General features: G+C 49.5%; 3 protein-coding genes across 5 annotated transcripts; 2 read left to right on the top strand and 1 right to left on the bottom strand.

Annotated features, from left to right (window-relative positions):
- Window positions 91,593-178,047, top strand: LOC102190340 (zinc finger protein 862). Of its 3 annotated transcripts, none has more exons than XM_018059201.1 (8): window positions 91,593-91,632; window positions 127,669-127,793; window positions 128,129-128,232; window positions 128,814-129,076; window positions 152,833-152,900; window positions 168,282-168,469; window positions 172,395-173,021; window positions 174,030-178,047. In XM_018059201.1, exons 2-8 carry the CDS (start codon window positions 127,675-127,677, stop codon window positions 176,192-176,194), a joined length of 3,534 nt encoding a protein of 1,177 aa, XP_017914690.1. In that variant the 5' UTR covers window positions 91,593-91,632; window positions 127,669-127,674; the 3' UTR covers window positions 176,195-178,047. The 3 variants fall into 3 exon arrangements, with proteins under 3 accessions (XP_017914690.1, XP_017914689.1, XP_017914691.1); XM_018059200.1 differs by lacking the exon at window positions 91,593-91,632 and adding an exon at window positions 126,786-127,053; XM_018059202.1 differs by lacking the exons at window positions 91,593-91,632; window positions 172,395-173,021 and adding an exon at window positions 126,786-127,053.
- LOC108637651 (myb-related transcription factor, partner of profilin-like) lies at window positions 152,907-162,518 on the top strand. The gene is made up of 2 exons (XM_018059203.1): window positions 152,907-157,252; window positions 160,287-162,518. The coding sequence occupies exons 1-2, from the start codon at window positions 156,946-156,948 to the stop codon at window positions 160,844-160,846; spliced, it is 867 nt and encodes a 288-aa protein (XP_017914692.1). The 5' UTR covers window positions 152,907-156,945; the 3' UTR covers window positions 160,847-162,518.
- On the bottom strand, window positions 189,385-232,605 carry SYT13 (synaptotagmin 13). Its single transcript, XM_018059199.1, has 6 exons — window positions 232,340-232,605; window positions 205,770-205,995; window positions 202,975-203,109; window positions 201,201-201,502; window positions 195,083-195,212; window positions 189,385-193,295 (listed from the first exon to the last, which is right to left on the bottom strand). Exons 1-6 carry the CDS (start codon window positions 232,520-232,522, stop codon window positions 192,991-192,993), a joined length of 1,281 nt encoding a protein of 426 aa, XP_017914688.1. The 5' UTR covers window positions 232,523-232,605; the 3' UTR covers window positions 189,385-192,990.

The raw sequence follows: 287,774 nt of genomic DNA, 5'->3' as shown, positions 1-287,774 counted from the left end.
ACCTTACCGTTGTCAGCAGAGCCTCCTGTGCCAGGACAGACGGGGCGGTCAGAAAAGATCCTTCTGAGCTGGTGACAGGCTGGACCTTGGGCAGCAGGGGAGGGAGGGATGGTGTGCCAGGCAGAGGGAACAGCAGGTGCAAAAGCTCAGAGGTGAGACTGGCCCGCAGGGCACAAACCAGCAGGTCCTAGCTCTCTCCCTGCTCCTGACTGTGACCTCAGGAGACCGTCCGTCCGTCCCGCCTCCTCCCCTTTCCCAGGGCTCCCCCAGTGGGAACCCCCGGAAGCAGGATGAAGGTGGGGGAGACCGAGCCAAAGGGGCAGGTGAGGGTCTCAGGCGAGCTGAGGTCTAGCTCACCGGTCTGAGAGGTGACAGTGTGGCCCCGAGGAGGAGCAGAAATCTTCTCCATCTTCGCACTGGGGGCTGTAAGGTTTAGCAAAGAAACAAAACACCCAATGGGATACTCAGTTAAATTGAAATTTCAGATAAACTGCAAATCATTTTTTTATAGTAAGTATGGAGAAGCCAGGAGTTACTTATCCTAAAAAATTACTCTTTGTTTGCTTAACACCCAAGTATAATTGGGTCTCCTGAGTGGAGGAGCTGGATTGGCAGGGCAGCCCAAGACCCCCTGCCCGGGAATTGCCCATTTGAAAGGGCTTCCGTTGCTCCCCAGTGAAGTCCAGGGGCCAAGGGCCAGACACATCAACCTCCCAGCTTCATTCAATCTCACTGGCCCTTCTTCCTCTGACCCCACTCTCAGGCCTCCAGACCTCACTCTTGCAGGGCCCTGGCCAGCAGGGAGATCATTCCCACCCCTGCTCCCCGCCCTCCCCAAAGTAATTCAAACTGCAAGGGCTCACTTCAGTCCTCACCCTGGCCTCCCACAGGAGTCAGCTTGCTCTGTTACCACTTCTCACAGCCCTTGAACTTTTCCTCCAGTGTGGGCAGGGATCGTCTGACATTCACTGAGAAGCCCTGGAGGTTCTCTCTGCCCGGTCACTTTGGCTCACCGCTGTCCCCCAGCGTCTGGCCTTGTCCTGTGTTAACAGGTGTTGCTGCATTTTCACTGTGTGACGGAATAGCAGCTATTCCAGGACGTGGGGAGGAGGCAGATAAGGAAGGTCTGAGGCACTCGTGTATTCACATCTCCCCTGAGAGAAAAACCCAATCCAAACCCAGCTTTCTGGACAGGACAGGGGCCCGTGGCCATGGTCAAGGGGCCCGAGCTCTTGGGGGAGGCTGAGGGCTGGGGTTCCAGCCCTGCACGTCCAGCTGCTCACATCGGGCAACCCTCTACTTCTCCCCAAGTCTCTGCTGCTTCCCGAATAACGACAGCACCCTTCTCAGCTCTGCTTCACTGCGAGGCTTGTCACTGAAGACCCCATATCCTCCCAAGAGCGGGGCACCGCCTCCCCTCCCTTACCAGGCTAAAACCTCTGAGCAGACCTGGGCCACCAGGGCCTGTCTATGATAACGTCCTGTCTGTCCCCAGGACCTTACCGTGTCTGTACACGTAGTACGAGCCCAGAGAATCATCTGAAGGGTGAATGAGCAAGTAAACGGCCCATTTCCTCCACATTGAATGACTGTTCCAGGGACTTGGGTGGAGGGGAGAGAGGCTGCACAGTAGACAGCTTTCAGAACCAGGAATCAGGGGCTAAAAAGGGAAGATGATGTAGGGAAGGGGGCCGAAACCACAGGCGTGCTTCTCTACATGGGCTTCCTCTTGGCCCAAACCCAGGGGGCGGGGCTCAGTTATCACAAATTAAATCTCCCCAGACTGGCGTTATCTTCTGATTTCGAGCAAATTACAGAATTGAGGGGTGGGGTGGCTGGGCCTGTTCTATATTTGGTGCTGGCATGGAAGCAGAGCCAGCAAGAGACTTCTGGGATCGTGCTCAAATATCTGATTAGGGTCGGCTTGGGCCAGACAGTCGCGTGCGCCCCTGGATGGTCGAGGATCTCACCGACACGAGGTGGAGGTCAGCCTGAGATACTCGCGCCCCCGGCCCCCATTAACGCAAATAAAGTCGCCACAGCTGGGGTGAGGGTGGGGCTGGCAGCTGGCAGATGCTATGTTGCCAGAAGGTGTTGCTGGCACCTCTGATGGGGACCAGATTACGCCCAGCATCCAAAGAGGCTGGGAGAGAGAAACCAAGGAGGTGCGAATGAGTACATCTTGTCGGAACAGGATGGGGAGACTGGAGGGGGAGGGGGCCACTGAGAAAGTTGGGGGAGGGCGCAGTGGTGTGAATTAAAGGAGAGCTTCTCTTCACAACCTTAGCTCTTGCTACCTGTAGAGGCCATCTGGTATTTTAACTTGCTTAGCATTCATTTTTTCCTCCTCCTGGAAGCATCACTCTGGTTTTCCTTTGAGGAACAGCCCAGCCTTGCCTCTTAGGGGCTCAGATTCAAGCTCCACCTTTTAGTGGTTCAATTCCTGGGTCGGGAAGATCCGCTGGAGAAGGGATAGGCTAACCACTCCAGTGTTCTTGGGCTTCCCTTGTGGCTCAGCTGGTAAACAATCCACCTGCAATGAGGGAGATCTGGGCTCGATCTCTGGGTTGGGAAGACCCCTGGAGAAGGAAACAGCTACCCTCTCTAGTATTCTGGCCTGGAGAATTCCATGGACTGTATAGTCCATGGGGTTGCAAAGAGTCGAATACAACTGATCGACTTTCACTTTCAGTTTCCTAGTGGCTGCGTTACCTTGGGCAAATCACTCTGCTGGGTTTCAACTTATCTTTTTTCATTATTATAGTAAAAATATACCTATTAGGAAATGTACCAATTAACCATTTTCAAATGTACAGGTATTTTAATACACTCAACATTTTTGGGCAACCATCACCACCATCTCTCTCCAGACCTCTTTTCATCTTGTAAAATTCTTAGCACCTTTTAAACACTAATTCTCCATTCTCTCCTGCCCCTCAGCTCCTGGCAATTATCATCCTGTTTCCTGTGTGGATGAACTTAACAACTCTAGGTACTTCATATAAGTGGAATCGTAGAGTATTTGTCCTTTTGTGACTGGCTTTTTTCACTTAACACAGTGCCCTCAAAGTCCAGCCTGTTGTACCATGTGTCAGAATTTCCTTCTTTTTTAAAAATGTTGATTAATATTCCATTCTATGGAGTCTGCTGCTGCTGCTGCTAAGTCACTTCAGTCGTGCCCGACTCTGTGCGACCCTAGAGACGGCAGCCCACCAGGCTCCCCCATCCCTGGGATTCTACCTTATCTTTAAACCAAGGCTAGAATCTACTGCCACCAAGAGCATCAGCCATTAGTATAGGCATCTTGGCTGCCCGTTGCCCTCATGGCCCAGGCCGGGTAGGGAAAGTGGGGGACATTTCAGGAGGGTTGGGGGACTCCCACAGACAAGGAGATAGGTCCACGCTGAGGGTTGCCACAGGCACCGCTGCCCCTCTGAAATACGTATCCACCGTGGAGGAAAAGAGAGGGAAGACTCCGTGTGTCTCTGCAGGGAGAGAGGGTTCTTGACTCCAATTCCTCTCCTGTCTGGGGGACACCCACTCCAAACCAGGAGCTGTGACATTGCTCCTGCTCGCCACCTCTCATCCCAAGGAAATGTCCATCCTTGGGTGGCAGAGCAGGAAACCGGGAGAGAAAATTGCCAATCCAGAAACTCTTGGCCAAGCCCCCAGTCCAAAGGTGATGTTGCCACGTCCCCTAGGGATCAGGTAAGGCTCAGGATTGTGGAGAAAGGAAATTAAACACTTAGTGTCAGTTCAGGGGAGCTGCCTGCAGAAACCCTGGGGAGGAAGGGCCATCGCCAATGGGTGCTTTGGGCCCAAAGACGGGCTTCCCAGAAGGATTCCTTTGGGACAGTGTGGCCTCTCTGGCTTCCAGACCCTCCAGGGCAGTTGCATAGGCTGAGCCAGGTGCAGGGACTGGGCCCGTGGAGGGCAGGGCAGGGAGGGCAGGGGACAGCCTACGAATCACCCACAGCCTGTTGGCAGTGCTCGGGTTTACCAGGGGTTGCAAACTGGACACTGTGAGATTCTGCCACACCCGGGATCATCCAGAACATTCCCTCCTTCAAAAACTCTAAAAATTAGAATTGATCACCTCCCAAGCCTTCCCAGGTGGTGCAGTGGTAAAGAACCTGCCTGCCAGTGCAGAGGATGCAAGAGACGCAGATTCAACCCCTGGGTCGGGAAGATCCCCTGGAGGAGGAAATGACAACCCACTCCAGTATTCCTGTCTGGGAAATGCCAGGGACAGAGGAACCTGGTGGGCTACAATCCATGGGGTCACGAAAGAGTCACACACAGACACACACACACAGACACACAGACACACACAGACACATAGACACACACACACACACACACACACACACACACTCACACACAAGCCCAGTTAGGAGATAGAGCTAGTGTGGGGCTAGTGGCTCCAGGGCCTCTCTGGGGTTAGAAGATGAGCCTCTCTTGCTGTAAGTGAGGACAATGATTGGGTTAGGAAGCTGCTGACAGATGCTCTCCACCCTCCTCGAAGAAATGAACATCCCACCCCTGTAATCTACACCCACGCCCTTTGCCATGTGACTCAACAGGACCCTTCCTATAGGGAAAATAGACTTCTCAATGCCATCCAGGTAGAACCTGGCCACGTGACCCTCTTGGGCCAATGGAATGTGAGTGGACCTTCTGTGAGGTTTTCAGTGTCTTATGTAATTTGGCCCCGTCTTCTGTACTTTGACCAAACCCAGCAGGGATCAGCTGAACCCCAGCCGACTCCAGACCCAGAAGGGAGAAAAAGAAACACTAGTTCCTGCAGGCCATTGAGATGCCGCTGTTTGTTCTTTGGCATTTTCATAGCCTTGGCTGACAAACGCAGTGATACACACACATGTATCCAAACGACACGCAGGCAAGCCCACCCACGTCCCTGGGTATTGTGTATTGCATACATGTCACAAACACACAAAGTGAAATTCATGTACACATTCTCCCTCATGGCTGGAGACTGGGATCCAGGGCAGTGTGTCATCAGGCTGTGTTTGCAGCCCTCGCTGGACCTTAATTATCACCCGAGTCTGGGAGCCTGCGCCCACCTTTCTTCCAGCAGGAACCTGGGGGAAAGTGAGGGTGGTATGTCCTCCCTTCTCAGTCACAAGAGAATCAGCTCAGAGCAAAACACACCAGCTCAATCAAATGTCCAGCTGGAGCTCATCACATTGATGATCCAACATGCCGTTGGGTGCTTTTCCTCCAGGCAATGGGGATTACTGGGGTCCCACCAGCCCTGGAATTCTGGGATTCTCTTAGCCCACACTGATGTCAGCAGGCTATTAGCAGGCGGATTGAGCCAGCCCAGTAGGAAGCATGGCCACACCAGGTGTGGGAGACCTGGGCCCTAGTCCAGCTGCCGCAGGCACTGTGGCCCTGCCTCTGAGCCACAGCCCACCATGGGCACAGGGACCCCCATGGGCTTCACTGACATCCCTGGGCTAGGGAGACAAGGTTTTGCTTAGCACACGGAGGTAACGGGACGGGGCTCTGGCATCAGACGGTTTGGGTTCAATCCCAAGCTAATCCCCTGCTTAGCTGTGTGTCCTTGGACTAGTCACTCTCCTTTTCCAGGCTTCAGCTTCTGTCTTTGAGGCTGCTTAAGACCAATCCTCCACCTACGCCTTAGCCGCCAGCCCCTTTCAGCCGACTTCCAGGTGATGTTCTGTTACTTCCTCCCTGTCGCTCTCCTGCGCCATCAGCTTTCTCCTTCCCTGGGTCATTCTCAGCAGCAGACACTCAGATTTCTCCCATCTTCAAACAAACCAGCAACCGTAAAACCTCTCTCCACGTCCTAGCCCCCGCATGTCCCCTGGGGCCCCTGAAGGAGCCGGCCAGGCCGCCTCTGTGAGAGAGACCCTCTCCATTTCCTCCTCTGTTCTCCCTTGGACCTACCTCTGCCAGGTTTTTGTTGCCACTGTTCCACCAGAACCACTTTTGTCAGGGTCACCAAAGGCCTCCGTGTCCCTAAATCCAAGGCCATTTCTTGGGCCTCCTCTTACTGACCTCCCATCGCACAGTGATGGCGCCCTCTTCCTGGGAACTCAGCTCCTGGCTCTGTTCCCACCTCCTGGCTGCCTGTGTCCTTATTCTCCACTAACACCCAGGGCCGGGGACTTGATGGGCTTCTCTCTTCCGTCTACACCCACTTCCTCGGGGATCACAGACCCAAATACCATTTACACAGCAACAACTTCCAGCCCAGACTTGAGCCCTGACCCATCTGCTTGGTGGACGCCCCCACCCTCAAGGCCAATAGGCATCTAACATCTGCCATGCTCTCAGCCGGAATCTCCCTGTTTCCCCATCTCAGTAAATGGAGTCTCCCCCTTCCAGTCACTCATCCAGACACCTGGACAGCATTTTCCCTCTGTTCTCCGCTCCCATTCGTCAGCACTTCCTGTCCATTACACACTCGGGATGCACGTCTAACCTGGCCACGTCGCTCTTCCTCCCCTCCTTCTTGCAGCGTGGTCCCTGCACATCACTTCTCCACCCCAAATACTACCCCCTCCAAGATGCTTCGTCTCACTCAAGGTAAAAGCCCCGGTCCCTGCCCGGGACCACAGGCCTTCGGTGTGCCGGTCCCAGATGTCCACGTGTCTCCAAGTCTCTACCAAGGGCAGTGTGAAAATCCCAGACAGAGATTCCTCCCCTCCCTCCTCCCCTCCCTCCTCCCCTTCCTCTTCACTCAGCTGTAGTCACAGACCCTCAGTTGCTCCCCAGACACTCCTTAAGGGGCATCCCGCGCCTTTAAAGCCTTCACGACGGCTGGTCCCTCTGTCTGGAGCACCTCATTCTGACGCCCGCATGGCTCCTTCAGCTCTGTGATGAAATCCCACCTTCTCTGGAGGCCTTTCCTGATTGGAAGTGGAAGTGTTAGTTGCGCAGTCGTGTCTGACTCTTTGCAACCCCACGGACTGTAGCTGCCAGGCTCCTCTGTCCATGGGATTCTCCAAGCAAGAGTACTAGAGTGGGTAGCCATTCCCTCCTCCAGGGCATCTTCCCAACCCAAGGATTGAAGCCGGGTCTCCTGCATTGCAGGTAGATTCTTTACCATCTGAGCCATCTGGAACCTGATTTTAAATTACAACCTCTCACCCAACCCACCACCCCATCCCCTGTCTCAGCCTCATCGTCTGTTTTACTTATCAATGATTTTGTTGTTGGTCTCCACCTTAGAATGTAAGCGCCATGACGTAGGGATTGTGGTGTTTTTTTCATGTCACCTAGAATGTAGTTGGTGCTCAATAAACACGTATTAATGAGCCAGTGGGTGAATGAGGGCTCTTGGCACCTGCCTCACTGGGGTTTGGGCTCAGTGAGAGACTGCTGGTTGGTGCTCAGCCTGTGGGCACGTGGGCTCACATGGAAAGGTGAGCAGGCACTGTCTTGTCGCTGCTCTTGTTATCATCACCGTTAATTTCTCTCTCTCGAGTGCAGAAAGCAGGGCTCAGAGAGGTCAGGCCAGTTCAAGGTCGCAGATCAGGCCTCCTGGACCAAACCTCCTTGACGACAGATGTGCCAATCCTATGCTTTAAGATTCCCAGACCTCAAGGAGCTATTTGGGAAGCTCTAGAGCTGGAGAGGGTGCTTCCCCAGTGGCTCAGTGGTAAAGAATCCTCCTGCCAATAGAGGAGACCCAGGCTCGGTTCCTGGGTGGTGAAGCTCCCTGGAGGAGGGCATGGCAACCCACTCCAGTATCCTTGCCTGGAGAATCCCATGGATAGAGGAGCCTGGTGGGCTACAGTCCATGGGGTCACAGAGTCAGACATGACTGAGCGACTTAGCACGCACGCACAGAGGGCTGGGGTGGACCCTAAAAATCCTCTGTCTGGTGATTTCAGATTCCTTTCTCCCTTTCTCCCTTTCTCCCTCCCTCCATCTTTCTCCCTTTCTCTCTTTCTTTCTTCCCTCTCTCTCTCTTTTTTTCTTTCTTTCCAGGGGTCTTTTGCTCAAACTAAAGCAGATGGAAACAGCCCAGTGTATGAAACAGGCACAGAGGGAAGGCACTGTCCTAACTGAATTCCAGAGGGTTCTGTCTGGAGTCTTGCCCACCCCCAGACCTCTGTGGAGCCCCCGGGCCTTTGCCAAGCGCAATTTAAACCCCTCCCTGCTCAGCCAGAGGTCCTCTCTTCCTCTCTCCCCTCTGCAGAGTCCTTCCCCTGGTTCCCCTCCACTTTCTCCCCGGCCAGGGCTCAGAGCCCCCTCCTCCAGCTCCCCCTGACCCCACACCTCCATTTTCAAACATTTCACGTTCTCGATCCTCCAAGTGCCTCACTCCATCCAGCCCACTTAATTGAAGCCAATTTTTTTTAGTACAAAAGAACAGAGAACACATCAATTCCTGCCTTTGTCTCCACAACAGGGCCCTGCACAAGGAGCTCCAGCTGCCTTTGTCCCCAGAGACGTTCATTAGCGAGCAGCTGAGCCCAGGCTCCAAAGGCAAGACCGGGCCAGCGGGGGTGCCTGGTATGGCCAGAGCTGTCCACGAAGGGCTCTGGGGCGGGGTCCTGGCTGTGTGAACAGAGTTCTTGAGACAGGACGGAGAGCTTACACTTCATGGCAAGCCATGAAAGTGTAAGAGGCACCGTGGCTGGGAGTCTTTCCATTTTCCCTGAAAGTCCTGTCCTGACTCGCATGTTGGTGACAATAGGAACTTGCAAGACTTACGGTGTAAGTTATATTTGCAGAGAACTGAGCACAGTACCTGGAATGCAGTGTGGTCTGAGGTGAGCTATGTTTACCCACTCGTGATGGTTACTAAGTTGTTATCATCAAAACATTGCATCGTCAGCTTTGTAATCAGCAGACCTGGGTTTGAACTTGGCCTTACCTCTTAGGGGCTCTGCTGCCTTGAGTGTGCCCGGTCGCCTCCTGATGTTCCCATTTTTCGTCTGCAAAATGGCTGGATGGTGGCACCAACTTAAAAGACCTGTTGGGAGAATGGAATGGCAGAATGGAACACGGACCTGGCAGCCTCGCTGAGAGATGGTGCCACGCATTTGGAAAGTAGCAGGTTGGATCAGCCAAGAGTCTGAGCCTGCAATCGCCCAACAAAGGGAAGCGCTCACATCTGATTCCCGCACACGTCAGGGAGGTCTGGCATCCCTGGGTGGTCCTGGCTGTGACCTAGGCAGGCTGCCCACCCTCTCTGGGCCTCAGTTTCTCACCTGGAAAGTGGGGGCAATGATGGTGAAGGTTAGCTCTGAGGTGTTATCCTTCCTACTTCTCCCACTGTGTAGCAGCTTTGCAGAAACATTTTAAAGCACCGCATCTTCCCCAGAGCCCTTGATTGAGCCCCATTTCAGGTATGTGAAAGAATTCAGAAGGTTAAAGTGACTTGTCTAACACCTACTAAGGAATAAACAGCAAAAACAGGATGTCAGCCCAATTGCTGAGAAACCAAAATCTGATTTAACCATGGAGCCTTACTATACACCTCTCCTCCAGTCTGGAGGTGATTCCCTTCTCAACCCCTTGAAGGAAAGGCAGTCACGGATGTTGACATAGGGGGAGGAAATCATCAGAGCGGGCTTTACAAGGAAGTCGCATTTAAGCCTTGAAAGATGGGTCTGATTAAATCAGGTGCACTTGAGGGAAGGCAGAAGCAGAGGTGCAGCATGGGAGGGGCACAGAGGACCCAGCATGGACTACGCTTGGAGGGCACCGCCTGGTCCCTCTTGTGGGGGGTGGCGGGCAGGATGGGGTAAGGGAGTCACTCAGAACTAGGAGGTGCTCCCCTGGTGGCTCAGACAGTAAAGATTCTGCCTGCAGCGCAGGGGACCTGGGTTCGATCCCTGAGTCAGGAAGATCCCCTGGAGAATAATACCCCACTCCAGTATTCTTGCCCAGAGAATTCCACGGACAGAAGAGCCTGGCAAACTATAGTCCAGGGGGTCACAAAGAGTTGGACGTGACTGAGCGACTGACACTTTCATTTCACTTCTCTATGTTCATAGCAGCATTGTTCACGATAGCCAAAACATGGAAGCAAACTAAATTTCCATTGACAAATAAATAGATAAAGATATGGTACCTATACAATATATACAGTGGAACAGCACTGAGCCATAAAAAAAGAACATGAATGAGCCTAGCTGCAGCAACATGAATGAGCCTAGCTGCAGCAACATGAATGAGCCTAGAGACGGTCATACTAAGCAGTCAGAAAAGGAAACACAAATCCCGTAGGATACCCCTCAGGTGGAATCTAAACTATGACACAAATGAGCATATCTATGAAAAAGAGACAGGCGCACAGATTCAGAGAAGAGACTTGTGATTGTCAAGGGGGAGGGGCGTTGGGGGAGGGAAAGATTGGGAGTTTGGGATTAGCAGATGCGAACTATTATATATCTCATGGATAAACAGCAAGGTCCTGCTGGATAGCACAGAGAGCTACATTCAATATCCTGTGATAAATCATAATGGGAAAGAATATGAAAGAATTTAAATTTGAAAGAATATGAAAAAGAAAAAAAAATACATCTGTGTATAATAACTGAACCACTTTATTGTACAGCAGAAATTAACACAACATTGTAAATCAACTATACTTCAATAAAAATTTAAAAAACAACAATTAGCAGATGCTAATAAGACTTGGCCCCTGAAGCTTTAAATAGAACCAGCTTAGAAGATGCCTTCCTGGTGCTCTCTATGCTCCGTGTGAGCAAGCGCTGACAGCGCCTCTGTTAGTGCCAGGCCTGCTTTCTTATCAGGACCTTGATGATGCCCGAGGCCCCTGTCCCATTGAGACAAGGCCTTCTTCTACTTCAGGGCAGGGTTTCCCAACCTCAGCACTACTGACATTAGAGCAGGATAATCCTTGGCTGTGGAAGGACTGTCCTGTGCTCTTGGGAGGTTTAGCAGCATCCCTGGTCTCTGCTTCCTCGACGCCGGTAGCATCCTTCACCAGTTGTGACAACCACAGTGTGTCTCTGTTGAATCCATTGTTCATTCAGCCGCTCAGTCACGTCCGACTCTTTGCGACTCTCTGCCTGTAGACCGCCAGGCTCCTCTGTTCATGGGATTCTCCAGGCAAGAATACTGGAGTGGGTTGCCATTTCCTTCTCCAGGGCATCTTTTCCACCCAGGGATTAAACCTGAGGCTCCTGCGTTGGTAGGCGGATTCTTTACCACTGTGCCACCTGGGAAGCCCAAAGCGTCTCTAGCCATAACTAAATAGTCCCTGGTGGGGGCAAAATTACCCCTAGTTGAAGAGCCCCGCAATGGGGCCTTCCTCCCCTGGGGCCCAGATGCAGACCTCCTGGGTCCTCTACCCCTGATCTGCATGTTCATCCACCCCCAGGGGGCAGCCCCCCTCCCCTCTTCCAGTCACTGCAGGGGTGATGCGCTTTCCCTCAGAAAACAGGCTGAGCCCTCATCCTGGAGGAGCTGGTCCCCACTAGGAAATGGATCATAATCTACCTGTTTGTGATGTGCCCTGATAAGATAGATGCACTGCCTCACCCGGATACCCTCATCCATTTACTGTGCAGAACAAACATGTACCACATACAGACCCAGGGCATCAATTTTGGTGATAATGATAAATCTTAGTGATTTTCCCAAAGGTCAGGAAGCCTGGAGGCAGAGGGGTAACTCCGCTGTTAAACTCTGATAAATTATCTTCATTGCCCCACGGGGAGGACAAAGCATTTCCCCTTTTGGTCTCTTTTATCATAAAAGCAGCAGTATTGCCGAAAATTTAGGAAGGAGAGAATGAAACATCCCCTGTCCTGACACTGAGATGGTTTTCATTTCTACATATTTGGCCAAGCACAGGCCAAGTCTTCCTGGCACAGAGCCTATGCCATGGGGATATTTTATTTTCCTTTGTGTTTTTATTTCAAATTGTGCATAAGGCCAAAAACATCTCTTTATGCTGCCCCATGGGGTCCATCCATCCTGTGGTGTTTATCCAAAGGGCGGCTCAGGAAAACAAGGAGGCTGTCTTCACAGGCGGGGCCGTTGAGGATCTGTGGCCTCAGAAACATGAGGATCTGTTGTTTACTCAAATCTGGGTCCTAGAAATGTGGTCAGACCCTTGGGTGGACCATGAGATCCTGCTGTGTCATAATTATAAAAATATGGTTTGGGAAGACAAGAGCATGATTGGTTTCTTGGGTGGAGGCCGTGAGATGCTGAGATTTGTGAAACTCTAAAGGATGTTCTATTTGAGATCACAAAACCCTGTGGTTTCCAAATTTAGGAATGTGGGTTTTCCCTCGGGGAGAGGTTGGCTTCTTAGGCGAGGCCACGAGAGCCCACAGCTGCAAAGGCCTTGGATATTGGATGTCAAGTGTTCCTGATCAGAAACTTGCCTCCCGGGGCCTGGAGGAGACACAGGCAGCCACGTGGACAAGGGTGAACTCTGGCCCTCTACCTGCACCATTCACCCAGACTTTTCTTTCCAGTGAGTTGGGGGAGTTAAGTCTAGCAGGCCACTCGGCTGTGGGGCTCACACGCCTACTCAGGGAGCTAGTACCATGTGTCACTGTCCCAGACCTCATGGTCCATGATGAATAAAACCATTCTGGCTTTGCCTTGGAAGAGGCCACAGTGGATGCATTAAAGGCAGCATCTACCAAGTAACACAATAAGTTATTGTTGCCTTGCAAACCTTGATCACTAGGAAGGATACTCACAGGCCCTGCTGGAGGACCGATGGAGGGGTGGTATCCTTATAATAGCAGGGTGGTCAGGGGTGGCCTCTCCCAGGAGGCAGACTTTTAAACTGGGGCCTGAAGAAGGAGAAGATGCAAGTGCAGTGACCTTCTGGGGAAAGGTCGGAGAGCTGGAGTAACTAGGGGACCAATACGGATGGAGAGAGACCACACCTGAGGACTCCTCACAGGCCACAGGGAGGCGTTCCGACTCAGTCCTGAGTGAGCAGGAAATGAAGGAGAAAACACAGAACCGGCTCTGTCTTGAAAGCAGGACTCCATCTAGGGCCGGACTGTGGACTTTGAGCTATACGCCCAGTATCTATATGGAAATGACATACCAACTGGAAAACCAGGCCCCCAGAAGGAAGAGCCCCAGGGCTCATACCTAGACTCTCCATCGCCTGAAAGGATACCCTAATTATCTGTGTAACCAGATATAATCATACGTTCTATTATGTTTATTGGGGTATGACCACAGGCCTATTGGTAATTGTCCACTGTTAGCTACCTAGGCTTAAGGCATATGAATCACGGGTTAACTTTGATTGTATCTATCTTTTCCTTTGTTCAGACTAGTTTCAGGGAATTTGGGAGGTGGGTTTGGGCACGTACGCTTAGGGTATATAAAGTTTTCACAAAAACTGGTCGGGGTCCTTGGCTAAGAGGAGACTCTGCCGTGGGCCCGCCGGTGTGATCAAGTGCACTCCACTCTCCGCATTGTCCTTCTGGGTGAGTTTGTTTTCCGGAACGCGTGGCTACAACAGAAAGAGAGCACAAGGACATCTTCAGAAAGATGACTCTGGCAGCTAAGTGGAAAGTGTGTAATGGAGGTGTTAGGTTAATCGTAGACACAGGAAGACAGGCCAGGAGGCCCCGGCTTCCTCTGGGAGAGAGACGCAGTCGCCCAGGCAGAGTGAGGATATATGGCCGGTCCTCACTGTTCCCAGGTTCTGTACTTGCGAATTCACCTTCCTGCTAAAATTTTATTTATAACTTCAAATCAATACTCGTGATGTTGTCATGGTCATTCTCGGACACGCACAGGGCAGCAGAACGTTTGAGTTGCCCACGTGCTTGTTCCCCGCAGAGGTCGACCAGAACAATGGTCTGCCTCTCCATTTCAGCTCTTACTATAAGCAACCGTCTTTTATGCAGGCTATTTAACACTGCATTTTTTTTTTTCACATTTGTGCTTTTTTGGGTGATTTTGCTCTTCAAAGCCATCTCCAATTATAGTGCGGAAGTGCTGTCTACTGTTCCTAAGCACAAGAAGGCTGTAATGTGCTTTATGGAGAAAATATTTGTGTTAGATAAGCTTTGTTCAGACATCGTGCTGTTGGCCTTGAGTTCAGTGTTAATGAAGCAGTGTATATTAAACGGGATGTCTTTCAAGAGAAACACACATAAAACAAGGTTATGTATGAGAAGTTGGTGAAAATGTTGCAGCCAGAGACTCATAGGAACCTAACCCTATATTTCTCCTAGGAGCAATGGCCCCATATTCCCTCATCCGTCACTTGCCAACCTTTATAGAACACAACCTAGCTGGGCTTCCCTGGTGGCTCAGCTGGTAAAGAATCCACCTGCCATATGGGAGACCTGGGTTTGATCCCTGGGTTGGGAAGATCCCCTGGAGAAGGGAAAGGCTACCCACCCCAGTATTCTGGCCTGGAGAATGCCATGGACTGTATAGTCCATGGTGTTGCAAAGAGTTGGACACAACTGAGTGACTTTCACTTCACTTCACTTCACAGGATACAGTTACTGTGAATAATGAGCAACAATTGTATTTGAGGGTGGAATCAATAAGACTTGCCCACTGAATTAGGTGTGAAGGGAGAAGGAAGAAGAAGAGGGGAATCCTGTCTTCCTGTCCCTCCCTCCAGGCAGTGACAGCCCGCCGACCTCTGGGGGCCTGCATCAAGGCCTCCCAGCCTGTTATCTTCCCACCTCTGTCTCCATCCCCCACAGCAAGGGGTTCATACCCAGGAACGTCCAAGCAACGGCCAAGGCATCCCTCCATCCACAGTCATCCTGTGGCCACTTGAGCCAAAGGGTAAGCACCAGAACATCTACCTGGATGGTGTACCTGCAGAAGAAGCCCTAGAAGCATCAGCTTAGGGCTGATGTTCAGGGTATTCTGGGGTCCTGTGTACCTGGAGTCTGATCTAGAAACGGGGGGTATGAGCTCCAAGGGGGCATGTGCTTTTGGTCCCCTGGACTCCTCACTCCATGAGAGGGACACAACTGGAGCAGAGCCAGAGCAGGACCCTCAAACACTGCACTGTCCAATTCAGTAGCCACACACCACATGTGGCCGTTGAGCCCTTCAGATGTGACTGGTCCAAATCAAGATGGGCTGTAAGGGCAAGAAATATACCTGAGTTTGAAGCCTTAGCAGGTGAAAAAAGATATCTCATAATCACTTTTACATTGATTACTTGCTAAAATGGCAATATTTTAGATACAAGTTAAATAAAATCTATTTTAAAAATGAATTTCACCTGTGTCCTTTTACTTTTTTTTTAACACGACCACTAAAAAATTTAAAACAACATACATGGTTCATACAGGCAGAAGCTGAAGCTCCAATACTTTGGCCATCTGATGCCAACAGCCAACTCACTGGAAAAGAGCCTGATGCTGGGAAAGACTGAAGGCAAAAGGAGAAGAGGGTGGCAGAGGAGGAGACAGTTAGATGGCATCACTGACTCAATGGACACAAACTTGGGCCAACTCTGGGAGATAGTGAAGGACAGGGAGGCCTTGCGTGCTGCAGTCCATGGGGTCGCAAAGAGTCAGACATGACTGAGCAACTCAGCAATGACAACTTGATTTCTACTGCATGGTGTTGACCTAAAGTGTGGGACAGAGGGCAGGAGCCTTGCCTGTGCAGGAGCTGGAGAAGACTCAAGTGGTGGGGTGAAGACATGGGGTCCAGAGACACCTAGGATAATGCTGGACTCCATGTTCACCAGCTTGTCGACTGCTGCCTTCCCAGGTTTAGCACTTATCAAGGTTCTGCCACATTTATCTCATCTGGGGATCCATTTATTTAGTGATGGTTGAGGTTCTCCCAAATAACCCTTAGAACGGCAAAAATGATCACAAATTTTTTCCCTCCCATTGAGAAGTGGAGTTTATTTCTACACTCCATGATCTGGTTGGCCATGCACCTTGCTTTGGCCAATGGGACTTTAACAAACATGACTCAAGCAGAGGCATGCTCACTTTTGCTGCTTTTGGAATAGTGCTGCCTTGGGGAAAAGCATTGAGGACCCCAACTAGTAGCCTCCCTGTATCTACACCACATGCCTGTGATTTTGAAGCTCCTCTCATCAAAATATGAAGTTGATTTCTCCAGCCCTTGAATCTGAGTTATCTTTATGACTTGCTTTAACCAATGTAATGCAACAGAAAGGAAATCGTGTATAGCCATAACTAGTCCTCAAGGGGCTTTGCAAGCTTCTGCTTTTTCCTTTGAGCTCTGCCAGCTGCCTTGTCGATTAGCCCCAGCTAGCCTATTGGAGGCTGATAGACCATGAGGGGTAGAAGCCATTCAAGAACAGTGATACCTCTGCTGAACCACTGATGGCAGGCTCATGAGCAAGCCCATCAAAAATCAGCCAAGCTGAGTCCAGAACAGTATCACTTCCCAAGCAATCTGCAGACTTGTGAGCTAACTAAAAGTTTGTTGCTTTAAGTTATTAAATGTCTGCTTGTTTGTTATGCAGCAAGAGCTAACTGATACAGTGTTACAGATACACACGAGATTTGAATTCTGTCAGACCTGATTCCAAAGCCCAAGACCTTTTAACTACCACACTCTACTGATTATATTTAAATTCTGCTCACACCCAGCGCTCCGAGGTGAAGTGGAAAAAACCCCAGCCTAATGATGTGGTTTCCCCACAAGCAATAAGAATGGCTACCCCATGCTGTGCCACCTTCAAAAGGTACACCATCTGAACTTTTGGCCCCAGTAGGCAAGATTAGCAAAGAGGCACCGCTGTCCATAGGGATAACAATTACTCTTTGAGACACCGATGTCAGCTGTCTTCCTCATTAAGGATTATTAACCTCATTCTTCTTTGTCTGCTGTTAGACCCAGGAAGGGCTGCTTTGCAGATCCTGTTCTGCCTCCATAATTACCCATCATAAGAACTGCGCACCTCTAATAGAAGCCTTCCTAATTTCTAGCATTTACCATTTACTTTATTTTTGCAAACCTCCCCCAAATCGCTAGTCATACAATTCATTAGAATTGCTCTTTGGATGAATTTAAAAGGCTCTTTGATGATATAATCACTACATTCTGTATTAGTGCTTTTCTGCAGGATATTAGGACAATTTACAGCTGTTTATCCAAGTCACCTCATTGTGTCCCGTGAGACCAGTGGGCAGGTGTCATAAAAGAAAGAAGCCAAGTTTCTTAGTCTTCCCCACTTCACCAAAAGTGGAACTTACACAGACCGTATGTTCTATTGCTTCATGACAGGTTACCACCAACAGAGAGACTCGGCATACACACTTCTTATCTCACGGTTTCTATAGCTCAGAAGTCTAGACACAGCTTAGCTGCAATCCAGCTGTCGGCCGGCGCTGCAGTCTCATCAGAGGCTCAGCTGGGGAAGGACCTGCTTCACGCTCATTCCATCTGTTAGCGGAGTTCACCTCTTTTGGAGCTCCAAGGCTGAGAGCGCCGCTTCCTCACTGGCTACCCGCTGGGTGCCACTTCAGTCTCTAGAGCCCAACCAGCATTTTCTGCCATATTGCCCTTTCCTTAAGCCCTCTCACGACGTGGCAGATTACTTCTGAAAAGCCAACAAGAGTCTGTTCTTGATTGTCTTCAACCAGCTAAGAGAGTTTCATACAGTAAGATATAATCACAGGAGTAACATCCAATCAAGCTTCTGGGTGGCTCAGTGATAAAGAATCCACCTGCCAATGCAGGAGACACAGGAGACTCAGATTCAATCCCTGGGTCAGGAAGATTCCCTGGAAAGGGGAAATGGTAACCCAGTCCAGCATTCTTGCCTGGGAAATTCCACGGACAGAGGAGCCTGGCAGGGTATAGTCCATGGGGTCGCAAAGAGTTGGACACAACTGAGTGACTGAGCACACACACACACCCACACACACACACACACAACATCCAATCACCTTTGCCATGTTCTGTTGGTGAGAAGCAAGTCGTAAGTCCTGCCCGCACCCAGGGAGAGGGGAATCACATGAAGCTGTGGATGCCCGGAGACAGGGCAATAACAGAGGTCACCTTAGGGTCTGACCACATTAGACAGAGGACCCAAGGTCCCTGAGCAATGGCTAATTCAGTGCTCTGGGAAGAGGGCCTGGAGCCGTAATAAACACCTTTGCTGTCATGGTGGTGGCCTCTGTGTTGGTGCCCACATGCTTGCACACCCTCATTGCCTCTCATGCACCCGTATCCCTGGCACCTGGCAAGCTCACCAGCATTCCCTATGACCCTTGGGGGGTTCGGGTCCAGATGAGGCAGTAGCCAGGGGTCCAACTTGGAGAGTGAAACCTCTGCCACCCACGTAGCCCTCACATTCAGCAATGGCTGTTGAGTTCGTACAAATGGGACACTTAAAACAGCATCTGGCACTCCACCAGAGTTTAATCCACGCTCGCTATTTCTGTTATTCCTGAAAAGGAGCTTGTAAGTTAAATTTAGAACGACCTGACTTCAAATGCACGAGAGGAATATATACCAAGAAGGGGCTGTGAGAGTGGGCGTGGCTTTTCTTAAATATATACTTTTATAAAGTGCTTTCGTCACTACTTCATTTTTGTCTCCTTGGTGTTTTCTTGTTTGGGCACTGAGCTAAAGGCTTTCATAGATAATTCTATAACCCTTACAGTGATTTTTCTAGAGAAAAAGCTTTTTTTCCCACATTTTTGCAAAGCAGGCCTCCAGGTAACCCAGGAGGTTAAGTGACTTGCCAAGGCCACACGGCCTGCTGGTGGCAAAGCATGAGCCCCAAATCTGTGCTGTGAAGCACTCAACCGACCTCCCTCTTCCTTTTTTCACCTGCGTTTTTCAGATTTGGCCTCCAGCCCATCATACCGGATCCTACATTTGCTCAATCAGCTTCTTCCACAGTCCTGTTCCATGACCCATGTGGTGGGGTGGGGGCAGGGGGTGACGAAGGGACGGAGCGGCTATAATTCCCTCGGGGAGAATTAGGGTCCGAGTTCTCTGTCTCTCTCACACACATACAAACTCATATATATTTACATGTGGCCTCTTTTAAAGAAGACAGACCAAAAAGAGTCAAAAACACTGCTTCCTCGATGGAAGCGTGGGAACTGAGTACGTGAAGTCAGGACCTCATTTCATTTTCCTCCCATCCCTGCCCCAGCCCTGCTCTGCCCGCTGTCCATCTGATGTTTTCATGGCATCCGGGCAGCTCTCATAGGCTCCCAGGCACTTTGTGAAGATATGAGACATCTTCCAGGAACCCTGCTTAATGTTTTATGGCAGCCTGGATGGGAGGGGAGTTTGGGGGAAAATGGATTCATGTATATTTATGGCTGAGTCCATTTGCTGTCCACCTGAAACTATCACAGCATTATTAATTGGCCCCTCCAATACAAAAAAAAATTTTTTTTAAAGAAAAAGACCCAATCCAGAGTGATACAGGTTTGAACTTCAATGTCTTCCTAAAGAACAGTCCAGCTTGGGCTTGGCCCAAGAACAGTTCTCCTTGGCCTGCCCCAGGAGGAGGTGTGTAGGGAGATAGCAAGGTCAGCTCTTCCCTCTTCCCATTTTCCTGAGGGGTTGGTGGGGAAGCAAGACACCCCATTCACCTCTCCTCTGGGGTACCTCTTGCTTCAGGGACCCTTTCACTGGGGACCAGCCCTTTTGCAGACAGTTCAGCAGGATGGCTCACGCCAAGGGCTCACCCCAAACATCTGCATCCTTGCCGCACCAGGTTATGGGCCAGAATGCAGTCCTCACCTGCCATCCCCTGCCGACACCTCTCTGTCCCTGTTATTTCTCCAGCTGTTGGCTCCTGGCCTTCCCCAGAGTGCAATAGGCACCGCAGACACCCAGAGGGGGTCAAGATGCTAATGGCCTTTTCCAGGCACCCCTGTTTTCTGTGATGTCCACCTGGACCCATCTCACTAGGTTTCCTGGAAGGACCACACGTGGAAAGAGATGGGAACAGCATATCATGTCTGCCATTGGCTGGTGATTCATTTCTGAGTTCTCCCCGAATCCCAAGGCTTTGTGGGGTCCATATATTTGTGTAAGCACATTAGGGGGGCAGTCTAGCTTGCTCTCAGTCAGCCTATAGCTCGCTCTTCTGAACGTGGGACCACACAGCACCCATTGTTTTCAGCCTCATCCCTTGAGTGGCAGTTCCAAAGTGACACAAAAACCTCAACCAGCAGTCTGCTACCCATCACTGTATCCGCAGCTCCCAAGCCCCTCAAGGAGCAGATTGAGCTCTTCTCTTCTCACAATGCAGGTGCTAAACACAGCTGATGATAACATCTTTCCTTGGAAGAGGCTTGATCTCGCTGTGCAAGAGGCCACTTGCTGCACAGAAGATTGCAGTACCCTGCTGCTGGCCTGAAACCAGCCACTTCCAAAATAAACCCACTCATGACCCCTGGTGAGGGTGGACCTGGGAAGTCGAGCAGAGCTGCAGAGGGTAGAGCCAGGCTGGCTGCTTTGATCCCCCAGGCTGGTGGGTAGGAGGAGTCTGGTGCCACTCCTGGGTATCCCCCAGCCCTGCCATGGACCCCTGGACAGTATGATTTTTTTTAGGCCACCATTTATTTCCCTCCTTCCATGGGATTTTCCAGGCAAGAGTACTGGAGTGGGGTGCCATTGCCTTCTCCAATTTATTTCCCTCTTCCAAGGTCCTGGGCTGCGCCAACAGCTCTGGTTTGTACTGTACTTTGGAGACTGGTTGATGGCTCTGTGGAGCTCACTTCTCCCTTTTATAGAAAAGGAGACAGAAGTTCAGACTAACTTTCCCAAAGTCAGACAGAGCAGATGGGAATGATGAAGCAAGGCTCTGAAGCATGGTCAGTTCGATAGTCTGTACCCATGAACACTCTGCTATGTGACTCCTTGCAATGAAAGCACATCAGTGAAGCCCTTGACTTTGGAGTTGAAGGTTTTAATCCCAACCTGGTCACTACCTCCCTGTTTTGACATTGGATTTACCACACATTTCTGACCTGGCTCATCTATGGGATAGAATCCTAATAACACTGCTCTCGTTAGCGCTATTGTGAGGAACAAAGAGTGGGCAAAGTGCTTCTAGGACCACCACGTATGGGCGTTCAAGTTGGGCACTGCGCAAACGCAGGCAGTTGAGCAGTGCACAATTCTACAGTTGCGCTTGGCAGCCTTGCTTAGCACAGTGCCTGAGAAAAGATCACCGCTCCATAAAAGTGAGCTCTCACTTCCTGGGAAGCACCCACCACAGGCAGAGAAGAGGGTGATAGAAAATACTCTCTGGTCCTTCTCTTCCCCAGGGCCCCAGACCGCCCTGAGGCTGACTCCTCAATAACGCTTACTCCTGCAGCTTCCTGAGAAAGCACTGTCCTGGAGTCTCTAGGAAGGCTGTGCAGAGAGGAAGCAGAAGGGGACGATGAGGAGTGGCTGATGCTCAAAGTGGACACACGTTGCCCAGGTCAGCTACAGAGGCAGTGGGTTCAGAGGTCGCCAAGCTCTGTCCAGTGGTCCTCAGCCCTCTCAGAGGAGCTGGGGAGAGAGGCTCAGAACAGAGAGGTTGATGGGCGCCCTGAGATCTCAGAAGAGGGGGTGGCGGTCAGATGTTTCCTCTGGAGTCAGGAGCTCTCCTCAGCACAGTGGCCAGAAGCAGAAGTGAAGTCACCTGCTAGTGGGTTCCATGGTGGGAGCCTGAGGCCGAGCAGGTGCTGAGCGCTCTGCATCTCTGAAAGGCTGGGAAGGCTTAGACTGTTCTCTGTGTGAGTTAGTGGGAGGCAAAATTCAACTCACTATAAAAAGACTAGGGGATGCGCTGCCCTGAAAGGTGGTGAGTTCTCCATCTCTGCAGGTATGCTAGCAGAGATGCTGAAGAGGGGATAAAGCATCAGGTGAGTGGTTGGCCTAGGTGGTTTTCCAGAACTGAGGTTCGAGTATCATTCTAACATCTCCAACCTCCAAGCTCCTCAGCCAGCAAATCAGCAGATGCTCTGAGCAAAGCCTGGGCAGCCCAGGTCAAGGGCAAGTATCAAGTATCTTGCTTTCAGATGCTGCAGGTGGGAAACCACAGAAGACGGCTCAGCAGGGGGGAGGAAGGGCAGGGAGGCAGCGGGGGCATTGGCATTGGGCCCAGCTGCACTTGGACCTGGGCAGTGCCAGCTCCCTCCCCGGGCACCCGAAGCCTTCCAGGGTTCAGAGCTTTATGAGCCTTGGCTCTCACTGAGAAAGCACCAGCTTTGGTCAGAGGAGCAAGGTTTAAAAGACCTGTTCCCACCGCCCAGCTCCAGCGCACAGGCAAGCGTTCTCAGCTGCGCTCTTCTTCATGGAGGCTGCAGCCCTTCTGTGGCTCCCAGCATCAAGAGTAACTGCACACCCTTTGTTGGCCTGCCAGAGCCCCCATGACTCTCTGACCATGCACTTTCTCCCCTCTTCCTTCGCAGCACACATATTCCCAAGCCACGCTGTTCCCTCTGCCTGGAACATACTTTCCCAAGACCACCACAGGCTGATCTCCCTCACTTTATTCAGGTCTTTGCTCAAGTGTCAGCCACTCAGAGAGGCCTCTCCCGTCCATAGAGCCCCTTCCTGGCTCTCTTGCACTTTCACCAGCTATACTTTCCCGGCGAGGATCTTTCTCTACCAGACACAACATGTTCATTTGCTTATTGTCTGGCCTCTATTAAGACGTACCCTTCAAGATGCCAGGAAACCGCATTCCTTCACGGACGTTTCCCCAGAACCTGAAACAGGGCCTCTACTCTACCCAGTCGGTCTCAGGAGTACTTGTTGGAGGAAGGTAGGAAAAAAGGAAGGAAGGAAGGTAGAGAGGAAGGGATGGAGGGAGGAAGGAAAGAAATTGCTTCCTTTTTTTTGACAAATGTCTACTCATTCCTCAAAATCTAGGTTAAATGCCACCTCCTTCAAGAAGCCTTCTTTGATTGCACTGATAGACTGCTTTCTCCTGTGTTCCCCAAAATTCAGTGGAAGAAACCTGATCAAATCACTGGTTGCTAACGATGATAAGGACAGCTGTTGTTTCTGGTGCAGTGGCTGCACGCCAGCATGTACTCTACCCTTCACATTGGTCAGCTTGACCTCCTCCGCCACCTTCCCTGGCCCCGCCTTCACCTGGCCCTTCTCTAGCTCTCCTACCGCTCCTTCTCAGCCTTCTCTGCTCTGTAGTCTCCCCATCCTCGCCTGAAAGCGGTCTGTGGGACGTCCCAGCCCCCTGGGTCCAGCCCTCTGCACTCACTGCCATGATGACCTCGACCTGGACATGTCTTTCCACGCCTCCTACACGCAGGCAACTCAGCACATGCCTCCCCGTCCCTGACTTCTCATCTGATGCCTCAAGCTGTGGATTCGGCATCTCTGCGTCGACGTCTAATGCGCATCTCACTCTTAGTTCTCTCAAAACCCTCTACCAGCCCCCAGGCCTTTTCCATCTTTGTGGAAGATGGCACCACCCATCCAGTTCTCAAGTTAAAACAGAAACTCTCTCTTTTCTCCATGTCAACATCCAATCACAAGGCTAGTTCTGCTGGCTGAATAAATCTCAAAGCCTACCTTTCCTTGCCAGTTGCGCTGGACACCGCGGCTTAAGCTCCCACCCTCTCGGGCCCGTATTGCTGCAGCAGCCTTCCAGCTGGCTTCCCTGCCTCCACCCAGCACCCCTGGAATTCATCCCCCAAACACCACCACAGTACTACTTATAAAGCCGAACACTGATCGGACACGCCTGCAGAAAGCCCTCCAGAGCAACCACATCCCACTGCACTGTGATCAGAATGAAATCCACATGCCCCACAGGGGCCAGCAAGGTCCCATCCGATGTCGCCTGCCCTCTCTGCCAGGACACAGACAGTCCAGGGCCCCTCTGACCTCAGGGGAGCAAAATTGGTTCACCTCTCAGGACTCTGTCTGGGCCGCCCCTCCATTGCCTGGCTGGACTCTGCTCGTGCCTTAGGTCCCATCAAAGGCTGCTGCCTCTAAGAACACTTACCTGCCTCTGCTACCAGGACAGCACCTCCCACTCACATCTGCTGCAACACCTGCTGGGCCCTGGGGTTACCATTCAAACCTGAAACTGACTCATTAACATGCCCGTCTGTTCTCTCTGCCCAGGATGCACTGTTCTGAGCCTGAGGTCTTTGTCCCACTCACCCATACCTGCAGGTACATGCCCTACGCATTACAGGTGCTCACTGAAAAGCACGCTGTGCCTAGCTGGCCAGCTGAATAACTGCCCTGTTAGTCTACACAATCCTCGCTGCAGCCTCAAGAGGCAGGCACCCCCACTGAACCGGTGAGAAAAGTCCCAGAGGGCTTCCTAACTGGCCCAAAGAGCTCATAAGTGGGAGAGCAGGTGTGGGATCCTGGGTTCATCTAGCTTCACTCTGCACCCTACACCATCAGGCCACGCTGCCCTGGGCTGGATTTTATTTTTTTATAAGCCTGAGTCCCCCACTAGCTGAAGAGGAAGGAAGCTGGCACCCGCTACTCAGAAACAGAGCAATTCAGTAGTCTATTTCCTGGTGTGAGACTGGCATGGGCATAGCAAAGTGCAGCAATGAGCTAGCTGCACGGGTCTCTCTGAGCAAGAGGCTCTTGTCTGATTGTTTCTGGCAAAGCCCTCCGGAAGGGCTGGGGAGGCAGAGGAGCAGATAGTGTAGGATCAGCAATTCCCAGGCACGAAGAGGCTAATCACAGATAATCACGGTCCCAAAGGGTGGATTCAGCCCAATTATGGGCCAGAACAACTAATGACAGCTGGTTCAGGAGGGTGGCAGGCTCAACGGCAATGCTCACCCCTACCCCCACTTTCACCCCAAGGCTCCCTGGGTTGGGCTGCTCCCCACTGTGGGGTAGAGACTTGGAGACCTCTTTGCACTCTGGGACTGGGGCCTCTCCAGCTGTGGAAACACAGCCTGAAGCGTGGCTGGCAGAGTCCACCCTCAGCTGTGCTCCACCCTGCGGCCCATGCCTCAGAGCCAGCCAGCCGGGCTGACTCACCATGAGCCCTGAGGCCTCTCTACCCCTCTACACACTGGCAGCCGGAGGAAGAGATCAGAAATTGACCAAGAAATTGATGCTAAGCCAGGGCACAGCTCTGCAAATTCCCATGTTTCAGATGAGGAAATGGAGGCTCAGAGAGGTTACACGACTCGCCCAAAGTTGCCCAGCTAGTGAGTTCAAGGGATCAGCTTCAGACCCAGGTCTTTCTAGGCTGAGGCTGTCACCCTTCTGAGCCAGCTGCCATTAGCTGTGCTGGCCATGTTCTTTTCAAGATCCAGGATTCTGAAAAAAGAAAAAAAAAAAAGGTTTTGGGTTAAGGAGTTCTTATAGTGCCTGACGTGAACGGATGTCAAAGTGCAGAACACTAATCCCCATCTGGATGGGTTAACACGGCCCAATTCCTAGTCAGACTCCAGACGGTGTGGATGTTGTGGGCAAAGCGACTTCTGCTGTTGGAAACTGCCTGCCAGGATGGGCTGTCTCTACACCAGGCTGCACGCACAAGAGACTAAAGGCAGGGGCCGCCCAGTGTCACCTCCCAGAGGCAGAGCCAGGGTCCCCGACAGGAAAGCATGACTGGGAGCGGAGATGGGAAACACGACAGGTGGGGTGAGAGGGGAGCCTGCTTTTTCTGCTGGAAGGGCGTCGAGTACAAAATAAACTGTCTTTTAACCCCTTCCCTGTCTGGCTCAGGTAGAGTTGCCGACAGAGACATTTGACACCAGGGCCATCTGACACCATTCCCTTCTCTGTTTTCCCACAAGGACCCTAACAATGGGCATATTTATATATTACCTTTAAAAATTGTTCCCCAAACATCACCCGCTTCAGGTTCTCTTTCTCCCTCCCCACCCTTCCCCATATCCTGTGAGCTGTGGCTGGGACCATGGGTAGGAGAAGAGAATGGGAGATAGATGACAGACGGGGTGAGGGGGTGCCCGCTCATTTTCCTCCAGGTAGCCACGGCTAGGGCTGTGACCTTGATTGGCCAGCTGGGAGGACAAGGGGAGCGGTGGACGATGTGAAGACGATATACTGCCTCCCCGTCCGCTGGGGACAAGGGCTCAGCTGGGGTGACACCTTTAGGACACCTATGGTGTCAGAGTGGAGGCAGCCCTGGGGGCAGGGGTACCCCGGGAAAGGCTGGAGTGTTCTGGAAGCTGCTTGAGCCCTGTGTGCCTGGAGGTTTTGGTAGGAGTGGTGGTGGGGTGGCGGGGGGGGGGGCGGCGGGGAGAGGGGGTGTGTTTACTGTTGGAGTGGTCAGGGGATTGCCTGGAGTGACCTTGAGAGTTTAAACAATCAGGGCCCCAGTTTGAGCTTCTCTGCTGTTGGGAGAAGCTGAGAAGGAAACAGGAAGTGGGGGAAAAAGTCATCCGTGTCCTTTAAGGCTGAACGTGGGTCCCAGAGAACTGAGTTACGAAACGTATGCTTGATTGACTTGTGCCGAACTTGGGCTTAGAGAGCGCCACTCTCAGGATGAAAGAAAGACACGGAGGAAGGGAGAAGGAAGGAAGAAAGGAAGTGGAGTGGGGCAGGGAGGCATCTGCTAAGTACCTTCGGTCTCCTTTTCCAGAGAACCATTTCCAGACGACTCCAAGGAGCACTTCCAAGAGAGGTCACGGACCCTTCAAGGCTGCACAATGTCGTCATAGCAGGCACTTAGCCGTCAAGTGTCAGAGCGGAAAAAGCATCCCACCAGAACCCCAGGCTCCAGTCTGAGTAAACCCACCCCACCCCCAAACTTCCAGGTCCTGGCGTGGGGTTGGTAAGAGGGGAGGCCAAGACTTGCTGGGCAGGCTTTCACAGAGTCTTGAGGGAGGTGAGCCCCGGATACCCCTACCCAGAGCTGGAGCAGCCAGGGAGTGGAAAGGCCAGGAACATCCTCACCCAAAGACAGTCCCCCAACCTGCTCCGTGGGGTCCCAACCCCCACCCTTCCACCCAAGCCCCACAGCCAGGCTTCTCTACTAAACCAGTTGGGTCATCCACAAATATTGGACTCCCTGCAGTAAACATCATTAGTTTTTGACAGGTGGAGGGAGGGGAGGGCTCACTTTCTTCTCCTCCACAACCTGGTTACCAGGCAGTCAGTTACAATGAAAGCAAGCCTCACACCAAATTTGGCACGCAGGCATTCATTTATTAGCAAGCATAATTATATATTACCAAGTGGGCCCCAAAACTTCTGCTTTAGAACTCTGTAAAGTCTTAGCTCTCGTCCTGCCAGAAGTTTCTTGAATGAAAGATCTACCCTAGGCAGATGCGATAGTATTAGTGCTGAATTCAGCTGAGATTCTAGGGGCAGGTCATGCATAAGAGCAGATGGAAATTCTGAACCTAGAGCACATCCCTGATGGCTCAGATGGTAAAAGTGTCTGCCTGCAATGCAGGAGACCTGGGTTTGATCCCTGGGTCGGGAAGATTAGGAAATGGCAACCCACTCCAGTACTCTTGCCTGGAAAATCCCATGAACAGAGGAGCCTGGTGGGCTACAGTCCATGGGGTTGCAAAGAATCAGACATGACTGAGCGACTTCACTTCTCTTTCAGAGCACATCCTGTAGAGTGTAGGACCCACTGGATTCTAAGACCTTGTTCTACAAGAGTGACAGTGCCTGGATCGTATCCCCAGCCAATCAACACACTGCTTACACACTGCATTCACCAATGAAAAGTCATTCTATGCCCATTATGCAAATGAGCATGCCCCTGGTGCTGACTGGCGATAAAGATAACTGAAATGCTTGTGTAACAGTTGCCCCTGTGAATCCTGGACTCCTGGTCTTTCAAATACTAACCACTCACCCTGGGAGCTTGTACTCCTATTTGCTTCAGCTGACTATCCTTGAGTGTAGATTAAAAGTAGCCTAAAAGATATGTCCCAATGTCTATCTGAAGCAATTTGAAGTAAATTACAGGCAACTTATATGCCATTTAAAGGGGAGTGAGAGCTACAAAGATGTGGCTTTGGAAGCAAGCCTTGGGAATAGGGGATGTGCCCTTCCCCTAAGGCAGGCACAGAGGCACAGTGTGCAATTTAAAGAAGATTCCTTTAAGCCTTCAGCCCGTGACTCTGAACCAGGCTTGATGAATGTTCATTTAATTTTTGTGGTGATTTCACAAGTGGCTGTTGTGCCCAAAAAAGATCCTGAGAAGTTTACTTTGAGTTTAAATAACTATGGCTCAATTTATTAAACTGACAAATTCTTAACCCCAGTTCTCTCTTAAGCTTTTAAATCTGCTTACAAACCTTGCTTTGTTTATACTGAGCAGATTTTAGCGACCGCTTCTAAGAAGTCTTGGAATGATATTTGGTCCTGTTTATAAATGGAAGTAATTAATTAGACATGTCTCAAACAATTCATACTGTATTTATAAACGGGGTACTTGGTGCGAGTAGCTTCCCTTGGAGGGGGTAGTGACTGAAGGAGATATGGGATGGTGGGTTGGGGACCTTCTGGGGTTCTAGCAAAGCTAGATTTCTTGACTTGATTGAGGCTCACTTTATGATCTAGGGACTTTTCTGAATGTATGCTTTATCTCAAAATTTTGAGTTCTTACAGTCATCTGTTAGATTTCTTTTTTAATTCATTTGTCTGTTTTTAGCAAAATCTCCCTAGGTACTCAACTAATTAATTCATTTACAGCTAGTCAATTAAATGTGTATGTGTGGTGAACCTACAATTTTCTTAAATACTCTTATTTCTAAGCTTAAGCTTAGTAAGATTTCAACCTAAATTCACACATCAAAGTTAATTATTCAATTACATTTTTAAATTGGAATGATTAGACTCTCACTTTAATGGGCCAAATTGTTTTCTTTTAAAGATTTTATTGGTGTGGATCTTTTCTTAAGTCTTTACTGAATTTGTTACAATATTGCTTCTGTATTTTATGTTTGGGGTTTTTTTTGTTGTTGTGTATTTTGGCCATGAGGCATGTAGGAATATTAGCTCCTGGAGCAGGGACTGAACCCACACCTTCTGCATTGGAAGACATAGTCTCAGCCACTGGACCACCAGGGAAGTCCCAGGCCAAATTATCTTAGCATTTCAGTCCAGTTCAGTCCAGTTCAGTTCAGTCCAGTCCAGTTAACTTCAGTCCAGTCACTCAGTCGTGTCCGACTCTTTGCGACCCCATGAATCGCAGCACACCAGGCCTCCCTGTCCATTACCAACTCCCGGAGTTCACTCAGATTCACGTCCATCAAGTTAGTGATGCCATCCAGCCATCTCATCCTCTGTCGTCCCCTTCTCCTCCATTACAAGTAGTAAGCAAATAACAGAAAAATAAAATACTATGGTTTTGATTCCCATAAGCCTGTCTAAATGTAACTCTAATTCTTCCGGAGTTCAAAAATGTCCAGCCATGGAAGAAAACAAAACAAAACAAAACACTATCCCAGTTAACTGGGGTTGCCTACTCCACGCCCAAGGTAAGAGAAACCCAAGTAAGATGGTAGGTGTTGCAAGAGGGCATCAGAGGGTAGACACACTGAAACCATACTCACAGAAAACCAGTCAATCTAATCACACTAGGACCACAGCCTTGTCTAACACAATGAAACTAAGCCATGCCCGCGGGGCAACCCAAGACGGGCGGGTTATGGTGGAGAGGTCTGACAGAATGTGGTCCACTGGAGAAGGGAATGGCAAACCACTTCAGTATTTTTGCCTTGAGAACCCCATGAACAGTATGGAAAGGCAAAATGATAGGATACTGAAAGAGGAACTCCCCAGGTCAGTAGGTGCCCAACACGCTACTGGAGATCAGTGGAGAAATAACTCCAGAAAGAATGAAGGGATGGAGCCAAAGCAAAAACAATACCCAGCTGTGGATGTGACTGGTGATAAAAGCAAGGTCTGATGCTGTTAAGAGCAATATTGCATAGGAACCTGGAATGTCAGGTCCATGAATCAAGGCAAATTGGAAGTGGTCAAACAAGAGATGGCAAGAGTGAACGTCAACATTCTAGGAATCCGCGGACTAAAATGGACTGGAATGGGTGAATTTAACTCAGATGACCATTATGTCTACCGCTGCGGGCAGGAATCCCTCAGAAGAAATGGAGTAGCCATCATGGTCAACAAAAGAGTCTGAAATGCAGTACTTGGATGCAGTCTCAAAAACGACAGAATGATCTCTGTTCATTTCCAAGGCAAACCATTCAATATCACAGTAATCCAAGTCTATGTCCCAACCAGTAATGCTGAAGAAGCTGAAGTTGAACGGTTCTATGAAGACCTACAAGACCTTTTAGAACTAATACCCAAAAAAGATATCCTTTTCATTATCGGGGACTGGAATGCAAAAGTAGGAAGTCAAGAAACACTTTAGTAACAGGCAAATTTGGCCTTGGAATGTGGAATGAAGCAGGGCAAAGACTAATAGAGTTTTGCCAAGAAAATGCACTGGTCATAGCAAACACCCTCTTCCAACAACACAAGAGAAGACTCTACACATGGACATCACCAGATGGTCAACACTGAAATCAGATTGATTATATTCTTTGCAGCCAAAGATGGAGAAGCTCTATACAGTCAACAAAAACAAGACCAGGAGCTGACTGTGGCTCAGATCATGAACTCCTTATTGCCAAATTCAGACTTAAATTGAAGAAAGTAGGGAAAACCACTAGACCATTCAGGTATGACCTAAATCAAATCCCTTATGATTATACGGTGGAAGTGAGAAATAGATTTAAGGGCCTAGATCTGATAGATAGAGTGCCTGATGAACTATGGAATAAGGTTCGTGGCATTGTACAGGAGACAAGGATCGAGACCATCACCAGGGAAAAAAAATGCAAAAAAGCAAAATGGCTGTCTGGGGAGGCCTTACAAATAGCTGTGAAAAGAAGAGAGGCGAAAAGCAAAGGGGAAAAGGAAAGATGTAAGCATCTAAATGCAGAGTTCCAAAGAATAGCAAGAAGAGATAAGAAAGCCTTCTTCAGCGATCAATGCAAAGAAATAGAGGAAAACAACAGAATGGGAAAGACTAGAGATCTCTTCAAGAAAATTAGAGATACCAAGGGAACATTTCATGCAAAGATGGGCTCAATAAAGGACAGAAATAGTATGGACCTAACAGAAGCAGAAGATATTAAGAAGAGGTGGCAAGAACACACGGAAGAACTGTACAAAAAAGATCTTCATGACCCAGATAATCACGATGGGGTGATCACTCATCTAGAGCTAGACATCCTGGAATGTGAAGTCAAGTGGGCCTTAGAAAGCATCACTATGAACAAAGCTAGTGGAGGTGATGGAATTCCAGTTGAGCTATTTCAAATCCTGAAAGATGATGCTGTGAAAGTGCTGCACTCAATATGCCAGCAAATTTGGAAAACTCAACAGTGGCCACAGGACTGGAAAAGGTCAGTTTTCATTCCAATTCCAAAGAAAGACAATGCCAAAGAATGCTCAGACTACTGCACAATTGCACTCATCTCACATGCTAGTAAAGTAATGCTCAAAATTCTCCAAGCCAGGCTTCAGCAATACATGAACCGTGAACTTCCAGATGTTCAAGCTGGTTTTAGAAAATGCAGAGGAACCAGAGATCAAATTGGCAACATCTACTGGGTCATGGAAAAAGCAAGACAGTTCCAGAAAAACATCTATTTCTGCTTTATTGATTATGCCGAAGCCTTTGACTGTGTGGATCACAATAAACTGTGGAAAATTCTTCAAGAGATGGGAATACCAGGCCACCTGACCTGCCTCTTGAGAAATCTGTATGCAGGTCAGGAAGCAACAGTTAGAACTGGACATGGAACAACAGACTGGTTCCAAATAAGAAAAGGAGTACATCAAGGCTGTATATTGTCACCCTGCTTCTTTAACTTCTATGCAGAGTACATCATAAGAAATGCTGGACTGGAAGAAACACAAGCTGGAATCAAGATTGCTGGGAGAAATATCAATAACCTCAGATATGCAGATGACATCACCCTTATGGCAGAAAGTGAAGAGGAACTCAAAAGCCTCTTGATGAAAGTGAAAGTGGAGAGTGAAAAGTTGGCGTAAAGCTCAACAATCAGGAAACGAAGATCATGGCATCTGGTCCCATCACTTCATGGGAAATAGATGGGGAAACAGTGGAAACAGTGTCAGATTTTATTTTGGGGGGCTCCAAAATCACTGCAGATGGTGATTGCAGCCATGAAATTAAAAGACACTTACTCCTTGGAAGAAAAGTTATGACCAACCTAGATAGCATATTCAAAAGCAGAGACATTACTTTGCTGACTAAGGTCCATCTAGTCAAGGCTATGGTTTTTCCTGTGGTCATGTATGGATGTGAGAGCTGGACTGTGAAGAAGGCTGAGCACCGAAGAATTGATGCTTTTGAACTGTGGTGTTGGAGAAGACGCTTGAGAGTCCCTTGGACTGCAAGGAGATCCAACCAGTCCATTCTGAAGGAGATCGGCCCTAGGATTTCTTTGGAAGGAATGATGCTAAAGGTGAATCTCCAGTACTTTGGCCACCTCATGTGAAGAGTTGACTCATTGGAAAAGACTCTGATGCTGGGAGGGATTGGGGGCAGGAGGAGAAGGGGACGACAGAGGATGAGATGGCTGGATGGCATCACTGACTCAATGGACGTGAGTCTGAGTGAACGCTAGGAGTTGGTGATGGACAGGGAGGCCTGGTGTGCTGCGATTCATGGGGTCGCAAAGAGTCGGACACGACTAAGTGACTGAAACTGTCTACTCCAAAGCAGGCAGTTATGAGCCAGCTAACTGAGGTTGCTTAGGACAGCACATTTCTCCTGAGATGTTGGTTGAGTTCTTGTTGCCTCAAGGCCTCTCCGAACCCGGTCTCCAAGTTCTCTGTCACGGATTTCAAGAGTACAAAAAACCAAGGGCTTATCTCTGCAGGTCCCTGGCGGAATCTCCAGATTCTGGCAATATCCACACTCCTTAATTCACCTGTCTGTGCCTACAGGAGCTTGATGGCTTGCACAGATTTGATTATATCTTCATGTATTTACATGGGCTTCCCTTGTGGCTCAGCTCAGTAAAGAATCTGCCTGCAATGTTGGAGACCTGGGTTTGATCCCTGGCTTGGGAAAATCCCCTGGAGAAGGGAAAGTCTACTCACTCCAGTATTCTGGCCTGGAGAATTCCATGGCCTGTGTAGTCTACAGGGCCGAAAAGAGTCCGACACGACTGAGCAAACTTCATTCATTCATTCATGTATTTACACTTTTAAACCAAGATTTCTGAAGTGGATGGAATCTTCTTTCTTTTGCCCATCTTAGGCATTCCTGGTGGCTCAGATAGTAATGAATCCTCCTGTGATACAGGAGACCTGAGTTTGATCCCTGGGTCAGGAAGATCCACTGGAGGAGGAAATGGTAACCCACTCTAGTATTCTTGCCTTGGAAACCCCATAGACACAGGAGCCTGGTGGGCTATTGTCTATGGGGTTGCAAAGAGTCAGACAAGAACACTTTCTTTCTTTCTGCTTTTTCTTAGGATGCCACAACTCTTAAAATATTTACATAAAATGCTATTGGATTGAATTTTCTTTTCTGCTTGGCCATGAGAAAATCACTTTTCTGAGGGCGGTGGAGAGAGGAGAGGGAAGTAGGGGAGGGGGGAGGATCCTAACGCCCCACAGCTCGGATCAGTCTGCTCCAGCCATCACACAGCTTCTGCTCCTCCTCTCTGCTGGCTAGAATCCATCTTGAGCTGCTCTTCCTTGCTCCAGCCCTGTTCAGAGGAAACTTCCCTCTGGAATCCAGCTCCTGGCAGGCTCACCAGACAGGCCCCCGCGGCCCCGGATCCGTGTACACTGCAAATTTCTCAGCAAGCGTCAGTGAGCTGCTCATTCCATGAGAACCTGCAGGTCCACGGCAGCTGAAGACATCCAGACAGGCTCTCCCTGGACGCCTCCCCTCTCGCCTTTCCAGGGAAACTTCTACTTGACCACATGCTCACAAGGCTCCTTCTCCTTATTCACTCCTCCAGTTTCCAGCAAGACAGGCAGAGAAACAGCTCTGTTAAAGTTCAACAAACAGAAGGCAGCCAATAGCCTGTGCAGCTTCAGTCTGAAGAACAGCCAACAGGCTGATGAGTGTTTAGTAAGCGCTGTGCTACATAAACTTGCTCATTTTCTCTCTCTCTCTCTTTTTTAAATTTTGTGTTGGCGCATAGCTGATTAACAAACAATGTTGCAAAAGTTTGAGGTCAATAGGGAAGGGACCCAGCTATGCATACACAAGTACCCATTCTCCCCCAAACTCCCCTCCCATCCAGGCCACCATACAATGTTGAGCAGACTCCCTGTTCTCTACAGCAGGTTCCTGTCAGCTATCCATTTTAACATAGTAGTGTGCACATCATGAGAAATGCTGGACTGGAAGAAACACAAGCTGGAATCAAGATTGCTGGGAGAAATATCAATAACCTCAGATATGCAGATGACATCACCCGTATGGCAGAAAGTGAAGAGGAACTAAAAAGCCTCTTGATGAAAGTGAAAGTGGAGAGTGAAAAAGTTGGCTTAAAGCTCAACATTCAAAAAACGAAGATCATGGCATCCAGTCCCATCACATGGGAAATAGATGGGGAAACAGTGGAAAGAGTGTCAGACTTTATTTTTGGGGGGTTCCAAAATCACTGCAGATGGTGACTGCAGCCATGAAATTAAAAGACACTCCTTGGAAGAAAAGACCAACCTAGATAGCATATTCAAAAGCAGAGACATTACTTTGCCGACTAAGGTCCGTCTAGTCAAGGCTATGGTTTTTCCTGTGGTCATGTATGGATGTGAGAGTTGGACTGTGAAGAAGGCTGAGTGCCGAAGAATTGATGCTTTTGAACTGTGGTGTTGGAGAAGACGCTTGAGAGTCCCTTGGACTGCAAGGAGATCCAACCAGTCCATTCTGAAGGAGATCAGCCCTGGGATTTCTTTGGAAGGAATGATGTTAAAGCTGAAACTCCAGTACTTTGGCCACCTCATGTGAAGAGTTGACTCATTGGAAAAGACTCTGATCCTGGGAGGGATTGAGGGCAGGAGGAGAAGGGGACGACAGAGGATGAGATGGCTGGATGGCATCACTGACTCAATGGACGTGAGTCTGAGTGAACTCCAGGAGATGGTGATGGACAGGGAGGCCTGGCGTGCTGCAATTCATGGGGTCGCAAAGAGTCGGACACAACTGAGTGACTGAACTGAACTGAACTGAACTGTGCACATGTCCATCCCAAACTCCCCAGCTATCCTCACAAGAGCCCTATGGAGTCAGCTCATTAGTCCTTTTTATGGAGGAGGGAGCTAAAGCACAGAGAGGCTAAGTGATTTGTCACAGATCACACAGTCAGCGAATGGCAAACCAGAATTGGAACATTCATCTCTACTTTCAAACACTGCACACATAACCACATAACCCCTAAACTATATGCTGCCCAATTAAGGGAGGGACCAGGCTTAGACCAGGACCAAGTTGCTTGGGGGGAGAAGCCAGCTGGCTACTGAACAAAATGGAGTTTCCCTGCCCCAACTGTCTTTAGGGAGTAGATATGACCGAGAGTGAAAAGGGTGAGAAAAGAATCAGAGTGGAACGTTAATGAGAGGAGCTGGGGAGGAGCCAGGAGGCTCCTGGGAAGGCCACAGGAGCGTCCCACGTTCTGGCGCTGGACTGGCCCCTTCCTCCCTGGGATTCCTCGACCCCATGCGTGCAGTCTTTGATAGAAGTAAGCTTCTCTCTGCTTTTGTACTCTATGCGACCCCTCAAAAAGCAAATATTGCATTTAACAAGGAATAAAAGCAAAGGAGAAAACCAGGGCTCTGTTTATGAACCGCGCATCGCCCACCCCATCCTTGGGTGCCCACCCGGACATCCCCTCCCCTGAGTCAGGATTACTGCACCCAGTCTTCCTCCCAGTAATGCCTGAGATCTGCCCATTCTGTAGATGAGGACGTTGACACGAAAAGTGATGCAGCTGTCTTTCCCTGGAAGTTTGAGACCCAAACCACAGGGCTTCTAACCATTATCCGATATTGCCTGTTGGGATGATGTCAGACCTCCAGCTGAGTATCTATTCAGATGACCAAGAATCCAGAGTGTTTGCTCGGTGTCAGGCAAACTTGGTTTGGGTCTGCCGTTTTCCAGGTAGTATCTATGGGGGAGAGCCTCAACTGGGGGCAGGGAGGAAGACTGACTCAGAGAGGGGGGTGGACTTACCCAAGGCCACACAGCACGTCCTCAGTGGCCTCAGGTCTAGAATTCAAGTCCTGTGTGAGTCCCTGCCTCCCTCCTGCCCCCCTCCACCCCAGCGCCCACGCCACACTCTGAGACAGTTTAGCCCGGGGCCGGCTGAGCCAAGCGTGTGCCGCCTGGATTTAGACGAGCGCGTCTCGCTCTGCCGGGCGTGCCGCTTAGTGATTGTTCTAAAGCCGTGTGTGGGTTTCTCCACTCCCCCAGTCTTCTATTTCTTTCTACGCCCCCAAATGGTCTCCCTTCCCCCACCCTCCCGCCCTCCAGCACCCGGCACAGCTAGCTACACTCAGCAGGTGTTCCACGAACGCTTGCCGAGGGAATGAGACATCGGACCATCTGCAGGGGCCAGAGTGGGTGTTGGGCTCCCCGCCCCAACCCAGCGCCAGCTCCAGCACCCAGCCTGGGCGTCCCTCCGCAGGTGAGCCTCTTGGGTCCCAAGCTGCCAAGGGGATGCATGGAAAGACTGAGACTTCTAGAGGGAAGGGGCGGTGGGTGGGGCTTCAGTGTGTCCAGAAAGTCAGAGGATGCTCTGGGTCAGGAAACCCCCACAGCCTCGAGCCTCGCCCCACCCCCGCCCCCACACCCAGCTCTCACCTGCAGCAAGGCCCTCGGGTGCCATCCACGTCCCCTGCCCGCAAGCCCCAGAAGAAGAGGCACACAGACCCCTCCCCAGCGGGCGGCTCCTGAGGCAGGCTGCCCAGGGGAGGGGAGTTGATACACAGCTAAAACTGCCCCACTTTGAATTTAGAAATTGCGGGGAACGTGTGAGCAGTGTGGGCAGCTGGGGAAAAAGGAGAGAAGGCTCAGGCTTGCTCATCGGGACCAGCGGAGCCCCTGGCTTCCCCCCGGGGGAGGGAGGTGATGGGGCACGGATGGTACCAAGGATCCCTGGTACCGAGGCTTCCCGCCTCTGCTGTCCCTGGAGCCCGAGGCTCTCCAGCCTGGGTGTGCAGGATCACGTGGGGAACGGGTTCACAGGCAGTTTCCTGGGCACCAGCCCTCAGAATCTGGTGGAGACGGTCTTGGGGGGAGGTCCAGGGATTAGTGTTTCCAATGAACCTCCTTTACTCCCGCCATCCCAGTGACTCTGGTGCACTGCTGTTTGAACTCCACCTGGGAAGCACTTCTTTGGGTTTCTCCCTAAAAGCTGGAAGCCCCTGTGCTTATCTAGAAGAGGTTCTGACTGTGAGAGGCTCCATTCACTTGCCCAGGTCACCAGGTTCCAGAGTGTCTCTGAAGGCTGGGGCCAGCCACTGGAGTGGACCCCTCTGGGTCCTCGGATGGGGGCCTGGCCCCCTCCTCAAGGGCCAGCTGAGGGCACACACATTCTTCCCTGAGAGGTCCCAGACCCCTGGCTGGAGCTGGAGCTTCTGAGAAGGGTCCCAATAATGGGGCCAGGAGAGTGTGCTGAGATGTGAGCTGCGATCAGATGGAGAGGGGTCACCGCGCAGGAGAGGAGGGGGTACTGGCCGGCCCCCAGCCCCAGTGCTGCTCCCCTGGGGTGATGGTCGCAGCTGGCAGGGCTAGGAGAGCCTGGAGATCAGCTAGCCGCTTCACAGATGGAGACTAAGGTTCCAGAAGTTTCCATCTTGAGCACTTACAGGATTCTGTCTGCGAGCACATTCCTATAACTCATTGTGATGCAACCAGTTCTGGTCTCAGATTAGGAAACAATGAACTCCAGCTCTCTGTCACTGAGACCCCAGGCAGGGACTTCCCGTGACCTGAACTCAGTTTTTCCCATTGACAGTGAGGAGATTGAGTTAAATCAGGTAAAGGAACCACTGATTGACAGTGGCTGCCTGGAGCATGGTCTGTAGAAACCCTGGGATGTGTGGGGGCCGAGGGGAGACAGTCGCACCCTTCCAGAGTGTGTGCCTGGCACTGTCCTCAGCATTTTGCATCCATTTGCTCACTCCCCTACAATGCCACTACAAACGAGGTTTCCTTCCTGTCCCCACTTTACAGATGAGGAAACTGAGGCACAGAAAGGTTAGGGGCTTGCCCAGGACTCACTGAGCTTCTGGCAGCTGGGATTTGACCCTATGTCATCTGATCCTAGAGCCCCTACCCTTTTGTACCATACTGTGCTTCCTCAAACACAACACACAGAAGCGGAGGCGGTGTCTGCCTTGGGCACAGCAGGGGTGCGAGAACCAGCGCATGGTGTTGCAGACACACTTCCTGTCTGTGGTCTGTCATCCATAAAAGCACACACAGACAGGAAGCAAATGAAACAGCGCCACACAGCAGGCCATGGAGAACTGGGGCCCAGGGCCGTCACCAGGTCCTCACGTTTGAGCTCACTGCACCTCTCCACACCTCCCGAGATCGACCAGCATTTGGGTTCAAAGTCAAAGTGTGAACATGTTAGTCACTCACTCAACTCTTTGTGACCTCATGGACTATAGCCTGCCAGACTCCTCTGTCCATGAGATTTCACAGGCAAGAATACTGGGGTGGATAGCCATTGCCCTTCTCCAGGGGATCTTCCTGACCCAAGGGTCGAAGCCGGGTCTCCTGCATTACAGGCAGATTCTTTACCATCTGAGCCACCAGGGAAGTCTAAGTCAAAGGGTGCTGCCATCTTTTGAAAAAATACTTGCCATTCCCACCTCTGGGCCTTTGCACATGCTGAGCTCTTCCTCGAAAACATCTTTCCTTCTTTGGAGCATGTCTCAAATATCACCTTATCCCCTGAAGCTCTTTGAGATTCACCTCCAATCAAAAAAGAAGCTACCCTTGGTCTGCAGACCCAGGTGGGGACCTAAGTCATACCCCGTCTCCTCACTCATCCTGGGCCATTGCTTCCAGGCTCTGCTCTGGCAGCGTGATCTCTGCTGCGTAATAGATGCTCAATAAGAGACAGAGACACTAAATGGAACTATAGCCTTCAGAATTCTGGCGTGCTTGCCATCTCATTCTCTCAAGCTCTTTTCTTAAATAGAAAAGAAAAAAAAAATTCTAGGCCTGTCCATGAATAAGGATTTACAGTCACATTAATTACAAGAACCTAATCATTTCTCTCCCAGAGTCTGTCCGTGGACCGGCTTCTTTTGTCAGCTAGTTTGGGTTTTTTGGTCCACATTCAGCCGTAAAACTGGCAGGTCAGTGCAGCCATACAGGTCTGAACTTCCTGCCACCCTGGCCCTGGGTGAGGGGTGAGGAAGAGACTATGGAAAATGCTCCACTGCCCTCCAGGAACTGCCAGGCTAAACAGTCAGGCTGGGCACACAAAATCCATGTCCATCAACAGGAGGGTGGAGGGGCACGTGGCCAGGGCCCCTGTGGAAGGAAGTGCCAGGAGCCTTCTCCCTTTCCTCATGGCTGATTTTCCTAGCACTCTTCCCTCGTTAAAATAGTCCTCTTGTCCACAGGGCCTTGCTGGGAGAGTGGACAGAGGGAGGGGGCAGGAGGCAGCAAAGTTGGGGATTCCTGCAAACCAGGCTGCACCTGGAGGAGAGGCGGGGCCCACCAGGCAGGGAGCCCCAGGCAGAGGCCCGCAGGACCTTGGCTGCCCAGGAAAGTCCCTCCAGGAAAGACACTTGTTGCCAGGCTCAGCCAGGATGGCACCTCCTCTGGGAAGCCTGCTCTGACCCTCAACTGCATCAGGGCCTCCCCGCCTGCACGCTTCCACATCCCCTGGCTCCCTCTGTCATGGTGTTGATTGCACACTTCCTGGACTGTTTATTGCAGAGCTTCCCTGAGAAAGTCGGGCACTCCTGGAGGGAGGAGACTTGTCAGATCCTGGACAGCCTAAAGGGCCAGCAGAGTTAGCATCCGTGAGTGAAGGAATGAATGACTGGAGTAGACCCTGGGGATGGACCTTACAGGGCATGTGGGTCTCTGCTGGGAACACCCCTGTGTTCTTGCTGTTTGCACTTGACATCTGACATTCACAAGTTCTGTCTATTCCTCTCCCTCCTACTTCATCTTTCAAACTAATGCAACGGTGTATCTACGCACGCACACAGGCACACACCTCCACACCAACCGCAGATACGTACATGTATCACATAGACTTATCCATAGGCTGTAGTCAAAGAATGCTTGCTCACAGTAATTCGATAATACCCATACATCACACACGATACACACATGTGCACACAGCAAACACAGACATTCTTACATGTCTGCACACATACCCTGCAAATACCACCCATCACACAAATGCAGATGTATTCATGGACATGCTGATACACCCACCCCCTTAAGGACACACGCTCTGAATTATGTGCTCAGCTTCTCTTCCATCTAAGGATATCTTTGCCTTTCCTTTCCCACAGATCTTGCTTTACAATGAACAAAGTACTTTCCTTTGTTCAGCCACCTGCCAACATTTACTGAGAACCTGTTCTGTGCCAGGTACTATATATAAAGATGAACAGGGCTCAGACCTGCCTTCAGGAGGCTCCCAGTCTAGTGGAGGAAACAGACACAGAGGCAAGCACAAACTGGTGTGATCATTTGATTCAGGAACTATTGCTTGAGTACTCACAAGGAAGTTCCAGGGACTTCCTTGGAGGCCAAGTGGTTAAGATTTTGCAGTTTCAATACAAGGGGTGTGTGTTTCATCCCGGGTTGGGAGACTAAGATCCCACATACCATTCGGTGTGGTCAAAAATAAAATAAATAAAAAGAAAAAAAAAAGGAAGTTCCAGACTGGAGGAGAAAGAGATGGTCAAAGATAAAGGTATAATATCTCACTATAAAGTACACAGAACAGTGGCAGCCCAGAAGGAAGAGATTAACTCGTCTGTTGAAAGAGAATCAGGAAGGGCTTCACAGAGAAGGTGGCACTGGGCTTTGTAGGATGAAGGAGAGTTCACTGTAATGATCCTGGAGCAGGTTGGCATTCGATGCAGAACAAAGCAGAGACCTCAGAGGAGTCGATCAACGGCTCTGTGGGTCTGGATGGTAATGAGGAGTGTGTGTGTTTGAGAATGGGGTGAGAGGGATTGGGGAGGTCTAAGGTAAAAGATGAGACTGAAAAGATACACAGAGACAAAGACCAGCATCCCCATTTTACAGCTGAGGAAGCCAAGGCTCAAGGACCCCTGTTAGACTCTTTCCTGCCCTTAGGGCCTGCTCCCATAGCCGCTGCCCATTCTCTCCAGATGAGACAGGCTGCTTGTTCTTGCTGGTAGCTGCACAAGTTAAAAGCTCAGAGCAGGTGGGAGGCTTTATTATTGGTTGTGATGATTATTCTCTAAAGTCCAGCTTGGCAGGGTTTCTGCCTCAAATAATTAGCAGCCCAGCAGGCTCCGGCCTGAGGCTATTTGGGCCTTTGAGGCTAAGCTGCCCTCAGCTCGGGCCCAGCCCCCTGCCCGGCAGCTGGTTAGCGGCTGTGGGCCTCCTTGGTCCACGGTCAGCTGCATCCAGGAGTCGGAATCTGCCCCGCCCCGCTCGGGGACCCTCATTTTCCCCCCACACCTGTGTCGGTTTGTACTGGGATGTGCCCACCCCAGCCGCCCTCTCATTAAGCCGACCACCCCCTCCCACCACCCAGTTCTTTCTCATGGGGCGATTAGCAGTTCCCTGCATCCCTGAGGTTTCTCCTCCCCTCAGTCTGCGCTGGTGGAAGGGGCTGAGTCATTTTCTGATATGAATGTTGCCTGAGGATGTGGGCCACACCTACCCCACCCCACCCCCCCAGAGCTGGGTGATCTCAGCTAAGCCACTAGACCTCTCTGAGACTCAGTCTCCTCCTCTGTAAATGGGGGTGTCCATCTACCTGGGTGACGAGGTACAAGGGGCTCACGCTTGGACAAGTCTCTTGCCCACTCCGTGCCTCAGTATTCCCCAACTTATGAAATATGGGGGAGGGGTGAAGTCAGAGATGGAAAATGAGGGATGCCTCAGGAACCAAGTCGACCAGCCGTTTCTTTTAACCAACATTTCGTTTTCCAAAAGTTGCACCTCAAGGGTGTACCCCCATCTCTTCCTGTCTCACTCCCGGGTACCTTCCATGGCCTCTGAAGTCACCTGAGTTGGAGCACCAGGATTAGCCGGTCTCAGAGCTGTCCTGAAGCCCCTCTCTGGGTTTCTATGGCCGTGGGTTCATGGGGCAGGCCAGGGAGAGACACCCGGGCTGGTGCGGGAGGCCCAGTATTCCCAGCCAGCCACCCAGGGCAGGATGCTCACCCATGGGCCCTGCTTCCCCATCCAGACCCTCCTCCTCTGTCCCGGATCTCTGCCCTAGCCTCCTCACACTCTGCTCTCCCAGCCCGAGACCACCTGCTTCTATCCCGGCTTGTGTCAGTGACATTGCTTGGGAAAAAACTTAGACTTGACCATCTGGTTTTTGTTTTTTTTTTCTGGACATCACCATCAATTCACCCCAACTCTTTGCCTGGCATTTCAGGCCCCCACAATCCAGCCCTGCCTACCTTCCCAGCCTCATCACCCTGCCCTCCGCCCTCACTCTGCACTGCCTAGGTGCCCTCCTCCACGTACATCCAGATCCCTGTACTTTGCATAGTCCGATCTTTCTACCCGGAACTCCTTCCCTGCCTTCATCACTTGTCATGCGGGAAAGCCTTCTCCCATGTTGCCTCCTCTGGAAAGCTGTTCTGACTGCACTCGGGGGAGGTAGGGACTGCACTCGGGGGAGGTAGGGACTGCTCTCTCCAGACATTCCCTCATTTAGAGCAAAGGCCAGGGGAGAGTATTAGTATTAGCCCCTACTTATTACATTGTTTTCAATAAATAGTAAACATCTACCCATCAACTAATGCTGCCCCACCTTCAGCAGGAGGACAGCAGCCCTGCCCTTTCTGTATCTCCCAGGCTCAGAAAGGAGGCTGGAAGCGGGCAGAAGGTGATCAGCTAGTGTTTGTTTCAGGAACAAACAACAAATCAGTGTGGTCAGCTCTGCCATCCCCAACCCTAACTTGTATAAAAGGCAAGAGGCATGAAGATAAACACTCGTAAAGCCCCCATCTCAAAATAAAGAGCCCCTCCCACCCCTCATTTGTAAAGACCTCTTCCCTGATAGCTCAGTTGGTAAAGAATCTGCCTGCAATGCAGGAGACCCCGGCTCGGGAAGATTCACCGGAGAAGGCATAGGCTGCCCTCTCCAGTATTCTTGGGCTTCCGTTGTGGCTCAGCTGTAAAGAATTCGCCTGCAATGAGGGAGACCTGGATTCGATCCCTGGGTTGGGAAGATCCCTGTTCCCCCCTGGAGAAGGGAACAGCTACCCACTCCAGAATTACCCATTCTGGCCTGGAGAATTCCATGGACTACACAGTCCTTGGGGTCACAAAGAGTCGGACATGACTGAGCAACTTTCACTTCACTTCACGTCACCATTTATTACTGTTGTAGCCACACATTCTGGGAAACTCACTCAGAAGGACAGTGCAGATAGCGGAGTGCAGTTTATTACACTGGCGGGCCCAAGGCAGAGTCTCCTCTTGGCCAAGGACCATGACCGACTTTTGTGGAAACCTTATGTACCTTACGGAGAAGGCGATGGCATCCCACTCCAGTACTCTTGCCTGGAAAACCCTGTGGATGGATGAGCCTGGTGGGCTGCAGTCCATGGGGCCGCACAGAGTCGGACACGGCTGAGGGACGTCACTTTCACTTTTCACTCTCGTGTACTGGAGAAGGAAATGGCAACCCACTCCGGTGTTCTTGCCTGGAGAATCCCAGGGACGGGGGAGCCTGGTGGGCTGCCGTCTATGGGGTCGCACAGAGTCAGACACGACTGAAGGGACTTAGCAGTAGCAGCATATACCTTAAGTGTACTGCTCAAGCCCACATCCCCAGATTCCTTAAACCTAGCCTGAAAAGTGTTGAAGGGAGATGCAGTCAGGTTACAGCCATGATTCATAATCAGAAGGGTCAGCTGGGTGTACACTGTAGCCTACACCAATGGGCACCAGACAGATTACAGAGGTGATTGACCTCATAGGGCATTAGTACATTCTTTTTGGTGACAGGAAATCTTGGTATGGAATCTGGTGTTTATCAGTCCAGGAGGCCAGTTCGGCAGTAGGTGCATTATCCCCATGGCTACCAGGCACATAGTCCAAAGCTCACTGAATGTGCAAGATGGAGTTTCCTTCTTTTTCAAGATGGAGTCAGCTCGGCCCGTTCCTTCCCTTCCTCATTACAAAACACTTCGACATCCTCGCCAGCACCCCTGCAGATGGCGCGAATCTGTCATCTGTATTCCCTGCGTCACAACTAGGCCCCAGACACTGGCTGGAGACCCCCCCCCAAACTCCCTGGACCCACCGCTCGCCCCATCCCCTCCTTGAGGTGGCTGGCCATCTCTGTGTTTCGTTCAGTGTGAACATCAGCCCAGCCGAGTCTGTATCTCTCTTCGCCTTTCTGTGTTTCTTTCTCTCTGACCCCAGTGACTTCCGCCCCCTTTTATTTCTCCAGGCGCCCACCCTTCTGTGTTGCTCCCCTCCCCCCACCCCATCTCTATCTCTGGGTCTCTCCCTTTTCCTTTCTCCTGAGCCGCCTGTCTTGTCTGCCTTTCTCTCCATAATTAGCCTCGCTCCCAGCTTTTACTCACAAGCCCCATGGGGGGAAAAGGGGGGCAGCAAGACCAGGAGGACGCCGTCTTCCCAGCGAGCAGAAAATGGGCCAATTAAAGCCACAAGGCTGCTCAGGCAGCAGAACCAGGAGGAAGCAAAAATAGCCCCAGGCGGGCCGAGCTGGAAAGATAAACAGAGAAAGAGGGAGAAAGGGCAGAATGAAGGCAGAGTCCCGAGTCCCCAGGATTCTTGGCTAGACCGGAGATGGGAGGGGGCCGCCGCTTCCCACCCAAACCCGGGGTGCGGGTCGGGCTGAGGCTGCCGCCTGCCCGGCATCCCGGCCTCCTTCTCCAGCGCTGCTGGAACCTTCCTCCCGCCGGGAGGCGGACTCCCAGGGCCTCCTCTCAAGTGCGACTGTCCCACTTCACACCTCCCGGTGGTGGCAGCCGCGCGGCCTTCCTTCGGGGATGCCGGGAGCTGGGAGGCGGGAGGCGGAGGCCCGGCTAAGGCCTGTCTCCTGCCCTCCATCCCCAGGAAAAGCAGGGCCTGCTCTGCCTGGGGCCGCCAAGCCGGGGTCAGAGCCGGTGTAGAATGAGGACCACAGTCTGTCTTCTCAGGGGCTCACAGGTCAGCGGGGGAGCCGGATAAACAGGCAGCAAATGACACGTGCGGTCATGTAGGAGTGGGCCCGTGTGTGTGTGTGTGTGTGTGTGTGTGTGTGTGTGTGCTCGCCTCCTCTATAAACTCAATCAAGGCAGTGCGGTGAGGTCCCCAAGGAATCCTTATCTGCCCAGCCCAGGGAGGGCGGTGGGGGCTGAGGACCATCTCAGACAGATGAAAACCCCAAGACCATCACAGGAAACGTAGGAAACCCCATGAGGCCAAGAAGACTGGGGGAAGGAAGGCTGTCTGCGGGGCATGGGGTGTGGGGCTGCTTGGAGTCCAGGAAAAGGAGCTTCGAACTTGTGACCGGCTCTAGGCGGGGGAAGGGCACCGTGGCGTGTGCCTGCCTGGCGGGTAGGGTGGATGAGGCTGGAGGCAGTGGAGCAGGCCAGGTGCACTGCAGAACCCCCGGGAGGGGCAGCAGGCCCCTCAGGCACTGCAAATGTTCAAGCGAACTTGTTGGGTGAGTGAGTTCCTCGAATCACTCGTTCCTTGGCCGATCTCCAAGGCTGAGGCTGTGGTCTGGCCCCAAGACCCCTCGCTAACTGTCTCCTTTCTTCTCCTCTTCTTCCCAGTGCCCACACACACACACACCCCGCCGATCAGATTCCCTAGACTTGGCTGGATTTATTCCAGCTCTGTACCTCTGCTCATTTGATTACTTCCTTCTGGAATGCTCCTCCATCATCCTCAGAAATCAAATCCTGTGCATCCATCAAGATTCAGTTCAAATGACTCCTACTCCAAGCAGCCTTCCCTCCTCAGGAAACATTATCTAGGCCTCTCTTACAGCACAGGCCACTTTGTAATCCTGTAGTGTGTGTGTGTGTGTGTGTGTGTGTGTGTGTGTGTGTCCGCGCACACACGCCTACTCTGTGAACTCAGAGCATCAGCAGAACTGAAGTCCGGGTCTGATTCAACAGTTCTCAGAACTGGCCCTGGACCAGAGAGAGGTCTCCGTGAAAGTTTAATGAAGGAAGGGAGGAGGAAGGGAGGGAAGAAGGGAGGGGAGGGGAGAGTCGGCATTTACTGGGTCACCATATGTGTGAGGCTTGAATTGCTTTAGCTTTTGGTGGGTGATCCATTTCTCTGCTGTGCCTTGCATTCCCAGCCTAGGTTCTAACTTCCTGACTCTGACCTATATTCTGATGTTAACATCAGAGATCCTGATTTTCTTTTTTTTCTAAGACTTACTACAACTCCAACCTCCTTGTTTCTGCCTAGTCACAGAAATATATGGCTGGATGGATGTACAGATGATTGGATGGAGGGAATAACCGAATTGATGACCAAGGAGAAAGCATTTAAGAATGATAAACTACAAGTGATGTGATACCAGCATTTGGGGGATACCAATCAAATTCCAGCCATTTAGACATCATTCAGCTGGCACTAACTAGACACCTACGATGATCATGGGAGACCCTAGAGGTCAAATAAACATGGTGCCTAACCCCACAGAGCTGATAGTCTAGCAAAGGAGACAGAGAAATTGCCAAGAGGACATAGCAGGATAAGCATTATGATAGAGAATGTGTGGGCGGAGAAGGCAATGGCACCCCACTCCAGTACTCTTGCCTGGAAAATCCCATGGATGGAGGAGCCTGGAAAGCTGCAGTCCATGGAGTCGCTGAGGGTCGGACACAAGTCGTGTCCGACCCTCAGCGACTCCACTTTCACTTTTCACTTTCATGCATTGGAGAAGGAAATGGCAACCCACTCCAGTGTTCTTGCCTGGAGAATCCCAGGGACGGGGGAGCCTGGTGGGCTGCCATCTATGGGGTCACACAGAGTCGGACACAACTGAAGTGACTTAGCAGCAGCAGCAGAGAATGTGTGGGAGGCTGTCCAAGCGAAGAGAAGAGGCATGCATCACTCACTCATTCAGCAGTATCAGGGAAGGCTTCCTGGAAGAAGTGACATCTAAGCTGTGCAAGGAAAGACGGATGAATGGTGGGTAAGGAGGGTAAGCGAGCCTGGCAGAGGGAGCAGTATGTATAAAGGGCCAGAAGGAAAGAGTACAGGGCAGATTTCATTTGGGAAGCTAGAGCACGTCAATCAGACTGAAGCACAGACACTGGGGTAGCAGAGGAGCAAAGAAGGGCTGTGAATTCCGAAGGAGTGCAGTATCTGTCTTAAGAGTGGGGGATCCTCCGAAAAGTTCCAAGCAGGGAAAGATCTGACCAGGGATACAGGAAGACTATGAATTGAATAATGTCTCTCGAAATTCCTTCTGTTGATACAGAAAGATTATGTTCTTCTGATGTCTTCTCGTAAATAACATTGCACTAAATCGATAAATCATCTGGGAAATTAAAACACAGGAAATCTTGTACTGCTTTTCTTGGCAATGAGAAAAGCAAGAAAACAAAACCAGAATTCACCTCCTACCCCCAAATTTGAAATTTCTCATTGACCAAGCTTCAGTTGCTCTATTTAAGTTCTATCTAAAAATGACTTCATTTCATATTTCTAACCCAAAAGGTTAAAAGTTCAGAAATTAAAGCTTATGTCTGTTAAAATAACATCAAGCTTCATTGAAGAAAAATAACCGGAATGCCAAAGTGCATTCTTTTGGCTAAATAATACATTTTCTGGCTTGGATTCATTTCAGGAACCATTCGTTCTGAAATGTTCACAATAGCTGTGATTAACCTGTTGAGAGGTGTGTGTATAGTTCACATCCAAATAAATGACTGCTTCAAATAGCTTAGGGAAATACAATGGTAAAAGTAGCAGCTGATTTTCAGATGTAGCTGCGAAGGTAAACAGAAAACAGAAAAGAAATCACTGTGTAAAAATATAGTAGGTGGCTGTCAATAGGAAACTTAACACCCATCTAACCTGTAGTCAGCACACTCCACTCACTCAGGACAGCGTGGTCACCCAGGACAAGGCGTGTAGGATGGTGCCTCCTTTAGACACCATGGGTAAGGAAAGCTGTGTTCAGAAGGTCATTTTTAGACCTGAAGAAGGAAAAGGGGCTTGTCATTAGAAGCGCCAAAGAAGGGATGGCCCAGGCAGGAGGAATAGCAGGTGCCAAGGCCCCGGGGCAGGAAAAGATTTAATGGAGACCTGATGCGAAGCGTTGACTCACTGGAAAAGACCCCAATGCTGGGAAAGATTGAAGACAAAAGGAGAAGAGGGCGACAGAGGATGTGATGGTTGGATGGCATCACCGAATCAATGGACATGAACTTGGGCAAACTCCAGGAGATGGGGAGGGACAGGGAATCCGGCATGCTGCAGTCCATGGGGTCGCAAAGAGTCACACATGACTTAGCGACTGAACAACAGCAACAACGGAGCGGATAAGCTGCCTAGAATCTCCAGAATGTCACTGACCTGTGGGGGTGGGAGGAACGCCTTCCCTTCCTGTGCTCCCCAAGCTCCCCTCCCATCTCTCTGGGCAGTGTCTCTTCCTTCCTAAGTCGGGGAATGGGGGTCCCAAGTCTGTCCAGGAGCTGCGTCCTCCTGTTCGGGCCCTGCCGTCCTTCCCACCACCCCCACCTCCTCTCCAGCCTGCCCTCTGGCTGCTGATGCCCTGGCTTTGGGGAGATGAAATTAGCTTCAGACACATAGATTTAAAAAACAAAATAAAATAAAAACAAACCCAGCCATTTAAGGACATCAGGTCTTTAAACAGACATCCAAAGGTTTCTTCTCCCCAAGGGAGGTAGCACCAGGGCCCGGGTCAGGGACCTGAGTGGGTGGGGAGAGTCCTGAATGGGGGGAGAGGGGGCGGGCAGTTCGCTCTCGTCCAGACTCCCTCACTCCAGAGTATCTTGCCCTCAGGCCCTGAGAACCAGCTTTGAGAATGTTCTGCTGGTCTCAGGCCAAGCAGTGCCTTGAATAAGTCTGTTTATCCTCTGGGCCTTCAACAGGGGCATGGCTTCTGTTTTCCTTTTATACTAACTTTATTTGTACTTTTTATTGTAAAACATTACATACATATAATTTATATAACATACAGATTATTTATTTAATCGTACGTTCCTGCTGCTTCTGCGACACCACTCCCCACTCCCAGCCCGTCTTGAGTGGGGACCCTTGCACTTGGTGCCAAGCTGCTCTCAGCTCCAGAAAGAGGGAGGGGAGCCCGGGGGTGCACTCCTGGGCAGTGCTTGCATGTGCAAGAGTGAACACATTGCTTGTTTTAGGAATAATGTATTTACTCATAAAATAATAAACAAATGGAGGCCTGATATTCACCACGAGCCTCGGCGGCATTGCCAAGGTCTTCTGAATGCCCCATGTTCCCTGCCCCTGTGCACACCCCCCACTCCCCACCTCATTTGCCCTAGTTACCACTGGGCTGAAGGCTGTGCTATTGAAGCCAGCCAGCCAAAGACCCAGGAACACACTTGTGGTAGGAAAATGTTAGGTTTCTTTAAGCCTGTAGCTGCAAGGGAGCACAGTCTAGGGAGAGCTCAAGAGTGTCTTGATGAGGGGGGTTTGGAAAAGCCTCTTCATGGTTTGGCCTGGCATTGGATGGTCCCAAAGAGGACTGTGGAAGCTGGTCCAGTCTGGATACTGAGTAGTCTCCAAAACTTGGCATCTGATCATCCTGATCTAGGAGGCTGGAGGATGAAAGCAGGGCCAGATTGCCACTGGTGAGGGAGCTGCCCTTGCTCAGAAAGGTGGTGGAGAGGAGAGCACCGAGTCATTTGTGGGGTTGTGGGTGGCCCTGTCACATTTATGCTGAGCGCAGTGTATGGTTTCTTAAAAATGCCTTCCATTTGTCAGCAGAGTTTCTCAGCAATTAGTGGTAATTATGTCCTTTCTTTTCCTTGTAACATGGAGGTATAATATGTATATTATGTTTTGTGTATGGGTAAACAAGATGTTTATCGCAAGAATCACCATGACCAGCACCAACATCATTGCCACCTCCAAAACCACCTCTATCACCACCTCCAAAACCACCTCTGTCACCACCATCATCACCTCCATCACCACCATCATCGCCACCTCCATCACCACCATCATCGCCACCTCCACTACCACCATCATCACCACCACCATCATTGCCACCTCCAAAACCACCTCTATCATCACCTCCAAAACCACCTCTGTCACCACCATCATCCCCACCTCTGTCACCACCATCATCACTGTCTCCATCACCATCTTCACTACCATCATCACCACTTCCACCACCACCATAATCACCACCTCTGTAACCACCATCATCGCCACCTCCATCACCACCATTTCCACCTCCAAAACCACCTCCATCACCACCATCATCGCCACCTCCATCAGCACCATCGTAGCCACCATCATCACCACCATCATCATCACCATCACCACCATCATCGCCACCTCCATCGCCACCCTCATCACCACCCCCATCATCACCATCATTGCCACCTCCATCACCACCATCATCGCCACCATCATCACCACCATCACCATCATCATCGCCACCTTCATCACCACCATCATCGACACCATAATCACCACCATCATCACCACCTCCATCACCACCATCATCACCACCATCATCACCACCATCATCACCACCTCCATCACCACCATCATCACCACATCATCACCTCATCACCATCCCATCATCATCACCATCACCCATCCATCCATCACCACCATCATCCATCACCTCATCATCATCCCACCTCCATCACATCCTCACCACCATCATCATCACCACCTCCGTCATCAGCATCATCACCAGCATCATCGCCACCTCCATCACCAGCTCATCGCCACCTCCATCACCACCATCATCGCCACTCATCACCACCATCATCGCCACCTCATCACATCACCATCATCCCACCTCATCCATCATCATCCACCATCATCGCCACCTTCATCATCATCTCCATCATCACCATCATCACCATCATCATCACCATCACACCATCATCCACCATCATCACCACCATCATCACCTCCATCATACCACCATCATCACCCACCACCCCCATCATCACCAATCATCGCCACCTCCATTACCACAATCATCACCCATCATCGCACCTCCATCACCACCATCATCACACCTCCATCACACCATCATCACCACCATCACACCACCACCATCATCACCACTCCAATCACCACCTCACCATATCATCATCATCCATCACCACCATCATCGCCTACCTCCATCACCACCTTCCCCATCACCACCATCATCGCCAACCATCATCACCACCTCACCTCACCACCATCATCACCCACCTCCATCACCACCTCCCATCACCATCATCACCAGCATCATCCCACCTCCATCACCAGCTCATCCGCCACCTCCATCACACCATCATCACCACATCCATCACCACCTCATCGCCACCGTCATCACCACCATCCCATCATCACGCCATCATCACCACCATCATCGCACCTCCCATCATCACCATCATCGCCACCTCCATCCCACCATCATCACCACCTCCACACCACCATCCATTCGCCACCATCATCACCTACCATCACCACCATCATCCACCATCACACCACCATCATTGCCACCTCCAAACACCATCCATCACCACCCCATCATCACAATCTATGTCCACCACACATCATCACCACCATCATCGCTACCTCCATCACCACCATCTTCGCCACCTCCATCACCACCATCATCACCACCTCCCTCACCACCATCATCAACACCATCATCACCACCTCCATCACCACCATCATCACCACCATCATCATCACCTCCATCACCACTATCATCGCACCATCATCACCACCATCATCGCCACCTCCATCACCACCTCCTTCACCACCATCATCGCCACCATCATCGCCACCTCCATCACCACCATCATCACCACCTCCCTCACCACCATCATCACCACCATCATCACCACCTCTATCACCACCATCATCACCACCTCCATCACCACCATCATCACCACCCCCCTCACCACCATCATCACCTCCATCACCACCATCATCACCACCTCCATCACAACCATCATCACCACCATCATCGCCACCTCCATCGCCACCCTCATCACCACCTCCATCATCACCATCATCGCCACCATCATCATCACCATCATGACCATCATCGCCACCTCCATCACCACCTTCATCACCACCATCAACACCACATCCATTGCCAACTCCATCACCACCTCCATCACCACCATCATCATCACCATCACCACCATCATTGCCACCTCCAAAACCACCTCCATCACCACCATCATCACCACCTCTGTCACCACCATCATCGCCACCTCCATCACCACCATTTCCACCTCCAAAACCACCTCCATCACCACCTCCATCACCACCATCATCACCACCTCCAAAACCACCTCCATCACCACCATCATCGCCACCACCATCAGCACCATCGTAGCCACCATCATCACCACCATCATCACCATCACCACCATCATCGCCACCTCCATCGCCACCCTCATCACCACCCCCATCATCACCATCATTGCCACCTCCATCACCACCATCATCGCCACCATCATCACCACCATCACCACCATCATCGCACCATCATCACCACCATCATCGCCACCTCCATTATCACCATCATCACCACCCCCATCATCACAATCATCACCACCATCATTACCACCTCCATCACGACCATCATCGCACCATCATCACCACCATCATTGCCACCTCCATCGCCACCCTCATCACCACCTCCATCACCACCCTCATCGCCACCATCATCACCACCATCACCATCATCGCCACCTTCATTACCACCATCATCGCCACCATCATCACCACCATCATCACCACCTCCATCACCACCATCATCACCACCTCCATCATCACCATCATCGCCACCATCATCACCACCATCCCCACCATCATCGCCACCTCTCACCACTCATCCCATTCGCCACCCCATCGCCACCCTCATCACCACCCCCATCATCACCATCATCACCACCTCCATCACCACCATCATCACCACCTCCATCACCACCATCATCGCCACCATCATCACCACCATCACCATCATCATCGCCACCTTCATCACCACCATCATCGCCACCATCATCACCACCATCATCACCACCTCCATCACCACCATCATCGCCACCATCATCACCACCATCATCATCATCATCACCACCTCCATCACCACCATCATCACTACGTCTATCACCATCATCATTCCCACCTCTATCACCACCTCCAACACCACCTCCATCACCATCACAATCGCTGTGTAAAAGCTCTCCCATCTACACAGGCAGCCTGAGTGGGATGACACATCTGTTCTGGAGGTTTCATGTGTGTGGGGGGTGCGTCTGTGTGTATGATGGAATGGTTGTGTGGGTGGGGTGGGGGAGGCTATTTAAAGAGTTTGAGGCTGAGCAGCCCTGACAGTCAAGAAGCTGACTATAATGAATGGGATCCTCCTCACTGAGCAGAAACTGTGTTCCTGTCTTCATTTTTCAATCTCAGTAAAGGTGAGGGGCTGGCCTGCCAAACAGGCATGCGGACTGGGAGTCAGACCAGGGCTGGGACTGACAAGAGGCCAACAGTGAGGCTCTAATCCACCACACTCTGGCTCCCAGAAGTTTACTCTGTGGCTTCTAACAGCGCTGTCTTGGTGAACCTCAGTTTTCTTATCTCTAAAATGGGAATAAGCATAACCGGCCTCAATGGACTATGGTGAGGACCAAGTGCCAGGCAAGTGGCTAGCATGTAGTTGGAACTCAGTGAACTTGAGTCCCTTGTGCCCAGCTATGACAAGTTGCCATACTCTCTCCTGACTCCTGATGCTGGACAGGGAACAGGAGGCTCCAGGAAAGCCCAGCGGATGTGCCCCCCCAAGCCAGGCTGCTTCTCAGTGTCTTCTGATCTTGTCCCGTGCCCAGTGTCAGGGAGGACCCTCAGGGAGGAGGGCAGTGAGAGGGTGGGGAGGCCAGGAGAGGGGAGGAGCCCTGGAAGGGGAGGAAGGAAAAGAGGCAGGAAGAAAGAAAATGTAGGAAGAAGGGAGGGGAAGGGGAGTGAAGGGGAAGAAGAAAAGACACTGAGGAAGTGGAGAAGATATCAGAGAAGGGAGAAGGGGAGGGAGAGAGGCGGGAGAAATGGGGGAAGGGAGGGAGGAGAATGAGCAGGAGGCACCTGATGCTCAGTGTCAGGAGGAGAAAGGCTGCCCAGTCCAGCCACCAGCCTGGGCATGAGGGAGGGGAGGGGGAAGCTGGAGGTGGGGCTGGGCAGGCTGGCCTGACCCCCTGCTTAACAACCCCCGCCCCTCCACCTGCTGCCACAGGGGGATCCTCTCAACCTACCATTTTGTCCTCTGGGAACAATAGCGAGCTGTCAGGAGCTGTGTCATCAGTTGCCGCCCCCAGAGGAGACGATGGCAGTGTCTCCCTGTCCTGGGCCTCAGGGACAGCTGCCAGCCCAGTGAGGGAGGGCCCAGCAGCTGGGCTGCCCTCAGTCTTGGCTCCTCCCTCTTGGTGCCCCCCCCACCCCTGTAAGTCTGCCAGGCCTCTCTTCCCAGAGGGTTCCCTACATTGGGCTCCTGTTTGCTCAAAATGAGAGAGGGGGCAGGCAGGAGAAGAGTCATGCAGACAGCGCTAGGGTGTCAGGACATGTCTGCTCTGGTCTTTGTCATTATGGCAGAGATGGCCAGCTGTCCCTCACTATCTGTCCGCCCCTTCTTCTGACGAATTGGCACCTTTAATTTGTGGCTGGCCATGTACTATCGTGGTGGGTCAGATGGTAAAGAGTCTGCCTGCAATGAAGGACACCTGGGTTCGATCCCCTGGGGAAGAAAACAGCTACCCATTCCAGTATTCTTGCCTGGAAAACCCCATGGACAGAGGAGCCTGGCGGGCTACAGTCCATGGAGTCACAAAGAGTTCGACATGACTGAGCGACTATCACTTTCACTTTTTTCCTAACTTGTGATATGACACTGGGCAAGTCACTTTCTGCCTCTGGGTCTCAGTTGACTTATTTGAACGAGAGTCTTGCACTATAAAGAACTAATGTTACGGACTACCAGGAGATTCTAGAAAATAGAAAATTCACCAAGAGCTGAAGGTCCATCAGGACTCGAGAGGGTAAAGCAAGGAAGCGCTTCACTAGGGCCTCCAGGCCTTAGCTAATCGGGCCCTGCCCACCCCTCCCTCCTCATCTCCTGTGATCCCCTCTCATACTGCCTCCTACCCAGCTACACTGGCCTCCTTTCCAGGGCACTCAGCTTGCCTCCACCTCAGGACCTTTGCACATGCTGTCCCCTCTGTCTAGAATGCTCTCCCCTCCAGATCTTTATTCAGACCTCTGCTCATTATCTTCTGCTCAGAAAGGTCCATCCCAATTCCCCCACCTAACGATGCCATGTTTCCCTCCCTAGGACAGCAAAGGTTAAAGTCTTTATAGGACTGACTGATACCTGAAATGTTCTTGATCATTATTTGCTTCTTGTTTCTGACTTTCTTAGCAAAATGCGAACTCATGAGAGCAAGCGCCCACCGCGCTAACTGCTAGATCATCAGGACCTCAAATAGGGTCTTGCATACATTAAGTGTTCAGTGAGAACTCAAAGCCTACATGTAGGTAAGCTTGGAAGGCCAAGAAGGGAATTGGCATTTATCAAGACCCTGCTATGCGCCAGGCACTGTGCTGGATGCTTCCTGTGAATCATTCCATTCTTTAACACTCTCAGGTAGGACTTGCTTGTTAGCCCCATTTTTCAGATCTGCAAACTGAGGTTCTGAGATGACGGTGATTCACTCTCAGGTCCCAGAGCTCTACACACAAGTGCTGGGGTTTGAGCCCAGGTTCCCTGAATATAGAGCTCAGTAGGGTTTCATGATTCTGGCCTGGCCACATGCTCTGGGATGCACAGGATCCTCAGAGGTCCCTAATGTCCCCACCCCACCCCATCCTCTCGCCCCACTTGCTAAGTATCTCCCCTTCACCTCCTAGGCAGCCGCTTCACTGGCTCTGATTTCCAGCATCTTTTCTGTTATCTCTCAAGGAGACTGTGCTCTAAGCCTGCCGAGGCACTGGATTCCACAGAGATGCTTCTTCCCACTCTGAAAGATGAGGACTGGTTCCTTCAAGAGGGAAAAAAGCACACTGCCTCCCGGCCCTGCTTCAGGAACTCCCGTCTCATCCTCATTGCCAACCCTGGCACAGAGGCAGCTGTGTGGCCTTGCTCTCATCTCCTCTGCCCTTTAAGCCTCAGTTTTCTCATCTGGAAAATGGGGATAATGTTGATACCCATCTGGCAGTGTGGTTGAGGAGTAAATGGGATGATGGTAGGGCAAGGGGGTTTGGTTTTAAGGTTTAAATCAAGGACCTTTCCTGCATCTAAATAAAAACATCTGACCTCCAACCTGTGGGCAACCCCCATACCCCTGACTAAGCCTTCCTGACATTATAGCACATCAACAGCTCACAAGTTTAAATATCCCCTCCTATCCTGAGTCCTCTCCCTTCCTGGTTACATAACCTTGAACAACTCCCTACCCCTAGCTGAGCCTCAGTTTCCTTGTATGTAAACTGAAGGGGTTGGACTAGAATCCATTCTAGCTCTAAAATTCTAAGGCTTCTTTATCAAAGAAAAGTGTGAGCGATAATAGCTATCATTTAGCGAACATTTATCATTTGCCAGGGAAAACTGTCAGCCCTTTTACTTATATTGTCTAATTTTGTCTTCACAATAACCCTTGAGGAAGGTATTATTATTCCCATTTAGCAGCTGAGGAAACTGAGGAAAGAGTTTCCTCAAGAAAGAGAGAAATCACCCAAGATCCCACAAGGGTTGGTGGGACTCTAACTCGGGTGTCTGTCTGAAAGTTTGAACCATTTCGCTCCACTGTGTGCACAAGATTTGAATTTTATTTTCACCCCCCATTTCATGACCAGGGCTTTCCTGCTTTCTTTGCTTTTGAGGACAGGGCTGTCAGGAGTTTGCCAGGGCTTGGGATGACCCGTAGACGAGACAAGAAGTTTGCAAAGAAAATGGAGCTGACTGGCTGGCAAGTGGGCCCACAGCCTGAATCCCAGCTTCTTTATTAGCCCAGGTCTCTGGGTGATACATCCAAGTTCGGAGGTGCCTGCAGTGGTGGTAGGGGATGGGGAAGGGACAGATATGACAGTTCCCCAAGGAATTCTGAAAACGGGGGAAAGCTGCATAGGCAACGTCACGTCATTTGCAAAGGTGCCAAGGAAATGTCAGAACAAAATGTACTGGCTGAGATCTGGAGATGAGAAATCCATTCCTGGCTTCCCTGAAGCAAGTCCCTCCACTTCCCAACATCCATCTCAGGCAGAGGAATTAGTCATTTGGCAGTTCTCTTCAGCACCGTGGACAGCACCCCAGATCCGCCTTCACGTACCCACCAGGCCTAGAGTGCCAGGCACGGTGACTGGCACCATGGCCAACGGAAGGGACGGTCTTGCTCCCACATCTATGGGAGCCTGCCATCTGGTTCCAGGGAGAAGACTTACATCAGGGAAAACCCATTCACACAGTGCTGGGTGTTCACTCATGCTACAAAAGGACCCTCCCAGCCAATGTTGCACTTAACTTCCATTCATGCATTTGGCTGTTATTGAACAGCTGCTGTGTGCCTGGTTCGGCACCAGATACCGAGGAGGAAGATTACAAATGAATAAAGACGGTGCTTGTCCTTGAAAAGCTTGGGGCTAGTGGCGGAGACTGGAAACCAGTGATGATAAGACAGATAAGCAATATGCTTACAAAGAGCTCACACTGAGTACTTATGATACGCTAGGCATGGCACCAGGAGCTTGATACATAGTGATGAGAATGAGCTAAGTACTGTTCCTAGTCCCATTGTACAGGTGGGGAACCAGGTCAGGGGACTTGTCTAAGGTGATTAGGTGATGAAGAGGCAGAGCTGGAATTTGCACCCAGGGGATCGGGCTCCAGAATCTGTGATTTAAACCACTAACTACCACAGTCTATGAGGTAGTGGCAGGCGGGAGAATTTGGTTAAGCTTAGAAGGAGGCAGTGAAGAATCTCTGGATGAGATGACACCTGGGCTGAATTTTCCCAGCTGAGGGGAAGTGAGGAGACAGCAGAGGGAATAACACGTATGAAGCCAGAGAAACATGGCATCCTGCACTGGTTCCTTGTGGCTACAGCAAAGTGGGGTGAGAGCCCGGAAAGTGTTGGAAGGAGAGGTTGGACGGGTCCCAAAAGATGGGACCTCGGGGAGTGTTGTACAGCAAGTGCCCTGCATATAAACCTTCAAGTTGCAGCTTTCAAAGATGTGGACGTGTGTCTGCACGCTCAGTCACTTGAGTTAGTTCACGTGTCTGGTGTGCATTGTCACGCGTGTGCATCTTCTACCAGTGGTTGCGCTTTTGTGTACTTTGCTGTGCCGGACGGTATAGAGCGCAACAGTGTAGTATCTTTATTTCAAGCCCAGGATATACAGAAGCAAGTATAAAAGCAACAACATATAACCAACTCTGTTAGTAGGGCACCTAGGATAACTTTGCTGGACTTAAATAAATTGAACTTAGGAAGGTGCTCTCCGAATGGAACTCGTTTGTATGTAGGGGACTTATTGTATTAAGCTAGACTGTTGGGCTTTAATCTAAACTCTGCAGAGACAGCTAAAGGTTTCAAGGAGTGAAGGCAGGTGATCAGATTTGTTCTCTGGAAACTGGCTGGAGGTGTATTGGGGGGTGGACTGGTCAGGGACCATGGGTAAGTGGGATGTCCAGCCAGGGGGCTGCTCAGAGCACCAGGCATTCTGCAAGGGGAGGCTGGGGTCGGGGGTGGAGTGGATGGTATGACCACACGAGCTCTCGAGGACGTGGTGAAGACCACAGGCTCTGGCCCCATGTCTCTTGGGTCCATAACCAAGGTCAGGAGTGAGGAAGCAGCTGCCGCAGATAGCCTACCTTCAAGTCCATTTGTTTTGCTCATAAGTCCTTCTTGCTCAGGCCCACTTACTCTCAATTCACATACCATTCTGGCAGAGTCAAGGGCCTGATTCCTAAACCTACAGCAAATTAGAAGTAGAAAGTTTTCCAAGAATATGTACACTGAGAGCAGTGAAGAATGATAACTGACATTAAGAGGCAAACTTTTTTTTAAAAAGTCACAATAAAGGTGCATCATTTGATAGATTTCAAAAACAATACAACTTATGTTAGAGGGTACTCTGTTTAATAAAGTAGGGAAATAGATTATATTTTTTAAAAAACATTTTCACCCAAAGGCTAAAATGAAATTTGAAAGTTTGGTTAAAGGAGCAAACCCTTAGCTGTACAGATCGGCCACTTGCTCCCAGGATCCAGGAAACTGAGACCTTTGTGAGCTTTGCATATTCAGAGTGCCTTTCAGAAACCTCTCCTGTCCATCAGCTCACCTGATCCTCACACCCGTTCCATGAGAGAGATAAGCGGAGAGGCCACCTCCATGTCACAGATGGAGAAACTTATGCTCGTCTGTCTCCTCACCACCTGTCCAAACAGCTCTTCATCTTTGGGGGTCACACTTGGAGCCCAGGTCTCTGGACTGGCAGCCCAAAACTCCCAGTCAATGGGCCCCATCTGCCTTCCTTTTCCTCCCTCCCTTCCTGGGTAGTCCACAACCCCCAGCACCCCCACCCGATACCCCCACCCATACTCAACACCTGCTGCTGCTGGTTGGCTGGTGCGATGCCCTGAGAAGCAGCCCTCTCCTCCCATCTCTGTGGCAACAGCACGGGTTCATTTGCATACCCATCAGCCAGTCAGCACTCACTTCTCCAGCAGGCAATCCATCTCTGTCGGGTCCCAGCTCCCTCACTGGGACTGAGCTCAGGACAACAAATGTGACCCTCAAGGTGTGAGGCTGCGCTCCGAGCTCTGCACATGTTCCCTCACTGAACGTGCACAGCTGGCTGACGTAGAAACTGTTCTTATTCCCGTTTCTCAGATTAAGAAACTTGAGGTTTGATAAAGTGGCCAAGTTTTTGCAGATGCTAAGTAATAGAGAAGGAGTTTGAACCCAAGACTGTCTGACTCTAAATGCTGGGCTCTCCACAGCTCTAGAGTCTCCCACCAGGGGTACAAGTGAGCATTCACTGGGGCTTGGGTGGGGGCCCCCACGACTTCAGTCTAGGAAGGCAGCCTCTCCAGACCCCATTCCACAGCGTCCTGCCGATTCTCGCTGGCAGGGAGAGTCCCTGATGAGTCGGCCCCACTGGAGGAGGACAGTGGAGAACTTCCAGCCCAGGGAGAAAGCCAGGTGGTATGACCAGGTCCTTAAATCTGGGAGGATCCTGTACAGCCTCCGGGGAGCCCTGAGCTGGGGGCTCAAGGCAGGGCTGAGCCAAGGTCTTGTTGCCAAGGTGCTGGGGGACCGGGGCCATTGTACGATGAATGGGCCCTGAGGGCTCCTTCTGACCTGCCTTCTGCGAGGTTGACTTTCCAGGGGCAAGAGACGGCAAATGCCAGCTGGACACAGATGACACAAGCTGAGCCTCTCAGCATTTCCCCTCACCTGGCATAAGGCAAAGCAACCCAGCAGGGGCCCAGGCACACCCCTGCCCTCTACCATCCAGCCACCCTCAGGAGGAGGGATAAAAGACCAAGAGCCTCGGGGTGAGACTCCTTCTCACTGAGTCATTGCACAGGGGACACCCGAAATAACCTATTCAATAACAATGTAGTCAGGGAAGCCTTCCTGGAGGTAGTGGCCTTTGGGGTGGGTTTCTTAAGCTGGTTGATTGGATGGGTGACTGTGGAGGGGAGACCATGCTGGGTACAGGGAATAACAGAGAGACAAGAGTTTACATTGCAGAAGGAAAAGACCACCCCTCGAGGTCAAGTAGGCAGATGACTTGAGAGCGTTTGGCAGGGTAACCCCTTGTAGCCCAGTTGGTAAAGAATCTGTCTGCAGTGCAGGAGACCCAGGTTCAATTCCTGGGTCAGGAAGATCCCCTGCAGAAGGAATGGCAACCCACTCCAATATTCTTCATGGTCAGAGAAGCCTGGCATGACCCAGGCCGAGGTGTCACAAGAGTCGGACACGACTTAGCAACTGAGCCACCACTACCACCGCAGCCCAGGGTTCTAGGAGCCCTAGCTTGCATTTCCACCCTCTTGTTGGTCTTGGTGCCAATGGACTAGGACTGGGTTAGGGTCATCTCTGCCGTGTCTGCTGGGCAGGGCCCAAGATCACCACCAGCGATTTCTCTGCTCTCACTCCCAGTCCCAAATCTCAGAAATTCTGGCTCGCCAGGCCCAAGGCCTCCAGCTCCTTAGAGGCCAGCCGATTCTGCAGTTGGTCCTTTGCCTCCATCTGGTGGTAAATCTGTGAAATGACAACAGGTGGCGCTTGAGGCTGTTGGGGTGGAGGGGGTAGTCTCTTCTAAAAGGCCACCTGTTGTCAGGCAGAGAAGGGAAACATTTGAGGCAGAGGAAGAGGAGGAAAAGGAGAGGAAGGGTGAGAACAGGAAGAAGTCACTGTTTTATAGCCTGTATGGATCACCATGCATGTTGGTGAGAGGCAGACTAATCTTGGTCCCAACCTATAGCAGCTATGCACAGACCCTCCCTGGGCCTCAGTTTGCTCATGTGTAAAATGGGTGTAAATAACCCCACCCTTATAGTGTTACCTTTAGTGATGTGTTGACTCAGGAGCTAGAAGGGGCCTTCAAGGGAGCTGGAAATGATCTCTATAATAGTGGTTGTCATGCAGTTTTGAAAGGTCATTTGTTGTTGTTCAGTTGCTCAGTGGCATCCAACTCTTTGCAAACCCATGGACTGCAGCTCACCACACTTCCCTATGCTTCACCACCTCCTAGAGCTTGCTCGAGCTTATGGGCTTTGAGTCGGCAATGCCATCCAACCGTCTTGTCCTCTGTTATCCCCTTCTCTTTCTCATAGAGCTGTACGTTTAAGACAGGTTCACTTTAGATAAGTTGTACTTAAGTTAAAATGCAATATAAACAATAAGGTCAATCTTGCAGGATTTTGGTGAGGACTAAGTGAGAGCATGTAGGAAAGGGACTGCGCCTGGAATCTGGCGCACAGCAAGGAGGCAACGAAGCTTAGCACTGTTGTCACCAAAGACTTTCAAGTATAGCTATGTTCCAGTATTATTGCAGTCCTGTAAGTTGACTTACATGTTATAGCCGGGGAACTGAGGCTTGGTGAAAAAGTTCTCCAGATTGTCTAATTCCATTTCCCAGATTTTTTCTCCTGGGCCTTGCTCTCAAGCCAGCTTGGGCTGCACAAGGCCCAAGTCATCATAGTTATCTGCAGATCCAAGGGCCATTATGCCCAGCAATGCATCAGGTTAAGGTACTGACTGCAAGTTCCCAGAAGACCTGGATCTTCTGGGTCTCAAGGCACCAGAGGGACCCCTCTCAACAGAGTGAGTGAGAAAGAGCCAAGCTGAAGGAACGGGGGAGGAGGAAAGGAACAGGGGAGAAGTGGGAGTATGGGGGAGTAGAGAAAATCAGGGCAGATCTGGGTCTAAATCCAGGCTCTGCTGAGTGATGGAAGCTAGGTCGCTTCTCATCCATGGGGATCAGTTTCGTCCTCTGTAAAAAGGGCATAAGAATATAGGCCTTTCCTGGTGCTTGGGACAATTGTGAGAGCAAAGTGACACTGTGGGGACAGACACTTCGGTCCTCCCACTAATCTTGCAGGCGGGGCAAGAATCTTCCCATTTTACAGAGGAAGAAACTGAGGCTTAGATGCTACAGACCCTACCCAGGTCCTACCTCAGCCCCAAGGTGAGCCATGGTATAAACAGCCCAGAAAAGTGGAGCAAAGTTCTGGGACTGTGGAGTCCTTCGGCCGGTCCAGAAACCTCAGTGCTGCCAATTAAATGGGACGATGTATGCGGCCAAAAGGATGGGTGGGTGGGGCGCCTAGGAACACGCCATGGCCCTTTGATTAATTCAGATCAGGGAAACAGCCTTGGCCTCCACAGCTGCAGTTGACTCTGCTGCCCCTTTTCCCAGCGGTGGTGACATCGGGGCCCTTGGAGGAAAGTGGGCTTCCTGGTCCCCGGAACAGCCTGTCCCAGCAGCCCTGTGTAGCCCTGGCCTGCCATCTGGCGGCCACAGGAAGAATTGTTGGGATGAAGCTTCAGTCTGGCCTTGCCTGCCTCTCCCTCAGGGCTGTGCCAGCCTCTGCTTGCAGGAGGACAGAGTTCATGACTCTCCCCAGAAGCCCTCCGCTCTGGTGGGCAGCATCTCTGAGTGCCTGTCGCTGAGCCCCCAGGTTATAGAGTAAACAGGACAGAGGTCTCTTCTTGGGTCAGAGTCAGGCACCTCAGACCACAAGGCCAGGTTGGGACATTCTATCACAATTTCCCTTGGTCAACACAGAGCCCCCGGCACTGCACAGGCTCCTAGGCCACAAACTCAGGTGTTAAGAAATCACCTGTTTCATGTTTTATTCCAAAGTTTCTTCTGAGTTTCTCCTCCTCCTGGGATTGGTGGTGGTTTAGCCACTCCGTCGTGTCTGACTCTGCGACCTTATGGACTGTAGTCTCCCAGGCTCCTCTGTCCATGGGATTTCCCAGGCAAGAATACTGGAGTGGTTTTCCATTTCTTTCTCCAGGGATCTTCCCAACTCAGGGACTGAACCTGGGTCTCCCGCATGCATTGCAGAAAGATTATTTACCAACCAAGCCACCAGGGAAATCTTACCCATGGTTGAATAATTCCCACCTAGGATCACACAAACCAGAGGTTTCTGTAACCCCAAAGATGGGGACAGGGCCTCTGGGGGTTATCACAGGTGCCTGGCCCATGAAGGCAGGAGGCCCTGCTCTCCTGTGTCTACCTGGGTTCAGGAGTGTCTGCCCAGGTTGGCAGCCCCAGCTCAGGGCCCACCTCCTCTTGGTGTTCCATGAAGTCATTCCCCTGGGAGGCCCTGGCATCTCTTGGGGGTACTTTGGGGTACAGGGCACCCTTCCAGCTCCTCTCTTGTCCTGCCTCCTCTGCCCCTTAGCAGGCCAGGGACAAGTTAACTCTTTGCTTTTAGCTCCTGTCACTATACACTTGATTCAGTTAGTATTGCTGTGTTACAAACCAGCCCCAAACTGACTAATCAGACAGTCATCTAATTATGATCAGAGATTTGGACAGGGCACGGAGGAGACAGCTGTGCCTGGTCCTGTACCTGGGGCTTCTGCTGGAAGACCTGAAGGCTGGGAATGACTTGATGGCAGAGGCGGGGACCAGCAGAGATGTCTTCACCCACCGATCAGGTGGCCAGCACTGGCTTTCAGCTGGAACTCTAGGGTGTCCTCTCCATGAGGCCTCTCTGCATGTGTTAGTTTGGGCTTTCCCACAATGTGGTGGCTGGATTCCAAGAGTGAGCATCCCAAGGGGCCAAGGCGGACATACACGGCATTATTCAGATCTAACCTCGGAAGCTACACGGCCATCCTGTTTCTTACTCTACTGGTGGAGGCAGTCGCAAAGTCTGCCCAGGTCACGGGCCCCACCCCTCGACAGCCGTGGTGTCGGGGTCACCTGGTAAGAAGAACGTGTGGATGGGAGATTCTGTCGTGAGTGTCTTCAGAAAGTCTGCTTGCCATGTCACGTCACCCAGAGCTGACACTTTCAGGGGAAAACCACCGGCCTGTGTTTGCCACTGTTGTTCAGGCACTCAGTCGTGTCCAACTCTTTGTGACCACGTGGACTGCAGCACGCCAGGCTTCCCTGTCCTTCACTGTCTCCCAGAGTTTGCTCAAACTCATGTGCATTGAGTCGGTGATGCCATTCAACCATCTCATCCTCTGTCACTCCCTTCTCCTCCTGCCCTCAGTCTTTCCCAGCATCAGGATCTTTTCCAATGAATCAGCTCTTTGCATCAGGTGGCCGAAGTATTGAAGCTTCCGCTTCAGCATCAGTCCTTCCAATGAATATTCAGAATTGATTTCCTTTAGGATTGACTGGTTTGATCTCCTTGCTGTCCAAGGGGCTGTTGAAAGTCTTCTCCAGTTCAAAAGCATTGATTCTTTGTCACTCAGCCATCTTTATGATCCAACTCTCATATCCATACATGACTACTGGAAAAACCACAGCTTTGACTCTACGCAACACTAAACTGCCAGAAGCAAGGCAGCTCAGTGCTGGGCTACCTGCTGCTCCCGTGGAGGGAAACACGAAATAGAGTTCCGAGTGGATGACTGCAAGCAGGAAAGCCTGTCCGGAGCACAGTGCAGGCTCTGGGAATGAGGTCCTAGAGAGGAGAAATGGAACAGGTGAGTAAAAGTCAAAAGCCAGAACTCTTTCTGAATCAGGGAGGAAATCAGAGTTGCTGAGTGTGATTGGTTGGTGGGTGGGCCATACCTGGGCCTGTGCTTAGGTAAGCACAGCTGGCAGAAGGTAGTCAGCCGTGGGTACCTGCCTGGGGAAGGAACCTCAGCTAAGCAGCAACACACACGTACACTCCAGGTCAGAAGTGCAGTGCTCCATCAGGCTTGCACTGGGGCCGCCAGGTTTATCTGGACATCTCAGCAGATGATGGAACTCAGAGGCCAGGCACTGCTGACATGGCTGGGTATAAGGTCATGGGCGCTGGTCTCCACCATCTGTGTGACCTTGGATGGATGACATCTCCAAACCCCACTTTCTCATCTGCAAAATGGGGATAATTCTAAGTCACAGAGCCATGAGCTATTTTAGGGCAAGTTCTAAATCAGTAAGGCAAAAAGCAAGTACTGGCAAAACCACCCTTGAAAACCTCTTAGCTTCCTCCCTGCCACCAACACGTATGCAGGACTTCCCCGGTAGCTCAGCTGGTAAAGAATCTGCGTGGCTTTGCATCTACAACCGTGTGGAGTGATTCTAAAGAAAACTAAATTTGGAGAACCGATGGGCTAGAACAGGGAGGGGCAAAGGGGAAGCTGGGAACAGATGGCCCAGCTGTCACACCATCTGCCTTTAAGAAAATGCCAAGCCCCTAACTGAGTGCTGGGTGGGGGGCCTGGCGGGGTGGAGGCAGAATGCTACCCATTTAGTCCTCGGGAACCTGAATATGTGTTACTGGATCTGTGAACCCTGTTGACATGAAGTTAGGGAACACACATGGCTCACAGCACTGTTTTTGGTACATAATAGGTGCTCAGTAGACACGGGCTGGATTTGGGTCTTGAACTTGCTGCTTCAGATACGTATACGAGGCTTGTCTGCAGCCAGGACAGCTGTCTAGGTTGTTGCTGTCCCAGTCCCCCCAGCCCTGAGTGCTCCCCACTGCCCTAGTTGACCTGGTCTCTCTAACCTGGGATTCCCAAATCCCCACCCGATCCAGCACCTTGAGGTGTGAGCCTGGTCCAGGACCCTGCTCAGGTATGAGGCTGCAGTCTGTTCTGTTGGTTGGTCCCATGAGCTTCTAGGGTCAAATGTTTCAGGGGTCACCCTGCCCACGTTCCCACAGCCCAGTGAAAAGCTCTCAGGAGGAGCCAGTAGTGCTTGCTGCACTTCTCAGCTGCCCTGTCCTATAGAGGCCCTGAGGATCCCTCACTCCGCGTGGGCTCTGGCCCCTGCCCTCGGGTAGGGTTCTAGAGGCCGTTATGTCCTCCTGGTGGGCCTGCACATCCAGGGAGCCGAGCATGAGCTAAGCTGGAGCCCAGCCAGGGCCCACCAGCTCAGCTGTCTTTGAAGCCCTCGAGCCCAGCTCCTCTCGGGCCTGCCCTGCAGCTATGCGGAGACCCAGGCCCAGCGCCCCTCAGACTGTGGGTCCCCGGGCCTCATCTCCCCAGAACGTCCACTCGTGCAAGGATGAACAGGTTTGCCCAGCCGCGCAGGCAGCCAGCCCAAAGCAGCTGACACAAGTGCGAGATTTCTTCGAAGTCTCGGGTCTTCTTTCAAAATTACAGATTCTGCATTCTGCTCCACGATGTTTCCATTTTTGTGTAAATCTAAAAATAGAGCTTCCACTGAACAAAACTGACTCTCCAGGAAGATGACAGGCTCATCCTGTGACTCTGTAGACATCCAGTTCACTGCCTTGGGCCTCTGGGCACTCACAGCTGGAAGTTTGAAAAGGTTGTCCCCCCACCCCCCCGCATGCTTCAGGTAGACTAAATCTCTGACTTTTCACCTCTGTAAAAATGAGTGCATTGACACCCTTTCTGAGCCACTTCCCATTTTGGCCTTTCTGAAACCATAGTTAACCCTGACCGGTGCCCTGTGGCCATCAGGAGAGATGTTTCTTTCTGCTTCGGATGGACAGAGGCTGGGCAGTGCCAGGGCCCTGGTCCCCACCCTGCTTGGGGGTGAAAGCGGTACAGCCAGGGAAGGGGAAGCCCAGAGACAAGGCATTTCCCCTCCTGGATCCAACAGCTCCTTGGCCGTCCCAGGGTGCTGTGCTTAGTAGGCTCAGTCATGTCCGACTCTTTGTGACCCCATGGACTGTAGTCTGCCTGGCTCCTCTGCCCATGGAGATTCTCCAGGCAAGAATACTGGAGTGGGTTGCCATGCCCTCCTCCAGGGGACTTTCCCAACCCAAGAATCGAGCCCAGAGATGGAACCCAGGTGTCCCGCATTGCCCTGGCTGTCCAGGGTGGCGCCCATAAGTCCCTCTTGCTTCACCTAAGCTAGTAAGAGCTAAGCTTAATTACTTGCAGAGTCCTGTCAATCAACCTTCCCTAGAGAGGAGACCACTCGCGGGGGCGGGGTGGGGGGCCTTTTTCCCTTTCCTCAAACACTTGGAGGCCGTCATAGGGAGGAGGGGACGTGGGCCAGAACTGGGATTGAGACATGGGAGGTGGAATGAGGCAGATGAAGGGTGGAAGAAGGAAGTGCTTTCTGAGTCAGATCCTTCCAGAGACAGCAGGACCGGCTTCAACAGAGAGCGAGCTGAAGAACCCCTGCTAGCGAAGGGTGGAGCAATCCAGGCATGAGATGGGGACAGGTGGACTACAAGCCTATAAAGTTGCTTCCTCTTCTGAGTCTCTGATTCTACACTATTCTCTAAGCTCTGTCCAAGGATGTCACCTCCCTGCTCCAGCGAGCAGGCCTGCTCAAAGTCACCTCTTAGCCAGAAGCATGGGGCGGGGCGGGGCGGGGGGAGGGGGTGGGGTGGACAGGTGGGTACTCCGGGCCTGTGAGCCTGTTCTCAGCCCAGGTGTGGTAACTGGCTGTCCACATGTCAGGATTCCAGAACAGGAAAACTCAATGACCCGAAGTGGCGCCTGTCTCTCCATTATTGCAGTGGTTTATGCCCTCTGCCTGTAAACATCCCTGAGGGGCAGGGCAGACGATCTTGGCAAAGCCAAGAATTTCCTGGCCCTTATTCTAGGGGCAGCGTCTTCCGCAGGAAAGATGAGCACTTCGGAGAGACCAGAGCCAGTGGAGGCCGAGTGTTGGAGCCAGAAAAGTACGGGCCTGAGTAAGACGGAGGTACTGACATCCCCTCCTCTCGTGCCAACCCAGACTGGAGTCACCAAAACACGCACATCGTGCAGGGGAGGGGTGGGGGTGGGGGATGGGAGGGGGAGAGGGGCGCCAGGCGAAGGGCGGTGAGAACCGCAGGAGGATTAGAAAGGAAGAGGCTCACACTCTGCATTCGGAGGCGTTTCTACACGCCATGCTGTGCTTAGCCGTTCAGTCGGGTCCGATTTTTTGCGACCCCATGGACTGTAGCCCACCAACCTCCTCTGGCCGTGAGGATTCTCCAGACAAGGATACTGGAGTAGGTTGCCATGCCCTCCTCCCAACCCAGGGATCGAACCCAGGTCTCCCACATTGCAGGCGGATTCTTTACCACCTGGGGCCCCAGGGAAGCCCTCTACACACCGTAGTGTAGCAGCGTTAGTCGCTCAGTCGCGTCCAACTCTTTGCGACCCCATGGACTGTGGCCTGCCAGGCTCCTCTGTCCGTGGGATTCTCCAGGCAAGAATCCTGGAGTGGGCTGCCATGCCCTTCTCCACTACATACTGTAGACGAGGGCAATTTGGAAAAGGCCCCCGAACCCTAGGAGCCCCCTGACCCCAAGCATCTGGTGGGCTAGTGCTCCCTAAACTGTGGGTGGCAGCACCCAGGCATAACACAGGTCATGCTGCTCTGGCCGCCCGGACACAACGACCTCACCGGCCCTCTCAAAGTGTCCCAGATCCGCAATGCACCGGCCGCGCATCCTAGCCCAGCGCACGGCAGGAACCAGTGGGCGCCTTCAGTCCGAGTCACCGGCCGTTTTGCAGAGGTATTACTTCAGTTCTCCAGCAGAGGGCAGTACTGTGCTCCAAGGAAGAGGCGCCCTTTTCCGAAGAGCACGGAAACCAGTATGTTCTTCAGTCAGCAGGAATCTTGAAGGGACAGCCCTCCAGACTCGAACCTGAGGGTCAGATTCTCTTTTCTATTTACAGAGCTCTAATTTTAATCAAAGCAATACCTCACTTTTTAAAAATGTGAAAATGGTCTCTAAGACTCAACAAAAGCCAGCAGCTCCTCTTATCCACACCCCACCTTCAACCACTCCAAATGCTTTCAGCCTTTCTTGTTAATCTCCAGATTTCTAAAGAACCGGTTCTTGATTTCCTAGTTTTAGATGTCATCTTTGACTACTATGATGGAAGATGAGATTTATCTTTCTTAAGCTCAACATTCAGAAAACTAAGATCATGGCATCCGGTCCCATCACTTTGTGGCAAATAGATGGGGAAACAGTGGAAACAGCAGCTGACTTTACTTTTCTGGGCTCCAAAATCACTGCAGATGGTGACTGTAGCCATGAAATTAAAGACGCTTACTCCTTGGAAGGAAAGTTATAACCAACCTAGACAGTATATTAAAAAGCAGAGACATTACTTTGCCAACAAAGGTCCGTCTAGTCAAGGCTATGGTTTTTCCATAGTAGTCATGTATGGATGTGAGAGTTGGACTATAAAGAAAGCTGAGTGCCGAAGAATTGATGCTTTTGAACTGTGGTGTTGGAGAAGACTCGAGAGTCCCTTGGACTGCAAGGAGATCCAGACAGTCTATCCTAAAGGAGATCAGTCCTGAGTGTTCATTGGAAGGACTGATGTTGAAGCTGAAACTCCAATACTTTGGCCACCTGATGCGAAGAGCTGACTCATTTGAAAAGACTCTGATGCTGGGAAAGATCGAGAGCAGGAGGAGAAGGGGACGACAGAGAATGAGATGGTTGGATGGCATCACCGACTCAATGGACATGGGTTTGGGTGGACTCCGGAAGTTGGTGATGGACAGGGAGGCCTGGCGTGCTGCAGTTCATGGGGTCACAGAGTCGGACACAACTGAGCAACTGAATTGAACTGAACTGAATCTACCCCAAGCTCTCCCCTCTCAAACATACCCACGTTCTCCTCCTTGCCAGCATGTTTGTCTCTCTGTTGTTATTCAGTCAGTAAGTCGTGTCCCACTCTTTGCCGCCCCACAGACTGCAGCACACCACACTTCCCTGTCCTCCACTGTCTCCTGGAGTTTGCTCAAGCTCATGTCCACTGAGTCGGTGATGCCATCCAACCATCTCATCCTCTGTCATCCCCTTCTCTTCCTGCCGTCAATCTTTCCCAGCATCGGGATCTTTTCCAGTGAGTCAGCTTTTTGCATCAGGTGGCCAAAGTATTGGAGTCTCAGCTTCAGCATCAGTCCTTCCAATGAATATTCAAGGTTAATTTCCTTTAGGATGGACTGGTTTGATCTCCTTACTGTCCACAAGACTGTCAAGAGTCTTCTCCAGCACCACAGTTTGCAAGCATCAGTTCTTTGGCGCTCAGCCTTCTTTATGGTCCAACTCGCACATCCGTACATGTACAGAAAAAAAAAAACATAGCTTTGACTATACTGACCTTTGTCAGGGAAGTAATGTCTCTGCTTTTAAATGCACTGTCTCGGTTTGCCATAGTTTTCCTTCTAAGGAGCAGGCGTCCTGGTTTCATGGATGCACTCACCGTCCACAGTGGTTTGAGAGCCCTAGAAAATAAAATCTGCTACTGTTTCCACTTTTCCCCCATCTATTTGCCATGAATTGATGGAACCAGATGCCGTGATCTTAGTTTTTTGAATGTTGAGTTTTAAGTCAACTTTTTCACTTTCTTCTTTCACCCTCAAGAGGCTTTTTAGTTCCTTTTCACTTTCTGGGCCATAAGGGTGGTATCGTCTGGCATATCTGAGGTTATTGATATTTCTCTTGGCAATCTTGATTCAGGCTTGTGCTTCATCCAGCCTGGCATTTCTCATGATCTACTCTGCATATAAGTTAAATAAGCAGGGTGACAATACACAGCCTTGACATACTCCTTTCCCAATTTTGAACCAGCCCATTGTTCCATTCCTGGTTCTAACTGTTCTTGACCTGCATACATGTTTCTCAAGAGGCAGGTCAGGTGGTCTGGTATTCCCATCTCTTTAAGAATTTTCCACAGTTTGTTGTCATCCACACAATCCAAGACTTTAGCAAAGTCAATGAAGCAGAAGGAGATGTTTTTCTGGAATCCTCTTGCTTTTTCTGTGATCCAATAGATGATTTGTCTCTCCATTTTTTGCTAAATCAATATTCTGTATATTTACTTGCCTCTTTGCCTGTACTATTTCTGCCATCTCTACACAGATGGAATGCCTTATTTGCCATCATGATTTTCCACTCTACATTTCTTCTGACTAAGACACTCATTTCATAGTGAAAGAGTGGCAGTGGGCTTGGGCCCCTCACCATGTACTCCATCATCTGGAAACTGGGAACCTAACTGGTAAATGGAAGGACCTTCAAAAGACTCGGGTAAGGCTGCTTGAGAGAGAATATCCTGAAAGGTTGAGGTTCCGCCTTAACAGGAGGCAGAACGTGCTTCCGCTCCGCCATCAATGTAAGGTGTTTCCCTACCCCTGTCCCCAGTAACTGGGCCAGGAAACACTGAGCGGAAGTCGCTTTTCCCACCACTGCACCTAATAACCGCCTGCAGAATTTCTGCTTCTTGTCCCCATGACTTTGAACTCTGCTGATTTGGAAATCTTTGTTCCCAAGGGAGAAACTAAGGCGGAAGAAGCCCACTTAGGCATCAGAGACTCAGCTATGGAGATGCCATCAGCAGCCAGCCAGCACCCTCGGCCCAGAAGTCTCAGTGACAGCCATGCAGAGCCCCCCACTTTGAGCTCCGGAGATGCCAGCCCTGGCTGTGCAGCAACCCATCCGAAGAGATCTGAATCCCAGCCCTGGGCTCACCTCCTCCAGAAAGATCCCTTCTCCTCCCCATCTACCCCGAGGCGGGTAGATGTTTCCCCAGGGACCATCTCTGTGTTTCCTCAGAATTTCTGCTCTGTCCTCCAGGACCTGTTTAACCAATTCTCTCTGTATTTCTCGTTCCGACATAAACAGGCGTGGTTTCTGTTTCATGGCTGGGTCCCAACTGATACAGCCACGAGTAAATCAACACGGTAAACCCCACTTTTAATGCTCGGGGGTTAAAAAGGAGACAAATTATGCTCCAGTTCTTATAAAAGTGTTTCTTTTCTTTGCCAAATACATAAGCACTTTGCGATGAACCTTACGAAATGTGAGTCGAATCTAGATGAAGAAAATTACAAAATGTAGTTTTGTAGTGAGCAACAGAAAATAGGGCCTGAACCAATGGAAGCACATATTATCATAGGAAGAAAGTATCAATATTATCGAGATAGCAGTAATAACCCATAGTAAGTAAGTGTTAGTTGCTGAGTTGTGCCCGACTCTTTGCCACCCCATGGGCTGCAGCTCACCAGGCTCCTCTATCCATGGGATTTTCCAGGCAAGGATACTGGAGTGGGTGGCCATTGCCTTCTCCAGGGGATCTTCCCAACCCAGAGATGAAACCTGGGTCTCCTGCACTGCAGGCAGATTCTTTACCAACTGAGCTACGAGGGAAGCCCCATATAAATCTACAATTTTAATGAAATTCCAGTCAACATCCTATTGGGCCATTTTTTTTTTTAAAGCACAACAAAGTAAGTCTAAAGTTTACCTGGAAGAATAAACCATCAGCGCTCAATAAAATATGCTGAAAAGGGGAAGCCTGACTGCCAGTTATTAAAATGTTTTACAAAAACTCAGCCAATAAAATAGCGTGGTTTGGTTCTATATCCAGTAATGGTGAAATGGCTTTCATTGAATTAAACACTCCTTCAGGTAATAATTAAATGCTCTGAACAAAGTATTTAAAAAATTTTTTCATTAAAGAGTGAAAAATAATGAAGTCAGAGTTGTATATCCAGGAAAAAATATATCCTTTAAACACGGCAAATAGAGAGTTCAAATAAATAAAAACTGGGAGAACTCATTGTCAACAGAGGTGCTTGCTCTACTAGAAATACCAAAAGAAGTTCTTCAGGCTAAAGGGATATTATACTTAAAGGAAATACGTTTACAGGAAGGAATGGATTCCTCAAATGGTAAACATATAAGTATTTGTTGAAGAAAAAACATATTTTATTCTCTTAATTTATTTAAAAGGCATAAAACCACCATTAACAAGTGGATTTTAAAAATCAAATACTTTAAAAATAAAAACAATGAAAATTGCAAGATATATACACTGAAAACTATAAATCATTGTTGAGATAAATTAAATAAGATATAAAAATGGATAGACACTCCATATTCATTGATTGGAAGACTCAATACCATTTCTCTCTTAATACCAGTATCTCTCCTAACTGAGATTGAGGGCCATTTCAATCAAAATCCCAGAAAGACGTTGAAAATCTGATTCTAAAATACACAGGGGAATGCAGAGAAACCAGAATAGCCAACATGGTCTCGAAGAAGAACAAAATTGGAGGATCCACGGCACCCCACTCCAGTACTCTTGCCTGGAAAATCCCATGGACGAGGGAGCCTGGTAGGCTGCAGTCCATGGGGTCGCTGAGGGTCGGACATGACTGAGCAACTTCACTTTCACTTTCATGCATTGGAGAAGGAAATGGCACCCCACTCCAGTGTTCTTGCCTGAAGAATCCCAGGGATGGAGGAGCCTGGTGGGCTGCCATCTATGGGGTCACACAGAGTCGGACACGACTGAAGTGACTTAGCAGCAGCAGCAGCAGCATACAACTAGATATTACAACTTAAATACAAAGCTACAATGATTAAGAAGTCTGTATGATTTGGCACAGGATAAACAGATAGAAGAATAAAGCAGGATAGAGTCAGCACCAGAGCCACATTTATATGGTCAATTGATTTTTGACAATGGGCCACTGCATTTCAGGGGATAAAGTCTGCCTTTAGAATAAGTGTTTTAATGTTCCTAAACCATTTGGCTATCCATATGGGTAAAAATGAACCTTGATACTTACCTCATATTGTATAAAATTAATTTGAAATGGATCATGGATCTAAGTGTGCAAGACAAAACAACAAGGCTTTTAGATGAAAACATGGAAGAATATCTTTATGATCTTGGGATGGCAAATTCTTCACGAGAATGTAACCCATGACCCATAAAATAGACTTCACTGAAACTGAGAACTCTGTTCATTAAAAGACACCAGGAGAGTGAAAAAGCAAGTTGCCACATATTGGAAGAAGATATTCACAACAGAAATTTATCTGAAAAGTAAATAAAACAAACCCCCCCCCTCAAAATCAGTTAAACACTGGACACAAAACTTAAGCATTTTACAAGACAGGCTCTCCAAATGGCCAGGAAACACACGAGAAGGTGCTCAACATCATTATTTATCAGGAAAAAAACAATATAAAGCCACAAGGAGACACGACTACACATCTGAAATGGGTAAAAATAAAGCTTGACAATACTAAATGCTGCCAGTTATGTGGAACATTTAGGACTCTCTCATATATTGGTTTGGGGAAAGTAAATTGATATGATTAATTTAGAGAACTCTGAAAATTTTGCACAAAGTTAAACATATACTTACCCTATCATCACGCAGTTTGAATCCTAGGTAATTATGCAAGAGATATTAGTTCACGTCCATCCAAAAAAGGCACAAAAATGTTTATAGCAGCTTTGTTCAAAATAGCCAAGAAGTGGACAAAAGTTAAATGTCCATCAACAATGAAATGGATCACTGGTATATTCATACACGTGAACGTTGCACACCAATCAAACGGGCAAATGTCTGTGTTTTCAACAATATGGGCGAATCTCCGATGTAATGATAATCACAAGGAGTAGACATCAGAATCCACCTACTACAAAGTTCTAGTTGCTTGCAGTTCAAACTGGCAAAACTCACTTGTGATAGAAGCTGAGCAGCGGTTGTCTCTGGGGCAGTGAATGCACCAAGGGGCCTCTGGGGCTAGAAGTGTCCTATTTCTTGGCTCGGGTGTTGGTTATATGGAGGGTACAATTTGTGAGCAAAAATAGGATTTATACAATTTTCTATGTGTATGTTATACATCAGTGAAAAATTAAAAGATAGAATGCTACTAAGGAAAGTTAATTATAATGGGAGGGGGGAAATGAGCATACTCATACTTTGTTGGTATAATTAAAAATCAGTGCAAAGTTTTGGAGGGAAATTTAAGGAAAATCTTAATATTACATATACTCTTAATATTTAGTCATGAATTCTCTCTGAGAAAATTATCCCTAAACCAGATAAATATGCAAAGATGTCATCAAAACCATTACACCATTATTTACCATGATGAAAAAGAATTATTAACACCTAAATATTTCACAATATATTGAACGCAATGCAGCTATTAAAAGTCCTGTTATAGGCAAAAAATTACTGACTTGTGAAAATGTTCATGGTATATTGCTCAATGAGAAGAGCATGCTCAAAATAATACAGACAATATGATGCTATTTACAACAGTTAGAACGCTTTTCAGCTGCAAATAAAAAACACCCACCTAAAACTTGTTCCAACAATAAGGGCAATTTATTACCTCATGTTACAGGAGTCCAAAAATAAGGGTTGGCTAAGTAAGCTGTTTAATAATGTTTCCAGGACCTGAGTTTCTTCCTGGGTGTTGGTTTTTATTCTCAGTCTAGTCCCTTCTTGCTTGGCAAATGGTTACAGTAGCTTCCAGAATTTCCCCCTCATGGAGCCAAGTCTAGGTGGAAAGAGGACCATCACCTCCTGTGGATCTCTTAGGACAAGAGAAACATTTCCTGAAAGTCGTCCCTGCTGTATCTCTCTGGCCAAACTGTATCACACGTCCATGCCTAAACCAATCATGGGAGAGGGACAGGAGAATGGGTTCTCGTTACTCAAAGAAAATTCTAAACGTTATTTTTAAAATAATACTTTAAAAATGAAAATGACCTTGAGAATCATTTAACTACTTCCCTAGAACTCTGTAGATTGGAAAGATATGTTTCTGAAAATTAGAATGATGGTTTAAGAAGCTACAGTCATTTCCTATTTTTATTTCCATTTTGTTCCATGATCTTCTCGCAATCTGCCCCTGGGCTATTCAAAATCTGGTTTCAAAGTGATGCTCTAATGGGAAGAACTTCTAACTACATTGAGGTCAATCTCTTACAGAAAACCCAGAAACAGAACAACTTACCAAGCTTGTTCAACTTACCAAGGTCATCCTGTCAACTATGGAGAAGCTCCTAAACACAGCAGTGAATGCTTTGGAAATCCCCTGATGGATACACAGCTCCAGTTCCTGAAGTCATCCAGGAGGCAGCAAAGGCTGAGCAGGACAGAGACACCAAAGGCTCAGCCATCTTACTGGGGAGAAAGGAGTAATAGCCTGTCTAGGAATGGGCCACCCAATCCCCCAAACCACCCCCAATTAAAGGTAAATTTCTCTCTGTAGTATTATGTCTCTGCTGTACCTTTGACCTAGCCTTCTTCACTGGCTCCAGTCCCATGGGCTGGAAACATGCCCAGATTTCTTCCATCCTTAAACCAAAAACAAAACCTTTAAGCCTGCCCTTTCTCTCCACTGCATTTTATCTAAATAGCTCAAAAGATTAATCTACATGCCTTTTTTTTTCTCTAATTTCTCACATTCAATTTTCTCAACTCATTCTTATCTGCTGTCTTCCCTGGCATACCGCTGAAATTTCTTTCGCCTCCTATCACGAAATCTGAGGATCTCCTTAAGTTCTTATCTTCCTGCAGGTCTTTGTTGCATTTAACTCTATTGGTTACTTTCTCTTTCTGGATGCTCTACTCTTTTGGTTCGCAGGATATCTTATTCTATGTGGTCCTCATAACTTTCTGTCCACAGCTTTTTTTTTTTTTTTTTCCGGGAAAGGAGATGGATAAAGATACATTCCTGGTGACATTGTTTGAACACCTGGATCCTGCCGTGCTTGAAGCCCACACTAGATTTTTTTTTTTCAGTTACACTAGCCAACGTGTTTTTGTTTTCCTCAAACTAGTTTTAGTTGGGTTTTTGAGGCTGGCCAGTGGAGCTGAACACAGCAGTGAAATCTCCTCCTTTGATAACCCCTTTCCTTCTGCTCCTGGTATTGGCAGCACTAACTATAGTACTAACTACACACACATTCTCAAAGCGCACATAGCTGAGGCCGGAAGTATAATTAATGAGGAGCCTTCTAAGAACTGGCAACTTCGCAGCTGCTCCACACAAAGAAACTGGTCTCAGCACACACCCCAATTCTAAGGTCTCATTTGGTGCAGGTAGCATGGTAAGCCAAATGGTCTTTGCCTCCTGAACACTCCCACAACCACCAAAACTAAGATGGGAACCCTATATCTGCAATACTTTGCAAAAGTTCAATACACTATTGGCTTTGATATTTCTCAAATCATCTGTGACTTCCTAGAGTAAAATATGTCAAGTTAAGTAATTCCTTTGATATATTATTGCATTCTTCCCTGGTGGCTCAGACAGTAAAGCATCTGCCTACAATGTGGGAGACCCAGATTCAATCCCTGGGTCGGGAAGATCTCCTGAAAAAGGAAATGGCAACCCACTCCAGTATTCTTGCCTGGAAAATCCCATGGATGGAGGAGCCTGGTAGGCTACAGTCCATGGAATCGCAAAGTGTTGGACGCGACTGAGCGACTTCACTTTCACTATCAATGCATTCAAATTGCTCACATTGAACGGACTTGTGTTTGCCAATGGGGCATGGGTGGCAGAGGGAAGGACTGGGAGTCTGGGGTTAGCAGATGCCAACTATTATATATAGGATGGATAAACAACAAGGTCCTGCTGGATAGCAAAGGGGACTATGGGCTATATCAACATTCTGTGATGAAGCATTTGGAAAAAAATACGAAAAAGAATATGTATCTATCTGAATCACTTTTCTGTACGGCAGAAATTAACACAACATTGTAAATCAACTATATTTCAATGACATTTTTACAAATTGCTAATGTTATTGACTTTGGTATGAGTGGGTTTTCTTAGTTTTGAAATCAAGTTTATATTAATAACTTTGTTTCCATTTGCTTCCTTTTTGTAACAGCTGGAGATTATTTATCAATGCAATATGCTCATGAATCTTAAAGAACATAGGAGTAGATTGTTTAAAGTTTTCTTCTGTTTCCTGTATTAACTCTACTTTAGCATGGGCCATTTGGTCTGACTATTCAGTTTAGACTGTTGATTCTCTTCACACATCAAAGGAGTTTTCACTATCCATTCCCATTTAAAACAAAGCACTGGATTGATCACCATCAGTAGCTGATGTGAGCTTCCTCAACAATCGTGTAGGCAAGTCATCGTCTGATCTCTATATGTGGCCAGAGGTATAAGGAGGCATAGGTAAGCTGTGCCCCAACTGTATGGCACAAAGGCTGGCAGAGTTTCCCTCCAGGGAGCCTGAGCTAGGAAGCACACTGGCACCATGAAGGGAAACACAACAGCTATTAATGTAATTATGGCTATATAATTACATAAGAGGATGATGTAGAAAAAAATAGGTACTAATTCTGACATATCCAAAAAAAAAGGCGTTGATACAATTCAATTTTCATTCCTCATATAAACTCCTACTAAAATAGGAATAGGAGGACATTTCCAAAGGATAAGAAAGAGATTATCAGAAACCTGTATGCTTCCCAGATGGTGCTAGTAGTAAAGAACCCGCCTGCCAATACAGGAGACACAGGAGACTTGGGTTCGATCCCTGGGTTGGAAAGATCCCCTGGAGGAGGAAATGGCAACCCACTCCAGTATTCTTGCCTGGAGGATCCCACGGACAGAGGAGAAGCCTGGAGGGCTACAGTCTATAGGGTTGCAAAGAGTCTAACACCACTGAAGCGACTTAGCACACAGCACTCAGAGAGAACATAAAAGCAGGTGAAAATCTGGCATCAGTAACAAAACACTGTCTCCATCCTAATCATCATTGTTTGAAGCTAATGTGATAATATAAGAAAACTGACTAAAATTCACAAGCATTTAAAAGGATGAATCAAAATCATTATTTGCATGAGATTTTGTTTATCAAAAAAATTTAAGAACATCAACTCAAAACTGTTATAAATAATATGTGATAGCTAGTCAGAATATGCATTTATGCAAGTCAGTGGCTTTCCAATATAACAGCAAGGACAAATTAGAAAGTAAAAGCAATTGTGATTTTACCCACAAGAGCAGCAAATGCTATAAAATATCTGGGAATAAGCCCAGCAAGCAGTATGTTAGGCTCATAAGAAGCAAACTATAAAACCTGCCTAAAAATTGTAAAAGAAGACTTGAATACAAAGGAGAAATGGGCCACATCCCTGAAGGAAAGCTCGATATTGTAGAAATGTCAATTTCCCTCCAATTATTCTACCAACTGAATGGCATTTCATCAAAACCCTGCTGGCTTCCTCCCCCAAACCCACCATCCGGCTCTAAACTTGGGAAAGGCATCAGATAAACTATGATAGAGAGGCATTCTACGGAATGCCTGACTAATACCCTTCAAAATCGAGGCCATCAAAAAGAAGGAAAGCCTGAGCAACTGTCAGAGTCAAGAGCAGCCCAAGGAGATGTAGTCTCCTGGGTGGGATCCTGGCACAGAAGAATGACTGTTCCAGAAGAATGAGGCAAAAAGTAATGACATCTCAATAAACGGTGAACTTCAGTTAATAACAAACTTCCCTGGTGGCTCAGACAGTAAAGCATCTGTCTACAATGCGGGAGACTCAGGTTCTATCCCTGGGTTGGGAAGATCCTTTGAAGAAGGAAATGGCAATCCACTCCAGTACTATTGCCTGGAAAATCCCATGGATAGAGGAGCCTGGCAGACTACAGTCCATGGGGTCGCAAAGAGTCGGACACGACTGAGCGACTCCACATTCACATTCAGTTAATAATAATGTATGAACATCAGTTCAGGAATTGCAACCAGTGTGCCACACGGATGAAAGATGCCAACAGGAGAAACGGACTGAGGAATACATGGAAACGCTCTCTGATTTTTTTTGTAAATCTAAAACTGTTAAAAACAAAAACAAAAACAAAAACCTATGTTCTAAAAATAAAAAATCCCAATGAGATATTTTTGAGGGGGTGGGGGGTGGAAAGAAGGAGAAACTTTCAACTTTGAAGTTTACTTGAAATGATACCTGGATGACGCCAGACAAATTTTCTATTTACGATTAATGGGTGCCTACCAATTAAGGTGAAGTGCAGAGTTTCCACCTCCTCTCGTCTTGAAGATCAGCCCAAACCAAAAGTAGAGGAAAAAAAGAAAAAGCAACACTAAATCCACCTTGCGTGAGAAGAGGATGCATCGGAAACCTAAGATCTCTAGGTGAGCAGATGGGAGGCAGCTGGAGGAAGAGACGCAGAACCAGAGGAGCAAGAACCAAGTCTGAGTGTCTGGTGGAGGCCACGGGAAAGGAGGAAGCCAATTTGTTCGCCGCCACTGAACGGCTCGGGAATAGAAAGGACCTAAGAAAGCTGTGGTGAAGCCTGTGGCTGAAAATAAGGGGATATTTTTTCAAAACCTTGTACAAGATGCAGTGAGACCCCAAGATTACCGGCCCAAGCACACCCATGGCAGCCAAGGGGCTAACCTTCTCCTGTTCCTGAAGACCACTAGAGATTCCTTTTCTAAAGAAATGGACACAGAAAGTCTAACTTGGTTTCAGCAGGCACTGAGGAAGGTGGAAAGGCGCTGAATTGAAAGCAGATGAGTAAGGAGACATCGGAGACCTCCAGCTTCCTCCTCGTTCAGGTCCCAAGCTAGAGGTCCCTCTGCTCTGGCATCACTTTGAAGTCAGCCCAGGACTGGCTTCTGTTGCTGCTAAGTTGCTTCAGTCGTGTCCGACTCTGTGCGACCCCATAGACAGCAGCCCACCAGGCTCCCCCGTCCCTGGGATTCTTCAGGCAAGAACACTGGAGTGGGTTGCCATTTCCTTCTCCAATGCATGAAAGTGAAAAGTGAAAGTGAAGTCGCTCAGTCGTGTCCGACTCTTCCGCGACGCCATGGACTGCAGCCTACCAGGCTCCTCCATCCACAGGATTTTCCAGGCAAGAGAACTGGAGTGGGGTGCCATTGCCTGGACTTGCCCCCAACTCCGACCCATGGCCCCTGCACACACGTCCCCTGGGAGCAGGGTGGAGGAACATTCTTTATAAATGCAGTGAAGACTTGTGCCACCAGGGGCATCAGCCAGCTTCAGCTTCCAGTAAGCCCTGTGTACAAATCCCACCCTCCCAACACCTCCCAGAGGACACTCGGAGCTTCACTCTCAAATACAAAAGACAGCCAAGGATCACTGGACATCTGAAGACAATCCTGCTGTGAAAGAGAATACAATAAATAGGAGAGAAAGAAGTTGAAGAAAGCAGCTAATTCACAGAATAGGAGGGGGAAGAGGATATTTCTAAAGAAAAAACATTGTGTCCGTTAAAAAGAAAAGAAGCTATAAGAAACAAAGAACAGATCTTGTTTCTTGATGGAAATTCAGCCTATGAAAGCTGAATACATACATATATATACACACATGTATATATACTGGCCTCTCCCCACACAGCGTGCAGGATCTTAGTTCCCAGATCAGGATCTAACCCACGCCCCCTGCAGTGGAAGCCGGGAGTCTTAACCACTGGGCTGCCAGGGAAGTCCCCAGGCTGAAATTTTTTAAGAAAAAGGTTAAGTATTGAAAGACAAGGTCATGGAAATCTCCCAGAAAGTACAGACAAACAAACAAAAAAACCCTGTGGTATATCAATGGGGTGAAATGCTACTCAATACTGAAAATGGACAAACTGCTGGCTCAAGCAACAACATAAAAGAATCTCAAAACATCCTGAACAAAGAGTTGTAAAAACAAATAAATAATGTGGGAAAAACCAAGAATATGTGACAGAGACTCCAGGCAGCGCATAAAGCCTACAGCATTCAGTATCTGACTCTTTTCAGAAAGATTTCTGATCCACCATGTAAGAAAAAAAGTGCAGGAAAAAACAAAAGGCTCTGATAGATAATCTAAAAGGTTTGAGGGTGTTGAAAATTGCAATGAAAGGCATTCTACAACATTAGAATAAAATCTTAGATGTTAAAAAACTAAGCAAATGCAAAAAAAAATGGGTCTATTATGAACTCTAGGAAAAACAAAAAGCTGTAAAATCAAGGCAATTTAAGAACAGTGTGTTCTTGGCTTAGCAATTCACAACACTGACACGCTCATTACAATGGAGACCCTGCTCAGGGACACAGGTTACCATGAAGATGTTACCAGACCGAGCCCAGGGTGGGGTTGGGTGGGGCATCAGCAAATCGGGAGTGTGAATGAGTGGGAGACTCGTCTTCCATGTCAGAAAATCGATAGATGACGTTTGAAATTACTTACTCAACAGCTAGCAATATAAACATATGATTTAGAACGTGAAGGCAAATATCATCTAGGAGTTAAAATCTCTGCCTCTGGGAATTAGATCAAGTTAGTTAAAGTGGAGGCTGTGTCCTGTCTAATACTAGAATATTGTATAAAGCTATAGTAATGTGAACAGTTTGGTACTGTGCAAATAATCAATGATATATAATAGAGAAGAAATAGGCTTGTTATGATACGGAATTTAACATGGGATACAGATGGCACTGTAAAACAATGAGAAATAGATGAATGACCCAATAACTGGTGTTAGGACAACTACTTATTCACTAAGGAAAAAAAGTTCGATCTCCATCTTAACACTCTGCACCAAAATAAATTCCAGATGGGCCAAAATTTTTTTTTAATGTTAAAATTAGGAAAAAAATCTAAGAGAATATTTTTACAATTTTCTGAAGGAGGAAGTCTTTCTGACAGCAGAAAATGAAACCCTTTAAATTTTCATATAGCAAAAAACATAAATACATTTACAAATGTTTCTGAATTGAGAAAACAGTGATAGAATTTCAAAGACTTTTGTTATCCTTAATATGTAAACTACACTTATGAATCAATAAAAAGACACAAGATCCCAACCTTAGACAAAGAATGTGATCAAGCAATTCACAAATGAGACACCACGATTGATAAACACAGGAAAATATGCTCTTCTTGCTATCAATACCATGTGATTTAAAGAAACAATGAGACAGATCTCTCTCACATCAAATTACTGAAGATTAAGCAGATGGATGATGTTCAGCGTAAGGGTTTAGAGAAACAAGCAGGCTCTCACAAAGCCAATGAGAACTGACATTGGTACCACTATTCTGGAGGGCAATGTGGCAAAATTTTTCAGGATGTGAAGCTGGGCACATGCTTTGTCCACTTCTGGAAATTATTTCAAAGCAATAATGAGAGAAGCACATAAGATATACGTCTAAGGCTGTGTGGAGGCTGAGCGCCGAAGAATTGTTGCTTTCCGATTATGGTGCTGGAGAAGACTCCTGAGAGTCCGCTGAACAGCAAGGAGATCAAACCAATCAATCCTTAAGGATATCAACCCTGAATATCCATTGGAAGGACTGATGCTGAAATTGAAGCTCCAATACTTTGGCCACCTGATGCGAAGAACATCTTCTCTCTGGAAAAGACCCTGATCCTGGGAAAGACTGGGGGCAGGAGAAGGGAGCAACAGAGGATGAGATGGATGGATGGCATCACTGATTCAATGGGCATGAGTTTGAGCAAGCTCCAGGAGATAGTGAAGGACAGGGAAGCCTGGTATGCTGCAGTTTATGGGGTGGCAAAGAGTCAGACAGGAATTAGCTACTGAATAACAACAAAGACCTGTTACACCAGTTTCCCTGGAGCACAGACTTGCCTCACTCTCCACCCTGGATTCCCTTCAGGGCATGCTGAAGGTCAAGAGCCGCAGCAGCCCAGGGATCAATCTCTGCAGAGGCAGATGGCAAACGCCCTTATTGTTCAGTCCCTCAAGAGTCTTTGCCAGCACCGCAATTTGAAGGCATCAATTTTTCAGGGCTCAGCTTTCTTTATGGTCCAATTCTCTAATCTGTACATGACTACTGGAAAAATAGTAGCTTTGACTACACGGACCTTTGTTGGCAAAGTGACATCTCTTCCTTTCCTTCCGAGGAGCAAGCATCTTTTAACTTTGTGGCTGCAAAATCTGGAGCCCAAGAAAACACAATCTGTTGCCGCTTCCACTTTCCCCCTCCTATTTGCCATGAAGTGATGAGACTGATCTTAGTGTTTTGAATGCTGAGTTTTCAGCCAGCTTTTTCACTCTCCTCTTTCACCATCAAGAGACTCTTTAGTTCCTCTTCACCTTCTGCCATTAGAGTGGTATCATCTGAATATCTGAGGTTGCTGATATTTCTCCTAGAAATCTTGATTCCAGGTTGTGATTTATCCAGCCCAGTACATCAGTTTCACATGATGTACTCTGCATATAAGTTAAATAAACACGGTGACAATATGCAGCCTTGACGTACTCCTTTCCCAATTTTGAACCAGTCAGTTCTTCCAGGTAAGGTTCTAACTATTGCTTCTTGACCAGCGTACAGGTTTCTTAGGAGACAGGTAAGGTGGTCTGGTATTCCCAGCTCTTTAAGAATTTTAAATGCCCTTGAAAAGCAGCAATTTGTAGTTGACGGTAGAATACTGTAGAAGGAATAGTATGCACTCTGAGGTTAGGTTATAAAAGACGATGACTTTCTTCTGCCTCTCTCTGTCTGATCATTCACTCCAAGGAAGACCAGCTGCCGTATCAGGAGCAGTGATACTGAGATGCCCAAATCAAGAATCCAAGCTCTCTTTTCAACAACCACAGGAATAGGGTGATCAACTTGCCCTGGTTTGCCTGGAGCCAACCGGCTTTTAAAGCTGAAAATCCCATACTTTGGGAATCCTCCTCATTCCTGGGCAAACTTGCATCATGGGTTATCCTACATGTGAGGGAGTTTGGAAGTGGACTCACGAGCCCCAGGCAAGCCTTCAGCCCAGCTGACAACCTGGCAGACTGCAACCTCACGAGCGATTCTGAGCCAGAACCACCTAGTTAAGCCGCTTCTAGGATTCCTGGTTCTCAGAGACCGTGAGGTAGGGAAGATCCCCTGGAGAAGGGAATGGCTCTCCACTCCAGTATTCTTGCCTGTAGAATTCCATGGACAGAGCTACAGCCCGTGGGGTTGCAAAGAGTGGGACATGAATTAACAACTGAACAACAACAACACTGATTTAAGCAACAGGGAACCTATTGAAAGGGGTTCAGGTAGCTCATGACCCTCTGAAAAGTTGAAGAACCAAGCGCAGGGTGCGCAGACAGTCACAGCCAAGACCATGCCACAGAGCCAGTGCGGACGCTGCCCAATACTGCCGACAGGTACCACCAGCCCTTGCAGCTCTTCCGTATCCAGCTACAGGCACTCCTGCCCTCGAGAACTGACTCTAGTGCCCCCCGACTCACCAGAAAGGAGTCCATGGTCCATGTCTCTGCATGTCACTAGAGTCCAGTCCAAAGGTGGGGGATCGGCTGAGGCTCCATCATGTGTCTGTACCTTACCTTTGAGCTACTATAACAAAATACCACTGGCAACTTAGAAACCACAGAAAATTATGTCTCACAGTTCTGGAGGCTGGAAGTCCAGGATCAGATTGGGTCTAGTGAGAACCCACTTCCTGCTTCTTGAATGGCTGTCTTCTGTTTGTGTTCTGTGGTGGGAAGGTCAGGGGAGCTCTCTGGAGTCTCTTTTCTAAGGGCGCGAATCTCACTTATAAGGACCCCACCTTCATGAGCTATGTACCTCCTGAAAGGGAATTTTTGATGTTTTCAGATTCTCTAGTGGGCATGGGGGCAGGTACACCCTGGGTCTCTCCAGGGCTCAGAAGGGTGGGAATTTCCCCAGTCACTGGAAGGGAAGTCAGGCACTAGGCAGCCAGATAAAAGACAGGTCCACATCAACCTCATTAGCAGGAGGGAGGAGTTAAATAACATGGTTTATGAACATACCTACCTACTCATCTGGCACGTGGGCAATGTTAGTAGCCACACGGCAGCCAAGGTGATGGTGTGAAAACATAAGTGAGGTCCTGCGTTTCCCCAGCTGTACAGCATCGCTGGAGGCTGCTGCTACTGCTAAGTCGCTTCAGTCGTGTCCGACTCTGTGCGACCCCATAGACGGCAGCCCACTAGGCTTCCCTGTCCCTGGGATTCTCCAGGCAAGAACACTGGAGTGGGTTGCCATTTCCTTCTCCAGTGCATGAAAGTGAAAGTGAAGTCGCTCAGTCGTGTCCGACCCTCAGCGACCCCATGGACTGCAGCCTTCCAGGCTCCTTCATCCATGGAATTTTCCAGGCAAGAGTACTGGAGTGGGGTGCAATTGCCTTCTCCGATCGCTGGCTGCTACTGATGTTCAAATAATCCAAACCATGGAAAAGCACGGCCTAGATCCAATCCCTTCTCCTGCTCGTCTCCTTCCGTCTCCCCTTCTACACTGTGCTCTGCACACTAGCCTTGGGCCACCCCATACAGCAAGCTTGGCTAGCTTCTGCTTCAGGGCCTTTGCCCAGGCTGTGTCCTCTGCTGAGGTGACTCAACTACTCAACCGTGCATGGGGCTGACTCCTTCCCATTGATCAAGACTCCCACGAGATGCCACATCTCTGAGACCTTCCCTGTGCAAGGTTCTAAAGCTGCTCTTTCACCTTCAACCTGCATCCGAATCATCTTACCTTGCCGCGCATGCGGTAGACAGCCCACTGAGGGCAGTGGCTTCTGTAGAAAAGAGGAGTCTATTTCCTGCCAAAACTCAGCAGGAGGTACGAATGAGGGATCTCTTGGCTGGCAGGGTCTTTGGGGGGGGGGGGTGCGGCGGGGGTAGGGGATAGAGGTTTGTGCTTCCTGGGCAGTTGACAGGAGAGAGGCAAGCTGTTTGTCAGGAGAACCAAAAAATAGCCATGATGATCTGACCCAGGGCATTTGATCTTAGTCGTCATCAGCAGCTGAGTGAGGAATCCCTTGGTTATAAGCCAGTCCCTCCTCCCTTCCAAGAGAGGAATCCCTCAGCTGTTGGGCGAGTGGACAAGACAGACCAGAAGAGAACCATGCCTGGCTTAACACAAGGCCCATGGCATCCAACTCCCTTCAGCAACTCTTCCAAATGTGGGTTTATTTTAAATATTTATTTCTTGCCATTAAAGAGGGGGGCGGAATCTTTAATAAAAGGCAGAGAAAACAAAGCTGAGTTAGTAGGATTAGAAGTGGGAAAGGAGGAATGAGGAGGGAGCAACTGCCAAAGTTGTTGGGAATGGGGGTGGAATCTGGCCCTGAGCTTCCTGGCAACCTGTGTAAAAAGGGAAACCTGATCAGTTATGCAGCTCTTCTTGTTAGCAAGGGAGATGCTTGCCAGTTCCTCGAGGGAAATGCAGTTGATCTTTGGTCTGTTTTTTACAGGCACTAAATCCTGAATGAAATTTCTCCCTCAAGGCTTTCAGAAGGGTCACTGATGGATGCAATTAACACTCATCCTTGCTTCATAGCAAATGTGGAAGTGAATCTCCAGTGATCCAGGGGCATTTAAGTTGCAGCTCGTTGCATAAATGTTTCACTTGGGTATCAGTAGTAGACGAGAAAGGTCTCAGATTGGCTTTTCTTTCCGAAGAGTTGAGCTTCATTCATTTAGAACATGTCAGTGTCCTCACAGGGACCTGGAAGTGACTGGGATTGCTGGTAAATTTTTTGTAGGGGGCAATCATGAAGAGCCTGACCTCCCATTGCAAAGTTCTGGTCAGCTCCTATTGTGTGAAATGCACAAGGGAGAAACCAGGGAAATATTTTACCAACTGTTAGGCTAAAAAGTCGTCTTATGGAGAAGGATGACAAACCAGAAATGTCCAAGGGTGGAGAGCACGGAGCAATGGAGTCAGATCTGGGTGTGAATCTGATCGTACTTCTAACTAGCTGTGTGGCCTCGGGAAAGTTTCTTAACCTCTCTGAGCATGGCGTCCCTGTCTGCAAAAACAGCAATGATGCCGATTGGCTCAGATTACTGACAGAGTCAAATGGTAAGGTCCCTGAAAGTGTGTGTCATGTGCCCTATTCATGTCAACCCTCTTTGTACCGCCTGACCCCCAACTAGTTCTCAGGGGATCTGAGTGGAGTTCTTCTTCATCCTTACTTCCATGTTTCAGGCCCAACTCAGCCCGCAGAGGGAAGAAGCTGAGGCAGTCTCACAAGGCCTACCTTGTCCAGACCACTTGTCTACAGTGATTACCTTCTGGCCCTGGGGTAATCACTTTAAGTAATTACCACTTTCTGCCCACTGACCCCGGGCATTTGTGCCAGCCCTTGCCTGCCTTGGGCTCCCAGAAACACTCCGTCTTGTTTCAGATTCCTTCCCAAGCCGTGGTGTTGATCATGTGGCTATAGGGCAGCTTCTTGAGGGAACAAGGTAGGACCCCTGGTACAAATTCTCTGTGTCGCACAGGAAGAAGCTGGAGCTCAGACAGAAGAGTCACGCGCCCCAGGTTCCATGGCAGGGTGTGGCAGGCTAGACCTCAGACCTGGCTCTCTGAACCATACAGACTCTCTGTGCCCACCAAGCATGATGACTGACGACTCCTGGCCTGCAATGCCCAAGGACCCAGCCTCACTCCAGAGTTGGAGCCTGGAGGCCGACTGTTCCTGGCAAAGAGAAGCCAGGCTGGGCCAGATGGATGGGGAGATTTAAATAGAAAACCATCACCACATGGAAAAATTTCCTCTTTGCCTCACTCCTCAGCTCATTCTCTCAAAGACCATTTTGCTTTTTGCAGGCTGTGACCACCTTCTCTCTTTAAGCTCTTGGCTTTCTGGCCTCATCTGGGCTCCTCTGCCCCACCCACTCTTGAGTCATCATAGCTGGCCGCGTGTTACACACCCTGCCGCTTTGAGACCTGCAGGTCTCTGCCCGCGCTGTTCGCCTTCCTGGAGCGCCATCCTACCGCTGGTGGAAATTCCAACCCCCCCTGTCAGGGCCCACCTCTGACACCCTTTCCTTGGTGAATCCTTCTCAAAAGGAATACATGGCTTCCTCCTTGGTGTCCTTTCCTCTCCCTGCCCAAGCACCCGGCCTCCAGTATAAAGTTGTGCATTAATTATTGAATTAATCTGAGTTAACTACCAATTCCTCCATCTCCTGGCCAGACCACGACCTCCTAAAAGGACCAGGTCTAACTAATCTTGGTACTCCCCAGTACCCAACACTCCGCCTGGCACTGAGCAGAAAGACACTCGGGAAACTTTCTACAGTTATATTGAAAGTCATATAATTCTGATGCTAATTATGGTTACTTGAGCATCTACTGTGAGCAGTCTGGTGCTAGGCTCTTTAAACAGTTTCACGGCTCCTCACATGGAGCTGGCAATGTGGGTTGTTATTCCTGTGTCCCGCTTTGCAGATAGGAAACTGAGGCTCAGAGAAGGGAAGTCCTTTACTCAAGATCACACAGGAAGTAGATGAGGGATTTCGAAAAGGTGTGTTTGTGATGCCAGAGTCAAGGGAAACAAAAGACGAGGTACATACAGAGCTTCTCCCCTCAACCCCCAACTTCCAGACTCCAAGAGCTAGGAGCATGTCCTGGGGTCTGACCATGGATGTCATCTGGGACTCAGGCTCCCAACCAGCAGGGAAACTGACAGGGAACTCCATCCTCGAGAGGACATCTCCCCGGGGCGGTGCCCACTGGAGACCGCCTGTGCCAAGACTTTTAGGGCTTCCACGGATGTCTGACGGTGGGGAAGCCCCTCCCTAAGCAGCGCCCCGCCCCGGCGCGGTCTTGAGGGCAAATTCCTCCGACAACTTTCTACTAGAGGTTACACCTCGGTTTTAGAGCCAGAGCAGCACAGCCTCCCCTGACAGGAGAGATCTCGCACTTGGGCCCCTTGCCTTGCAGACAACGCCAGAAGAACGCGGTTATTTTGGGAGTAGTTGTCTTGGTTACGCCATCCCGCGGTGTTCTCTACTCCATCCTAACCCGTCAGGTTTCTAAGCGTGGAGTAAAGCCTTTCAAGCTTTTAAACACCGTCTTTATGAAAATTCCGCCCGATCTTTTCCTTGCTCCCTTGTTGCTCTGCGATGTTGAATCCCATTTCACGGATGAAGAAATTGAGGACCCAAGCAAGCGTTTTCGGTTTAAACATCTTTCCCGAGACAGCCCGGGACCAGCAAGTCCGGTTCTCAGGATCTCAATCCCGGTAACAAATTCCGATTTGAAGAACACTTGCGGCTCGCGTCGTTAAAACCACAGCCCCACGTAAATAGTTAAACGTTTCAAATGAAACCCCCCAGCCCTCTTCCCCCAGCTTTTAGCGGGATGCACCTGGCTTTACAACTTCAGTTTGTAATTCCGAATGGCTGGGCATTCAAAGGGTTAAACCGGATCAGGAGGGGGCCAGTTGCGGGCATTGGAGCCAAGAAAGGGTTAAAAATATCAACACATTTACTCCCGTTAGGTTCACAAGGGGCAGCAACAGAATTGGGGGAGCCAGGGAGCCCCCTCAAGGAATGGCTTTTTAAAAATTCTAGAACTTTTAATTCCGACCAAAAACAAAAAAAGTGTCCCAGTTCCAAAGTTCTTTTAACCTTTTCTTTTTTTCATTATTATTTTTTTTCTCGATTTCTCCGCGGGCTGGTTTATAAAAGTCGCCCTGTCCTTTTGGGTTCGAGGAACCAGGTTCCCCCCCACCCCCGCTCCCCTCCAGGCAGGGCGCGGGGCGGGGGCGCCGAGGGGACCCCGGGAGTTTTCTCCCGGGGCCGGGTTGGGACGCGCGGCTGCTGAGTCCCGGCTCCGGGCCCCTGAATTGGGGGGTCCGCGTCTGCCCCAAACGCCGCTTTCTTCCGTTTTCCATGTCATTTCCTGTACTAATAAGATGGTGGTCAAAGCAGGGGAGGAGAGCAGCAGCGAGTCGCCGCCGCCGCCGCCGCGCCGAGGCTGGCGCTGAAACTTTGCCGGGGCCCAGCGCGCCCGCAGCGCGGCCGCTCCCGCCGCGGGGGCCGCCAGCCGGGGCCGCGCCGCCTCCGCCGAGCCGCCCGCCCGGGCCCGCCCGCGCCGCCCGGGCCCCGCGGCTGCCGCGGCGCTCCCGGGAAGGTGAGTCAGCCCCGGTAGCCACTGTGGCCATTGAAAATGGCTTCGGAAAGCGCTCGGCAATTTGCCAGCGCGCGCACGCGCGCGCGGGGGGCGGCCGGGGCAGGGGCTGCGAGCGGCCGCGGGGGCGGCGGGCGGCCGGGGGTGCAGCGCCCGCGGCGCGGGGGGTTCCGGGCGGCGCAGGAGCGGGGTGGTGGCGGTGGGGGTGCGGCTCGCCCCGGCCCGAGGTGGGTTAACCCTTCGGCAGGTAGCTGCCGCCGCCGCCGCCGCCGCTGCGGGACTCGGGGGCCGCCCCTCCGCCTCCTTCCTCCCCGCCCGCGCCCCGCTCGCTCGCTCGCCTGCCTTGTTACAATGTAGCCTTTGCTCTGCGCCGGCGTGCCGCCCGCTGACGGACGTGGCCGCCGACCAATGGCAGCGGCCGCCCGGGCCCCGGGCATTCGGCCTGAGAACGCGGAGACGCGGGCGGGGCGCCGCAGGCTGGACGGCTCGGCGCGGCCGCCGCCGCTGCTGCTGGCCTAGTTCTCGGGGGGCGGCGGGGGTGGGTGGCGCTCTGGGCTCGGCCACGGGGGTTGCGGCGGACGTGGGAAGTACGAGTCCTGCCGGGGTGCGGTGGGGGGCCCTCTTTCCAACGCAGTGCACGATTTCCCGGTAAACGTGGTAGCGCCGGGGGCCATTTCTTTTAACACGTTTCGCATCCCAGGTGCGGTGTAGACTCTTTGGGAAATCTCTCCGGAGTGTAGCCTCCATTCCCACCCCCCACCCCCGCCTTCCCCAAGGTAGTCTGCTCTGCAGGCACTCGGCGGCCGATGACCTTTCTCCGGTCAAGGCCAGCACGCCCCAGGAGAGTGGCTGCAAGGAGAATACAGAACGTCTTGAGCGCTGGTCGGTGCTGGTGGAAAAGTTGCTCGTGTCTTGTACGGGGTGGTGTTGGGCGATAGGGGCTTAGACCACCCCCGGGATGGGCTGGGACTTCAGGGAGAAAAATGTTAAGCCTCTCTTCTTTCTCAGATGCTTGTTTCATGTGGAGTAAGGCTGTTGTATGTAATTTAGAGTGGCTGAAAGGAAACACACCCAGCTCTTTGTCCGCGGGGACAGGGGGAAGAATGAGACAGGGCTCTTGATGCCAGTAAACCTATAAACTGGGGGTTCTGTCTGTGCTTAGCCAAAGAATTTTCCATGAAGCATGATGCCTGTGGCACCCAAGCTGTCCTTCGCCCTCATTTCCCCTTGAGAGAAAGGAAGAGGTTGGGGCTCTGAGGTCCATGGGGCAGATGTAACTCTCCTTCCCTGGGGAGTGGGGCCTGATTTTTGCTCACTGACTTTCTCAGAGGTGGGTGAGCAGAGTTCTGTGTAGGCACGTGCCTGTAAACCTTCCTCTCTGGAATAGAGCCCAGGGCAGTTGCTTTAGTTTAATGAAAAAGGGCTTCTCCATTGGAGTCCCCCTTCCTCATACTGAGCTGGGACTTTGGACTTGGCAGGATTACCTTTGACCTCTCTGGATCTTGCTCCTCCATCCCTAAAGTAGGGCCAACAAAGCCTGTCTGGGCAGGCAGTTGTGAGATGGAATGAGACAACACAGAGACAGTGCCTAGCCCATAGCCCACAGTGAGTTAAGAAGTATTTTTCTTCCTGGGATTATTGCAGAACACTCTCCAGGGAATATCAGAATTGCCCAACAAGCTCCACCCAGGTCCATTCAGTCCCAGATTTGCTGGGGCCTCCAGGGGCAACTGAGGCAGAATCTATGCTGCCTACCCTAATGACGTGCTCAGAGGTGAGGGGCTCCCCTCACTGGTCCCAGGAGTCCTTCATCAGCCCTCACAGCTATCACTTACATACTACTCTGACCTGAGTTACAGTTCTGTCCTCTTGACCCTTTGTATTGATGTGTTTCAAAAATTTGTTGTCTTTGGTGTCAAGTAAGACTTCTGAATGTTTCCTCACCTGGACTTAAATGGGGGAGGGGTTTCCCCTGGTTCTAAGTTCTTGGCAAGTGTGAAGGAAGTGAAGACCACTGGACAAGTAGGCAGGAGTCATTCCTGTTCATTCAGCTGCCTCCTCGGCTTGTTCTGGGCTATCTCATAGCTATGACCCACACACAGAGTCCAAGGCTGTTCCATCATTTTCTTCCCTAAACCACCTCCAGGGCTCTCATCTTGTCCAAGGCTACCACCATCTTGCTTGTCCCTAAGGCAGAAACCTTGGTGTCTCCATTCCCACACTGCAATCCACTGTATCTCCAGATCTGGGGAACTTCAGCCAATTAAATTGAATCCATCCACATCCTCTCTGTCTTCTCTTCCCGAGCGTCTTGGTCAAGCACAACTGTCTATTCCCAAGACAATAGCACGAGCCTCCTAACTCCACCTATGACCTCCCCTCCATGTCAGTCTTAGGGTGGCAGAGTGATCTGTTCCCAAGAAGATCACAGCAGACTCCCCATTTCCCCATAAAGCATTGAAAAGTCTTCACAGTACTTGTGGGGTAAAGAACCAAGTTGTTCCCATGGTTTAGAAGCCTCTGAGTGATGTGGGCCCTATCCTTTCCTTGGCCTCATCTTCTCTCTTCCCTGCATCTCTCTGATCTCACCTGCACATGTCAGTCCCTCCTTCTGGAATATTGAAACAGTTGTGATCTAATGAATGAGTTGGGGGACAGCAAGATGGAGTGAGTGTCTGGTGGTGCTTAATGCTACACCCTAAATATTTCCTCCAGGCAGGCACATGTAGGACTGACTGTAGCTCCCCTTGTGCTGGCTGGGGCTGTGTGACTGGCCGGTGAGCTGTGAACTACAGTGGCCCATGCCACTTCTGGTCTGGAGCATCTGGTTGCTGGTGTGAGACCCTCCTGAGTGCTCTTTTCCTGTGGTGTGGCAACTGGCAGGAGGTAGGGTTGGTGGCTGCTTCTGCTGGCCTGAGTCTCTGTGTCGCTCCCTGAGTGGAACCCCCTTGGTGCCTCACGATGGATGTGTAGCATGAGTGATGGTTAAGCTTTTGTTGTTTCAAACTACTTAGATTTGGGGGTTGTTACTGCAGCATAACCTAGCCTGTCCTGACTGATACAGAGACTCGGGGAGCATTCTAGGCAGAGATAAGTACACACACACAGGCTTGGAAAAGCTCATCCTCAGTGGCCGGGGTGATCTTTTTGACAAATAAATCTGAGTCTGTCAACCCCTGCCCCAACAGCCTTCTGGAGTCCTTCAGTTGCCCCTCAGACACCGTGGGGACACCGTCTTGAATCCCTCCATTGATCATGTTCAGCCTAACGTAGTGCTATACTCATGTTTCCTCTGCCCTGGCGATGTGTTCCGTTTCACCTGTGTAGGTCTCCTCATCCTTCGTGTTTCAGCTTCAGCATCACCTGTTCAGGGAAGCCCTCCCTGGCTAGGTCAAGCCCTCCACGGCAATCTCTCACAGCCCATGTGCCTTTCCTTTATAGCACTCGTCTTAGTGGTGGTTTTACATTTATTGGTGTATTTACAGATTGCAGGCTTCCCTGGTGGCTCAGTGGTAAAGAACCCACCTGACAATGCAGGAGACTCGGATTCAACCCCAGGGTCGGGAAGATCCCCTGGAGAAGGAAATGCAACCCACTCCAGTGTTCTCGCCTAGGAAATCCCATGGACAGAGGAGCTTGGCGGGCTACAGTCCATGGGGTCACAAAACACACAATTTAGCGACTGAACAACGACAACACTGAGTGCAGTCTTACTCTTTCATCAGACCATAAGCTCTGTGCGGGTAGGGCCTGGTTTCGTGTGCACACGCTGCTGTGTCTCCATTGTCTGTGCACAAGAGTTGCTCAGTAAATATCTTCTGATGAATCTCTGAGCGTTGGCTGCAGGCCCATGGTGTGCTGGGAGCTAAGGACAGGATTCATTATAAATGTTGCTTCCCTGGGGTGTGGGCAGGTAGGTCCAGCAGGAAGGAGGTGTCAGGTGTGGCAGGCAAAGTGATTGGCCCTTAGAGTATGGATACCAAGCTTCCCATATTTACAGATGTTCATACCCCCAGAAGGACTGTGTTTCTGGGATGTATGAGAGAAAGTTCCAGGAGGGCCAAGAGGGTGAGATTCAGCGGATCGTTGAGGTCTCTGATCTGGAGAGTATATGATTTAGTAAAGGAACTGCACAATAAGAGATCCAGGGCTGATGAAAATGAAGGTCATGGTGGTGAAGGCATCTAATGTTTACTGAATGCTCACTGTGTCCTAGGTATGGTCCTAAGCATGTCACATACCATATGCAGAAAACAGAGATAGGTATTATTATTTCCATTTCACAGATAGGTAAACTGAGGCCCCAAGAGGTGATGGAAAGGATCCAGGGCTACCCAATGATGTAGCCAGGATTGGAACCCTGGATCTGATGCCATCTCCCTAGGATGCCCTCTTAGAGTGAGGGAGAGAACTCCAGACCCATCAAGGAGAAGCTGCTTTGGAAAAGTCACATGGGGCTATAAGGCTTCCCGGAGGTAACCCACCTAACATCGCGTTTGAGCAAAAAAGTTCTTGGCTCAGAGGTACTTGGTAGCCTTGGTGCCAGAGCTTGTCTAGAACCATCTGGTGCCTCCTCCATCCCTGTTCAGGCCTAGGAGTCCTTAGAGGCCCCAGAACCCTGTATTCTTAGAGTGGGCCTGGGAGGGACTTCCCTACAGCTGGTCCTGGGCCGCACCGGAAAAATAAGCCGTGCAGAAAGAAAAAAAACAATGAAGAAGAAAGAAAAATGTGCTGTTATTTTTAAAAAGCCTGTTTCATATTGCAGATTTATATCTGCGTGGAAAAGGCCAGCATTCACGGAGGCGTTCATTCGTGGTGGCATGCTCAGGGCAAAGGCTCTGTAAGGCGGGAGGCCTGGGGCATCCGTCGGTTCTTCCTTCGTTCATCAGGTGGTCAGTGCACACAACCGCACTGTGTTGTGCTTAGGAGTGCAATGCGAAAGCCAGTCCTTATCCCTCCAGAACTCACTGATCCGTCTGGGGAGGTGGGCAGTTAACCAAGCAGTTTCAGGTTGCAGCAGAAGGGGACAAGAGAGTGGGCCATGGACTCTCAGTCAAGGAAAGCTTCCCTGAGGAGGAGGCCTTTCAGCTGGGTTTTGAAGGATGAATAGGAGTTGGAGAGAAAGGAAGGCATTCCAGCATGGAGTGTGACTTGTACGAAGGCCTGTGCACACAGAAGGGCTTGGGGAGGCTCTGGTAGTTCGTTTGGCTGAAGCGTGCAGGAAAGGGAGGAGGTGAAGGGAGATGAAACTGGAAAGAAAGAATAGTGATGATAATAGTAAGGTGACTACCACACCAGCTCTGATCCCGCCTCAGGTCCTTTGCACTGCCTGTTCCCACCGCTGTGACACTCTTACCCATTGGTAGAGTGGGTACTCTCCATGGTAGGCTCCCTCACCTCCATTGGGATTTGCTCAAATGTCACCTCTCGTGGGCACTTTCTTGTTTAAAATCGCAACCCCTGTCCCCTTATCCCGCTGTTTCCCTGCCTTTTTTTTTTTCTTTTTCTCCGTAGTGCACAGCATGTATAAACATGCCTTGTGCTTTACTTACTTATGTTGGTTTTGTCTACCTCCCTTAATTATACTATAAGTTCCCAGAGAGGGGGGAGTTTTGTCAGTTTTGTTCAGGGCTGCATGAGCAGCGCATGGCACATAGTAAGGCCTCGTATTTGTGGAATGAATGAATGAATTGAACACTTACTCTTAATGTAGGCAAAGTCCTTCATAACGTGTTTTCTATTTCATCTTCCCAGCAGACCCTGAGATTGGGGCTATTGTTTCCCTTTAGGAGCCCGAGGCTCAGAGAGGTGGACTGACTTGCCCAAGATTTCCCATTTGGTTGGCAGCACCGTTGGGATTTGAACCCAGGTCCCCTGGGTCCTGAGCCATCCCACCTAACACGGAGACTCTATCCCAGCCAGATTGTAAAAAGGTTATGACCACTCTGCAGAGGAGTTTATACTCTGTCTGTGGGGCCTCTGGGAGCCACAGAAGGTTTTATGAGGATCGAGCTGACATGGAGAGCAGGCTCAGGTCCCAGTCGTCAGCAGCAGCGGCAGCTTGGGTGTGAGGCTGGAGGCAGGGAGGCCAGTTGGGAGGCTGTTACAGCGTCAGGGTAGGAGAGGGTGAGGATGAGGGCATGGTGGAGGCCGTTCCAAAAGGGAGGGTGGGGGCGGGGGGAGAGGACTTGCCCCTCCGCACTGAGACTCAGTGCAGTTAGGTTGGAGCACAGTTCTGGGGGCTGAAGGCTTCCTGGAGTGTGTCTGACTTCACTTCTGAGTAGCCATGGCACCCCCAGATAAGATGCGTCAAAGTCCCTTGGACTGGCCTCTTGGCAGCGGGGTGGGATGGAGAGGGAGTGTGTGGGCGGGGCGCCCTGGAGGGGGCGTGGCCTCAGGTCCAGCCCTGCCCCCGCTCTCGGCAGCTGGGAGACACCAGTAAGAGGCTGCCCCTTTTGCGTCTGCCTGTCTCCTCATCTGGACCGTCGGGGTGATAATGGTGCTGGCCTCACAGAGCTCCCCAGGAAGCAGCACCGAGCACCGGTGCGGCACAGGGCCAGCTCTGGGGGGCCAGCTCCGTGGATGTGAGAGCGGGACCACAGGGGCGGCATCTCCCAGGGCACTGACATAATCTTGTGCCACTTGCCAGGGACAGCACTGCCCGGAGACGGGAGGGTGCATGCTCACAGGGGTCTCTACTTAAAGGTGACCTGACCATACCTTCAGACACACTGCCTCAACGGGCTTGTGTTCAAAGCCAAACACGCTTGGGCTTCAGTCTCCCTTGCTGTAAACAGAGATGGTGATGTCGGTCCTGTATTACCTGCTGTGGAGAAAAACTCCTTCCTCCGTGTTTTTTCAGGACCACATTTTAAGAGGACCATGTATTGAGCATCAGGGCACTTGACATCGGCCCCAGGTTCAGAGAGGGTATGTGACTAGCTTCAGATCACACAGCCGTCATCTGATCTTTCCAATCGCCTGAAGAAACCCACCTTAACAAAGGAGGCTTCTTTGTGTTATGTAACAATTCCCTGCAGGGCCCCTGGGTGCTTTCAACCCAGGATTTGATTATAAGCTCTTGGCTTCCCTGGTGGCTCAGATGGTAAAGAATCTGCCTGTAATGTGGGAGACCTGGGTTTGAATTCTGAGTTGGGAAGATTCCCTGGAGAAGGGAAAGGCTACCCACTCCAGTATTCTGGCCTGGAGAATCCCATGGACGGAGGAGCCTGATAGGCTACAGTCCACTGGGTCGCAAAGAGTCGGACATGACTGAGCGACTTCACCTTCACCTTCACCTGGGGTCACAAGGAGTTGGACTCAACTGAGCGACTTTCAGTTTCACAGTCTCCCTGCAGGGCCCCTGGGTGCTTTCAACCCAGAGTTTGATTATAAGCCCTTGGTTTCGGGACCCTCTCCCCACCCAGGAACCTCACGAATCAGATCTTACTGGTGTATCTGAACCAACTAAGAGCCTCCAGTGAAACGACTCTGGGTGAGGGGAGCAGAGGTGAAGAACAGAGGGCCGCTCACTGTCTTGCTCCCCAGTACCAGCCCCAGATCAGGGTGGATGCTGAGGGATGGGAGCCCTGTTTGCAAAGTGAGGCACCCCTGGGCCTCTGGAGCCTTCGGCGCCTTCTAGGGCTATCCCTGCCACCCCTCTCCTGCGTCCCCCAACCTGACCCATAAGGGCAACTCAGACCTCTTCCCAACTTCACACTTCTCCCACATCCTTTATCGCTAGCCTCTGAGGTGAGCAGAACCACTCTAATAACGTCCAGTTTATAGTCGAGAAAACTGAGGCTCAGAGACAGGAAGTGGCTTGCTGGAGGTCCTGCAACTTAGGGAGCAACCAAGCTAACATTCTAACTCCAAATCTAGCATCTCTTCCTCTGCACCCCAGGCCTCCATGTCCTGGAATCAGAGCACAAGGGGAGCCTCAGAGCGTTTGGCCCAGTCCTTCCCAAAGGGCAGGCTGTCCGGCCCCTGCTTACATATCTGCGGTGGCTGGAGCTCGTCCTATTCTGGGGGGACTGAGGCAGCAGACCCCAGGCGATGTGCATGAAGGAATGGGGGTGGTCAGTGATGTGCTGACCAGTAGACTGCTTCTTCCAGGCAGGGTTGGGGGCGAGAGGGATCAGCAGGCAGGCTATCAGCTTGTCTTGGGCTGGGCTGCTGTGGACGTCACTGAGCAAGTATATATGGAACCACCCCCACGATGTCAGCTTCCCCAGAGCAGCTTCTCTCACTATCTCGTACTTTCCCCAAGGAAAAGTGCTGAGGGCCGGGGAGGGATCCTGCTGCCCGATGCCCAGGGGATGGACATGGTTGGCTTGGGAGGCTCCGGGACAGCTGCGGGGCGTGGGGAACGGCCCACCCGACCCACAGCCTCAGCAGGGAGTGAGCCTCTCGTAGGGACAGCCGACTGGGACCCGGCCGGGCTGGACTCGGCATTGTCGTGGCCCAAGGTACAGGGCGGGTGGGCTCTGGGTGGGTGAGGGAGGAGTTAAAGGCTGGGACCCCACTCAGCCACACAACCCAGCACTTCACTGCTCCAACCCCAGCGAATGGGGCTTTTCCTGGGGTGGGTCAAGGCCCTTCCTCAGACCAGCTGTGTCCCAGAGGAAAAGTCAGAGGGGGCTGATATCTGGGGAGGAGGTGAAGAGATTCAGAGTCTGAAGGTGTCATAAGGCAGAAGCCCCTTAGCCTGGGGTGGGGGTGGGCAGGGCGATGGGATCTGCAGAGGGAACCAGCCAACTCAGCAGCTGAGCAGAATTTACCCCCAGGAGGAGATGTGGCAAAGGGAGGATGAGCAGAAAGGGAAGATCCAGGTCAGAATTTTGGACAGGGCGATCCCAGGTCTTTTATAAACATTGTGCGGGTATGCATGCAAAGTCTCTTCAGTCATGTTCGGATTCTTTGCAACCCCACAGACTGTAGCCCGCCAGGCTCCTCTGTCCATGGGATTTCCCAGGCAAGAATACTGGAATGAGTTGCTGTGCCTTTGTCCAGGGAATCTTCCCGACCCAGGGATCGAACCCACATCTCCTGTGGCTCCTGCACTGTAGGGAGATTCTTTACCACTGAGCCACTGGGGAGGCCCTTTATAAACCTAACAGCCAAACCTGAATGAAGCTTATCAGTGTATATGGGCCCTACCTGAAGCAGGGTGCTGCCCAAATCATCTTATTAGCCTCAGTTTACAGAGCAAATATTGGGGCCCAGAGACGTGAGCTGACTTACCCAAAGTCACACAGCTATTAAAGGCTGAACGGGATTTGCACCCAGGTTAGGTCTGATTCCAGAGGCCGAGCTCTTCATCGCTGTGAGGGGCTGCCTCACTGTTACCGCAGTGGGAACTGTCGTCAGGAGCCTGTGCTGGGAGGGACAGTGGACTGGAGGGCTTGCAGATTCCAGAAGTGTGCCCTGTGATGCCAGGCAGTAAGAGAAAGAACAACATGGACCAGTAGTGACATCAGGCCAGTTACCCTCTCTGTGCTTCTACGGGCTCACCTGGGAATGGGGGTGCCTGGCACAGGTGCTGTTCCTGTTCCTGGGTGGCTGGGACCCTCCCATGCAGCATTTGGGTCGGCACTTGTCTAGGGAGCACCCCTTTGGGCTCTGGAAGTCCAAACATAAACATAATTTGGATGGGCCCTGCATTGGAAACACCAGGGGCACAGTCCCCCAGGGCCAGGGAGAGGGTGGTCCACAGACTACCGCCCATCCGTGAGTTTCCTGTGACTGGTCCGTAGCACGGTAGGTGCAGACCTTAGAGTAAATGTTGAGAAACTCATATCGGCGGCTTGACACTGCCGCATCATTTCTTTTCGTAATTTACAAAAGCATCAGTTGGCAACAGATTGGAAAACTTAAGAAAAAAAAGCCTCTTTACCATAAATAGCTTGAGCAGCTCTGGCCCAGATCCTAACTGTGATTGAAGGTAGGAAGTGCCCTGCTGCTCAGAGACGAGGTGGGAAAAGGAGCAAGTAATTCTGCCTTGGTGGCGGGGGAGGGAGAGCGGCGTTAGGCTTCCCAGCAGTGCTGTTGAGCTGGACCTTGAAGGAGGAGTAGGTGTTTGCCAGGTGGGGGAAGAGGGAAGGACGTTGTTGGCGCTGGGAACAGTATGTGCAAAGGCAGGCGGCGTGAGGTTCTGAGGGTTCCGGGCATGGCAGGTGATCAGGGTGTTTGGAGAAAAAGTGGTGGACGGGCCCTGGAGAAGCAGGTCAGGGCCAGCCCAGGAAAGCCTTGACTGCTCGGATAAGGAGTTGAGACCTCAAGACTGGCCCGGGGTCAGAGGTCGTGAGGCGGAGGATAAGATCATGGCTACATGGGCACTTTAAGGCCCAAAGGTGCCATCCGTGCGGAAGTTCCCTTTGGTCTTCAGCCTTGAGGGAGGCTGCCTCGTGGTCCCCAGAGGGGTGAGTGGCTGGTAAGCAGACTCCAGAGTTTGGCTGGTACCTAGTTGCTCCGGGAGTCCGTCTGGGCTGGATAGGCAGGCCATTCTCCGGTGTGAGGGGCAGGCCTTCCCAGGCCGTCCTGGTCAGTGGGTGGGCATCTGGTGTGGTTGAATGACTGTGGCAGAACCCTTTTGTGCCCCTCGCCCCTGCCCTAAGCTGCCAGTGCTGCGAGCTCACGGGGTGTGTTGGCTGCCTGTAGGAGTCCGGGGCCACGATTGGGAGGGGGAAGGCCTGAGGCCCGGGGCTGAGTTTGGGGGCTTGGCCAGGCCCCAGGAGCCTGGTACATGAGGAGCCTGGGGTTCGCTTAAGAGGTGAGCCGTGGACGAAAGCCTGAAGCTGCTTCCTGCATGAACCCTTTCTGATGGGCCAGAGCTGAGCTGAGGCCTGCTTTTGAGGCCTGAAGGCTAGACGCTTGATGGAGGTGGCAAGGCAGGGTTGCTGTCCCCACGAGGCCAGCTCCCAGGAGCAGACGGCGTGGTGGCGAGGTGGCAGAGTTCCTGCTATGGCCCAGCCTCCTGTTCTGAGAGGAGGTAACTAACTGCCCTGTCCCGGGGCCCCTGGGAACAGACCACAGTCCTCCTGGGCCTGCATGTGGCCACAGATCCTCCCCATCAGGGAGCTGCGGGGAGGACCTCCCCCATCCGCCCCACCTACACTCTCCTCCTCGGGGCCCTGTGCAGGGTGGCCCAGGCTCTGGCTCCCTCCCTGCAGCTCCCTGTCGGTGTCGGGGTGTTGGTGTCGGCCCCACGCAGCAGGCCTGTCTGGCTGCCATTCAGCAGGGAGTCCAGCAGGCGTTTGCAGGAGTCACTGGGGTGCTTTGGTTTTGACCATGGCCTTGGTGGTGCTGGAAGGGATTTCTCTGGTGGCTCAGATGGCAAAAGTATCTGCCTGCAGTGCAGGAGACCTGGGTTCGATCCCTGGGCCTGGAAGATCCCCTGGAGAAGGAAATGGCAACCCACTCCAGTACTCTTGCCTGGGAAATCCCATGGATGGAGGAACCTGGTGGGCTACAGTCCATGGGGTCACAAAGAGTCAGAAACGACTGAGCAACTTCACTTTCACTCTGGTGGTGCTTGGAGGCTTGCCTCTCCCGAGGCAGGAGAGGGTGACTCTGCAGCAGCTGGACTCCCTGCCTCCTGCCCTCCAGGCTTCATCCTGCTGCCCCAACCTCTCCCAGAGCTGGCGCTTCTCTCTGTAAGCAGTGGGTGGCACCGTCTTGCTTCTTGGCCTCCCCTCTCCTCATAGGTGTACCTCCGAGCCTGTTCTTCATGGGCTGTGTGGCCTTCCTTCCCAGGTGCGGTCCTTCAAGGCCGGCCCTCTGCTCCAGCCTCCTCTGGCAGGGACTGAGCCTTGCTGTTTCTCCCTCTGGCCTCCCTGTAGCTCTGTCACCTGCCCCAGCTCCAGTTCCCTGGGCTGGTGAGGCCAGGACTTGCTGGCCCGTCTCCCAGGGTTCCCTTCCCCAGTTTCAGGTAGAAACCAGGACTCCCCCCGGCACTTCTCGGTGGCTCCCTGCTTGCCCCCGCCCCCCCCCCCACCCCGAGCACCCTGGCTCTCGGTCAAGGACACTGGCCAAGAAAGGATCCTTTGCCCTTTTGGATGGACTCGCGCCTGTCTTGCAGCAAGTGTGGCTGCTTTTGGGCCTCAGGTGTGGCCGCCTCCTTTTCTCATCCATAGTATGGATGAGGCCTTGTGTTTTGTGGGGAGTCTGTATGGTTCACAAAGGAGCTACGTGGATGATGTCTCATTTCATCTTCACAGTAGGCTTGGAGGTGGATACTGTGAGCCCATTTTGTGGATGAGAGAGTTGAGGCTCCACAGGGTTCAGTGAGTTTGTCATTGTCTTGTAGGAAGTCAGGGGCAGAGCTGGAACTTGGACCCGTACCTTGTGGGTCTTTTCCTTTTTCAAAACTATGTGTTTATTTACTTGGCTGTGCCAGGTCTTGGCTGTGGCATGTGGGATCTAGTTCCCTGACCAGGGATCAAACCCTGGGCCCCCTGCATTCGAAGCGTGGAGTCTTAGCCCCTGGACCACCAGGGGAGTGGATCCTGACTCTTTTCTTGGCCCAGTAGCTGTCCTGCAGGTGAGAGCGGCATTGATCTTGGCTTGTTAGTGTCAGGAGCTGGGTGCCTGACCAGGACTAGGGGTCTGCGGGCTGGGACTCAGGCTGTTGGGTTGGGTAGAGCTCTTCGTGTGGCCTGGGCCCTTGTCTGGGCTCAGTTTACAGTCAGGTGCGTTCAGCCTGTAAGTCACTTTCTCCTTCCTCCCTGAATTCCTGCCCCCCAGTGTGAGGTCTTCCCAAAGACATGGCCCTGATCCTGGGAGTCTAAGCCTGAATCCAGACATGCTGGCCAGGGGCTGGGGGTTGTTGGGACAAAGGGGCCAGGACTGGGCATTACTGGGGCAAGGGGAATGGGGGGGGTGGCGCTGGGTGGCAGGAGGTGGACTCGGAAGCTGGCCTATAGGCCTCTGACACACTGGTGTCACTGTGAGGGTCCACAACTCCTGGCCTCTCCCTCCTCCAGGGTCTGAGATTCTGTGCTTCTTTAAAAACATTCACAGTGCGGGGACAGTAAGGGCTTTTCTCCTACTCCTCTGATGAGTCTGTGAGGTTCAGAAGGGCTGGACCCCTCCATCCTTGTGGTAAATCCTTCCACCCCAATGCATGGGCTTGCACATGTCCAGGGACCAGTAGCTCACTGTTCCCAAGACATCTCCTTGTATTTTTATTACGTTGTTTTACTAAATTTCAATTATATAAAGAATATACAAATAAATTTTTACTATAAAAAAATTAAGTATTATTTTAAAGGTGAAACATGATTTTCCTCGATAACCATAGCATTCCAACCTCCTCCGCAGGGCTTATCATCACTGTTATTACTTAGGTATATATCCTTCTAGGTCTTCATCTGTACGTTGCACAGAGCCTATGGGAATATGTACCATTATAGCATGTGTACATGCATGTACATACATATGTACATATATACATTTCAACAAGTGGTTTCATCTGTAAATTGCTTTTCTCACTTAACTTTGAATCTAGTCATAGTTTTATGTAGTGAGCTTACCATAATTTTTTTCTTTTATCTTTTCTTTAAAAACTGATACACAATAGTGTATCATTGTAAATCAATGAGCAGTAAATTGTTGGAAAAGACCCTGATGCTGGGAAAGATTGAAGGCAGGAGGAGAAGGGGATGACAAAGGATGAGATATTTGGGTGGCATCACCAGCTCGATGGACGTGAGTTTGAATAAGCTCCAGGAGTTGGTTGGTGATGGACAGGGAGGCCTGGCGTGATACAGTCCATGGGGTCGCAAAGAGTGGGACACGACTGAGCGACTGAACTGAACTGAACACAGTAGTGTATCAGTGGAGAGGATTATCATTTATCTAGCCATTCTCTTACTGCTGTACATTTAGCTTAATTCTAATTTTATTCTTGTGCTACTGCTAGGTTATGGGAGCCAGTTGCATTTTTTAAAAATTGCTGTGCAATATTTAAAGTCTGTCCACTGAGGCTTTGCCCAGAACCAAATGTCTCCCTGGGGATCTCCAGCTATTCCTGCGTCTCTTCTTTAGCCAGAGAGAAAATCTGCTCCGTAGCCCTCTGCCAGTCCCCAGAGAGCGGGAAACAACAGCCACGGCCCCTGGAGTCTCTTCTCTTTCACACTTGGGTTTTTCTAGCCTTACTCAAAAGGTGTGTTTTCCAGTGTCTCCTCCTGTCTCTGGTGGCTGTTGTGATAAGTAAACTTTGGAATCCAAATGCCTTGGTTCAGATCCTGGTGTTTCTGGGAAATTGACTTAACCCCTTTGTGCCCAGTTTCATCCTTTGTGAAACAGAGATCACAGGGCGTGTGTAGCACTTCCGTGAGGCCCGAGTAAACTAACATGTATAACGCGCACAATGCTGGTAACAGTCCCAAGAATGCTATTATCCTGGGGTCTCTTGTCTGCGTTAGCTCCAGACCCACCTCTGAGGGCAGAGGGCCCGTGTTCCCCGTGGGCCGCCTGGCATGGCTCCAGCCTTTGCAACAGCTTCAGCCCACTGTCCACTGATTTCCCAGAGGAGGCTGCTGCCTGGGAAGGCGGCGGACGATCAGATTTCTGCCTGGCTCGGCCCTGTTGGTTCTGGATCGAGGCCTACGGGGAGGGAAGGAGGTCAGCCTGACCCTCTGCTTGGTGATGGTGGCCAGGAACCTGGTAATGTAACCCCATACCTCAGGCAGATTTGCTGACTCTCAATGGGGCCTGTTGTGGCCAGGGATTTGATCTCCCTTGGCCTGCAGGGTGAGCAGGAGAAGAAAGCCGCCTGGGGCCAAGCTCTCCCCTGAGAGCCCTGGGGCCCCTCTGGACCACACTGGCTGGTCCAGGCCTGGGTTTACCTTTCAGCTCTTGGGGTAAATCTCTGCAGCTCATCATCTAGTTAGTGCTGGAAAGGATGGCCCCTTTGCCCTTTTTCTCATACCTCCATCCCTCTTCCCCTCCTTTTAGGTTCGAAACCACCTTTATGCCACCATCTAACCAGCTCTGCACAGCCGCCCTCTGAAGTAGGCAGCCTGGTCAAGGCCACTTCACAGATGTGCAGACAGAGGCCCAGAGATGTCAAGTGATTTTCTCAAGGCTGCACAGTTAGGCGCTGGCAGGGTTAAGGGACTATACCCAGGCCAACTGGCTCCTTGTTCAGTTCTTTTTCATGAGGCCACCCAGTGTGATAGTTTTGGCAGAAGGTGCCCAGTGGGGCAACCCTGCCTGTCCCCTTGCCCTCTGGTCCGTGGCATGTGTGGTCAGTGAGCACAGAGGGTTGGAATTATTTCCTGAGAGGCGAGAAGCACCAACGCTGGCCCAGGGCCCGGCCCTTTCCCAGCACCAGCCGCAAACGCTCTCAGCAGCCAGAGATGGCAGGACAGAGAGTGGCTGCTTCAGCTGAGGCCGTGTGCCCCGGCAGGGGAAGCAGTTTTCTCTCTGGGCCTGTCCTGTGGTGTGGGCAGGGGTCTGCAGCCACCCTGGCGACCCTGGGTGCTTCTCCAGGGAGGTGGGAGAGGAGCCATCATGGGACTCGTTTTAAGACTGGAGGAAGCGAGGCTCGGAAAGGCGCAGAGGGCTGGTCTGAACTGGCGGCTGGCAGAGGGGGAACTGGAACCCACTCCCTGCTCCTCCCCGTAGACCTTCAGCAGCCGTGCTGCCGGCTACACCAAGGACACTGAGCAGCCCAGCTCTGAGTTAAGAGCGTGGATGCTGGTGTCAGAAGAGGAACATGGGCTGGGTCCTGGCCCAACAGGAACTGTTCATATTTACTGAGCACTTACTATGTGGCAGCTGCTATGCTGTCTTGACTCATAATATCTCACTCAATCCTCGGAATAACCTCAGGAGGTAGACACCATTATTATCTCCATTTAGTGGGGAACCAGCACAGAGAGCTGGCTTCCCGTGGTCGTATGCGGGGCGGGGCGGGGTTGGGGGGGGAGGTGAAGCTGAGACTGCAATCCCAGCAGAGGGGCTCAGAGTTGCCCAGTGCACCACGACAAGCCTCTCACAGCCGGGAGAGCGACACCTGCCTGTCTTATCCTGGTAGCTGAGCCATGGCGGGCTTCAGTATGCATTTGTTGGGAATAATTGTGTGAATGGGTGTGAGGCTTTGGACAAGTGACTCGGCCTCTCTGAGGGGCAGGAAAGTAAGGGGCAGCCACCTTTTCTCCAGTGTGGATGGGAAGAGTAGCACGTGGAGGTGTTTCCAAGTGCTGAGGTCAGGGCCGGCCCACAGCGGCTGCGGTCCCTCTGGGCAGATGGTGCCTCCAGGTGACTCTGAACCGACCTGGGAGTCGGGGTGCGGCTCTGAGCTGTCTCACTGCGGGGGGATGGAGGCAAGTTCCATCTGCATGGGTGGCTGTGGGGTGTCACCCATGGCTGGCGTTGGGCTTCCTCTGGGCAGAGCCAGGGGCCAGAGGGGCGGATCGTGAGCCCTGTGAGCGGGTGCGTGTGGACCCCTGCATTCCTGTGGGTCACTCACAGCCGGCTGGGTAGCTCCCTCCCTCGTTTTTCTTGTCATTTCCCCGTGCCTGTCTTTCATCCAGGCTCCGGGAGGCGAGGTGACTCACCCAGGTTCCCACAGGTGTGGAGCATGATTCTAGGCCTCACCCACCGCCTTGTGAGGGCCCCCTCCAGCTCCTCACTGTGGGTTTCAAAAGTGGGGCAGGTGCCTGGGGCAGGGCCAGATCAAGGGCCCCTGGAGGTCTCCTGTGTGGCAGGAGCCCCCATTCAGGTGCTTCTTTGGTGGGCAGCTCCGACAGTAGGCTCTCTGCAGCGGGACTCAGGAGGTGCCGGGATCCGTCCCAGGATCTGCCGCAGATCTGCTGGGTGGCCTTGAGTAAGCCCCTGCCCCTCTCTGGGCCTGGGTATGCAGCCCTGTGAAGTGGGACCATAGGGCTCACTGCTCTTCTGCCCTTCTCTTCTGCTGCTGCTGAGTCGCTTCAGTCATGCCGACTCCGTGCGACCCCATAGACGGCAGCCCACCAGGCTCCCCCGTCCCCGGGATTCTCCAGGCAAGAACACTGGAGTGGGGTGCCATTGCCTTCTCCAACATGAAAGTGAAAAGTGCAAGTGAAGGCGCTCAGTCGTGTCCGACCCTGAGCGACCCCATGGACTGCAGCCCACCAGGCTCCTCCGTCTGTGGGATTTTCCAGGCAAGAGTGCTGGAGTGGGGTGCCATCGCCTTCTCTGGCCCTTCTCTTTTTGGGGTATGGTTTATGCCTTAGGACCCAGACTGGCATTTTCTCAACCCCTTTTGAAGACACTAGGCTACTGGGGACTCTCAGCCTTGCCAGTTGGGGGACAACTGGACTTGGAATCAAGGACCAGGTTCTGGTCCCAGACAGTCCTGGGACGGTGAGACACACATGGCAGGGCGAGGTGGGGCTTGCCAGGGAACTCCACCGGCTGCATTCCCCCGGGTGGGCCCTGGGAAACTGGGGTTCGGCAGACAGCATACATGGGAGGCAAGCACTGATTTTGGAGGCTGCGAGATCTGGGTTTGAATACAAGCTTTCCCACTCACCTCTGGCCACCCACTTGGCCTTTCTGAGCTTCAGTTTCCTCACTGGTGAAACAGGAGGTGACTTGGTCCCCCTAAGTTGAGGTCAGGATGAAATGCAGGCATGTCTCCTCCGCTACTCGCTGACACTAGCTAAGTGTCCCCATGCATGCATGGATCTGTTAAAGGGTTGGAAAATTGGGGGGAGGGGTCAGAGAAAGTTCTGGAAGCCTCTGGAGGCTGAGTCCAGAAATAGAAGACCCCAGAGGCAGAGAGTGCTGATGGCCAGACTGGCCTCCGCCAGCCCCCAGGAGGCCACAGTGAGCTGGCAGCGGGGGCCTCCCTCCCTCCCGAGGCTGCTGGCTGCATAAATTACTCGGCAGCCTCTGGGCTAATTTTACCTTCTTGGTTTTCATGAATCATTTCCCATCCGGGGGCGTGTGCGAGGAATGGAAACGGCTCTGCCAGCTGGGTGCCTGGGCGCCAGCCGCAGCGAGGCGCCTGTGCGGAGCCCTGCCTGCGTGCTCAGAGGCAGGGACCGGACACCCTGGGATCCCCCAAAGGGCCCCCGAGGGCCAGCCCCTTCCAGCTGTGTCCCTGTGCCTTTGGGTTATGATTTTGCAGGTCCTGGAGCTGGAACTTAGGCTGAATCTAAATGAATTTGTACTGTGATGGACATTTGGGTCTATTTTGACCCCTAGTGGTGGAGTGATTCAGCAGAGAGACCCCTGTGACCTGCTGGGGTGCTTCTTTGTGGTCCAGCTCTGGGAGTTTGCAGGAATGCTGAATTTTCATAATCACAGAATACCGAAGCTGGTCGGCTCTGGCTGAAAGTCCAGCCTAACCACCTTGGGTAAACTGAGGCTCAGAGAGAGGAAGGAATTTAGCTCAGGACAGTGACTTGTGGAAGAAGTCAGGCTAATGGTTATTTACTGACTGCTCACCATTTTGCTCACAACACCCCTCTCTGACTATTATCATCTCCATTTTATGGAGGGTAACTGGAGGCCCAGAAGGTGAAATAAACTCCCCAGATGGCCCAGCTGCATGTGGTAGAGCCGTAGTTTGTGGAGCCCGAGTTTTTCCTGACTTCTACACCCAGCTGCCTCTTGGAGTGGGTTTATAAGCTCACTGTGCGTGCTCCTGGAAGCCCCCAGCTCACCCTCTCAGTTTCCTTCTTCCCTTCACCAAATGTGTATTGAGCCCCTGCTGAGAACCGTTCTGGGCCATTCTTGGGTGCAGCCAGGCTGGACAGAGGCTGGCACCGGTGAGGCCCCTCCCCAGCACCCCATCTCACCCGAGGCTGAGTTCCCAGAGGACAGCGTCTACACAGCACTTTGGTCTCTGCCACACAGGCCACACACTCAGCGGCCTGGCCCAGGCAGGAGGGACACGGGTCTGCCGGAAGTGTGGAAAGTAAGTACCCTTCCCATTTGGCCACCACCATCTAGCCCTGGCAAAATGTTGCCACATGGAACCCCCTGCCTGGCGTTGCGAACGCTTCTGATTTTCCAGAGAAGCTGAACATCCATGTTTTTACACGAAATCTTCTGTTTCTTTAAAGTTGGCAACCAAAGCAAAAATAAAAATTGGAAAAAAGTCAGCCATCCGTTTGTAAGCTGTGGATCCATACTTCTGCTGCCTCTCTCCAAGCCTGTCTCTGGTTAGAGCAAGATATTGTTCTAACCATTCCGCAGGGGCCACCTCTCCAAGGAGGTCCCTTCACTCCCTGCCCTGGAAGACCCTACCCCACCTGCAATTGCAGTTTATTGCCCTCAGCACTAGACTGCCACCCTGGAGTAGGGGAAAGGGGCGTAGGCTTTGACCTGGAGAGCCTCTAGACAGTTGCTTTGCATCTTTGTTCAAGCTACTTAACCTCTCTGAGCCTCCCTTTTTTAAATTTGAAAACCAAGTACAGTAAAATTGAACTCAGAAGATTGTTGAAAGGACTGAATACAATCAGACAGAATCAGGCAAAAGTGGGATTTATGGGCCTAGCAAAGTGAGTTCATGAGTGTCTGCAGCTTCAGGCACAGTTGGATCCAGGGCTCCCACGGCATCATCAGGACACGGCCTGTCTGTCCAACTCTGCTTTCCTCTGTCCTGGCTCCACTCGTAGGCAGGCTGCTGGACTCGGGGGCACAGTGGCTGGCTGCCAGCGAATCCGTACTTAGGTTCTGTTCTTTTAGCACCTCCTCTTCCCAGCAGGTTCCTCCAAAGCCCCCAGACTGCAGCTCTTGATTAGCGGGGCCCTTTTCCCTTCCCTGCACCGTTTACTCTGCTGGGCAGATACATCTGCTGTGGATCAGTCCTCGGGCCAGTCAGTCAGAGTGAAGCATTTCGAAAAGGGGGCTTTCCTTTTCTAAAAGGACACCTGGGGACTCGGCGCCAGAATGAGAAATGGATGCCAGCAGGGAAGCCTACAGACATTCTTCCCGGGCTGCAAGCCTCATGAGGGCAGGGACCTAGTTCACTCCAGGTTCCCAGCACCTAGGACAGTGCCTGGCACTCCACAGCACGCAAAGGTCAAGAATGAATTAATGGATTTCCTCCACAGTGCGTGTAGGACCCCGGGCACAGAGCCTGGCATCAGCCACATCCATACCCCTCCTGCTCCTTCCTGGAAACCAGGATGAAGGTCTTGCATCCTTGGTCCTTGCCATGTTTACCCCTGTGGAGTATAAGTGCCTCCTCAGTGTGGAGCTTGTCAGCCCAGCCCAGGAAGCCCCAGAACACTGTTTGTTTGGTGCAACTTGGCATACAGTCATTATAATAACTAGTCATCGCAGCACCCTGCCTGCTCTGAAATCAGCTCACTCTCTATTTACTTCTTTATTGCCTGTGTCCAGATCATTTATGCTTTTTACCGTTTCAAGCTTGAGCTGCTGCTAGAGCCTCAGTTTCCTCAAGGGTAAGACAGGGATAGAATCCACCCTGCAGGGTTGCAGAGAGGATTAAGTGAGATAAGAAAAAAGTGGAGCTCCTGGCCCAAGTCCTGGCACAACAGAGGTGCTCAAGAAGAGCCAGGTTCCCTTTGAATCCCCTCAAATCCAGGTCCTAGTGTAGGAATAAACCCACACGTGTAAGCCGTTTCATGGGAACCTGGGAAGATAGTTAATTCTTCATAAGTGGTCACTAACAGTGCACTTATACACATAAGACGCACCTGTACACATATTCGGTTAGGAGAGAACCCTAATCTCTTGGCATAGAGGCTACATGTGGCCAAGACTCCGTGGATCAGCCAGACAATTTATTACCCCCAGCACAAGAATCAGCGGGCTCATCAGCATAGTGGCATCAGTTACTCTGCCCCCAGGTCTCACAGGGCGATATGATGGACCCAGGTGGGCACTGTAGGTTACGTGCACTGGAAGGGCTCAGGGCTGAGGACTTGGCACCTTTTGTAGCCGGCAGTAATCAAGCCGGCTCCCCTCTCTGGGGAGCGAGCAGCTGTACGGCAGTCGTGCTATGTTGCCATGACTGGCGAAGCTACCTGTGTGACTAGCTACGGAAACGGCTTAGGGTGGGAGGGTGGTGCAGGCTTACAGTAGGCCAGACTCAGCGGGGGTGCTCAGGGCCACGGTGGACCGCTCCTTCCGTCACACACGCACACACACACACACATGCTACCCCTTCCATCACAGACACACACACACACGCGCACACACACACACACAGACACGCACACACACACACCACCTCTTCCATCACACACACACATACACACATACACACGCCACCCCTTCCATCACAGACACACACACACACACACATGCTACCCCTTCCATCACAGACACACTCACACACACACACACGCCACCCCTTCCATCACAGACACACATACACACACACGTGCTACCCCTTCCATCACAGACACACACACATGCGCACACACACACACGCACACACACACACACCACCTCTTCCATCACACACACACATACACACATACACACGCCACCCCTTCCATCACAGACACACATACACACGCACACACACACACACACACACACGCTACCCCTTCCATCACACACAAACACACACGCTGCCCCTTCCATCACACACATGCACACACACACACACGCCACCCCTTCCATCACACATGCACACACACACACACACACACACTGCCCCTTCCATCACACACACACACACACACCGCCCCTTCCATCACACACGCACACACACACACACACGCTGCCCCTTCCATCACACACACACACACACACACACACGCCGCCGCTTACATCACACATGCACACACACACACACACACGCCGCCCCTTACATCACACACGCACACACATGCCACCCCTTCCATCACACACACACACCCCATCCCTTCTGCCACACACACACACACACGCCGCCCCTTCCATCACACACCTGCACACGCACACACACACACACGCCTTACTTGTCCCAGGATGGAAGGGTGGCCTGGCTACCTGGTTCCCTGTTAGAGGTATTCGTGCGTGCTCAGGGATGATATACACCGTGGCTTCCAGCCTCTGGCAATGTAGACTAGTGCTTTTCAGACTCCACTGGGCATACAGGTCACTTGGGGAGCCTCCTGTTTTAAAGCAGACTCTGATTTGGGAGGTCTGGGGGTGGAGCCCCGGCCTCTGCATTTCAAACAAGCGCCAGGTAATGGCCCTACTGCCAGTCTGTGGACAACACCTGGAGGAGGGATTTAGGTGACTTGTGAGGTGTCTCGTAATTCTGAAATTCTGGGCAGAATTGGGTAAATAAACTGGGTAAGTGAACAGCCAGAGAATGGCAGGGCGAGATGGAATAGGGAGGAGGGAGCAGGAGGGACGGCGGGAGGAGTAAAGGCTGGGGTCAGGCCACCGGGCCCCGATGGCCCTGCAGCCCCTCCCTCCACACGTCTCTCCCCCCACCGGTCTTGTGGTGCAGACAGTGGTACCCTTTCCTTGTGGCCAAAACACCACACGGTGTTTCATCAGGTCCCACCTGGTGGTATAGAGGCTTCCGCTCTGGGGATCGGTGGGAGGCGTGTAGAGGCGAGGATGCCAAGGACACCACTGTGGAGAGGGGCAAGGAGAACAGAGCTGGGGGAGGGGCTGCCAAGCGCAGGCTGGGTGGTGGTGGGTTTGCATCTCCCAGAGTTCTCCTCTGGGAGGTCTTGAGCAAGTCACTGCCTCTGGGCCTCCATTTCCTCGTCTAGAAAGGAGGGCTCTGGGCTGGGTTTCCCTGGTGGCTCAGATGGTCAAGAATCTGCCTGCAGTGCAGGAGACCTGGGTGCGATCCCCAAGTTGGGAAGGTCCCCTGGAGAAGGGAATGGCGACCCACTCCAGTATTCTGGCCTGGAGAATTCCATGGACAGAGGAGCCTGGTGGGCTACAATTCATAGAATCGAGAAGAGTTGAACAGGACTGAGTGACTAACACTTTTGAAGCCTGGGTGCATCCTTTTAGCTCTGACGATCTGTAGGAGGCAGTGAGATGTGAGAGCCAGCGCTGGCTCTTAAGAGCCACAGGTGGGACCTGGGGGCAGATTGCTTACAGACTCTCTGCCTTCTGTATTAGCATCATAGAAGTAAGGAGCTGGGGACACCATAGGACGTGTTGGGTCTCCAGCATCTGTCTGCCACCCAGCCAGCAATCAATGTAGAATATTAAATGAATGTACATATCCAGGCCTTTGCCCATCAAGACCTTGCCTTCCTCCCACTTTGGCCCCTGGTAGCTCAGCCTAGAGACCCTATGTTGCTTGCAGCCTGACCCTACCCTCCACAGGTACACCCTCTTCTCCCCCAGCCTTATTTGGCTGTGGTCGACTTGGTGATTGGAATCCTGGGGCCAACTGGGTCTCAGGGAACGGACTTCAGTGTCCCCTTTCATGGGGACAGAGGGGGTTGGAAGGAGTCCCCCACCCCTGTCCACCCTCTGTCTATGAGCAGATACCACCTCCTGTTCTGCACCACTTGCTGCCGTGCTGGAAGTGGGTGGGGAGGTAGGGCAGCCTGGGACTAATTTTTTAGGCTATAAATACTGATATGTATTCTAAAACGTTTTACTATGCGGAAAAGATAGAAGAATATAATAAACTTCCATGCGTCTGTCAGCCAGCCTCAACAGTTAGTAACTCTTTAGGCATTACTGGCGCTTCTCTGGTGGCTCAGCAGTAAAGAATCCACTTGCGATGCGGGAGACCTGGGTTCAGTCCCTGGGTCAGGAAGATCCCCTGGTGGAGGGCATGACAACCCACTCTAGTATTCTTGCCTAAAAAAATCCCATGGACAGAGGAGCTTGGTGGGTCACAGTGCACCGCATGGGGTCACAGAGTCGGACAGGACTGAGTGACTAGGCACACACACGTGCATTACTGGCTGTTTTTTTAAGTTAGAAATGCATGGGTCTGGGGTACAGCTTGGAAGTCAGTCCCGTTCCCCACTTGAGCCCTGTCTCAGGAGCAGCAGCTGTCATAGCCTAGAGTCATTCTGTGCATGCTTGAGCACAGATAAGTGCATATACTCTCCTAATTTTATTAAAACAGGGCATGTTTATTTTATAAAACACACATTAACGTAGCTTTCTCATTTTGTATCAGACCCCATTCTGGGTAGATAACAAATATTAACTCCTTTAATCCTCGTAGTGCTATTAATATCCCCAGGCACAGAGAGGTTAAGGAACTCCTGTGATATCACGTTCATTTAGACTGAAGGGAGAAGAGGAGACAGGAGGAGAAGGGGACAACAAAGGATGAGATGGTTGGATGGCATCACCAACTCAATGAACATGAGTTTGAGTAAACTCCAGGAATTGGTGATGGATAGGGAAGCCTGGCATGCTGCAGTCCATGGGGTCGCAAAGAATCAGACACGACTGAGCGACTGAACTGAACTGATGACATCACACAGGGGTTGACCTCACTGGGAGTTAAACCTGGGCAGCTTGGTCTCAACCACCATTTTTTTTTTTTTTACTGCCTCTCAAATTATATATATAGTCTTCTTTACCTCGGGATTTTGTTTTCACCACGAATTATGTAATCCATCCAACAAATGTGTGCTTAACTTTGCACCAGGCATTCTTCTAGTGGCAGGGGATATAACAATGAACAAACCAGATACACATCTCTGACCTTCTGGATTTTACATTCTAGTCGGGGAGACAGCCAGCCAGTAATAGAGATAAGTACCGCATATATTTGATGGTGAATAGTGCTCTGGAGGAAAATGAAGCAAGGAAGGAGGGGTAGAAAGCGTAAGGGAGCTGCAATTTTATACAAGCGACCGGAGGATGTGATACTGAGCAAAGGGCTGAGGGCATGAAGGGCTGAGAGCCCTGCGGGTCCCTGGGGGGAAGAGCATACCAGGCAGAGGAAACAGCCTGTGCAAAAGCTTGAGATGAAGCGTGCCTTGCTGCAGGCTGTGCAAGGCAGCCTTTGGGGCTGTGGTGAGAGTGAAGTGGCATTGGGAGGAGGTGAGGTCCGGAGTGAGTGGGGGGTGGGTACAGATTGGGTCCGGTTGGGACGCCCCTGAGGAGCTTTGCTGTTTGCTCCATGTGAGATGGGGCTCCAAGGAGGGTTTTGAGTTGGGGACCATTTGATCTGACTTAGGTGGTCACAGGTTCATCCCGGCTGTGGGGTGGAGAATGGACAGTAGGGCTGGAGTGGAAGCAGGGGGTAGAGTTTGTTCCATTGCTTCCTCCTTTGAAAAAACTGCCTGTAATGTGGATACGCTCTCATTTACTTAACCAACCTCCAGATGGACACGTTGGTTGGTCCTTGCCGTTCCAGACAGTGCTGCAATGAATACCCTTACCCATGTGTCTTGGAGAAATTCTGAGAAGTGGAATTCTGAGAAGACCAAAGGTCATGGGTAATTTTTGAAAGGTTCCCAGTGCCAAATTGCCTTCCCTAGAGGTCCCAGTTTACGCTCCCAGCAGCAGTGCATGAGAGCGAGCTCAGGTTAGAGCGTCCAGTCAGGTCATGGGCTGAGGGTGCTAAGTCGCTTCAGTCATGTCTGACGCTGTGCGACCTCATGGACTGTAGCCTGTCAGGCTCCTCTGTCTAGGGGATTTCCCAGGCAGGAATACTGGAGTGGGTTGCCATGCTCTCCTCCAGCAGATCTTTCTGACCCAGGGGCGGAACGACGTCTCTTACGTCTCCTGCTTTGGCAGCAGGTTCTCTACCTTAGAGCCACGTGGGAGACTGAGGGAGAGGGTGCCTGGGGGTGCAGTGCTGCAGCTCCGCCTTCTGCCCCTCTGTGGCCCAAGCGCCGTGGAGGAGCACGCACAGAGGCAGAGCCAGAGCTCGGGTCCCAGCCTGACTGGACCTGCGAGTGGGGTGGAGCCTGTACCTTTGGTGGGACAGGGTACCAGTGAGCATGGCCAGGGCTGCAGGTAACAGAGACCCCATCCTAGTCAGGCTTGAGGGAAAACATGTGACGGGAAGTGCAGAAGTAGGGGAGAGTCTAGGACCATTTGATTTAATGCCTTAACCAGGTCGATTGAAGTCTCCACTCGGGGATGCTTTCCAATACCGAACAAACCACGCTCTTTCCTCTGATTCTTTGACACCAAGTGAAACGAACGATCCAGAATGAACACAGAATCCCACAGGTTGGGGACCCACTTGCTCATGATTATCCCCACTCCAAATGCCACTTGCAATTCCTGGGCCACCCATGCAATACTTACGACCAACATAAATCAGAGATTTCCACAACCGCCTCCCCAGATGCTGTGACTCCCAAGAACAATTTTCAGAACTCAAGGAAGGTGCTTTACTTACTATTTTTGGTTTATTGTAAAGGATACAACTCAGGAAGAGCCAAATGGAAGAGCAAGGCATGGGGAGAGGGGTGTGGAGCCTCCATGCCCTCTCCAGGCATGCCACCCTCCCAGCACCTGGGTGTGGTCACCAACCAGCAGGCTCTCTGAATCTTAAGGATTTTTATAGGGGACTTCCCTGGCGGTCCAGTGGTTAAGATTTCACCTTCCAACGCAGGGGTTGTAGGTTCAATCACCAGTCAGGGAGCTAGGATCCCACATGCCTCATGGCCAAAAAAAATCAAAACATAGAAATAATATTGTAACAAATTCAATGAAGAGTTTAAAAATGGTCCACATAAAAACATCTTTAAAAAAGAGAATTTTTATAGAGTTCGATCTTTACCTCCTCTTACCCTTCTCCCCGATCCCTACATCAGTGGATGGGACTGAAAGTTATGACTGGAATTTCTTGGTCTTTCTGGTGATCAGCCCCATCTTAAGTCCATCAAGGGACCCCATCCTATGTTACCTCGTTAGCATCGACTCAGGTGTGATAGCAAGGGGCTCCTTGTGGCTAACAAGACGCTCTTAGTGGGAAATGCCAAGGGTTTTAGGAGCTCAGGTCTTTAAGACAAAGACCAAATATATTTATTACTATACCACACCTCTCCACTACTTTGCTGTGCTAGCTTCATCCTAAGGGGGATTCTTGCTGGGGTCTTCTGCAGGACACGCCTGCCATTTGCAATAATGGCTTCGTGCTTTCTCCAGAGGGTAGGACAGTCGTTCCCATGAGGGAAGTGCAGCATCTGAGCAAAATCTGGTTTCATTAGTGGGAGGAGAGGGGGATCCAGGTAAGCCACCAACAGTAAGAAGCCAGCTCATTAAATAGGTGCCATCCTTCACCAGCTTCTCCGCTTGACTCATGAACCTTGACACTGTTTCTTCCAACTCCTTATCAAAGTCTTAGCGTGAAGGAGTCAGCATAGCACCTCCAAAAGATTCTTCAGGAGGATCCACCTTGGTAGTGCGTGTTCCACAGCCCCCGACCAGCTGCACCGCTGGTGCTCAGCGGAAACTGATGTGTAGATAAAGGCCTGAAACCAGATCTGTTGTGACCGGGACAGGAGCCTCAACTGGCTGGACCTCAGTTCCCCCAGCTGCAAAATCAGGGGTCAGATGGAGTTAGACGTCTCCCCTTGGGAACTCCTTGCTCTGAGAGCCCCTGCAGAGTTTTTCCCTGGTTTTTATTAACATATAGAAAAGTAAAAGTGTGACAGTATATTTTCACAAACTTAGAAAATGGGACCAATACTCAGACGGGACCAGTCCTCAGATCTAGAAATAGGGCGTGACAAGCATCCTAGAACTGGCTTTCCTGGCCTTTTCTGATTGTTTGCAAGGATAACTGGTTACACCTTTAACCACCATAGTTTTGACTATTTTTAAATTTTATATAAATCGAGCATGTACTCTCTGGGGTCACGTTTCTTTTCTAAGCATCGTGACTCATCTACAGCGTGCAGTTGGGGTCCAATTTCATTTCTGCATAGTATTCTATCCACCAAGCTGTTTTTTGAACATAGAGAAGTGTAATGAACATCGCATGGCTCTGTGTAATCAGCAGGACAAGTGAATGAGCCATGTCAGATTTCTTTGCTGTTGCTTAGAATGATAGCAATGAACCTATGTGTTCACCCAAGTTCTCACATAACCTATTAAAAAAATTAGGAAAAGGAATTAATTATTACAGAGTCCATGCACTATGTTTCATGGACAAAACCTTTCAAATGGGAATATAGAACTTAAAACAGAGGTGCTTTGTGGTAAAAACATTGGGGCCTTTATTGCTCAGTTGGGCGATTGATTGATTCATTGATTCATCCATCCAATGTGTATCACATGGCACATATAAGACACTTATATGCCTACCTTTAATCTAGATTCCTCCTTCCTCCCAAACAGTTGGTTGTGCACGCATGAATGCTAAGTCACTTCAGTCATGTCTGACTCTTTGCGACACCACGGACCATAGCCCACCAGGCTCCTCTGTCCATGGGGTTCTACAGGCAAGAGTACTGGAGGGGGTTGCCATGCCCTCCTCCAGGGGATCTTCCCAACCCAGGGACTGAACCTGTGTCTCTTAGGTGTCCAGCATTGCAGACAGGCTCTTTACCACTAGCACCGCTGGAAGCCCTAAATACTTGGTTAGGTCTCAGCATCTAATGACAAGTGGGTAAAGATAGAAGAACATTAGTTATCATCTTCTCTGGCAGTTTCTCAACTAAATGAGTACAAAGAGTTCTTTTACAATTTTTTTAAGTGACCTAAGCAAAAAAGAATGAAAACTCTTTAACGTAAGATCCGAAACTAACCACTAGTGATATCCCAAAATATATCCTCCCAGACCTGTGTTGCAAATCCATATAGCTGAATACACATTTTATATGCAATTGTTTTGTATTTATCTTTTTGCAACTTTCATTTAAAAATAGACTTTATTTTTTAGAGTAGTTGTACGTTCACTGGAAAATCAAGCGGAAAGTGGAGAGTTTTCCTGTGCTCCCTGCCCCCCGCCCCCTTCCCCACTGTGGACAGCAGCGTCAGTCTTAGGACTAGCCCAGACTCCAAGAGTTGGAAGTGTTTTTGGACCCATCAGCCCTCAGCTATGTGGCTGGTCCAGGGGCCACCCCAGCAGGCATTCAACTGTTGGTTATACAGTTAAACCCAGAGGCATGTACATTTGTTACAACTGCTGAACCTACACTGACATCATTATCATCCAGAGCCCACAGTTTACATTAAGGTTCACTGGGGTTCTGCATTCTATGGGTTTGGACAAATGGATAATGACATGTATCCACCATTATAGTATCATCCAGGGTGGTTTCACTGCCTTAAAAATCCTCTGTGCTCTACTTATTCACCCCTCCCACCCTCCAACCCCTGGCAACCATGGATCTTTTTGCTGTCTCTATAGTTTTGCCTTTTCCAGAATGTCATAAGTTGGAATCATACAAGATGTAGCTTTTTCCAATTCGCTTCTTTCACTTCATAACTTTCATTTTTCTTTTCACAGTATACTGAGCATGTGTTTCCATGTCAATAAATACTCTTCTGAAGCGTTGTTAGTTGCTGTCTAATATTTCCTTGTATGTTGTGTATTAACTTCTGTGTTTGAGGTTTAAGTTATTTCCTCTTTTTTTTTTTTTTTACTACTAAAAATAATGTTGCAGAGGGCAGCCTTGTGGGTAAATCTTTGCACACAGCTTAATTATGTCCTTTAGGTAAATTATTAGATTTGAGCTTGCTCCTACAAAGGTTTTGCTCATTTCAAGGCACTGCCAAATTGCCCTGCAGAAATGTGACATCAGTTCCTATTTCAGCTGCTAGAGTATGTGGGGTATTTCCCCACATACTTGCCAACTCTGATGGTATTGAGATTTTTAATCTTTGCCAGTTTAATAAAGGAGAGATGATATTTATTTGTTTTAATTTATATTTATTTGAGTATTAAAGTTTTGTAGTTTTCCATAAAGCATACTGGCCATTTGTCTTTTTTTTTTTTTTCTTTCTTTCACAACTTTTCCATTTTTTTCTATTGGAATAATCATCTTTATAGCATAGATTTATTAAAAGTGTTTTTCTATTAAGGGTATTGACTGCTTGTAAAGGCCCTCTTTTAATGTCAAAAAATGTCACCAACATCACCACCTAATGTGCTATGGCTGTTTTTTTTGTTTGTTTGTTTAGTCGTTAAGTCATGTCCAACTCTTTGGGACTCCATGGACTGTAGCCCACCAGTATCCTCCGTCCATGGGATTCTCCAGGCAAGAATACTGGAGTGGGTTGCCATTTCCTTCTCCAGGGGATCTTCCTGACCCAGGGATCGAACCTGTGGCTCCGGCCGCATCTTCTGCATTTCAGGCAGATTCTTTACTGCTGACCCACTGGGGAAGCCCCATACCTGATGTGTGCTACGCTTTTAAAATGATAAATAAAATGGATAAGAAGAATATGTATAGAGTACTTATTTCTATGCCAGGCACTGTGCTATGTAAAACAGCCCTGTGAGATAGGATCTGATATCTGTCCCATTGGACAGATGGGGAAACAGAGGCAGGAGTGGGTAGTGAATTTTCTCAAGGTTACACAGCTTGTGAATGGCTGTGCTGGTATCACCTGAGTAACAACACATGTGGTGGCAGAGCTTCTGTGAGTCAATAACACTTTACAATAAATTTACCTTTTGTTCATCACAAAAGTATCTACATATTAATACATTTGCAAATTCATCTGATGTATAAGCGCTACGTGTATAATTTATTTTTTCTATAGGCAGTGCTTGCTGGACATATACATCCAACAACTCCCTGTAATAATTTCATGCTTTTTCCTGCTTACCCGCCATGGTCTACTGTTAAGAACCATGTCAGACCTTTTATTTTTCAGGAGGAAACTGAGACTCAGGGCCAGGCAGAACCTCACTCAGGGACCCCTAAAAAGTTTATGGCACAGTCAGGACTGAGACCCAGGGCTTGGGACCCAGTCCACGTCACCGTGTGACTCGGGTAGCCCCCTCACTGCACGTCCCTTTGTCATCAGAGGAGACAGTGCAGGATGCTGCAGGGGCGCGAGGCCCGCCAGATGCTCATGGTGCCAGCCTTGAGGGTACCCCAGTGGGTACAGACTCCCAGTCCCTCTGGCCACACTTGTTGCTGGGCATTCCAGGTCCTTGGCATCCTGCCAGGGGTGAAAACAGAGCTGCAGGCTCCTGAGCTGCATTCTGCCCCCTCCTCTTGGGTCTGCATCTCATTGCTGGGTTTGCAACATGCCTAATCTCTGCGTGTGCAGACTCCGAGGAGCCAGCTGAGAGGGAGCATTGCCAGCAGCTTGGGAGTCCTCCACAAGGCCTGCCGACCACCCCTCCCCCAGGTCCCTCCCCAGGCAAGCGGAGCCAGAACAATCCGCAGAAACTGTTGCCGGAGCTTCACCTGGCTCCGGCCTTACAGTGCCTTCTGACATGGACCCAGTGAAGGACACACGCCTGTGCTTTCCCTGTCTTCCCAAGGAAGTCCATTCAGTCCTGTCATAACCCATCTTCTCCTTCCCTGCCTCCATGGCCTTTGTTACAGACACAGAGGATTGTAATACACGTCAGTCACATAAGTGAGGCTTGATTCTGATTCTCCAGGCAGCTGGACCCCTCCAAGAATGAGGAAAACTTAATTGTGTAGTTAGTAAATAGGTATCAGTAGTGAGTATTATAACCCATTGTGTTTCCCTTTTTGCCTTTGCTGCCAGGAGGCTCAGAACTGAATGGAAAACTAGATCGCCAACCATCTTACAACAGATTCTGGGTATAACTAGCATCACTCCTTCTCCACGAGGTCTCTGGTTGTTCAGTTGTCCTGTCGAGTATGGGTTTATGTTATAAATCATCACAATTTTTTTTTTAAAAGAATGGGATGAAGGTGGGATAGAAATGAAAAATAAGACCTGAAAGGAAAGTGGTCCACAGACATCTCACTCTGAGATTCAAATGAATGCTTTTCTCATAAGAGGATGGTCTCCCCAGGGCCATTTCAGACTTACAGAAGTATCTGTGGGCCATTTCCCTCCATCTCTCTCTTGGTCTCTCTCTCTTTCCATCTTTTTTTCTCTGATTTCCTCTCTTCTCCCTCTTCCCCTCCAGCCTTCATTCTCTTACTGTTGCCTACTTCTCCCTCCTCTCCTTTCCCCCTTTGTCTCTATAACCTCCCTCCCCTGTCTCCTCCCTCTTCCTGCTCACTCCCTTGCCTCTGGCAGCCAGTTTACTGTTCACATCTCTTATAAACCCTCAGCACTTGGCTCTTTCCAGGGCCTTGACCCTGTCTTTGTCTCATTGATTTCTCTGGGCAATTTTGATTATTTCCATTTTGCTAAGGAAGACACTAAGGCCTAGCGTTGAAGTCCTGTGCCTGTGGTTGCACAGCTTGTGCTTCACTGCTGCTGCTACTGCTGCTAAGTCCCTTCAGTCGTGTCCGACTCTGTGTGACCCCATAGACGGCAGCCCACCAGGCTCCTCCGTCCCTGGGATTCTCCAGGCAAGAACACTGGAGTGGGTTGCCATTTCCTTCTCCAATGCATGAAGTGAAAAGTGAAAGTGAAGTCGCTCAGTCGTGTCCGACTCTTCGCGACCCCACGGACTGTAGCCCACCAGGCTCCTTTTTACACTTATTATCAAATCCAAGCTCCAGGCCTCAGGAATCTAATTCCCTCACAACTCTCCCTTTCCCTCACTGCCTCTACATACCAGCCTCACCCACCGTGTCTAGTAGAGGTCATGAGAAAGTGCCCCAAGAAGAGGGTTCAAAACAATAACCCACCCACCCTGATAGGCTGAGATTCTCAATGGGGACAGAAGGACATATTAGTGGAGGTGGGGTGAGTTATGACATGGGTCATTTGTCCATCAATTCCCTTGACAAATATTTATTGAGAATACCCTATGAGACCAGGAAAGGAAAGCAAGTGTAAAATTTAAGGAGGCACTCACTCTCAAGTACTAATCCTGCAAGTGCATGACCCTGAGAATGAGAGCTTCCTTAACGTTTATGCCCTAGTATCCTGCTTGCCTTTCACTTATTTCTGCCGGGATGTCAGGTGCTGTTACAAGTGCTGACCATTCAGTGGTGAGCAAAAAGGCCTGCACTCTGCCCTTGGCGAGCTTCTAATGTATTATGGGAAACAGATATTAATCAAACAATCATGTTAAAAAGAGACTGTTCTAAGGATGCAGGGCCATGAGGAAAGGGACACAGGGCTAGAGAGGATATTATGGGGGGTGGCAGTGAGAGCTGAAGGATGGGTAGGAGTTTTCCAGGTGAAATGCAGATGGAATACAAAGCAAGTTCACAGGCTCCCTGGCAAGGTGGAGCATGGGTACAGGTGGAGGATGGTGTGCAGGTATAGCCGGGGGTGGGCACAGGGGCTAGAACAGGAGAACTCAATGCAAAATGGTCCCCACCAGTCAGTTCCTAACAGAGTGCTATAGTTTGCAAATGACTGATTTAAATCCAATCCAATGGAGAGAATTCAAAGCCACTCCTTCATGACATCACTCATACCCACCTGCCCAATGAGCTTTCTTCAGTTGATGTGCAGTTGATGTGCAGAGATGGTGACCAGATCCCTCCAATTTCATCTCTGTCCGTTTAACACAGAGATGTCTGTGATAGAACCTAATACTTGCCACATTTTCCCGATGAAGAAATGGGAGCACAGAGAAGTTAGAAAACCCACTGTTTTAGCTCGAGCTGTCATGACAAAATGTCATAAACTGGGTGTCTTAAACAGCAAACATTTACTTCTCACGGTTCAGGAGGCTGGAAAGTCCAAGATCTAGGTGCTGGCTCATTTGGTTCCTGGTGAAGGCTCTCTTCTTGGCTTGGAGGCAGTTACCTCCCCACTGCCCTTACCTGGTGCAGAGAGAGAGCAGGAGGGAGCGACAGGAAGAGCACGCTGGTGTCTCTTCCTCTTCTTAAAGGGCACCAACCCTATTAGATTGGGGCCCCATCCACATGATCTCATTTAAACTTTATCACCTCCTTCCAGGCCCTGTCTCCAAATACAGGCATACTGAAGAACACTGAGTCCTTAACACCTGCCCAGGGTCCCGCAGCCAGTCACAGGGGTTTGAACACAGGCAGTGAATGCTGGGTGCCCAGACTCCTAAACTGAGCCAGTTAGTCTCAGAATGTGTTGTGTGTGAATGTTGTCCATCCAGTTGAGAAGTGAGCCTCAGAGCAGGGGTATTCAGGGATCCCTTAAAATTCCACTGGGTTCACCCTGCAGTTGGACCTATTGGGCTGAGTCCAGAACCCACCCGGGGTTGGTGATTCCAGTGATCCTTCTGGAAGAATGGGCTGAGGTTGTGGCATAGAATTGAACCAGTCCAGACAAGACGTTTACCTCTGGAGGTCCTCCTGTTTCCAATTTACTCAGAGGAGGCCCCAGGCTCCAGTGAGGACGTCACCACAAATGGCTTGTGTGACCTTGGGGGAGTCACTTGACAAACTTCCAGCCCCAGGTTCCTGCCTCGGTGACCACCCCCCACACCCCCTTCCCAACCCCTGCCACCATCACTGGCGGCTGGGGGCCATTTGGTTGGCCAGCCAAGATCCTGGCGTGAAGCCCTTCGCAGATGCGGGTCGCCACTCGAGGCCGCGCAGGTGGGGAAGGGGCGGGCTTGTGGTGCGTGGCTGGCAACTTGAGTGTCGGCGGCGTCGCTCTGGCCGCTCCGTACGCCGTGCCGAGCGGGCTGCGGAGCCTGGGGGTGGGGGCACCCGGGCGGGCCACGGGGCCCAGGCTCCGCGGCGCTCTCGTCCGCCCCAGACGCCCCGCCCGGCGCCCCCCGGCCCGCGTGGGGGCCGAGCCCCGCGGGAGGGGCTGGAATCCCTCCCCGGCGGGCGGCCCCCTCCCGGGCGCCCGCTCCCCGCGCGCCCCCCTCCCGGCCGCCAGCCAGCTACGTGCCCCCGGGGCCGGCAAGAAGCCACATGCCCCCGCAAGGAATGCCGGGCCCGGCGGGCGGGCGGGGGGCGGGCGCCGGGCAGGGCCGGGCCGGCCCGGGAGCGCCCCGCCGCGAAGGTTGGTGAGAGGCGGCGGAGGGCGAGCCTGCGCCCTTCCCGGTCCCCAGCGCCGCCCCTGCGCCCGGCCGGTGCGCCGCGCGGGCCGGATCGCGGCGTCTCACACTTTCCCCGCCGGACCCGCGGCCGGGACGACCCGCGAGCTCCGGGGGGCGAGGGGGCCCGGGGGCCCGGGGACGGTGGGGGAGGCTGGGGCGGGGCGATTCGGCCGGACCCGGGCCGCCCGCGCCCCCCTCCCTGCGGCCCCCCCCAACACGTCCCCGCCGGCTCGGCGAAGGGGGCAGGCCGGCACGTCTCCCCACACCCCTCCCCGCTGCCGGCGGCTTTGGGGCCCCGGTGGGGAGCAGGGGGCTGATTAGCAGAGGAGCAGGGGTGTGGCCAGCGGGGCCCCGGGTAGTGAGTCACACACGCTGCTCGCCCAGTCCCGGGGCCGAGCGCGCTCGCAGCCCGAGCTGAGCGCTGTCCTGACCCGAAGAGTGTCCCGGGGCTTGGCATGAGGACCCTAGGGTGCCAAGGGAGGGGCTGAAGCCCAGCGCGGTGGTGGAGGAGGGCGGTAAGCTTGCGGGCTAGGGAGACTCCCCTAGAGAGAGCTGGGTGGGGCTTGGAGTCAGGGCCGCCCACGCGGGACCCCCCCCCCCCCTTCAACAACCAGGCCCCGCCTGTACCTGCTCTGAGCTGGCAAAGCATGCCTGGCTGCATTCCCTGGCAGCCCTGGGTGAGGGGCTCTGCAGCCCGGGGCTCAGGAGCCATTTCATCTGTCTGCTCCCCTTTGGCCCCTGCTGGACTTGAGCGGATCCCGCCCCTGTTCCCCCACGCTGCAAAGTTTTGTGTGGAAGCTCCTATGGGTCCCTCATACCCTTTGCCCTCTGGGCTTGGGGTCCAGGCTGTTCTTCGCAGTCCTGCCTCCTGGCCTGAGCTCCTCCCGGCCCCTGACCCCATGGGGCTGGTGGCTCCAGTCGTCCCCAGGACCAGCCCGGGGTAGAAATGGCATTTCCTCTTGGCCCGGCTACAGCTGTTTTTGTTGTCTGTGTTCTCAAGCGCTTCCTCTAGGGATGGCAGGGAGGGTAACCAGACTCCATGGGACCCCCGCTTGCCCTCTCGCCACTCACCCCTCTTCCCCTGTCTCTTTGATCCTCTTCCTGCGCTGGTCCCGCCTTCGCGCCCCCAGGACAGAATGACTGAGAACATGAAGGAGTGCTTGGCCCAGACCAAGGCAGCGGTGGGGGAGATGGTGACCGTGGTGAAGACGGAGGTCTGCTCTCCGCTCCGGGACCAGGAGTATGGCCAACCCTGGTGAGGCCCCAGTGTGGGGACAGGCGAGGGAGAAGGGGGGCATTGCCCAGCTGGGTTGATTGGAGACCTTGGGAAGAGAGCTCTCTCTTGCCCTCCTCTGAGCAACTCCTAGGACCAGGGGTGGGCACGGGCTCTAGAAAAACCCAAGCAGTGACCCAAGGAGGCCTGAACCCAGGTCTCAGGACCCCTGTCTTTCCATCAGACAAGCAGGCTGCCTGGGGTTCCTTCACCTGCCCCATCCTCGTGGCCTTCGGGCCAAGTTCTCGGCTTCTCTGCCCACCAGCCTCTCACTCTGATGGCTTTGTGCTTTCTCTACTGGCCCCTGTCCTGACCAGCTCTAGGAGATCAGACCCCTCGGTCATGGAAGTGGAGCCCAGGAAACTGAAGGGAAAACGTGACCTCATCATGCCCAAAAGCTTCCAGCAAGTCGACTTCTGGTGTAAGTGGAGCTTGGGGCTGTTCCTGACCACGCTGACCATCACCCCCACCCCCACCCCATCTCTGCTTAGGGGATTTGCAGAGGCACCTCTGACGATAGGCACTCACCTATTGTGTACACCAGGCACAGGTCCAGGCCTCAGTGAATCCTCACCCTTAGCCGCTGAGGTGTCTATTATTCGGTCCCATTCTCCAGGGGAGGACACTGGTAGGTTTGCTGAGGGTTAAGGACCTCCTGGCTCAGCTCCCCCAGCTCACAGATGCACACCCATCTGACTCCAGTCGTGACCTTTCTTCTCTTCTTTCAAATTTGAAACAAAGGGGGGCTAGCGGCTTCCTTGGCATTGGCAGGTGTGTCCCTTGAGTCGCCAGGGAGAGGAGTGGGGTATCGCTACTGAAGACGCAGGGACCTGTGGCTGCGGGGGTGGAGCCAGGGCCGGGACTCGTGAGTCTCACGCTGAGTGCTTGCCTCTGGTCTGCGCTGCGCTCTGGGTGGGTTTCTCATCAGCCCCTCAGCCACCTCCATGGGGCTCTCTCCCCTGGCGACAACTGAAGCTCTCTTTCCTCTTTCCGTCCCTGCAGTCTGTGAGTCCTGCCAGGAGTACTTTGTGGATGAGTGCCCGAACCATGGTCCCCCAGTGTTTGTGTCTGACACGCCGGTGCCCGTGGGCATCCCAGACCGGGCCGCCCTCACCATCCCCCAGGGCATGGAAGTGGTCAAGGAAGCCAGTGGGGAGAATGATGTGCGTTGCATAAATGAGGTCATCCCCAAGGGCCGCATCTTCGGCCCCTATGAGGGACAGATCTCCACCCAGGACAAATCAGCTGGCTTCTTCTCGTGGCTGGTGAGTGTCTCCTGGGCCGTGCCTCGGTAAAGGGTGCCGGGAACGTGGAAGGAAACCAGCAGGGGGAGCCATCTGCTGGCCCAGCCTGGTCCCAGAGCTTTTCTGCCATCACTGCTGGACAAGTGGATGATGGATCTTACTGTCCCTTTGCTCCTGTGACCCTTGGTGGCTGAGGGCCATTCAGAGGAGCCGCCTCTGTCAGTAGTCTGCAGAATCATCAGTGGAGCGATTTCTCCCTGAATCCTCCTGTGTGTGTCTGGAGGACCATTGTATGACATTTACAAAGGGTTTACCCAAGCCCTCCTCTAGAGTGGATGACCTGGGGCTGGGGGCTGTGGGGATGCAGAGCATGACATTCAGCTAAAAAAGCAGTGAAATCCAGAGCTAGAGGTAAAGCCTCCAACAAGACAGGCACAGTCTCTGCCCTCAGTAAGTGGACCGTCTGGTGGGGAGAGCGGGCAGTGAACCAATACATTCACATATGACAGTTGCGGCTTAAGAGAGAATACAAGACACTCTAGGGAGATGGCAGCGTTCACAGTGCTCTGGAATTTGGGGCCTGGAGCCCGAGTTCATTATGTCAGCCAAGTTTGCTAGTTACTATCTAATGTGACCTTGGACCAATCATTGAACCTCTCTGGGACAGGATAATCATAGCTGATGTTGAAGATGAAATGCGTCGATGCTGCAAAGTTCTTAGAGTCATGCTCGCCTCTAGCAAGCGCGCAGTGAATATCAGCTATTGCTGTTATTGTTCTTGGCCTACTTGAGGGGTTTGGGCAAGATTTCCTCTGGTCTGAGACTTAAAGAATGAGTAGCAGTTAGTCAAAGGGGGTTGAAAAATTGCTCCCTGTAGACAGAAGAGCTGAGAGAGAGGGACCCCAGGAAATCTGGTAGGACAGCAGCAGTGAGGCAGAGAGGCAAGAATCGGCCAGGCAGGGAGATGGGGCCAGACCTCTCTGTGTTCCATAGGCCTTGAAAGTGCACCCTTCATCCTGCGGGCCATTGGAACATTTCAGACAGAAGTGTGACCTGGAAGGTTGCAGAATAGAGACGTGGAATTCTGGGTAAAAGGCTGGAGTGGAGATTCACATAAGGAAAGACAGCAGCTTAAATTCAGGTGCTGGAGGTGGGGACATTTGAGAGAGATTTAAAGGGGAAAATTCCTAAGATTTGTTGATGGACAGGATGTGAAGATGAAGAAGAGGGATTTTCAGATTTGAAAAGGACGGGTGATCAAAGATGAATTTCAGGCATCAAACTTGGACAGAGAGGAGGGGGACATGGGACAAGTAGGAAAATCATTCCTTGACCATTTATGAGGGTCTTCTTTGTTCCAAGTACTGGGCTGACTCTGGGGACACAGTGGTGGACCAGATCAGACATCAGTGCCGCCCTCATAGAGTTTACTGTGGGAAGACGGAATGAATTAAAGAATAAGATAAGTAAATGTAAAATGACGACTCTGAAAGGTAACGAAGAGACAGGGAGGCTAGGAGAACAGTGATCAACAAAGGGATTTGGTGTGGCCAGAAGTCAGGAAAGGCTTCCTAATAGCTGAGCTGTGACTGAAGGAAGAGAATTCCTACCGAGTGACGGTTGTGAGGACTGTCAGGATGGATGGGGCAGCATGAGCAGCAGTCCTGTGGCAGGAGAGAGCGTGGCGCATGTGCCCACCTGGGAGGCCACTGTGCGCCCACCTTGGAGTGCCACAAACCCAGGCATCTGGAAGAGACAGACATGGCCATACAGATCCCAGCAGGCCAGGTTGGGACTTGTTCTCTATTTTAAGAACAATGAGAACTTTCATTTATGTTTTAAAAAGGTGAGTTTGACTGCAGGCTGGAGAACTGATGGGGTAGAGGCATTGGTCAAGAATGGACATCCAGGGGACTTCCCTGGTGGCTCAGCGGTTAAGATTCTGCCGTCCAGTGCAGGGAGGCCTGAGTTCAATCCCTGGTCAGGGAATTAAGGTCCCACATAGTGAGCATTGTGGCCAATAAATAAATAAAGAATGAGCGTCTGCACCCCAGTCAGAGGGATGTGGTCATTCTCTAAGTCAGTGATGGTGGAGGCTTGGGCTTGGGTGGGGCAGAGACATAGAGACAAGTGAACTGCTTTGTGAATATTCCAAAGGTAAGGGAGATCTGACTTGGAAAGAGACTGGCCTAAGTAAGGGAGAGGGAAGTAAGAACAACTCCTGCGGTGTTCTTCTGCCTCCAGGTCAGGAATGGTGTCTTTCTGTGAGAAGTGGGGAACGCCAGAAAGAGACTAGGTTGAGGGGAAGATCTTGATTTTGGTTTTGGGGCTTGTTGAGCTTGGAGTGATGGCAAGATATCCAAGTGGTGATATCAACTAGGAAGTTAGATTATGGGTTGGGATCTTGGAAAAGAGGTCTGGAAATAACACTTCATGAGTCACCTGTGCCTAAGCGGTCAGTGGGGCCAGAGGGCTGGAGGGCAGTGCCCAGGGAGAACGGGCTGAGTGGGAGGTGGACAAGCCTATGGACTAAGCTTTGAGGAACTTCAGCAGTGAGCGGTCCACAAGGGGAGCTTGATCCTGCACGGGAGACACAGCAAGAGCTGCCTGAGAGGTGAGATGGCCAGAATGTCCAGCAATGTCCAACTGGACTGAGAAGCCAAGCGAGGGAAGGGCTCAAAAGTACCCACTGGACTTAGTGCCGGGGAAGTCACTGGTGATTTTAGCAGGAGCTGATACTATAAGACCATGGTTGCCAACCTGGGGCAACTTATACCTCCTTCCCCCTTTCTGGGATATTTGTAAATGTCTGGAGACATTTTTTTGGCCATCACAACTTGGGATCTAGAAGGAAGAGGCCAGTGAAAGTGAAAGTCACTCAGTTGTGTCCGACTCTTTGCAACCCCATGGACTGTAGCCCACTGGGCTCCTCTGTTCATGGGATTCTCCAGACAAGAATACTGAAGTGGATTGCCATTTCCTTCTCCAAGGGATCTTCCTGACCCAGGAATCAAACCTGGGTCTCCTGCATTGCAGGCAGATTCTTTACTGTCTGAGCTACCAGGGAAGCCAGGGATGCTGCTAAACCTTTGATAATACACAGGGCAGCCTCCTACAACAAAGAGTGGTGTGGCCTCACTTGTCAATAGATGGGAATTGAGCAATCCTGAAGAAGAGTAATGAAATAAGAACCTCATTAGAATGGAGGTGACTGGTTTCGTCATCTTTCACAAGTTTGATGGGAAGTAATAAGTGGAGGAGAGACATAGGAAGGGTGATGGCTAAGGGAAGACGGGGGTTAAAGAGGTTTTTGTATTTTTTAAAGTGGGATGCCCTTTATTCAGACACACGCATCTGAGTTGGCGTCTAAGTCTCAGACACAGGTTAACTTTACTTAGGTTTCCTTGATCATATTTTAATGAATTTATTTTTGACTGTGCTGTTCACTGTGCGAGTGAATGAACCACATTCATCGCTGCATGTGGGCTTTCCCTAGGTGTGGCACGCGAGGGCCGTTCTCTAGTTGTGACGCGCAGGTTTCTCACGGCGGTGGCTTGTGGACACAGCCTCTAAATGTGGAACCATGGCTTCAGCGGTTGTGGTGCACGGGCTTAGTTGCTAGTGGCAAGTGGGATCTTCCTGGGCCAGGGATTGAACCCATGTTCCCTGCATTGGTAGATGGGTTCTTATCCATTGGATCACCATGGAAGTCCCTAAGGGAGTTTGTTAATGAGACTTTAACTTCCTTAAAAAACCCAGTGTAGACAGGCATGATGGGTTACCTTTTATGTTGCCTGAGAAGGTTCACATGGAGACATTTGATGTGGAAAGGCGGTAGGTCAATGTTTTTTCTGTCCCTGGAGGACTGTCTTAGAGATTTGGAGCTGATGAAGGGAGTTAGCTATAGCTGATCAAATGATGATTCTCCAAAGATGGCCAGGTCCTTCCCCTGGAACCCGTGGGTAAAAGGGACTGCACATGTGATCAAGTTAAGGGTTTTGAGATGGAGAAATTATCTTGGGTTACATGGCTGGTACCAGTGCAGCTGCAACCATCTTTATAGGGGGAGGGCAGGAGAGGCAGAGTCAGAAAGAAAACACTGGAAGATGCTGTCCTGCTGGTCGTGAAGATAGGGAAGGAGCCAGGAGCCAACACATGCAGGCGCCTCCAGAAACTAGGAAAGGCCAGGAAACAGATTCTTCCCTCATGCCTTTTGAAAAACACTCAGCCCTGCCAACACCTGATTTTAGGATTGCTTACTTCCAGAAAAGCAAGACCACACATTTGTGTTGTTTTAAGCCATTGTGTTTGTGGCCATTTGTTATAGCAGTAGCGGGACTCCAATCCAGTGAACGTATGTGTTTGGGAGGGGATGGCTGCTAAAGTGTGTGGAGAGGTGGAGAGAAGTATCTTGAGACAGGAGAAGGTGAGTTCAGGCTGGGGTGGGAGGAGAGCTGGAGGTGCCCACAAGATGCCCAGGTGGAGCTGTCCCGAGGCACATCGGTGTGTGTGGGTCTGCAGCCAAGGCGGGGAAGCCAAGCGTATAAACTTCTGCAACCGAAGCCCTGGGAAGGGGTGGGCAGAGGGATCAGTGCTGCAGTGGGCGAGAAGCTTGAGGCTCGAGAGCCCGTTGGCTCGGGGGGCACACAGGTCCTGGTATTCTTGGCAGGGACGGTTGCACAGGTGCAAGCCACCTTGCTGTGGATTGAGGTGTGAGCAGGAGGTGAGGAGGGGAAGCCAGCAAGGGTGATCGGCTTGTTTTCAAAGTCTGGCTGCTTATTGATCAATTATTATACGCCAGGTGTTTACCACATTCTTCCTCAAAATAGTCCTGCAGGTGGAGGTGGCTGCCCTTCTTGATGGAGGGTACTGGAACTGAAGAGGTTCAGTCAGCGACCCCCAACTCCTGTAGGTAGTACCTGGCCAACCTTGGGTTCCTTCAAAGATAGGATGTGTGATGCCTGGGGATTTAAGGAGTTCCTTCGCGGGAAGACATGTGTGGTTATGTGATTAAATTCAATTATTCAATTTAGCCTCATAGAGCAACTCCCATGTACTAGGTACTGCACAGAAGGTTCTAGAGGTAACAGAAATGCACGAAGTTTGCTCTCTGTTCTTATAGAGTCTGTGGTCCAGCCATGGGCAGCAGGGGCCAAGGTAAATGAGAGGGGAGGAGGCCTATTCCGAACCCAGAGTGTTGCTGGTAGTGTGGTGCTGCGGTAGACAGTAGGGGCGGGGAGAAGAGGAGTTGGTTTTGGCTGGGCAGATTGGGGATGGGTTTTGAAGGATGGGTAGGAGTTCAGTAGAGGAGGCCGATGCCTTCTCAGCTTGTGGGACAGTCTCAGGGGAGAAAATCTCATACCCAGGGAAGGGCTAGGGGAGATCCCTTTCTTTCCCACCAGAGTCTGCTCCTGGGACGGCCCAGCCAGGCAAGCTTGGGATCTCTAAAGCAGGCATCTTCCCCAGGTTCGTGGCCTGGCATGAGTCTGGGGTCTGGAGAAAAGGGAGAATAGGAAGATCTGAGTTTGCAGCCTGGTCCTAGACCAGCTCTACCTGTCACGGGTGGGCGTGGCCCGCAGTTAGGGGTGTGGCCAGAGGCAGCTATGTTGCTTCCTTGGAGGTTCCTTCCAAGGGCCTCTGAGCTGTGCCACCAGCATGGGTGTAGGGATGGTGTGACTGGAGGTCACCATACCACATGGAGACTTTGACTTTTGTGATCCAGGGACAGGAGAGGTGTTGAAGGCCTGGAAAGAACAAAAGTACAAAATGGCTTGAGCAGTGCCTGTGTGGGTGTGTGTGTTCTCAACTGGGGCCTCAGCTGGGGCAAAGCAGGAATGAGGAACAGCCTGCTCAAATGACGGGTTGGCTGAATGGTGCGGGAAAAGGACAAATGGCCTGAACCACGGCCCCAGTTTTGGACCAGGATCTAGAAGCCGCACTTCTGAATAAGCTGCATTCATGTGTCAGACCCTGTCCCAAAGCCATACTTGATCTTGTCTGTTCCTGACCTTCTGCCTGCCTTCCAAAGCCCTGGCTTCCATCCAGCAGAACACATTTCCTTCCATAACACAGTATGGAGAGTCTCAGTGGAAGCAATGGTGGTGCTATAAGGATAAGCATAGCCGTTTATGTTTATTGAGCGCCTACTGTGTATCTGGCTCTGTGCTCAACCCTTCACAGCATGATCCTATTTTATCCTAGTGATGCCCCTGTGAAGCAGGTATTAGTCTATCCATTACTCCGCTGAGAAACCTGAGGCCTGGAGAGGAGGAGTCATTCTGCACATAGCTGAACAGCTACTGAGTAACTGAGCTGAGATTCGAACCATAGTAGTCTGACTCTAGAACCCACTCTCTCATTCAGCCCCTGGGTCCTCTCCTCCTCCCGTGCTTGTCTGGCCTATTCCTGCCTCCTGGCCTCAGTTGACTTTCTTTCACTCATCCTTCCAGCCCAGTACAAGGTTCCTCTCCATCTCCCCTCAGCATGGAGGCAAGCTGGTCCCATTGCCTATAGCGTGATGCAGGGGTGGGGCCCAGATTGAGATGAACCAAATGGCCATCTCCTCTCTCTATCTATCTCTCCTTCAAGGCCTGACCTCCTCGGAAGGAGTTTTATTTATTACGTTTTGGCTGCACTGGGTCTCCGTTGCTGCTTCAGGCTCTCTCTAGTTGCCGGGAGCAGGGGCTACTCTTTGTTGCAGTGTGTGGGCTTATCCTGGTGGCTTCGCTTATTGTGTAGCACGGACTCCAGGTGCCCAGGCTTCAGTAGTTGCGGCCCGCGGGCTCGGCGTTTCAGCGTGTGGGCTCCTAGGGCCTGTGGGCTTCAGTAGCTGTGGTACACAGGCTCAGTAGTGGTGGCACATGGGCCCGGGTGCTCTGCAGTATGTGGCATCCGCCCGGACTAGGGATCAAACCTGTGTCCCCTGCACTGGGGGGTGGGCCCCCATCCACGGCACCACCAGGAAGTCCCTCCGAAGGAGTTTCGCATTCACTTCTGGGTGTTTAGGAAAGAAATGCCTCTTCCTCCACTTTCTCATCTCCCTGGAAACATGCAGACTCCATAAATCACTGCCAGGCTTGCCAGGCTGCCCTCAGACACTACAGGCCGGAGACGATGCTGCAGGCACGAGGTGCCTGGGGAGTACCAGGCAGCCATGTGGTTTGGGAAAGAGGCAGAAGAAAGAGGAGTCCAGCACAGGGTTTAAATTAAATGTTTCACTGAGGCCCAGTCTGGTTCCAGAAGGGATTTAGGGCAGCCTAGCAGGATATATAAAATATAACATGATAGCATATTAAAACTGGGAGAGAGAGAAGAAAGAAAAACAAGGGTGGAGATCCTAAATGGAGCCAGGAATGAGGCTAAAAATGCATACCATAATGACCTGTGTATGCACTTTTAGCTATAGAGGTTCCAAATTTGGCGGCCACTGGGAAGAGGGAAGCTGACTCGGCTACCAATGCTTTCTGGCCATAGCGTAAGAAGTCACAGGTAGCTCCCGAGGAGGTCTGCTTCTCTGGGTGGATCCTGGGCGGGAGACTTCCCAGGGCCCCTTTAAAGAGGACACCATGCGGTGGGATTGCTCCGCTACTGTCAGCTAGCCTCTCCGCCTGCCAGACTCCTGCTGTTCTGGGGAGAGGCAGACGTGAAATGGGATTTCGGGGTTTTCCATTTCAGCTTCCATCATAAAGTGGAGATTTGTTTTAAAACTTATGATTGGGTGTGCAAAGGCTTGTGACACGCCCTCCAGAACAGAGTCTGAAAACCCCTGGGTTGATTGGGAGAGATGAAGTGTGAGCAGATGGTTGCAACAGCGCAAGACGTCAGGGGAGGCAGGCAGGTCTGACCGGGCTTGGGGGTGGGCAGGGCCCAGAGAAGGGCAGAGAAGAGTAACGGGCTGGTCCAGGAAGGACCAGGGAAGAAGGCACATTTGAAGCAGGTCGGGCTTCTGTGTGTGTTTGAGAATCTGAGCAACTGTGTTTCATGCTTATTCACTAATTTCTATTAACTCTTTATTCTGAAATTGCAAACTCTGCAAAAGCATAAGAACGGTGTGATCAGGAGCCACACACCCTGCATCTAGCTTCACCTGTTCCTAACATTTTATAACAATTGCTCAGTCTCTCTCTGTATGTCCTGGCTTCCCTGGCGGCTCAGATGGTAAAGGATCCGCCTGCAGTGCAGGAGACCCAGGTTTGGTCCCTGGGTCGGGAAGCTCCCCTGGGGAAGGGAATGGCAACCTGCTCCAGTATTCTGGCTGGGACAGAGGAGCCTGGTGGGCTATATAGTCTATGGGACTGCAAAGAGTCGGACACGGCTGAGTGACTAGGCCACACAGCACAGAATAGCTACCTACAGGCACGTGCGCGTGCGCGGGCACACACACACACACACAGGCACATGCGCACATGCAAAAACACACACACACACACACACACACTCTTTTCTTTTTTCCTGAGCGATTTGAGACGTATTTCCCGGTATCAGGCTTCGTGGCCATGCAGCGTCTGTCACCCTTATCCAGCCCTGCGGTTGTACTGTGAAAGCATTCATAGATAGTACGTGAATGAGCAAGTGTCGCTGGGTTCCAATAAAGCTTTATTTATAAACACTGATGTGAATTTTGTATAATTTCAAATGAAATTTGAATTTATATAAGTTCTGAAAATCATACGAATGAAATTATATGGAAAAAGTTTCAGTTATGAAAAACAAGCAGAACCGTGCTTAACTCGCAGGCTGTGAAAGCAGGTGAGGGGTTGGACTTGACCTACCAGCAGCAGTGTGTTGATCCCTGTCCTGTGTAATCAGAGTATAGCTGTTATACTCAGGATACAGTACTGTCTCAACTGTAGTCCTTATTCAGATTTTCCCAATCGCCCTGAGTGATGGCCTTGATAGTCTTCCCGCCATTCAGGACCCACTCAAGCATCACACATCCCATTTGGTCATCACGTCTCATTAGTCTGCTTTATTCTAGAACAGTTTCCCAGGGTTGCACTTCTCATCCACAGTATTGCCACTTTGGAAGAGCTCAGGACAGTTCTTTGCAGACCCTTCCACAGTTTAGATTTGCCCGTTGTTTCCTCCCGATCGACTCAGGTGATAGACGCTGGGCACTGGCTATGTTGTGTCTCTCTCACTGCAGATAGCAAGAGCCTGTGATGTCCGTTTGTCTTCCCTTTAACTCAGCGCTTTCAGCAACTGTTGATGATTCTTGCCTGAATCACTTATTTTTCATGGCTTGAAAGGATTTTTAATCATTCCTTCTACACTGATGACTGAATAGTCTTCTGTTTAAAAGAAGTGCTCAACTTTCTCCCCCACCCCATCCCTTAAGGTTAGTTTTACTACCAGTATGGACTCACGGATTTTTTTTTTTTTTCCCTTCATTGTGCTATAGTCCATCCCTCTCATTATACATTTTGAGCTTTAAATTGCCCTAGAGTTGGCCAGCAAGAACCCATTCAGGCTGGCTTCTTGTCCTTGTTTTAGTCTTTCCTTACTTTCTCGTGCAAAGTTTTTTTTTTTTTTTTTTTTTTTTTTCCCCAACACAGGGCATGCAGGATCTTTAGTTCTCTGACCAGGAATTGAACTTTGCCCCCTGCAGCGGAAGCACAGCATTGTAACCATTGGACTGCCAGCAGAGTCCCAGAGAAGATGTTCTAGCCATCTCTCTTAGGAGCTCTAATGTGTTTTAGTGAGAAATAGTATCTAGACATCAAATCTCTGGCAGTAGATGTCCACGTTGCTCCTGGGGTGTCCTGGCTTCTAAGCCTGAACTAGGCTTTGAAGGATGAGTTGAAGTGAGTGACCAGTGGGGTCAGGAACCGAGGGAACACGGAATCACAAGCAGTGGACATAGCATGTGCAAAGGTCCAAGGGCACGTGTGTAATGTTGAGGTGGGGAATGGTAAGAGGGCACAGGGTACCCTGTAATAGGTTGATAGAGGTGCAAGGTGTACTGAGAGGGAAAAGTGGAAGATGATGCTAGAAAAAAGGTGCTTTTCTCACGTTCTAAGATGCTATGGATCTTAAAACACTGCTGAATGACAGTGTCAGCTTTTCTAGGAATGGAAATATGGACCTCAACCCTAAGGTTCCTCTTAATGTCAGAAGCATTAAATGGCATGACTTGTATAACTTTTGTAAATGCTGGTAGTTTTGTTATTAAATCATGAACCAAACCAAAGATATCCCCACAAAAAATATAATACTCTAGTTAACTAGTTTTGGCTGGAACTGAGTCTATAATTCTTAAAATCTACTATATGGAACAAAAATAAAGCATGAAAAACTATTCTGGATTTTCAATATAAACCAACTGCTAACTTGGCCTTCAACTTTCCTTACCTCCTCAGCACTTCTACTGCAATTGTTTCTCACTTGTGTTATATTGAGGCCACTTTTTAAAAGAAATCTATGTATATTACTATATATATTCCTGTAGTTACCAAACTCTACATTACATACCCAGCACTAATTTATGTTGACCACCTTCATCGATTTTTAACAACCCCCCCACCCTCTGGCTCTGGCAACCATCAATCTATTTACTACTTCTAAGAGTTCGGGGTTTGTTTGTGTTTTGTTTTAGAGTCCACATGTAAGTGAGATCAGATAATACTTGTCTTGATCTCACTTGTTTGTCTTAGCACAGTGCCCTCAAGGCTTATCCATGCTATTGCAAATGGCAGGATTTCCTCGTTTTTATGACTGAAAACGATTCCCTTGTAGATCTATCCACATATTCTTTATCCATTCATCGGTTGGTGGGCATTTGGTTTGTTTTCATTTCTTGGCTGTTTTGAATAATGCTGCAGTGAACTTGGGGGTACACATACCTTTTTGTGTAAAGTTTCCTATGGTTAAATACCCAGAAGTGAAATTCGTCGATCATATGGCAGGTCTATTTTTAAATTTTTAAGGAGCTTCCGTACTGGTTTCCATAGTGGCTCCACCAATTTACATTCCTGAAACAGTGCTCAAGGGTTCCCTTTGGTCCACATCCTCGTCAACGCTTGGTATGTCTTGTCTTTTTGATGAAAACCATTCTGACAGGTATGCAGTGATATCTCATTGTGGTTTTAATTTGCATTTCCATGATGATTGGTGATGCTGAACATTTTTTCAAGGACGTGTTGGTCAGGTGTCTGACTTTTATCGTTTCAGTTCAGTTCAGTTGCTCAGTCATGTCTGACTTTTGCATTTATCATTTCTGGAGTCCCAATTGTTTATGATTACATTAATTTTACTCTAAAGTTACTTTAAAAGGTTTAAACATAGAAACTAAAGAAACACAACATTTCTTACAGCTTTGAAAACAACTATTAAACCAAGACAAACTTACAAATATAAAATGAACAGAACTACACAAACCAGCGTAATTCAAATGAACAAAATCAGTGTCCTGTGTTGGATCATGCGTTGCTGAAACTAAATCGCTGTTTATAGGGTGAATACGATAGTGACGACTTCGACACAGATTCTTCTGAATTTGGCGTGCCTCTCTGCTTTTGTGTGCTATGTGACACTTTTATTTTTTTCGTATGTTTGTCTCTATTTAAAACACGGGGAGATCCTTGGTTAATAAACTGCCACAGTGTTTCCTAGTCTTTGCCAGAATGCATTATTTACATGCGAAAGTTTGTTCTTGTTTCATTAGCTCATGGCAAGTAGTAATAATTGTATAGTCAGTCAGCTGTTACAGTGTAACAAGCTACCTCCAAATGCAGTGCAATAGAATGAGGGTCTGTAAATGTTTGTGTAAATGGCCAGGTAGTAAGTCTTTTAGGCTTTGTGGCCCAAGCAGTGTCTATCACACTGCTCAACTCTGTGATCCATCACAGTGTCAGAGCAGCCAGAGGTGTGTGTATTCTAAGACTTTGTTTATGGAGGCTGAAATTTGAATTCCATGTAATTTTCACATGATAAAATAGTCTTCTTTTGAGTTATTTTCAACCATCTAGAAATGTACAAACCATTCTCAGATGGTGGGCTGTACAGAACAGGTGGCAGGCTGGATTTAGCCTGCAGGCGCTGGCGTATAGAGCAGCAATCGTTTATCCTCGCTTGAGTGTCTGCTGGTTGATTGCAGCTCCTCACTGATTCTGGTGTGTCCGCTGGTTGCCCGTGGTTGGGCTGGTTTAGCTGCGCTCTGCTGTGCTGCTCAGCCTCCAGGCGCAGGGTGAACTTGGCTCCTCACTGAGGGCCAGGTCTGCTCCAAGTGTGTCTGTTCTGGGCCCAGACGCCAGGGGCTCCCTGGGGAAGCTCTTCTTCTGTGGAGGCAGAGGCCCTGGAGGCAGGGTCTCACAAGCCCATGTCAAGCCTGTGTTTGCATCATGCTTGTTACCATCCCATTGGCCAAACAAGTCAGATGACCGAACCCAAAGTCAAGGAGTGAAGAATTAGAGGCCCCCTGTAAGACAGAGTGTAGTGCAGAGTCTCATGGCCAGGGTGACAGGGAAGGGCAAGAGCTGGACCAGTTCAGCCTCCCACAGGTGCCAACTTGGAGAAGGAAATGGCAACCCACTCCAGTGTTCTTGCCTGGAGAATCCTGTGGACGGAGGAGCCTGGTGGGCTGCTGTCCATGGGGTCACACAGAGTCAGACCCGACTGAAGCGACTTAGCAGCAGCAGCAGCAACAGCAGCAGGTGCCAACTCAGTCACAAGCCCAGAGCTGCTGCTGTTCAATTGCTCAGGCGTGCCTCACTCCTCGCGACCCTGTGGACTGACTGCAGCCCGCCGGGCTCCTCTGTCCATGGGATTCTCCAGGCAAGAATACTGGAGTGGGTAGCCATTTCCTTCTCCAGGGGATCTTCCCGACCCAGGGATCGAACCTGCATCTCCTGCATTGACCGGCAGATTCTTCACTGTCTGAACCACGAGGAAAGCCTGTGTCTGTTGGTTCAGTCATGTTCCACTCTTCATGACCCCATGGACTGACTGCAGCCCACCAGGCTCCTCTGTCCATGGGATTCTCCAGGCCAGAACACTGACGTGGGTTGCCATTTCCTTCTCCAGGGGATCTTCCTGACCCAGGGATCGAACCTGCATCTCCTGCATTGACCGGCAGATTCTTTACCACTGACCCCTGGGGAAGCTTTCAGATCTGTAGCGTGAGGTACACAGTTTGTTTCCAGCTAGTTTCTCTCAGTGACATGCCCAATCTTTTTTTTTTTTTAATGTTGATTGATTGATTTGTTTTGGTTGCACTGGGTCTTTGTTGCTGCGTGCGGGCTTTCTGTAGTTGAGGAGAGTGGGGACTGCTCTCCGGTTGAGGTGTGTGGACTTTCCATTGCGGTTTCTCTCGTTGCGGAGCGCGGTCTCGAGGCTGCATGGGCTTCAGTAGTTGCAGCTTGAGGGCTCTAGAGCGCAGGCTCAGTAATTGTGGTGCAGCGGCTTAACTGCTACAAGGCACTTGGAATCCACCACAACCAGGGATCGAACCCATGTCCCCTGCATTGACAGGCAGGCTGCCATCCATTGTACCAGCAGGGGAGTCCACCATGCCCATTCTTATTTGCATTTTTACTGCCCCCGAGATGGGCAGATTCTCCTGGCTCTCTCCCTAACCCTTGCCCTGAGACCTTCGTGTCAGGCATAATGAGGAGGCCAGTCTCCTCACGCTGGTCCTCACGTCCTCGCCCAAGGACTTCATTTCACCAGTTTCTCCAACAGCCAGATTTATTACCGCAGGGAGTGAGGCCGAGTGTGTGCAGGGTAGGGGGTGGTCGTTTCTGCGGCTGGATCCAGGGCCGGTTCCCTTTCCAGGCAGAGCAGAGGGGTTTGGAAAGGGAAGAGGTGTCTGCAGTGGTGACAGGGCTCTGGAATCTCCTCCCGCTTGAGGGAAGTGTGTCTTTGGGCTAGTCACCGTTCTCTCTGAGCTCTGTTTCTCTGGTCCATCGAGTGGAGACCCCCAGTCTAAGGGAACATCCCCCCTGAATTGTGAGTGTTCGTGCTTGTTGCATGCCTGGTGCACAGCAGGTGACGAGCACACTGCAGCCTGATCGTCTCCAGTTAGCTTCACGTGGGTCTCGGGACTGACTCGGGGTGGTGAGTGAGATTACAGACGTGGAGTTTGTGCTTGTGTGTAAGCATACCTCATTTTCCAGGTCCCCAGGGCCTTTTTGAAATTTGATAATTAGAATAATAAAAGCAACATGTAAAGTTTTTCCTCAGAATTGATGGGGATTGGTGCCAGGGACCTCCATGGATACCCAAATCCATGGATGCTCAAGTCCTTTATATAAAATGCTGCAGTGTTTGCAAATGACCTACACTTCCCTTCCTGTATACTTTAAACAGTGTATTTATTTATTTGGCTGTGCCAGGTCTTTTGTGGCATGTGGGAATCTCTTTAGTTGCAGCCTGTGGGATCTAGTTCCCTGACCAGGGATCGAACCAGGTACATAGATAGGGCCAACTGTACTAATTCCATTGTTGGTTAAATGGTGGTGGGGAGGTGTGCGGATGGGTTAGATGGTGGTTCTTGAGCCTCCTTAGTCACCGAGGAGGTAATTCTCATATACCAATATTCATAAAATGCTGTCCACGTTTTAGGGAATTCATCGACACCAAGTTAGGAACCCATGGCTTGAATAATCTCAGAGGCCTCTTTAAAAGTTCTTCATTCTGTGTTTCTGGGCATAGCAGAGGCCAGAGTTCAAGTTCATGTCTAGGTTAGCCTCTTTGCCTGCTGCTAAGTCGCTTCAGTCCTGTCCAACTCTTTGAGACCCTATGTGCTGTAGCCCGCCAGGCTCCTCTGTCCATGGGATTCTCCAGGCAAGAACAGCAGAGTGGGTTGCCATGCCCTCTTCCAGGAGATCTTTCCGACCCAGGCACTGAACCCGCATCTCCTGTGGCTCCTGCATTGGCAGGCGGGTTCTTTACCACTAGCGCCACCTGGGAAGGTCACCCTCTTTATCTCTCTGCATTTCAGTTTGCCAGCCTGGGAGGTGACTGAAGGCAGAGGTGATGCTGTCAACCTCCTGGGCCTCTGGGAGGAGCATCTGTGTGAGAGAGCTTTGTCAACTGTCGATGTCTTCACAAATCATTTTTGTAACTGCTTTGCCCTGAGAGGAGCTGCAGAGCTGAAAATCAGAATTCTTTATGGAATCAGTGGGTTCCTGGAAAGTTGCAAGCAAATCAGGTTTTTAAAAATCCAATCTCTGCAGCATCTGGTTATGGCACCATTTAGAGAAACCCAGCAGTGAGTCGTCAATGGTGGCAGGCGTTCTGCAGCAAAGCAGATTGTTCCTCCCTATTAAATTGCCCATCTTTCTGTAGCAGATTTGCTCAAACCAGCAGCAAAGCCGGGAGTCCAGAGAGGACCCCAGGACGTTCCTGATTAATTCTCATGAGGTCATCCAGGGAAGCCTGGGCTGACATCTGTCATGCCGCCGAGTGCTTAAGAGCATGGGCTGTACCTACAGAGTCTGAACTCCAGGTGCCCCACACATTTCCTTTGTGGCCTCAGGCAAGCTGCCTACTGGCTCTGAACCTCAGTTTCCTAGTCTGTAAAATGGGAATAATAGTTGTTACCTGCATTGAGTTGTGAGAATTCATGAAAGGGTACCAGAGTACTTGGCGCAGTGAAGTTACTCCATCAGTGGCAGTGGATAATGTTTTAAGGCTGATGTCTTTGTTATTACCATGGTCAGAAATAACATTCTAGTCTACATGGACCCATGCCTGTTGCAGGGAGGCAAACCTCATGTTTTTTATATTATTTTCTGAGGGTATGCCCACGTAGAATCATAAAATCCTTAAACAGAATTTTATAGGTCATTTAGGACAGACTTCCACTCAGTGGGAAAATTCTTTTTTCAGCTCCCCTGAGAGTGGGTTGTCCTGCTGCTGCTGCTGCTTCTGCTTCAGTCGTGTCCGACTCTGTGCAACCCCATAGATGGCAGCCTAAATACCCCCAGTGACAAGAAACTCACCTCCTCACAAGGCTGCTTGTGCTACGGCAGGACTGTTCTGCATGCTAGAACATGTATGTTAGGAGTGTTCCGCATGCACACTCCTCATGCCGAGTTCAGGCCTCCGTCCCTCAAGTGAGGGATGCCTACGTGAGGGTCCTTCCTACATTTAAAGACGTGTCTGCTTACTCTGGCCTCTTCTTCTCCAGGCTAAGGGATCCTCTTCCAATGCTGGCTGCCTTCTGTGGTCAGACCCAGGTTGTCAGAGTCCTTCTCACATCACAGTGTTCAGAGCCTGGGCTGGTCTAAGAAGTACAGAATTCAGAGTGGCCAAGGAGTTGGCCTTGAGGGATAAGGCAAGGGAGGATGCTGGTAACCAGTCTCCTGGGGCCCGGTCCTGAGCATCTGGCCCTGGCTGGCCCTTTTGGACCATCTCAGTCCCAGGACTTGAGGTCTACAGCCTGCTCTCGACTTGGATGACGGGGGCTCATCAGTAGCACATGATGTGCTCTGAACACCCTCTGTGATCCTGCTCACCCCCTGCTTCCTCCACTAGAACTTCCTCACCCTCTTCTTCTCCAAAACTTCAGCTAAGATTCCACACCTCCCAAGAAAGTCCTCAATGACCACCAGTTACAGGGCTCCAGCTCTGTGCTCCCATATTCCACAGAATTCCCCACCATAGTTCTGACCGCAGGACAGCACAGTGGCCTCTTTCCATGTCCGCTGGACTGTGAGTTTTGCGAGAGCAAAGACACTGCATTCCTGGATCACCATTTTATCCCCAGAGCCTGTCCGTGTAGCTGCTCCCTGGGTGATGTTTGCTAAATGGATGAATCCTTGATTGGAGAAAAACCTGACTGATGGAAAAGAAAGATATATCAGGAAGCATCCCTCAGCAAACCTGGGATCTGAACCTAGCAACAGAGATCTTAGGGAGCTCCAGAGTCCCTCACAGCTCCCACCCAGGACTCTCAGCCCAGCTGAGGCTGCAAAACGTCTGATTATAGCTGCGTGTTGTAATACATGTAGCTATACAACAATAATGCATATAGTTTTACAACTATATGTTGTAATACATGGAGTTTTACTCAAACCTCCCACCACCCAGAGTGAATCATAACTGACATTTGGTCCCCTTAATAAACATAATCATGACTGTTTATGGAGTGCCTTTCACATCAATCATTATGGCAGGGCTGCAAGGTTGGTTTCCCCATTTTACAGATGAGGATACTGAAGGCTGGCCAGTGAAGTCACCTGCTCAAGGCCACTTAGCTTGTCAGTGGTGATGCTGAAGTTCCAGCCGATGCCTCGGGCTCCATGGCTGTCACTTCCCACTAGGTATTCTTGCAGCTGGCTTCGGGACCTACAGATGCTTCTGTTCCCCCCACCCCACCCCGGAGAGAAAGGAGCAGTCAGAAAGTGCTAATGACGGATGATTAATATTATGATAACGTACATGGTTCCGTGAGATTCCTGGGGAAGGTCCTTGAAGACTGGGGTGTCAGCTGGGGAGACTGGCAGGGGAGGGGAGGCCTGGCCTGCATGTTTTCTCTTTTTGTCAATGAATTTTAAACCATGGAGACAGTAAAGTCTCAAAAATAGAGAAAGCAAAAGCTGCATCCTCCTCCCCTCTATCCTCCCCTCTAGAGGTAACCAGATATGAGTTTGAAGTGCGTCTCCCAGGCTTTCTGTGCATAGATAAACACAGAGTGATGTGCTGGCAGATAGTTAACAGCCTGCTGGTGATGGTCAGGGTGGGGAATACGTGTGCCGGTTTCCTTGGTGTCAAGGCTCCCACCATGTCTGGTTTCAGACCGCCAACATGAAGGCACTAAATGAGCAGATGGGAAGAGCTGTCATTTGACAATTAATCTATAGTATTTCTACTCTACAGATGCCAACATCCTCAAGAACATCAACATTGTGAAATGTAGTAAAGTAATTAGGAAGCTTTGGGCATTTGTTACCTATTCGAAATTAGAATATACTGAATTGTAAGTTCATATAATTTAATTTTTAATTATGACCGTGTTTCACAGCTGGTTCGCGAGACTGGAAAATTTCACAGTCAGGTCTCGGTAACCAGGAAAAGCCAGTTCTGGCAACTCTTTTCCTTTTCACTTGAGTATGAACCCTATATAATTTTTTTTTTTCCTTTAGCTTGCTTGTTATTTAAAAGGCTCTTCATCGGATCATTCACTCAGCTAGGACTCTACCACATGCCATGGCCTGTGTTAGGGACCAGGGCCAGGCCACAATCATGAGCAGATAGCCATGTGCTTGGTTTTCATCAGCTTTTGGTGTGATGAAGGAGGCAGTCAGTTACCACATGGACAAGTAGACAAACCCTGCAGTTAGGTCTCTCAAAGGAAGCAGCAGGATGATGTTTAGAGATAATGCTGAGAGGGGCAGGTGTGTGGAGGTCAGGGTGTGGAAGAGGAGAACCTCCTTGAGGTTCAGATCAGGAAAAGCTTTTTCCGAGGAGCTGACAGAAACCAAGACCCAAAAGATAAGACGGGACCAGCCACACAAAACCTGTTGGAAAAGAGTTGCCATAGGGTACCACATTCACTTGGGTGCCATTTCTGTAAACTTTACAAACATGCGCAGCAATTGTGTGTGTTATTTTTTAGAAAAAGTCCTGGAATAGTAAGAATCAAGAAGGCTCCCTTCCAGCTTCAGGATGGTAGTTACCGTTGGAAGGAGGGTGGGAAAGAGAGTGAGTTAGAGGCAGAGATGGTCTTCAGTGACATCTGTGTATTTTTCTGATGCTAGGGGAGATAGAGGTCCGGGACAGAATTGGCTGTTGGTCATTTTTGCTGGCTCTTGCTGATGGATACAGAGTGATCAGTTGCATTGCTCTTTATAATTTCTCAACACCTGAACTATTTCATGATTATTATTTTTTAAAGAGTGGCTGCGAGAGTGAATGGGGGAGAGAGAGGCCTGAGAGAGTTGGGAGGTAGACAGGGACCAGATGGTAAAGCGTTGAAGATGATGACCTTAAGTATGAATTTTGCTTTAAGTACAGTGAATGCCTTCTTGAGCTGGTGGGTGGCATGTTCTAAAGTTTACATTAATAGGTTTCTCTGGCTGCCATGAGGAGAATCAGTGGAGTTAAGAATGGCACTGGGAGGTTAGTTGGGATCTCTTGTCATTGTCTTGAGGAGAGTTATGATGGCTGGAAGCAGTGGAGACAGGAGTAGTTTTGAAATCAGGTTCAGATGACATGCTGAGGGACTAGACACCAGGGATCAAGAGAGGAAGGCATGGCCCCTTTGTTCATAGTACCACAGTTTACAATAGCCAGGCCACGGAAGCAACCTAAATGTCCACTGAGAGATGAAGAAGTAAAGTAAATATGTATGTAGTACATACATGTTGACAGAATGGAATATTACTCAGCCACAAAAAAGAATGAAATAATGCTTTGCGGCAACATGGATAGACCTAGAGATTACCATGCTAAGTGAAGTCAGTCAGAAAGAGAAAGACAAATATCATATGATACCACTTACACGAGGAAGCTAAAACATGACACAAAGGGACATATCTACAAAATACAGACAGACTCATAGAGAACAGGCTTGTGATTTCCAAGGAGGAGGGGCTGGAGGAGGGAATCCAAACTGGGAGTTTTGGATTCGCAGCTGCAAACTATTATGTATAGGATGGATAAAAGCAACAAGGTCCTACTGTATATGGCACAGAGAACTATATTCAATATCCTGTGATAGACCATAATAGAAAAGAATATGAAAACAGATATATATATCTGTGTGTGTATGTATATGACTCTCTGCTGCACAGAGGAAATTACATACAAATTGCAAATCAACTATACTTCAATACATTAAAAAAATAGGCATGAAGGATGACTTTTTTTTAACAGCTTTGGGAGATAATAGTTCACATATTATACCCTTCATTCATTTAAAGTGTACAGTTCACTGGGGTTTGGTGGGGATGGCTTTCTTTCTGAAATCTGAGTGGGTGGTGGCTTCAAATGCTCTGAAGGAGAAAAAGAGAGGAATAGGCTTAGAGGTGGGGTCTGAGGTGAGTTTGAACTGCTAGTAAGACATCATGTCATGTGGGAAATTAAATATTCATGCCTGGGGCTTGAGATGAAAATCTGTGAGTAGTGAACAAATTGAAAGTGTGGGAATAGATGTAAATATCCAAAGAAAGAGTATAGTTAGAGAAGGTGTGTGTGAAGGAGGCGGTGGGGCTTCCAATCCAGATGGACGGAGAGTTCATGCTTTGAGCCCCCTCCCCCCAGATGAAGGAGAAGAAAAGAGAGGGAGAAAGAGAGGAGCATAAAGTGACTGCCGCGCTGAAAACAAAGGCCCATAGAGCTCTCATCCAGTGCAGGCAGAGACAGCCATCAGTTTTAGCTCCTGAGGGGTGCTACGAAATAGAAGTGTCTTGTGTGAGGTGGAGAGGGGTGCCAGGTTGACTGCTTAAAATGAGAAAAAGCAAGCAATAGGCAGACAGACTCTTATTCAAGATGAGCCTCTGGACCAAACCTCCAAAACTAATGAAGAAAATTAATGTTACAAAGAGAGCCTTCAAAAACAATGACAATTGAATTCACTCTAATTAAAATATAAAAATAGGTTTTTTTTTTTGAAAATGAATTTAAAACAACTGTTTAGGAACCGTCAGGAATAGGTTTGACTGTGAGATTCAAAATAACAGTAGCTCATGCAAAACAGGAATTGTGTTCTTCTATGAATAAATTCTGAGCCTGAATTAAGTCCTCAGGAACCTAGCTTGATCCAGCTAGTCACTGTCTCAATGCTTGGATTATTATAGCCTCATAGTCCAAGGTGATAGCTAGAGCTCCAGCCATTGTATCTGCATTCCAGGCCGCAGGATGGTAAAAGGGTATATATCAGCTGTCTTTTAAAGAAGTTTTCAGGAAGATGACGCATGACACTTCCACCTCCACTCTATTGGCCAGAACTTGGCCAGAGAAGAAGTCAAGAAATGTATTCTGTTATTACAGATAGCTAGGTGCTCAGTTATAATCCAGGGATTCTGTTACTATGGATGAAAGGGATAATATATCATTAACACTCACAGCTTCGGGATCTTCAAAGAAAGAATAAGGATAACATCCATTAAGAAGAATAAGACTGGCATTTTTTGTTTGAATTTAAAACCTCTGTCTTAGAAAGATGGTGTTAAGAGAGTGAATAAACAAGTCACAGACTAGAAGAAAGTATTTGTAAGCCATATTCTGATAAAGGAATTATATCCAAAATGCATTAAAAAAAAAAAACAAACTTGTGCACGTGTGCTAAGTTGCTTCCTGTGTCTCTTTGTGACTCTGGACTTCCAGGCTTCTCTGTCCATGGGATTCTCTAGGCAATAATAATGGAGTGGGTTGCCATGCCTTCCTCCAGGGAGTCTTCCCAACCCAGAGATCCAACCCACGTGTCTTATGTGTCCTGCATTGGCAAGTGGGTTTTTTTAACACCAGCGCCACCTGGGAAGTCCATTTCAAACTCTCAGAACTCAACAGTAAGAAAAAAAAATCCACTATTTTAAAAATGGGCAAAAGATTTGAATAAACACTTTACCAAACAAGGTATGCAGCTGACAAATGAATGCACAGAAAGATACTTAAGTGTCATTAGTCATCAGAAAAATGCAAATTAAAGCCACATTGAATACTGCTTCATACCTGTCAAAATGGCTACAACAAAAAAGCCAGTTCATCCAAGTATTGGCAAGGATCTGGATCAACTGGAAATCCCACATACGACTGATGGGAATATGCAATGGTGCAACCACTTTGGAAAACAGTTTAGCAGTTTCTTAAAAGTTGACCATATTCTTACCATGTGTCCCAGCAATTCCACTTCTAAGTATTTGCCCGACAGAAACAAGTGTCTGTATTTATACAAACACAGGTGTAGAGAGGGAACGTCTGAACAAAGTGGGGAAGGGGAGAGAGGGACGAACGGAGAGATCAGGACTGACATACACACACGACCATGCGTAAAACAGCCGGCTGCTGGAAGGCTGCTGTAAAGCTCAGGGAGGGCATCTCGGTGCTCTGTGATGGCCTAGGGGGGGGTGGGTGGGGGATGGGAGGAGGGTGCAAGAGGGAGAGAATATATATATACATATAGCTGACTCACTTCCTTGTGCAGCAGAAACTAACAAAATATTGTAAAGCAATTCTACTCCAATAAAAGAAAAAGATTTGCTAGTGATGTCTTTTAGCAGCATTATTTGTAATAGCCAGAACTAGCCACAACCCAAATGTCCAGCAATAGGTAGACTAAAAAAAATAGTGACCTATCCAAGCAATGGAATACTACTCACCAATACAAAGAAATGAGCTCTGACACACACACACAGGAGGAACGAATCTCAAAATAATTGTGTGGAGTGAAAGAAGGCAGACATGCCTTCCAGTTGATTCTGCTTGTATAAAGTTACGGACCACATCTATGGGGCTGCACAGAGTTGGACACGACTGAAGTGACTTAGCAGCAACAGCAGCAGGAGGGACCATGCAAAGTAATTGGTAGTGACAGAAAGCAGCTCCCTGGTTGCCTGTGGAACTAAGAATGGGAGATATGGAGAGAGGCAAGAGTGAGGGATCCCAGAGGCCGTAAAGTAATTCTTAGGGGTGATGGATACGTTTATTATCTTGACTATGGTATATACATTTGTCAAATTTTATCACATGACATACTATATGTTAATTATATTTCAATAAAGCTGCTAGAAAAAGAAGGAGCACAGCATTATGAAACAAAAAGAGGCAGAATAAGAAAAGATGAGTGTGAAAAAGAACTAATTGAAATTTCTGGGAATGAAAAATATTAATTGCATTAAAAGTCTTTTAAAAAGGAAAGAAAGAAAGGGAAAACGTCAATAGTCATAAACTCTGGAATGAACATGGTCAAAGAGGGAGTGAATGAGTTGGAAGAGCGTTCCAAGAAATTCTCTGAGAACCACCCAGGAAGACGTAGAGGGAAAATTCTGAAAGAGTAGTTGTGAGACCTGGAGAATAGACTGGGTTCCGACCGTATGTGTTTAATGGAAATTCTGCAGGAAGAAACTAAAGAAAATGACTGAGAAGCTGTACTCAAAAGCATAATAGCTCAGAATTTTCCAGAGTTGAAGAGGAGGTATAAATCCTAATCAAGTAATATGCTTGACAAGTAATGAGAATTTTAAAAGGTAAATCTCCACTGTAAAACCACATAGTGAAACTGCAGAAAATCAAGCATAAAAAGGAAGTCTTAGAATTTACTGTAGATGGATTACCCACAAAAGAACAACATAGACTAATAGTGAGTTGCTGAAGAGCCTATGGCAGCCTTTCTGGCAGTCTTTATTTTCTGAAAGAAAATAAACTTCATCTGTCTAGAATTCCATATCCAGCTGAACTGTGATTCAAAAATGGTGATGAAATACAGACAGTTTTTGGAAGATGAAGGGGTCCACCCCGAACCCCAGAGGTTCTTGAATGTTTAGAGACTGGGGAGAGGAAGGACCCGCTGGAATCACGTATGCCCGGTCATCTGGTGTCAGCCTCTGTCTCCTGCAGAAACCGTAGAGAGGAACGCCTGAATTCAGCTGCTGTTGCAATGTGATGTTCTTGGCAATGCCACTTGCTGGCATGTGCTGGGTATTCCTTCAGGGCAGAGGAGGGAGATGGGATCCCTGCCCAGCTCCGGTCAGTCCTGCAGCAATGGGGGCTTAGAAGGGAGGCCGCAGGGAGGGTTCTGGGTGGTGGCCTTGGGCCCTGGTCTGGGGAGGAGGCTGGGGACGCAAGAGCCCACCCCTCAAAGATGCCCATTTTGAGACTGTCTCTCTGTCTTCCAGATTGTGGACAAAAACAACCGCTACAAGTCCATAGATGGGTCAGATGAGACTAAAGCCAACTGGATGAGGTGAGTCCCGCTCTCTGCTGATTTCCCAGGAGCCTTGTCCGAACTCTGGAAAGGAGGCCAAGGGAGAACGTTGGCCCTTTAGAGTCTCCAGTGGTGGAAGTCCCTGAAGGCCCCGGGACTGCTCTTGGCAGGAACATGTCTAGCTCCAGGGGACCAATCCTCTGATTCCCCCAGGCTTCCATCAGGGGTTCTGGAGGAGGCCTCTGGCCAGACCAGCTGTTTATGGGGACACACATGTCAGTGTTTCTGGAGGCCCCAGGCCCCAGCCTGCTGGCATTCTCGCATGGAGGTGGGGGGTGTCCCTGGACTGTGACACCTCTCGCAGGCAAACTCTGGCTGGATGGGGTGCAGGAAACATCGAAGTGCGACTCCCAGCCATTGTGTAAAAGGCCCCCAGGGAAAAGGGCATGGTCTCTAACTCAGTTTTTGATTGTTAGAGTGATTTTGTCTGTTGTTGGGGACAGAAGTTTGCACCGGAAGGATCCTTCACTGCCAGCCAGAGCAAGCAGGAGACTGGCCCAGGGTCACCCAGCGGCAGCTGCGCCGAGCTGTCCTTTGGGTTCTATGCTGCTGGCTTGTGTGGTGTGCCTGAGAGTTGGGGGGAGCCCTGCCCGATGGCATCACCGGGCAGTATGGGAGGTCAGTCTTGCCTCATTGCCTCCTTGGTGGCCTGTCTCTGGGATTCAGGAGCTGTGAAGGGGTTAGTAGCTGGGTTGCGAGCTGGATCTTGGAGGGCTGAACCCGAGGCAGTACCGCACCATGGATCGGGCCCTCTGTCAGTGTGTGTGCAGTTCTGTGCCCCGTGGGGCTGGGGGCTGGAGGGTGGAGGAGAGATCATGCTTGGAGGGAGGGCAGTTAGGGCCTCCCTAACGGGAGTCTGCTGGATTTAAACCCTGAGACTTGCCAAGCAAATGCAGAGAAACTGGTTTGAGGTGGGGAGGCTGCGGTGAGTTGTCTGGTCCCCTTCCACTGGGCCCCACTGCCCACGGGTCTCCCACCTGAGGCCGGCTGGCAGCCGGGCGGCTGTGGATACTCGCCGGGACACTTAAGGATTCGCCCCCTGATTTGTCGGAGCCGTTGTCCTTATTGCGATTGAACAGGTGCAGAAGCGGAAGCGCTGAGAACAGGCAGGCCCCAGTCTTATGCCGTGGGGACCTCCCCCCTTTCACACGATCAGGTCAGCTGTGGACTGAAAGTGGCTCCAAGAAGGCGGGTGGACATCTCTGGCTGCCCTCTTCTCCCCGATCACTGGGTGCAGGTCAGCTGAGCACGTGCAACTCAGCCCTTATTCCTGAGCACCTGCGGTGAGTCAGAGCCTGTACCGGGCATCCTAGATGGATGGGCCCAGCCCAGCTCCCCTGGCCTTCCCAGGACTCACACCTTCTGCTGTGGAAACTGCTTTTTCTAATGAGGCTGTTCCAAGGAAGTGAGGACGATGTGCTGTGGGGGCTCAGATGAAAGCGAGGGTGGAAATGTACAGCTTCCATTTGAGCTGGGCCTACAAGGGAGGCATTTGAGGGCACTTATGAGCAAAGATTCAGAAGTGGGGAGTGGCGACCAGGTGTCCAGCGGGCGACCAGATGGCCTGCATGGCCCAGACCCCTGGCCTGTGGCTCTGGCCTGGCTTTAGGCAAGCAAAGGGGCGTGTGTTTGAGTGCGGTCTGGGTCAGGCCTTTCTGCACTGTAGTTTGGCCAGGGGAGCTGATTCAGTTCCGCTCTTCCATGTATCTCTGATCCTTCAGTTTGGGGACAAGGCTTTGCCATCACTGCAGAGAAGGGGATTCACCACCTGTGCTGACTGAGTGATCATCTGGCCCTCCTGCGATTCTGACTTCATCGGGCTGGGACTGAGCCCAGGGCATCGGCAGTTTGTAAAGCTCTCCGGAGTGGTTCTGATGCGCTGCTGGGGTTGAGAACCCCTGCTCTGCTCTGATCTTCATGCTCCAGTGGTAAAGTGAGGCCCAGAGCAGAGCAGGGTCAAGACGATGTGGTCAGCGGCAGATCAGAACTGGAGCCCATCTCTGAGCGTCTAGGTCAGTGTTCTCTCTGTGCACGAGGGTTCTGCTACTGCTGCCTTGCTGGCCTGGCGTCCGTCCTGTTCCTGCTCCAGGACCCATTCTGATCCAAGATGGTGCCAGGGTGGCCACAGCTGGTGGGCCCTCATCTTATTAGAGACTCAGGGGGTAGGCTGGGGTTGGGTCTATGGTTTATTGCTGGGGAGATAGCCCTCGGGTGGTTCCTGGGTTGAGGGGAAAGCCAATTCATCCTGGGACCCTCTTCTTCCCCCTTAATGTACGGCTTCCATTTGTACAGCTCCTTCTAATGTGAGGACATGTTCACTAGCTTAGGGGCTTGCAGAAGATCGAATGGAGTTGGTTAATTTTCTCAAAACCTAAGCTTAGGCCGGGAATAGAATGGACACCCACTTGTTGACTCTATGGCAGCCCCATGCTGGGTGCTCTGCATTCATGAGATCGGTGGTCCACAACCCTGCAGAGGCTCTTTTAGTCTCCTGGAAGCAGTATGTTGAGATGTTTTTGGTTTTCACAACTCTGCGGGTGAATGCTGCTGGTTTCTATCGAGCAGAAGCAAAGAATGCTGGTAAATATCCTACACTGTCCAGAATGCCCTCTCCCCCACCAACAAAGAATTTCTGATCCTAAATGCCAGTAGTGGTGAGATTAAGAAGCCCTGAACAGACTCTTCTTGGCAGCCCTTGGAGGTGGCACCAGGGGGAGGTGGGGGGGACGAGGTTTGCACAGGAGACTCAGCTTCTAATCCTAAAGTCTGTCTGAGTGCAAGGCCCAGGCCCCAGCCGCTGTCTTGGCCAGATGACAAAGCCTCCACCTTCTTCCTCGGCCGCTTGGGCTCTGGTATTCTGGGTGGATGGGGTGGGGAGACAAGGGCTGAAGGATCTTTGTGCCCTGTCCCTTGCTGTGGCTTTGGCAGCAGCCAGAGGGAATGAATCAGACTCTGGGTCTCCCATCATACTCTAGGATGCTCTCTTGGGTGGATCTTTGGGACCATGGGCATGGGATAAAGGGTGGACAGAACCACACTGTGGGAAAGAATGAGTCGCAGAGCCAGAGGAGGTGCCAAGCCAAGGGGGTAAGGGCTGTGCTGTGCCTGTGGCCGAGGACCCTCTGTGCAGATGGAAGCCAAGGTCCTTCCTGGTCTCCATCAAAGTGGACCTTGTCTCCCCATGGATGCTCAGGGTCTCCTCACGTCCTACCCATGAGCTGCCAAAAAGGAGCTTCTGCCAGCGCTGCAGTGGAGTGGTGGTCGGGACTGGGAGGAGCCTGCCCACACCCAAAGGTGGGGACCTGGGAGACTAGGAAGGGGAAGAGACCCACCAGGGTGCAGAACAAGCTTTCTGTGACCACGCCTTAATCGTGGGCGTCACCCCTAGGAAGCCCACTGTAAATAATCTCCCTGTTGCAAGAATCTTCCTGCAAACGCCTGGGCTCCATAGGCCTGTGCAAACATCTCTGACTTCAGGCTGTGGCCTCGTCCTAACCCCCGTAAGGATCCTTCATGCCTGTTGAGGGCTTTAAAGCTCTTTACATCAGCGTGCTTATCCCTTCTCGGTCGGTAACAACCCCTGGTTCCAGGATGGGGAGAAGGGGGCCAGGGGAGGCTGCCGAGCTGCCTGCCCTGGCTCCTCGCAGGTAGTCAGAGGCCAGGCGGGACCCGAAACGGAAAGCATCCGGCTCCGTCCGCGCTCCTGTCGCGCGCGCCGCGGCTCCTGCTGCCCCGCAAGCGGCAGTGCGAGGGGCCTGGCGCCAGGAGCAGGGTGTGGTGGCGGCGAGCGGGCGAGGGCGCCTGGGCGCCTCCTGGCTCCTCGGCTGGGGGCCGGCACTTAGGAAGGAGGAGGCCTGCCGCGTTGACGGTCATTTACCCCATTGTGCTTTGTGGGATATTCAACCCAAGGAACGTGGCGCCCCTGGCCGAGCGTAAGAGGAAGCCCAAGTTCTCCAAGGAGGAGCTGGACATTCTGGTCACCGAGGTGACCCACCACGAAGCGGTTCTCTTTGGGAGGGAGACCATGCGGCTGTCCCATGCCGACAGGGACAAGATTTGGGAAGGCATAGCTCGGAAAATCACCTCCGTCAGCCAGGTTCCGCGCTCCGTCAAGGACATTAAGCACAGATGGGATGACATGAAACGGAGGACCAAGGACAAGCTGGCCTTCATGCAGCAGTCCCTGTCGGGCCCCGGGGCCGGGGGCCGAGCCCCCACCATCGTGCTCACTGCCCACGAGAGGGCAATCGAGTCGGCGCTGCTCACGGCCCGGTCCGGGCACGGCTTCCCCAGGGCGGAACTTGACGGCACGGACAGCCCTTCCACCAGCTGTGAGTACCGCCCGCCTGCTCCCCTCCCCGCGCCCCCCTTGCCTGCCTCCCGCTCACTCCTGGAGATGCCCCCCCCCCCACCTGCCTTCTCTCTCTCTCTCTGCTGTTCCTTTCTGCCTCACCCAGCCCTTCCATCCTTCCTTCCTTCCTTCTCCCACTTCCGTCCTCTCCCCGCCTCTTTCCCTTCATTCATTCTAGAATATGTCCTGAACGCGATGCTGGGAGCTGGGAAGACAGAGTTGATTCTAAAACCTCCCCCAGCGCTGCTCTTGGGAAGTTCCTTAGACTCGTGAGAATAAGAACCCTTTCATTAAACAGTTGAACGAGGAAATGCGTAAAGAAGGATCAGTAGATGGATGCAGGAAGTCCTGAGAGCAGAGCTGACTTGGTGGGCTGACGACCTGTGTTCCCCCAAGGGCTGGGAGCTGGGCTGACTGCTCTTGCGCTCTCGCTTTCCTGAAACTCGAAGTTTTTGAAGCAAGCACCCGCATTTTCCTGTTGGGTTCAGCCGTGCAGATTAGGGAGCAGGCGGTGGTGGTCTGAAAGCAGGAGTGGACTGGCTGGGAAAGCACTCCGCCGCCCTCCCCCACCCCCCGCCACCCCCACCCCGGGGAGAGACAGTTGAATGGAGAGGAAGGGTGGGGAAGAGTTAACCCGGAGGGTGTGCGTGGGGCGCAGCGCAGGGGAGGGGAGGAGGGCCTCGCAGGCAGAACAGCATGTACGAGGCCCCGCATCGGGAAGGCGCTTGGCACGTTCCAGGAACAGAGCGGAGCCAGGGAAGCCCAGTGCAGCAGGCGAGGGGGGAGGGGCGTCGGAGGAAGCCGGCCAAGTCCCGGGCCCCCGAAAGCTCAGGGCTGTCTGTGCGCCTGTTCCCAGGGTCTTTGTTTCTGTGATATTTCCGCGGGGCCTCTGCGGTGCCTTGCTGGCTTCTTTTTTCTGTGTCCTCTGCCTCTTTGTGCCTGCCCCAAAGCTCTCTCTAAGACTCCTGTCTCTGCGCTCTGGTTCCTCTCCCCATGGCCCCCTCCACCTCTTCTTCTCCCTCAGCAAGTATCTTCCTCTTTCTCCCTCTGCTCCTTATGGCTCAGGATGAACGCTGATGCCAGGGGCTGGGTGGGTGTGGAAGCTCCCAGCCTAGACGGGGCGGCCATCCTTTGGGGCTGTAGTTCTTGGCGCTCACCAGAAGGGGGAGCACTCGAGACACCCCCCCCCCCCCCCCCGCGCCTCCCCGCCCGACTCCTTGCTGGGGCTGCCACCCACTTTTAGCTCTGCTTCTGCGCAATCTGCCCCCACCTGCGGGCCCAGCTGGAGGCCGTCCGGCTTCCCAGTGACCAGCAGGGCAGGAGGGCTCCAGGGGTGCCAGCCGGGCCAGCCCAGGGGAAGATGGTTCACAGAGACCCAGCCTTCCCTTCCCAGGCCCCCTACTGCAGGGAACGTGCTAATTTCCTGTCTGGCCTGGGGAGGGCTCCTGACAGGGGGCTACTCAGAGTCAGCTATTAAGAACTAAGGACGAAGGAGGGCACCCTCTAGTCTGACCTCTGTGTGGTCCAGATGAAGCTAAGCTTCCTCTGAAACTAAGCTTCAGACGCAGAGGTAGTCTCAGGAGTAGATTCAGAATAGGGATTCGAACCTGGGTCTGCCAGGTCCCCGAGAATCCCAGCTCCCAAGTTTCAGGACGATGCTACCAAATTATGAGAAAAAGAAGGGGGCTATCTAGGTGAAGTCTGTTTCTTAAATTCTGTCTTGCTCATCCTTCTGTCTCTCCGAGACTGAAGGTAATGAGATTACCAAACGTGACGTGAGCTGGGCAGGGGACCCAGGACCCCTCCACCGCAGGCGGGACGGGCCCTCCTTTTCCCAGCTGCTGCGGCACTTGGCCAGAGGCTGGGTGGGACGAGGCCCTGAAAGGGAGGGAAGCGACATCACCACAGTACATCCCGCTCCTTCCAGCGCCCCTCTCCCCACAAAGTGGGAGTCCACCAAGTGGGGGTCTACAAGGCACTCGGCTCTCTATGCTGGCCCAAGGGGACGCCAGGACTCGTGGGAGGCATGCAGCCCAGGGCAACCAGAATCTGTGTTCCTGTCACCTTCCCTGGGGTGGTTCTGAATTCAGCCCCCCGCCTCGCATATAGGCAGAGACATGTGCCTTTTTGAAGGGTCAGCCTGTGTGTTTTTCACTCTTGCTATGGGAATTAGCTCAGCACAACCTTGGTCGTGAGAGAGCCGCCGAGATCTGAGTGTGCAGGGCTGGGCCCCTCCCTGTGACGGGCCGCGCGGAGCGGTCTGTCTGATGCTCCCTGTGTGCCATCGGGTGTTCCTGGGTAGATGGGCTGTGTCTGCTCCGGGAGCCCGCCTGGGGCCACTGAGGGGGCAGCAGGGCTGGTCGCCCAGGTAGATCTGCTCCGCCCTGTCTGGGCTGGTCTATCCCTTGCCTCCTTTCTCCAGTCTGTGAGCTTCCCCCACCATCACTAAAAGTGGCAGATTCCAGCAAGGCCACAAGGTGGCCCCAAGCAACTCAGAAACGGCCGCGTGGAGGCTGGAACTCGGGGCGGTGGCCAAGAGCCTCATAGTACTTTTCTGGCAGTGTAGAGCTTTCTTCTGTCCTCTTGTATAGTCTTCTTAACAGCCCTGCGAGATGGGCAAGAGGTCGGGGAGGTAGGTAGAGCAGTTGTTATCTTTGCTTTGAGAAACTGAGCTGCAGAGAGAGGAAGTGAGCCCATGGGTTGACATGCCGTCCCTGGGACCACGTTCCCTCTAGAGTGTCGCTGTGCCTGTGATAGGAAGGGAGCCTGGGGACCACGGGGGGTTCATGCTCAGCTGTCTCCCTGGGGTGCTTGGCCCAAACACCCTGGGGGCCTAGGGAGCAGATGCTTTTCCACGGGTGGATGGGGAGCAAGCAGAGGCCAAACTAGACAGAGGGGTAGCGGGGCGGGGGACGCTGGTAACTTTGCCGGCGGGGGGCTGTGTCCAAGCCCAGAGCTGCCGTCTTTCTCCGGGTTGTAATCATTCGCCCTTCTTTGTTTTTTTATCCCCCAAGATGATGAAGACGAGGAGACCCCTGGGCCCTCGAGGCAGCCACTGCGGGTGCCCCTGCGGCCTTCACCGGAGGAAGAGGCCTGCCTGGCCAGGCCCACCCTGCTCCGTTCCTCCTCCTCCTCCGACCAGTCCGAGACGGTGGGCCCCAAGCCGGAGGCCCTGCCCCGGCCCTCGCCCCAGGCTGCCTGCAGGACCCCTCGGCCGCACCCCGGCCCGCCCAGCGCGGGCTTGGACTGGCAGCTCCTCCATGCCCACGCCCAGCAGACTGAGGTGTTCCGGCAGTTCTGCCAGGAGCTGGTGGCCGCGCACCGGGACCTAGCAAGCAGCATGCAGGCCATCGGCCAGGCCATGGCCGAGCTGAGCGGCCGCGTCAGCCAGGCATGCCAGACGCTGATGGAGATCCGGGATGGGGTCCAGGCATCTCAGCGGGGGCCTGCCGGGGCCGCCCCCGTGGGCCCCAGCCCCCCAGCCGAGGCTCACCCGGTGGAGCCCCCAGAGGCACCCCCAGTACCAGCTCCAGCACGGACTACCAGGTCTCGGAAGAGAAAGCACAATTTCTAAGCCGGCCAGTTTGCACTGGGAGGAAGAAAGCTGGAGGAGGGGCGTCTGGCCTTGAGACGGGGGGGCCAGTCTCTCGTGTCCATCATCGATGACCTTGTAGGGTGCTGGGGGGACTGTCATCTCCTCACTGAATACAGGTTGGCTGCCCTGGGCTCAGCCCGACTCCCTCATCTTTGGCAGGTGCTCAAGATGCAGGAAAAACTGCCTGCTCAATGCTTGCTTGTCCTGGAAGGTCAGCCTCCTCTTGGTCTGCATCCCGCGGCAGCAGGCCTTGCAGGGAAAGGGGCTGCAAGAGCATCTCAATGGAATCCTGCTCTCCATCCTCAGGGCTGCTGTACCAGCCTCCCAGGCCCTGATTCTGCTGCTTTCGAGGGGCTGGGGCGGGGGGCAGCGAGGCCTGCGGATGGGCCGGCAGAGCTCAGCCCCTCCAGGAGGGGTCTGCCCTCCCCTCCCCCAGGGCTCTGAGCCCCTGCCTTGGCCTTCTGCTTGCCCTCTGTGCGTGTGTGCGTGCACGCACGCGTGTGCTCAGCTGCGGTGCTTGCCTTTTGTGGGGCGGGGAGGAGAGCCAGGTGACATCAGAGGAAGGGGAAGACCCGACCTGGTGATCGTAGAGCACTTTACGCTTCTCTGAGCGTGTGAGCTCGGTGGGTCCTCAGGACAGAGGGGGAGAGGCAGCCAAGTCAGGTGTTACGGTCATCATTACCACCATCCTCATCTGCATTTCATAGATGACAAATGAAACAGCATCATCTACTCGGGGGTGAGGGTAGAACCGGAAGTCGGACCTGTGGATTTTTCCAGCTCCCCTGCCAGAGGCCAGATCTAGACTTGGGAGGAGTGTTACTCCTTTCCTGCCTCTTCCAAGCCCTCTGGGTTTTGAGTGGGAGGCAACAGCAGCATTTAGGATGTGAGTCCACCCCACCCCCACCTACCCCTCCCTCCACCCCCCCACCCCCACCCCCCCAACCCCGACACTAAGGCTGACAGCCAGTGGCTGGGAAGAAGTAGGGTCCAAATCTCAGGATCTAGAAGGCAACCCCTCCCCTGGCTTCTAAAAGAACCCAGAACCCAGCAGGGCTCCTGTCCCGTTCCAGGTTCCAGCATGCCATGCCTCCGCTTGCTTGGGCTGCCTACGCATTAGCTACACACATCTCAAAGCTTCGTGTTTGGTTTTGGAGTGTGGGGAAAGAGCCGGGTTCTTCGAGTTAGGGAGGGAGTTGGGGGTCAGGGGGTGGCAGTTGCAAGCTTAGCTCTGACATGGGTGCAGCTCAGCTCTGTGTCCTCTTTGCTCCCTGGCCTGAGGCTGCCATATATCCCCAGCTGTCCATCCTTCCACACCAGCCCCCTAGAGCCAGAGTGGGGTCTGGGAGGATCACTGTGCCCAGTGCCCGCCATGGCCGTTCCTGGAGTGCTGCTTCTAAACCCAGCCCGAGCTTTGCCCCGTGTTGGGAGAATGGAGGGCGACTGCAGTGTCCTGGGCTCCTTCTCCCGTTCTGTGGTTCTTTGGGGGTTCCCGATCCCCAGAAGTGAACACTCCCCTGTCTGACAGCCCGATGGCTTGACTATATTGCCTGGCATTGCCCCACCCTCTGATGCTGGAATCAAAGATTGCCTTCCCAAGTATTTTTGTTAAGATGGCAATAAAAAGAATTGATCTCACACTTGGAACACACTTGGTCTCCAGCATCTTTCTTTGGTGTATATTCTCTTTCTTCGCTTGCTGTGAAAACCTGAAGGCCCCCAAAGCAAGGGTTAGATGACTGAGGGAAAACATGTTGGTGAGAGGGGCTTGAGTGCCCCTGGCATTTTCCAGGTCCCATCAGCTCTCAGACAGACGCCCTGTGTTCAGCACCCTTAAAAGAAAGGAAAGGAATTGATGGGCTGAGGGAGGCAAAGCATCCACATAAGAAATCGTTTCACTGTGTTTAATTTCTCTGCTCATCAAAAGTGAGATGTTGCTCGATGAATTTTACCTTTTGTCCCCTAAAAGTATGTTAGGCGTCCTGGGGGGAAAAGCCCCACTATTTCTGGCAGGAGACTCTGGAAGGGTCAGGGGCTGTCCATTTGGCAGGGTACCTCAGGGCCCCCTCTGAGACACTCACTTTTTTTGCTCACCTGCCCATTGATCTGGGTGTCTGACTGGTACAGGTAAAGCCCTGCTCACCCAGCTCTGAGATTTCTCATGAAGTGACTTCCTCTGGCTCCCCTGGGGAGTTTCTTCAGCAGGAAAGGGACCCCCTGACCTATGCATTGCCCTGGCTTATTTCCAGTCACAGGGAGAGAGTCTCCCAGGCAGGAAATGCCCAGGTCCTGACCAGGGATCCGTCCACTTTCTGGAAGATTCCAGCCTGTCTTTGATCTCTTGGAATCTAGGTCCTCCTCTACCATTGTTGACCAAAAAGCAGGGTCGTGGAAATGAAGATTATCCCATCTCCAGGAGATGCAAAGATGCTGTGAAACCAGGCCTGGGGGTCTTTCCCACCAAGGTCAAAGTGCTAAGTGGTGACTGGCTGGCCTCTCCCTCTGGCCCTGGGGAGAGAAGAGGGCACGTAGGAAGCAGAAGGGACACAGAGATGCAAGGACTTGTCAACTTCAGATGGGAAAGTTTTCCGCTTCCTTTTCTTGGCTTCAGTGGGAATGTGGGGCTAGCAAGTTAAACAGGATGGTGAAACTGGCGCCAGTGGATGGAAGTGAATGAACAGCCAGTTTCAGCCTTTAGATGGGGACATCGCTTCTAAGAGTCTGAGGTGGCCAGCCGTGCCGAGGGAGGGCTGGCTGGGTGGTGTTCTCTTAAAGTCCAGGTGAGGATCTAGGGGGTGAATGCCTGACCCAAAGACCTTCCCAGCCCAGAGACCTCAGTGCCTAGCAGAATACGGAGCCCAGCCTCTCCTCGGTCATTCCTTTCCTGTCTCTGCCTCGGGGCCTGGGCTGCTTCCTTTCCATCAGAGACAGAGCCACTGGGTGGGGGTGTCTGAACCTGGCCTTCCTCTATCCCCGCCGACAAAATAGATGCCCTGTAGGTTGTTTTCTCTCTTGAGTTGAAACTGATAGTTCATTTCCTGAGCCAGTTAGAAACTCTGGTGCACTTGATAAGACCCAGTGGGTGAGGTCTGGAAAGTGTTGTCTTAGAGCTTATCTAGCCAATACCCAAAGTCAGCAAAGAGCTGAGAGTAAAAACAATCCATTATCATCATGAAAGTTTCAGTCCAGAACCACCCCACCACCATCACCACCACCACCACCCACCCCTTTGATTGCTTCAAAGGGCTTGAAAAACTGTCAAATAAGCACTAGTGTTCACAGATCAGCCTGTGCTGTGCATTTTCTATCATCCTTCTGACATACTCTCTGCTTCCAGCCAACGAGGTAGTGACCTGGAAACAACAAATAGAAAGATTTTCACTCCCTGGAAGCCTTCTGTTCCAGGAAGGGCCCTTGCTCACCTGCAGCCATGTGATGGGACAGGTGTGCTTCTTCACACGGGGGTTGTTGATGGAACAGGCGTGCTTCTTCACACGGGGGTTGTTGGGTGGGGACAGAGGGATTCTAGGAGTGGATCCAGCCATTTGGGTGTTACTGCAAAATACTTGAAAGTGGGAGACCTGGCTAGAAATAGTTGATGTTGCGACTTAGTTGGCTCCATTTAGCTTTACTTCAAAAATGATGTAACATAAACATCTTTTCAGGGGAATGGATTGTTTATGATTCACTGAGAGCTCCCATGTGTATCTTATTTCAAATGCCAACTTTCAGAACAACCAAATACAACAGGATGCTGAACCAGTTTTGATCTTTGAAGATACTTTGTGATCTATACAAAGTTTTGGAGTTCTCTTCCTAAATATTTTAATAATTTATTTAATTGAAATATAGTTGATTTACAGTGTTGTGTTGATTTCTACTGTGCAGCAAAGTAATTCAGTTATACCTACATATATATGTGTATGAGTGAAGTCACTCAGTCATGTCCAACTCTTTGAGACCCCATGGACTGTAGCCTATCAGGCTTCTCTGTCCACGGGATTTTCCAGGCAAGAGTGCTGGAGTGGATTGCCATTTCCTTCTCCAGGGGATCTTCCCAACCCAGGAATCGAACCCAGGTCTCCCCATATGTGTATATATAGCTATGTATATTCTTTTTTATATTCTTTGCCATTATGGTTTATCCCAGGATATCAATTATAGTTCCCTGTGCTAAGCAATGGGCTTCCCTAGTGGCTCAGCTGGTGAAGAATCCGCCTGCAATGCAGGAGACCTGGGTTCGATCCCTAGGTTGGGAAGATCCCCTGGAGAAGGGAAAGGCTCAGTAGGACCTTTCTTCCTAAGTACTGATTCTTGTTGGGTTAGCAAAGTGTGAGGAGGTAGAAAGGGAAATGGACTTCAGTCTTCCTAAACCTTCTGACGTCTTCACCAGGTTGCTCTTTGGAATAAATCTCTGATCGTTCTGTGTTCCTCATCTACTTTTTTCTCTTTAAGTTGAATGTCAGGGAAAATAATTCTATCTTTTAGAGCTGGATAGCTGTTTAGAAACTGGAAAAAGGAAAGATTGTATGCTGTTTCCCTTGGGCTCTGTGATTCAAGTGAATCTTGTTAGAACAAAACATGAGTGAATGGCTCGCCTTCCACGTCAGGGAGTAGAAAAGTTTGATTTGCTTCAGTTCTGCTCCGTGCTGACCACTAGGCTGATTAATTTTGGATGTCAAATCCCAGGCTCTTGCTAAAATGGGGACTGGAAAAAGAGTTTGCACATTCAGAAGAAATCTCACGTGTGAAGGAAAAACAGACTCCTGCAGTTGGGGAGTTGAGATTATATGTGAGGGGCGCTATGCCTGGGGTGCCAAGATGCGGATTCCCAAAGCTGCTGGCCACCAGGACTGTCCCCACTGCCAGCCTGTACTGGACTTGGCATTTGTCCTGGAATTGGCTTTTTTAGGGGGTGGGGAAGAGGGATTGACAGTAATAATTGCTTATTGAGGAAGACTTGGAAAGTTCAGAAAATTATAAAGTAGAACCATCTATAAAGGCTAATCACTGCTAAAACATTGGTGTATTTCAAGTGGTTTACCAGGCTTGTTTTTAAAGCACAATTAGAACCGTAATACACCAGTCCTATTGTTTCCACTTTGCATTATATCGGGACCGTTTTTCCACGTCATAAAAGATTCTTTGAAAAGATTTTTCTGTAGATGAGTAACATTCCAGCATACAAATATACCACGGTTTATTAAATCGTTTCTCTGATTTTAGACATTTAGATGCTTTTGCACTATTATAAGCAGTGAAACAAGTCTGTTGTGTGCAGAGTTTGCATCTTGATCCACATCTTAACATTTTGGATATTTTCTTTTCTTAATTTTACAAAAACTGTGGGAAAATCCACATAACATAAAATTTACCATTTTCAGTGTAAAGTTCAGTAGTATTACGTACATTCACAGTGTTGGACAAACAGCACCAGCATCCGTCTCCAGAACCCTTTTCATCTTCCCCAGCTGAACTCTGTATCCACCGAACACTGACTCCCTGCTCTCCCTCCCCCAGCCCCTGGCAACCACCATTCTACTTTCTGACTGTGAATTTGACGACTCACAGAAGTGGAATCATATGCTATGTGTTGTTTTGTGGCCGGCTTATTTCACTTAGTATGTGTCTTCAAGAATCGTTCCTGTTGTAGCATGGGTCAGAATTTCCTTCCTTTTTATTGCTATTATTCCATTGGGGGTATATAGCACATCTTGTTTATCCATTCATCCATCAGTGGACACTTGGGTTACTTCCACATTTTGACTCTTGTGCGTAATGCTGCTGTGAACATGAATGAACAAATACTTGTTGAAGTCCGTGTTGCCAGCTTGTTTCCCAAAGGGTTGTGCCAGTTTATTCTCCACCATTAGAATGGGAAACCCTAGTCTTGCCACCTTTACCAGTACAGACCTGATCACTTAAAAAATTATTTGTGCCAACGATACAGTGTGCTACTTTGTGCCTCTTTTCTTATCAGTGATGCTGAATACTTTCATTTATTCATCATCCATTTGGATTTTTTTTCTGTGAACTATGGTTTCCCTCAGACTGTTACAAGTACAGTTCTCTGGGCTGGGCCAGTCAGACAGACTTTGATTTCTTCCCTAGCTTTTGAGACAAATCATAGCATAAGGAAAAGAAGGGTGTTTTTTTTTTGGCAGGGGGCGATGATTGCTTTACAATGTTGTGTTAGTCTCTGCTGAACAATGAAGTGGATCAGCTGTGTGTATACATACATCTCCTCCCTCGTGGATCTCCCTTTTTTGACTGCAAATTTCCTAGGCACTTGGGTAGTACAGAACCCTAAAACGCCAAATAATGTCCTCTTGTCCTTTTGGTCTGTACATCATCACCTCCCTGCAAATGTTGCATCATCTCACCTTTTGGAGGTGAGTGAGGTGGCAGGTTGGATATTGGAGATGTCATTTCAGGGAGAATGGGTGAGAGCTGCAAATTCTAAGGGTTCGACAGAACTTTGAAAGTTTTCTGGGCATTGCTAAGTTGGTGCTTTACATGCCCGCAAAGGAGCCGTGAGTTCTAGTGGGAAAAGCGTAGACCTCAATGCTCTATTTCCCATTTATTAGCAGTGTGACCTTAAGCAAGTGACTTAGCCTCTCCGAGTCTCAGTTTCCTTACCTGAAAATGACTTAGATTAAGTGGTTGCAGCTCACCTTTCCTTGCCTCTTATTTACCTACCTCCCCTATCTCCCTTGGGCATCCTTTTTTTTTTTTTCCTTTTAAGACTTTGACCTTTAGGATTTATTCATTGATCTCGTGGGCACCCCTGTCACATCGGTTCCTCCTGCTAGGCTTTGTGACATACTGGAAACAATTCAAGAACCTCACCCTTACCACCATCAGAGGCCTGCGGGTATCTGGGAGGCCCTGCAGTTAAAAGTTAGTGAAGAGGGGGATTCCCTGGCAGTCCAGTGGTTAAAGCTTTGCCTTCCAATGCAAGGGGTGCAGGTTTGATTCCCACTAGGGGAGCTAAGTTCCCACATGCCTTGTGGCCAAAAAACACGTAAAATAGAGGCAGTTTTGTAACAAATTCAATAAAGACTTAAGAAAAAAAGTTAGTGAAAAATAGCTTTCCAGTCACCTATCTATCTGGGGTTGAATCTTACGTTTACCAGAACCTGGGAGGTGGGCAGGGCAGGTGTCATTTCCAGTCTCGGCAAACAGATTCTTAGAGGTACAGAGGCTTGCTTGAAGTCACACCAGACAGCGAGACAAGGGACTGGCTCCAGCTGGGGTGCCTGTCCTCCAAGGGCAGCTGCCCTGTAGAGTTTGGCAGGTGCCCACATGCGCGTGGACATCCAGCCACCGGCACCTGCCCAGCACCGTGCCTGGTACCAGCAGGCACTCGCCCAAGAGTGGCCTGCGCCTTCTCACCTGTCCCCCTCGCCCCCAGGTACGTGGTCATCTCCCGGGAGGAGAGGGAGCAGAACCTGCTGGCCTTCCAGCACAGCGAGCGCATCTACTTCCGGGCCTGCCGGGACATCCGGCCGGGGGAGCGGCTGCGCGTCTGGTACAGCGAGGACTACATGAAGCGCCTGCACAGCATGTCCCAGGAGACCATCCACCGCAACCTGGCCCGAGGTGAGTGTCCACACGTGGGGGTGGGCCACGCCCGCCGCCGAGCCCCAGCGAGGCCAGAGATGCTTCTGTAGGTGCTCCTAGGCAATCCGATGGGAAACACTGTGCACGGGGGAGACCCGGAGGAACTCAGGGAGACTGATGGGCTAGATTGGAGCAGCTGCTCTGGGATGGACCAGTGGCACCTCAGTGTGTCCTCCTCCCCAGACAGGGTCAGGAGCTCTATTATAGATGTTTCAGAGCATGAGGGAGTGAGAACATCTCCAGTGCCAATAATATAATCAAAATTGATTCTGTTTCCCCAACTCAGATTGATGGAAGGATGTTGTAAACTGCCCCTGGCTCGATCATAGCAGCAATAACAGGTGGTATTTACTAAGTACTTCATATGTGCTAAACGTGTTTTCTACAGTGTCCTGTGTAATCATTTCCATTAGCACCTGCTCTGTGAATGTGTGGTGAGAATTAGATGGATAATATACATGCTAATGATAGCATGTGGATTATTCTCTCCATCTTACAAGTGTAGACACTGCGCAGCAGATAAATACAGTGACTCACTCATCAGATAAATACAGTGGTCAGCAGGGGCAGAGTTAGGCTCCTAACCCATGTCTGTCTCAGTCCAGGATCTGAGCTCTAACCTACAGTGTTGTCTGGCCTCCCGGACAAAACCAGTTTCTTCCTCCTTCCTCCTCGTCTCATTCCTAGCTATTGTAATAATATGCTATGAAAGAACAATTTCTCTTAGAAGAAGGTTGGAGAGAGGTGGGAAGGTGAGTTTATACATGGATCATAGCCTGGTGGGTGGGTGTCCATCCAGGCTCCATTTAAACGAATCATTTGAAAGTGGTTTAAAATATCCCCCAGCTCCTAGTTCTCTGCCTCTTTTAGTCCGTCCTCAGCCATGCCAGTGCAAATGGGCGAGCCCAGGTCATTTTTCCAACAGGACCTTCCTTGAACTAAAACCACATATCCAAAGACCCAGAGTCCATCTGGTCCTGGGAACCAAACCCTACACCCAAGCCTCACTATATCATGTTTCTGACCAACCTACTTATTCTAAATAAAGCTTCATTTGGACTATGAAGAGAAATGATGAAAAAGGAGTGAGGAGGACCCATTGGAATGACGCTATCTTCAAAATCAAAACAGAGCAAAGCAAATTGTGGACACTGAGAACACAGCTGCTACCTGACTTGGTAAAAGGTATCTGGTGATTGGATGGGCAGTGAGAGGAGACCCAATAGATACACTCATCTCTTGTCTTCTTTGGAGCTGGGTGTTGGGCACATATTTGCCAATTAAACTTGGGAAGGCATATTTTCATGACATGATTGCAATGGTTTCCATTTGATCTCCGGAGATGCCATGTTTGAAAGTGTCTGGTACAGATTAGGTGCTCAATAAATCTTTGTTGAATGGATAAAAGAAGAAATGAATGAAGACTGTCAGGAAATCTCCAAAAGAATCTTGTAATCAGAAGAAGAGAAAACCAAGCTGTATCTGAGGACACAGGTTCCATCCCTTGGCCAGGATCTTCTTGAATTCTTCTGGATCTGTAATGTCTTTTTTCCCCAGTGTCTTCTCCAAAGCACCTCGAGCTACATCATCCTCAGAGAGCCCTGAGACCCCAGGGGAATGCTCAGAGAAGGGCATGAGCTTTCAGGAGTGGCTCAAAGGAGCGTGGCAGACAGACTTGAAATCTGTCTGCCAAGATGTGTGCAGATACAGGAGGATGGAGTGTCGATTCCTGGCCAGACTGAGAAGTAGGAAATAGGCAGGAAACTGAAGCCACGACGGGCAGGGTCCAAGCAGAGGGTGGGCTTGGCCCTGAAGCCCTTGGGAGCAGCCATGGGCTCAGTGTCCTTTAGATGTGTCCATGTAGCCTGTAGTTCTGGCAGCCTCTGATACGGTTAGTGGTGTCTGAGATCTGTGTGCCTGTCCTGCTCTGGAGGGGGGGAATCCCCCACGCTGAACCACTTAAGGCCTTACAAGGAAGGAGACTTCTTTGTAATTGGAGGTTGGAGCCCTGCTAAAGTCCAGAGCTTAAATTATTAGTCCTTATTAAGTAGGAACTCTCATTGGGGGCCCAAGTGGTAAAGAATCCTCCCGCCAAAGCAGGAGATGCAAGAGATGCGGGTTCGATCCCTGGGTTGGGAAGATCCCCTGGGGACAGAAATGGCAACCTGCTCCATTATTCTTGCCTGGGAAATCCCATGGACAGAGGAGACTGGCAGGCTACAGTCCATAGGGTCACGAAGAGTTGGACACAACTGAGCGACTGAGCAGCTTTAAGTAGGAATATTAGTTGGAGCCCAGAACTGCTTCCTAAAGAGCATAAATTATTCCTTTGTGGTTATCTTTTAAGAACAGGATGCATCTATACATGTATTCAAAGACTTCATTTGTTATTTGTCCACTTTGGGTCATTGATTTACTTTGTGGTGTTTCCCCCATGTTTTGTGGAGGCTTTAGAATCAATTTCATAATGTTTAAAGGTCTTCTTTGACCCACAGATTTTTTTTTCTGGGAGCCTTGACCCCAAAGAAATCTCCTGCTCATCCTAGAAAATTTGAATAACCTTGTCCTTGAGCAGGCAGCATCCACACATCTATAGCAATTTGTGCAACTGTATTCGCCATTTTGAAGAATCAGGCTAACATAATACATTGTTGGGGAGTTCACCAAGGTCTTTGACATCATTTACATGATAGAAAGAAATAGAAGAGGAAACGTCAGAATTGTCAGGTAAGGAAACACAGTGGCTGTATTTTGAGCGTGTGTTGTGGCCACGCGTCCTGCTTTATCATGCTAGAGGCTGTCATCTTGGAGCCCACAGTAGCCGTCGGTGTCCCTGACTTCCCTTTTCTCCCTGCCTTGGTCATCAGTGAGACCCACAGAGGTTCAGGCCATGCTTCCTCACATCATCCTATCTTCCGGTTACTGGAAGAATTAGGAAGGACAGTTGCTATAAGATGGACTTTGCCCTAAGGGATAGTCAGGGAGGAGGAAGAAGTGGGACTCAGTGCTTTGTGTACCTTTTATTAAATTGGGCTTCCCTGGTGGTTCAGACAGTAAAGAATCTGCCTGTAAGGCACGAGACACAGGTTTGATCCCTGGATCAGGAAGATCCCTGGAGAAGGAAATGACAACCCACTCCAGTATTCTTGCCTGGAGAATTCCATGGACAAAGGAGCCTGGCAGACTACAGTTCGTGGGATCCCAAAGAGTCAGACATGACTGCGCAACTATCAAGTGGAAGTAGCCATCTTCCAATTGCTAAGACTGGAGGGGAAGCCTGGAGGCATGAGAGCTCCTGCACTTAGCTGAGCTACGTTGCCACCCACTCAGCTTATCACGTGGGACGTCGTCTTTTAGGATGACAGGATGGCGAGTTCCTTAACTTCCAACTCCCCACTCCCACAGCATTTGCTCAACTTATAAACATACCTGGGTTTGATCTCTGGGTTGGGAAGATCCCCTAGAGAAGGGAACGGCTTACTCACTCCAGTATTCTTGCCTGGAGAATCCCGTGGACTCTATAGTCCATGGGGTCGCAAAGAGTCAGACACAACTGAGGGATTTTCACTTTCACTTGTGGATACTTAAGGCTACGTTGAAACTGCCTCTTTAAAAGGAGTTCTCGCCACTTTTTGGGGTCCTTTGACTCCAGACCCCGTGATCCATTTCTGTTTCTTTCTACCATGTAAATGATGTCAAAGACCTTGGTGAACTCCCCAACCGTATGTTAGGTTAGCCCGATTCTTCACTGAGTAATCTGCCCCGCTTTTGCCACACCGGCTGCACCAGGCCAGGCCCAGAGGGATGCGTCAAGCGACTTCCTGACAGGAGCGCTTTGTTTTCTGTTGGTTTCTCCTCTTCGGGGCTTTTCCCCACTTCCTCACACCCTGGTTTTCCTTCCTAGGAGAGAAGAGGTTGCAGAAGGAGAAGTCTGAGCAGGCTCTGGATAACCCAGAAGACCTGAGGGGTCCCCTTCAGCTCCCCGTGTTGAGACAGGGCAAAAGTCCCTACAAGCGTGGCTTTGACGAGGGGGACATGCACCCCCAGGCCAAGAAGAAGAAAATTGACCTCATTTTCAAGGATGTGTTGGAGGCCTCACTGGAATCCGCGAAGGTAGAAGCCCACCAGCTCGCACTGAGCACTTCCCTGGTCATCAGGAAGGTCCCCAAGCAGCAGAATGATGCCTACGGCCAGTGTGCCATGATGATGTCGCACGGCGTGCAGAATGCCAGTCGGACCCAGGGGGACGGGGACTGGAAGATCCCCCAAGGGGCTTCCAAGGAGGCAGGCCCCCTGGAGGACGAAGAGGAGGAGCCTTCGTCGTTCAAGGCCGACAGTCCCGCCGAGGCCTCTCTTGCATCCGACCCTCCTGAGCTGCCCACCACCTCCTTTTGCCCTAACTGTATTCGCCTAAAGAAGAAGGTCCGGGAACTCCAGGCCGAACTAGACATGCTTAAGTCTGGCACGCTTCCTGAGCCCCCCACCTTGCCAGCGCAGGTCCTGGAGCTCCCCGAGTTCTCAGACCCCGCAGGTAAGTTGGTGTGGATGAAATTGTTGTCCGAGGGAGGAGCGTGCGGTGGACAGTGTGGAGGGGGGCCAGGCGCTCCCTGGGGGTGCCCCCATCAGGGAGAGGCCTGGGAACTCAGAGGTGGGCACCGGTCGCAGTCCACGCCCTCAGCTGCCTCCGACAGGCCACCTTGCAGCTCCCGTGGGGGCGTCATGTCTTGCCCTTGTATCCTCCATGTCAATAAAGGAAATTCCGCTGCAGGAGGGGGTGTGTGCTGTGTTCTTGACCCGTTGCCTTTCTCCGGTGTCTTACCCCAAAGCCCAGTTTCTAAACTCAGTCTTTCTCTTCTCTCCCATTCCCAGGCAGGGTGTCCTGTGGGGGAGAGCCCCCGGCCTTCCTGATGAGAATGCAGAACAATGACCTCCCTTTGCCCATTTCTCTTGGCTGCCTGGATCTTTTAGGGTTGCTCAACCACAAGGAAAGTTTCTCACTACACAGCTGAATTAGAGATTTACACAGCACTTCCTTTTTAACCACACCCCTTAGCTCAGAATGAGGGGGTGCAGCTCTTCCAAGCCTGTGTCTTAACTGCATTCTGATCCCCAGCTCACTTGGGGCCCCAGCCGCCTTCATTTGAGGGCACCTGGCGTGGTGTGACAAACGAGTCCCACGTCCTCGCGGTCCCGCTGTGAAACCTGGGACGTGCTCTATTCCTCCACGGGCTCGGCTCTCCTAGTTTTCCTCTTCAGTGGATACAGAATATTTAAGTTCCTTGAGCTCACGCTTGTGGAGGGTGAGGGCAGGCAGCCTGGAGCGTGGTGGTGGCCACCGGGGCTAATCCACAAAGAGGATGAGTCATGCATGGATGACAAGGATGCTTATGAATGAATTCCAGGCTGGAATTCAGTCTGTTTCACAGAATATGACAGCTGCCTTCTGGACCTATTTCCTTCATTTTGGAAACATCTATGTGTTTGTTTGTTTGTTACATCCCAGCAGATGTAACGGGTTCCTTTCCCATTTGTCTTCCAGCCTCAGAGAGCATGGTCTCCGGCCCGGCCATCATGGAGGACGACGACCAGGAGGTCGATTCCGCGGACGAGTCCGTCTCCAACGATATTATGATGGCCACCGACGAGCCCTCCAAGATGTCCTCGGCCGCCGGGCGCCGGATCAGGCGCTTCAAGCAGGAGTGGCTGAAGAAGTTCTGGTTCCTGCGGTACTCCCCGACCCTCAACGAGATGTGGTGCCACGTCTGCCGCCAGTACACGGTGCAGTCCTCGCGCACCTCCGCCTTCATCATCGGCTCCAAGCAGTTCAAGATCCACACCATCAAGCTGCACAGCCAGAGCAACCTGCACAAGAAGTGCCTGCAGCTCTACAAGCTCCGCATGCACCCCGAGAAGACGGAGGAGATGTGTCGAAACATGACGCTGCTCTTCAACACCGCCTACCACCTGGCCCTGGAGGGCCGGCCCTACCTGGACTTCCGGCCGCTGGCCGAGCTGCTGCGGAAGTGCGAGCTCAAGGTGGTGGACCAGTACATGAACGAGGGAGACTGCCAGATCCTCATCCATCACATCGCCCGAGCGCTGCGCGAAGACCTGGTGGAGCGCATCCGCCAGTCGCCATGCCTCAGCATCATCTTGGACGGGCAGAGCGATGACCTGCTGGCTGACACGGTGGCGGTCTACGTCCAGTACACCAGCAGCGACGGGCCCCCAGCCACGGAGTTCCTGTCCCTGCAGGAGCTGGGGTTCTCCAGCACAGAGAGCTATCTGCAGGCGCTGGACCGGGCCTTTTCCGCCTTGGGCATCCGCTTGCAGGACGAGAAGCCCACCGTGGGCTTGGGCATAGACGGGGCCAACGTCACAGCGAGCCTACGGGCCAGCATGTTCATGACGATCCGAAAGACGCTGCCCTGGCTGCTGTGCCTGCCCTTCATGGTGCACCGGCCCCATTTAGAGATCTTGGACGCCATCAGCGGGAAGGAGCTCCCCTGCCTGGAGGAGCTGGAGAACAACCTGAAGCAGCTGCTCAGTTTCTACCGCTATTCGCCACGCCTCATGTGCGAGCTGCGGTCCACGGCGTCCACGCTGTGCGAGGAGACCGAGTTCCTGGGGGACATCCGGGCCGTGCGGTGGATCATTGGTGAGCAGAACGTCCTCAATGCCCTCATCAAGGACTACCTGGAGGTGGTCGCCCACCTCAAGGACGTCAGCAGCCAGACCCAGCGGGCGGACGCCTCGGCCATCGCCCTGGCTCTGCTGCAGTTCCTCATGGACTACCAGTCCATCAAGCTCATCTACTTCCTTCTGGATGTGATCGCCGTGCTCTCGCGCCTGGCCTACGTCTTCCAGGGCGAATACCTCCTGGTGTCCCAGGTGGACGACAAGATCGAGGAGGCCATCCAGGAGATCAGCCGGCTGGCCGACTCCCCCGGGGAATACCTGCAGGAGTTCGAGGAGAATTTCCGGGAGAGCTTCAATGGGATCGCCATGAAGAACCTCAGGGTGGCTGAAGCCAAGTTCCAGTCCATCCGGGAGAAGATCTGCCAGAAGACCCAAGTGATCCTAGCTCAGAGGTTCGATTCCCGCAGCCGGATCTTTGTGAAGGCCTGCCAGGTGTTCGACCTGGCCACCTGGCCCCGGAACAGCGACGAGCTCCTGAGCTATGGCAAGGAGGACATGGTTCAGATCTTTGACCACCTGGAGGCCATCCCTACCTTCTCCCGGGATGTCTGCAGGGAAGGGCTGGACCCCCGGGGGAGTCTGCTGATGGAGTGGCGGGAACTCAAGGCTGATTACTATACCAAAAACGGCTTCAAAGACCTGATCGGCCACATTTCCAAATACAAGCAGCGGTTTCCGCTCTTGAACAAGATCATCCAGGTCCTCAAAGTCCTCCCCACCTCCACCGCTTGCTGCGAGAAAGGCCGAAACGCCCTGCAGCGAGTTCGCAAAAACCACCGCTCCCGCCTGACTCTGGAGCAACTCAGCGACCTGTTGACCATTGCTGTCAACGGCCCTCCCATCGCCAACTTCGATGCCAAGCGAGCTCTGGACAGCTGGTTCGAGGAGAAGTCTGGCAACAGCTACGCACTGTCCGCCGAGGTCCTCAGCAGGATGTCTGCCCTGGAGCAGAAGCCGGTGCTGCAGACCGCGGACCACGGGTCAGAGTTTTATCCGGATATTTAGGAAGCTGGCGTTGCAGAGTTCACTAAGCTGTTGAATATTTTTTTAATCTATACTCATAAGCTTTGATATATTATATAAATATATATTATATTATATATATCTATAAAAACCCACACTGAAAAAAATTTTAAAAACCAAGGTGACACGTCCACCAGAAGCTACTGGGAGTTTTCAGATTGGAATAATGTCGGAAACTGACTCTTGTCTACAAAATTTGGCAGCTGTAACACACGTGGAAACTCATTTTCACTCACAGAAGCATGTGCTGGGGCTACACAGGCTCCCACCTGACTGTCAACCAACTCGCATAAGCTAAAATGACGGGTCAGTCATCGCCTTTAGGTAGCTCATTTTGTTTATGTTCTTGTTTGGGAGTTGAGGGGTTTGGGTTTGGGTGTATGTTCTTGCCTTTTTTTTTTTTTTTTTTTCCTTGTTTGGTTTTACGAGGGGGATCTCTTGGCCTCTTGGCTGACATGCTGGTCCGGCAGAATCAGACCTCTGATCTTTGGATAGGGTGAGCTGGGTATCCGGATCAGGGTGTTCGACTTTTTCCCCCTCCCGCCCGGCTTGAGAGGTTTTCATTCATTCCCTGATGAGCGTTCCTTCACTGTCTCTGAATCAGAAGTGTCGGTCAGACTGTGACACCTGCCAGTCCCCACCTGTGTCACCTCTCCCGTCCCTGGGCTGTTGAGTCCCTCCTTCCAGTCCCCTGGATCCTAAATATTTTACCTGTTATACTGAAGGCAAAACCGCCTCACAACGGAGCTTGAAATCCTGGGGAAAAGGGAGGACGTGAGCCCTTTGCATTCCTATTTTTCACCTGGTGTGGGAGACCATAACAGAATTCCATTCAGATCCAGGGAATGTGGGGGAAATGCAGAGCCAAGAAGTCCAGACCCCAGTACAGCAATGATTTTTGGCTAAACACACGTAAAATGAAAAGTATGTATTCAATTTTCATGAATTATTTATACTCTGTCTTTATAATCGTATAATGTGTTTGGGGGTATATTATTTTTTCCTTTAATAATCGAGAAATGCCTGCTAGAGTTCAGTGGCAGGAGATGTCAATGCAAGTTGTGCCCTGGGTTATGCATAACTCTGATGAGAGTCTCTAGAGATTGGATTCTTCTTTTGCAATAAGGCTGATGACAAGCCCTGCAGCCTGGCAGGAAGGTAGTGGAAAAGTGGGGAATGCGTCTATGCCTGCAGACGCTTCCTTTTTTGAACAGGGTAGAGATGTCCTCAAAGAAAGGAATAAACAAGAAGTCAGACGGGACTCTCGAGGCATCAGCCTACACACACACACACACACACATACACACAGCTGAGATATAAGCTTTAGAAATAGCCACTTGCCTACTCCCTGAGGCAAGTAGTGGTTTCATCTAGAGGAGTCTTGATCAATGCTCTTTTGTTCATTTAATTACCAGTATACCTCGCAGGGGAGTTTTTTTTAAACAAATGTGCGTGAGCTGTTAAAAACTTCTGTCCGTGTTCCCACATCTGATGTGTGCATATCTGATCTGCAGAGGTCCTACGTTGTGGATGCAGGTTATATTTGGGGGAAGGGAGGAAGACCTGCATTGTCTATAGTCTGTCTATAGGAGCCACCCCTCTCATTTGGCAGAGGGTGGGCAAAGGATGGGATGATCTGGCCACAGGCAAGGCCTCGGTGTCCCCAACCTGCTCGGCTCAGACATTAGAAGACTGTGGTGGTTTCCTCCCTTCTTGGTTTATCTTGTCTCTGAGGCCTCGTGCCGCCGATGAGAGCCGGAGTGGAACTGTCAGCGACACTGAACACATCACCCCTTCTTCCTTGTCCCGCCAGACCTTCACCCCCCACAGACCCCCTCCCCCCACCCCCATGGTCTTGGTGCTATGATAACTTTAGAATCATTGCTGCTAGTCAATAGCTTTTCATTATATAAATATATTATATATATTATATATTATTTTTGAAACTTTTTTTGTTTTCAACAGTGATGTAGCATGTTAAAACAAAACAAAACAAAACCAACTGGTTTTCTCCGACTGTCCCACTGCCAGGCCTCATATGCTGCCTTCTTCAACAAATCAATGCACCCCTGCCTGGTGACATTCACCCCTCATCCCCGCTCCCCAGTCTCACACGCTTTCCCACCCTCCTCTGAACTAGGAGAGAGTTAGCAGGAACCTGCAAGGAAAGACCCAAAGCCCTTTCGCCAGCTTTGAAATTCCCAACCTCATGCACGTCACTTTAAGCCGATGTCTTCTCCTGCCATCCCCCTTGTCCGATCAGGGTCAGTATCTGTGGTCAAGTGCAAAGCACAAGGGTCCACCTTTCTCTCCTCAACTTCCTCTCCACCGTGCACCCAATCCACCAGGTCTGTGGGAGAGCTCCCTCTGGACATCACACAGACCGAGATGGGTCGAGGGGGAGCAGAGATGACTGGCAGGGTGGGCCTCCATAGGGGTCAGAAACAGTAGTCGAGGTCCTTTCTTCTAGCCAACAGATGCCTTATGCCTCCCCCTGCGCACCCCTGCGCCTCCCCACCCACAACATCAGCAGACAGGGAGTCATCCCCTAGACCACCACTCATCTGAAAACCAGGAGGAAAGACTCGCTGATGACTGCCTGAGTACTGTGGCAGGGCCACAACCGTTTGCTCTCAGGAGGCCATGGCCAAAATTAGCTCCAGTTTTTATCCAGAGGGGAAAGAATCCTTTGGGCCAATGCCAGTGTCTACCATATCATTTCAGAGGAGCGGGAGCCGGCCACCCAGGCTCCAGACCTCGGAGAGGATGGGCTCTCTGGAGGTTCCCGAAGTTTGGGAAGGCATCTCAAAAACTCCAGGTGCTCATGGCAGTCTGAAAGCCACTTTGCCTGGGGACAGGGAGCAATTTGGGTGACACACCACTACAATTGACACAGAGTCTTTACGCTCAGAATTTCCAGTGTTTCTATCCTGTGAATGCTGTGTGGCAATTACCCGTGGTTTTCACCCCAGGCGTTTCCACTTTCTGCCTCTGAGAAGGACTCCTAGGGTGTGGGGACTCTTGGGGTCTGCCCACCTGCTTGGGCAGTCTAACCTCTCACCGATGAGTATAAAAAGCTGTGGCCAGGTGATCCTTGCATGTTGATAGACAAGAGACAGAGCCCTTAAATTCAACCCCTGGCTTAGGAGTGACAACCATTGACTTAGAAAAAAAAAATGTTCGTGTCTCTGGAGTCAAGCTTGTCCTCATTGAGTTAACCAATTAGTGATTTTCTTCGGTTCACGGAGTGGGTGGGAAATGAGATCAGGTTTGCCGCCGATGGTGCCAAGCAGATACATCACAGAGCTTGGGAGCCAGAAACCCTTGTAATTAAAAATGGTCTGCTTTTTCTCAATGGAGGGAAAAAACAAAAAGACCCTTTGCCATCTTGTCTGTGAAATATGAGGCAACCCAGCCCTGTCTGCAACTCTTGCCACTTGCCAATTTTCAAGTTTCACCTGCCTGGTTGGGTGTTACAATCTGGGCATCCACAACACCAGCTATTTTTTTGTTTGTTTGTTTCTTTCTCCTTGGATGGCCGCTGGGCACATCTAGTGCTGGGCAGACCCTCATTTCCTCATCCTCACTGAAGGATGAGTGGAGGCTCTATCTCCTGGATCCCTGGTTAGTTGCATTCAGCGCTGAGCCCTGAATCTAGGGCGGTTGGAGGTCTCCACCCTGGCTCCCACCTAGTGTTTCCCTGTTGAGTTGTCTTGCTGAGGCCCCTCTCCTTGACTTGCTTATGTTGCCCCTTTGACTTGGAGAATGGACCTTGTAATTATTTAAGGCGGTGTTTAAATATTTTCCATTTGTTTTGAAGTGTTGCCAAGAAGGAAAAAATAGGCAAAAGTGTGTCGAGTGCTGAAAATGATTGCAGAGGCTGAAGTGGACCAGACTTGGCCCAGCCTGGGCTGTGGAGTGGGCGCTATTTTGACTATTTACCTGGAGCCTCGTGGGGTCCAGAAAGTGGCTTGGGGGTTGAAATAGAACTTCTCGATTCCTTCCCCTCTGTTTTCTCACCTGTAGGCACAGGAATTCTGTATCTAGAGCTCGTTGTGGCTTCCGGTCTGATTTCCAAGTAGAATTCATGTTCTTTCTTGGTCCCTACACCCAGTTTGGACAGAAGGCTCTGGCCCTCATCCCCTCTCGCCCTTTCAAGCAGCAGGCCAGCCTGGGACAGCCAAAGCAGGGAGGCCAGTCCTCCTTAGATGAGAAAGGCATGTTCACAAGGCAGGTGAGCTTGGGACAGCCCCATTTCCGCCGCCAGCCTCCCCAGGGGAGGTGGGGCTGGCTCATGGCTTCTGGGCTGGCTTCCTTCTCCAGTCTTGAGGAGGGAAGATTATGTCCAGAGATCCGCAGGGGCCCTTCTCCTGCTTGGAGGAAGGCCTCTCTGCTCTCTGTGGACAAGGTGCTTTAGCTGAGTGTCTGGAGCTGTAATATTTTAAGAAACCTTTGAGGTGATCTTTGTGTGTTAGCCAGAGGGAGAAAAAGTGCCCTTTCGGGAGGAAAAATGGTACGGCCCTCCTCTTACATCTGGCCCTCCCTACCCTCACCCCATCCCTTCAAGTGGTATCGCCCTGGAAATACCTATGCAATCCAGTCTCCCTAGGAGAGTGCATGGAAGCAGGGGTATGTGCAGTGTATAACACAAATGCTACACTTATATATTGTACATATGGACATATGCAGTGCGTATACACACAGAGTAAGAGATGAAATCACGTCTATATATCTATAAATAATATCCTATATATTTATACATTTCTATGTTTTAAATAGATATAAAAAATAGAGTCTATAGAGAGCTGGGAGAGCAGCGGGAAAGCCTGTCGCTGTGTTGTGAGAAGACGGAGGACATGGAGCCTTTGCAGGGGCACCCGGGGCAGCTGAGCAGGCGGGGTTTGCTGGGAATGGGGCCTCTTACCCGGAGTGTTGGAGAGGAGAGTAGCCAGGCCCCGGCCCTCTCCCGTGCACTTTTCTCTCCTTTTCCACACGCAGGCTTAGTCTGAGGTTGAAAGGAGATCCTCACCCCCTGGGCTCCCTCCAGAAACGTCCCCTTTGCCCCCCAACAAGCCTCCGCTTGGGTGGTCCCTGCTGCCCAGCAGTAGGATGTGGCCTCTGACCCCCTGGGAGAGGGACCCTGCACAATTTCCCCCAATACCCACTCCCCAACAAGAACGAGCAGCGCTGGTAGCGATAGGAAAGCTGCCAATGGGGCCGAGACGGGTCCAGGAGAGATGCCGCCACCCCCACCTCCCCACTTTAGATGCTTTTTGCTGCCCCCCACCCCCGCCCTGGAGGCCAAACCTCTGAAGTACAGCCGTCCTGGCCTCCCTCACCCACTCTTTCATTGCCTGCCAGGGCAGCATCACCAGTCAGCGCTGCCCACCATCCAGAGGCTTTCCGGCTAGGGTGGGGGTGGGTGGGGTGGGGGGGGTGTCAACTAATGGGAAAGGGTGAGAGAGACATATCTGCACACTCATAAATTCAGTGGCAACTCAAGTTCAGAAGCGGGGCTTTGGCCCAGCCCACTTTGCACAGCTGCTGCTGCTGGCTGCACTCAGGACAGCGCCCCCCACCCTCTCCTGTGCCCAGTGACCCCCTGGCCCCACCTGCGCCGCCGTTAACAGGCAGGTCTAGTTCACGTACACTGTTCTGATTCTGTGACTCGAGGCAGAGGCTGAGCCAGATGCCCCAAGCTCATCCAAGCTCATCCACTTCCGCCGGGGAGGGCGCCTCCCTTGGCTTGGCCCAGCCCCTGCTCCTGGATGGCCGGGACTTCTGGGGGCCCGAGGGGGCACTGGTGCCACCGGCTGCGTGACGAAGGGCCTATGCAGCCCTGACGGGATCAGAAATCCGTTTCACTTCCAGGTTTCTCTCAAGATTGTTTCTTTCCCCGCCGGGGAGGTAGAGGAGGAGGGGCCGATGGGGCCACAGAGGATGGGAGATAGAGGGCGGCCACACCCTCTGCCCTCTAGGCCAGCCTCTGCCTTTTGGGCTCGTCTCCGAGCCTCCTTTGACCTCCGTCCTACACTTCCATACCATTTACCAAGGTACCTCAGTCTCCAGCAGAGCCCCCCATACCTGCAGTCTGGGGTGGGGGGTATCTGTTCTGCCAATGCCCACCTCTTCCCACTCCACGTCCACCCTGGTCTCCTTGAGCCACCGCTAGCTGCCAACCGGGTCTCCGAACACCCTCCAGTGCCTGGCTCAAGAGAGGCCAGGCCCGGCCCGAGCCTTCCTCCCGCTGCGGGGGGTCAGACCCGTGGCCAGGGGATGGGCATCCTCGGGTAGCAATCCCACAATGCACTGTACCTCAGAGAGAGAGCATCCTCGGGGCATCAAGGGCGCCGGGCCCTCCGTCCAGAGGAGGACGGCCGGTCACTACACTGCTCCCCAAAAGACAAGGGCCAGGCTGCCCTCGGGGCACCCTCAGTTTCTTCACTTTTGTCTCTCTGGAAGAGCCAGCAGTCTGATTCCGTCTCTTTCAGCCCCGTCATCTCTCTCCTCCTCTCCACCCCCACGCTGCTGAACCGTTTCATTTCAATCACAGAGGAAAATAAAGTGGGGGTGGGGGGAAATACCTAGGAGTCTATTATCACATACATATTAATATGTTAATACTTTCTTTCTTAAAAAAAAAAAAAACCCTCGATGTTATTATTTTGCAGACTACGCTTTATAGTACCTGTGTGACGGGGCCTAGGACACTGGATACAAATAGAGCTATGTTGGTTTATCATAATATGTACGCAGAAACTTTCCTTTTGTCATATTATCCTTGTAATGTAAGAAGATTGTTAATAAAAGCATTTAAATTTACTCACCGAGGTCGGATCTCTGCCTTCTTGTCTTTCTCCCACCCCGTGCCCAGGGTGATTCAGAGTGAGTCCCATGCTTGGGTGTCAGGTGAGATTGCCTGCCTGCTCCCTGGTCAGAAGCAACTGGAAGAGGCCTTCTAAGTCCTATTCCTGCTGTTCTTACTTTTCCACTATTCAAGGCCACTTCCAGCTGGTAACCTACACACCTCACCCACCCGTCTGGCCAAAAAGAGGTGTCACCAAAACCGTTTAAAATAAATCTCTCGCCCCCACACACATTTACCCCACAAAATTCTCAGAGCTATTGCAGATGAGACAGGCAGGCGGGCAGGCAAAGTCGTGTCTGATTCTGTGTGACCCTAGGGACTGCTGCAGTCTGCCAAACTCCTCTGTCCATGGGATTCTCCAGGCAAGAATACTGGAATGGGTTGCCATGCCCTCCTGCAGGGGATCTTGGATGAACAGTGTTCTAATTCTCCATCCAACTACCTGCATGATTCTCCACTGGCAAACTTCTTCCCCAGGGAGGGTCCTTCCCAACAGTTTGCTAATGGCACTGGTACGGGGGTGGGTGATAAGTGATGTTTGGCCCAAATTGTCTTAGAAAGATGGGCATACATTGGAGAAAAACGTAGAAAAGTGTTCGTAGTGTTTCCTCCCGGGTGCTGAGCCCTCCTCTCAGCTCCTTTCCGCTCCAGCCCAGCTTCCGATCACGGGCCATCCCTCTCCTCTTTTCTGAACCTCTACCTGCTCAGTGCCTGCCATCATCCCTCCAGCCCCTCGGTGACTCAGAGCTTCCTGTCGTGAAGGCCATTCCACAGTCTCCGCAGAATGTTCGCTTCTCTTCTTTTCCCAGGGCAGAAAGAGCAAACGGGTACAGCTGTCCACATCTAATCAGCCCAGGTGAACTGGGGTCGGCCCCGCCCCACTGCTGGCCATTGGATCTGACCTACACTTGCAGCTGGGAGGCAAGGGAAAGATAAATCTTCCATTGGCCCTGAGCTGGGTCTCCCCAAAGCAAGGCTTGGAGGATGTGGCAAGAGGGGAGGCCCAGTCCACTTCCGCTCCTCCCTCTCCACAGCTGCCCCCAGCTTCCCTCTCCAAGGTTCAAAAGACAAGGTGAGTTCACCCCAGAGAGAAGACTCAGGGAACTGGCCTGAAGACCCATTGCTATGTGAGTTTCTACAGTGACCCTTTGAAAACACAGACCCAGTCATGGTGGCTTCCCAGTTCAGGACCCTCTAAAGGTTTCCCATCGCTCCCATCCCAAAGTCCTGACCACAACCCATCAGTCTGCGTGGTCCAGCCCCTGCCAGCCTCCTAGCCTCCTGGTTCCTTCTCGGCCCGTGCTCCCTGGCCTCCTCTCTGTTGCCCCAAGCTCACAGAGCTCCATTCCATTGCAGGACTTCCCAGCTCAGTGTGCCCCCTGTCTGAGATGGTTTTCCCCAGGACGGTTGCCTGGCTGAGCTCTTTTCTTCTTTTAAGTGTCAGATAAAATGTCTCCTTTTCAGGGGGTCTTTCCTGATCACACCCTCTAAATAGCCACCCTTGAGGCATTATTCATCTTTCCTCCTGATGTTTTCATTCACGGATCTTATCTCCAGTTTTCAGCTATATAACTGACATGTGTGTGCCTGTGTGTGTATTCTGTGTCTGGTCTTCCTCCTTTAGACCATGAAGTCCACAGTAGAGGCTTTTTAATGCCACTGTGTGCGGTTGCTATCACATCCTCACATAATAGGCACCTAATCAGTGTTCAGAAGCTCCAATACTTTGGCCACCTGATGCGAAGAACTGACTCATTGGGAAAGACCCTGATGCTGGGAAAGATTGAAGGCAGGAGGAGAAGGGGACGACAGAGGATGAGATGGCATCACCGACTCAATGGACATGAGTATGAGCAAGCTCCGGGAGTTAGTGATTGACAGGGAAGCCTGGCGTGCTGCAGTTCATGGGGTCGCAAAGAGCTGGATATGACTGAGCAACTGAACTGAATCGAATCCGTGTTTATTGAAGGGATGAATGAATGAGTGTAACTTTCACTCGCCTGATGAAAGTGCAGTCCCAGCAATGCTGTGTTTGTCACAGTAGAGACCTCAGATGCCTCCACTTTGCCTGTCTCTCTCTCAGTTTCCTCACTTGACTAGGGGACCCCTGCACCTGACCGCTGGCAACTTCTGGCCCCAACCCAGCCCTTTCTCTACAGAGCTGAGGTGGCGCCTGAGGCGCTTACTTGAGTTTCTTCCACCCCAACTTGCACTTGTCCTTTGGACAGTGTCTCATGGCCCTCGGGCAGGTGCTCCCAGGTCTTCTTAGGGAAGAGAATCTTTCCAGTCCCTTCCAGCATGGCAACTGTCTGTGTTCGTGGTTTCAGATAGCCTTTTTAAACAACTGCCTATGCATCTGTTGCCTTTCCAGTAAAGACTCTGCTCACGGGCTATAAACCACAGCCTGGACTTCAGGGTTAGAGCAGTGTTGTTCAGCTCTAAGTCATGTCTGATTCTTTATGACCCCTTGGACTGCAGCATGCCAGGCTTCCCTGTCCTTTTCAGTCTCCCAGAGTTTGTTCAGATCCATGTCCATTGAGTCAGTGATGCTACCCAACAATCTTATCCTCTGTCGCCCCCTTCTCTTTTTGCCCTCAATCTGTCCCAGAGTCAAGGTCTCTTGCAATGAGCTGGCTCTTCACATCAGATGGCCAAAAGATTGGAGCTTCAACTTCACCATCAGTCCTTCCAATGAATATTCAGGGTTGATTTCCTTTAGGATTAACTGACTGGTTGGATCTCCTTGCAGTCCAAGGGACTCTCAAGAGTCATCAACACCATAATTCAAAAGCTTCAGTTCTTTAGCCCTCGGCCTTCGTTATGGTCCAACTGTCACATTCATACCTGACTACTGAGAAAACTATAGCTTTGACTATATAGAACTTTGTCGGCAAAGTGATGTCTCTGCTTTTTAATATGCTGTCTAGGATTGTCACAGTTTTGAGTGGTACCAGCTTCAAATTTCCCCCTCGGCCTCTTACAAGCTGCGAGACCTTGGACAAGTCACGTATCTGAGTCTGCATCTTCTGGGCTCAGCACAGAGCAGAAACTTAGAACATGATGAGCAGGATCATTATCGTCATTACTGTTACCTCTCACATCAGGGTGAAGTAGATGCTAAGAAGCCTAGGTTTCCCTTTTTTCACCTAGAATTCCAGGGCCTAGCCTGGCTGAGGGAGTGCCTGTTACTTTTCAATACAGAGCCACCAATACCTATCTCAGAGCTGGAGTGGCAACCTCTGCCTTGACCCTCCTTTCCTTCTCAGCCTGGAGAGAGGACTTCAGGGCACCATCTTCTGGTTGAGAGCTCAATTCACCTGACCCTTGAGGGCAGAGACCACAAAGAGAGTTGGTTTGCTTTTGGTGGGGAAAACCAGGTTTCTCCTGGCTTGTTCCTGGTTTGAATCCCTGTGTTTCTAAAACAGGATTCTGCCATCATCCACTTGTCCTGAGACACCAAGGAAGAACGTTGGGAAACTGGGATGGGAAGCCAGGCTCCAGCCACTCTGCCTTGAGAAGAGACTTTACCCGGTTGAGGATGAGCCACCACTACTAGACTGCTTTCTATAACAAAGTCTGACTTCCCGTCCTAAGTCTGGCTTCTTCCCACCTCCTCCCAGGTAGGCACCTGCCTCCATCTCTGGCTTCAGGATGATGCTGAGGGCCCTGCCAGGGACTACCTGTGGTGGCTCCTCTTTAGGAGACGAGGGATGGGTGTAGGGGGCAGTTCTCCAAGGCTGGTACTGAGAAAAGCCCCACCCCCTAAATCCATCCACAGCCACATCCTATGGCTCTTCCTTTGCCAGGCATCCGCCCAGGATGGTAGAGAGAACAGATGCTAGGGTTCTAAGCTCTTGAAATGGTGTTGCTTCCAGTTGACTCTAAAAAATAGAAACTCTCGTGTGGAAAAATCACCACCGGCTCCATTAGCAAGTAAGCACATGAGACGAGAATGACGCAGATCCTCAGGTAATGTCACATACTGTCTGGAAGAGCAAGTGGCTGTCAGGAAACCTGGCCCAGGGCAGGGAAGGCAGGTACCCATGCATGTGGGTTTAGTTCATTTTACACATGAGATTGGAGGCCAAGGATACACATGAGAAGTCTCAATTTCCAAATCATAACACATTAAATTTTGAAGAGTGATCATTTTCTCCAAATTTATTTTATAGATGTGGGCATAAGCCCAGAGGCAAGCGACTTACCCAGAACCATGAAAGTGGCAGCGACAGAGACCAGCTGGGTTGCCCAGCTCCTAAATGCAGTGCTCTAGACGTGAGTTATTTCATAGGCTGGAGCAGAGTTTGTTATTTAAGGTGGTTCAGTGGAAAGCCCAGTATAAAATCATCCCTAAACTCTTCTTGCCTCTTCCATTTTTATTTTTGGTAAATCCAGATTCTCAAATCTTAGTTTTGGGCTTCAGAGCCCATTTGGGTTCGATCCCTGGGTTGGGAAGATTCCCTGGAGAAAGAAATGGCAACCCACTCCAGTATTCTTGCCTGGAAAATTCCATGGACAGAGGAGACTGGGAGGCTATAATCCATGGGGTTGCCAAGAGTCAGACAGGACTGAGTGACTGAGCACATCAGGGGCCATATTCACAGTTACCTGTGAAACACAGTCTACACAATATTTGGCTACATGGGATAAGAGCCACTTTTCCTTTTAATACAGAAATAAAAATCCCGGCTGTCATTAAAATATAACAAATATATATAATATAAAATAAGGAATTACATGTACAGACTTGGAAAGTGAAGCCTTTCTTTATGGCTCATTTAGCCTTTTTAAGGGAGACGGCAGTGGCAACCCACTCCAGTACTCTTGCCTGGAAAATCCCATGGGCGGAGGAGCCTGGTAGGCTGCAGTCCACGGGGTCGCTAAGAGTCAGACACGACTGAGCGACTTCACTTTCACTTTTCACTTTCATGCACTGGAGAAGGAAACGGCAACCCACTCCAGTGTTCTTGCCTGGAGAATCCCAGGGAGGGGGAGCCTGGTGGGCTGCCGTCTATGGGGTCGCACAGAGTCGGACATGACTGAAGCCACTTAGCAGCAGCAGCAGCAGCAGCCTTTTTAAGAGGGCTTCCAGGAGGTGCTAGTGGTAAAGAATATACCTGCCAATGCCGGAGATGCAAGAGACGTGGATACAATCCCTGGGCCAGGAAGATCCCCTGGAGTAGAAAATGGCAATCTGCTTTAGTATTCTTGCCTGGAAAATTCCATGGTCAGAGGAGCCTGGCAGGCTACAGTCTATGGGGTCACAGAGAGTCGGACACAACTGAGTGATTAGGCAGCAGCATCCTTTTTCAGAGCCTTTGGTTTTAATTCCATATAAACTGCCTGATTTCCTACTGACCTGAAAATTCAGGCCCTTCCCCTGGCTCATTGTCTGAGCCTCTTCCTCCTGAAGCCAGGGTGGCAGCAGCCACAAGGAGGCCCTAAGATGATAGGACTCTGAAGTTCCCTTGTCCCTGCCGGCCACCTGGAGCACAGGTGACTGCTCAGCCACTGCCCTGCCTCTTCCAGTGATGGGGCTCTTTCTTTGGGCGTATGTTAGGGGAAACAAGTTTCCATCTTTCCTTGTCAAGAATAAAGTTCAAGCCCCAAGAGGCCTTGCCTGAGAACGTTCACAGCAGCAATTCCTCCAACACACACACAAAAGAGAGAAATATCTAACCATGTGTCAATAGGGGAATGCGATTGTGGCATATTCATGCAATGGAAAATAACACAGCAGCAAAAAGTGAAGGAGCTAGAGCGACAGAAATCTGCATGGAGGAAGCTCAAAATTTTAACGTGGAGCAAAAAATAATGTGAGACAATTTGAAATTTAAAACACAAACTACTCTATGAGGTTTACACATACATGTAGTAAAAACACAAAGAAAGGTTTGGGGTGAGAAATCCCAAGTTCAGGATGGTGATGTCCTGAGTGAGAGGCTAAGGGGATTTCAACTATATTTGTCAAGTTTTATAGAACGTGGCAGAAGTTCATGTGTGTTTATAGCATTATTTTTCTGCATTGCCTATGTCTAAAGCTTTCTATTTGTTATATTTTTATGCTTCATCTTTTAAAAAATATTTGTTTGTTCACCGATGGCTGCACAGGGTCTTCACTGCTGGGCATGGGCTTCTTGCTGTGGTGGCTTCTCTTGTTGCGGAGCACAGGTTCTAGGTGTGCGGGCTTCAGTACCTGTGGCGCGTGGGGTCATTAGGAAGTTGATTCATCACCACTGGACTACCAGGGAAATCCATGTCCAAAGTAAGAAACGAACTTACACACAGGCACACACTAGGCAGCTGACCCTGTTAGAAGTCATTTATTTACCACTGCAAGGTTTTTGCTCCAAAGTATGACACCAGACATATGAGTACAATATCTCATGCGTCTTTTTGTGCTTCGGTTCATGATTGCAGAATAGACACAGCATTGACAACAGGAAACACAGGCAGCAAAAACAGATCACAAGGACTAGGTCTTTTTAGGCGGTCCTCACCTCCGATTGGCGTGGGCTGCAGTCTCCCACTGCCCAGGACTCCTTTATGTCCCAAAGGAGCTGCCCCAGAGGACTGCTCTCCCACCTAGCTCTCTCTACACAGCGTTGACTGGGGGAGATTCATCATTACTCAATCTATACCAAGAGTCATATCTCAAACTGAAATGGGCAGACGCGTATAAGGTCTTGCTCAATAGGCACTCAACAAATACATAGGGACTTGATGTAAGAAGTGAGTAGCAAGATGAATGAGATTAGACTCCCAGTTTTCTACCCCACTGCCGTATCTGTGACAAAGTCAGATCACCTCGTGGGCAACAGCCCAGTCGGAGACAGTTTCTCCCTTTATTTTCACCTCTGCTTCATGCACTTAGAAAATGCTCCCTGGCAAAGGACCAAGTGTTTCTTTTAAAGAAAAGATTGGATGCATTCGCACAGACCCAATTACTCTAATCTGGTAGTCAATTGCAAAAGTATCTGGTACAAGGTGAGTGGATGCAAAGATTACTGAAATTTTTTCATCTGCAAGTCTGATATCTCTGGGTAATTTAAAATTCACTGAGATGGAGTTCTGATGGGAAACACAGCTTTTATATTCTCATCTATATATCCTCATCCTTATAGCTCACTATGCTAATTATTTACATGAAGTAAAATTAAAGGGAAAGTCACTCAGCCGTGTCCGACTCTTTGCAAACCCATGGACTGCAGCCCACCAAGCTCCTCTGTCCACGGGATTCTCCAGTCAAGAATACTGGAGTGGGTTGCCATTCCCTTCTCCAGGGGATCTTCCCGGCCCAGGGATTGAACCTGGTCTCCATCACTGCAGGCAGATTCTTTACCATCTGAGCCACCAGGGAAGCCCAATTATTTACACAGTGAGCTATAAATTACCATTAGGTGAACGGTAATACTCAACATTATGAATTTCTAGGCCAGCTGCTAAGGTTTCTGTGGACCTTACCATTGAGAACTCAACTAGGACTCAGATTTGAATTCAAGTTAGATAAAAATGTGTATTTTTTCTCCTACTCCCCTACCCATCTTTCATTCACTAATTCATTCAACACATTTTTATTAAGGGTGGATGAGTCGACTGTACTCTAGGTGCTTGGAATACACCAGCGCACACAACAGGCAAACCCACCTGCAAAATCTGTCTTATTTCTGTTTAGTGAGATGAAGGCTGACACCGAAGATGTCAGGCAGTGACATGTGACTCCTTTCAAGGACACACATTTCGTCTGGATTCTGGAAAACGAAAACTTTGACACCAAAGAAATGAATGCCTCATGATATTCATGGGGTGGAGCTGATGGCTGTGGCTGGAGCTGATATTCTGGCATCAGGGGCCCCGAGAGCTCACTGCAAACATCCTTTGGTGTGACTGTATGGCAGGCTCATGGACTTAGAAGGAAGTAGAACCCACCTTTCCTGATGTTAAGTCTAGGATCCAGACTCCTCTGAATTAGAGTAGCAGTTGTCACCAAGAACTGAGTGCTGGTCAGCTTACGCAAGGGAGGCTTTGCTCTGTTTCGGCATGCCAACCAAAAAAGGGAGGCCAAAGTGGTATGAGGGCTCTCAAAAGATGTGTTGTAGGAAGTCAGTGACCCACGCCTTGCCTAAAAAACACTTGGCAGGAGGTGGCCAGACTTAATGGGAGAAATGTCCAATTATGTGAAAGATCTTCTCATTTATGAGGAATGAGATATTGTCACTGTTCCTTCAGGGGATCGGCAGAAGTTATCTCTAAATGCTTTCCTACTGCTGTCCAGAAAGGAAAAGTGATGACAAAAGATGACACGTCTCTGCTCAAATTCTCAGGCAGATACCAAGAATGACTTGACTTGTTACAGGACTGAAGGAAAGGAATTCTAGATCAGGGACCCCGGGTGACCTCTGAAGGCCCAGAGTTTCGCTGTCAGTATTAAAAAGTCCAGATGCGGAGTCCGTGGTTCTAGCAATGTCTGGCACTTGCCAGGGATGCTCAGCTGCCAACATGAAGCTTAGAAATGATCTGCTGGTGGCCTCGGAGTTTGTTTCTAGTGAGGGGTGGGTGCCTGTGGCATGGGAGCACAATTTCATCTATTGCATCATTCAGAGACCAAGCTGCCACATCATTAGGCTGCGTTTACGGACGGTCAGCAACAGAACCCAGAAATACTGGTACCTAGGCAAATATTACATCCGCTCGAGCAAGGCTCATAATATTGTAATTAATGATGTGGACAGCTATTTGGAATAATCAGGTAGCGATGTGAAACCTAGCTGCTGATTATTTACTAATTAAAGTGATAGATCCTAAACACAGCGAGAGGCACACTTGAAAAGACCTCCTATCCTCCTCCCCTTCCACAGACCCAGACCAAATTAACGTTCGTCCCAGATGGAATTCCTCCTCATGCGGCTGGGAGGCTGAGAAGGAAGGAGTCTGACTCAGAGGGTCACTTTGGTGATGCTGGTGGACATGACAACTAGTGCCCAATAACCAATGGGGGAATCCCACCTACTCCTAGTCAGGGAAGGGCTCCCCAAGTATAACATAAACTGAGTTTGAGATGAAACAATACAGTTATTCAATAGAAAGCACAAAATTCAGTCCAAGAGCAGGATCCAAAAAAGCACAAACGACAACATTAAGAATTCAAATGATTAAAATAAAAAACGGAGGCTCCTAAATTTCACACCATGGTTGATATGTCCAGTGATGGCACTGGCTGCCCCAGGGAGTTGGGGGCCCGACGAGGACTGTGAAACCGAGTTGGGGGTTTTGTGAAAAGGATTTCTCCAAATGCAGTGCTCCAGCTTCTTCATCCAAACCACTCTGTGCTTGTTAAAGACGCAGGCTCCTGGGGTCCAGCCAGGATCATGGATTTGGAATGTCTAAAGCAGGGTCTGGGAATCTGCTGGTGATTCTTCACACACTGTTTGGGAACTGCTAGGTTAGTGCCTTGGGTCAGTAGCACGATTTCATGCCGGCTGACTTTCCATCCCGCCCTGACCATCTCTAATTCTTTTGAGATGATCCAGGATACAGCATTTCTGTCATCCTTTTTGACATGCTTATTTTTAAAAAGCCACATTCTTTGCATCCGTGATTTCCCCAGTTCAGCTTTCTCTGCATCTGACACCCACTGCAAAACCTCCACACGGATCCTATTTGATAAGCATCTCTTTCAACAACACAGATCAGCAAAATGTGTTCCTTCTGACCCACATGTCCTGTCTCGGTCCTTGCTCATTCTTAAGAAACAGGAGTGTGATGGGAGAGGAAGAGGGTCCTGGTCTCTGCACACATGTCTTTCTTCTGGTGTCAGAATGCGGATGGGGCACAAGAGGAGGGGGCAGAGGGTAGTGGGGTGGGGAAGGGGCAGATTGTGCCCCAGGAGGGCGGCGGCTTGGGTGGCTGCCTAGAGGTGCAGCTGATGCCACATGGCGATCTGCCGGCGCGGGTTCTTCAGCATCTCCTCCCAGTGGCTGCGCTCGGAGCCCGAGGCGTGCAGGCCCAGGCTGCAGTGGCCAAGCACGCAGCTCTGCCCCTCGGCGCCCAGGCCCAGCACGTCCAGCTCCACGCTGGAGGCCCGCAGCAGGTCATCCGGCAGCTCGAACATGATCATCTCGTTCCACACGGGGTTGATCTTGTGCTTGGCTCGTTTCGTCTGCTTCTTCTTCAGCTTCCGAGCCTGGTGCTTTAAGGTCACCTTGACAGAGACATCTGGGGAGGGGCAGGGGAAAGAGACAGAGAGAGGGGCCAGGAGTGAGCTTCTGGGGTCTGAGGCGGGGAGAGCTGGGGTCGTGCTGCCTCTTGGGGATGGAGAGACAGGGTCTCCGGCTCTAGATCCTCACTGAGGCTTCTGCTCCACCAGCCCTTTCCCCCGACCTCATGGGCCATGTATTTATTCAACAGTGATTCAATGCCCACCTTATGGCAGGCATCAGTCTGAACATGAGGATACAGCAAAAGCGCCTGCCTGGACCATGACAGAGTCACACTGAAACACCACTAGGAAACCTTTCTCAAGAGCCCCTCTGAATGCCTTCACGTCCCATATCACACCAGGCGTTCAGACGTCCTGCAGCTTGATTTTAAACCCAGACCAGGAACACTACGCTATCCCTACGTCTTCATCCCCTTAGCTCTTCATCCAGCATTTTCGTCCCTTCCTAAGATAGAGGTCTCCTGCTGGTTGACTGCGTTTTTCTCTTCTGCTCTTTTGCAAGTTTTACTGGAGGATCCCACCCCACGTGGAGGGTGAGGGCAGCCTGCCTTGACCCCAGTAGAGCTGCCCGGCTCCCAACCCCCACCCCAGAAATCAGGCAGCAGGTTACTAGACAAGCTTTCACACAGCATCTCGAGGCTCTGGGCTGGGATCGTGTTTCCATCAGTCAAGGTTTCCAAAGCTAATGTGAGAATAATTGTTACTCTATATTTATTGCTATAATTATCACCCCCAGGTGGTTAGTTTGTTATTTCAACAGAGATATTTGAGTGATAAAGTGTTGAGCTATAATTGTCCTGACAAGAGCTATAAAAACTAAAAAAAAAAAAACAAAAAAGAGCAGGAGGCAAAGAATTGTCTAGAGGGGATGAGGCAAAGGCATTCAGTTCTGACCTCTGGCTCAGGGACCTGTCAGCCAGACCAACTCGGGTGATTTTTCGTTCATCAAAAATCTCTTGCCCAAAGGTCCTGACTGCAGAGGCAATTCTTTATTTGCTTCCTGCTATAAATATCGATGTATTTATATCCTGCTCTGAGCACTTGGCTCCCAGTCCGGGTGTCACACGGCTGACCAATGCTGCTTTCTTTCCTGCTCTGACCAAAGGGGCTGTTTGGTCCTTAAGCCTTGGGGCCTGTGCTGGAGTATCCAGAGGGAAAAGCCAAGGCTTCCGGGCCATCGAAGAGATGTTTATTTGGGTATATGGGGCAGAGACGCCTCCTCAGCCTGTGCGCCCACATGCCTCTGCCGTCATCCACACCCAGCTGGTCTGGGGATGGCAGATCGACAAAGGCTGGGAAGAGGGAGAAGTCTAGGGTGGGTGTGGGGAGCAGAGTGGTGGCTAGCTGAGACTGGAGAAGGGAAATCCCACCACCTGCCCAGAAGATGCGCCCAGCCAGGCCTGGGCGACAAAGTGGGGCCAAGCTTCCCCTACAGCCCAGATTCTCCACTCCCTGGCTACAGTCTGATCCTAGGATTCCTGTGACCCACGGATCAGGCTGTTCTTCTCACGATGGATCTGCAAGGTGGGAGCCCTAGGAAGCTGACACCTGGGCACTAACGGGTAGGACTGGCCTGGGAGTTAATGGACATGACTTTAGGGAAGCGAGGGTGTCCTTCAGAACTGATTGTGAGCTTGAGGGTGGAGGACACAGCTGGGGCTGACTGTATGAAAGTACTCAGGTTCCAGGGCCCTGCTCACCCGTCCCCACTGCCTCCCAGGTGCCACCTCCATCTGTGCACATACCTAGAGGGGCCCTGGCTCCCCTCTCACACCTCACTCACCCTTCCCCAGGAGCTCCTTGGACTGGCTAGAGTGGAGGTTCTTGGCCTTAATCAGCACGACTAGGAGGCGGTTGGCAGCCGGGAGGTAGCTGATGGAGAGAAGGACCTCTCCCGTCCCCGCAGACAGCTCCTGAAACAGAATCGGGGAGGCAAGAGGGGAGCCTCACTTAGGGATGCCCTCTGGCCCCGTCACTATCACTGAGGCTGAGGTCGTCCTGGAGTTGTATCCAGGAGGCATCCTGGAAATCACTTACCCATCAGGGCTGCTTTCTCCAGGCTTGCAGAAGGGAGGAGGGCATAGAGAGATCCTATGCCAGCCTGTGTTTCACTACAAGTTTGTTTCATTCGCCACAATTGTGATTTTAAAAACAGCTCGTATTCAAACCCAACATACTGAACAGATCAAAGAGATGCCACTCAGGATGCGGCCAGGACAGAGGGCCAGGACTTCCTCTCACTTTATCACCTGTGCCCCCCTCAGGCATCTTTGCACAGAACCCTAGGGTTCTAGTTTGAAAACCACTGCATTGACTGATCAGGTTCCTGGAGCAGCAGGATGTTGCAAGGCATTTCTGTGGAAAAGAATCCTGCCAGGGGCCAGCGTGAGGAACTCCGCCCATGGCAAGGGTCATGAGGAAGGAGGCTTGGCATACGCAAAGGCGTGATCAAGCCTCAGGAAACCCCCTGTTCCCAAGCATCTACCCCAAAACCAGAGTCTGTTTTATGCTCTCACCTACACCTCTGACTTTACGGGGGGCTCTCCCCCATAATCGTTTCTCTCGGAAAAGGAGTAAACATGCAGCTCCAAGGCAATAAAAATTCCTGGGCATGACAAGAGTGTTCCAGCTTACGGCCTCCTCTGAAGGTTATCTAGCCCACCTGTATAGGTTCGTCCGGCCACATGTGATTGTTTACAGCCTCCCAATCTGAGAGGCATGAGATGTTTTAGACTTACTAAAGGCAAATTCTTTTGGGGAGTTAGAAATTATTAGTATAGTGGGTTGGTTAGGAATTATATTGCTGAAGGGTTTTTCATTTGTTGTGTCAATAATTGCTGCTAATTCCCTGCTCTGGGTGGGACAAGGATGTCTCAGGTCAAACCTCTCTGCTGACAGACTAGCTTGTGTGACAGGATTATCCATACTGCTGCCACTAGGCACATGATTGTTTACTACCTCTCAACCATAAACAGCACAGAGAGTTTTGGAGTATTTTGAGAGTCTTAATTAGCATAGGGCTTTTTATTCTCGTTGAGTCAATGATGGCCGCCAGGCCTCCATATCCTTAGACACCTGGGAATATATTAATCAATATATTTGGACTATAGAAAAGGAAATATAGTAGTTTTTGATGTTAGCAATACTAGGCTTTTTGAGTTAATGGATTTTCTCTTTTGTAATAGATCATTGTACTTTGTTATAAATCACTGTGTCCTTGCTATGTAAAAATGTAACTTTATCACTATCTTAAGACTAAATAGATCTTAAGGGGAACATTGATGAAAGGATTTTCATTTGTTGGGCTGATGTTTGCTGCTTAATCTCCATATTCCCTGCCCTTATAATGAATATAACTAGCATATAGGAGAAATAAGCATTAACCTTTAAACATATAGGAGAAATAAGTATTAACCTTTAAGATTAATCATGTTAACCTTGGGTTGAATAAAGTCCTTTCTTGATTGTAACTCACTACACCCTCACCCTATAGGAATGTAACTTTATTTGGAGGGTGGTGCCTGGTTTAAGAAAAAACACCCTTGAAAAAAATAAGTTTTTTGGTTATCAGAAAGAAAGGATCATAAAATCCCTAAGATCTTTTTATGTGAAGCACCTGGTTTTGATAAAGGTCAGGACTGCTGACCCCCGTGTGACTCTGTATTCGTCCCTATGTGTAACAAAAGGCATATAAGCAAACCTAAAAATAAAGAAATTGGATCAGTTTCCAGAAAGACTGATTCCCCCATGTCGCTTCCTTCTTGCTCCCGTTTCTCTGGCTGAATTCCCATCTGGATTCAGCCTCCTTTTCTCCACTACACTATCTCCTACTACACTATCCGTTTCTAATCTCTCTCTATATCTGTAATTAAATACGTATTTTTCCAAAGACGCCGACGCCGTCCCCCCACCTTCGAATCACCCTGGATCCACCGGGGCTGGACCTCGGCAGAATCCCTTCCAGCCCCTGCAGGGTTGAGAGATGTGATCACGTCAATAATGTGATGCACTAATGCTGAGCGGGGCTTGGCTTAGTCTACAGAATGACCAACCATGTCAACAAAGGCCAGGCATACGATGGGAGCTAACATACCACAGACACTCACAGGAACTGCGCTTTGTGATGCCTCCAAGAAGCATCCAGCATGTCTGGAAGCATCCAGCATGTCCATCTGCCTGCCCCTCCCCCGCCCCCCACCGTCTGCAGCTTTACAGAGTCTCTCCATTGAGATTCCTACAAGAGTTTGTTTGGAATTTCAACAAATCCATTGAAGGACAAAAATGAGTGAGAGTCCCCACAGGGGGCAGGTCATAGTCTGAAGGGTAGAGGGAAGCGTATGGACTCCAGAATCTGACCACCTGGGTCTCAAGTCTGACCTCACCATTTACTAGCCATGTGACCTTGGGCAAGTTATTTCACTTTCCCAAACCTTCATTTCCTCATCTGTAAGATGGGAACCATAATATCTCCACCCAATAGGGTGGTAAACATTAAATGAGGAATTATTTAATGGCTTAGAACAGTGCCTGGTGCACACGACGGCATCTTTACCCTTGCTTTGATGATTATCATCAGTTGTCAAGAAAGGATAGTCACTACTTCTTGAAAATATTAATTGGGAACAACGTTTCTGGGTGAAGGGGAGACAGGATTTGGGGAGTAAAGCTGGATGGAGGAGCTGGCCAGCCCTCTGCTTGGGTCACACCTTCCATTCAGGAAACATGTCTTCAATATGACCGCAACAATTCAACCAGCCCTAAGTGGCTAGTCGTGTGATGGAATGTTTCTGGGGGCTGCCAGGAACTTTGGTAATGGCGTTAAGGGTAGCAGCTAATGCAACAGACTCCGTGCTAGGTACAGTTACAATATCTGTCCATCGAGGCTGTCATCCGCACAAAGCTATTCCCAGCACCTAGGACACAGCTAACACATAATACATAGCGTGAGGAGGAAGGGTGAGACATCCTGTTTAATCTTGACGGCAAGAGTAAGAGGGATACTGACCTGGTTCCCATTTTAAGTCTGAGTCCCTGATGCTCAGAGAGTGAACTTCACTGCCTGAGCTCATGTAACCTGTGTGTGTGTGTGTGTGTGTGTGTGTGTGTGTGTGTGTGTTAGTCACTCAGTCGTATCCGACTGTTTGTGACCCCATGGACTGCAGCCCGCCAGGTTCCTCTGTCCATGGAATTCTCCAGGCAAGAGTACTGGAGTGGGTAGCCATTCCCTTCTCCAGGGGATCTTCCGACCCACGGAATGAACCCAGATCTCCTGTACCGCAGGCAGACTCTTAATAGTCTAAGCCACTAGGGAAGCCCCAAGAAGCCAGTTAAGTAGTGAAACTGAGCCTCGAATGGGGGTCTGGTCTGATGGCAAAGCCCAAGTCCTAAACCTGTGGTACTCCAGAATCCTCGACGGACAGACCTCTCCTTTCACAGTGAAGGACCTGAGCTCAGGCGCCTGTCCAGGTGCCTGGCAGGCTGTTGCTGAGCTGGGATGAGCACCAGGCTTCTGCTTCAATGGCACTTCTTGGAGGTCCCTCCACAGGTGTTGGCCTGGGCTTTGGCCACATGGTGCCCAAGCGAGAGGAGCCTGGACCTGGCAACCCGTGAAGGGCTCGGCAGCTCCGTGCAGGGTGCCCAAAGCCCCAGACGAGCCCAGCTGGTGACACCACAGCCACCTGCCCCCTCGGCTCTGCTGCTGAAAGTACCTGCTGACAAAAAGTAACCCTCCTTCTTTCGCCATCCTCTCCCTGTCTTTCCCTGCTCCCCATCTTTCTCTCGGGCTCTCGGGGAATCACGCCAGCTGTCCTTGGAGTCGGCCACTCTGTGGCCCCCGGAGACGCACATGCTGCTTTTGGCTGACCATCTTCCGGTGAGAACTGGGCCACGGCCGGCACTTCCTTTAACCCATTTTGATCAAGAGAGGAAAAACACGTGGGCTATAGCAGCCAATGGCTCCACCCACTTTTTTCAAATCAGCCCGTAGGATCCGCTCTGGATGGTCAGGCAGAGGGGCTCCCAAGCTGGGCCTTGGGGCTCTCCCTTACCACTTACACCGAGAGCACCGCCTCTGACTTCTGACCCCATGCTGCCCTCTGACACTGTTCTTATCCGTGGCAAACAGGCCAGGGGTCCAAGTGGATGCGGGAGTGTATTTGTGGGACAGTGATGGCTACAATGAGTGCGATGATCAGGATGAGTGAGTCACGAGGGCGGGTCTTTGTCCTCATCTCCTGAGCTCCCAGCTTCAGGCACACTGCCTGGCACATGGTGGAAACCGGACAAGACATTTGTGGAATGAGTAAGTTTTCTTCTAGGGGAAAGGGTAGAGGCAGGTTTGAGACTTCTATCTGTTGGACTGCCACCCTTTGCGGGCAGCACCAAGCACTCCAGAGGCCTGGAGGGGGAGGCCCTCCATCTCCCGAGGAAGCTGGGTTACCAGCTGAACAAATCCGCATGTTGGGCGCCTCTTCCCAGGGGCCCCGGCTGTGATTCCACGCAAGTCCCAAACCGTACACTAATTAGAGAGTGTGCTGGGGAACAGCCTGGTTCCAGCTGAGAGTGGCTGTCCATGTTCATCAATTTTCTGAGCCTGGGAAAGAGAGGAAAACGAGGCAAAGAAGAGATCGCAGCAGATGGGGAGTGAAAGTGTACTCTCTCCTCCCGTGGTGTCCGTCAGGAACGGCGCCTGCTGGCCACGGCTCCTGTACTACCGGGCACTTATGTCCCACGGCGGCGGCAGGACAACGTGGGCTTTACCAGCAGACTGAGCTGACCTCAAGGCCGAGCGTGCCAGGCCCCAGCTGGGCAACCCCACGCCAGTTACTGAGCTTCTCTAAGCCACACTGCCCTTGCCTAGCAGCGCATACTCCTGCCATCAGTCCTGCTTTGCTCACTGGGGGCAGAACTTAGGTACAGTTCCAAGCACAGCAACTGACAGATGGTAAGTGCCCAAAAATTACTGCTCTTCTTCCTATTTTTATTACTCATGGGAGTCGGCAAACTTTTTCTAACAAGGGCCAGATAGTAACTATTTTAGGCGTGGCAGGCTATATAGTCTCCAGAGAAGGCACTGACCAGCTGGTTGAGAGACTGGCCATCCAGAAGGGTCCCTCTAGGCACCATCATGGCAGGCCCTTGAATGGGGGTGTAAATAACCACACTGTCCCGCAGCCCTGACCCTCCTTGACCTGCTCACTGCCCTGGCCTGTGGGGATTGGTGGTTGGCTCTCCAAGGCACCTCTCTGGACAGCACGACGTCTCAGCAGACGCTTGTTTTCCACTCACGGCTTCGGCAGCTGGGGAGGGGTGGGGAGCCCCAACATGGGCCCCCAGCCGTGGTCACTCCTTCAAAGTCCAGCACAAATGCCACTGCACACCAGGCCTTCTAGAACTCTCTGTCCCAGAGCACTTCAGTCAGGCCCCTCTTAGATGTCTTATGCAGATATCATCAGTATCACAGCCACCATCATCATCGCTGTCTTTTGTTCCAGTTTCTCCCTCTGGCTGGTACTCTCTACGAGTAGAGGTGCTCCTCTCCCCTGCAGGGCCTGGCATGCAGTGGAGGCAACAGGGAGTGTGAATGGTTCTAGATGGGGATAAACATCGTCAGCACCAGAGTCAGGGCGCTCACAGTGCGATCTTTTCCATGATGGTGAGGCCAGGGGCAGGGGTATCTGTGCCTGGCAAGCACCTGGCAAGACTAGGCCCCAGGAATCCCCAAATCCTGGGCTATCGGTCTCCTCTAACCGCCCCCCGCCCACCCTATTCAAGACTCCACCTTACTTTTACACGCTGCCTCCCTGCCCAGACTCCCATCCCCAGGCTGGGAAGGTCTCCAAGCCCGTTTCATGAGCACTGGCCCAGTCCTGGCCTGCCACCCCAGGGAGAGGCGACCCTACCTTCACGGAAGTCTTCAGCTCGCCCCACTGGGCGGCCCCCAGGGGCACGGACACCCCATCCAGGCCGAGGCGCAGCTCCCCGACCACACTGTGGCGGGAGAAGCGGTCGCAGGTCCTCAGGGTCAGCGTCAAGGTCGCTGCAGGGAGCTCCTCCTCGGCCAGGGGGAGCACCAGGCCTTCCTCCCACGTGGTGCGCAGCTCCCGCTTCTTGAGGGCCGTCTGGGCCTCCACGGAGCCCATGCTGTTGGCCACGCTGCCCTGGACGTAGCAGTCACAGCCTCCATCGTGGTCGCTGGTCACAGCTGCAGCCAGGGAGAAACGGGCACAGACGCGGGGGCTTGTCGGGGACAAGGGGAGGCGGGAAGCATGGCCCTGCTGTGAGCTGCAGGGTCTGCCTTAACGGCCATGACCTTGGGGGTCTGAAAGAGACCCCACCGGGGCTGCCTGACCACGCTGGCTTTGTGAGATCGCCTTTTGGGAAGCCGTTCGGAAATAGGAGATCCTTCTCATTATTCCGAGACTTCCCCAAGGCGCCTGGGCCCACAAACTGCTGATGATTTTTATTAGGGTTGCCATGGATACCGTAACTCATTTGTTCTCTATTGTAAATATTTATCACATAACCACTTGCGATGTGAATCGCTGGGCCACAACCTCCTGAGCGCTGTTTTACGTTCTGAGCCTCGGTGTTTTTAATGCTTTCCCAGTGGACCTTTCCAGTTTGCACCTGGAGAGCTTTCATGACTGGTTCCTCAGTGACAAGATGCGAAGCGGTATCTAGTGTTACGCAGAATGAGAGGATAAAGCACAAAGGCCATGTGTCCTAATAGAAAGAAACCTGAGCTTCAGGGGAACTGGCCTCGTCCTGACTCTGGCACCAAATAGCCAGAGTGATCTTAGACAAGTCACTTGATGTTGTTAGACTTTCGTTTTCAAATCTGTAAAATGGGACTATTGTTAAGACCAAATGTAAGAAAGTCTATGAAACACTAAAAAAAAATCATACAAGAAAGCTAAAAGGAAAAATACTCCATCAAGAAAGCAAAATTAAATACAAAACTCCAGTTTTTCTTGTTTCCAACTTCTAGTTTCCAGGCATCACAGAGTAGCCCATTTTTAGACCCATGTCCTTTGTAAAGTCTTAGCTTTGTTTGTCGATGGTAAAATAAATTATCAGGGTAGGGAGACCAGGAACAACCTGATTCCATAGGAAAGACTGCTTGGTTCTAGGACTACAGAAGCTTTGCTGACCATTCAGAACACCCTCTGTGTCCAGCGCAAAGCCCTGTTCAATGTCAAAGGCCTCTATAACAGAGATGACTAGCTGTTTACCAAAACAAACCAAAAAACCCCATTCTTTTAACTGGGGACCCGGTAAGCCACATTTCCCAGCCTCCATTACAGTCTGCCGTCCTGTGACTTAGTTTCAGCCAATGGGAAGGAAGCATACATAGGTTACAGTTTCTAAGGAATGGCTGTGCCCTCTCCCTGTTCTCCCCATCTTTCCACTTGCTGGGAATAGGCCACAAGGAGGCCTCAGAGAAGAGGAGCTGGTCCCTGAATCACTATTTGGAGGAAAGCTGGCCGCCAACCAGGAATCCCCAGCTTGGACTGGTATATGAGAGAGAGGAAAAACTCCTGTGTATCTGAGGATCACACGCCTCAGGGTCTTGTTTGTTGCAGAGTGCTCATCTAGCCCCCAGTGCTCCCTCCAGCCACAGACGCTCAGGCAGACAGGCACACAGAAGGCCGTGAAAGTCAGCTAAGAGCATACCTTCCAGACGAGTCACAAATAGTTCAGCCTTCTGCCTGTCATAGTCCAGGCAGTAGTGAAGTTTGGGAGCTTGGTTCCAACTGGCGGCTTTCTCTGGGTTCCAGGTCTCCATGACACAGACATCCTCCACCACACCTATCAAGAAGGTAAAGTCATTACTGATACTGACACTGGGATCCTGTTTTCCAGCCCATAATTTTCCATTTCTGCCAGCTAGGCCACGACCCCAAACCAAAAGCTTCCTAACTGGGTGCAAAAGCATGGTGGTACCATCTGTGGTCCTGGGCATCAACTTCCAGGGACCATCACAGCCCAGTGGGCAAGACCTGGGCTTTGGTGTCAGGCACGAGCTGCTACATAACAGTTATGTGATCCCGGACAAGTTACTTGACTTCTTTGAACCTCGGTTTCCTCATCTTTAGAATGGGAGTGACAGAGGTTCCTTCTTCCTGGAATTATTGTGAGCATTAAATGAAATAAAGTGAGAAAAGCACTTAGCTCAGGGCCTGGCCCCTGGTGAGTTTTCAGCAGAGAAAACTCCCAGCGTATGTGACTCTAGTCAGCCTGTGTCAGGCAAACCCTTCCCCAGCCCATCTCCAGCTCCACCTCTCCACAGAGTCCAAGCCATGCTGGAAATAAATGTCAAACCATGAGTCAAGCTTAGGGAGAGTAGAGTGGACTTTAGTGCATGTTCAGTGATCACTTGCTGAATAAATGAATGACCTTATCTTTAATTCAGTTAGTAAAACTACAGCTGTCACTCACTCTTCCCCTAACTTGGACTGCAGCCAAACATCTGGAAGATTCTCATTACTCAAGCATAATTCAAGAATAAAAGGATCCAGCAGCTGCAGCAGAGTTCACTTGAAATAAATTGGAACTAATTTTTTTTTTAATTTTCAGAATTAATTTAAAGGGTAAAAACATAGAGGAGTATTTAATTTCCAAAATGGTTCATTATCGGGTTCCTGCAAGTAGTGAAGAATCTCCCTGGTGTGTCTAAGCAAGGAATGAATTGACCAGGATATGAACAGCCACGTGGAAAGCCAGACACACAAGCACTCAGGACCCAGGTGGCTTGGACAACAGCAGCAGAGTCAGCGCCAGACGGGGCTTGCCTGGCACCCAGCGCTGTCAGCCCTCAGACTGCCTCAGCCTTCAAACTCCAAACCAAACCAGAGCCAGCACCCTGGGAAATGCGGGAGTGGATGGAGCTTCAAGAATCAGGACCCTGAGCCCGACAAAGGGCCAGTGAGGATCTTTGCTTGTGGGAGTGGACTGAATTCAGCATATCATGGGGACATGATCCAGCGAACGCGGGACATGATCCAGCGAACACGGGACTGATCCAGCATTCTCCTCCCTTGCACCCTCTAGCTTCTGGTCAGTACTTGCTGAGCCAATTTGGCCCTTGCTAGACTGGAATCAGAATTGGAATCATCAGTGGAATCAGAACTTGGTTGTTGCCTTCTGCAGTGGGGAAAGGAATGAGAAACCGGAAAGAGAAGACAAATGTGCTCTGAATCCTTCATTTTCAGACTCTGAAGTGCTCTGCTGCTGTCCTTGGTGGGCAGTGCCCATGCCTGGCTTCATCCCAGCTTTGAGAAATCTGGTGTATGTGTGTTAGTTGCTCAGTCACGTCCAACTCTTTGCGAGCCCATGGACTGCAGCCCACCAGGTCCTCTGTCCGTGGGATTCTCCAGGCAAGGACACTGGGGCTCCCAAGACAATGGAGCCATCCTGTGAGTTTGATTGTGATAACCACTCCCAAGGGTCCTCCTGCAAATTGTTCCCCACTCACCTTCACCTTGAGAGCTCAGCTTAGCTCTCAAGTCCTCAATAGGTCTATTTTAATTTAAAATGTGGGCTAGCAAACCTGGAGGCTAAAGGCCAACCAGGGGATTCCTTCCTGCCTCAGGTACTACCTGAATTTGTTCTTGAAGAAATGCTAGCATAATCACTGTGGTCCTGGGCCAGGTTGGAGGAGGGGCCACCTGTTCACTGGCCAGCACGGGGGTGCTGGCCCCCGACCAAGAGATGCCTTAGGAGTCGGGTCAGCGTCAGAGCCAGTTATGCTGTTTCTGTTTCCACCATCCCCCTCTCTAACCACACAGAACAAAACCCCAAACCACAGAACAATCCATTCTCCTGGCTGGATTTTTTTATCTCCTTATAAAAGTCTGTGTGCTCTACTCCTTTGGGTTAGGGACTGTCTCTGTTTCCACATCTGCCCCAGGGCCCAGCAAAGTGCCTTACACGAAAAGGTGTTCCATTCTTGATGTTGATGAGAAGGAGAATAATAATAATGATGCTTTGACTATATCCTTGCGCCAGGCTCTGATCTAAACACTTCATATGCATTGTTATATTTACATTTTACAACAACCTTACTGGACAGGTGATAGTGTCATCTTATTTTATACCCAGGGAAACTGAGGCCCAGAAAGATGATCAATATGACCAGGGTCATACAATGGGTACATGAAAGGGGAGAGAATTAAACCCATGACTCTGAATGAAGCCCATAGTTTAACCACAACTCTTTATCCCCTTTGTAGTTGTACATACAGCTTGGAAGGGACTCTCCATTTCCCAGTGGAAAGCTGGAGGCCTTGGGAAGACACAATGTGGGAACACGTGGGGAATAATGGAGTGTAATTCCAAAGCCTGGTGCCCTCTAACCTGGTTGCCCAGCGTCCAACGCTGCGGACACGGGCTGGCCACGCCCACCAGCTAGAGATGCTTTCCAGCCCTGCTGGGTATTGTCCACAGAGTGAGGGGCAGGAGAACCCTACCGTTCTGAGGAAGGACGAACAGCTCCTCTGTGACCTGCCTCTTGAGGCGGCTGTCATTCGGGGCCTGGGGGCTGGCTGGTGCAGCAGGCTCTGCCGTGGTCTTCAGCGTGTAGTCAGCATAGTTGATGACCTCCGGGGCCGTCACAGCTGGCCTGGGTCCATAGATGTCTGGGAACTTCAGGAGGGCTCGGGGCTGGACGGGCTCTGTGGACTTTTTGACATTAAACTGCAAACACAAATCACTCCGATTAGTCTACAAGAGGTCCGCTTGCCTGTTTCCATCCACAGAAGGGAGAAGAGATGACCTGAGCTTTCAAGGGAGGCAGAGGAAGGGCTGGGGTTCCTTTCTGCTCCGAGGAACATGACCTGGGGAGGCAAAATATCATCGCCAAGTGCAGCAGAATCTCCACCATTGTGAATCACGCCGGGGCCTGCCGAGATGTCAGCCCTGTCGGTCCAGCCCCTGGGCATCCGTGGCCCAGCGCCCTGCTGCTGTGTCCAGAGGAGTTCCCCAGGCCTGTCGTGGTTACCCTCCCCCACTGCTCTCATCTGCCTTTGTTTTCTCTTCTCCTTGATTCCTCTCTCATTCCTTCTCCCCCTCCCCTTCGCCACTCAGTGACTCAGAAACGAATGTGGTCCCACCACACTTAGAACCAAATCTAAACTCCCTGCAGTGACCCGTAAGTGCTTGCCCAGCCTGGCCGTGTTCACCTTTCTGACATCACCCCCAAATCCCTCTCCAGCCACTGAGCAACCTGCTTCTCAAACAGGCTGAACTCTTTCTGGGTCTGGCTTCTGGCCCCCAACTCCTCCCCACAAACCACCCACCTCCACCTCCACAGGCTCTAAATTAAGTCCCTCCTCCAAGTCTGTCCCTTCCTACCACCTCATTCTGCACTTTGCTTTAGAGCATGGCTTTCACCCTGTACTGTCTCCATCACTGCCTGGCCTGTTGTGGTCAGTCTCTCCCACTAGTGTACAGTCTCCATAAGCACAGGGATTATGTCTTGCCTTGCTCCTGCAGCGTCTGCTCATGGGGAGCACGCAATACATACTTATGGCTAGGGCTCCCATGTTCAGTTGTGTGGTTTGTGCACTGTGCAAAGATGCCCAGACAAGGACCAAAATGTGATTTGTGCTCCACTTGCCTGGCTATGTGCCCTGGGGTAGGACTTAGTTCCACTTGGAGGAAAGGGCATCTTTACCCACCTGCTTGTCAAGCCTTAAGTAAACAAAGCTCCCTCATACAGGAGTGGAATCTTCTATCTTTGCCTCCACTGGGGACTGAGATTTCTCTTATTTGACAGATTCAAAGTTACATAACAGGCAGCAATACTGGGGACCTGCCCAGTCCCCAGGAAATAGGAGATGATGATCAGATCTAGAGCTTGAAACGCTGGCACACGGGGTGGGCCACCCACAGAACAGCCCTCAGACCGAGGCAGGTACCAACCCACAGCAGGGCCCCCAAGCAGCTGGCTGCTCCAGGCTCTCCTCCAGCCCCTCTGCTCTCTGTGGCTGTGGGAAGGGCTGGCCAGGGGTCAAGGTGGCTCTGCCCGGTGGCAGGAGTGACTCAGAGATTGGGAAGTCCGTGCAGCCCTGGAGCAGGGTGGCGGTTGCACTGTTTCAAAGCTCATGTTTAGTGGTTGCCCTCTGTACATTTCATTACCCCAGGACAACTAACTCCTGGACACTCTGACCTGGTTGAAACTCTGTCCCCAGATATTCCTGGGGGAGGCTGGAACTTGATGGTAGGATTGGACAATGGACAGAGTCCATGAGAAGGTGCTAATGAGACAAGACACAACACCCACTTCCTGCGGACACCTGAGGGCTGCTGTCCCCGCAATGCATTATGCATCCATCAGAGCTCCCTAAGGGGCTCAGAGGGGATAAAACACCTCACCCTCCCTTGGGAACACTGCCCAGTAGGCTGTAATGCAGCCGAAACACATCTACCCTGATCTCTGTTGAGTGTATCTGGCACGCATGAGCTGGAAAAGCACTTGCTGACTTCCACGGACAAAGGTTTCCTGGGGCCAGAGTGAGGGCAGGGACAAGACTGAACCTAGACCAGCCTAGACCCAAAGCCCACGGCCCCAGTGGCTCCCAACCTTTTTCTCTGCCTTCAAGCCTTTAACGGGCAGCACCCACCCATCAGAGAAGCTTGTCATGATCACACATTTCGACAAATCACCCTGGGAGGAGTTGTATGCTTTGCAAAGTCAGGTCTCCTTTGCACCTTCACCCCATCGAGAGTGCCCCTGGGCATCCAGGGACCTCGCTTCTAGTACTGACCTAACTGTGTGAGTTGAGCAACTTTCGGCAAGATCGTTTCGCCTCTCAGTTATATCACTCAAGGAAGAGGTGATTTCAAGGCTTGTTTCACTCCCACATGCTGAGCAACAAAGAGGTGGGAGACACGGTTCTTTATTCGCAGATGAGTTGGGGAGACCATCAGAAACAGGAGAGTAAGTGACAGCGTGTTTGGCAAGCAGGACAGAGGCAGGCGGCAGACAGCCTGTGTGAGTAACAGATGGGGCAGGGCAGAGGGCACCTGCAGCGAGGCAAGCCGAGCCGTCCTGGGAGCCAGGGCGTGAGCTAGACCCGAAAGGAGAGGGTGTCTGGAAGGTGGAAGGAGTGGGAGGAAGGCCAGGCCCCGGGAGGAGACCCGCAGAGCAATGACTGATGTCCCCATGTCTGTCTGTCCTCCACAAAGTCGTGCCCACCTCTAATATTGCATCCAAGTCTGAGTTACGCTAACTATTCTCCTTCACAATAAGGAAAGGGAGGATGGAGGAAATTCAAGGTCATACAACTGAAGAGGGGTATACCATCAAGCCTCCGCATATTTTCACTTCAAGTTTGCGTCATTTCCACTGCCTCGCAGCTGCTTCTCAAAAGCAAAAACAAAAAAAATCCCTGTTTGTTTAGGATGCTGGATTCTCAGTGGCAACTGCAGCATCCCACGGCTTCCCACAGGGACTGGACCACATCCTCTTCTCAGAGTCGTCCTTTTCTGTCACTTGTTGGGGCCAGAACTGGGGCTGTCAGGCTGGTCTGGGGAACACGTTCATATTTTAAATTTTGTTTCACCTTAGTTCAATCATTTTAGAAAAGGGTTGTGTGTGTGCAAGCCAAGTTGCTTCGGTCGTGTCTGACTCTGAGACCCCATGGAGTGTAGCCCGCCAGGCTCCTCTGTCCACGGGATTCTCCAGGCAAGAATACTGGAGTGGGTTGCCATGCCCTTCTCAGAAAAGGGTTATATTGATTAATTCCCAATTTGATCAAATCAGGCTGACTCTGCATTTTTAAGAGGGGAAATAATCATTGGGCTCAGTTCTGAGTGAGGGTCAGCCTATCACTTCCAGTCCCTGCAGAGCCTGGGCTCGCATTCCTCACTACTGAGTGGGTCTCACTTTGCGTGGCCCCTGAGAACCTCAGGAGCCTGTATCTGGCTGGGTTTTTCTTGGGTGCCGGTCAACATTGATCCCCTCTTTCCTCCCACTTCCCTCCAGGTCACCGGGCTCTTTTGGGTCCCACTCCAGTTCCAGGGCAAGGGTGGGGAGGGGATACTGTTTGGTCTGATTCTATTTGTTCTTGGCATCACCTTGGGGACTGTCCTGGGGAAACCACCCGGACGGAATGAAAGGACTTGCTTTCCACGGCAATAGAAGAGATGCTCTCCCCTGCCGGATAGGAAGCACGTGGTTCTGACGCGTGACCGCAAGGTGAGCCAGTCTTAGGACAGAGCTGCCAAGGTGCACCGCAGGGTGGACAGACAGAAGGAAGCTGTGTGATGACAGTGTCACTAAGCCACCAACTCAACCAAGCCTGGAAGCTGTCTTACCGCTGCACTTCTGGTTACATGAACAATATTGTTCTTATTGTTGAAGCCTCTTTGGATTGGGGTCTTTGTGATTGTGGCCAAAAGCATCCTGAACAGATGCCATGCATTTTTATCAAGCGACACAGGAGATCATGACCTTAACGTAGAGAAACTGCCTGGACTCAAACCTCTCCCCAAGCCCCTGTGCGTCCAGCCAAAGGCATCCTCACTGATTGCTGCTTCTTGCCCAGCGTTGGTAAGATCCTGCACAGCCACGGCTGCCTTTAGTGAAGAATGATTATTGCCCTTGATCTCACAGAGAGCAGAGCCTGCCGACCACTCCATGAGCCTCTCCAAGTGGTGAAAGCAGCCTCTGATGACTTATCTCCTTCCCTTGTACAATCTTATTTATTGCATTTTAAAACCCTGGTTCCACCACATCTTTCAAATGCATCTGTTTCCACTTAAATAGCTTAAACATCAATGCCCAGGAAGCAGAAAGGAGGTTTGGGCACTGAGGGAGGGAGCCTGGGAAAGGATTAGAGATGGAGGGCGAGAATGCTGGGAGGAAGGAGGTGGTCTGGGGAGCAGACCCCAAGGAAGGACCTGAGCTCAAGCCTTACGCTGTGGATGTTGGTGGGGCAGTCTTTCAAAGTGGGGTCCTCTTTCTAAGCATCCCTTGAACCCAGAGAAGAGGGCTTGGAAATAGAGAGGCAGGGTGAATCAGGAAGGTTTCCAGTGGAGGCAGGCGTCCAACAAGTAGGGAATGGCCAGCTGTGCTCAGCATCACAGGTGCAGAGATGGGAGAGACACCCTCACTGGAGCATCAGCCCCTTGTGATGCGTCTTCTTGGCTTCTCCCTCCTCACCTGTCTCTGGAGCTGTGGGCCGCTTACTCCTCCCCATGTGGCCAGATCTGCATGGTCACTGACCATGCAGCCCATGTGGGCATAGCCCCAAACTGCCTCATGTCACATCCGTGCCACACCCCTCTTGCCTGCCTTGGGGCTTCTCTGTGGCTTCTGAGGTCTGAGACACCCAGGGACACACTGGGTGCACCCAGAGGCAACCCTGATGTGTCAAGGATTAAAGCTCCATAGAGGAACTTGACCACCGAGGGCACCCCACTTCCTCCTCGCTGCTGGTCCCAACGGTGTCCAGCGGCCTTTCGGAAGGTGACCCCTGGAGATCCAGCAGTCGCCCTTGGGACTGGCTGGTGGCCGGCTCTGACACTCCCTATGTGTGCCCCTCCCCACCTCCCTCCTATATCCCTGGATGGCACTTGCTAATTAACAGAGGCTCAGCAGGCTCAGCTTTCCCGTCATCCAGGCTAAGACAGATGGCAGGGTGAGGAGGGGCAAACCTTCATTTAATGAACAAATATTTATTGATCCCCTATGACAGGCCAGGTCCTCCACTAAGTGGCAGGAACACAGAAGCGAACAAGACAGATGCTGTCCTTTCCTTACGGGGCTTATGTTGAAAAAAAAAAAAAAAAAGGAAATTAATTATGAAGTTAATGATCTGTAAACAAACATTTAACCTTACTAGAGATGTTAGGTGACCCCTTTTGTGACATGATTAATTTTTTCACCTAAAGACTGTTTTGTTAATTAGGGTTTTTGCGCTGGGACATCCATCTTAAAGCATCACAGCGTTCAGGAAGTTACCGGTGGGGGAAACAGACCCAGATGGAAATGGAAGCAGATGGCTTCACCCTTTATATTTGAACTTAAAAAAAAAAAGAGATGGGAGAGAGGAGAGAGTTGAACATAGAGTATTCAGATGAGGCCAAACATGGGCCACTGCGGCTGGGGTCTGCAGCTCAGCACAGCAAAGCCCCCCTCAGAGGGAAGCTGGATCAGAGGCCAGGGACCTGATAATCTCTGTCATTCTGGGCTCTAAAACTGGTAATTATGCACACTAACATGTGTAAAAGGGTTTGAAATATAGCCTGGTCATCAGAACTGATGCTCTAAAATAAACGGCTTGGTTGGGCTCCAGGCTCAGCCAGTTACTCACTGTGTGATCTTGGATCTGTTTAGCCTCTCTGTGCCCCTGGTTTCTTATCTGTAAGAAGGGGGTGTTAGCAATAGGATCTGTGTCTGAGGCTGTACTGAGGAGTAGAAAAGACAGCCGGGTGTCGAGCGCTTAGCGCACAAGCGGGCATGGAAACACTGGAGATACTTATTTGACTGGCATCTCTGCAACGTGGATCCATGCATTGGGATGGATCATCAACATTTTTTAACTTCATCTGTGATGAGATGTGTGTGTCAGTTGCTCAGCCATATCCGACTCTCTGCAACCCCGTGGACTGTAGCTCACAGGGCTCCTCTGTCCATGGAATTCTCCAGGCAAGAATACTGGAGTGGGTAGCTACTCCCCTTTCCAGGGCTGCTGAAGGAAGTGCTACAGTCCCAGGGACCCTCACCTCCCCGGGGGTCTCACCTTTGCGTCATTCTTTACCCTTGATTATTGGCTGAACCTTGTGAATTGCTTCTGATGAATAAAATCTGCAAACAGGATGGAATATCTCTTCTGACACTAGGTTACAAAAAACCCAATTTTACTAGTTGTTCAAAGTTGTTGTTTTATTTTAATTGAAGTATAGTTGGTTTATAAGATTGCGTTAGTTTCCTATACTATGCAGTAGAACCTTGCTTATTTTTAACTAATGAATTTAATTGGAGGATAAACTTTACAATATTGTGATGGTTTTTGCCATACATCAACATGAATCAGGTATACATGTGTCCCCCCCAATCCTAAAACTTCCCCCCATCTCCCTCCCCTATCCCATCCCTCTGGGTTGTCCCAGAGTGCTGGCTTTGGTCGCCCTGCTTCATGCATCGAACTTGCACCGGCCATCTATTTCACATATGGTAATATGCATGTTTCAGCGCCATTCTCTCAAACCATCCCACCCTCACCTTCTTCCACAGAGTCCAAAAGTCTGTTCTTTACATCTGTGTCTCTTTTGCTGCCCTGCATGTTTCCTATACAGGAGCTTGTATCTGCTAACCCCAAACTCTCAATTCACCCCTCCCCCAACCCCTTTCCCCTTTGATAACCATAAATTTGTTTTCTGTGTCTGTGAGTTTGTTTCTGCTTTATAAAAATGTTCATTTCTATCATATTTTAGATTTTGCATATAAGTAATATCATATGGTACTTGTCTTTCTCTTTCTGACTTACTTCACTAGTGTGATAATCTCTGGGTCCATCCATGTTGCTGCAGATGGCATTATTTCATTCTTTTTATGGAGGAGTAGTACCATACCTTCTTTATCCATCCATCTGTTGCTGGACGTTTAGGTTGCTTCCATGTCTTGGCTATTATGAACAGCAACTAGTAGTTTCTAAAAACTTAAATATATATCTACCCTCTGACCCAACAGTTCCACTCCTAGGTATTATCCCAAGGAAGATAAAAATATTTGTTGACAAAAAGACATACACATGAATACTGATAGTAACTTGAATCATACTAGCCCCAAACAGAAATCAGGCAAGTGGCCATCAACAGGACAATGGCTAGATGCCTTATGGCATGTTCTTATGATGGAATAGTCCTTAAAAGTAAAGAAATGAATCGTCAATACACACAACAAAAGGGAAAAATCACAAAAACATGATGAACAAAAAAGATCATAATACATATTCATCTATACTATGTGATTTCATTTATATCAATGGTTTGCAACTCAGGGAACACCTGTAATGTTTGGAGATATTTTTTGTTTGTCCCAACTGGGGGTGGAGGTTGTTACCAGTTAAGAGGCCAGAAAGCTGCTAGCTATCATCCTACATTTCCCAGGACAGCTCCCCACAACAAAGAATTATCTCACCCCAATGTAAACAGTGCCAAGGTTGAGAGACATTGATGGAAATTAAGCTCTAGGACAGGTGAAACTAATCAGTGACGATAGAACTTAGACCAGTGGTCCTGATTGCTTCCAGGGAGAGATGAGTGGTAAGAGGCATGGCAGAAGTGTGGGTTACAGCCTAGAGGATACATATTTGTCAAAACTGATCTTCATAAACTAGTGACTTCAGATGCTTTCATTTCACTGTATGACAACTGCATCGGAATTAAATTTAGACAGAGATACACACAGACACACATACACACACACCTCTAGCCCACCTGCTGAATTAGGCTTTCTGGCATCTGGATTAGTGTTTCCCAAACTTCACTTCCAAAGCAGCACCAACGGCGACAGAGCTAACACGTGCTCCAGGGAAGGGGAAGTCTAGAACAATTGGACCTCTTTACTGAAATCTCTCTCTCTGTCTTAAAGTTTGTGTGACTTTTTGTATTTGGCTCCATATAAATGACTCAGTATTAAAATATTTTGAATTACCACAAGAAAGGATAGAAAAGGTTTTCTTGTTTATTTTGTGATGTGGAATATTTTCCATAATACTGGCTAATAACACATTCCCTCTGCTCCTCAAGACACACACACACACACACACACACACACACACACACACACACACAGAGGCCCTAGAGGAGAAGCAGGACTCTTTCTCCCTCTCTCTGTTGGACGACATGCAATAAATCAAGCTGAAAGCTAGCTGAGAATAAGTCATTTTGTCTCCAGGAAAGGAACAATTCCTAGAAGCTCAGCCTGTGTGAATGGCCCTCTATCCAAGTTTTCCTTCCAACCATATAGATAACTCCCCTAGAGAGAATCTGGGGTACAGCTGTAGAAGCTCTTAACCAACCCAGAGGTTTGACCCCTTTTGCCCATTCCCTCTGTAAAGCATCCTTAAACACACCTACAGCTGATCGTACCTTCTTGGGCCACTTGTTCATGACCTTGTATTAGTCAGGGAAGACCAACTGCTTTGTAACAAACAACACCCAACCTCACCTCAGTGGATGAACACAATGAAAACTGGTTTCTCTAGTCTTCAAGAATCTGTTCACTCTTCTACAAACTCAGAGTCCTCCAAGCCCCTTCCATCTTGTGGTTCTGCCCACCTGCGCCCTGTACCATTCAGATAAGAACTCAACAAGTCCTCATAATAACCCTATCAGGAAGTGTTGCTGTGACCAATCCCATTTCACATATGAGGACACACAGCCAGCTGGTGAGCAGTAAAGGTGAGATTCAAACCCAGGCTGGCCCCCCGCCAGAGCTCTCTGTTTTAACTGTTCTGCTGTGCCTCCAGCCCTTTACCACCTCGTCACATTTGGAATCACTGTTTGTTCACCTGCGTTTTTGTGCCACTTAGACTGATGCCTGGGCCACTCCACCCCTGCGCACCTTTAGGCAGAGGCAGAGGGTTGAGCACTGTTCCACACTTCAACCTGCAGAAATGGCACCTGGGGGAATGTAAAATTCAGATGTCCAGGTTCCTTCCCTGCTTTGTCTCAGAAGTCCTAGGTGGATCCTAAAGAATCTGTGTGTCCAAGAATCTCCCTAAGGTGACTATGATGCAGGTGGTCCCTGAAGCTCACATGGGAACCCTCTGGTTTGGGGGAGGTCCGAGAATTCCAGGCAAGGTGGAGAGATAAGGTGAGCTGCTCACAAGCAGGACCTCCCTCTCAGTCAAGTCCTCTCGGCTTCCAACAAACAGTTCTTTGTCTGGTAGATCTCCAGCTCCTGGGGAGCTGCTCATACCAGGATCTCCAGTTCTTGGCTACTTATGGGTGAATCCACAGGGTCAGGTCCTGGCGGAAGGGTTTCTTTCAACCTGCAAATTTGAAATTCTCTTTGAAGCAGCAGCTTGTCTTCCAGTCCAGGCGCCTTGCAGTGTTTCCATGGTAACCCAGCCACCGCACATCTTTTGTTATCCCTTCCAACACCTCTTCTTCTGTTTATTATAGATCTGTGCCTTCTTAAATCCCCTTCCCTTGAGACTCATCCCCTGCTGGCCTCTTTCCCTTCCGTGATTATTTCAAATTCTAAAAAGGCCAGTCTGTGATTGACTTCGCACACTCCCTGCCCCATAGCTGGCATCTAAGGCGACACACTAGGGGGTTTATTGGTGGGGTAGACTTGCCAGCTAGGCTTATCTATCAGCCAGGTAAATGCACCTCGCCCAAACCAGCAAGAATGAACCACAACTGGGAATAACAGAAAACCCTTTCTCTGCTGCTAGTGATCCACCAGGGCCTCCTTGATAGCTCAGGTGGTTAAAAATCTGCGTGCAACGCAGGAGACCTGCGTTCAGTCCTTGGGTCGGGAAGATCCCCTGGAGAAGGGAGTGGCTACTTACTCCAGTACTCTTGCCTAGAGAATGGCATGGACAGAGGAGCCTGATGGGCTACCATCCGCGCGGTAGCAAAAGAGTCAGACACGACTGAGTGACCCGCACTTTCACTTTTTACTTTCAGTCATTCATTCATTCGTTCGACGTTTTCTAAATCTCCAGATACTTATCAGCTTCAGGAATAACACTGTCCAGTCATTCTCTCGTGGCTTGGGCATTTCCAGGGCAGTGGGAACAAGAAACCAGCAGATGCAAAAAAGCAATCTCACGTAAGAAGTCCTTGCAAGACAGGGACAGATGGGGATGAGGCTGTGTCCATTAGGAATCTGAAATCAAGAAAGGCTTCCCGAGCTAAAATTTGAGGGGAGGAGACCAGCTAAATAAGAGATAGGGTACATAGGAGCCCATCAAACATTACCTGGGGGAAAAGTCACAGGGTGGGGTTGGGGGAATGAAAGCAGGATTTCAGGACGATCCAGAGACTCTGACTTCTGGTTGCTGCACCCACCCCCCAGCCCCAAATGCAAGGCAGCATTCTGCCAAGTGCAGAAGTAGCAGAAGGGCTTTTGGGGTCAAGGCGGCAGCTTGAAAGCCCGCAGTGTGTTCAGAGAGCCACGGGTTCCACCAAGGCTTAAAGCCCCGTGAGAAGAGGAGGGACAATGAGTGTTGTCATTATCCCCGCACTTCTGGAGGACACAGAATTCAAACTGATTTTTGGATAAATAATAATTCCACCGGGTTGCCACACAGTGGCAAGATCCCACCAGAGAACCTTGTAGGTGGTGTCTGCACTGATTCCACTAGTCACATCACAAAACCGGACAGGACAATATAGCTGCCACCTCTCCAGCACTTCCTCTGCACCAGGTGCCCTGCAAAATGCAGGAGGCTTTGTGGATTTGATCCTCACACGGCCCTGGAGATGAGCGCCTATGGTTTTTTCTTTTTTTTTTGACGGCCTTCCCTGGTGGCTCAGTGGTAAAGCATCACACTAGATGCTGGATCAAATCAGAAAATGAAAGTGGTTTCTAAACAAGCTGTGAGCAAACAGAGGGCTCAACATGTGGGCCCTGACCTTTGCCAGTTTGTATACACCCTTCCTGACTCGCTGACCCTCCCCCTCTTATTATTTATTAAGGTTGGTAGCTAACATTGATTGAGCACCTTATCCACAGGGTTGTGGCAGGAGCAGATGGCACATTCAAAGCAGATAATTGAGGGGAATTTCATAAAGCAGATGTTGACAAAGGTGTGGAAGGTTAAGGAAACTAACAAGTCATTGGAAACATCCAGGGGCCAGGAGCAACTGGGCAATGTTCACAAGCCTAGAACTGGCCCCTGGGACGAGGGCACAGGGGATAGACACTGGGGTAGGTTTGGGTGGGATTGGGGGTGCGGGTGCAGGGAAAAGGATCTGGAACATGGTTCTGGATGCTTTCCGGCCCAGCACTAATGTTCTGGGCACTGTCCTGTCCGAATTAGCTGACTGAATCCTCATGACAGTCCAGTGTCAATGACACAGTTAACAGATGGTCACATTGAAGCATAGAAAGGTTAAGTCACTAACCCACCGTCACACAGCAAGTGAGGGGCAGACTGGAACCGAAACCCAAAGCCCGAGTGCTTCATCCCCTCCATACATCTTGTATGTGAGGTTCAGTCATTTAAAAGAATCATTATAAGGAGACTTAATTATTCATACTATTTATTAATGCATTAACCATTCCCAGGCTGTTGCAATTAGTGCATTCTCCCAAGGCCACCCGTGGGAGTCACAGGAACCCCATTTCTTTCCACCGATAGTGTCAGCCAGAGCCACCCCTTCTCCTCTGCTCCTGGGGAGCCGAGGCCCTGGTGTGCCTCCTCGGGGCAGTCCGTGCTGTTGACATTGCCCAGATCTCAGGCCACAGCCCAGAGTAAGGAAAGCATACCGGTGGTGTTGACTCTGCTTTCCAGACTCTAAGCCACTGGGACAGCCAGGCTCACAGCTCAGGGGAGCCAGGCCCCAGCCTGATCCTCCTGTGGGCTACAGAGGTTACAGGTTCAAGGCCCTCATCTTTTAGAGTCTTTCGTTTTCCTACAATTAAAAATTCCAGAAACACCATATGACATGTGACTGCTAGAACGGACATGCAACAATGGACCGGTTCAAATTTGGGAAAGGAGTATGACAAGGCTGTATATTGTCACCCTGCTTATTCAACTTACATGCAGAGTACATCATGTGAAATTCTGGGCTGGATGAAGCACAGCTGGAATCAAGATTGCCAGAAGAAATATCAACAACCTCAGATATGCAGATAACACCATCCTTATGGCAAAGCAAAGAAGAACTAAAGAAAAACTTTCATCTCTTGATGAAAGTGAAAGAGGAGAGCGAAAAAGCTGGCTTAAAACTCAATATTCAAAAAAACTAATATCATGGCATCCAGTCCCATCACATCGTGGCAAATAGATGGGAAAACAATGAAAACAATGAAAGACTTCATTTTCCTGCACTCCAAAATCACTGCAGATGGATTAAATGAAATTAAAAGACGCTTGCTCCTTGGAAGAAAAGCTATGGCCAACCTAGACAGCATATTAAAAAGCAGAGACATGACTTTGCTAACAAAGGTCTGTCTAGTCAAAGCTATGGTTTTTCCAGTAGTCATGTATGGATGTGAGAGTTGGACTATAAAGAAAGCTGAGCACTGAAGAATTGATGCTTTTGAACTGTGGTGTTGGAGAAGACTCTTGACAGTCTCTTGAACTGCAAGGAGATCCAACCAGTCCTGAATATTCATTGGAAGGACTGATGTTGAAGCTGAAACTCCAGTACTTTGCCCACCTGATGTGAAGAAATGACTCATTAGAAAAGACTGACGCTGGGAAAGATTGAAGGCAGGAGGAGAAGGGGACAACAGAGGATGAGATGGTTGGATGGCATCACTGACGTGATGGACATGGGTTTGAGTAGGCTCTGGGAGTTGGTGATGGACCGGGAGGCCTGATGTGCTGCAGCCCATGGGGTCTCAAAGAATCGGACACAACTGAGCGACTGAACTGACCTGATGTGACTGCTGACTTACCCAGCTGCTGACCCATCTGGCCTTCTGAACATAGTCATCCCTTAGAATTTCTGGTGGATTGGTTCCAGGAACCCTTCAGACATCAAACCCACAGATAAGCAAGTCCCTCATATAAAATGCCATAGAAGAGTCAGCCTTTCAGATCCGTGGATATGGAGAGCTAGCTGAAACAACTTTAAGTCCATCAATTAATTCAGAACAGAATTAGCCTTCCTTCACTATAGGCCTTGTGAAGGAAGGAGGGGATGGTTCTGGCACCTTTGACCCTGGTGGGCATATTGCCTTCAGGGTGCCCATGGCCAGCTGTGGGACCAGCCCTTCTCAGCTGTTCTTCCAAACGCAAGGAATCTTCAGACCTCGGAGGCCTCTACTCTTTCTCCTCTTTCTCCAGTTTGCAACTTTCCCGATTCAGTTGCCCGGGCCATGATGTCAACAGCACCCCTCTGAAGTCTAAAGATCTCCCTCACCTCCCCATTCTTTCCCTGATCTCACGAGGTGAACCACTGATGACGCCTGCACCCAGTAGCTGGGCTCCACAGAAGAGTCACTCGACAGGGCAGACGGTTCCATGGGAAAGTCACGGTCACCAACCTTAAGCTCAGTACTTCCCAGAAATCTTACTGTTTCCTTAACTCCTTCTTCAAGCTCACATTTTGGGATTTCTCTGTCTCCTCTGACTGCCTTCATAGAGGGAAAAGGAAACCAAGAGAACAAAAGACCCTTCAGTTCAGTTCAGTCGCTCAGTCGTGTCCAGCTCTTTGTGACCCCATGGACTGCAACACACCAGGCCTCCCTGTCCATCACCAACTCCCAGAGCTTACTCAAACTCACGTCCATTGAGTCAGCAATGCCATCCAACCATCTCATCCTCTGTCGTCCCCTTCTCCTCCTGCCTTCAATCTTTCCCAGCATCAGGGTCTTTTCCAATGAGTCAGTCCTTCGCATCAGGTGGCCAAACTATTGGAGTTTCAGCTTCAGCATCAATCCTTCCAATGAATATTCAGGATTGATTTCCTTTAGGGTGGACTGGTTGGACCTCAGTGTCCTGTTAACAGACACGTGGAAATGCCCTTCTTCTCTGGACTGATGTGGCCCGTCCAGTGTCTTGGGACACTGCAGGAGGTGTTCCCCTCTCTCCCTCCCTCTGGGATCAGTCCTTCCATCCCAGCCTTGCGCCCCCTTCTCCACGCATGAGAGCCTTACCCTAGCTATTTTCGGTCTGTTTCTCTCCCTCTCTCTTGAACATTCATCTTCTCTTTCAACTGGCTCCTTCCCATCAGCTTTCAACGGTGCTCAATATTTTTTTGACCTGTCTTCCGCTCAGCCAGGCCCTAGCTCTCTCCACCCCTTGGCAGCTACGCAACTCAGAAGAACTGCCTGTACACACCTACACCCCTATGCCCCCCCACACTTCTTTCCCAGAGGCCCCATCAGCCCACTGAAGGTCCCTGTTGATCTCTAAGGTCACTGAGAATCTTCCCTGTTTCATTCTATGGGATTTTTTAGCCTTATCTTACTTGACTTTTCAGTGACTCCCTTCTTCTTCAAAAGTTTTTCTCTTGTCATTATTAGTATTTTGACATCACAGTCTCCAGGTTTTCTCCTTCCTCTCTGGCCACCCTCCTTGTTTCATAAAACACTGGCGTCCCTCAGGACTTGTTCCCAGGGCCTTTCCCCCTCTCATTCAGCTTTCTAACCAGGTGGTCTCAGCCATGCTCATGGCTGGGCTTTCTACTCCCGAATATACATCCCTACCAGAAGGTGAGCTCCGGACCTGCAGAACCACTTCATGGAGATAACGCAAAGGTTCCTCACACTCCCCCTGCACAAAAGTGAACTCATGACTTAAATCCATGGCCTCATCCTTGTTTCACCAGGTGGTACCACCACCCTAAGTGAAACCCTTAGCTCTCATCCCCAACTCCTCCCTCTTCCTGAAGCCTACAGCCAACTCAGAGACAAAGCCAGCCAATTTATCTCCTAAACACCTCTCCAGACTATTGCCACAAAGACAGCAGTCCACGCCATCATGGTCTCTCTCCAGAGTTTCCCTGGTCCCCTCACTTCTAGTCCTCTCCCACCCAAGATGATGCTGCACCTTAAATCCAACTATGTCACATCTCATGTAAGACCTTTCAGAAAAAAAAAAAAAAAAGACCTTTCAGTAGCTTCCATTGCTCTTGGGAAAATATCCCAGCACTCCTGTTGGCCCAGAGGTCCTGTGCGGTGCGCTCTGGCCGGACTTGCCTTGCTCACTTGCGATTATTCTCTCCTGTACCCTTGGAGCCCTACCCACTTTGGCCTTCTTTCAGTCCCTCCTTCATGATATTTCTTCTTGCCACAGGGCCTTTGCACATACCCTATGCCGAGAATACTTCAAGTCCTCAACTCCAGTACCTTTACTTAGTAAATGACACGAACTTTATGCCACAGGGGTGTGCAAGACAGTTCATTTGGGATATGGGAAGAAAATACCAGAATTTCATTTTATAATTTATTTTTACATTACTGTTTTAAAAGGTCCATTTTGTGCATGTTTTATTATGTACATGATATAAGAGTACATACATATAAAACATACATATGCTTTGCAAAGAATTGAGTCTATATGTATAAAGGGTCGGAGAAGGCAATGGCACCCCACTCCAGTACTCTTGCCTGGAAAATCCCATGGACGGAGGAGCCTGGTGGGCTGCAGTCCATGGGGTCGCTAAGAGTCAGACACGACTGAGAGACCTCACTTTCACTTTTCACCTTCATGCATTGGAGAAGGAAATGGCAACCCACTCCAGGGTTCTTGCCTGGAGAATCCCAGGGACAGGGGAGCCTGGTGGGCTGCCGTCTATGGGTTGCACAGAGTCAGACATGACTAAAGCGACTTAGCAGCAGCAGTATAAAGGGTATACGCTCAAAATTCTTTACTAAGTCTCCCAATAAGTTAAGATCAGAGCACTGATGAGTTATCACTTCTTGAGAGAACTCTTACCTACCTTACCACACCTAATACCATTAGATTTATATCCACTTGTACGACCGTGTAATGAAGCTCTCTACCCCCGAGGACATGAGCTTCAGGAAGTCAAGGGTGTTGTCTGCCTGGTTACTTTGGCGTCCCTAGTGTTAATTCAGTGTCTTGCATGTAATAGGTGATCAAGAAATCTTTTGTTTTGAATTGCTGTGCTTGATTTTTATTGCTCTATTGGAGTGCAGTTGATTAAGGCCTCCCAGCTGGCTCTGTGGTAAAGCATCCACCTGCCAATGCAGGAGACACACGTTTGATCTCTGGGTTGAAGAGACTCCTTGGAGAAAGAAGTGGCAACCCAGTTCTGTATTCTTGCCTGAGAAATCCGATCGACAGCGGAACCTGGCGGGCTATAGTCCATGGGGTCACAAAAGAGTCAGACATGACTTAGCGACTAAACAACAACAACATTGACTAACAATGTTGTGTTAGTTTCAGGTATACAGCAAAGCAATTCAGTTATGCATATTTGTGTATCTATTCTTTTTCAAATTCTTCTCCCATTTACATTATTACAGAGTAAGGAAGAATTTTTTGAATGAAAGAATATCCTAGGATTCAGTTATATCTAAAGGATTCAGATATACCTAAACAAATATCCTAAAGGATTCAGAGATACCTAAAATATACTGAATAGAGAGGCCAGGCACTGAATGTGTTGGGTGTGTTCAAAAGTATTGTCTCCTTTAGTCTTTAATATTACCGTGGAGAACCTTATTGCTATCACCTCTGTTTTGTTGGTGAAGAAAGCAGGATTCAGACTGGCCAAGGTCATTTAGCTGGAAAACACTGGAGAGTGAGGTCTGGGGGCTTCCCTGATGGTCCAGTGTTTAAGAATCTACCTTGCAGTGCAGGGACACTGGTTTGATCCGGGAAGATCCCATATGCCACAAAGCAGCAAAGCCTGTGCGCCACAGCTGCTGAGCCTGTGTGCCCAGAGCCCAGGCAGTGTGCCTTGCAGTAGGAGAAGCCGTCACAAGGAGAAGCCCGTGTACAACTCCCCTGCTCGCCGCAACTAGAGAAAGCCCAAGTGCAGCGATGAAGACTCAGTGCAGCCGTAAGATAAATAAAATTGCAAAAAGAAAATAAATTCAGGTTTAGAGTCGAAGTCTAATTTGCTTCCTATTACATCTTAGCGATTTGATCATGAAGTGAACATTTTCGTTCTAGGAGGTAATTTCCTCCTTTACGCGGTCTCAAAGACTAGATTGTTCTTAAACTCATTCTGGTGAATATCCAAATACACACAAGTCTACCGAGCAGTGGTTACCAACGAGATACCTAAGCTCTTGTTCACTCCTTTCCATCCTCTGATCCTTCGTCTCTCTGAGTTTGGTAATGAGGCTGTTACATGAAGAGCAAGAGTCATGTTGCTACTTAACAGCTTCAGCCTACTCGCGAGGTAAGCAACTCATCAGATGATGCATCCGCAGGGAGTATGCCCCAAAGCCCTGAGACCACGTTGATGTTTTCCCAGGCAGTTTCGTCTCTTCTCGTGCCCTTGCTGCCTTCACTATATGTCTCTCTGGGAGCCTCGCCCTTTCTTTGCGAATTGACTGTGCTGGAAACAAAAACACAATCTAAGGTGCTTGGGGGGTGCACTGTGAGAAAGGATGGGGGTGTCGGATATGAAACACAGGAGTTGAGAGCTCACTGAAGTTATTCTCAGCTTCATTCTGCCACTGTTTCCTAATAAATCATCTAGTTGCCAACCAAACCACTCTTCCCCAACCTTCTCTTCTTCAAATGGAGTTCTCTTGAAAACATCCTTCTTTCTTTCTTTCCTTCTTTTTTTTGGCCACCCCTCATGGGAAGGATCTCAGTTCCCCTACCAGGGACTGAACTCAGGCATAGCAGTAACATCGTCTAATCCTATCCACTAGACCACCAGGGAACTCATGAAAGCATCAATCTTAATTCTGTTTGAAAAGCAGTCTTCACTATCCTGCCTCCGTAACTCACATCCCTTTCATCAGGCTACTTTTAGCAGCAAGTTCAAAACTGTGGTTTATAATGATTTTCCAAGTAAAATGTGCTCCCCCAGGGTATTATCTCATTGGTCTTTGCAACCGGAGATTTTTAAAACTGTTTCCAATGTCAGCTGTGTGATCAGATGCTTGAAGGGCAAGAAACCAATAGAAAGTGAGGACTCCACACCCTCCAGGCTTGTCTTGATTCCCTGCCTGGTCACTGGAGGTGAAAAGAGATTCTTCCACAAGCTCAGCACCTTCTCCTGCATTTCTGTGCTTGTGATTTCTATGTTGGCTGCAAGCAGAGGCGGTGGCCCCATGAGTCTCCTCCCCATTCATCTATCCATCCATCCAATGACTCACACAGTCATTTAGTGTTTCTCCTCACTTCTCTTGCTCTCTGCCATCCTGTTCAGTTTTTCTATGAAGGAAAAGTACGTCTTGGATTAATGAGGGGAGGGTGGGCGAAATCAATGAAATATATCAAAGTACCCCAGGGTCTCCGCCAGATGCATGAAGACTCAGTTTCACAGATTTTCCATGGGATGCTCTTCCCCTTTTCTCTCTCTTGTATACACATGTATACATATTCACATCCACGTGTGCACATATTCATATATGCAACCACCCCTCATCCTTTGACTCTAATCTGTTCATGGAAACAAGCCTGCCAGGCCAGTGAATTCCAGAGAGCAGTCACTTGTATTTCACTGTTTTAAATGGGAAAAATTAAAATGCATTCCGAGTCCACCCCAAACATCGGTCAGGTTCCCAAAATATCACTGTAAATAACTGCAACACCCTTAAACACCATGTAAAACTCTCCTAGGAATGTTCTATAATATCAATCAATTAAAACACCCTTTTCTTAATCAGCACTTAGGGAACGCCTCGGTGGGAAGGTCTATTTTTGTGCAGTGAACAGACCTGGTAAGTGATCAAGGCTCCTTCTCCTGGCATCACGTTGGCCCAGTGATGCCAAGGTGAAGAAATGTCGCTGAGAAGTAGTAAATACCACCTCAACTGGACCTGAGTTTCTAGAGCCCCCAGGAACCTAGGTGAAGCAGATTGGGACCCTTGAGGGACTAAAGCCTGGGGGGAAAGGATAAGGAAGCTGACGATGATAACACGCACGGGTGTCATCCACACAGAGTCTGCTTTCTCCCTCTGACTCTGGAAGGTCGGTCACTTTTCAGCTTGTCTCCTCTCTTTGTCTTCTGGGTCTGCGGCTTCCCCGTCCTACCGGTCTCTCCCCTTCCTTCTGCCTTCCCCTTAAGCCCCTCTGATTTCTAGTTCGGGGGTTTCTCCCATTGTGCTCTGATGGTCTCGCTCTCTCTCTTCCTGTACTCCAGGCACATGAGAGGAATCTGGGCCAGTATCTGAAAATCTAAAAATGTCGAAAGATGGAGCGGCATTTTCTGCTGGAGTGAACAAAGGGTGCTAGTGAGCCGTCAATCACATCAAGAGAGGAGCCATGAACCCGAATTATCTACATGCTGAACCAGAGGAGAGACTAGAGAGGGAATAAGACGGGGCAGGTCTGGGACCTGTCACTGAGAAGGACTAATGGACACAGACCAAAGGTCCGCAGTATGTTTCAAAGAGCCTAGTGCTTCCAGTGGGCATGTGCTCATCTCCCTGAAATAATCCATGCTGATTTCTTGATGCAAAATTCATACTGTCTTCCCTGTTACTAAGCAACCAGCCCAAACATGTTTACTGTGTAAATTTCTCTGGACGGCCTGGGGCTGCACCCAGTGCTCGAAGCATGAAGGATGCAAGAGGCACAGAAGCCAGCCAAAGCTTTGGGAAAGGTTTCTGAAGCTGACCTGCAAAGATCCATATATTGTAGACACTTTTAGGCCATACCTGGGGAAATGCAGTGGCTCAAATAAAATTTTGACTATTTTTTTCCTGCTGCTCTCCAGCCTAGTGGTCAAAGATGTGGACTCTGGAGCCCGACTTCCTAAATGTGATTCCCAGTTCTGCTATGGAATAAGTTGCTACAGAGTAAGTTCCATGTGTAAAATGGATGCAATAAGTATGCATATTTCATAGGGCTATTGTGGGGCTAAAAGTAATATGATTAAAGAGCTTAGAATAGCGCCTGGCACACAAGAAGAACTCAATAAATGTTACCTATACTATCACTATTCTTTATTACACTATGGAAACGGATAGACTTTTTGTTTGTTTATATCAATAGGAGAGTTTATCAGCTGGGAGATCAGCTGAGAAATCAATTCTTTAAAAGGACTGAGAATCCAAGGAGGTCAGGCCTTCCGGCAGTCCAGGGTCAAATCAGTTCTAGGAGTGGGGTTAGCAATTCATGTTGGCCTCCTGTGATCACTGAAGTACCAGGAGGCCTTGTCAGGGCAGCCAACGAGAAGTGGAGACAAGCCCTACTTTGGGGCCAAGTTGGAGGTGCCTATCCTAAGCCCCCCTATACCTCATCTGTAATATGCTTAATGACAACTGCTGGCTTCATTGTCTCCTTCCCCACTTACAAGGAAGAGCATACACCTGTCTTTTTACTGCTATGTCCCAGTGCCTAGAATATGTTCATTAACCTTTAATGAGTGAATTTATTAGCTGCTGAACTGTAGCACTGGGGCTCTGATCCATCCTCTCTGTCAAGTCTATGTTCAGACAAGTACTCTGAGAAGATGTTGCTCCCGTTGTCTAAGGAAGAGGAAACAGGCGGGAGCATTAATCAGGCCGCGCTGATGTTCCCCAGGCCCTGGTCTGAGGGAGGAGGCAGCTGCACGAGCAGCAGCAGAAAGCAGACAGGGCCGGGGGGTGGTGAATAGCAGACCACAGAAAGGAGGGCCGTGTCTTGACGACAGCCCCCAAAGCCTCCTATTAAGAAACACTGGCTTGATACTAAAACAATATTCATAAACATTACATCACAACTTGACAAGTAAGAACTTTACTGAATTATAACTACATTCAGAAAAGTACACAAATCATAAATGTAGAACTGTATATGCTTTCTTTCCTAAAGTGGACACAGCTGTGTAATCAATACCATGTCCAGAGGCAGAGCTTATAAACAAAAGCTCTAGAAACAGAAGCTTCCCCACTGTGCCCCAGGCATTACCTGTCCCCAGCGGAAACCCCAGACATAAATGGGCTTGATTTCAAATCTCGTGGAAATGGAATCTTAACCACGTGCACTCCTTTGTTCCCTTACTCTCTTCTTCAGTGCTATATTCCGATATGATTTAACTCAAAATATACATTGATATCACGTGCCCAGGATCTACCGGATATCGTCAGAGGTACAAGGCAAATGAAACACACTTCTTAATCTCAGAGAGGGGAAAGACTCTATTACACATATGTTGCTTGATAAAAATATAGCACATGTTTAAATTATTTCTTAAAAACATCGAATCTATTGGGTGTTTGCTCTGGTCAAAATGTTTATGCCCCCCGAACAATTCATATGTTAAAACCTAACCTGAAAGGTGATGCTATTAAGAGGTGGGGCATTGGGGTGAGCGGCTGTGAGTGTGAAACCTTCATAAGAGGGATTAGTGCCTCCATAAAAGTGACAGAAGAGAGCTTCCTGCCCCTTCTACCCTGTGAAAAGTGAAAGTGAAAGTCGCTCAGTCGTGTCCGACTCATTGCAACCCCACGGACTGTACGGTCGATGGAGTTCTCCAGGCCAGAATTCTGGAGTGGGTAGCAGTTTTCTTCTCCAGGGGATCTTCCCAACCCAAGGATTGAACCCAGGTCTTAGGCACTGCAGGTGGATTCTTTACCAGCTGAGCCATCAGGGAAGCAAGCGCAAAAATACTGGAATGGGTAGACTACCCCGTCTCCAGCAGATCCTCCCGACCCAGGAATCAAACCAACTGGGGTCTCTTGCATTGCAGGTGGATTCTTTACCAGCTGAGCTACTGGGGAACCAGGTGAGGTTACAGCCAAAAGTCTAGGAAGCAGGTCTTCACCAGACACTGGGTTGGCCAGAGCTTTGATCTTGGACTTCCCACCTTCTAGCTCCATGAGAAATACATTTTTGTTTATAAGCTACCCACTCTGCGGTATTTTGTTATAATAACCTGAATGAACTAACACAGTGTTCCATCAAAAGTCACTTTGCTTCTCAACTCTGCTGGAAAGAAGGTAGGATTTTAGAGTTTGGTAGTAAGTAGCAGCGGGAGCTGGGCGATGTGGATAGAAGAGATCTGGGGACCACTGCCGGGGGGCCCTCGGAGGAAGCCTTTGACCGCATGTTAGCTTTAAGGGGACAGCAGCAGGGTTACTCTGGGAACCTCTGAGATGCGTCTGAGAAGATTCACATAAGGGGACAACAAGATAAGCGCCAGATGGGAAGAAAAAAGCTTTCTGAGAACAGAACCCAAGTCACGCTGAGGCGTCAGGGGCACCGAGCCGTGGGGAAGGACAGCTCCCCGCCTTGCTCAGTAGTCATGTAGGTTCACCAAAAGGAGGGCTTCGTCTGCAAGGACCCAGAAATGCAGTGAGTGGCAGTCTGTGCAGACAAGCATGAGAAGGAAGCTCTGGGGGATGGAGCCAACGGGTCTTGCTGCCTGTCACTAATAGGTGCAGCAGCAGCAGTGAATTGAAAATGATCACACACACACATCCCACATCTGACCCTCCGCTGTCTCATGGCTCAAGCATTCGGCCATCACTGCATAACAACCAAGCTTTGAAAGCTGGGCTGATAACAGAGAACGGGGTCGCAGGTGATGCTACCAGGTGACAAGGACGGCGTAGTGAGACTGAATCCCTCTCCCCCTCCATAAAGAACTGCACACAAGGGGGTGGAGGGGGTGAGGGATTGTGTAAGAAGGCAGGATAAAGGGTCCACGATGTACATTTTGGAAAAACCAAGAAAAAGAATGAATTGGAGCCAGCTGGAGGCATGAACAGCAGTGAGAGTTTGCACCTCGGCCGCCTCCCACTCGGCAGAGACATTGGATGAATTTCTACGGTTGTTTAGAGAAGCCTATGATACCTCCTCCGAGTGCCTGAAAAAGCAGCAAATAAAAGACACAGGACTAAAACAGTCCACCTAATAAAATCAGTCGGGGAAACAGCTACACATGTGCCTCTTTATTCTTTCATTAAATGAAAGGATCTCGCGGGAGATTTAATAAGTACATAATTTAGAATTAGGGATGAGCATAAACCCTGTCGTAAAGCATCTGCCACAGCTGTGAGGTACTCTGAAACTACCCGTGATTTCCCTTGAGGACCAAGTCACAGATATTGTTCATATTCCTGTGACGTGGTGTTTATACTCCCATTTACAGAAAATGCTAAGTTTCAGGTAGAGGCTCATGAAAAGGAAGAGAGAGTTTTTTCCTCTCCAAGACCATGAACGCTTCCATTTTAGCTACAGACTCCTTGTTGGGATCAGTGGATCTCAGGTGAAGAACCCGCAAGGAAAACTTCAAGTTCTTTTCAAAAGCACTATAAACTTTAACTTCAGCTGACCACTCATGGCCAGAAATTAGATTCCCCAGGCATAGGTAACAAATCCAAGGAATTTTTTCCCCAGTTCTCCTGGTTACAGGAACCTAGAGCCCTCTTCCCCAGCACCAACACCCTCTCTGTTTAAGAAGCTTCTTCCGAGAACCTTCCTTACCAGACTCTTCTCTTTGACAGCATGTGCCAAGCCCATCGCCCTGCTGCCATCTGCCCTACCACCACCTCCCTTTACTCTTTTTGAAATGTCAACACACTGTCTTTTTTCTCTGTGTACTTTATCTGGGTCAGCGGCTGAATCAGTCTGAGCACAATGGCAAGCAAAACCAACACTGTGAGATCTCAACTTCATCACGTTCACACCTACAGATTCACATCCAGGTGCTCAAATCCTTGTCACTGAGGGAACCAAGTGAGGGATGTGAATGGATGGGTCTCACGTATCAGCAGGGGCTTCCCAGGGGGCTCAGCATCAAAGAATCTGCCTGCAAGGCAGGAGACGCTGTTTCGATCCCTGGGTCGGGAAGATGCCCTGGAGAAAGAAATGGCAACCCGCTCTACATTCTTCCCTAAATCATCCCATGGACAGAATTAGCCTGGCAGGCTACAGTCCATGGGGTCACAAAGAATCGGACATGACTGAGTGAGCACGCACATATCAACAAGCATTTATTGTGACCCTGTGAGCCGGCTCTGGGTTGCAAAATACATCTACATTTGAAGAACTCAGACAATAATCCCCAATGGCTTGGCATGGGGATGCCTTACTATCAGTCAATAATTTCTCACTGGGCACCTACTAGGATTCGGACACTGAGTAGGTGCTGGGAATGAATATTGTAAGCAAGCAGAGACGAAAAATCACATCCAACTGTCACAAACGCTACAAACAGAAATAAGAAGGAATAGTATGGAGAGTGTAGTGGGGGAGGGGGGCTTTGTCACACGTGGCCACGGACAGAATCCTCGCCCCGAAGAGGTGAAATGCAAACAGAAGGAGGCCCACACGATGAGGAGGAGCCATCTCCGTGAAAAGTCAGAGGAAAAGAAAATGGGAGGGGTTGGCGTCTTCAAGAAGGATAAAAACCCAGGGGAGCTGAGACCGGCTGGGAGGTGGGGCACTCACATGAGCTTGGCTGGAGAGGTAAACACGGGCCACATTAGACAGGCAAGGCCGTGGGGTGGAGTGGCTCACAGCACGGACTCCAGAACCAGACCAGCTTAGAATCAGGCTCTGAAACTTCTCGGGCTGTGTGGCCCTGGGCAAAATCACTCACCTCTCTGAACCTTCATCTTTAAGCTGGGATCATCATCTACGTCTGTCACTGAGTGGCTAAATGCGTTAGGTGTAAAGCACTTAGAAGAGAGCCCAGCCCCGGGCAAGTGCCAGGCTACAGTGGCTGTGGTCTGTTCAAAAGCTCAGTGAGAAGCTGGGGAGGATTTTAAGCCTGGGAGACGCAGGATCTGGTTTGTCTTTAACAGGTCATTGGCCGCTGCTTGGGCTACTGGTCCTCAGGAAGACAAAGAGCTGGAAGTGATCCCGGAGGTCATTTGCACCAACAGGGCCCTAGTGATTCTTTCCGGGAAGTCGGGGGAGGGGGCCGGACAATGCCTGAAGAGCTGCCACGGTGAAAGGCAGAAGAACGAATGGCTGTCCCTCAAGTGTGCCGAGCGGGAGAGGAGGTTGGGGCCTCCATGCTTGGAGAAGAGCTTGTCCAGCAGCCCCCCACCCTGGACCCCCTCCCAGGCCCCGTGGGGAGCCCGCCTCTCCCATTTCAGACGGCTCTGGATCCCACATCGCCCTGCCCAGCTGACCCCGGATCCTGCCAGCATGAATGTCACTTTGCTGGGATCCTAAGTGCCTCAAGGACAGCAGCCATTTCCTTCCCTCTCACAGTGACTGACAGGGCCCCCGCAGCTGGGCCTGAGCTTTTGAATAATTAATTGGCAAAAGGAAGGCGGAGGCAGGGCTCTGTAGTGCCGCTCCTGGAGCTCTGAGCCCTGGAAGGACTCGAGGGGGCCCAGGGAAGTCATGAAGTCACCTCTCTCTTCCCCAGGTGGGGCCTGCCTTCCTCCAGTCTCTCCCTTTCCCCCGGGTCTGCAGAGGACATTTCACCTCTGCCACTTTGGGGATGTGTCCTGGACTTCACAGCCCACGTAGGGCAGTCCTCCCAAACCTTTCTCAGACCCCCTTCGGCTGCACTGTACAATGGGGACCCCACCCATTTTCTGCCCAGAGAGGCCCTGGGGGACGAGCTCATGTACAGATAAAAGCCCTCCGGTCTCCAGAGACATCTGCAGCCACATCGTTGGGGAATGGGGGGTGGGAGGGGGGCTCAGAGCTACTCCCTCAGGCTGGCTGGAGCTGAGGGCCGCTGGGAGGGGGTGAGCGTCCCCCAGGCCCTCCATACTTACCTGCCTCTCCAGACCCCAGCACCCCCCGCCCAACAGCCCCCTCCCCCGCTCCCACTGCAGCCCCCAGCTGCCACCCTCTCTCTCGCTTCTTAGCTCGGTCAGTGAGTTCCCCCACCCTGCTCTCTGTCACCCTTTCTCTTCTCCCCAGTTCCTGGAGCTTTTCCTTCTCGGTCATTCCCCTCTTCCTCTCCCCTAAGCCTCGCAGCCCCCTGCCCCAAACCCTCACAGCCTCCCTGTCTTATTACTCCCCCCGGCCCCCAACGCGCCTCCCAGCTCCGATTTCTATCCAAGCCCCCTTTCCCACTCACTCCCATGCCCGTGCCTTAGGCTTGCTGGCCCCTTTCCCCCTGTACCCTAGTCACCCCCCCACCCCCAGGCCTCTGGGACCCCCTGCCCCGCCCCAGGGCCTCTGAACACATCCGCTGTCCAAATCCGTCCGCTGTCCCCACTCCCAGCCGGGCTCTGTCGCGCAAAGAAGAACGCCAACCATTCCTTCCCATCCACTCCCCCCGCGCAGCCGCCAGGGAGACCCCCACCCGAGCCCGGGGGAGGCCGAGGCCCGCGGCCGCTCACCTGTTGGGCGGACCGCAGCACGCTGGGCTGCGCCTTCTCGGGGTCGGGCTCCAGGTCGCGCTGCAACACTCCCTTCTTGGGGTGCATGTGCCTGCACAGGCAGGTGACCCCGCACAGCGCGAGGATGCTGGTGGCCGTGCCCAGCGTGGCGCCCAGCGCGATCACCGGCACCGAGAGCACCATGGCGCCCCGCTTCCCGCGCCGGGCTCGGTCCCGCCGCCACGCGCCTCCCGGGCCTGGGGTCCAGGCGCGCCGGCCGCTCTCCCGCCGCCGCCGCCGGAGGGGCGGAGGGGCGGAGGGGCGGAGGGGCGGGTAGGCAGGGCGGCCCGAGGACGTCAGAGCGGGAGGCTGGACCCGGAGCTGGCTGGCGCGGCACCGCGTCAGCCCAGCACGTGACCCGACCCCCCACCGCGGCCCAAGGCGGATCCGCTCAGGTGGAAGGCACCTGAGCGCATCATCCTCTCGTCTCGAGTCACCCTTAACGCTTTACGCAGGACACTTGGGTTCAAGAAGAACAGGAGCTCGCCAAGGTCACACTGTGCCTTAGGTTAGTCGGCAAACCAGGACTCAAACCCTGGCCTGCGGCTCTGTCTGGATAGGGGGTCGTTTTACCAGACTACTAACTGGTGCAGAGAGCCCTCTCCTTGGGAAAGACTCTGATGCTGCTGGGAAAGATTGAAGGCAAAAGGAGAAAGGGGCAGCAAGGGATGACACGGTTAGATAGCATCATCAACTCAATGGACATGAATTTGAGCAAAGTCTGGGAGATGGGGAAGGACAGGGAAGCCTGGTATGCTGCAGTCCAAGGGTTTGCAGAGTCTGATATGACTTAAGGGCTGAACAAAAAAGCTTTGTTTACCCTCTGGCCAAGGAGGCTGGAAAATCGAGGCTTGCAAGAGCTTTTTCAAACACAAAAAGCTGGAGATTTCCCATCTCCCGAACTTGCCATGTGTTTACTACCAGGGAGAGGGCACTGATGCCGTGTCTGGGGTTGAGACTATACCTATATCGTCCTGGAGAGGATGATTGCAATGAGTCTTTTCACATCTGTCTGCACTTCCTTAGCCATGAGATTGGCATGTATTCTCATCTCCATTTACAGATGAGGAAGCCTAGACTCAGAGGGGATGTGGGGCAGGTTGAAAAATCCAAACTCAAGTTTGCAGGATTCAAGTCCACATGCCACCCTAAAGGAAAGGACTTACCTTAGAAGGACAAATGGTATCAAATGCAGCAGCTAGGAGTCCATGCTTTGATCCAGAGAAAGAAATTTAGTGTGCTTAGAGTAAAGGGAAAATTAGAATTCCAGGCATGAGGAGGGTTGTCTCAGATCACAAACAGGGCTTTCCAGTGATTTTCATTATGTGGAATGTTTCATTTAATTCAGCGAGCATTTGCTGTGAGTCGGTGGTGATTTCGTTTCAAATAGGGTTCTAAACTTCCCATGAGGCTGATGACTCCCAAATCTATGATCATTCTAGCCAGACCTTTTCAGTCGAGATGCAGACGTGACCAATATTTGATACCTCCCAGTGTTTGTTATCCACTTCTGCATAATAAATCCGTAACTTAGTATATTAGAGGGCTTCCCAGGTGCCTCAGTGGGTAAAGAATCTGCCTGCAATGCAGGAGACGTGGGAGACATAAGTTCAGTCTCTGGGTTGGGAAGATCCTCTGGAGAAGGAACCCACTCCACTATTCTTGCTTGGAGAATCCCATGATTCTGGTGAGCTACAGTTCATGGGGTTGCAAACAGTCGGACATGACTGAAACCACTCAGCATGTAATGGGTTAGAGCAATTCTTTTGTGACTTCTCATGTGGTTTGTGCATCGACTGGGCTCAGCTGGGCAGTTTTCCTGCTCAACATGGTGTCTCCTGGGACAACAGTCAGCTGGGCTGAAACATCCAAGATGGCATACCTCATGGCAAGTGGTTGGTACTGGCTACTGCTCAGGGCACAACTGGGCTGTGTATGGAGCACTTGGGTTCTTCCTTATGCGACTGGAGCTTCTCACAGCATCGCAGCCAGCTTCCAAGAGGAAAGAAGCAGAAATTTCCAGTTCTCTTAAGGCCTGGGTTTGTCAGTCTGAGAACATCATCTCTTTGGTCAAAGCAATCATCTCCTTCTAATCCTTTCTCTCAGTTCAGTTCAGTCGCACAGTCATGTCCGACTCTTTTCGACCCCATGGGACTGCAGCACGCCAGGCCACCCTGTCCATCACCAACTCCCGGAGTTCACTCAGACTCATGTCCATTCAGTTGGTGATGCCCTCCAACCAACTCATTTCTCTACAGGGCATCAAAAGGGATGTTTCTGAAATGCAGAGCTGATCTTGTCACTCACACACATAAATGCTTTCACAGTTTCTCCAGTAATAAACCCGATAGACTCCAGTTGAATCCAGAGCCCTTTCTGATGTTATCCCAGCCCTCTACACACTTCCCAACCTTCCCTCGAGCCCCAGACACTCCTGGAGACAATTGAATTCAGTCAGCAAGTGAATATCTATAGAGCTTCCACACTGTCACCCATGGGTATGTCCAGCAGGCCCTCAGTAACTGTTGAAAGGGTGAATGGTTCACCATCTCATGTAGGACTTCCAGTGACTTGACAGGAATCCCATTTGCTAAATGAGCTCCATTTGATTAAATGCACTCTTCTGTAAGTATTTATTTTGTGCCTGCTGTATGCCCAGGCTTATTTTCCTACAGAGCTTCATTAGCTGCCATCTGTGGAGCTGAAGTGCTTTATTCCCGGGTGATAGACTTAGCATTCTCTCTCCTAAGAGCTTCCCTGGGAGGCTTTCTTGGCTCCTGAGCCTGGCAATGCAAAATGTCCTGGGGAAATAAGAGGTTTAATTAATGCTGTCAGTCTGGATTTCCCATGCCTGAGCTGCTCCCCTGGGAGACCCTCAATGCCACCTAACAAGATCTGGGGTGGGGGTGAGGAGAAGGATGAAGAACACTTACTATCAGGCATTTTCTGATGGGGATCAGACATCTGTCATGTGGCCCCTTGTTACTATGGTTACTGAGATGTTAGCAGCTGCAGTGACCTTCATTTCTAACAGGAAGAGGGACTCCAGTCCAAGAAGAACAGAGTGCCTTTTGCCTCTTTCACACACAGTGAACCGAAGGCAGAGCTCAGCTAGACCTCTGGAGATTTGAGACCCTTAATGAGTTAAGTCATTAGGGCCCTGGGTCACCTTGGCTACATCTCATCAAAGATGTGACTTTTGCTTCTTGGTTACTGATACCCAGGCAGCAGCCTTTAATGACATCTCTCTAAGAAAAGGCATTAGTGGGATCCTTTGAAAAATGAGATCATCACTATTGAGAAAGGCAGTTGACAGAGTGGGAACACTAAGACAGTCTGAGGATGAGGTTTGCAAATAATTGGAATGCTGGGGCCACCAGAATGCCAAGGGCAGACAGAGCAAGATGTTCGGGTTTGGAAGCAGTGGTGGTGGGGGAGGGGGGCACTTCTGGAGGGCTGAGGAGATCCCTGAAGATTCCCCAGCCTCCTGATGAAATGCTATTGTTATTTTGATGTACATTTTACTTGTTGGATGTTGAATTTTGTTAAGTATTCTGAGTAATTGCTTTGAATTTTGAAGATATTAAAATGCTTTTAACTTGGGGGAAGGATTTCAAATATAGAAGGTACTCTTATTTAGCAAACATTTATGATGTCTGCCTATAGTGCTGGGCAGGAGGGAGGAAACTTACAAGCAGAACAACTGAATTTTAGCATCGGAAGGATTTCAGAGATCACTGTGTGGAATTCCTTCGTTTTACTAAGAGGAAGCCTGGAGGCTGGATAGATTGTGGCTGGTTGCAGGGTAGAAGGAGTTAATGGCAGAGCTGGGAAGGTGTTTTCCATCAGGGTAGATTAGGTTTTGCTGCAGTAACAAGTAACTTCAAACCTCTGAGATTAACTCAATAGAAGTATATCTTGCTTCTTATCACAGTTCAAGGAAGGCCAGAGAATCTGGGTGGGCAGCTCATCTCTAATCAGGAATCTGGGCTTTTTCTGTCTTGAGACTCCTTTGCTTTCAGCCATGGAGACAGAGGGAAGAGAGGGGATTGAGGACCGTCTGTGACATTTCCAAGGCCATGGATGAAAACAGTACCTACCTGTCACCCCGATGATCAGTCAGAATTGGATAGCATGACATCTTATAACATGACAGAGGAGATCGGGAAGTACAGAGGAGAAGCATAAACAACAGTAGTCTTGGCCCCAGGAGCCAGAGCTTAGGACTTCCTCTCTAGTGCTTTCATTCTCTCGAGAAAGTTTTTGAGTTTCCACCACACTGCCAGGCACTGTACTCAGTGAAGGAGTTATTTTCGCTGTTTAGTTGCTAAGCTGTGTCCAGCTCTTTGCGACCCCATAAACTGCAGCACGCCAGGCTTCCCTGACCTTCACTATCTCCCAGAGTTTACTCAAACTCATGTCCGTTGAGTTGGTGATGCAATTTAACCATCTCATCCTCTGCCACCCTGTTCTCCTTTTGCCTTCAAGCTTTTCCAGCATCAGGGTTGTTTTTTTTTTTCCCAATAAATTGGCTCTTCGCATCAAGTGGTCAAAGTATTGGAGCTCAGTTTTAGCATCAGTCCTTTCAAAGAATATTCAGAGTTGATTTCCTTAAGGATTGACTGGTTTGATTTCCTTTCAGTCCAAAGAACTCTCAAGAGTCTTAACCAGCACCATAATTCAAAAGTATTCAATTTTTTGGCACTCAGCCTTCTTTATGGACCAATTCTCACATCATTACATGACTACTGGAAAAACCATAGATTTGACTAGATGGACCTTTGTCGACAAAATGATGTCTCTGCTTTTTAACGTGTTGTCTAGGTTTGTCAATGCTTTCCTTCCAAGGACAAAGCGTCTTTTAATTTCGTGGCTGCAGTCACTGTCCAGAGTGATTTTGGAGCCCAAGGAAATAAAACCTGTCACCGTTCATGCTTTTTCCCCTTCTATTTGCCATGAAGTGATGGGACCAGATGTCATGATGTTAGTTTTCTAAATGTTGAGTTTCAAGCCAGCTTGAAGATTCAGGGTATCTTTAGCCCAGGTATTAAACCTGTGTCTCTTGTGTCTCCTGCCTTGGCAGGCAGATTCTTTAGCACTAGGACCACCTGGGAAGCCCATGAAAGAGCAAAGTTAGGGGGCAAAAACCTAATTTTGGCATGGTCCCTCTCACCATGGAGTTTACATTCCCCCAGGGAAGACAGACAGTAATCATTTCTCACACAAGTACATGTGAAATGACAACTGTGATACAAGCTAAGAAGGAAAGGTTCAAGGTCTAGATTTGACTTATTCTGAGATACCAATGACGGATTCCCAGAGCAAACAGTGGGCTTCCCTGGTGGCTCAGACGGTAAAGAATCCGCCTACGATGCGGGAGCCCTGGGTTCGATCCCTGAGTTGGGAAGGTCCCTTAGAGGAGGGCATGGCGACCCACTCCGGTATTCTTGCCTGCAGAATCCCCATGGACAGAGGAGCCTGGTGGGCTACAGTCCTTGGGTTGCAAAGAGTTGGGCACGACTGAGCGACTAAGCACAGAGAAGCAGTGATCTGAAAGACTAAAGCTAATGCAGCAAAGAAGGAAGAAAAGTGTTCAGGGCAGAGAAAGAGTGCACGCAAGGCCCCTGTGATGGAGCTGCATGCTGGGCGAGGGTCAGCAGTGCGCTGGTCAACCGACTCTGGAGGAGGGGGGAGTTGATTTCTCTGGTGTAAATACTCCTATCATGGTCGGTTTCCAGCTGCCAACAAATTCCCGAGCATCCACCAGTAAGAGCGGTTCCAGCACACAACTGGCCCAAGCTCTGTGCAAGGTGAGACTGGAGGGAGAGACGGGGGCTGGGGTACCGCGCTTGTGGGCCACGACGGAGGGGTGTTTGGTGTTCTCAGGCAGGGGCAGCAGGATGTAGCCCGACTTATGCTTGAAGAAAGCTCCTCTGGTTGCCCTATTGCAAACAGATTGGAGGAGGACAAAGTGGACGCTGGTGGATTGGAGAGGGGGCCACAGCGGGCATGCAGGAGAGGGGGGCCAAGCTTCCGTCATGACATGTATAACCATGGGATGGGCTGGCACTGTCAGTCCCATAAGGAGAGGGCGGGTATGGGGGCACTTTCATTTTCCCTCTCTTCCATCCCCCAAATTTTCAGTTCTGCACTGTTAGCACACTCATTGGGTGACCTTGTGGTTCTCCAAGCTGGACCACTGCTAACTGGAGGTTCCCTAAGCCCTGGGCCCCACAGAAGGCAGGACGTGCAGGAGGAAGCTGATGAGAGAGTGGGGATCCTGGGTCCCCAGCTCAGTGATGCATACATATCCCAGAGGCTAGACAGGGGCAGAGGGGCCAGGAGGTGAGGCCCATCCCCAGGAGGCCCACTCCTAAGACTCATGCTGCTGGCTCGGAGCAATTCTGGGGCCAGGTCATAAAGCAGGAAGGAGAAAGGGGCTTGGTATCGGGGCCCCTGAAACAGAAATCCAAGTCAGCAAAAGGGGATGACAGAGGATGAGACAGTTGGATGGCATCACTGACTCAATGGACATGAGTTTGAGCAAGTTCTGGGAGTTGGTGATGGACAGGGTGGCCTGGCATGCTGCACTCCATGGGGTCGAAAAGAGTCGGACACAACTGAGCAACTGAACTGAACTGAACTGATGCCACATGCCCTGGTAGGTCACCTTCAGCACCCCTGTGCTCTTTTAAACCTCTGATTCTATCTCAGCAGAAGATGAAGCAGCATGATTCCAATTCTCAGAGGTAGAGCTCCTCAACTCCATGCTATTTCTCATGAAGCTGGCCTAACGGCTTCTTTTCTCCCTAGACTTCTGGAATATACGAAGATTACAGGGCTTTGTCTAGAGGGTTTTTCCTGCCTGGTTGGGAGGAAGATAAACACTTACACAGATACGTGGTGCTTTACCTTGTGTGGGGGACATAGATCCCGTTCAGAATTGAACAAAAGCTACTTCGTTCTTCAGAAAAGTGCTTGAATGCAATTGTTCAAAGACCATGTGACACCTTCTGGAAGTTTATGGATCCCAGAACCCCAGAGGAATCTTCAGCATGACTGAAAAATAGTGGACCTCAAATCAGAAAAAATAGGTTCTATTCCTTTGTCTTTATGGACACTAGACAGCAATGGTCCAATGGCAGATAGTTTTTAAAACTTCAAGCTTTCTGAGCCTTGATTTCCATATCTGTAGAATGGGCACAGTCATCTCCACTTCATGAAGATGTTGTGAGGATCTAAAGCATAGTGCTGTATAAATAATAGAGTACTTAATGAATATTAAGAATTAATATGATTCTATTTGCTCCAGACCCTTTAATTTCTCAATAAAGCAGCTTCGCTTAGTGAAAGGGTAGCTATTGAAGTCACACAGGTAGGTATTATTCTATCTTGGTTGCTTATGAGCTGAAAGACCCTGAATAGATGAGTCTGCTTAGCTTGCTTGAGTTTTACTTTTTTTCATTTATATAATGAGTGTGGTATATTTGCAAAGGTGGCTGCAGTTATTCCCTTTCCTGTGCTCATCATTCTTTGCAATATTACGGCTTTCCAAAAACTGGACGTCTCTTGCTTCACTTCTTCATCTGGGCTGGCCTTGTGACTTAATTTGGCTGACAGACTGGTGGAAATGTGTGCCGATTCTGAGCCTAGGCCTAAGGAGACCTTGCATGCTTCTGCTCTTTGTCGTGGGATCCTGACCAGCCAGCATGTGAAGAAGCCCAGGCTGACCTGTTGGAGGATGAGAGACCAAGTGGCCCAGGTGTCTGCATGACCACAGCGCACCCAGAAGCTGAGCTGTGCAGCTGACTGGCCGCCCGCCACAGACACGTGACGGGGCTCACCTAACGCTAGAAGAAGCACCCAAACGAGCCCAGTCAAAGTGCTGGCCCGCAGAGCAAGAGCTGAAGGGAGATTTGGAGCCCTTTTAAGCCGCTGCCTTTGGAGTGTTTGCTACACATCCAGAGATTCTAGTGTCAATGATTTTCTGTGCCTCACAGGGTTGCTAGGAGGGTATGGAAAGCGCCCAGCGCAGAGCCTGGTGCACAGAAGCCATCTGATTGGTTTCGATCATTACTCCTGCCTCCCTCAGACATCCTCACCAAGAACTTTCAGTAATGCCTGGTGAGTGCAGTAGCCATTAGAATCCTATAAGAGTCAATCCTGGGGACCTTAACACTTAAAACGGTAAGAGCATCCTGATCCAGCCTCCACAGAACCGACTTACCAGACTAGTTCAGTGTCTGCAGTCCAATTGCTGTGTTCATCTCCAAATCTTTTCATGCCAGTTGCTCCCCATACATATATATATAACATATGTCAACTAATGAGATAGAGGAGCTTCCTGGATGGCTCCCTGGTAAAGAATCTGCCTGCCAATGCAGGAGACACAGGAGATGCGGGTTCAATCCCTGGGTCTGGAAGATCCCCTGGAGAAGGAAATGGCAGCCCACTCTAGTATTCTTGCCTGGAAAATCCCATGGACAGAGGAGCCTGACGGCTACAGTCCATGGGGCTGCAAAGAGTTGGAAATGACTTAGCGACTAAATAACAATGAGATAGAAGCATGAAGAGAGTTAGTTCTATAAAAACGGAAGTGAGTACTTTGGAAAGACCCATAAAGATAAGTCGCTTTCAGGAATTCCATTAAAATAAGTACTAGCAAATTACATGCAAAGGGCTGAGGGAAATTATAATATTCTAGGATTCTGCCATCAAATTGTTAGGCAAGTGTATTTAACCTCTTCTTCTGCTGTGAAGAAAGTGAGACTGGATGTCACAGGCGATGCATCGTGGTATATACAAAAGGAAACAGTGTTAATGTTTATGAACTACTTCCTGCATGTCAGGCAGGAGTCTGAGCATTTTATCTGTACTAACACATTTCAGAAACTTTAAGAAAGAGGGCACAAAGCTCTAATCAGTAAAATATAGGGAAAATAATGAAAACTATGATTTACATTAAAACAGAATCCTTAAGGAGTATGTGTCATCTTAAACTTTTTATTGAAGTATAACCTAAGGGCTTGGAATGAAAACTGACTTTTTCCAGTCCTGTAGCCACTGCTGAGTTTTCCAGATTTGCTGGCATATTGAGTGTAGCACTTTCACAGCATCATCTTTTAGGATTTGAAACAGCTCAACTGGAATTCCATCACCTCCACTAGCTATGTTCAGTTCTGTTCAGTTCAGTCACTCCGTCATGTCCAACTCTTTGTGGCCCCATGAATCACAGCAAACCAGGCCTCCCTGTCCATCACCAACTCCCGGAGTTCACTCAGACTCACGTCCATCAAGTTGGTTATGCCATCCAGCCATCTCATCCTCTGTCGTCCCCTTCTCCTCCTGCCCCCAATCCTTCCCAGCATCAGAGTCTTTTCCAGTGAGTCAACTCTTCGCATGAAGTGGCTAAAGTACTGGAGTTTCAGCTTTAGCATCACTCCTTCCAAAGAACACCCAGGGCTGATCTCCTTTAGAATGGACTGGTTGGATCTCCTTGCAGTCCAAGGGACTCTCAAGAGTCTTCTCCAACACCACAGTTCAAAAGCATCAATTCTTCGGTGCTCAGCTTTCTTTACACTCCAACTCTCACATCCATACATGACCACTGGAAAAACCATAGCCTGGACTAGACGGACCTTTGTTGGCAAAGTAATGTCTCTGCTTTACAATATGCTGTGTAGGTTGGTCATAACTTTCCTTCCAAGGAGTAAGCGTCTTTTAATTTCATGGCTGCAGTCACCATCTGCAGTGATTTTGGAGCCCCTAAAAATAGTCTGACACTGCTTCCACTGTTTACCCATCTATTTCCCATGAAGGGATGCTAGCTATGTTAGTAGTGATCAAATCACTACAGATCCAAAATCACTGCAGATGGTGACTGCAACCATGAAATTAAAAGACGCTTGCTCCTTGGAAGAAAAGCTATGACCAACCTAGACAGCATATTAAAAAACAGAGATGTGATTTTACCAACAAAGGTCCGTCTAGTCAAGGCTACGGTTTTTTCAGTAGTCATGTATGGATGTGACATTGAACTATAAAGAAAGCTGAGCACCAACGAATTGATGCTTTTGAACTGTGGTGCTGGAGAAGACTCTTGAGAATCCGCTGGACAGCAAAGAGATCCAACCAGTCAATCCTAGAGGAAATCAGTCCTGAATATTCATTGGAAAGACTGAGGCTGAAGCTGAAGAAACTCCAATACTTTGGCCGCCTGATGCAAAGAACCGACTCATTGGAAAAGACCCTGATGCTGGGAAAGGCTGAAGGTGGGAGGAGAAAGGGACGACAGAGGATGAAATGGTTGGATGTCATCATGACACAATAGACATGAGTTTGAGTAAGCTCCGGGAGTTGGTGATGGACAGGGAAGTCTGGCATGCTGCAGTCCATGGGGTCACAAAGAGTCAGATGCGACTGAGCGACTGAACTGAACTGAACCTATGCGCAAGAAGTGCACAGATTATAATTTAGCTCATTTTGCAAAATGAACACATCCGTTCTATCTAGCACCCAGATCAAAAAACACCTCCCAGGAATTCTTTATGCATGGTTGTCTAAAATTTCCCATTTTTAACCAGCATTTTTAGATGGACAGAGCAGTCCCGGTTTCCATAGTGTGAGAACAAGCTTCCAGGGGAAAGGAAGCTTCCAGACAAGAGGACGTGTCTGTGCTGTCCACCGATGGGAGGATGCTGCCACCTAGAGGAAACAGGAGGAAATGGACTCCCCCCGCCCCCCAGGTCTTCACTCCTGCGGGAGGAGCTGTGGCCAGACAGTCCTCTGTGGTGGTCTGGACCAGTGGTCAGGCTGGAAGGTAGTACTGCATAGTGGTCAAGTCAGAGGGTGGCAGCAGCTACCCGAGTGATTCTGGGTCCCACCAGGGAACCAGCTGAGTGGGCAATGGCAAAGCACTTTATCCTGTGCGTGCTAAATCGCTTCAGTTCTGTCCGACTCTGCGACCCTGTCACCAGGCTCCTCTGTCCATGGGATTCTCCAGGCAAGAATACTGGAGTGGGTTACCATTTCCTCCTCCAGGGAGACCTGCCCAAACCAGGGATCGAATTTGTGTCTCTTGTGTCTCTTGCGTCTCTTGCATTGGTAAGAGAGTGGGTACTTTACCCCTAGAGCCATATCTTGCTTGGTGAGTCACCGTTTTTGACATCTATACATGGAGAGAATTAAGTAATATAATGGGTAGGAAGTGCTTGGCCCCAAGCCTGGTTCATAGCATAAGACTGTTGGAAATTATGACTCTCATGCTGAGAGGCTAGAGCCGAAAGGAAAACTAGAGGTCATATGGTGGAGGAGAAGCATTGCTTATTGTTGTTACTGAAAATCATTTCTTGGATTTACCCACTGGTTGAAAATCTACCTGCCAATGCAGGGGACATGAGTTCGATCCCTACTCCAGGAAGATTCCACATGCCTCAGGGCAACTGAGCACCGCGCTGCAGCCACTTGGCCTGCACTCCAGAGCCCGTGTTCCTCAACCGGAGAAGCCACCACAGTGAGGAGCCTGCATCCCACAGCCAGGGGGCAGCCCTTGCTTCCTGCCGCTAGAGAAAGCCCGCATGCAGCCACAAATGCCCAGCACAGCCCCAAATGAATACGTTCTAAAAAGAAAAATATTTCCGTGCATGAAGTTTTAGGTAGAAATTGAACTTGTAAACAAAACACAAGATGCTCTGGATGACAAAGGAGCAGAGAGAAGAATCGTATGTGTCCCCCATCCCCACAGCACACATCAGCACCTCTGAGGAGCTTCCAAGTGGCTCAAAGGTGCCCATGAAGCCCCTGAGGTTGGTTGACGCCCTCATTTCACAGTTGGGGACACCAAGGGCCAGAGAAGGGAAGGGACTCATTCGAGTCACCAGACTTTGTAACTGAGGTGGGCTGAGCCTCCAGACCTTGTGACTCCGCATCCCGTGTTCCCCTCAGGCTCTCTGCTGACCCCACAAACCATTCACAGATTTGCTTCTTGGCTGATGGGTGAAGGGCCTAAGGGGCCCTCTCAAAGAATACTCTCCTTTCCCCTCATTCAAATCATGGTGGACTTCCAGGTGGAGGTGGAGTAGGAGGACGTGGGGAGGTGTTTTGGAGAAGACTTCATGCCATATTGGAGAAGAAATCTCAGAGGCAAAGTCAAGTTGGTGAATTTGAGGAGCTCTGTAGGCAAAGCCAGGTGTCAAAGAGGTAAAACCCCAGAGGGGGTTTAGGGAATTATTGTGAAACAAAATCGATTCATCAGTGAAAAGTACTTTGAAGGTGGCTAAGTGCTAAACAAACAAGATGTTTATTATCATCAATGTTACCATGACACTTTATATTAATCAATAGGCCTGGAAGGGATCCTAATTAGGTGAGGAATTGATGCTGTGAGTAAAACACCACAAATGAAAATAACAAAATGTGAATTTCTGGGCCTCATTTCTACCAGGGAGGCTGATCCAGGGTCACTGGTGTCTCCCTGTGTTAAAGATGAATGAGATCTCTACCTTCCGTCACTGCTCATAAAGAAAATCCATCATCCTCTTCTGCTCACAGAATGGATAGTTATTTATTGATTGCTTATAAAATTATATCTCAGGAATGAATGAAGGCGACGTTCACTCTTTTCTGTAAGTCCGATGAGAATGGCATCTCTTTCTTTTGTAAATAATCTCACTTGATACAATGTAAAATTAAGATCATTCTTGCAAATATCAATCTTGGTTTCTGTGTACTAAGGCAGCTGGTGGATGTGCGTGATGATCTCCAAAGAGGACCATCAATTTCTCCCCTCTCTGTAACTCCTTGCTTCCTTGTATGGAGATGGAGAAGCTGCTTCCCTCACCTTTGATGTGGGCTGATCTTGGTGATTTTCTAGACAACAGAATCCACAGAAGTGATGCTCTGAGCCTTCTAAGACTAAGTCATAGGAAACCTCCCAGCTTCTGCCTGGGCCTCTTGGAATGCTCACTGGAGATGCTCCCTCTACGAGCCCCGCTTCCACATGCTGGGAAGGCCAAGTGCATGGAAAAGCCTTGTATAGGAGCTCCAGTCAACAGCCTAGCTGAGCTCCCAGCCCACAGCCCACACAGGCTGTGATGAATGAGCCCTGTGGGATGTCCAGCTCAGTTGAGCCTTTGGATGACAGCAGCCCCGGCCACGATCTGAATGAAGGCAACTGTCTGAAAGACCCTAAGTGAGATCTGCTCATCTGAGTCCAATCAACTGCTGAGACATGAGAGATAATTACAAAGTACCGTTTCAGGCCACTGAGATTTGGGACTCTTTATCACATCACAATAGATAATCTGAATGTGTCAATATTTGTGAACCTACCACCAGTGTATTCTGTCTCCTGTTGACATAAATCTTTCTGCAGAAGTATAATTCAAACAGAAGGATTAAAAACAAAGAAAACTCCTGAGACTTCAGAGCTTTTTCCCCCATGTCCTGTGAAAATAATCTTCAAAGAGAAACCTGTAATTTGGTACAACCATTCTCCTGATGATAATGCTGCAATGGACATCTCTGTATTCATAAAGAGCATTAATGCTTGTAAGATGCTCTGTCAAATCAGGACAGGACTGTTGGACTTTCTTCTCCCCCTTATATAATGGGACAGAAAAAGAAACCCATGACTCTGCTAGATTTCTTATTTTAATAAATAAATAGTCTGTCATTTAAATTAACATGGGAAATGCATGTTTTCCAGTGAACTCCCCAGGGGGCACTGGCGTGGGTGGTCCACAGACCATAGTTTGAGGAGCATCAGAGTGCTGGCTGTGCCTGGGGAGGAAGCAGAGCAGGGCCCTTGCTCCTCCTTTGTTGTTTTCCTGCCTTTGCTCCACCAGCTGTCTAGCTCCATCAGTGCGCACGGCCTCCATCCCTGCCTGCGTCTGTCTCCCACCCGTTTTCTACCTGCCCTGAAGAAAAGTCACCAGTTTTCAGAAATCAAGGACCAGATTCTCTCTGCTCTCCTGGGGGTCCCACCTTGCACATTCTGGCCAGAAAGCTTCCCCTTTGCCCACTCCCCTGCCCGCTGCCGCTGCTGCCCTTGGCTCCGCTCTGGGCATCTCACCGTGCCTTCCATCCACAGCCACCTGCCCCTCAGGAGCTCTATCCGCTGACCTCAGAGGCTGAGAGGTACCCAGCGTGGGCGAGCTGGCACCCTCTCTGTGGGTATCACAGCAGGAAATGGCAGCAAAGTCACTTCCCTCGCTCAGCCCTTAATTGCCTTAATCAAACCCACAGGGCTTTATTTTTAAAAAAGAAAAGTGATATTTATAGTTAAATAAATAGGATTCCTCAGTAATGACAAGTGTGTATCTGTTCACAGTGCCCTCATTTTCTTTTTTTGTTTAAATTGTTTTTTTAGGATACAATTGATGTTTAAAAACCGCACATATTTAATGGGCCTTTGTAAAGTTAAATGAATTAACACAAGCAAAGGGCTTAGAACAGCAGTCATTGCGTCGGAAGCATCTAGGGAATACTAGCCGCTATTTGTATTGTTGTCATTATTAATCAGAGCTTCTCTAAAGATAGCGGTAACTGCGGACTTCCTTGGAAGTCTCTATAGTTTTACCCTAAGAAAGTATGTGATTTTGCATTCTCATCCACCATGGATTTTTTATTGGCCTTGAAATAATGTCTTTTAAATGAGCCCAGGAAGTGAGAGAAAAATCAGTCCCAGATTTCTCCCATGGCTCTGTCACTGCTGGCCCGGCACAGGAATGGGAAACACTGACCTTGAAGTCACTCATCTCTCCCTCTAGTTTGCCCTGTGCTTCCCTGTCGTGATCTGGTCACAGCTCGTTGACAACCTGAGGGTGCAGGCTGGGCCAGCACACTGCTGTTTACAGAGGGTGTATGGTTAACAGGGCCATGTCCGGAGTCAGACGGCTTGGGTTCACATCTCAGCTACTCTACTAACAGCTGTGGCGAGTTGCTCCACTTCTTTCAAGCTTCAGTCTTCTCATCTGTAATATGGGGTGAAGATGGTTAATGTAAGGAATGAGTCAGGTAGCTCTGCACACAGTGCCCGGTAACAAAATAGTGTTAGCTCTGGTTAGGTGGTGTCCTGATGGCAAATCCTGGGATTTAGAAGCTGTTTAAGATCCTCTCTGTGGTGACCCTTGTGTTAGATGTATTGTTAGGGGTGCGTGTTTGCGTGTGTGCATATGTGTGTGTGTGTGTGTTATCTGTGTGCCTCTCCAATTCAGTGGTTCCCACCTGGGAGGGATTTTGCCTTTCAGGAGACACTTGGCAATGTCCGGGGACGTTTTTGGTGGTCACTGTTGGGAGAAGGGGAGTGGCTACTCTGTAAAGAATAAGAATGCTGCTAAACATCTCACAAGGCACAGGACTGTCCCCATTCCCCGACAAAAATCCATCTGGTAAAATGTCAATGCGCATACGTCCTGGCGCAGATGGTAAAGAATCCACCTGCAATGCGGGAGACCCGGATTCGACCCCTGGGTCAGGAAGATTCCCTGGAGACGGGCATGGCAACCCACTCCAGCATTCTTGCCTGGAGAATTCCATCGATAGAGGAGCCTGGCGAGCTACAGTCCTTGGGGTTGCAAAGAGTCAGACACGACTGAGCGACTAACACCTTCAAATGTCATTGGTGCTGAGGTTAGAAATCCCTGTTCTGGTTAAAATATAAGCTTCGTAAGGACAGGGACTGCCTTTCTGCCCACTGATGTATCCCCAGACTGCAGCAAAGCACTTGGTCCTCAATACATCTCTGCTTAGTGGATGGTCAGCACGAGTGAATGATGATCAAGGCTCTCAATGGGTAGAGGTGTCTATGGAGCCAGTGAGCACATGGTTTGGCTGCAGCCTGTTCCCCTGACTGAGGAGTCATCAAACCCGGCAGAAAAGGCCCCAAGCCCAGAGGGTAGTGGGGGGGGGAGGTTAGGGTGAGCCCTGGGATGCAGGTCTCTCTAGGAGCTGGCTGGGGGATCATGGGTTCATGCAGTCTACACCAAGCGTAGCATTCAGGAAAGTCATCAGAAAACTCTCACACAGCAGCCATCAGAGCAGAGATTCACCTCGGAGCCTCTTGGAGGCAGGATCCATGGTTTGCAGGCCCCCAGGACACTTCAGTCGGGTTATTTTGCCATCAGCAGTGTTGAGTGGTCCTGACGGGGGCTGGAGGTGGTGCTAGTATTGCCTGCAAAGCACTTAGGACAGATCCTCTAGGATCTGCTGATTCCAGCAATCTCCCTGTTTCTTTTTTTTCTTTATAATCACTTCCTGCCCTGAAAAGTGCTACCTCCCAGCATTTCTACAAGTTTGAGACGGGAATCCACACCAGTGAATTCCAGCAACCCTCTCGCTCTAGGCCCAGCATCCCTTGTGCACAAACAAGCAGGCGGAGGCCCCAGTCTGTCCCGTTCACATCCCGCGCTCCTTCCCGCAGAGCAGTGAACCCCCGTGCATGGTGAGGGCGCAAGACAGAGACTAGGGGTGCCGTCTTTCGAAACTGTATCTTCTTGAGCCTCCTTTCAAGTCCACATGACAGTGGCTGACAGAGACCTTGGAAGTGAGTCCAGAGCATCGTCCAGCCAAGTAGTGACCGAAGGCTTTTCATGCCGGTAACAGGATCTCGCTTGAACTTTTCCAGGAGTGCAGCTCTGGACTGGTAAATATTTCCAGGCCTTGGGAATTGCAAAGTAAGCTTTGCGATCAAGATGTGCATGTATTTTAAAAAAATGTAGATATTAAATTTGGTTTTACTTAAATTTAACAGAAGAAACTGAGGTTATGCGAAATGAGTTTCTGATCAGATAACTGCTCTTCTCTACAAGGTATTAATTTAAGAGATTCTTTTAAGGTGAAAAAGCAGAGCGTGGAAAAATTAGGAGATTAGAGCTATTATAGTGTTTTTTAAAACTCCATGTTTTAATTTGAAGGAGAAGAGATGGATACCCACAAGGCTCTGTGACAGATGTTGTTCAGCAAATCCTTCATTCTTTGTCTCCTCGCTGCTGGACGACACTCCCCGTGTCCTTTGTGATCAAGTTGCGCCTGCACTTTAGATGGCCTAGGGGCAGGAGTGCTGTGGGTCAGCGTCGTGGCCCATGAACACTGCAGTGGGCGGCCCTCCATGCTCCTCCCCATCCCACTGACTGGATGCATGGAAACCCACGCCACCTCGACGCCCATGCTGACTGCCGGGGTCAGACATCTGGAGGCCTGAATCACCAATTCAGGCAGAGCTGCCACCAGTCAGGAAACAGCTACTAGAAACTTCTATCATGTTTGAGTCTCTATATATTTTGGATGTGTTTGTTAAGGTAGTTAATATGACCTTAACCAGTCCTCTTGTTCTGTAATTAAATTGGCGCAACAATCACTATAGTTTTTCCAATGTATGTTTTTTTTTTATATTGACTGTTGGTTTTATTCACAAGTTGGAGAAGGAAATGGCAACCCACTCCAGTGTTCTTGCTTGGAGAGCTCCATGAACGGAGGAGCCTGGCAGGCTGCAGGCCATGGGGGGTCTCAAAGAGTCAGACACGACTGAGCGACAAACACTTTATTCACAAATAAATCCTTTCAGGAAAACCCCTAATAATAATGGCTAAAATTTACTGGGCTCTTACTATGTGACAGACACTGTGCTAATTACTTACATGTACTAATCCATGTAATTTTTGCAACAGTCGTGTTATGTATGAATGCCATCCCCATTATATAGATGAGTAAACTGAGGCACAGCGAGGTTATGTAAACAACACAGCTGAAAATTCCAGAGCTGGATTTCACCAGTTTAGCCAGTTTGGCTCTGAGTTCATTCTCTTCCCCTCAGTATCAAACATTTTAGGGAGTTAGATTCCTTAAGTTCTTGTGTGCCTCATTGCCTTATTTATTTATTTATCAAACTGCTTGCAATACCCTTTTATGTGGTACCAAATTCCGTGAATATATAAAGTCTCAACTCTGTGTTTTTCTTTCTAAGAGGAAGAGGTATCTTTCTCTTGGAATCATCCAGCTCTTTTTCTAACAAGGTTAATTGCTCTCTGGGCCTGCTCTGTTAGCTGGAATTCTGGAACTTCTATCATATCATATGCCACACTTTTCTCTCTCTTTGGTGCAAGAAAGAGGACTCCATTTGCTGGAGCATATCCTGAAGAACTCCCTCAGAAAGTGACTATGAGAGACAAATGTTCTCAGTATTGGTAAATCCGAAAATGTCTCTTCTCTTCACTTTAGACCGTACTCAGCGCTGATGGCCGATTGGGCGTAGAGCTCTGGGCTGGATGCTGTCTCACCTCATGCTTTCAGGAGCGCCCATCCTGTTCCTGCTGCCCAGCTTCTGGGCCAATCTGGGTCTCACTCCTCTAACAGCGATCTTTGTTCTTGTTTCTCTTTAAAAAGTTCTACCGTTTAGAAGATCTGCTCTTTCTGCTTGGGGTTTGTTTCACCACAGTGGATGTGGGCACATTTCTATTCATTGTTCTGGGCATTCTGTGGGCTCTTCCGTCTAAATATCCGGTTCCAAGTGCTTAGTCATGTCTGAGTCTTTGCCACCCCATGGACTGCAGCCCACCAGGCTCCTCTGTCCATGGGATTCTTCAGGCAAGGACACTGGAGTGGGTTGCCATTCCCTTCTCCAGGAGATCTTCCCTACCTCGGAATCTGCCTTCCCATTGCAGGCAGATTCTTTACCATCTGAGCCATCTGGGAAGCTGACATGGTCCTTAGCCCTGAGGAATACTTTTATTCTTTTCACTTTCCCAATTCTTTTTCTGCAATTCCAATTAGTCAGATGTTACACTTTCTAGATCAATCTTTCATTTTTCCTATTTTTCTCATATTTTCTATCCTTTTCTCTTTTTCTTCTACCAGCTGGAGATTCCCTTGACTTTATAAATCAAACTTTTAATTCACTTTTAATTTTGGCAGTGGGCTTTTCACTTTTTAAGAACTCTGTTATCTTTATAGCAACTCTTGCTTTTCTTGGTTGCGACATCTTCACAAACTTTTCTGCAGAAATTCTGAAAACTACTGTTTGTTACCTGTGCTGGCTCTATTTCCTTTAGATTCAACTTTACCATTTATTTATCTTATGCTTTTGGTATGGCTGTTAGCATAACTGATGCCACCTCGGGCCCTTACAGTTTCTCCTGGCCTTTCACTGACTCTACCCATCACTTCTGTCATTAAGAGCTTTGGTTAATAATCATTAAGACCAGGTGGCCTCTATGCTCTGTTAGTCCCCAGACAATGATGAAAACCTTTCCTGATGTATTATTCCCAGCACCCAGGAGATCAGTTACCCATTTGTAAATCTTGGCTTAGGAATGCATGTCCTGTTCCCAAGCATCTACCCTCACACCCTAGGTTAACTATGAAATTGTCCCAGGGGCCGCTGGCAGTGTGGGGTGAGGCTGGAAGCACTTCTGGATCACTGGCTGCCCAGAGTCCACCCTGTGAGCAGGTTACCCTGCAGTAAATCGATTCATTGACTCTGCGGAGCTCCCTGACTCATTTCTTCACCTTCTCAGTTTGATGAACACTTTTCCTTCCCTCCATCCTTTCTTCCCTCAGGGACTTCTACTGAGACCAAAAGAGAAAAGAAGCTCTTTCTGCTGGGATCTGTGGCTGTCACAATAATGGAAATCAGTCCTTGCCAGGTGCCACCTTTTAGAGGTTTGAGACACAAGTCCACAAGGCAAAGTAGAATCCAGAGATGATGGGAAATATCAATTCCTGGATTCAGCTGTGCCTGAAGTCAGCCTAACCTTTGGTTTAATGGGTCACTGATTTTTTTTTTCTTTGTCTTATCCAGTTTGAAAAAAAATTCTATTACTTGCAACCGACAGAGCTCCAAATATCATAACTAACCAGTTACCTACTGACCTTGGCAAGTTCTTTCAACTTTTAAAACTCAATGTCCTCATCTGTAAGATGAGGGTTGGGATCCTGGCCTCCCTTGAGGGTTGTGATGAGGACTGAGTGAGAGGTAGAGGCTTGAGTTTGATCACCCTTTAAAAACTGTAGAATGCTATGTGTGCTCAATCGCTTCAGTTGTGTCCGACTCTTTGCAGTCCCATGGATCATAGCCCCTCTGTCCATGGGAACTTCCTGGTAAGAATACTGAAGTGGGTTGCCATGTCCTCCTCCAAGGGATCTTCCCAGTCCAGGGATCGAACCCAAGTCTCTTGCATTGCAGGCAGATTCTTTACCTGCTGAGTCATTGGGGCTCCACTGGGGAAACCCCATAAAACGCTATAAATGCACATAATTATTATTGTGGGAATTCTGGTATTTGAGATATTCCCGTTTCTGTCACTTGGGAATCACATAAATGACCAAGAACTGTCCCCGACTAAGCAGGGGCCTGGAGATGAGTGATTCTGTGCCACAGAGTGAGCTCTGGATGGGACACACAGACTGTGACCCCTGGCCTGGTGTGGCATTATCCCTAGACTGTGATCTAGTCTGCTAGGGACTGGTAGCTCAGCTGGTAAAGAATCCACCCAACATGCAAGAGACCCCGGTTCGATTCCCAGGTCAGGAAGATCCCCTGGAGAAGGGATAGGCTACCCACTCCAGTATTCTTGGGCTTCCCTGGTGGCTCAGATGATAAAGAATCTGCTTGCAATGCGAGAGCCCTGGGTTCGATCCCTGGGTTGGGAAGATCCCCTGGAGGAGGGCATGGCAACCCACACCAGTATTCTTGCCTGGAGAATCCCATGGACAGAGAAGCTTGGCAGGCTGCAGTCCATGGGGTCACAAAGAGTGGGACACACTGAGTGACTAAGTCATTACAATATCCTTACAATTGATACTATAATGATTAATGCTTTTATTTAGTCCCTTTGTTGGGGTCGGTTTTTCTTTTTTTTCCCTCCAGCTAAGAGAATCACTAAATCTTTATTTCTTTGGAAAACTAAAACCAAACCAAACTAAGCGGACTTGGTCTTCTGGCTGGTTCCCACTGTAAGGAAGGAGCCTTGGGCTGACGTGTTTGGCAGGGGCACTTCTCCAGGACAGAGCTGGAACCAATGGGTTTCTTACTTAATGTTTGTTTAGTGCTCTGGGCCTGTGAAGGGCCATGGGGTCTCTTACTGGGTTTGTTATTGATGTTTAGTGAGCCGTAAAACCCTGATTTCCTGCCTGCACTCCCAGCCATAAAATAACTGTTTGCTACAGCCTGTAAACACCCCTTGGTCAGCAGGCCCTGCTCCCAACGTCTGAGGAGCTGGTTAACCAACATCCTGCAAGGGCCTGCTGACAGCATTTCCCGCCTTTCTGCTCCGCCCTGCTGGCTCCTTTGACTTGCTCCCCAGATGCAGAGTTGACAGTCCTGGTTTTGCCAGCCTTGCCCTTCAGGACAGGCAGGGCTCTGTGCTGGGAGCAGAGGTCTCAAGGGACTGCTGTGTCTGACCCTGAACCTGTAACCTCAGCCCTCTCTGCTCACCACACAGAACTCAGGTGGGCTCGTCTCAGGGCCAGGGGCCAGCGGAAGCCACCACCCCCGGTGAAGCCTCAGCCTCGATGAGGCCCTGCTCAGACTGCACTGTGGGCTTCACGTTAGGAAGGTCTACTGGCCTGGAAGGTCTCAGAAGCCTGGCCCAAACCTTCATCTTCTGTCTCGGGGCCCCTGCCTCCAGCTGCAGGACCGGACCAGGGGTTGTATCCCCACCGTACACACACCTCGACTCTGCAGCTGCTATGGCCGCCATTGGAAGACTCTCCTGAGAGTGAGTGCATTTGGTCCAATTCCCTCCAGAGACTGGGAGAAGTGATGGGGGAGGCTGGGTCTGGCTCCTTCCAGCCGGAGGAGAAATTCCCACATCTGAGCACCGTCCAAGGGGACAGTCGACCTTGTGGGCAGTGAGTCTTCTGTCATTTTGAGAGACAAGGGACACAACACTCATCTTACTCTAGCTGAAGCTAAACAGGAAGACCATTAACTCAGCCACCCAACTCAGGGAATGGCAGAGGCTGGGTTATCCTGTCTGCAGATCCAGGGTCTCCACATTTTGTCCTGACCTCCCATTCCTTCAAAACCCTCCAACAGGTCTGGAGGCCAATCCCGAAGCTGTGATTTAACAGGAAAGAGCGGTCTTCTCAACAGCCACGTGTAAAACCCTAGGGACGGTGCCTGGCTGGCCTAGGTTGGGTGGTGTGCCCGCCCCTTGCGCCAGTCACAGAGTCTGAGGGGAGGCAGGGGTGAGGGTCCTTCTCTTCAGGAGAAACATGCTGAGTGGCGCCAATCTGAGCTCAGAGGAAAGTTTTCACGCTCATACCAGACAAGAGGGAAACTCAAGCCCTAGGCAAGTGCTCTAAGTGCCTCTGGAAGGAGCTATGAGGGGAATTTCTTCTGGAGGAAGAGTTGGCCTAGACATGCGGTAAGCCCCTCTCAGCTGCTCTCTGGACATCACGTCTCACGCTCTGTGGGAGGGTCGTCCTCCGTGTCACTCCCGAGACTGCCCAGGCAGTGCGGGGCACGGGGAGGGGGCCTGTGCGTAAATGACTAGAGCGCTCTGCACCATGTAAAACCTGGGAGCTCTCACAGCTGTGAGTCTGGAGACGTCCTCAGAGGTTAGTCTGTCTCTGCTGCGGGCGTACACCCGGTCCCAAGGAGCCATGAGCTTGGACCGGGTCTCCCGCTCCGCAGAAGCAGATCTGCCCTTGGATACAGGACCGCCTCCCCGCACAGCTCTGGGCCTCCACCTGCACCGTGGAGCAAAGGTGTGAGCTTGCCCTGAAGCTGTGGGTCAGCTGCAGAGCTCCTGCCACTCTCTGCGTGGACCCTGCTCAGTAAAGCCCCAGCCTTTCAGTTTCATTCCCACGGCCACTCGGGGTGATGCCTGTGGGGGTCCTGTAGGGCCTCCTTATGCTCTGAAGGCAAAGTGACAGAGCGAACTCTTTCTCTGGCTCGCCACCCCTTGTGCTGGCCAGTGGGCGAGCTTTTCCTGAGGCCGAGGTGGGCAGATGGGTGATTAAACAGATACAGACAGGGGCAGTGGTCGTCTCAGGGCACGTCCCCCTCTCCTCGTGGAAAAGAAGCGTGTCGCGCACACAAACTTTTAAGCTGCATTTGTGACTCCTGGAAATGGATCCATGACTGTCTGTTAGCTGGACGTGATGCTCGTGAAGGGAACCTCATACCATCTCATCAAGGAGTTGGTATGGTTTTCTCCCAACAGGATAGTGAGCTGCCTGGGCAGGCTTTCTTCACATACACACTCCTTCCCCAAGCACAGATGCCAGAGTGCTAGGACCGTTCTAAATCTCTGCCTCTCCAGTGGCCTTAAACAGCACCAAGAGCTCCTGAAGGACCAGGAACAGGCAGTGAGAAGAGCTGGGTGGCCGTAGGTCTCCTAGGGGACCCTAACCTCAGCTCCGGCTGCCCGCCCAGGCTTCTGGAGCCTCCTTTGACTCTGACACCTGGCAGTTTTTCCTCTCTCGCTCTCCAGTTCAGCTCTGCCTCCCGAGGAAGTGGGCATCTGCATTCTGCGTGCTGGGGGGTAGGGGAGCAGAGTCTCTCTTATCACTTCCCCGTGGGCAGGTGAGTGGGTTTTTCCCTCCTTTCCTTCCTTCCCTCCCTCCTTCTTTTCTTCTTATGGAAACATAATTTACATGTAGTAAATCCCCATTTTTGGTGTGTAGCTCTATACGTTTTGATAAAGGCACACAATTGTGTGGACCTTCTCACAATCAAGATAGAGAACATCTCCATCACCCCAAAATGTTCCTTGCCCTGTGCCCCTTTGTAATCAACAAACTCACCCCCCTCAACCCCAATATGTGGCAACCGCTGGTCTATTTTCCATCCTTTTATACTTCTGCCTTTCCCAGGATGTCATATGAATGGAATTATATAGAATGGAGCCCTCTGTGTCTGGCTTCTTTCTCTTCACAAGACGTATTTGAGATGTACCCATGTTGTCGCGTACAGCAGTGGTTTGCTCCTTTGATTTTATTTATTGGACATGTGTACCACAGATTGTGTGATTGTTCATCCGCTCCCCTGTTAAAGAAAATCTGGGTTGTTTCCAGCACTAAGCTATGATGTCTAAAACATTCCTGCACAGGTTTTTGTGTGAACATAAGCTTTCATTTCTCTCGGGTCACATGGCAAGTGCACGTTGAACTGTATAAGAAACTGCCAAACTGTTTTCCAGAGTGGCTGTACCATTTTACATTCCCCCCATGAGTGGAGGAAGGTTCTGGATGCTCAGTGTTCTGGCTGGCACTTGGTATTGTCAACAGAGTGAACTTCTCAAGATGCAGATCTGATTACGTGAGAATGATTTGATGTCTTTTTATTGCTTTTAGGCTGAAGATCTTTACATGTCCTAGAAGACCTTGCCTGGCCTTGCTGTCTCCTCTCCAGCTTCCTCTGGCTGTATACCCTGCACTCCAGGCCCCCTTCTCTTCCCCTAGCATCTATCTCCAGGTGCTTCCTCCTGCCTTGGAGCCCTCTGCCTTGAATCATTTACCCTGATCTTTGTTGGGTGAATGCCTTCTCAACCTTCACATCTCAGCTCCAATACCCCTCCTCAGCTAAATTTCCTGATCCCCCAACCTATATGTGGGCCACCTGGTGGGCTTTCTCATAACACACTGTGATTTTTCCATCATAGCACTTATCGCAATCTGGAAGCACAGATTTATTTCTGTGACCATTAGATTAAGGCCTATCTCAGCCTCTAGCCTGTCATCCTGTAGGAGGAACTGTGTCCATTTCACTTTCTATTGTTTCTCCACTTTCCTGGTCACATAGTGAGTAGTCAATAATGTCATAATTCAAATAGTGACTGGTGAGATTCCCTATAGCTGGAACGGGCCTAGAAAGGACTTCAAACAATTCGTGACTTCCGGCAGGTGTCTGACCTTTGTGATGTGACGTAAGTCTCTCCCGCCGTCCCAGGGCTCGTACCGGCCACCGTCCTGTGCGTCAGACACCAAAGCCAGATGAAGAGTGTGCGCTTCACTCTCCTTGCTGGATCCTCCATCCTGCCCAAGGTGGAACCCGCCATCCTGCGCCCTTCATGGTGGGCCCAGTCTCTGACATTTACAAGTTGCTTTGCTCGTTTTTTATCAGATTTTGTGTTTTTTGTTCATTTTTTTATTATGAAATATTTTGACATAGCAAAAAATGGCACAGAGGAGCGTATTACATACATCTATGTTCCCACTCCCTGGATAAAAGAGAAACCATTTCTGACACAAATAAAGCCCTCTGCTCTCTCCAATCCTCATTTCTTCTCTAAAGGAAATCTGGAAAGTCTGGAATTCGGTGGTTATTATTTTCACGTGTGTTATCGTATTTTCCCTACATATGTGAGTATCCATAAACCATTTATAGTGTTTTTCAAATTTTAAGACTCTATATAAATATTATTGCATTGTATGTATTTTTACGAACTCTGGCTTCTTCCCAATTTTATGTTTGTGAGATTTATCCATGCTGTATTTATAGCCTTGGCTCGTTTATTTTTATTGCTGTGAAATATGTTATTTTTTCCAATGTACCATAGTTCTTTCTTCTCTCACTGACAAGGAGTGAAGTTGTTTCCAGTTTTTGCTCTAACAAATAATGCTGACTTGAGCATTCTTGTCTGTCTTCTTTCTGCACAAGAGTTTCTCTAACTTGGGTGGACAGTAATGTTGTTTAAGATTTGCACTCCTTGTTATTGCGAAACCCTGTCTGATAGGTTGTACCTGGGGCCACAAATGAGATTTTCCATGATTCTTCACCTTTGCCATCACAGAGTGTTATCTGACTCTTCACTTTTATTAATAATGGAAGGAAAATGGAAACCCATAATGCAATTTAATTTGTATTTCCCAGTGACTGCAGCCATGAAATTAAAAGACGCTTACCCCTTGAAAGGAAAGTTATGACCAACCTACATAGCATATTGAAAAGCAGAGACATTATTTGCCAACAAAGGTCTGTCTAGTCAAGGCTATGGTTTTTCCAGTAGTTATGTATGGATGTGAGAGTTGGACTGTGAAGAAGGCTGAACGCTGAAGAATTAATGCTTTTGAACTGTGGTGTTGGAGAAGACTCTTGAGAGTCCCTTGGACTGCAAAGAGATCCAACCAGTCCATTCTAAAGGAGATCAGCCCTGGGTGTTCTTTGGAAGGAATGATGCTAAAGCTGAAACTCCAGTACTTTGGCCACCTCATGCGAAGAGTTGACTCATTGGAAAAGACTCTGATGTTGGGAGGGACTGGGGGCAGGAGGAGAAGGGGATGACAGAGGATGAGATGGCTGGATGGCATCACCGACTCCATGGACGTGAGTCTGAGTGAACTCTGGGAGTTGGTGATGGACAGGGAAGCCTGGTGTGCTGCGATTCATGGGGCCGCAAAGAGTCGGACATGCCTGAGCGACTGAACTGAACTGAACTGAATGACCAGTGAGATGATCTTCTTTCTAGCAGGGCCTTTCATACTTCATCTGAGAAATGTCTTTCACGGATTCCGCCCATCTGACCATTGCACTGTTTGTCTTTCTGTTACAGCTTCACAGGATTCACTCGTGTGTCGCCGGCCCTCGTTCTCCGTCAGTCATCTGGGTGACACGTTCCCTCTCCCAATGAATGATCACCTTTCTACTTTGTTGGTTGTGACTTCTGGTAGGCAAACATTTTTAATGTTAAGAAGGTCCAATTTTTTCTTTCATGGCTTGTACTTTTTGTGAATTTTTTAAGAAGGGCTTCCCTATCTGAAGTAATGAATCAATTAGTATATTTCTATGTATTTTAAAATATATGATCTATCAATTCAGTTCAATTCAGTCACTCAGTCACGTCTGACTCTTTGCAACCCCATGAATTGCAGCACACCAGGCCTCCCTGTCCATCACCAACTCCTGGACTTCACCCAAACTCATGTCTGTCGAGTTGGTGATGCCATCCAGCCATCTCATCCTCTGTCGTCCCCTTCTCCTCCTGCCCTCAATCCCTCCCAGCATCAGAGTCTTTTCCAGTGAGTCAACTCTTTGCATCAGGTGGCCAAAGTATTGGAGTTTCAGCTTTAGCATCACTCCTTCCAAAGAACACCCAGGGCTGATCTCCTTTAGAATGGACTGGTTGGATCTCCTTGCAGTCCAAGGGACTCTCAAGAGTCTTCTCCAACACCACAGTTCAAAAGCATCGATTCTTTGGCGCTCAGCCTTCTTCACAGTCCAACTTTCACATCCATACATGACCACTGGAAAAACCATAGCCTTGACTAGACGGACCTTTGTTGGCAAAGTAATGTCTCTGCTTTTCAATATGCTGTGTAGGTTGGTCATAACTTTCCTTCCAAGGAGTAAACATCTTTTAATTTCACGGCTGCAATCACCATCTGCAATGATTTTGGAGCCCCAAAAGATAAAGTCTGACATTGTTTCCACTGTTTCCCCATCTATTTGCCATGAAGTGATGGGACCAGATGCCATGATCTTCGTTTTCTGAATGTTGAGCTTTAAACCAGCTTTTTCACTCTCCTCTTTTACTTTCATCAAGAGGCTTTTTAGCTCCTCTGCACTTTCTGCCATAAGGGTGGTGTCATCTGCATATCTGAGGTTATTGATATTTCTCCCAGCAATCTTGATTCCAGCTTGTGCTTCTTCCAGCCCATTTCTCATGATGTACTCATGATAGAAGTTAAATAAGCAAGGTGACAATATACAGCCTTGATGCACTCCTTTTCCTATTTGGAACCAGTCTGTTGTTCCTTGTTGTTCTAACTGTTGCTTCCTGACCTGCATATAGGTTTCTCAAGAGGCACGTCAGGTGGTCTGGTAGTCTCATCTCTTTCAGGATTTTCCACAGTTTATTGTGATCCACACAGTCAAAGGTTTTGGCATAGTCATAAAGCAGAAATAGATGTTTTTCTGGAACTCTCTTCCTTTTTCCATGATCCAGTGGATGTTGGCAATTTGATCAAGGAACTTGATTTAGGTCATACCTGAATGGTCTAGTGGTTTTCCCTGCTTTCTTCAATTTAAATCTGAATTTGGCAATATGGAGTTCATGATCTGAGCCACAGTCAGCTCCCGGTCTTGTTTTGGCTGACTGTATAGAGCTTCTCCATCTTTGGCAGCAAAGAATATAATCAATCTGATTTCAGTGTTGACCATCTGGTGATGTCCATGTGTAGCGTCTTCTCTTGTGTTGTTGGAAGAGGGTGTTTGCGATGACCAGTGCATTCTCTTGGCAAAACTCTATTAGCCTTTGCCCTGCTTCATTCCGTATCCCAAGACCAAATTTGCCTGTTACCCCAGGTGTTTCTTGATTTCCTACTTTTGCATTCTAGTCCCCTTAATGAAAAGGACATCTTTTTGGGGTGTTAGATCTATATATACCTATAAATATTTTATTCTTGAAGTTTTTCCCTCATATTTAAGTCATTTGTTCACCAGGCTTTACTTGTGTGCTTGATCGGAAGTGGAATCAAATTTTCTTTTTTCCATTAAAATAATCTATTAATTGACTAGACCATCCTTTTCGTATTGATTGACAATGCAACCTCTGCCAAGTATAAAGTCTCCCTATTCATGTGGGAATATAAAGTGTCCATATTTGTTTCTGGGTTCAGTCTTCTGTTCCACTGGTTCATGTTTCTATCCTGCACCAGCATCGCACTATCTTAATTACACTGACTGTATATTAAGTATTGTTTTCCTTGTGGCTCAGCTGGTAAAGAATCTGCCTGCAATATGGGAGACCTGAGTTCAATCCCTGGGTTGGGAAGATCCCCTGGAGAAGGGAAAGGCTACCCACTCCAGTATTCTTGTCTGGAGAATTCCATGGACTGTATAGTCCATGGGGTTGCAGAATCACTCTTAACACCTGTCAGGACAAAGGTCACTAACTTCAGAATTGTCTTGGTTATTCTTGCTCTCCCATATGCATTTTTAGAATCCATTTGTCAAGTGCAGTGAAAAACCTTTTGGAGACTTTGACTGGAATTGAATTGAATTTAGAAATTAATTTGGAAGAAACTGACATATTTATGATGTTGAATCTACCATCTCCAAACAAAGCTTATCTCTCCTTTGCCATGTCCTTCTTTAATGGATTTTTAGTAAAGTTTCGCTGATTGCTACGTAAAGCAACTAGTAAATCTTTTTGCTAAATTTATTTTTGCTTACTTATTTTTGTTGCTGGTATAAATGGAATCTTTTTTAAATTACTTTTTCTAGCTCTGTGGTGCTAGGATGTAGAATACATTTTATTTTTGCTGATTGATCTTATATGCAGCAATCATGGGCAAACTCTCTTAGTTCTAATAATTTGTCTGTAGAGTCTCTTGGGTTTTCTATGTAGATAATTTGGTTTCTTCCTGTTCAATCTTTACTTCATTTCTTTTTTCTTTTATTACTGTGTGACTAGAGCCTACAATTCAATATTTAAGACAGGAATAGCAGATTTTCTGCCCTACTGATGCAATTTATTTTCAGGTTAAAAGTCTATTTTATTGTTTTTTTCTTTCTTTATGTTCTGTTTTACACATTGCCTATAATTGGTAGGCATTCCATTCATTTTTCCTTTTATTGTCTTTCGAAAAAAAGTCAAGAACCTAGAAAAGTTAAAATACCAATCCAGTAAGTACCCTTGGAGCTTCTCACCTAGATCCACCAGTTGTTTTGTCAAACTGGCTCCATCTCTCTCTGTATAGATACCACACATGCACATGTGCACACACACACACACACACACACACACACAACCACTTTTCTTTTTCTAATTGCATAAAATGTGTGTTAGATATTTTCACTGAAAACCAGTTGAAAAATTATTGAAATGAATTAAAGATGTAAATATTGCAACTATGTCAATTTTCCCCAAATTTATCCAAAGACAGTGAAAAAGTGTTTAACTCTTTTATCAGGAAATGCAAAATAAAATGCAATAAGAAACTATAACTCACTTTTCAGAATGGCCAAAGTTTAAAAGATAGACAATAAATATCTACCAGAGTAAAAAGAACATTTCTATATTGCTAGTGGGAGAATAAATTGGTAGGACTACTACAGAAAACTGGAAGTATCTACTGAAGTTGGACATGCACTCAAATTCACACACAAACACACGTGCACACACAAACACACACACTTCCCTTTTACCAAACCAACTAAGAGTGAGCTGCAAACATCATGGTGAAGTGAAAAAAAGTCAGTTAGTCACTCAGTCATGTCTGACTCTGCCACCCCATGAACTGTAGCCTGTATTCAACCCTAAACACTTAAGCGTGCATCTCCCAAGAATCTTCCTATTCAGCCTCATCACTGTTACCACACTTAAGAACATCAGTAGTATATCAATAACTTCATCCAACATTCAGTCCATATACAAACTTCTCCAATTATCCTCATAACTTTTTAACAATCTGAAATTCAGTCAAATTTACCCACTTCGTTTGCCTCTGTCTCTCTAGTCTCCCGGAATCTAGAGCTGTTTTCCTAACTCCCCCGGTTCTTATCTGATTTGTTTCAGTGGTCATCATGCTGTGAGCTTCATCCGAGCTATTGCACCTAGCAAGAACTCATTTACTCTTTTGGCTGTGTGATATTCCACAGTGAGTGAATGCTCCACAAATTATTTACCCATTTAAATGGTGGGCATTTGGGTAGTTTCTGGTATTTTCCTGTTGTTAACAGTATTGCTGGTAATATGCTCATACATGTCTCTTGGTGAACATGCGCACTTACCCAGGAAGGAATTTGGGGGTCTTTTGATGGGTGCATAACTGACCCCATCTTGGGTCCTTAGTTTCTCCTGGCTTTCTGCTGACCCTACAAGGGACTGTATTGTGCAGTAAATCACTTCTCTGCTGTCAACAGCCCTGTAGTTAATAGATATTCTTTAATAATCACTAGGACTAGGTGGCTTCTATGCTCTGTTAGTCCCCAGTGATGAAAACCTTCCCTGATGTATTGTCAGCACCCAGGAGACTAGTTACCCATTTGTAAACCATGACTTAGGAATGAATGCACCTACCAGTGCAAAAGCTAAAGCTCCAATACTTTGGCCACTTGATGAAAAGAGCCAATTCATTGGAAAGACCCTGATGCTGGGAATGACTGAAGGCAGGAAGAGAAGGGGGTGACAGAGGATGAGATAATTAGATAGCATCACCAACTCAGAGGATATGAGTTTGAACAAATTCCAGGTGATATTGGAGGAGGACAGAGAACCTTGGTGTGCTGTAGTCCATGAAGTCACAAAGAGTCAGACATGACTTAGTCACTGAAAAACAACAAAAACAACACTTATACCCTAGGTTAACTATAAAACTGCCCCGGCAGCCCTTTGACGGTATGGTGTGCCGGTGAACTGCTGCCTGTCAATCCAGATTCCACTATGTAAGTTCCCCTATAATAAACTGATCTGTTGACTCTATGGAGCTGCCTGCCTCCTTTTACTGTTTCAAGATATCTTCTCAGTTGGGTGAACATTTTTCCTTCAATCCATCTTCCAACATCCATCATTAAGTATAATGTTCTCTGTAGATTATTTTTTTGTAGTTACCTTCTATCAAATTGAGAAGTTCCTTTCTATGCCTAGGTTGCTAAGAGTTTTAGTTTTTATTGTGATTGAGTATGAATGTTAATTTAATGATTTTTCATGTATCTATCAAGGAGGTCATATTAACTTTTCACCATTGATCTATCAATATGACAAATTACATTGATCAGTTTTGAGATGTTAAAGCAATCTCGCGTACCTGGAATCAATATCTCTTGTCTAAGTGTTGCCCTTATATATTGCTGTATTTGATTTACTATTTCAAATAAGTTAAAGAAATATTGTTTTTTATTATTTCAAGTAAATACTATATTTTTGTATGTATGCTTACAATGAGAATTATGTTAAAGAACTATAGCTTTTTAAGCTTATCTTTGTTTTTTGATTCTGCTGGGTCTTTGCTGTGAGTGGGCTTTCTCTAGTTGGGGTGAGTGCGGGCTCCTCTTTGTTGCATGCGTGGACTCCTCATTGTGGTAGTCGTGGCACACGGCTCAGTGGTTTCTGTGCACGGACTTAGTTGCTCTGCAGCACGTGGACTCTTCCCAGGCCAGGGATCCACTCCACATTGGCATGGTGGATTCTTATCTACTGTGCCACCAGGCAAGTCCCCAGTTATTTTTAAAGTTCTAGCAATTGTATTTTCTACATTTTAAAGTTAAGGTATTGGGGACACAGAGATTGAAGGCTGTAATACCATCCTCATGTATTTACCCCTTCATCCTTACGTAAGCTCCCTCTATCTGGAAATACTTGTTTTATACTTTCTTTGACATATAGAGTTTGAGGTTTATAGTCATATGGGTTTCTATCTGGTTCAAATTTGCATACTGCGGCATTTTCCACTCTTTTCATTTAAACTTTCTGTGTTTAAGGCGGGTTCTAATTCACATACTTTCTGCAGCATTTGACTTCACACGGGGGTCTCTAATGTGACTCCCCTACTGCTTAGGTCTCAGGTTCTCTTGGCACCTCCTGGGCTGTTAAAACTCAGGCTTTAGCTATCAGGAATAAAAATATGTCTTCTACAAAATTATTTTTAATTTTATTTTTAAATCACTTCGTTGAATGAGGTAGTGTTGACATTTACATAGCTATACAAATTTAATATATACAACTTGATTAGTTTGGAAATAAGTACACATCTGAGAAACCATCATCACAGTCTATGCCATGAAGATAACCATCATTGCTGAATGTTTCCTTCTACCCTCTATATTATTAAATCTTTGTGATAAGAACACAACATTAGATATACCAAACTTTTAAATATACAGTACAATATTGCTAACTATTGGGCTTCCCTGGTGGCTCAGTGGTAAAGAATCCGCCTGCCAATGCAGGAAACGTGGGTTCGATTCCTGGCTTGGGAAGATCCCCTGGAGAAGGAAACTGCAAACGACTCCAATATTCTTGCCTGGGAAATCCCATGGACAGAGGAGCCTGGTGGGCTACAATCCATGGGATCGCAAAGAATTGGATATGACTTAGGGATTAAACAACAACAACAGCAACATTGCTAACTATAGACATTATAGAGCGTATAGATTTCCAGGACTTATTCACTGTGTATAACTGAAACTTTATACCCTTTGACTAATACCCCAGTCCACTCCCAGCCCCTGGCAACCTCCGTGATAGTGTTTGCCTCTATAAGTTTGACCATTTTAGATTCTCCATGTAAGTAACATCTTAAAAGTTTTTGTCCTTCTGTGTCTTATTTCACTTAACATAATGCCCTCCAGGTTCATTCATGTTGTCATAAGTGGCAGGATTTCCCACTTTTTAAAGGCTGAATAGCATTCCATTGTATGTGGGTACCACATTTTCTTTACCCCTTTGTGTGTTGATGGACCTTAGGTTGCCTCCAAGACTTGGCAGTTGTGAACAATGCTGCAATGAACATGAAGTGCAGGCATCTCTTTAAAATCCTGACTTTACTTCTTGTGGATTTATACCCAGATGTGGGATTGTGGGATCATAGCATAGTTCTGTTAGGTAGTTAGAATAGGAAAAAAGGAGTCCAGAATGGCAGTGGCTAAACGACACAGAAGGGGAAAGCCCGAGAAAACAGAACAAAGGAAGGGTCGGAGGACAGGAGTGAGGACCTTGGGTAAAACAACATCCCTGGCTAGCCCAATTTACATAGGGCAGGCTTGGGGGAGAAGAAAAGAACTTAAAAAGAGGGGCCAAAACTGGGCCAGAGGCCAGCCCTCACACCTCAAGGATGTATTTTCCTTTCTTTCTAAATAAAATTGAGCTGTAACACTGGTCTGTCCGAGGAAATTACGAGGAAATTACGTGGGGCTGTAATACTGGTCCATCCATAGCTTCAAATTTTTGTTGTGACGGGACAGAACCGAGGAAATTACAAACTCCCCCAACAGTTCTATTCATTCTTAGGAAGTCTTTAAGTAAATACTTGGAGAAGGCAATGGCACCCCACTCCAGTACTCTTGCCTGGAAAATCCCATGGACGGAGGAGCCTGGTAGGCTGCAGTCCATGGGGTCGCTAAGAGTCAGACACGACTGAGCGACTTCACTTTCACTTTTCACCTTCATGCATTGGAGAAGGAAATGGCAACCCACTCCAGTGTTCTTGCCTGGAGAATCCCAGGGACAGGGAAGCCTGGTGGGCTGCCGTCTATGGGGCTGCACAGAGTCGGACACGACTGAAGTGACTTAGCAGTAAGTAAATACTGACTCCAGCACTTACTCTCTGGTTAGCATTTTCTTATTGTTTCTGCCCTCTCATTGCCTCCCTGACTTCACTGCCAGCTCAGTCATGATTTTAAAAGTATTTTACTTATATTCTCATACATTTTTAGGTCTTTGAGTATTGAGAAGGGTTCCTCTAAATACTTGTTCCAAAATATTTCTGAAAATGAAAATCTCTTCTTCACCTACTCACCAATAGGGCTGTTTCTCCAATATGCAGGAGATCTCTTAAAGTACCATTTTATTTAGAAATACATCCTCCGGAGAAGGCAATGGCAACCCACTCCAGTGTTCTTGCCTGGAGAATCCCAGGGACGGAGGAGCCTAGTGGGCTGCCATCTATGGGGTCGCACAGAGTTGGACACGGCTGAAGCGACTTAGCAGCAGCAGCAGCAGCATAGTATTCATCTTTCAACTTTGTTAGTAGCATCATTTTTTCTAACACACTGGCTTTGGGTTCCCTGCATCATACATGGAACTCCCATTGTCTGTTTTACATATGGTAGCGTATATGTTTCAGTGTTATTCTCTTGTATCACCTCACCCTCTCCTTCCCCAAGTAGCATCATTTTTATGGAGAAAAATCGAACACTAATAAAATTAAACCTGTCCCTCTTTTTCTTTATGGCTTCTGGGTGTCATACCTCACCCAGTTAAGTATTTCCCACACCTACATTTTATTTTAATTTTCTAAAGTTTAAGCTGTTACATTAAGCTATTAATTCATCTGGAATTTATTATTATAGAAAATGTATAGAAAGGATTTAACTGTATTCAATCCATGTAGATTGTGAATTATACTGGCACCATTTAGTAAATAAACTATGCAATATGTTGATTTGAAATGTCACCTTTATTACACATTACATTCTCACATATACTTGGATCTATTTTGGGCTTTTCTATTATGAACCAATGGTGCATTTGTGTCTTTTGGTGTCAAAATCAGACTTATATTCATTGCAGTGCCCTTAGTTTGAAGTTTTAGTATTTCCTATGGCAAGTTCCTTCTCAAAGTAATAATGAGATTACTTTCCATTTTTTTTCTTGGCAATTATTAAATGCTTATTCTTCCACTTAAAATTTTAAATTGTTTTCTCTGTGTCAGGGAATTATATTTTTTCACTCTATTTTCTATTAATTTAGGAAGTACTTTTCTTTTCTTGCCTTTCTTTAAGAAGTTTTTTTCCTGCCATACACATAGAGTTGAAATTGCAGAATTTGCTCTGTACATGTAACATGCTGACTCTTTTATATGCCATTACATTTCATTCTCACCATAATCTCTGTGAAAGAATTTTAATATCCCCATTCTAGAGTAAGAAAAAGAAGGACAGAGAAAGGCAGTAATGTGCCCAGGATCATTAGTGAAGAGTGAGCAGGGGTCCCACCCCTGATATTCTATGTATCATGCTCCCAAGGGGACCTGGGCATCTAAGAGTTCATTTCCAGTGGTTCTCAGGCCCCCATTTTCTTATTAGAGTGTTTGGATTATTAAATAAGAAATAGCCAAAAATCCACTTTGTGTAGAATAAGATTTGCTCTTAGGACATTGCTTTCATCTCATAGCCTGGGCCAACTGTCTGCTGGGGTCCAGGCATTTATTCATTCTTTCTGCCACTTGCCTGGCAGTCATGTAGGGAGCTGCCTAGTACATGCGACTGCTGATCTTCATATGTCACTTCGTGGGCACTGTCACGTGTCTTCATATGTCACTGTTATCAGCACTGTCCGAGTCCAAAGAACGAGGCTTTGCCCCAGTGAACTTTCACTATATTTGAGGAGTTGTAAATAGAGAGCTAAAGAGTCAAGCACAGACTAAAACAGCCAACACAGGACTAGCCTCTGTGGCTCCTGTTGAGTCCTCAGGTGCAATGCCTGGCAGGTATAACATTGTGGAGGTTGAAGGAATGAACCAAATCTACAACACAAGAGGCTAAGGAGCAAAGGGAATAAAAGGGGTTTATTTTCTGTCAATGTAAAACAGTTCTCTCAATTGGAAGAAGAAATCCAGTTAGGAACACACCCAACTGAGAACACACCCAACTGAGATCAGCTCTGTAGAAATCTTTGAAATAATGGAGTGGCCTTCTATACCAATGTTCTTATGAAGATGAAAGAAAGTGATGGTGTCTGGGCAGAAACAAAGGCAGCGCACTCTCATTACCTTGTCCAAATTCCTGCCTGAGAAGGACACTGCTGTGTGCTGGGGTCCCAGGATAGGAACTGGGGACATGTTGGGCTGGTTTCTGCCCTCCTCCAGCAAGTTCGGGTTTCCTCTTCAACGTACTGGATGGTTCTGCTCTGGGGTCAGAACCAATGTTTGTTCTGGTTTATCACCTGCCCACTTGCCTTATAATGAGTTTATTTTTATAGTGAGATAGTATCTCCTAACTTAGGACTATTTTTTCAAAAGTATGATGAGTTTAAAGCTTACAGCAAATTTAGCAATCATTTCATTCATGGTTTCTCAAATTAATCCATTGCAAATTATACACTTTAAGATCTTAGTTGATTTTCCACAAACAAGTGGAGGATGTTCTATGGTCAATAAGTTTGGAAATGTCTAATTGAAGAAAATTGAAGAGGCTAGGCCTCTTAACACCATTATGTGCATTTGAATTGCACAGAGGGAGCTACGGTCAAAATTACTTATTCGACCTGGGAAATTTTTCCTGTCAGTTTCACTGTCTTCTTGGGATACGGTGTTCCAAAGGAAACTGGTCCAGTTCAGTCCTCTTCACAGATACAAGATCTGAGCCTAAGAGCAGGAAATAATTTGCTCAAGATTTTCTGTCCATGGGTGGCCAATTCTGGACTCCTGACCCTCAATCTGGGACACTCTCAATGAAATCAACATCTTATCTGATCCAGAGTGGGCTAAATGGTGGACAGAGTTGACATCTTGGTTTCATGTGAACTACACAGAAAATCAGGATGACTTCAAAATAGAGCAATCCAGAGAAGAAAGGAGGGATGTGCTAGGTTGGATGGTAGGGGTCGGGGCCATGGGTTCACCTCCTCTTTGTGTCAACTCCCCCCCTCAAGAACCCTTTGTGATGGCACAATAGTTCTGTGATGCAGGCCTAGAACTCAGCTTTCCAGTACATTCTCAAGGCCCAGCTGCATGAGGCTGGTGAAAGACTCTTCTGAGCAGGCTAGTGTCCCATGGCTGAGCCCAAGCCTGGCTTCTTGGAGAATTGATTCTATTTTCTACTTCCTGTGTGGTGGGGGTTCCTCCATCTGTGTCTCTGCTTTCTATAAAGGAATCTAATATCGAAGAAAAATGGAGGTACAGGTCAGATAAGGAAAGCCTACTTTCCAGGGAACAGATTGGGCAGGGCAGAGATTAGAGGAGGGACTAGGGCTCTCCTATCCATGGCTCACAGGCTGAGTGTGGCAGGGAGCCTCCGCAACAACTCAAGTAGGATGATTCAGTAGCCGTGCATTGGATTCTTGAGAGAGTCTGGAATAGAGTTCCCTAGTCATCAGTGAGGAGAAGGCAATGGCAACCCACTCCAGTACTCTTGCCTGGAAAAGCCCATGGACGGAGGAGCCTGGTAGGCTGCAGTCCATGGGGTCGCTAAGAGTCGGACACAATTGAGTGACTTCACTTTCACTTTTTACTTTCATGCATTGGAGAAGGAAATGGCAACCCACTCCAGTGTTCTTGCCTGGAGAATCCCAGGGACAGAGGAGCCTGGTGGGCTGCCGTCTATGGGGTCGCACAGAGTCGGACACGACTGACGTCACTTAGCAGCAGCAGCAGCAGCAGTCATCAGTGACCCTTGTGCATTAGTTGACTTTCCTTCTCAGTATCTCTAGATGCCGTCTTTCCTTTGTGTTAGGGCTGATGTGGAGAGCAGTCTTTCGCTTCGAAAAGTCTCCTATCAGACCTTCTGGCAAAGTTCCGGGAGAGGTGGCTCACAGGAGAAGTATCTGGAGACCATCCATGCTGTCCACGCAGGGGACTAAAGGAGGGTGGAGCTAGGCAGTGCGTCTCGCCACTGGGTGGCGCTGTGAGCTGCTGCGGTTGATTCTGGAGGACACGTCTCAGGCTTCCGCTTCCGGCATGACTTCCGGTCTGCATCACAGGAGAGACCACCAGTGAACATGACTCAGCACTGTCTCTGAGGGCCTCACTATCAACCTCGTGATCACTGATCATCTTATCCTGTGTGCGAATTCCTAAGGCTCTCCACGTCTAATCGAAAGGAACATTCCTCTGGGCCTCCTTTGCTCCTGCAGCTTCATCAGCTTGCCTGGAAGAAGCCAAGGTGGCCCGGGGGCCCCTATGTCTTAGGGAAAGGTGGGTCATCGCTCCACCTTCTTTCCTGATCCAGTCTTCCCAGAAGATGACACAGAAGGAGAACCTCTAGAGAAGGGGATGTGGAAGAGAGCCTTAGGATGAGGCCTAGAAGGGCCCTGAGAAGTCAGAGATATGACTCCTGACAAGCCCTCCTTGTCCCCATTCTGCCCACACAGCTGTGTATCCATCTCACAGCCCCAGGGACAAACCCCTTTGTGAGGGCAGCTTTCTGGCTGGGGCAAGATCACTGTTGTGGGGCATGTGGCAGAGTGTCCCGCTGCCCTCTGGGGGCCTCCTGATGGGGCTGCTCCCACTATGTCCCAGCTCCTCTGCGTTTGCCTTTGCCAACACTAGCTTCTTCATCCTCAGCCTCCATTTTCTCCTGGGGCCGGAGGAGCCCTTCACGTAGCCCTTGTTCTCGGCCAGTGTCCTCACTCACTCACTGGCTTCTGTCTTCCACCAGCACACTTCTACCTCTGGACCCCACATTCTTCACCTCTACACCTTGACTTTGTTGTCAAAAGTCAACCACAGGTGCATACTCGGCCCCTAGGGCTTAAGCCCCACCCAGGACCCCCATCCACCTTCTCAGTTGATCCTCCAACCTCCCTCAGGAGGGTCTCAACCTCTCACCAAATCCTGCGTGGAGCTGACTGATTTCATTCGCCTGTCATCACCCACCACCAACTTTCTCCCCAACTGCCAGGCCCCACTTTAAGTCACTCAGGCTGATCTGATGCCATCTTCTCTGTCCCAACCATGCCAGGCAGGGACCACTCATGTCTTTTGTTATTAGCTTTATTTTATTATTTTTCCTCTAGTCTTGATGTTCTACTATCTTGAGTCCTCAATGGCCAGGAAGAAATTACCCCATCCAAAGGGTTACCAGTTCTTAGACACAGCAAATGACTTGCCTGTCAGGGTCACGGTTCTTTCATTTGCACCTGCTCAAATGTCCTATTCTTTAAATACTTTTTCATAATGCAGTCACCGAGAAAAAGACAAAAAAAAAAAAAAAAAGAAAACTAAAAACACTCATGGGCTTGTCAAAGTGAGAGGATCCAGTAGGCGCAACCCCAAGACAGGCTTACCCAGTATGTCTTCTCTCTGAAACTTTGTACAGCTGGAGGGATGGGTAGGGTTGCATAAGAAACAGGAGAGCACTTTGTTGACAGTGAGAAATTTAGAGTATGCAATACTTCTCGGAATTCAATGTTAATAATATCGAGTTGACACAAGAGTTAGCAGATTTACTTAACTTGGTCATAGTTTTGAAACCAATAAGCTCTTGTTTCAAAGCCATATCATTCCTCTAAAAGATATGAACCAGTTGTGTCAACATCAGTCAGTTCAGTTCAGTCACTCAGTCATGTCCGACTCTTTGCGACCCCATGGACTGCAGCACGCCAGTCTTCCCTGTCCATCACCAACTCCCAGAGTTTGCTCAAACTCATGTCCACTGAGTCATTGTTGCCAGCCAACCATCTCATCCTCTGTCATTTCCTTCTCCTCCCACCTTCAATCTTTCCCAGCATCAGGATCTTTTCAAATGAGTCAGTTCTTCACATCAGGTGGCCAAAGTATTGGAGTTTCAGCTTCAGTATCAGTCCTTCCAATGAATATTCAGGACTGATTTCCTTTAGGATGGACTGGTTGGATCTCCTTGCAGTCCAAGGGACTCTCAAGAGTCTTCTGCATATAACAAGGGAAAAATGTTTGAAGTACTAGTTTCAATTATTGGGGAAAAACTTTTGGTGGTAAAGTAAATATAATGGAACTTACCATTCTAACCGTTTAAAAAGTACACAGTTGGGTGGCATTAAGTACTTCCACAATGTGGTACAAACTTCACCACAACTTGGTTCTAGAACTTATTTCTATTTCCCTGAAAGGAAACCTCACATCCATTAAGCAGTGACTCCCCATTGCTCCCACCCCTGCAACCCAGCATCTGGCACCTACTCATCTGTTTTCTGTCTCTAGAGACTTTCTTATTCTGGATATTTCATATAAGTGGAATCATCAATTGTTGGACCTTTTGTGTTTGGCTTCTTTCACTTAGCACAATGCTTTCAGTGTTATTCTATGTTATAGGTGAACAATTTCCATTGTTTGGATAGCCTACATTTCTAGTCATTCATAGGATAGTTGGGTGGTTGCCACCTATTTGCTATTGCGAGTAACACAGCTATGAAATTTGTATACAGATTTTGTTTGAACACCTGTGCTGAAGAGGCCATTTTTTCTCCCATTAGTCTTGGCACTCTTGTGGAAAATCGGTTTACCATATATGTATTAGTTTATTTCTAGACTTCAAATTCTGTCTCATTAATCGATATGTCTATCCTTATGTAAGTACCATACTGCTTTTAGTATTTTAATTCTGCAGTAAGTTTTGAAATCAAGAAGTATGAGTCCTCCAGCTCCTTTTTTTGTTGTTGTTTTTAGTATGACTGGGGGCCCTTGCAAGTCCATATGAATTTTAGGATAAGTTTTTCCATTTCTGCCAAAAATGCACCCAGGATTTTTGAAAGGAATTTCAGTGAATCTGTAGATCACTTGGGATGATTTCTATCTTAATAATATTAATTCTTTCAATCCATAGGAATATTGTTTTTCCATTTATTTATATTTCCTTTAATATCTTTAAGCATTTTTTTTTCATTTTTGATGTATAAATCTTCCCAAAAATAGATGAGGGAACATTTTAACTCATTACATGAGGCCAATATTATCCTGATATTAAAGCAATCAAATGCATAAAAAACAATAAATAAAAAACTACAGATCAATATCCCTTATGAATAGAGATGCAAAATTCTCAACAAAATAGCAAACCAAATCCAACAGCATATTAAAAGGACTACATACCATGACCAAATGAGATTTATCCCAGCAATTCCAAGATGATTTAATGCCAAAAAGCATTTGATAAAATCAAACACAAAATGCCAAAGACCATTCAAATTACTGTACAATTGCACTCATTTCACATACTAGCAAGATTATGCTCAAAATCTTTCAAGCTAGGCTTCAACGGTATGTGAACCAGGAACTTCCAGATGTACAAGATGGATTTATAAAAGAGGAAACAGAGATCAAATTGCCAGCATACGTTGGATTATAGAAAAAGCAAAGGAATTCCAAAAAAACATCATCTGCTTTATTGACTACACTAAAGCCTTTGACTGTGTGGATCACAACAAACTGTGGAAAATTCTTAGAGAGATGGGAATACCAGACCACATTACCTGCCTCCTGAGAAACCTGTATGCAGGACAAGAAGCAGCAAAACTGGACATGGAACCACAGACTGATTCAAAATTGGGAAAGGAGTACATCAAGGCTGTATATCGTCACCCTGCTTATTTAACTTATATGCAGAGTACAGCTGACTCATCATACGAAATGCTGGGCTGGATGACTCACAAGCTGGAATCAAGGTTGCTGGGATAAATAGCAACAACCAGATATGAAGATGATACCACTCTAATGGCAGAAGGCAAAAAGGACCTAAAGAGTCTTTTGATGGAGGTGAAAGAAGAGAGTGAAAAATCTGACTTAAAAGTCAACATTCAAAAGCTAAGATCACAGCATCTGGTCCAATCACTTCATGGCGAATAGATGGGGAAAAAGGAAAAGTGGAAACAGTGTTAAATTTCATATTTTTTGGCTCCAAAATCAATGCAGTGACAGAAGCCAGGAAATTAAGACATTTGCTCCTTGGAAGAAAAGCTATAACAACCCTAGACAGTGCATTAAAAAGCAGAGACATCACATTGCTGACAAAGGTCTGTATAGTCAAAGCTATGGTTTTTCCAGTAGCCATGTACAGTGTGAGAGTTGGACCATACAGAAAGAAAACTGAGGGCCGAAGAACCGATGCTTTCAAACTGCGGTGCTGGAGAAGACTTTTAGAGTCCCTTGGACTGCAAGGAGATCAAACCAGTCAGTCCTAAAGGAAATCAACCCTGAATATTCATTGTAAGAACTGATGCTGAAGCTGAAGGTCCAATACTTTGGCCACCTGATGGGACCAGCTGACTCATTGGAAAAGACCTTGATACTGGGAAAGACTGAGGGCAAGAGGAGGGGAACAACAGAGGATGAGATGGTTGGATGGCATCACTGACTCAATGGACATGAGTTTGAGCAAACTCAGGGAGATAGTGAGGGACGTGAACTTGGCACGCTGCAGTTCATGGGGTTGCAAAGAGTCAGACTCAACTGAGCGACTGAACAACAACGATACAACTTCCATAACAAAATACCCAACAACCAGCAACAGAACTTCTTAACCTAATAAAGAGCATTTATGAAAAACCCACAGCTAACATCATAATCAGTAGTGAAAGACCGAATGTTTTCCCCCTAAGATCAGGTACAAAGAAAGGTGCCTGCTTTCACCAGTTTTTCAGTATTGTAGTGGAAATTCTAGCCAGAGCAATTCTACACGAAAAATAAATAAAAGTCACTCTAATTGAAAAGAGAGAAGTAAAAGTTATCTGTACTCTTTGGGGGAGGTCTGTTAGTAGCAAGTGCTCTGTTTTGTGTTTTGTTATTGTGGTTAAAAGATCATTTCACTGGTTGCACAACTCTAGGTTGATAGTTTTTCTCAGCACTTTTAAGACTATATTCTACTGTCTTCTAACTTCATTAGGGATTGTAGTGGGGTCCGATGGGGGTATAATTGTCTTTTCCTGTGCAATGATTTTCTGTCTCCCCGGCTGCTTTAAGACATTGTCTGTGTTTACTGATCTGCACGCTCGCTGCTGCAGATCTAAGGGAGTGGTCATGAGGGTGATTTGCGCCTCTCAACATTGAAAGAAAATATTACACTGGGGCAAAAGGGCAGTTTTCTAGAAAAGAGAGCAACCACAGTCATTGGGAACCCAGGGAACACAAGAAACACTTTCTAAAATTATATTTGCCTCTTAACACAAGAGTCTCCCTTCATCCAGGTGAGCAAACAGCTTCTAAAATGCAGCCCAGATCAGCTGAGGTTGGCCTCTGGGGGGTGAGGCTCCCAGAAGCTGGTGTGGCAAGGAGAGAGGGGTGTGGACTTTGTGCTCTGCTGAGCTCTTTCATGCAGGGCTGGGGACACTGGGTAAATGCACTCCATCAGCCTGGCGACAACGACACTATACTGACATCATCGCTACCTGAACAGCCCTCTGGTAAGGACCTCAACCACTAGTAATTGGTGGGGGCGGGGTGGGGCGGGGGCAGTCTCCAGGGGTAAAAGCAAGGTCACACCACAGACACAAAGCATTATGATTCTGATATCACCTCCAGAAGGTGCTTCATGGGCTCTCAGCTTGCACAGAGGCCTCCCCGCTGTGCATCCCACGTACTGTGGGGGCCTCCCTTCTGCTTCATTTCCAGCCCAGACACAAGCCTAGCTCAGAGCTCAGGTCCCCGTACTGTCCTGGGTCTTTCCAGCACCCCAAAAGTGCCTTGCCACCCATTACTCTTTGTTCTGGTAGTGGTGGGGAAAGCAGCCATCACCCTTTAGTGCCACCTGTACATCCACATATCACTGAGTCCCTAAAGGGTATTTCCTGCTATGACCCCATTTGAAAGCTGAGAACACTGAGGTTCCAGTCATGTGGCCCAGCAGGGTTGAAACCAGTAGAGCTATCCTTTCTCTTTCCACCTCCACAGACCTCTCTGCCCTCCTCAGCCCCTGGACCATTCTTTTTCTCCATTTTTCCTTCAACCAGACAAACCCCTGACACTTGAACACACCCGATGATCCAACCAGTCCATCCTAAAGGAAATCAGTCCTGAATATTCATTGGAAGGACTGATCCAATACTTTGGCCACCTGATGTGAAGAACTGACTCATTTGAAATGACCCTGATGCTGGGAAAGATTGAAGGTGGGAGGAAAAGGGGACGACAGAGGATGAGATGGTTGGATGGCACCACCGACTCAATGGACATGAGTTTGAGCAAGCTCCGGGAGTTGGTGATGGACAGGGAGGCCTGGCGTGCTGCAGTCCATGGGGGTCACAGAAAGTCAGACGCGACCGAGTGACTGAACCGAACTGAACTGAACTGACCTGGCTCAGCCACGGAACTGACTCTGAGGGTAAAACCAGTGTCCTTTCTTTTCAGTGAAAGCCTACCTTGACCTTTCAACCTGATGCCTGACATTACCTAATGAGGCCAAGCTGGCTTTGGCCTGAAGCCAAACAAGATGACGCTCCATTCTGACTGCTTTGCCGATTGTTTCTCCCCATTCTGCATGTGGGCTGTTTTATAACCTGCACTCCTCAAACTCTGATCAGTGATCACCTTAAGCCTGATCTTAGTGAGGCAAAATGAAGACTTTGTGAATAATGGTGGTTTCTGCCAAAAACCTGTCTATGACGGAGAATTGGGGGAATCTGAAAACCGAGACGAGTTTGGTCAAGATGGGAAAAGCAGCGTGGCAAGTCGGACTGGTAGCCCTAGAGACCTGAGGGAGAGGGTGACCGACATTACTATAGCTGGGTTTCTGTTCGTGAGCTGGACATGTTTCCACAGTTTAACCGCAGACACAGCCTCTATAGGCATGGCAGTAATAGCTCCTATCAGTTGAATTCTTACAATGTTCCCGGCTTTGTGTTGAGCACATAACATGCATTTGTTGTTTGATTGTTGTGGGGTGAATGGAGGACCCCTCCAAACACACGCCCATATCCTAATCTCCGGAACCCATGAATAGGACCAAATTTAGAAAAAGGACCTTTGCAGACATAATGAAGTTAAGGATCTCAGGATCGTCTCTGATTAACCAGGTGGGCCCTATACCCAACGCCAAGAATCTTTATAGAAGACCCAGAGAGAGACAGGTGAGGAAGCCCACGAGAAGACGGGGCAGAGAGTGGAGTGAGATGGCCACAGGCCAAGGAAAACCCAGACTCACCAGGAGCTGGGAGAGACAAGGACTTTCCCCCTCGAGTCTTCGGAAGGAGCACGGCCATGCTGAAGCCTTGATTTTGGACTTCTGGCCTTCAGAACGGTGAGAGAATACTTTTCTGTCGTAAGGCACCCAGCTGATAGCAATATGTGATGGCAGCTCTAGGAAACGATGATTCCTTCAACTGCCCTGGGAAGGTCACAACCTGACTCCTGTGGGATTCCATTTACTTCTGTCAGAAAAATGAGGATGTTAGAATAAAAAGTTGAAATGTATTCCCCTAATTTTCCCATAAATGTGTGAATAAATTGAGGTTATCGCCACAGAGGCTGTAAGAGGCTTTAGCAACATGGCCTCTTGCTGCCCTCTAGTGGTCAGGATGGTGAATGTCACCACGTTGTCTCCGTTGTTTCTAGCTCCGTGTGTGTGCGCGCCTGTGTGTGCGCGCGTGTATGTGTGTGTGTGTGAGTCTCTCTCAGTCGTGTCCAAGTCTTTGAGACCCCATGGACTGTAAGCCCACCAAGCTTCTCTGTCCATGGAATTATCCAGGCAAGAATACTGGAGTGTGTAGCCATTCCCTCTTCCAGGGAACCTTCCCCACCCAGGGATCAAACCCAGGTCTTCTGCATTGCAGGCGGATTCTTTACCATCTGAGACACCAGGGAAGCCTAGCTCCACTGAGAACCAGTAAAAAGCTGTGCACTTTAGCAGAATGAAACTTAAGAAATGTCTCTGTGTGCTCTACCAGGGTCCGCCTACAAGAAGAGAGATTATGTTCACTTCATTAGGGCACACCCAGCCACCCAGCGCTGAGCCCTGAAGAGGAGGAGGCGAGGTGCAGCAGCAGGGCCTGGTGGGACTGGTCCCCCGCCTACTCCTGGATGAACCTGGGCGTGGTGCAGCCCTCTTGGAGCTGCCCATTCCTCGTCTGTGAAATGAGCACAATACTTGCCTCATACTATGAGATGAAATGATATAAAGTGCCCAGCACATGGCAGGCCCTCAACAAAGGTTGATACGCAATACATTTTGTGTGAAAGAAATGCGATCACCTACATAAAGGACAGAGGTTTCCCTGGTGGCTTAGTGGTAAAGAATTCACCTGCCAAAGCAGGAGAACACATGTTCGCTCCCTGGGTCAGGAGATCCCCTGGAGAAGGAAATGGCAGCCAGCTCCAGTATTCTTGCCTGGGAAATCCCATGCATAGAAGAGCCTGGCGGGCTACAGTCCACGGGGTCACAAAAGAGTCAAACGTGACTTAGCGACTAAACGACCACAACACAAAACAAAATGTCAGGGCCTAGAAGAGAGCCATAAATGGTGTGTGAATGAGAAGGAAGCAGGAGGGTATTCTGGGGGAAATCCTGGACTTGTCAGAGCTTTGGGGCCTGATTTATTAGCCCTGAGACACACTCACTCTGTGTCACTTCTCTGGACCTCAGCTTTGTCATCTGTGAAATGGAAAGTTGAAGAAAAGAATCCAGTAACTGAAAACCCATGGACAGTGACTTAATCCAGTGACCAAATCTGTCCTGCCACTTGTTTTCATGCAGCCCGTGAGCTAAAAATGATCTTTACAGTTTAAATGGCTGAAAACAATCAAAAGAACTGTTTTATGACATGTGAAAAAATATGAAATTCAAATATGTGTCTGCAAATCAAGTTCTATTGGAATCTAGCCAAGCTCATTTTTTATGTTTTGTCCATGGTTCCTTTCTTGCTAAAACAGCAGAAATGAGGCGTTGGTTTAGAAAGCTGAAAATATCTGACCCTTCACAGAAAAAGTTAGCCAACCTCCAGCTTAACCAATAAAGCTATTTGAAGCTCAGAATGACAGCATTCTGGGTTTACATCTCAGCAGTTGTCTTGACCTTTCCTTCTGTCTCATGGTGCCAGCCTCAGTTCCATGATTCACGAGCTATATTCACTACAATAAGCAAGGAGCAGGGAGGAAGGCTCCCTTGCCATTGCACTTTTATCCAGGAAGAGAATACTTCCCAGAAACCCTGTGTGTGGGAGGGGGTTGGGGGGGAGTGTTAGTTACTTAGTCGTGTCCGTTTCTTTTCGACCCCGTGGACTATAGCCTGCCAAGCTCCCCTGTCCATGCGATTCTCCAGGAGAGAATACTGGAGTGGGTAGCCATTCCCTTCTCCAGAGGAACTTCCTGACCCAGGGATTGAACCCAGGTCTCCTGCATTACAAGCAGATTCTTTACCATCTGCGCCACCAGGGAAGCCCCTCCCAGAAGCCCTACCAGTTGTTTATAAGAAGATAAGAGCACAGGAGAGCAGAGGAACTAACTGCAAGGACTCAAGTGACTGATGGGGATGGCCTGAACTGAGAGGATGAAGATGGGGAGATGTGGACAGATTCTGGATACTTTCTGGGGGGATTTCTGCTGGACTGATTGGGTAGGGGTGGAAGGCAGAGAAAATGGGGACCAAAGGTCGTACCCACATATTTGGCTTAAACCACTGGGAAGCTCCTGGGATTATTGGACAAGTTTTACAGAAAAGGTAACTTTTAGGAATGAATCCAAATGTATTTCTTACATAAGAGCTTTGACTGCACGTGTGTGTGTGTGTGTGTGTGTGTGCGTGTGTATCCTCTCTTACTGGGATGCTCCCATGCCCAGCAGGTTGGCAAGGGGGCAGAGGGGTAGAGTAGTGCTCACCACCAGCAGGTTGGCACCGGCTTGCTGCTGTAGCAACTTACTGATCCCAGCCCTCACAGCATGCTCACCACATGCCATGTGCTGTGCAAAGCGCTAACAATATTAACAGATGTAATCCTCAGAACAGCCCTAGAAGCCCCTTTACCAATTCTCATTTTATTGATGAGGAAATCTGGGGTTCAGGAAAGTGAGGTGATGTGCCCCAGACGACAGCACGGCTGGTGGCAAAGCCAACATTTGAACTCGGGCCATCGGACTTCAGAGTCTAGGCTTACGAACAGCCCCTTCCAGCCACGGCAAAGGAAGGCAGGGCAGAGTGCTGAGCAGTTTGTCTTCCTTTCAGAGCCTCTAAATGTAAAAACACTTCAGTGCTGGCACATAGTAAGTGCTCACTAAAGTATAATAATTGCTGTTATTTTTATTAACACCAAGGAACCTGGCAGGCTACAACCCTCTTGAGTGGCCATGTTCTGTAGGAGGCAGAAGATGCAAGTTGGGGGAGAAATTGATTTATATCAGATGCCAAACCATCAAAAATAACTGGCAGGAGAGAAGAAATCAGACAGAGGGTGTGAGTGTCTTTATTTCTCTTTATCTGTTGTCACACTGTTACAGTTAAAGAGTGGAAATTTAGCAAGAAAAAGAACACAAGTGTGCCCACATTCTTCTAGATTCACATTCTTTTCACTTATTGAAAAAGGAAAAAAAATTGGACCAAATGTTAAAAACATGAAAAAAATCAAAAGGCAAGAAATATGGAGGGGAAAAAAAATCAGACTGGCAGCTATGTGGAAATTGAAAAATGCAAATGACATGGAGCTTGTTTCAATTATCTGACGCCCCCATGCTGGAATTGATTACTGCTGTTGGGAGGAGAAAAAGGGATGAGAGAATTCTGCAAATGAGATCCTCAAAACTTTGGTGAGAAATTCAATCTCAGACACGAAAGTGCTAGAGGGTCAGGTTGAGAGGTGAAGAGTGTGAGAATTCCCTTGTGAGGGGAGCTGGCAAGAATTCCTTGCTCTAGGGTTGATGTCCCTGTAGTAACAACGATTTACCTCCAGGGGGCATCCAACTTCCTGCACCAGAAAGATGCGGCTCCAGGGTCCGCGGTGGGAAAGGGAGCGGCCCTGGTAGACTTGGAACCCCGAAGGCAGGGCAGCTCTGGCTGCCTCAGCAATGCTCTCTCCATTCAGAAAGGTCTTGAGTAAGGTCTTCTGAAGTCAAAACCAAACCAGGAAAGAGAAAGGGTACACAAGAAAAAGAAAGCGGCCATGGGCAGAAGAGAGCCGCGCTTTTCAAATCAGTCATTCCAGAAAGAAATCTGTGGTCAGGAATGGCTGCCCATGAGAACTGCTTTTCTGGGAATGACAGAAAATGTCTCATTAAGGAGGAAATGAAGGTGGCCCCCTAAATAAGAGGTCAACAAACTTTTTTTGTCAAGGGAAGGTTAGTAAATATTTTAGGCTTTGCAGACAGTTGGGCTCTGTTGGAACAATACTGGCAATAGTGTGAGATTAGCCACAGACAATGAGTAAGCCAATGACCACGACTGTGTTCCAATAAGTTTATTTACGGACACTAAAATTTGAATGTCACTCTGAAGAGAATAGAAAGGCAAGCCAAAGACTGGAAGAAGATATTTGCAAAAAGCGTCTGATACGCAAAATATACAAAGAATTCTTAAAACTCAACAATGAGAAAGTAAACAACCCAATCAGAAAATGAGCAGCAGATCTGGACAGACACCTCACCAAAGAAGACACACAGATGTCACATAAGCGTATGAAAAGATGCTCAACATCATAAGTCATTAGGGAACTGCACATTAAAACAATGAGTACACACGAGTACACACCAGCTAGAAACGCTAAAATCAGAAACGCTGACAACATCAAATGCTGACAAAGACGTGGAGTCACAGGAACTCTCACACATTGCTGGTGGGAATGCAAAATGGTACAGCTACTTTGGAAGACTGGTTGCTGCTGCTGCTAAGTCACCTCAGTCGTGTCTGACTCTGTGCAACCCCATAGACGGCAGCCGACCAGGCTCCCCCGTCCCTGGGATTCTCCAGGCAAGAACCCTGGAGTGGGTTGCCATTTTTTTCTCCAATGCATGAAAGTGAAAAGTGAAAGTGAAGTCACTGAGTCGTGTCCGACTCTCACTGACCCTATGGACTGCAGCCTACCAGGCTCCTCTGTCCATGGGATTTTCGAGGCAAGAGTATTGGAGTGGGGTGCCATTGCCTTCTCCTGGAAGACTGGTAGTTTCTAGCAAAACCAAACATACCGTACCATTCAGCAATCACACTCCTTGGTATTTATCCAAATGACTTGAACATTTATGTCCACGCAAACGGGCATGCAAATGTTTATAACAACCTTATTCTTATTTGCCAAAACTTGAAAATGACCAAGATGACCTTCAGTAGGGGTAAACAAGCTGTGGTCCATCCAGACAGTGGCGTGTCATTGAGCAATAAAAAGAGATGTACTAACAGGCCATGAATATACCCAAAGGATATTCAAACGTGTGTTACCAAATGAAAGGGGCCAACCTGAAAAGGCTCCGTACTGCATAATTCCAACTGGTTGATGTTCTAGAAAAGGCAAAACTATGCAGCCGGTACAAAGGTCAGTAGATGCCACAAACTGGGAAGGAGGAGGACAGATGGGTAAGTGAAGGCTAGGCATGTGTGCAGAGGATTTTTAGGGCAGCGAAGCTATGCTGTGTGATACTGTAATGGTGGATACATGTCTTTATATATTTGCCAAAATCCGTAAAATATACACCATCAGGCGTGCTTGTGTGTTTGTGCCCAGTCGTGCCCGACTCTTTGCGACCCCGTGGACCATAGCTCCAGGCTCCTCTGTCCATGGGATTTCCCAGGCAAGAGTACTGAAGTGGGTTGCCATTTCCTTCTCCAGGGGATCTTCCCAAGGAATGAACACTAATGTAAACTATAGACTTTAGTTCATAATAATGTACCAACATTGGCTTATCCATTGCAACAAATGTACTTCATTAATGCAAGATGATCGAAGGCAATGGAGTGGTAGCAGTAGTGGGTATGTGGAAACTCTGTACGTTCGGCTTTTCATTTTCCGTAAACTTAAAACTAGTAAAAAACAAAACCAAAATAAAGCCTATTAAAAAAAGAAAGGAAAATATTTTCGATTTCATATATTTTCATGTGTCAAAATACTCTTTTTTTGATAGTGTAAAAAGCACTTTTAGCTTGTTCATACAAAAATAAGATCCTACAAAAATAAGTGGATTTGGTGAATTTGGCCAGCAGGTATTTTGCCAGCCCCTAGCGCTGTGTGTAATCATTTTGATATAGGTGAGTCTCCTCTGAGAGCTGAGGTGGGGAGGGGAGGAGAGACAGAGGGCAGGGGGCGCTGCTCCTAGACAACCTAGTTTATGCATGTTATTCCTGCCACAGTCATGGCCAACCTACAGACCGGCAATCACTTACACACACACACACACACACACACACACACACACACACACACGAGGCTTTTGCTGACTCACAGTGACCATGGGAGGCTGGGAGTAGAGTGGCCTAAAGCAGGGATCCCCGAGGCATGTGGCCTGGGTTTCAACTCCAGCCCGCCACTTGCTGGCTCTGTGGCCTCACACTGGTGACTCAGCCCCTTTGTGCAGTGTTTGCTCATCTGCAGAACACAGATGATAGAGGTCAGATCTATTAAACAAGGTGGTTGTGCATATCACATGGTCCACACACGGTTATAGTATCTCTGTCCCCTAGCCCAGTCTTGGCACATATGCAAATATTTTGGGAAGGAAAGGAGAAGAAGAGAGGAAACTATACCAGTCAGCTATGAACACAACAATGCTGCATAACAACCACCCCCAAACTCAGTGGCTTAAAACTAAAGTCCTTTATTCTTATACACGTGGTCAGCAAGTCAGCTGCAACTTGGCTGGGCTGGGCTGGACCGCTGACCCCAGGCTCCCATTTGTCCAGTTTGCAGGTTGGGTTCAGATCTGCTCCATCTCTCTCTCATTTTCTCTGGGCCAGTGGCCACTTGGTGTGGGTGGCCTGCTCTCCATGTCTCATCCTGGTGCCCAAGGGAAAGGGAAGCGGCTCTTTGGGGCATGCCATCTTGTAGCAATCAGTGGAGCATAAGAAGACAGGCCCAGTGCAAAAGCCCAGGGCAAGGGTGTGAACACGTCACACCCCCTAGTGTCAAATCTTGTCCATTGACCAGAACAAGACCTGTGGCCAGGCCCAAAGTCATGTTCCCCTGTAGGTGACAGAAAGCCAAGATTCCATATTCCAGGGTTGACATTGTGTGTGAACCTGAAGGCCTGGATTTCCACAGGTTCAGCAGTTTCATTTTATCTTGAATTTTGCCTAGCAGAAGTTTCCTAAGACCCAGTCCAAGAGGCCATGCCAAGCTGCTAGACTTCTCATCACAGGAGGAAAAGAAATTCAGGTTTGTGCCTGAGACAGGGCTGAGCTGGTTGTTCTATAATTTGCGCTGAGCAAGAAGGAGGGTGTGGCTTTCTGAAGCCAAGAAATAAAGCCCTGGGCAGGGCAGGAAGGGTCAGATGAAAAGGACAGAGGTGACTGCAAAGCACAGGCAGGATACCTAAGTGTCCACCAGAGTCCAGACTCTCTACTTTATTTTGCATTAAAAAATAACTTCTAAGGACTTCCCTGGTGATGCAGTGGTTAAGAAGCCCCCTTCCAATGCAGGGGACGTAGGTTTGATCCCTGGTCGAGGAACTAAGATCCCACATTCTGCAGAGCACCTAGGCCTGTGCATTACTGAGGCTGAGAGCCACAACTAAAGGCTGTGCCCTGCAACGGAAGACCCCACATGATGCAGCTAAGACCCGACGCCCACAAACAGATGAACAAAAGAAATAAAATAACTCTGATAGGATTTTCTGATTTCAAAAGCAATACCTCATCTCTGGAGGAAAGTTAGAAAAGGCTGGTAAGCAAATAGAAGCAAGAAAATAAAAATGTACCTACGATCCTATCAACCAACAATACCACTCTCCACACTGGCTCAGTGTCCATTTGGTCTTTTTCCTGTGAGTGCAATATATTCACATGTTCATTCATAAAAATGGAATCACACAATGCATCCTCCGTGTAACCTTTCCTTTCTTCATGTAGCAGTATATAACCAAAGTCCGTTCACGTCAGCAGCCTATAGTCCTGTTTTAATGGCTATGTAATATTCCATCGTATGAATTGTCAAAAGTTTGAAAAAAATAGAAGCAAAACCAGTGAATCACCAAAGTAGCAATTATTAAAAGTTTATTGTACACACACCAAACAGATAGTTTGCAAACTGGGAGTACTCAAATCAAAACATGAAATCAGGTTCAGAGAAGCATTGCTATCAGGCAGTTTATACAGTGTGGAGGCAGCGACTGTTTATTCTTCACGGTGATTGGTTAAAAATTAGAGTTTTCTTAAATGAAAGGGGATTGGTTAGCAGTTAGCTCATTTCAATTTGGGGGAACAATTTAAGTTTCAAGTATGATTTTTAGAGGAATAAGCAAGAAGTGACCCAGGGCAAGTTCACCTCATTTGTCTTGCAAAATAAGCTAAATTAAGCTTTGCTTGTGTGACTAAACTGGTTTTGTCTGCTCAGGGAATTTTCAAGTCTGATCTCTGTGTGTGTTTTCTTTGAACAAAGCATATAATTGCCTTAATTATCAGCCCCTGACTATTGAATTGTTAGGCTTTTTCCCGATTTTCATTATTCTAACCACTGTGATGAACATCCTTTTGACTAAGTAGTAACCCACATTCTCATTCACTTACCTAAGTTACGTTTCTAAAGACAGAGTTACCTGATCAAAGGACACGCATGTTTTTAAGGCTTTGATGTACATTGCTTAATTAATGCCAAGAAAAGTAGTCGTAAATTACACCTCAGGGAGGGATATTTAAGGGGACCATGCTGATCTTTATAACGCAAGATCTAGAACAAAGCTTTGCACATAGCAGGAGCTTAATAAATATGCATGGATTGCAATTTGAGCATAATCAATTCAGACTCTCCCAAACACTCTCTCTGTAGCTCTCCTGCTATATTCTGTTAGCTCCCAGAGATAGAGCGAAGATATAATAACGAGAGCAAGGGAAGAGGTCATGGAACGGAAGAGGAGCAGTATCGCAGGGGAGTGGCGGCCGTTGCACACAGCACTCTCACTGAAATGCAGGTCTTAGTGGTCCAGTTATGAACGTGTCTGTTCCAACATGCATCAGAGTCTAAATTATTTAAAACAGCCTCCTGTAACTATGCTGGGCAAAAATGATGCACGTAAGAGTACCGAACTCAGAGGTTAAAGACCATGCAGTGAACCACTGCAGTATCCAACCTGGGAATAAGCATCATAGGATTTCCACTCAAAAATACACTCTCCCTCCAATAGCCAGCATAACCAGCCTACCGAAAGCACTTCACAGACGAGTGGGTGCAAAGAAAGGAGCCCCTAGATACAATCTGCGCTCACCCCAAAGCTTTGATTTCTCGTTTTTAGACTCTTTTCTTTTCCTTTCCTTTTTTTTTTTTTTTAACAAATTCTCCAACTAGAGGTTCGTTTTGACAGAAGACGATAATCACTGAGAAACGGAAAGAGGTTTGGTTCAGCCTTACAATACTTTCTGTGTTAAGCCTCACAAATGAAAGTCATATTAAAGTGGATTTATACGAACCCTGACATCAAAGAGAGGAGAATGAAGGAGAAAAAATGTATTAAAACATGCAAAAATAATCTTTCTGTAAAACCTGACGTTTATGAACATAGCTCACAGAAATACCTTAAAATTAATCTGTGGATTACAGCAATTTGAAATGTATGGGAAGAATACAAGGATGAAGAGGAGAGGAAAGCAAACAAAAAGAAGTGTATTGACATTCTGAAGTCTCTTTTCATTTAACAACAAATATTTCCAAAGAACACAAGGCTCGCTCAGTTATTAACCATTCATTTTTTTTTACAAGCTACATTCAATTTCAATCATACACAATAATATAAAAAATCCTCTTTAGGATTACCTGCACAAAATTGCCAAGAAAAGAATTATAAGATCATACAACAATTTCAAAGCTGAATGACAAATGCGCGCACCTAGCAGCAGATAAAAATGAAGGAGGAGGTGGGAATGATGAAGTTTTCAATTTCCCCACAAGGACTTGATGTTAATTTCAATTCACTTATGTGCCGCTTTGTAAAGGATTATTAAAGAAAGCAGATAACCTGATGTTTTGATGACCTGAAGGGAGAGGGAAATGAT

The sequence above is a fragment of the Capra hircus genome, chromosome 15 (genome assembly GCF_001704415.2).
Source record: "Capra hircus breed San Clemente chromosome 15, ASM170441v1, whole genome shotgun sequence".
Lineage (NCBI taxonomy): Eukaryota > Metazoa > Chordata > Mammalia > Artiodactyla > Bovidae > Capra > Capra hircus.
This window is presented reverse-complemented; position numbering and strand designations above follow the sequence as displayed.

Coding starts and splice junctions, on each gene's coding strand:
- LOC102190340 (XM_018059201.1), top strand. CDS start 127,675: ATGACTGAGAACATGAAGGAGTGCTTGGCCCAGACCAAGGCAGCGGTG. Junction 152,901..168,281: donor ACTAAAGCCAACTGGATGAG/GTGAGTCCCGCT, acceptor CCTCGCCCCCAG/GTACGTGGTCATCTCCCGGG. Junction 168,470..172,394: donor CCACCGCAACCTGGCCCGAG/GTGAGTGTCCAC, acceptor TTTCCTTCCTAG/GAGAGAAGAGGTTGCAGAAG.
- LOC108637651 (XM_018059203.1), top strand. CDS start 156,946: ATGCGGCTGTCCCATGCCGACAGGGACAAGATTTGGGAAGGCATAGCT. Junction 157,253..160,286: donor GGACAGCCCTTCCACCAGCT/GTGAGTACCGCC, acceptor TTATCCCCCAAG/ATGATGAAGACGAGGAGACC.
- SYT13 (XM_018059199.1), bottom strand. CDS start 232,522: ATGGTGCTCTCGGTGCCGGTGATCGCGCTGGGCGCCACGCTGGGCACG. Junction 203,110..205,769: donor GTTCGTCCTTCCTCAGAACG/GTAGGGTTCTCC, acceptor CCTTCTTGATAG/GTGTGGTGGAGGATGTCTGT. Junction 201,503..202,974: donor ATTTGTGACTCGTCTGGAAG/GTATGCTCTTAG, acceptor CCCTGGCTGCAG/CTGTGACCAGCGACCACGAT.